This window comes from Emys orbicularis, chromosome 7 (assembly GCF_028017835.1).
Source record: "Emys orbicularis isolate rEmyOrb1 chromosome 7, rEmyOrb1.hap1, whole genome shotgun sequence".
In the NCBI taxonomy this organism is placed as follows: domain Eukaryota; kingdom Metazoa; phylum Chordata; order Testudines; family Emydidae; genus Emys; species Emys orbicularis.
The window spans coordinates 97041270-97329627 of NC_088689.1; the positions used below are offsets into that span (position 1 = coordinate 97041270).

Consider the following 288358-nt stretch of genomic DNA (forward strand, 5'->3'; position numbering starts at 1 on the left):
ATATAATGCAACAGGCAAGGGGAAGAATCACAAAATGTGGATTGTCAGTGCTCACGAAAGGTGCCAGGTGGCAACACTAGACTCAGAGGTAAACGGAGAAAGTAAATGGAGAAGCTCCATTCCCACTAAACAATTATTTTTTCCAGTGGAGCTAGCTGGTAGCAACCATGCTGTCCTAGCTCTACTAGAGCACCCGGTAAAAGCCAAGGGCAGAACTACAAAGGCTGCCTAATGGCATTCTGAAAGTGAAACCGAAAGGAAATCTGTTTCCTTTCTGTCTGCATTCACTTGTGAAACAACCCAACCAAGTAAGGTAGCAATGCAACTCCAGAAAGCAGGGGCCAGGGCCGGTGCAAGGAAGTTTCACGCCCTAGGCGAAACTTCCACCTTGCGCCCCCTCCCCCCCACCTTGCGGTAGCTCCCCCCCCCTCCACCCTGAGGCGCCCCTCCCCGCGGCAGCTCCCCCCCCAGGGAGCCGTGCGTCAGCTCCCCATCCCAGCTCACCTCTGCTCCGCCTCCTCCCCGTGCACGCCGCCCCCACTCTAATTCTCCTCCCCTCCCAGGCTTGCGGCGCCAAACAGCTGATTGGCGCCGCAAGCCTGGGAGGCGGGAGAAGTGGAGCGGCTGCTGCTCTGGGAGAGGGAGTCTGAGCCGCACGTGTCAGCGCACCGCCGGCAGCCCAGCCCAGGGCACTGCTTTTTGGCGCCCTTAAATTTTGGCACCCTAGGCAACTGCCTAGTTTGCCTTAATGGTAGCACCGGCCCTGCCAGGGGCAGCTCTATGTTTTTTGCTGCCCCAAGCACGGCAGTCAGGCGGCCTTCGGTGGCAGGCCTGCGGGCGGTCCGCGGATTCGGTGGCGTTTCTGCAGGTGATCTGATGGTCACGAAGGCCACCTGACTGCTGCCGCCCTCACAGCAACCGGCAGGCCCGCCCCCCCCCCGCGGCTTGACGCCCCCGGCACGCGCTTGCTGCGCTGGTGCCTGGAGCCGCCCCTGCCAGAAACCAATCTTTCCAGGACCTCCTTGGGCCTTAGAGAAGTACTTCAGCCTGGGTTAGCAGTTCACCCCATTTATCTAATGCAATAACCAATATGGCCAATTCCAAGTGTTTAAAAAACACGAGTCAGGGCTACCAAAAATGAGATTGGCAAAAGTGATACATTTTGAGCCTTGGGGTTCTTTTTTCCTCCACTGGTTTTGGATCTTTTCAGGTTCATATTTTCAAGCTTTTCTCTGCAGCCATGAGGGCTAGCAACTGGGCTTTCGTTATAAAAAGGAACATTTTTGCATAACAACTTGACTGCAGGAACTGGGTCTTTAAACACCAAAATATCACAAGAATCCTGATGGAACTGGAGTAACTGCCGTTTCATAGGTCTTATCAGTAACTGTCTCCCCCATGCAGGCCTGAAGTCACAAATCTAGCTAGCTTGGTAAAAAGCCAAACGCTAGACTTAATCCAATGGTTAGATTACAAGAAACAAATCAGAACTTCCCAAATACGTCAGATGGGTTATTCTGAAGGTGAACTCAACTGGGACCAGGATCCTTTACATTCCTTGTAGCTTGCAGCTTAACAATGGGAGAGGAGGCACAAAGAGGGTGGGAGTCAGCCTCTGCCATTAGTGTAATTAGTATTTATTTAACCCCCTCCTGTTTTTATTAGGGGTTCTTGTGAAGCAATGAGAGGCTCATTCACTACAAAGCAAAGGAAGCCAGAACTTCACCTTGAAGAGGTTGCAAAGTGTTGGAAGTTCCACTATTATAATGCGTTTGTTTTCCTCTTTGTTGAGTGCACACAACTTACATACAGGGTTGTTAAATGAATACTGGTTTGTACACCAAAGCAAAACAACACACAGCCAAAAAACAACACTCTGCCCCCCAACCCCCCACACACTTAAATCAACATTTACAGGAACAGGATATAGGGATATACCTGTTAAAAGAAAAAGCTATAACTGCTGGGGGTACATCCTGGCTCCACAGAAATCAATGGCAAATTTCCCACTGATTGATGCCAGTGGAGTCAGGATTTCACCCTGATGCACAAGGTAAAGCTGAGAAGGATGCTGATCTATTGGAAAACTAGGTTTGTGCCGCCGCCCTCCCCCCCCCCCCCAACTGCACCATGCTTAGTCAAGTGGTCTGAACAGGGGAGTGGGAACCAGGAGCTCCTGTCTAGCTCTATTTCAGACACTGAGGTGAGGCAACTTATCCAAGGTCACATAACAGGTCATTTGCAGCGTGAGGCACTGAACGCAGGCCTCCTGAGTCCCCTTCCAGGGTCCTATCCACTGGATCAGGCTGCCTCTCCTGACGCTCTTAATTTGGAAAAGACGGTTACTCACTTTTGTAACTGTTGTTCTTTGAGATGTGTTGCTCATATCCATTTCAATTAGGTGTGCGCGCACCGCGTGCACAATTGTCGGAAGATTTTTTACCCTAGCAACTCTCGGTGGGTCGGCTGAGGCGCCCCCTGGAGTGGCGCCCTCATGGCGCCGGATATATGCCCCTGCCAACCCAGCGCCCCTTCAGTTCCTTCTTGCCGGCTACTCCGACAGTGGGGAAGGAGGACAGGTTTGGAATGGATATGAGCAACACATCTCGAAGAACAACAGTTACAAAGGTAGTAACCATCTTTTCTTCTTCGAGTGCTTGCTCATATTGATTCCAATTAGGTGACTCCCAAGCCTTACCTAGGCGGTGGGGTTGGAGTGAGATGTCGCGGAGTGAAGGACCGCTGAACCAAATGCCGCATCATCCCTGGACCGCTGCACTATGGCATAGTGGGAAGCAAAAGTGTGCATGGATGACCAAGTCACTGCCCTACAGATCTCCTGTATGGGCACATGAGCCAGAAAGGCAGAGGACGAAGCTTGAGCCCGAGTGGAATGGGCTGGGACACCAGCCAAGTCGTAACATGCACGGATGCATGATGTAATCCAAGATGAGATTCGCTGCGAAGAGACCGGAAGGCCTTTCATCCGGTCTGCCACCGCTACGAACAGTTGGGACGTCTTTCTGAACGTCTTCGTTCGTTCGATGTAAAAGGCAAGAGCCCTGCGAACGTCTAGGGAATGTAGCTGTTGTTCCCTTCGCGAAGCGTGCGGCTTCGGGAAGAAGACCAGGAGGAAGATGTCTTGGTTGACATGGAAGGCAGACACCACCTTAGGGAGGAAGGCGGGGTGTGGTCGCAGCTGTATCTTGTCCTTATGGAACACCATATACGGTGGGTCGATGTGAGGGCCCTAAGTTCTGAGACTCGTCTCGCCGATGTGATAGCGATGAGGAAAGCTGTTTTCCAGGACAGGTACAGAAGCGAGCAGGTGGCCATCGGCTCGAAGGGGGCACTCATGAGTCTAGATAGGACCAGATTGAGGTCCCACGTAGGGGCGGCTGACGAATTTGTGGGTACAGGCGTTCTAAACCCTTGAGGAACCTGCTTACCATGGGACTGGAGAAGACTGAGTGCCTGTTCTCGCCCGGGTGGAAGGCTGAGATCGCTGCTAGGTGGACTCTGATAGATGAGACAGCTAGGCCTTGCTGTTTCAAGGACCAGAGAGAGTCTAGGATGGTAGGTACTGGCATCCCCATAGGGACAGTGTTGTTTAGGGCACACGAGCAGGAGAAGCGCTTCCATTTGGCCAGGTATGTGGACCTAGTGGAGGGCTTTCTGCTCCCCAAGAGCACCTGCTGCACTGAAGTGGAGCAGCGCAGCTCGGATTGAGTCAGCCATGCAGCATCCAAGCAGTCAGGTGGAGGGACTGCAGGTCCGGATGACATAACCTGCCGTGTTCCTGAGTGATCAGGTCCGGCCACAATGGTAGAGTGATTGGTTTGGTCACCGACAGATCGAGGTAGTGTGGTGTACCAGTGTTGTCTGGGCCATGCTGGAGCGATCAAGATTAAGCGGGCCTTGTCTCTGCGTAACTTCAGAAGGACCTTGTGGACCAACGGAAATGGAGGGAAGGCATAGAGCAGGTGGTCTTTCCACGGCATCAGGAAGGCGTCCGACAGGGAGCACGGGGAACGTCCCTGGAGAGAGCAGAAGACCTGGCACTTCCGATTCTCGCGAGAGGCAAAAAGGTCTATGTGGGGAAATCCCCACCTTCGGAAAACAGAATGAATAACGTCCGGACTTATCGACCACTTGTGAGCCAGGAAGGACCTGCTGAGGCGATCTGCTAAGGTGTTCTGGACTCCTGGGAGAAAAGACGCCACCAGGTCGATTGAGTGGGCTATGCAGAATTCCCGGAGATGTATGGCTTCCTGACAGAGGAGGGACGACCGCGCTCCGCCTTGCTTGTTGATGTAAAACATGGCCGTTGTGTTGTCTGTAAAGACCGTGACACAACGGCCCTGCAGAGGTTCGCGGAATACCTGACACGCCAGGCGTACTGCTCTCAGTTCCCTGACATTGATGTGCAGGGTTATTTCTTGTGCGGACCAAAGGCCTTGTGTGCGAAGGTCCGCGAGGTGAGCGCCCCAGCCCAGAGATGACGCGTCCGTGGTGAGGACTAGAGAGGGTTGTGGAGCATGGAATGGCATCCCCCCGCAAACAAGGCTGGGGTTTAGCCACCAACCTAGAGAGGATAAGACCTCTGTCGGCACCGTGAGTACTGTGTCCAAACTGTCCCGGCCTGGACGGTACACTGACGAGAGCCAGGTCTGAAGCGGGCGGAGGCGTAGTTTGGCATGTCTGGTCACGAAGGTGCACGAGGCCATGTGGCCCAGAAGACCGAGGCATGTGCATGCTGTCGAGGTCAGGAAGCTTTGGAGACCGTGGATAATGGTCATCATGGACTGGAAGCGGGCCTGCAGTAGGCACGCCCTGGCGAGATTCGAGTCCAGGACTGCCCCAATGAAGTCTATTCTTTGGGTTGGCTCCAAAGTGGACTTTTCGGTGTTGAGCAGCAGGCCCAGTTGCCTGAAGCAGGTCGCGACGAACCGAACATGAGACCGCACCTGTAGCTGTGACCGACCCCGAATGAGCCAGTCGTCGAGGTACGGAAACACTTGGATCTGATGTCTGCGGAGCCAGGCTGCTACGACAGCCATACATTTTGTGAAGACCCTTGGTGCTGTGGACAGGCCGAAGGGGAGGACCGTAAATTGGAAATGCTGCTGTCCGACCACAAAGCGAAGGAACCGCCTGTGCGGTGGGTAAATCGCTATGTGGAAGTATGCGTCCTTCATGTCAAGGGCGGCGTACCAGTCTCCAGGATCCAGGGAAGGGATAATGGTTCCCAGAGTAACCATGCGGAACTTCAACTTTAGCATGAATTTGTTGAGTCCGCGTAGGTCCAGGATGGGCCGAAGTCCCCCCTTTGCCTTGGGGATTAGGAAGTAGCGCAACGAGTAAGCTAGGGATGTGGAGCGTCAGCTACGCCGCTCTCCACAGTTCCAACGACCGTCACGGGCGGTAAGAAGGAACTGAGTGGGCGCTGGGTCGGCAGGGGCATATATCCGGCGCCATGAGGGCGCCACTCCAGGGGGCGCCTCAGCCGACCCACCGAGAGTTGCTAGGGTAAAAAATCTTCCGACGATCGTGCACACAGCGCACACACACTTAATTGGAATCGATATGAGCAAGCACTCGAAGAAGAATAAGGTGTTTGTCCACTTTCCCAAATCAAGAAAAGTCATCCCTAGCAACAGAGACTCTCAGTGGGAACAGGATCACCTCCTACACACAAACCCGTCAAAGGTGGCACCTCTTTACAAAAGTATTTAGACAGTCATAGCTGCTCCCCTTCCGTTTTAGAGGCGATCTGGAGTAAGAGGCATAAGAACATAAGAACGGCCATACTGAGTCAGACGAAAGGTCCATCTAGCCCAGTATCCTGTCTTCCGACACTGACCAATGCCAGGTGCCCCAGAGGAAAGGAACAGAACAGGTAATCATCAAGTGATCCATCCCCTCTCGCCCATTCCTAGCTTCTGGCAAACAGAGGTTAGGGACACCATCCCTGTCCATCCTGGCTAATAGCCACTGATGGACCTATCCTCCATGAATTTAACTAGTTCTTTTTTGAACCCTGTTATAGTCTTGGCCTTCACAACATCCTCTGGCAAAGAGTTCCACAGGTTGACTGTGCTTTGTGTGAAAAAAATACTTCCTTTTGTTTGTTTTAAACCTGCTGCCCATTTGGTGCCCCCTAGTTCTTGTGTTATGAGAAGGAGTAAATAACACTTCCTTATTTACTTTCTTCACACCAGTCATGATTTTATAGACCTCAATCATATTCCCCTTAGTTGTCTCTTTTCCAAGCTGAAAAGTCCCAGTCTTATTAATCTCTCCTCATACGGAAGCTGTTCCATACCCCTAATAATTTTTGTTGCCCTTTTCTGAACCTTTTCCAATTCGAATATATGTTTTTTGAGATGGAGCGACCACATCTGCATGCAGTATTCAAGATGTGGACATACCATGGATTTATGTAGAGGCAATATGATATTTTCTGTTTGAGAAATGGCACCAATGCAACATCACAGAGGGAGGGAGATGGGCCATATAAGGCAGTTACCTTTTTCCGTAACTGCTGTTCTTCGAGATGCGTTGCTCATGTCGATTCCACAGTAGGTGTGCGTGCTCGCTACGTGCCTGGCGCGGTATAAGGGGAGCTGCGCGCTCCCCCCACCCTCAGTTCCTTCTTACCAGACAACTCCAGCAGCGGGGAAGGAGGGCGGGATGTGGAATAGACATGAGAAACACATCTCGAAGAACATCAGTTACGGAAAAAGGTAACTGCCTTTTCTTCTTCGAGCGATTACTCATGTGTATTCCACAGTAGGGGATTCCAAGCTGTAACTGTTGGAGGTGGGTAGGAGTTCACAAGTTCTCGGGACAGAATACCGCCCTGCCGAACCCAGCGTCATCCCTGGTTTGGGAGACTATTGCATAGTGCGAGGTGAACATGTGAACCGAAGACCACATGGCGGCCCTACAAATGTCCTGAATAGGGACGTGGGCCACAAAGGCAGCTGACGAGGCCTGCACCTACGTCGAGTGTGCCCTACAATAGGCGATGGGGGAACACCCGCCAGCTCATAACAGGAGCGGATGCATGAAGTGATCCAGTTGGACAGCTGCTGAGTGGAAATCAGCTGGCCTCTCGCACGCTCAGTTGAGGCGACAAACAGCTGCGAGGACTTTCTGAATGGCTTGATTCGCTCGAGGTAGAAAGCCAGAGCCCGCCTCACATCAAGCGTGTGGAGGCGGCGTTCCTCATTAGTCGCGTGGGGTTTGGGGCAAAGGACTGGTAGAAAAATGTCCTGACTCATGTGGTAGGCAGAGACCACCTTCGTGAGGAACGCGGGGTGTGGGCGGAGCTGGACCTTGTCCTTATGAAACACAGTATAAAGCGGCTCTAAGGTTAGGGCCCTGAGCTCCGAGAACCACCTGGCTGACGTGATAGCAACCAGGAAAGCCACCTTCCATGAGAAGTGAGACCAGGAACATGTGGCCAGCGGCTCAAACGGGGGCCCCATAAGCCGAGCCAGCACCAGATTCAGGTCCCACTGCAGGACCAGGGGCTTAGAATAAGGGTAAAGCCAGTCCAAACCCTTAAGGAACCGGCCGGTCATAGCATGGGAGAACACCATGTGACCTTGCACCGGGGAATGGAAAGCCGATATGGCTGCCAGATGCACCCTGACTGATGAAGGCGCCAGGCCCTGGGCCCTCAGGTGGAGGAGGTAATCGAGGATAAGCTGGATCGGGGCAGCCGTTGGGGATACACCTTGGTCCGTGCCCACCTAGCAAAATGAGACCACTTCACCATGTAGGAGCGGCGCGTGGAGGGCCATCTACCCTCATGGAGGACGCGCTGAACCAGAGCTGAGCATGTTCTCTTCTCGCCACCTAGCCACTGAGCAGCCATGCCGTGAGGTGAAGAGCTGCCAGGTTGGGTGGAGGAGACGGCCCCGGTCCTGAGAGAGCAGGTCCGGGCGGAGTGGCAATGGCCACGGCAGAGCCACCGCCAGGCCCAAGAGGGTCCTGTACCAGTGCTGCCTGGGCCACGCCGGGGCAATGAGGAGGACCCTGGCCTTGTCCGTCTTTATTTTCTCTAGGACCCTGCTGATCAGCAGGAACAGGGGGAAGGCGTACAGGAGTTGGCCTGACCAGGGAAGGATAAAGGCATCGGAGATAGCGCCCCTCCCCAGGCCCCCCCTGGAGCAGAACCGGGGGCACCGTCAGTTGTGTCGGGTCACGAATAGGTCCACCTGGGGAGTTCCCCACCTCCGGAAAAGCCAGAGGGCCACTTCCGGCTGTAGGGACCACTCATGCTGAGAGGAAAAATCCCTGTTCAAGCGATCCGCCCTCACGTTCCGGGCACCCGGTAGGTGAAAGGCTTTTAGGTGGATGTCGTGGGCTATACAGAAGTCCCACAGACTGAGGGCTTTGCGGCAGAGGGCGGAGGATCGGGCCCCACCTTGCCTGTTGATATAGAACATCAAGGCCGTGTTGTCCGTGAGAACCCTGATTACCTTGCCCTTCAGGTGCGAGCGGAAGGCCGTACACACCAGCTGCACCGCCCTGAGTACCTTGACGTTTATGTGAAGGGTCAGGTCTTGTGGAGACCACAGGCCTTGGGTCTGAAAATTCCTCACATGGGCTCCCCAGCCCAGGTCCGATGCATCGGACACCAGCTCCACGGACGGGGCCCTGCCCCTGAACGGGACCCCCCAGCGCATGTTGCTTGGTGTGGACCACCACCGTAGGGAGGCGGTCACCGAGTTTGGCACGGTGAGGACCTTGTCCAACCTATCCATGGCTTGGGAGAACTGCGAGGCCAGCCAGAGTTGGAGGGGCCTCATCCTGAGCCTGGCATGATGGACCACATATGTGCATGCCAACATGTGACCTAGCAGCTGTAAGCAGGACCTGGCTGTCGTCACCGGGAACCTTACGATCAAGTCGATGAGCCCTTTCAGGGTCTCGAACCTCTCTGGGGGGAGAGAGGCTGGGGCCGACGTTGCATCCAGGAGCACCCCGATAAACTCTATGCGTTGGACCGGGACTAACGTGGACTTGGTGTTGTTTAACAACAGGCCCAGGGCGGTGCATGTGGACAGGAGTGCCACATGATCCCTCACCTGCGATTGGGAAGTGCCCTTGACCAGCCAGTCGTCCAGATAGGGGAATATCTGGACTCCCCGGCACCTGAGGTAGGCCGCTACTACCAACATGCACTTTGTAAAGACCCTGGGGGCAGTAGACAGACCAAACGGGAGGACTGTGAATTGGTAGTGATTCTGTCCCACCACAAAACGGAGGAAGCGCCTGTGCCCCTCGAATATGTGTACGTGGAAGTACGCGTCCTGTAGATTGAGGGTCGCGTACCAATCCCCAGGATCCAGGGAGGGGATGGAGGAGGACAGGGAAACCATGCGAAATCTGAGCTTTACCAAGTACTGGTTCAGACCTCACAGGTCCAGTATGGGTCTGAGCCCCCCTTTGGCCTTCGGCATAAGGAAATACCGGGAGTAATACCCCTTGCCCAGGAACTCCTTGGGCACCGTCTCTATCGCTCCTAGTTCCAGGAGCCTCCCGACCTCCTGCTCGAGCAGAGCCTTGTGTGATGGGTTCCCCAAGAGGGACAGAGGTGGGGGGGTGGTTGGGCGGGTAGGAGGTAAACTGGAGGGTGTAACCTCAGGAGATGGTGTTGAGGACCCAACGGTCCGAGGTGAGCCGCGACCATTTCGGGAGGAATGCACAAAATCGATTGGAAAAAGGGAGCTTTATTGGGGGTGGATCCCTGCTGAAAACTGGCGGGGTACCCCCAAGCATCCCATCAAAACCACCTTTTACCCACCTGCTTGCCCTTAGAGGACCCAGGCTGGGAGGCAGGCCAGTATTGTCTTTGCGGGCGTTTCTTATAGTCCCGTTGCTTCTTATGGGCGGCCTCGTATTTTGGGAGGGTGGCCTGGGTGGGAGCCTGCTGTGGCTTGAACTTGGGTTTTGCCGGAGCAGGGACAGAGAGGCCCAGGGTCTGGAGGGTCGTGTGGGAGTCTTTCATGCCGTGCAGCCTTGTGTCCGTTTCCTCTGCAAACGGCGCCTTCCCGTCAAAAGGGAGATCCTGCATCGACAACTGCGCTTAGCTGGATAGCCCAGAGAGCAGAAGCCAGGACGCCCGTCTCATGGACACCGCCGAGACCATGGACCGTGCGGCCGTGTCCGCTGCATCCGAAGCGGCCTGAAGAGACGCCCTTGCGGCAGCTGCCCCTTCCTCCACGAGCGCCTTAAACTCTTTTCTATTGCGCTCCCGGAGGGAGTCCTCGAACTTGGGGAGGGATCACCAGAGATTAAACTCGTAGCAACCCAGGAGAGCCTGATGGTTTGCTACTCTCAGCTGGAAGCTTGACGACGAATAAATTTTTCTCCCGAAAGCATCCAGCCTCCGAGAGTCTTTGTTCTTTGGGGTCGGGGCTGGCTGCCCCTGTCGCTCCCTGTGGTTGACCGACGCGACCACCAAGAAGTTAGGCGCCGGGTGGGTATACAAATACTCGTGTCCCTTAGTGGGTACAAAGTACTTGCGCTCCGCCTTTTTAGAGATGGGAGCCAACGAGGCTGGTGTTTGCCACAGGGCACTTGAAATTCTCGCCACCCCTTCGTGGAGCGGCAAGGCCACCCTGCCCAGTGCTGAGGGGGACAGAACATTGAACAGTGAGTCTGAGGGCTCCTCCATTTCCTCTGCCTGGAGACGGAGGCTCGCTGCCACCCTTTTTAGTAATTCTTAATGGGCCCGGTAGTCCTCCTGCGGGACGGAGGGGGACGGGGCAGCAATTGGCTCCTCCGGACAGGGCGAGGAGGCCGGTGTGGTGCTTTGGGTGTCAGTCGGCACCGGAGGATCCACCACCTGGTTGGACTCTGGACACGGCACCAAGGAAGTGGGTTCCGTCGACTCTTTCCTCAGCGGTCTAGGGATGGAAGTCGATAGTACTTCTGATGCCCCCACCGGGGGCTGCGTCGGAGGCCACGGTGCCCACTGGTACCACTGGGCTGGCCACGATGCACAGTGCCACTGCACTTGCTGAGGCACCGGCGGGGCCGGTCGATCAGGCTGGCGTACGACACGCTGCTGCCTACGGACCAGGAGTGGCGGCAGTGCCGGGATCTACGTCGACCACGGGACCGCGACCTCGAGGCGGGAGAACAGCACCGATGGTAGTAGCTGCTCCGTGAGCGGTCTCGACGGGCGGATCCATGACGGCGAGGAGCTGGCGATCGACGCCTGGAGCTATGGTGCCTTGGCAGAGACTTTGAGCGGGATTCCGAGTGGGAACGGTGTCGATGGTCATGCCGCGACCCACTGCGGTACCGACTTCGAGACGAGGACCGTTGGCGACGTCCGCCATGGTCCCGTCTGTGCTCGCTCCGTGAAGACGAGCGGTACCGGGAGTCCCAATCGGATGGCACCAATCCAGAAAGTCTAGCCGGCGTCGAGGGCGATCCACATGGACTGAGCCCTGAACGGTCACTGGGTGGTGAGCCGTGTCGGGAACATCCCCTTGACCGAGACCTGTACCGGGCCGGGGGCAACTGTGGCCATCCCAGCGGCGGCTTGCCTCTGAAGCGTGGGGCCGACATTGGCGGCGCTCTCGGCACTAGCATGGACATGACGTCCTTAGCCGCCTGGAGGGCTTCTGGCGTTGATGGCATCCGGACATCCAGAGAGGCCTGTTCCGAAGGGGCTGGGCTACTCCGCTCCACGTGAGTTGGAGGCCTGGGGCCCGATGAGGACCGAGGACTACCCGACAGGGGCCTAGTCTCTGTCCCAGACTTCCCTCAGTGCCGTTGCGAAGAGGAAGTTTTTCCGGTCCTCTTGGCATGCCCCGTGGAAGGGGAGCGGTGCCGACTAGTCGAAGGTACCGGAGGGTCTCTGCGTACCGACGCCGCGGTGCTGGGTACCGGATCAGAGCGGCGTGCCGGGGTCAGGGCCAGCACCGACTTCATCAGGATGGCCCGGAGTCTAATGTCCCTTTCTTTTTTAGTCCGGGGCTTGAACGACTTGCAAATCTTGCACCTTTCGCTGATATGGGTTTCTCCCAAGCAGCACAGACAGTCTGTGTGCGGGTCACTCCTTGGCATAGAACGCCTACAGGAGCTGTGTGACTTAAATCCTGGGGCACGGGGCATGCCCCAGCCTGGGCTCACTAACTAACTAAACTTCACTGAAAACTAAACTGACTACAGGTACTACTGAACGAACAGTTCTGGGGACAAGCTGCAGTAACGCAGTTCCAACGCACCTTCACTGGTGGCAAGAAGGAACTGAGGGTGGGGGGAGCGCGCAGCTCCCCTTATACTGCGCCAGGCAGGCGCCACTCCAGGGATCGCGGGGGGGCGCTCCCCCCTACGGGTACTGCTAGGGGGAAAACTTCCAGCACCGGTGCACGTGGCGAGCATGCACACCTACTCAGTGGCATAGCCAGCTTCTAAGAGGAGGGGGAGCAAACATAAAAAAGACGCCCCCCTTGGCTCCTCCTCTGGCCACGCCCCCCTTGGCTCCTCCTCCGGCCGCACCACCCTTCCCCCCCCATGGCTCCTCCGGCCCTGCCGTGCCACCCCCGTGTCCCCCCCTGCTCCTCCGGCCGCGGCTGCCGGCCGCCATGCTGCGCCCCCACCGCTCCTCCGGCCGTGCCCGCCGCCCCCCCATGGCTGCTGGCCACGCTGCAGGCCACCAGCCTGCGCCCCCCCTCGCTCCTCCGGCTGTGGCTGCCAGCCGCGCTGCAGGCCACATGCTGCGCCCCTGCTCCTCCGGCCGTGCCCCCACCCCCGCTCCTCCGGCCGTGCCCGCTGCCCCCCCATGGCTACCGGCCACGCTGCGGGCCGCCAGCCTGTGCCCCCCCTCACGCCTCCGGCCGCTTTTGGAAAGGCGGGGGAAGCGGCTGCTTCCCCTGCACCCCGCTAGCTCAGCTACTGCACCTACTGTGGAATACACATGAGCAATCACTCAAAGAAGAATTGTTGTTCCCCAGTCTAAGGGTGACCATCCAGATTTCAATGCTAAGTACCCTAAATCTCTTCAGTGAGGTCCAGCAGGTTGTCTGGACAGTCAGACAGACTTAGGAGTGACTGTCATCCAAGGAGATTTCCTTGCAAAGAGAGACCTGCATGTATAATTAGGTGGGAATACAAGTCTGAAGCCCAAACTCTCCTCCAATCCTGGCCGGCATGAGCTAGGCTAGTTCCAGTGGCAGTCTACTTAGTCCAGTGGGAGAGGTGAGGGGAACCCAGCTATCCACAGCTGGAAAGATGGTTGCCCCAGAGGAGATAACATATAAATGGGAATGTGGTGGCAGAATCCTCTGAGTTTCCAAAAGGAACTTAAAGGACCCCTTGTAGGGCAAAGAAAAAAAGATCTGTTATAGAAATACATTTTCTCTATCCCTAAGACAGCAGTGCCCACCTAAACAAATGGGAACACTGATAACTAACATGTAGGTGCACGAATCTGTTACTCCTCCAACAGGTTTTTGCTGCACTTGAACATTTGACTGTAATGGAGCTGATGGATGAACTGCTGTATGTCATTCACAGCCAGTTTTGATCAGTGGAGCTGCCCAAGGCAGCAAATCCTCTACCCAGGGTCTACTCACTGTGGGCAACAGAATCATCATGAAGCCTCCCACAACCCTCAAGCCTGCAGAGATCACTGCAGAAGGCACTGGAGGCAGGGCTAGCACAAAGGGGCCAAATAGTGGCATAATACTTAAGGGTTTGAGTGAGACTTTAGCCCAAGGCCATCGCCCCTGCCTAAGCCAATTGTTTCCTATGCCAGGACATCAGTGCAATCTACTTGTGAGTTGCCTCTGTCTTTACAGAGCTGTCCTGGAAAAAGGCCAAGATTATCACTCCCTCTCCACACCCAGAGATCTGCAGGGAGAAGCTCCTCTTTGGTATGCAAGGTTGGGTCCCAGGGACTGGCAAGCAGGGCAGGCAGGATGGTCTGGAGGGCGAACTCTGACCCTCCAGATAATCATACAGAGGTTGGGTCATGTGCCTGCCATGACTGTAGTGGGGGGAACATGGTTCAGGTCCCAGGATGTTCCCACAATTCCTCTAACCCCAGAACTATTTCCTGGACAGGGGCAAGTGTAGGGCATACCACAAAAGGAGCCAGTGAATCATCTGGCATTTTAATGAAGCCACCTACTGCTGCTGTGGTGCTAAACCTGTGAGAGAGTAATAAGTACACAGACACCACCCCGGCTAATCTGCTGGTTCACTGAGGAGCATGTAAGCTGGCTGTGCCCATATACACATATAGGCACTACAGCTTGTTACACAATGGCAGCCCAGATGGGACCTGACCTTCTGTGCATCTCAGGCAAGTCTATCCAAATAGGGAAGCGACCAACATTTACACCCCCGCAACAATCTTCTCCAACTGTGCTGGGGTCTGAGGGCTGCTAGGCCTTGGGGATTTGTGGGAGCAGTTTAATGGATTCTAGGCACTTCTATGAATGTCTGAATTAATTCTCCAGTCCCCAGAACTGAGATGGTTTCCAAGTTGTTCTGAATCTCCTCCTCCAGAAAGCCACCGTGCCTTCAGTCTGTACCCCCACACACTGCATCAGGATGGAATGAGGCTTCATCACCGCAAACGGCACAGACAACCCATCACATTCACAACTACTGACTAGTGACAGGAGACCACCAGAGGACTGAAATTAGGGAATCTGATCAGATCCACCTCCCATCTCTGCAGCCACTGGCCTCCTCAAAGGCACTATTCTGGAGTACAAAGTTCACTTCGTGTAGGCAACCTTGTGTGAGTGTTGCTGAGTTACCCCTACAAGCCAACCAGCACTCACCCTCCCCTCCACTCTCCTCTCATTTCTGCCACCTGACTCAGCCACAGCACTGCTGGTTCTGGGTTCTCTGGGGACAGGCTCACCTATGGAAAAGCAAAAAAGAAATGAACTCCATGTGCTGAGTTCAGCACAGAAGTGTCTCAAACCCCTTCCCTCCTCAGCCTGCACCCTTATCTCATCTGAATTCTTTCCCCGTGTCACTGAGACTCTGGATTCTAACATTCCGTCCTGCAGCTTCCCAGACACAGACCCATCCCTTTGCCCCCTTTAGCTTTTTCACACTGGCAGTGAATGAAGGAGCAAAGGACACGTGGCCATTCAGAAATTCTGCACAGGAGCCCATGTAAGCGCTCTCCATCTATCAGATTGCAAGGCAGACTTCAATGGCATCTATTTAGTGCCATAAGGAGTCAGATTTTTATAATAAAATAGCTATACAATGACATAATTAAAGTGTTGCCAGTTTAATATGTTCCTGTTTTTCTACAGTATATTCACTGACCTTTGCTTAACTGTTGTGTCATTCTGTCACCACTCCTGGATTGGGCTGCAAAATCCCACTGTACCGTAAGCATTTCATATGACAAGTGGGCCTACACATTCACCAGCTTTATCATCTTATACAGTACTTAGCTGGGTCTCTAGAAACAAGCCCAAAATAATTTCTGATCTAGCTGGTTAACATCCTGTAGTATTTATCTTCAGAACCATGCACCTTTGCTCGTCCCTTACTCTTTTCCTTATCAGGGGAATTGAAATCCCCAGTGAACTGGCATTAGAAAGTTTTGTTTTGAAGTCTCCTTTATCTGCATATGTCTGTTAACAACAACAAAAATGCTCACCTCTTGTGTATCCATCCAATGTGCCTTCTCGGTTTGCCATAGAGTGGTTGCTTCCACCCTCTCCACTTCATTATAAATTCTCTTCCTGTGAAGTAGTCAGAAATAAATTTATTTCTTTGCAGAGAGCGGGTTTTAAAGTTAAAAATCAATAAAGGGTGCCTCTGTTCAGTGAAAAGTGGCAACTGAAATATACTATCCAGTGAAACCTACTGACATACACTTATTCCCAACACCTAACCTAAGCTAGGCTGTCACACTACTGTCAGCATGGGAAGCAGTTCCTCTGCACCAGTCATCTCTCAGTATCTTCAGACATCCCCTCTCTGTGCCAAACTTCATTCCATCATCCCTCTAGTTCCTGGACAGTCAGTCAATATAGGCTGTCCAAGTCCTGTTCTAGCAGAATCTCACTACTTCTGATTCACTGTAATTTGTCAGAGGTCTTCCATGAAGCACCAGTTAGTAAAGCTTGATCCTTTTGTTCCCTTCCTGTTTAAGCCACGTTTTCACTGCCCCAATGTCTCAGAGTTAGCTAGACACATCTGTGTCCAACGTGGATGGGGAGCAAGGCAATGTATCCACCCAGAGGTTTTACTGTTGTTGTGTTTTCAGGTTGGTGAAGCAAACTGCTTTGCTGCTAGGTTTCAGTTAAACTCAGCAGGAAAGTGACATCTCCACAGTAATCAAACAAGAATGTTTCTTCCCATGAGGTTCTTAAGATCAAAACAAAGATGCTCCTATTTCAGGACGACAAGGCAGCGAAGAGGGAAGTGGGTTCTGTGGACTCCATGGGCAGAATGTTCCCTTGTTGATGGGAACAGAAGGTTGCCTCTGGTAGAAAAACTCTCTCTTTCCCTTCTGCCTCATTAAACTCTCCTTTCAACTTTTTTCTTTAACTTCCTTTCCAGCTGTCGTACCGTCTGCAACTATACCTCGCCACACTGATTTAATAAGGATTTAGCCCTCAGAACAGATTAAGAAGCATCATGTATCAGATAAGGAGGACCAAAAAAAAAAAAGGGGGGGGGGCACAGAAACCTCTAGGGAGCAATGCTGCATCCAAAGGGGAGAAGAGCAACACACACAATAAAAAAGCTGAGAAAAAGAATTAAGCATAGTTACCAGTGAGCACATCAAAGGCACCAGGCAGATTTAACCAATATCTATTATTTGAGGAACTGTCTTTTAAGGATGTATAGTGCACATTTAATGCAAGAAGCTCTTCCTTGCTCTAATTATTAATTCACATTACAGTAGCACCTAGAGGCCACAGCCATGACTAGGGTCCCATCACACTAGGTGCTGTACAAAAACACAGAATGAGGCAATCCCTGTCACAAACTGACAATCTACATGCACAAAACAGACAAGGGGCAGAAGGGAGAGACAGGCACCAAGAGGGAAAGAGGCTTGTCCAAGGTCACACAGCAGGTCAGTGACAGAGTCCAGAACAGAATCCAGGGCCTCACTGAAATCAAAAGCAAAATGCCCATTGACTTCAATAGGGCCAGGATTTCACCGCTGGTCTCTCGATTCCCAGTCCAGGGACCGGTTCACTACACCTTGCTCCCCTCCATCTTCCATCAGTGAAGCATCAGCAGTGGAGCTCAAGGGTTCTGTCTCAGCAAACGTATCATTAAGTACTATCAACTCCTTTTACCCCAGGAGCTGGGATTTAGCTCATGCCTTAGTAACCATACTCCTTAAGGATCGCTAGCTGTGGAAAAACTTGCATACAGTTTTCTCATTGTACTTATCAAGAAGGCGGCCATATGGATATACATACAGGTATTTGTAAAACAGTGCCCATCACTAGAGCAGCAAGACTTCCCTGCTTCTCCCCCACCCCCAAAAGTCTATCACCCACATCTCACACACACATATTAAATTACACTAAAATACACCCATGAGACGCCTCTTTACTACGACCCTGGAGAGCAAACATACCAACCCTGCCCACCAGGGAAAGTATGTTCTATAGCCAAGGGCTCTCTGCCAACAGAATTCTAGGAACAGTTGCAGAGCGTTATCTGATGAACTGATAACTGTAGCATCTCTGCGTTAGCGCTACAACGACCCTATAATACATTGCAAAGCATTACAGAAATCCACTTTTATTATAAGGGGGCAGGGGCAGGAGTACAATATAGCTAAGGTTGAGACAAGCTAATATCTTCATAATCTAATCAAATGATGTAATTTAAACACAACTGTGAGCAGTGGGAGAAAAGACAGGATTTTCCTGAATACCCTAGTGCATTAGCCTGGGAGTCAGGAGGGGTAGAGACTACTCACAGCTCTGCCACTCACTCGCTGCATCACATATCAAGTCACTTAGTCTCTGTCCCTGAGTTTTGCCATCTGTAAAATGGAAATAATAAAGCTTACCCTCATATATGAGCTCTATGGATGAAAACTGCTATAATATACAAGTGGTAGGTATCAGTATTATCCTTCCAGAATCAGCTCTCTCCACAAATTTGTGACCCCTTCAAATTCACCCATTTAAGCCTGAGCCCTTCAATACACAACACAGTTTACTGAAGGCCCTAAATCTGCCCTATTGTCAGTAATTATCCACCTGGCTCATGAAACATTGGATAGAACAATACATTAACTGGAACCTGGACAGATCATTATTAGAAAGTTAACACCACAGTTAAAATGATTAGCAACTAATTCTACAAATAAAGAACAAAAAGGCAGAGGGGCAGCTAAGGCAGCAAAGTTCATTCCAGGCAGATCATTTAAGGACCCCTGTTGCTTTATTGCTTCTTCTAGGCAGGCTCCATCACTTGCTACAGTTTAACACTTCCAAGAGAAACATTTTACATGCTAGCAGTAGCGTTGTTGTAGCTATGGTGATCCCAGGATATTAGGACCAACCTCTGTCAGTGAGTAAGACAAAGTGACCTGAAGAAGACCTCTCTGTAGCTCCAAAGCTTGTCTCTTTCACCCACAGGTGTTCTAATAACAGGTATTACCTCACCCATCTTGTCTCATTTTACATGTTAGTTGCTTGAAAATTAAGAGTCGTTAGAGCTCTGACTTTATGGAAAAAATAAAATCAAAGGTGTGTTTTAAAAATTGAGTTAGTTACACGAACATATAATCTGTAGTTTCTTCCTCAACTTTGCCGTCAAAGTCAACCCCAGGCAGGAATTACAGGGCTCACCTCGACCAGCTTTTTCAAGGTAGAATCTACCTATGCCTTGTCTCCACTAGGATTGGGCATTGGGAGAGCTAACTCAGGACAGTTATCTCTATGTATAAACCTCTGTGTATAAATTACACTGTTGTGCAGGGAAGACACTCTCTCACTTTGGCTCCCATTCTGAAGGGGGGTAATGATGTCTTAGTTGCCCGTAAAAACAAGATGGGTTACACAGACAGAACAAACACACATTAAAGAATAACATCTATTCCTACTTTTGGACAGGGACAGTCTTGATCTTCCTAATCTCACCACTCCACATGGAGAAGAAAGAAAAACTCCAGCCTGACCACACACCCCACAAGTCCTACCACTGTCCATGAACACATTCTCACTGGGTTTTTTTCTGCTGTTGGGACTTGACTGGTTACTCACCAACGACAGCCACACATGGCAAGGAGCTGGCTTCAGCCCCTTCACTCTGAGACAAGGGGTGGCCTATATTTTTGGCTAATATACACCTTTACCCAGGGTGCAATATTCTGATTGCAACATCAACTAGTCTGCACATGGACTGCCAGCAGGGAGAAATAAGGAGGGACAGGACAATGGGTATATGGACTGCCAGCAGAAATACGGGACAGGACAACGGCGAAGGGAGGATTGCCAATAAAATCCAATGGTCAGTAGCCTGAATACTTGAGCTCTGAGCAGAGCTGCTGGGAAGTTGTTTGCTGTGGTACAGATGCAGCACAATAGGGCTATGATACAGTTCCAGGTCTTATATCAGGAATCGGCAACCTTTGGCACGTGGCCCACCAGGATAAGCCCCTTGGTGGGCCGGGCCGGTTTGTTTACCTGCTGTGTCTGCAGGTTTGGCCGTTCGCGGCTCCCACTGGCCAATGGGGGCTGCGGGAAGCGGCATGGGCTGAGGGATGTGCTGTCCACCACTTCCTGCAGCCCCCATTGGCCTGGAGCAGCATGGGAGCCGTGATCGTCCGAACCTGCGGACACAGCAGGTAAACAAACCGGCCCGGCCCACCAGGGGGCTTACTCTGGTGGGCTGTGTGCCAAAGGTTGCCAATCCTGTCTTATCTATACCCTGTCTAGACTAGGAAAACGGCTGACTTTGAAACTGTTAGCCAAGTGCTTTAATTAACACATTTTAAAAACATTACTAAGGCTTTGTCTACACTAGCACTTCTGCTGGCAAAATTTTTGTCAGTCAGGGGTATGAAAAAAACCAAAACACCACGGACAGACGTAAGTTTCACTCACAGCGCTATGTTGGCGGGAGACATTGTCCTGTCGACATAGCTACCGCCACTCATTGGGGATGGTTTAATTATGCTGAGCAGGAGAGAGCTCTCCCGCCGGTATAGAGCAGCTATACGGAAGACCTTATAGCGGTGCAGCTGCAGCAGTACACCTGTGCCGCTACAAGGTCCATAGTGTAGACGTAGCCTTAGTTTTAAGACAGGATTTAACACCTCTGTGTGTGTAAGCTGGGCATGGTCAACTCTAAAACTGGGAGAATACTTCCCTTATCTCACCTGCGTAAGTGTTGTCTATTCAGACTGTGAAATCCTCAAGGCAGGGCCTGTCACCTACAATGTGTATCAAGCTCTATCAGGGCCTCTAGGCGCTCATATAAGACAATAAAAAAATAGATCTGTTTTGGAGAGAAGCAGCAGCCACTAAGGGTTTGTCTGTGCTGAAAAGTTATAGTGGTATAAGCTAAGGGGTCAATTTATGGTTTTACTGGTGTAACCCCATGTAGATGTTATTTCAGAATTAGGGTGCCTTTTTTGGGTTAGCTTATGTTGCTCTGGCCAGGGGTTTAAGCTAAACCAAGAGGAGCCTCTGATTCTGGAATATGAGTACCTGCACAGGGAATTATAGTGGTATAACTATACCATGTAACTGGAAATATTTCCTGTGCAGGCAAGCCCTATCAAGCACTTGGTGAATATCCAGGGTACTGCTTTCACCCTAACATTGTATTGGCAGTGGCTGCTGCTAATCGTGAGCCTCTCCATAAGGCAAAAAACACAGCTAGTGAGGCATCCTGAAGAGCAAGGAACCCAAATCAGTTCTGAGAGCTGAGAGAAGAGATTATGTTTGCCAGAGAAGCCACATGGAATTTGATTTTCCTTCATTATTTGTTCAATTTGCAGAGAACTAGAACAGGCCACAGGGCACCATTTCTTTTGGGAATAAAAGCTTCTAGCACCTTAGCTTCTGAAACTCTCCTTTTCAATGTTTCATCCATTTTTGCTAATACAAAAATACGGTAGTTTCTGAAGTAACCACAACAATAATTATTTTGCTTCACAATTTGTTATTTACTGCATTTTTAATTCTCTCTGCCAGCAGGGCCTTGGAGGCCTTGGTGACTAATTTATGTCATATTTCAGAGAAAATATACCTCCCCCCCGACCAATTATATTTTTGTAGCTGCCCTCAACAGTTAAGTTGAACACTTGCAACTTTCTAACCAAGTCATGAAACCTGCATTGTTCAACAAAATTATTAGGACTGAGCATTGTTCTCATCAAGGGCGACATCCCCCTACATAAGGATGATGACAAAATGCTTTGCTTTCTGTCTCTACCTGCTAGTAGGAGATCATGTCATTCACTAACAACCAGCTTATTTGTGCACAGGAAAACTTATTCACAATATGTTTAATTAAAGGTCTATATGACAATAAAAAAGGCATACATTATTTTATACTAAAAGAATAAAGATTTTTATTAAGCATTGTAAGTTGCATTCAATAGCCTTCAAATACACCACACCACAATCCATCTACAACCAATCAAACCCAACAGTAGTTCATTCTTGCACAATCCATGAGTTGGGGCAGAACTCCCTTCAACTTACATTAAGATACCTACTTAGCTCTTGCGGGCAGGGAATGGGGAATTACACCTCATTTCTGATCACTAATGTGTGATGAAGAGCATCAGGAGAATTATATGAAAACGAATATAAAGAAATGATTCTGATTTTGAAGTACATTAAGTTTGGAAACACTAACAAAAACATCAAAATGATACAGGTATATTTGCTTATACTAAATTCTTGATGGGAAAGTTCTCAAGAACAAGCCATTTGTTTCCTGCTACAGAAGGGGGTATTTTTTGAAGATCAAAGCTTTTTTTGTTTTTTTTGTTTTTCACAGAATTTCATATTTGCTAATATGAAGGCATAAAACAGCAACAGAGAACAATAATGCATACAGCAATGAGTACACCAGGGTAACGTTGATATTCAAAAAACGGCTAGATAATTTTTTTTTTTTAAGTTTTAGAATAAATGCAACAGAGGTCAATAATCACAAAATTTTAAGGTTAGAGCAAGATCAGTCAATGACTAAACATAGTTAACATCTTTTATAGGACTATTACTGATTATTAGCTTTTTGTTTTGCAAATGGGCACAGTACTTGTAAGAATGGAAGAAAGAGGACAATAACATGCATAATATTAACTACACACTTTAAAAATCATGAACCATGCAGAAGTTTAGCTCAAATAGTAGTACTAATGGTCTACGTCTGATTCAAAACCACATAGTTCATTGATCACGGATGCATGGTATTAGTCACAAAAAGTTTCAGAACACATTGTGTTTATTTTGAAAGGTCATTTGTATCTTCTATGATTTCAAGTTTATCTCCATTTAACTTCCTTGTAAAGTATGTATGATGTATATTTAAAATCAGCAGAACTGCAATATTACTCTATAATTTTTAGTTTCGATAGTTTGCACATTTTAACACAAAAGAACCACATCAACAGTGATGAAATTTAAGAAAGAAAAACTGTGGTTGTGCCTTTTTTCCCCCATAATCATGAAATCAAAGCCTTAAAGAAAGCTTTATTGTGACACAGTAATGCAAAATCAAATATAATGGCATACATATGGTGCCAAGTACTAAAAATTATATTTTAAGCTATATATACTTAAAGACTGCCAAAATTTGTTTTCCTTATATTTCAAGAAACAAAACTACAAGCTTTTGTCATAACCAGTTTAAACTTTATGTATACTTCATTTTAAGTGCGGGAGTCAAATGCTCTTCATTCTCTTTCTTTTTTGTTTTATTGTAGCATTTTGACTACAACTGGTTAAAACTAAAAATGTGTTGTTTAAATCTCTGACATCAAAGAGGGATCCGAATTTCCAAAGTCCTCATTTTTCTCTTACGGAAAGGAAAAAATGTACGTAACTGTAGGCTCTCTTTCTTTCCAGATATTCCTAATCCTGACCCTTCCCAACATCCTTCACCCTCTATAAAAAATAAGTTTACTCTTCTTTTTTTAAGACAGCAGCCTCAAGAGTATCATCTTTATGGCAAACACTGTCTGCATTTAGTGCATTTAAGTGAGGATTTGTATTGCACATTTTAGAGTCATTACTCAAGGCACTTTCAGACTGGTTGGAACCCCTGACGTCTCCTGTATTCCCATTCATCTGGGAAGCTGGCTTCTCCTCATTCACTACTCCATTTTCAGCCAGGGATCCATCTGAAGACACAATTGAGGATTTAGATTCCTCTGATTTTGACTTAAGTTCTTTGGCCACTTCTTCTGCTGAAGCAGCATAAGGAGGTTTGCCCTAATTTAAAAAAAGAGAATACATTATTAAAGAAGCTACCATTGTACATTTGTAACTGATTATCTTGACACCACTTCCGATAGTGTGCTGTAGGACACAGACAGAACTATTACAGGTTAACTTGGAATATTCAAAACACAATCTACTGTTGTAACAAGAGTTGGCATACCATACTAAATTCCCAGATTAGCACGGATTTAAAGACTGAACATTTCAATCTACAGACATGGAAAATTTACCTCACTGTGGAAGGGGTGCACAAGGTCAAACAAAGCATCTAATGCCAATTTCACCTTTGGGGAATAACAGAGACAATATATCTGGGCTTCCCCTGGCTTATTCAGTAAAGAAACCAACTTTTTTTTTTTTTTTAAATTAACCAGTTTCAGAATTGGCTTTTTATGACCAAGAGCCAAAAATGGCAGAGCTGGCTACCATAATTATGATTACCATAATTCAAAGAATTTCAGTCCTTAAAGGAAAATTAATGTGAACACCTTTTAGCTCAGCCCAGTTTTCTAACATGCCCGTGGGAAGTTGCACTTTGCACCAGGTGAAATAATTACACTGTTTGGACTGTATAATTAAATAAACAAGAGTCAGGAAATGCCAAAATTAAGATTTAGCACACGACGTTAACTGTGTCCTCATTTGCACGCAATGTAGTCTAATGATATGATCACATACTACTTCTCAAATACAATATAAAATATTTTTTAACAAAGGTACGAGTAGTGTCATGTAATACCATATACTGTGCATATGTAAGAGAGAGCCCATGAAAGTGACTTATATACAAAATGCACAATAAATACTCAGAAAACATACTACAGATGAAATAAAGCCATAAAGCTAATATTGAAAATGTAGACTTATAGGGCTTGAGAACTAAAACTACATTTAACTTTTCATTAGCTGCAATAATAAACCATACAATTCCAAAACACACGGCAATAAAACTTCAGGGTTTTTTAAAATTTAGATTGCTAAATGACAACTTATCACATTGTTACAAACACAAAACACGTAGGGCTTTTCTACATGAACACACTCCAGTTTGTGGCAAAATGGAGCGTAAATCTACCCCGCACTAGCTTGCCAGGCACTAAGTGTCCATGTGGACCCAGCTAAAGCACACTAGCTGTTCTCCCCAGTGTCCTCAGATACAGGAGTAGATTAAAGCAAAAAAGCAAATAAATGAATACATTAAGGACATGGTGTAAATCTTACACAGCCCCCAATTTCACAACAACAATCTTAACTGTAACTATGGGAAATATTAGTTAAGGTATTTCTGAATTGCTGTTTTTTTATTTGGTAAAATATTCAAATTGCTGTCCCTTAATATTAGTGATGCATAGGTGGCTTGCTAGGAAAGTGTATAATATCAATACGAAGTGAACTTATGTATGTTATGTAGCCTTGCATTTGAGGCTGATCAATATTATGTCACCAATGGTCACATATTCTTTTTAGGTGTCCTATTCAGGTTGTTTTTTGCTGTGTTGATATTTTGAAACTACTAAGAAAGCACAGCATTTATTTCGAGTCAGAGTTAAGGGTGTTATCCTGTGACAAAATATATATTTCTTTATACGTCTTAAGAATGTATTCATTATAGACCAGCAACTTGTCTCCTCCACTCCTGCTGAGTAGCACCTTACTTTACAAGTCGTCTCAATTAAGTCATTGGAACTCTTTGAGGGGTAAGATGCTACTTATTGTGGGTACTTGCTCTGCTTTGTGCTGACTGCTGTTTGCTCCAACCTTCCCCCTCCTCTCTCAGCCTTCACATCTCAGCTTCACTGCACACCTGCCCCTCTTACCCTCTGCTCCCCTGCCCTGTTCCTATCCCCTTTTTTCTTTTTCTTTTCATTTAGCTGAACCCCTCCTAACTATACCTACCCCTCAAAAAAATAACTGGAACTAACATGACATTTGCAGCCATCACATTGTTCATTCTGCTTGTGTGATCTACCTCTTTCCCCACCTTGTGTCTGTCTTGTCTACTTAGACTGTAAAGTCTTTGGAGTGGGGACCGCCTACTACAGTATTTGTGTAGTGTTTAGCACAATGCGACCCCATTCTTGGTTGGCCCTTACACACTACCATAATAAACATGATTAATTATAAGGAAGGGTATCAAAATCTGGCCCTATATCTGCAGTGGAAGATTTACAATATTCATTTCCTTACGATATCCTTTTCCTTGCTTTTAAGTGCTGTCTGATACCCAAAGACTGACATACCATGGAGACTGGTCTACCCTCTCAATCTCAAAGGTATTCCCTGGGAAAGAGACTTATGACACTAGCAAACTTGGACTGCTGTGCACATACTATATTGGTTCTATCGGTAAACAGAGGCCCTCTGTTTCCAGGCCTGTAAATTCAGTACAGAATTCCAGCAGAATACTTTACATTGGGGGTGCTGGGAATGAGAATTAAAGCTTTAAAAATACAGAAATTAACACCAGATGTCTCACACACACACACAGAAATTTAGATCAATTTCCACAAACGTTGACAAGAAAAATAGGATGCAATAACTACAAAGAAGTAAATAGAACAAGCTTGAATTTTTATATCTAGAAAACTTGAAAAGAGTTTTACTTGAAATTAAGAGTTCCCTCATCTCTCACAAGAGAGCACTCCTCTAGCTGTTAGCACCCCACCCCACCAACTCCTATCTGCTACTATCCATGTGACAACGCAGAGCCACATGATATATTTATCATGTACTTTTGTCCACCTCGTCTACTAGCTGCCCACTAATCCATCTCCCCTGGGACTCATTTAACTTGCAAAAGTGCTGAGCAGCTGGAATGAAAGACTGAGCAAAACGGGGGGAAATGTGAAGCTGAAACAAATTGGCATTATATGTGTAACACCAATTTGCTTCAGTTACATGATTTCAAAGAACCATGGAAAAGGTAGAAGCTATGATTTATGGACTCTTTGTACCATTACCAAAAGATGGGACTGTGTGCTCACATGGGACAGAGGCTGTTCCATAATTTCCTATTAGTATTTACAGTGAGTACTCTAGAGGTAGAATCCTAGCATTACCTTTTGGTTTGTTGTATTTTTTTTTTTAAAGGAATTGGGGGACCAGAATGAAAGTGAACAAAAACTGGGGGAGTTGGCCGTGGGGAATGTAAAATACCAATTTGTTTCAACTTCATATTTCTCCTTAGTGTTTGCTCACTGATTTCAGTTAAGGTCCCATAGCCCTCCCCTTCAGCTGATCAGGATTGTCCACATGGGGCCTAGGCATATTCTTCATAGCAGGGTGCATTTTTCTCCTCTAATCAGATAACTAAAGCTTGCTTCTGAATGAGATGGAACAACACTGGGAGAACTGTTATCACTGTCCATATAGCTTATTGTTTCAGTGACCAGTATATACACCATGGTAACTACAGTAACTCCTCGCTTAAAGTTGCAGTTATGTTCCTGAAAAATGCGACTTTAAGCGAAACGATGTTAAGCGAATTCAATTTCCCCATAAGAATTAATGTAAATGGGGGGGTTAGGTTCCAGGGAAATTTTTTTCACCAGACAAAATACTAAATATTATATAGATATACACACAGTATAAGGTTTAAACAAACAATTTAATACTGTTCACAGCTATGATGATTGTGAAGCTTGGTTGAGGTGGTGAAGTTAGAGGGTGGAAGAGGGTGGGATATTTCCCAGGGAATGAACTAGCACTTGGGCTGAGCCCTCAAGGGTTGACACATTGTTGTGTAGCCTCTCACACTCTACAAGGCAGCAGGAATGGAGGGGAGGGGAGAAAGCATAGCAGACAGAGACACACCTTGTGAGTGGGAGAGAGAGAGAGATGCACACTGCCCCTTTAAGTAAGCTGACCCACTCTTAAGTGCATTGTCTTTTTAAGTGGATCAGGAAGTTGAGACAGCCAGCTGCTGCCCCAAGCTCTCTCTGTCTCTCTCTGTCCGTGTCCCCTCCCTGCTCTATATGAAGAAGGGGTAAGCGGGGTGCAAGAGCAGGGGGGAGGGGGACAGCCTGACATTAGCCCCCCCCTTTCCCCCTCCCCTGCACAGCAAGCAGGAGGCTCCGGGAGCAGCTCCAAAGCAGAGGGCAGGAGCAGCACATGGCAGTTGTGGGAGGGACAGCTGAACTGCTGATTGCCTGCCTGCTGGGCGGCTGCAGCACAGGGAACTTAGGGGAGTGGGGAGCTGATGGGGGGCTGCCGGTCCACCCTGGTTACAAGCCCCCACCAGCTAGCTGCAATGGGGGCTGTTCTTCCTGCAAGCAGTGGACAAAGCAGATGTTAGAAGGGAGCATTGCACAACTTTAAACGAGCATGATCAGCAACGTAACAACGTTAACCGGGACGACTTTAAGTGAGGAGTTACTGTACAAGAAGCACTCTATCCTGCCCTTCTCCCAAGAGCTGTCATCAGCAACTCCTGCTGGCCTAGGGAGCCTGTGACCACACTAGCCTGTAAACCAGAGTTATGGAAGTAAATCACACCACTTTATTACCTGAATTGCTCCCTGGTTTTTATAACCTCTCCCATAGTACCTTCCACCTCTTCCAAATGTTCTTATCACTGGAGTGGAAATAACTCCTCTAGGACGCCTATGTGTATTAAAGAAAAACAAACAAACAAATGCATTTAAACTTTGTTTAAAAATACCTTAAACTAAATAGAAAAGGGTTTGGTTTTTTTTGCTAATGCCATCTAATTATTATAGAAAAGTTTCACTCCCTCCCCATCCCAAGAAACAACCTGATTAATCATTCAGTGTTTTAAGATTTTATTACTTGTGAGAGTTTAAAGTCTATGATTGCTGCTTCTAAAATCTTGTTTTCCTAGCAATAAAATGGCTATTTCACAATTTCACTTCAAAACAAGCAATGGAGAAGTACTTTCAAACTCTATGGAAATTCCTATCAAGTTATCCTTAAAATTCCTTTAAAATACATACCAATTTTCCATCAGTGGCTAGCATATATACTAAAAGCCTGGCAAAAGACAGCCATTCTGAACTATTTATTTATATTCATAAGACCATTCTTTCCACTGAATAATACTTTCCACCCACAATGTGTAACTCAGGAGAATTCACATAAAAATATAATTCAACAATGCAAAGCTGCTGCAATATTAAAGTTGGTCAGTGATTTAAGTGCTTATGAAAGGGACGGAGTCGCTTGAACCACACCTAGTCCAGGCAGACACTGTACAAGCTTATCAACACAGTTCTGCTACAGTCTGTTAATTATGATTTATAGCTTTGGGACACTCTTAAGCAGAGCTCCAGTCACACCAAATCATATAGCAGGGTTTCAAGTTATCTAAATGAGGATTAGATGAGATCCACACAGATTTTAATTTGCCCTTCATTACAAATTTTGGACCCAGGTTCCAGGGGTGGAAGACCCACGTACACCCCAAATGTATGCTTTACAGTAAGCAATTACATACAAAAACCTTAATGTACTCTACCCACAATGTCAGGAGCTTTTTTCCTTCCACTTATAAATTAGCTTTCATTGTCAGTATTGGAATCTAACAGCAACAGGCTGCTCCTGACTTTACTCCAAGTATGTATATCAAAACCAATGGGCCAGAGCCTTAGGCCTGGCCCAGAACAGGAATGAGAAATAGGACAGCCAGGGGCTGATCAGGTCCATAGGAGCAACTTAGAATCAAAGAACTATAGGGTTAGAAGGGGCCACAAGGGTCATCTTGTCTAGCCCCCTGCCAAGATGCAGCATTTGTTGGGTCTAACCCATTTAAGACAGATGGCTTTCCAGCCTCCTTTAGAAAACCCCCGGCCAAGGAACTTCCACAACCTCCCTAGGAGGTTAGAGCAGTCTCAGTCAGGGCTGTTCTATGCTCTGCTGGCTGTACCAGCCCCCACTGAGCCATTCCAGCAACTGGTGATTTCTGCAGCTCGCCATCCATGCCTCCTTTTCCGCATAGCTGGCTCTACACAACCTGAGGATGCCCCTAGGCCAGGAGAGTCTCCAAGTAGCTGATTTTGCTAGCTTTAAGGCTGCTTTGTGGTGCCAGAGTGGGACAAAGCAGTCAAAGGAGGAGCCAAGTTCCGGTCCAATGTTTCCACTTATTCTACTCCTACAATTTGTTGTCATTTTTGCTGTTATGTCTAATTTAGATTAGCTCACTTCAAGTGCCAACCCCAGTCTCTGTATGCACACCCACAATGCAATAATAAGTAATAAAAAATGGAATTAGAGGGAAACCAAAAGAGGAAATGAATACTTTACACATCTGACTACTCTTATTTTAATCTGGTATGCATTTTTCAATCAATTTACAAAGAAAACAAGAAAGACCCATCCCATTTACTAATCATATTTAGGATGAAGTGACTGTGCCCTCTAGATAGTTGAAGAATAGGTTTTTGCAATTCAGATTTCACATCTCATTGGATAATGATGGATCAAAGTTAAAGAAAGTGTGTTGGTCACACTTAACGGTATGGAGAAGACTGAAAATCAGTGGATTGCGTAGAGAAGCCATTTGAGAATTAAGTTGCATGGAGTCAAGAGAGAACAATGAAGGTAAGCCTGGACGTGATCTGCCCTCTGTTAAGAGAGAAGAGATGAGAAAGTGAGCTGGATTAAGTGACAAAGCATGGACAATGGTGTCCCTGTCTTCAGTTTTCAGTGCAGAGTAACTTTTGCTCTTTGGTAGAAAATCAAGTCCACAGATGAAGTCCTCAATCATTCAAACACCTGTTTTGAGAGGACTCTGACACAAGTGTGTATTTCCTGTCAGCCCTTTATGGGGACTGCCACTTTCCGGTCAATGGCATTTTCCCCCCTCTGAATGATCCATTTTTAGTAGCTCCAGATACAGAGAGGTGAGCTTCCATTATGATTTGGCTACAGGAGAGCAGGTTTGACATTGCAAAGAATTTCAAATTTTGGAGGTGGTAACAAGTCTCCCAAAATAAACTGCCTACCCAAACATAGCATCTTTAGTTCATCTTCCCTCTAGCAAGCTACCACCAGAGAGTGTCTCTACATCTCTTTTCCATCTAGGTATTGCTGGAAATGATTACATCCTTGCAGCAATTTGACTGCTCCCCCAGACACAGCGAGATCCCTATTAAGGATGTCAGTTTAGCATCCTGATTATAGGTGTCTGGGTGCTAGTGATTGTGCATTTGCTTCTTCTAGTACCCAGAAAATAGAAGGGCTCCTCTCCAATGCAAATGAGTGAAGTGAATCACTTACCCACTGTGCATCTGCTTGTCTATGTGAGGGTGCCTTCAAAGAACTAATGGTAATGCCCTGGCCACTACATATCATAATTATATGCACGGATATTCTGTTCTTGGACCCCCTCCCCCTTGACTGTGGCAATATACATCACCAGAACTCTTCCACAGACAGTGTTGTAATCAGAAGTACTATATTTAGCTTACATCGGGATATTGAACTCCTTCTATGGATAGGGTCAGATTCCCCTTTTAATTAATGCCTATTAATGCCTGCACTAGTCAAGAAAAGGGGAAACACACAGGGAACCATTTACAATAGACAAGATAAGCCTGGAACGTAAGATGAGGGGAAAAGTAAATTGTACATGAACAGTGTGTGATCAGAGGATGGTGTACAGGGATTGGTTCCTACAAAGTAACCAAGCCAATCCCAAAACATGTGATGCAGTGTATAGTAAATGCAACGTAAAGTATAAATGTATATAAAGGAAGATGTTTTTGTGTAACTTTGGCTGTGTAGTACGCCGTATACCTACTCCGTATACTTGAGTCTCATCAACTCAGTATTGCTTTCCTGCATGACAAATAAAAATACCTAAGTGACAAAATCTGGAGTCAAATGGCGTTCTTGGGAAGCCAAGTGGAAAGAAGTCTCAGATGAAATCCCAACATATAGTGGTGCCGTGACTTGGATGACACTTGTCTGGAACAGGTAAAGTAACCTCAGCGACAACACTGAAATAAACCCAAAATCCATACATCTGGAGTAAATTAAGAAGATATCCCTTACTGTAAGGGCCACTACCTAACAGTAAGGAAAATGGCACTAAAAGGGTTTAAATATTAAGTATGAAATTAAGTCAATGTGTTCTAAAAATGTGTGTAACGTAAAAAAATACATGATATACAAAGTAAAAGCAGCCTTATGTGATACGGAGCAAGAAAATTGCTTTCTTATCACCACAAAAAAGTTATATATTTAATGCAGAAAAGGTAACACTAGAAGGTGCAGGGTAAAAAAATTAACAAGGGTCCAATACCATAAAGGTAAATGTAAAAGCATTTCAACCCACACAATATTTTTCCTCCTCAAATACTGCTGCAAGGCAATGCAAGCTCTGAAAAGCCCCAAATGTGCAGGGCTGTTTGCACCTGGGGGACACTTACATAGGCAGGTGTAAGATCTTACAGACAAAGTTGCCAGCATCTGGGTTCACTCTGGGGGAACAGTCTCCAAATTGCACACTACGATTGAAATGCTGAGACTTTGGTAAAGTAAAAACTGCCTATGCTGGTAATAACAAGTATTGTGTAACAGCTGAAATGGACCACTTCTGGTATGGACCCAGGGAATGTTATTTTAATTGGACTATGTTCTGTTCCACATCTAAAATTCCTATGGTAATAAATGAAAAAAAAATATTTTGTACCAGTTTTTTATAATGTAATTAAAATAAAAGCAAAGTTAAAATTACAAAAGGATGTTTTAAAGGCAGAGCAATCTTATAATGTAAAATGATAAGCTATACTATAAAAGGGAAGCTTGCATTCCCTGGTTCATACTTTTATTACTAATATTAGTATTAATAATAGTCTAAATAATTACAACTACTCTTGTCTTAATATGTTGCTGAGTAATAAACTTACAAAAAAGCACAAAAACAGGAATATAATGCAAATAAAACAAATACTAATATAAAGAAGAAAAGCAAAAGCAGTGGACTATAGGCCTGGCTTGACATGAGACAGGATTAGGGAGGTAAATGGATCAGCAGGCTGGAAACAGAATGTCTGTACTAACTATACCCCTGGGGGAATTCTGCGCCACTGCGCATGCACAGAATTTATGTCCGGGTCATACCCAACCCCAGATGTCTGCCCCAGCTGCAGGAATCTCTGCAAACTCCACCCCCCCCCCCTTTCCTGCATCCATCACTCCTCAGCTGCAGGGGGAGGGATCCCTGTACAGGGAGCTGCTCCCCAATCTGCCCAACCCCTGTGCATCCAGACCCCCTCATACCCAGACCCTCCCGCCGAGCCTCACCCCCCAAATAAGCCCCACTCCCCATGCACCTGGACCACCCCAATGGGCCACCCGCACCGAGATCCACCCCTCACTGAGCCCCACTCCCCCAGCATGTGGACCCCCCACACCCAAGACCTCCCTGCCAAGCTCTATCCCTTCCCCCAGCCCACCACTGAGCCCCAACCACCTTTACTTGGAACCCCATGCAGAGTCCCATTACTGTGCATCCAGATCCCCCCAAGCCTCTGTGCATCCAGACCCCCCCCCCATCCAGAACCCCCATTGAGCGGCCCGCACCCAGATTGCCCCACACAGAACCTTCTCAACCCACACCTGGATCCCCCCACACTAAGTCCCTCCACACTGGGATCCTGCCTTGCTGAGCCTGACTGCCCACACCTGGCACGGAGTGGCGGGACAGGGCCCTGAGGTGTTTCTGGGGCAGGCCCAGTCCTTGCACTGTGTAAGGGTTGGGGGTGCAGCCTCACCGCTGAATCCGTGTCCGGGGGAGGGAGACATCTCCTACTTCTGTGCAGCCAGTGGCCTGTGCTCCCCAATGCCATGCTGGAGCCTCCACATTTATTTGACAAATAAAATTTGCAGAATTTTAAAATATTGTGTGCAGAATTTTTAATTTTTTTAGCACAAAAATGTTTAATTTTTGGCACAGAATACCCTCAGGAGTATAACTAAGAGAGGTAAATGGGTCAATAAACTAAGAGACAGAAACCTCCACTAGCCAACAAAAGGTGGAACCCCCAAGGAATCATTTACAATGGACAAGATAAGCCTGGAATGGAAGATGAGGTAAAAAGTAAGTAGGGTGTGGACAGAGTATGGTGTACAGGCATTAGTTCCTACAAAGTAACCCAGCCAATCTCAAAACTTGATGCAGTGTATAGTAAATGTAATGTGTAAATGTATATAAAGGAAGAAGTTTTCTGTGCAACTTTGGATGTGTGGTACCCTCTATGCTTGAGTCTGGTCAACTCAGCATCGCTTTGCTATGTGCCACATAAAAATACCTGAAGTGTCAATACCTGGTGTTGAACTGAGTTCTTGGGAAGCCATGTGGAAAGAGGCGTCGGAGGGAGTCCCAATTACTGTGAAATAAATTTATATCTACATACTGTCCTCATTTCAAAGCTCAACTCCCACTGAAGCCCATAGGATTGTTTGTACAAAGAAGCAGCGCAGAATACATCTTTATGTATATCTAAATCTGTTCCCTTTAGTACTATTATTTCTGCCCTTTATTTTTCTTCCTTCCTTCCCCATCCTCTTTTCTGTTTGCCTCCCTTTTGCCTGTCACTGTGTTTCTTCTGGTCTTCCCCTCTGCATTTCCCTCCCTGCAGCAACTTCCAGTTCTTTCTCTACCTATTCAAGGGCTTCACTTCTACCCACTTCCCTATTCTGGCCAATAAAATGATCAGCAATGAAATAGTCAATAATGACGTTAAAGAGTTAGCATTGAGCTTTATAGTTTATATCAGAACTAAATTAACAGGGGGAGGGGAAATCATGCCTCCCAGACTCATTGTTTCTGGCTACCCGCAGACCCAGGAAGACATGGCTGCATTTACATTCACTTCACATTTGAGGGGCTACCTTCAAAACCTGAGGGGCTATAAACTTTTTTTAAAAAAATAAAAGTTTAGATTTTGCATGATCTAATAATGTCATGCAGGCCACAACCACATCAACTGAGGCCAGATGTGGCCTATATGCTAGGTGTTTGATACTGTTTTGTAAATGGTGGGGAAGAGTGAGGAAGAGGTTACTATATAAGAGATATTAATACACCTATTTTACTCTGCTCCTTTGAAGCTACACCTGATTGCAAATAATTATAGACACAAAATATATTAATTTCCTGTTAACTTTTGGGGTTTAAATTATTTGTGCAGTGCCTAGCACAATGGAGCTGAAATCCCAATTAAGTTTGCTAAATGCTACTATAACACAAATAATGATCATAAATCTCTGGGAACCTTGTAACTGAAATACTATTGAATCATATCCTGGTACAGGACCATTATCTGACCTACTGAGAAAAAACATGTTAAAATTAACATACAAGTGCTCTTGAACTCCTGAGTAATGGCATTACTGTTACCTAGTCCACTCCACATGCAAGTCAGAAAGAAATGTAATCATAATACTTTATGCAACCTCTGCTGTCACTTCATTCCCCCATCCTGGATTCTCTAGTGTATCGAATCACTGAATTATGTTAAGAACAGTTTCTGTGGTTTTGCACTTACCCTCTTGCTGGTCCTCCAACAGAAACCACCTGTAGAGGAAATGGCCCTCTACCGCCACGTCCACGTCTACTTCCAGCCCAGTGGCCGACGACAGTGCCAGCTATTTCAAGTTTCCCTCCCTGAGAAGGAATAGGTTGGACTCCTGCACATAAACGCAAAACCAAAAATTGTTCTTTACAATCATAAAATCAAAGTTATTAGTGAATGGAAAAATATGCTCTGTCAATCTTCATTACACAAAGAGCTTCCTTTTCTGATACTGTGAAACTAATTTTCATTATGTGGTTGTTTAAAGAAATTATAGCTAAAATTGGAGTCTAGAAGTCCTTTATTAAAATAAATTAATTAAAAAATAAATACTCGTATGTGACTACTTGAGTTTCAGTAATTTGAAATAATGTTTAGATAGATACTGAGAGTCTGAAGGGAAATTTTGAAAAATATGTAAGGATTTTTTTTAAACAAGGTGATAGCATGAAGGTAACTGAGAAGGAATTATTTTTAGATTCTCTTGTCCTAGATTTACTATTGTACTTTCATCAGCATGATACACAAGAAAGGTCATAAAAAAATTACTAACATTGGACGATGTTATAGAAATAGCATTTGAGTTGACTTAAATGTAAACACTACTTTTACCCTCCTTTTTTAATGACATAAGCAAAAACCTTAGTATCCAAAAAACAGAGAATATCAGTATCACTGACATTCAAAATTTGCATTTTTATACCTGTCTAGTGTCCTTAAAAGTTAATGCTAGATCAGGGCATAACATATTTCCAGAAATCCAGGTAAGCACACTAGAGCTAGATGTTACTGGTAAGACCATCAGCAATGAAAGGGTTAAAAATGGCATTTATGCAGATGTAGTTAGTTTTTAAAAGGTTAATACGCTTAAAAACGACAGCCCTGGTTAAATGCAGATGGTTCATACTTCTCTATACAATTCTTTCAGCTTTAATTGTGTACTGTTTACACTGGCAAGGTTATTTTTGCAATAGAGTGTTAGAAATATTTGCTTGTTTTTTTAAATAGAAGCATAGATGCTAGAGAATACAGCTAGGTATATGGGAAACCTGTAGCCCAAGTAAGTAACTGGAATTCATGGATTTCTAGTGTCCCCTTTTACAGAAGAGAAAAACAATGAACAAAGAAATCTAAACACTTATATTAACTTAGGCCAGAAATCCAAACTGACATGAGGCACCAATGAAGGATGGATTAACAGTAACACAAATACAAGAACTTCTACGGTGTCACTTTTTCAAGATGCCTTTTTGCTCTCCAATTGTAGAAAATCTTTAACATATCCAAGCAAAGCTGAGCTTGTTATAACATATCCTAACATTATGAAGCACAAGACAGAATTTCTACTTAAATGTTAAAGCATTTTTATACTGGAACAAGAATGTAACAGGCAGACTGGCACCGAGACCACTTTGCCACAGGGACTTAGGGAAAAGATTCCGGTAGAATACAGCAGTCAGTGAGTGAGGTCACAGCAACCCGAGAAGGTTCTAGAAGAGTGATAGCTGGAGACAGTTAGGGAGACAGGAAAACTGGCAGCCAGTGGAAAGCCTGAGACCAGACTGTGAAGTGAAAGAAGCTGTTGCCAGAAGCTCTAAGAAAAGGGGTTTGGTATAATTACCGCCCTGAAACTTGCTAGTCCTGTTGTTGTCATTGCCAGAGAAGGCTCCGGAGTGTCCTGCTGCTGCTGCCACCCGGAAGGCCCGGTAAGCGCCTGTTGCTACTGTTTCCCCATAAGGGCCTCCAAAGCCACAGACTCCTGTTAGACCCAGGGTAAAGAAAGACAGGGGAAAAGCTGTGAGGGGGCTGGGTATATGGGAATTCCCTGAAAGATAAGCTGCTGCCATGTTCCTTTTAGAGCCACAGTGACTACTGCCATTCAACACATAAGGCAGGAGAAAGGCTGCTGGTTTAGCAGCCAGAGGGATTAGAGCCACATGGGAGCCCCACTGCCCAGACAGATCAGAGGCTGATGAAATGCAGGAGCAACTCACCACCAGTTAGAGGGTCCTATCCAGAGTAACTTCAACCTTGGCCTATGTGTTTCCTAGCCACTAAGTATACCCCTTTATTTGGGTAGGAAATACACCTCTACCCCGATATAACGCGAATTCGGATATAACGCAGTAAAGCAGCGCTCTGGGGGACGGGGCTGCTTTACCTCATTATATCCGAATTCATGTTACCGCAAACGGTTCCTCTGCGCACGCCCGTTACTTGCTGCAACCCTCCCTGCCCCCCTCCCCAGCTCACCTCCGCTCCACCTCCTCCCAGGAGCGTGCCGCAGCTCCGCTTCTCCTCCCTCCCAGGCTTGCTGCGCCAATCAGCTGTTTGGCGCGGCAAGCCTGGGAGGGAGGAGAAGCACAGCTGCAGCACGCTCCTGGGAGGAGGCAGAACGGAGGTGAGCTGGGGCGGGGGGGGGGGGGGGGGGTGGTGTCCCAGGGAGGGCCCAGCAAGTAACGGAGTGCACAGAGGAACTGCTCCCTGCTCATCTCCGCCTCCTCCCCTGAGCGTGCCGCCGCCGCTCCGCTTCTCTTCCGCCCCTCCCCCCCCCACCTTCCAGGCTTGCTGGCCCAAACAGCTGATTGGCGCGGCAAGCCTGGAAAGGAGGGAGAAGCAGAGCGGCAGCGGCACGCTCAGGGAGGAGGCGGAGGCAGAGCGGAGGTGAGCTGGGGCAGGGAGCGGTTCCTCTCCCTACCCTGATATAACGCGGCCTCACCTATAACACGGTGAGATTTTTTGGCTCCCGAGGACCGCATTATATCGGGGTAGAGGTGTATATTTGTGAATCTGGAGATCTGAACCTCCAATGCATAAGTTAACATCCTTACAAGTTTTGAGGCAGCAAGCCTCCATGATAGCACTTGCCACACCAAAAAAAACCCAAACCCATAACTATTAAACTTCCTGACTATTAAATATAAATTCATATGTAGCCCTTTGTGGGTGGGGCTACAGCTACGAAGAAGGGAAACAAATTGAGAATGGCGTGATCATTCAGTCATCTCTTGTGCTTACTCTAGGACATGCCTCTGTTTAAATGCAAGTACCAAAATTAAATTTAAAAATTGGGTGGGGGCGTTGTCTTCAGCCCCAACAGCTATCCTATTCCTTTCATAAATTAAGCCATTCATTCATACTCTACACTGGGGTCGGCAACCTTTCAGAAGTGGTGTGCCAAGTCTTCATTTATTCACTCTGATTTAAGGTTTTGTGTGCCAGTAATACATTTTAAGGTTTTTAGAAGGTCTCTTTCTATAAGTCTATAATATATAACTAAACTATTGTTGTATGTAAAGTAAATAAGGTTTTTAAAATGTTTAAGAAGCTTCATTTAAAATTAAATTAAAATGCAGAGCCCCCCGGACCGGTGGCCAGGACCCAGGCAGTGTGAGTGCCACTGAAAATCAGCTCACGTGCCGCCTTTGGTGCACGTACCATAGGTTGCCTACCCCTGCTCTACACTTACAAATGTGAACATTTTAAAGTAAGGCGGTTTTATCATTTGTACTTTTCCTATCCTCTTATGTGGATTTACTCCTCTTTTTTCCTCTACATACAAACAATAGCCTCCAAGGCATTTTGCACTGGCACAGCTACTTACAATCTTGAAGGAAACAAATGGTATTACTACAGGCCCCTCAGTTACTAGGGCACAGCCAATAAAAATTATACTTCCAGCAACAGACATGCTGGACCATATTCTGACCATTTATTTTACTGCACTACTGCTATGAAGTTGGGCTGATGAATCAGAACACAATCTTGGAATGTGAATGACATGACAGTATTTATTTCATACTGATTTGAATCCATGTAAATGTACTGTCAACCACTCACTTACCAGCAAAGCCTCTCCCCCTGCCCTGAGGTGGTGGGACTGGCCCAAAGTGCCGAGGATACATAGAAGCTGGATAGAAAGGCATGGCAGGTGGAGGTGGGAAAGGGAGTGGATGATTCTGCCTGGAGAAATTTAATCCTTCTAGGATGCTCTGACGCATCTTTTCAACCTTGGCAGCCTGCTCAGCCTACAAGTAAACAAAAGTGCACAAATAAATGTTAAAATCTTGTATTTGTGCTATGCAACTTGTGTTTATCAACCTGACTTAGGGAATACTAAATGTAGACTGGTGTTGGGACACACCCATATTTCTTAATAAAGCTAGCTTTCAATGGATAAATCACAATTTGCTATAGTGGGTAACAATCTACTATCCACATTTCACTGGTTCACAAGAAATCCCCATATTCAAGTTAATATAGTAGTCTACAATCAATTTTCCAAGTGTCAGAAACAAATACAGCCAAATGGTAGTCTTACCAGCTCCTTTCTCTCTAGATCACCCAGGAAGTCAAAAAAGGGGATGAGCATTTATTATACTATGCACTCTACTGCAGTATTTCCTCTTCTTAGAAAAGGAAATACTGAAGTAAAATTAACTACCATGAGCAGTCACTTGGTGATATTTTGTGATACTTGTACATTGTTTATTTTTTTTAAATCTGTTTTCTGTAAGAAATTAAGGGTTTTTGAGAGTAGGTGTTGTAAGCCCGACTTCACTCTTTTCAATTCTCTGTCAAATATATCAGGTACTGGATTTTGTTTGTTTGTAAAAACAATGTTAGCATAGCCCTTTTTGACAGCATTGCCATCTTGATGCAAAACAAGATGCTACTGCTGAGAAGGAACAGAGATAGCTGCCAGCTCTCCTTGATTTGCTCATTACCTTGAGAATGTACAAGATTTCAATTTCCGGATATGTATCTTACATATGTACGCATAATAGTCTTGATAATTTGAATTCATGTACATCCTCAAAGTAACTAGTAAATCCTTGAGTCTGTTTACTGAGATTACAGGACAGAGGAAAAAAGAAGTCATTCTACTTCCTTCAAAGTCTATTAAAATGCCATTTCTCCCTAAGAGGAGCCCTAATAATTAAGATCCATTTCCCATCCCCAAAGATATCTATATTCCAGATAGAAAGACCACTCTCTTAAATCAACAATAACTGCCAGATAAACTGCATTAGATACTAAAGAAAATTCAGAACATATGAAAAAACTGCATTTCAGAAACTACCTACCTGACCATCACAGAGGTCAATAAGAGGAACTTTCTCCCGGCTTGCTTTGATGAGCTTGGTCTGGAACAGTTTCCCATCAAAATACATCCATGGACAGCAGTGCTCCCATGGGATTGGCTGTCCACAAGCATCATTTGCAAAGAGTGCCATATCCACACCACTCATAAACAAAGCAGACAGCTGAATTCCTCGGGGATCCAGATTCTCAATCTTTAAGGAAAATGAAATTTCGGTTGAACATATGGAAAGTATCAGATAGAATTCCAAGTTATTAATTTATGCCAATTATTTTCACATCTATTTTGAAAACAGAATTGTTAAGAGTCTGATTTTCAATAAGTGGACTTTTATTTGTGAGCAACTTTGTACACAAAACCACCTGTGTGTGCAGGTACTGGAGTCTGCTTGCTACCTGTGCATCCAAAATTACAATGCTCAAGGAGGCTGGATTGTCACCCCTATAAAAATAAAGACACAAAGGCAATAAAACCTTTGATGCCATACAAACACAAACAAAGAAAGGAATTAAAATGACTAGATTTTTCAGTTATGGACCAGTGACAAATCTCACTACAAAGTCAGGGAGCCAGTGAAAATTTAAAGGAAATCCTATGAATCACCTAGAAATTAACGTTGTGTACTGCTGGGAATTTTTTACCTTTCTAACTAAACATAGCAACTGTCTCTAGATCTAGGACAGAGGTAGGCAAACTACGGCCCGCGGACCCTCCTGTCCAGCCCCTGAGCTCCTGGCCCGGGAGGCTACCTCCCGGCCCCTCCCCTCCTGTTCTCCCTCCCCCACAGCCTGAGCTCCACCGCCGGCGCAATGCTCTAGGTGGTGGGGCTGCAAGCTTCTGGGGTAGTGCAGCTGCAGAGCCCGACCGGGCAGCGCGGCTGTAGCGCCGCCAGCCACCAGTGCTCCAGGGAGCACGATAAGGGGGCAGAGAGCGGGGGGGTTGGACAGAGGGCAGGGGAGTTTGGGGGGGTGGAAAGGGGGCGGGAGTGTGGATAGGGGTTGGGGCGGTCAGAGGGTGGGGAACAGGTTGAATGAGAGCAGGGGTCCTAGGGGGGCAGTCAGGAATGAGAGGAGGGGTTGGATGGGGCGGCGGGGGACTGTCAGGGGCAGGGTTCCGGAGGCAGTTGGGACAGGGAGAAGGGGTGGTTGGATGGGGCAGGGGTCCCAGGGGGGCAGTCAGGAATGAGAGGAGGGGTTGGATGGGGAGGCGAGGGGCAGTCGGGGCAGGAGTTCTGGGGGCGGTCAGGGCCAGGGAGTGGAGGGTGGATGGGGAAGGGGTCTCGGGGGGGGGGGGGTAGGAGTCCAAGGGGGGAGGCGGATAAGGGGTGGGGGCCAGGCCACAACCTCCTCTCCTAACTGGCCCTCCATACAGTTTCTCAAACCCGATGCGGCCCTCAGGCCAAAAAGTTTGCCCGCCCCGATCTAGCAGCTCATGAGCTACTAAACCTTAATTTCACATCATTCTGATTAAGAGCTTGCTTTCCTATCACACGAACGTAAAATATGACATGATTTTTTGCGGCCATTGCGTTAAACACTGCTAGAGAACTGCTTTAAAATCCATGCAAAACCATTTAGTTGTAAGCTTGGCATTCGACTTCCAAATGGCATAAAGCAGTGGTTTTCAACCTTTTTCATTTGCAGCCTCCCTACAAATTTTTTAATGCAAGTGCGGATCCCTTTGGAAATCCTAGACATAGTCTGTGGACCCCAATGGTCCGTGGACCCCAGTTCAAAAATCACTGGCATAAAGCACAAAATCTTCAACTCTAGTGATTACTGAGATATTTCTCACTAAAATCATGTTGGAAACAGCTAGGAAGAAAAACAAGAGTATCAAGAAGAACAGTTTTCATGTCCAATGTGCCATGACCTACCAGTTCCAAAGCTAGAAATACTTTGGCAGACCACTACAAATGCTTTCCGAACAAGTAAGTATTCTAAGGATTGCTCCCAGACCAGCACTCCAAAAGAAAACATTTGATTTCAAATAATGCAAATTTACATTTCATATTTTAATATTCATTCATGAGTCATGACAAGTAGATTAGCTACAGAAATGGGATTTAATGAAGAGAAGAATAAAAACTCATGTTTGTTGTAGTGTTATAGCCGTGTGGGTCCCAGGATATGAGACACACAAGGTAGATGAAGTTTAACCAATAAAAGATATTACCTCACCTACCTTATGTCTCTAATAAAATTCATGCCAAAGTAAAACCCAAATGTTGGTGGGAGAGGGAAGGGGTCATGTGACTGGAATAAGAGGAAGGCTGCCTTAAATATGCCCTGTGCTGATTTAATGATTGGTAGCAATCATATAATTTTTTAATTCTTTTCACAGTAGGACAAAGACAGCACTGTTCGCTTATGTTGTCAAGCAAGGATCTCCATTGTGAGATTTAAAGTAATGTTTCCATGCAACTGACAGTTGAGAAGCTGCTCTCTGACTTCACCACATCCCTGGGAGAAAAGGTATATCTTCAAATAGCGTTGGGCTTGCTTAACTAGAAGTATTAAAAAGAGCTAGAAGTCAAGCGCAGGTTAAGAAATATCAATTCTATTCTTTTCCTATCTTCTCCCAAAATGAAAAGAAATTAACGTTTTTTTAATTTCCTCTGTTGGTTGTAATTATTTGGACAGTCTGCTTCCCCGCAGAAAAATGACTTTCTTACAAGGAAGCAAAGGGAAGAGCAAGAGCAGTTTCGCACCACTTCCTACCGGCGCAGGTACATTGTTTCAGGCACCCAGAGCAACTGGCGGAGAGGTAAATCACTGCAGGGCTGGGGACACCCCAGCCAGTGGCTCCTACCCTGAGCTGGGATCAGCTGCTAGTCCCGGCTGGGCAGGAGAGGACGGGACTTCCTCTTCCCCTGCAAGGAGTGGCTGAGGCTGTGTCAGACCCACCCCCAGAAACCTCCTCCAGCTGCAGGAAGCTCAGCGTCCTCCCCTGCTTCCTGCCCCCATTGCGCCTCAGCAGCAGGGGGAGGGGGTCTCTGTACAGGGAGCTGCTCCCCCATCCGCCAAACCCCCTGCATCTGGGCCTCCCATACCCTGGCACCCCTGCCAAGCCTCACCCTGTACACCCAGAACCCCCCTAGCCCTCCATACCCAAACCCCACCCCACGAAGCCTCAATTCCTGCATCTGGAACCTCCTTGCACTCAGACCCTCTGCTTCTGGACCCCCATCCCGGCACGCAGGCCACCCCCACCCTGAGCTCCCTGCACTCAAACCCCCACCCTGACAAGGCCCACTCCCTTGAGCCCCCACATCTAGATCCCCATGCCACTGACCCCCAACTAGCTGCACCCAGACCCACACCCCACCAAGCCCCACTCCCTCAGCACCCAGCACCCTCTGCTGAGACCCCCACACCCAGACCCTTCCACTGAGCCCCAACCACCTTCACCAGGAAGCCCCTGCACCTGGAACCCCCCGCACTCCAAACAAGCCTTGGTGCATCCAGATCCCCCCACACCTAGACCCCCCCCCTCCAGAGCTGCCTGCACCCAGATTGTCCCACACAGAATCCTCTCCCCCCATACCTGGCTCCCCCCACACTGAGCCCCTCCACACTTGGACCCTGCCTGCCCCACACGGCACAGAGCCCCATGGTGTTTCTGGGGTAGGCCCAGGCCTTGAGCTGTGTCAGGGTCGGGTGCAGCCTCCCCACTGAATCCGTGTCCTGGGGGTGGGGAGGCTGCAGAGTGATCTCCCATCTTTGTGCAGCCAGTGGCTTGTGCCATGCTGGAGCCTCTGCATTTATTTATTGACAAATAAAGCTTGCAGAATTTCACAGAATTAAAAAATATTGTGCACAGAATTTTTAATTTTTTGGCACAGAATGCCTTCAGGAGTAAACTCTGCCTGTTCAGTTGACACGTGAAGATGTCAATCCTTCCCTGGGAACATTTGCCATTAATTTTCAATAGTAATTAAATTGCTTTATCTTTCATGCACATAAATCAGAAATCTCCAAGATCACAAAAAGAGGATCCAAATCACTTTGCAGATATGCAGCTGTGTTCAAACCCACATGCTCCTTCTGTGCCTGACTTCAACAGAAAAAAAGCAGCAGCTGTGTGTGAAGACAGTAACAATGGAGCATTAAGTATTTCATTTGCAGTTACCAACAAGTATTATGGAAATATTCCATAATAGTCCTACACACAACCTAAAAATAAAACTTGTTGATGGAGAAAAAAAATTCTCCATCAACAAATACATGACGTTTTAAGGTAAAATCCATCCTGCCACTGAGACTTTGTATGCCCCCCCTCCCCAGCCTGCTGCAGGATAAAGTACTTGTGTTGACTTCTGTAGGTCTCAGACATGTGCAAATATATTCTGATTGTACTTCTAAACATTTAGGGTGTCTCACTCAAGGGACGTTCATGATTTGGACAAAAGCTGTCTATGTGTTTTCCTGGAGAGATGTGCACTGTCTCTCTGATGGTGCAAAAGATAGTTATCCTTTGGTCTGACTACTGAGTCAGCACCGTTAACCACCTTATCCTGAAGGAAGGTGACACACTGTAGCTGAATGGTTAAAGCATTTATTTTAAGACTTTCCTTAACTGAATGTGAGAAACTGAGTGTGAGAAAATATGGAGACATTGATCTCAGCAACGGCCCTGAATGACTCAGTTCACGCTCCACATGGGCAATTGTGAATGATGGGAGGACTTAGTGATGCTGCTTTCAGGAATCTGATATGTTGCTTTTTAGCAATCAAAGAAGAACTTCTGCAAATGATCCCATTCGCAATGGCTGAAACAGGTTTCTTGAGAGCTTTTGCTTTGAGAGCGACAGATGAGCAGTCCTGTAAGAACCCAGCATGTGCTCATTTTGGCTGACTGCATTATGTCCTAGGTCTCATTATTTCCTTTCTTCTGGTAATTAAAAGCTTAAAGAGAAAGATGACAATGAAGAATCTCTCTTCCCTCATTTCCTTTTGGATATATATACTATATATATTTTTAGTCTGGGCTTTTCAGGCATCCTTGGGCTGCAAGGATCCTGGAAAGTGATTTATTCTCTCCACCTGCTGAATAACAATCCAAATAAAATTCTGATCGAGACTCAGGATTTTTTTCTTTCGCATTATCATTTATGGGATTTATTAGCTCTTTTATGCTTAAAATGTGGGATTCACTGGGGTCAACTGATTTGGTTTTCTTGTATGCATCTCCTTATGCAACTTCTTTTTACGGCTGGATGATAGCCAGAGGATCCTTCCTGAAACGAGTGGGAGAAATAGGAGATGGCTTCTTAAAGATGATATCTGACTTGCTTAAAGGATCAGACAGAAAGAATACACAGCTGGGGGCTAGCAGTAAACACAGGCAGGTAAGGCTCTGACAAGATATAGCCTGCTTGACACCATAGGAAAACATACAGACAATGCATGATCTCTGCAGCACTCCCACTGGCTGGATCCTGGTGGCAGGAGGAAACACGATGCATCTACCTGTCTGACCCTAGATAGTTGAAATCTAGGTGAGCTGCATTTGCTCCAGCTACTAGGGAGAGCAATGCCACGGGCTGCTGCTTCTCCCTGCTCTCTGCAGTGTCTTCTTCTAACTGTGGATCTCAACTTGGGGGAAAAAGATGTTTTTGCTATCTGCCCATTCAGTTCAGTACAGCACATGCTCATGCACTGGCTTGGAGCAATCACCTTCAAGTCACTGTAGGAAGACACAGTCCTCTCTGGCTTGGTTGGGCTCTACTTCTTATACTGGGGACTTTGGAAGACTACATACAACTATTCCTTTAGTGTGAGGCCGCAGAAGTGGAACGCTTTCTGCTCCTTCTCCCCATCAGCCATCTTCCAACAACATAAAGAAGACTGAGTGGGTTGCTTCAGGTCACCAACTCCCTGCCCCATGCTAAAGCTTTCTTTCGTTTTCATTTAGCAGAGTGCTGGATGGGCTCAAGATCTATCTGTCTGTTATAAATACAGGACTAAACCCTGCCATTTTCTCCATTCTGGGGCACAGAATTCTGGATAGGGGTTCTAAGAGGGTGCCACTGTGAAGACAGACCGACATACAAAGGTCCCTCCAATGCCCTAACTCCCTCCCCACACCCACACCTGTACCCCAACCCCCTGCTCCAGGTCGGAACCCCCTCCCGCACCCTAACTCCCTCCCAGACTCCACACAACCACCCGCATCCCAACACCCTGCCCCAGCCTTGAGCTCCCTCCTGCAACCAATCTCCCTCCCAGAGCCTGCACCCCAAACCTCCTCCCGCACTCCAACCCCCTGCCCCAGCCCTGAGCCCGCTCCCGCACTCCAAACCCCTTGGCCCCAGCCCGGAGCCCCCTCCTGCACCCCAAACTCCCCAGCTCCACCCCAGAGCTTGCACCCCCAGCTGGAGCCCTCACCCCCTCCCGCACCCCAATCCCCTGCCCCAGTCCGGAGCCCCCTTCCACACCCTGAACCCCTCATTTCTGGCCGCACCCCAGAGCCTAGGGGAAGCCACAAGCCTCTGCCCTCTGCGGGGCTGGAGACGTGAGTGCCAGCTCACCTTGCTGCGGGGTAAAGCCCCGAGCCTCCGCGCCCCCACCCCCGCAGGGCTGTGTGTGGCCTGCAACTCATTTTTTCTGTGGGTCAGTGGCCCCGATAGAAAAAACGTTCCCCACCCCTGGGTTAGCTAGTTATGTTTACTTCATAATATATAATTGTATCTAGAAAGATAAGCATCTCTGCTAAAGTCTTTTAAAAGTATGCAAGTTAATATTTATGGAACACAATGAATGCTGGAAGACTGCTTCCCACACCTCTTTATTTATGCTTTTAAGTCTACATAAACTTCTCTGTGTTTCTCCACCCAAAATAACTGCTACAAGGATCTTTTGACCCTAAACAAAGAAATCTATTTATTTAAATCAGCAAGATGATGATTCAAGAGCAACCTCACAAGAAGGAAAATAGAGCTCTCTTCAGAAACAGATTTCTGGTTTAAGCTTTCAAAGGGCTATCATAAAATAGTAAGAATAAAATCTCACCAACCCCCCCCCCATCAAATTTTATTTTCATAATATAAACAATACACTACAACTGAGTGAGTACCAGTCTTTGCTGCACTTAAAAAGTTTGCATTTCACATACTAAGTGACCTATATACATTGAAGGGACACACCAGATTTTCAAAGATATTTAGGCGTTATGGTGCTCAGTGTTGCAACACCAGATTTAGGAGCCTAAGATCGCATTGACTTTCAAGTGCCTAAATCCTTTTTGAAAATGAGAAATAGGCTCCTAAATTGGTTAGACATTGTCACTTCCCGGTGCCTTTTTTCTTCTTCATCTTTCTATCAAGATGTTTACTACTTCTAAGAATTGAATAAGCGATGGAAAGAATACTTTAAAGAGCTGTACAAAATTCAGAACACAGGAGATTAAATGATCCTGGAGAAGCTTCCCAGCACAAACAAGTCACAGTGGATACCTAAATCACCTTTAAAAAACTGGGCCTTAATGCTTAATGTCTTTAGAGAAAAACATCACTTGCTCAATGTTAATATTATGGATCAGTTGGGAGTAGATTTCTCTAATGAAGGAAGTCAGATTAAGAATTACCTTAAGTTCCTGTAGCTGGTCAGGTTCATAGAGTTTTGGAGACAACGCTTGAGAAAGGAAAGCATCAAGTTCCTGGCGACGAAGTATACGGATCCCTGGCCACTGCACCATATACCTACAGCAAAAGCAAACAAAGAACAGTTACTAACCTTTCTGTAACTGCTATTCTTCGCAATATGTTGCATATGTCCATTACATGTAGGTGTCTGTGGACTCCAATGCACAGTTGGAGAGTTTTTATCCTTAGCAGTTACTGTCAGGACAGCCTGAGTGCCCTCTGCTGTCTTGCGCACATTACGCAGGCATAAAGGACTGAGCCACCCCAGGATCCCCTCAGCTCCTTCCTACCGGAATGACTCTGATAGAAATGGGAAGGTGGGCAACGTGACGTTGCACTCTATACGATTTTATGAAAATATGCTAGTGAGTATGAATATAATGTAACTGGACTATGCTTCATGAAAAAGATCTCTTGTAAGATATAATTACAAAACTTATAATCTACTGAGTGTGGTCATCCTATTTGTATAAATGTATCACTCTTGTATCTGAAACTAGAAATATAAAATATAACTCTGAGGGCCTATTGTAATTATGCAAGATGTGGGCCATTAATGGTGGTTTGGAATCTTGATGGCTCCCATTAACCAGGACAATTGACTGTGGATGGCTCTGTTTGCAGGCAGGCCTTCCTGTGAGTCAGGCTGGGAGGAATGAAAGCTTGGGGTCTTACAGTGACATGTGATCATGTCACCTGAACTGGAATCCATCTTTAACCTGGTGTTTTTCCATTGAGAAGGAGGGGTGGGAACCCAGAGGGACAAAGGATTCCCGCCTTATGCAAAAGATATATAAGTGAGTGGAACAGAACAAAGGGGGCAGCCATCATGCCTAGCTACCACCTGAGCTGGAACAAGGGCTGTACCATGGGAAAGGATTATGCCCAGACTAGGAAGGCATCCAGTCTGTGAAAGAAACTTATTGAAACATCTTTGAGGGTGAGATTTTATCTGTATTCAGTTTTACTACTGCATTAGGCTTAGATTTGCGTGTTTTATTTTATTTTACTTGGTAATTCACTTTGTTCTGTCTGTTATTACTTGGAACCACTTAAATCTTACTTTCTGTATTTAATAAAATCACTTTTTATTTATTAATTAACCCAGAGTATGCATTAATATCGGGGGGGGGGAGGAAACAGCTGTGCATATCTCTCTATCAGCGTTATAGAGGGCGAACAATTTATGAGTTTACCCTGTATGAGCTTTACACCCTGCCAGTGTGTTCTGAGCCTCTTGGAGGTGGGCCTCCTTCAGAAACAGAGAGTTGCTGACAGAAATCCCAGAGTATGACTGCTTCCTAGCTAGTGAAGATGGGGTTACATAAAACCTAATGATCACAGTGCCGGTTGGCACAAATATGTCCACTCCCTGATGTGAGGGCGGAATGCTATGCAAGCTAAAAGGATAAACGTCAGGGAGCTGCAGGTTATGTACAGACTGAGATCTTGGGAGACCAAGACCTTGTGTTTGCAGGTATCCCAGGTGAGTCCTCCCACCTCATATCCAGGCATCCCTGACTAAGGTAAGTGAATGCTGAAGCTGAGCGAAAGGAACTCCCCTGCATACATTGGTTGGGACTACCCACCAGTCTAGGGAGTATAAGATGCAACTTGGGACATGCACTAATATGCCTATGTGGTGCCTTCTTGGAGAATACACCTCTGCCACCCAGCCCTGAAGGGCTCTCAGGCACTGTCTGGCGTACTGTACCACATAAGTGCATGTGGCATGTGCCTCAGCAGTCTTAAATAGTTCCTCATCATGGTGAGAGGATAAACTTCAAGTTCAGAATGAGGCTTTGAATTGCAAGAAACCTTGTCTGTGTAGCAAGGCCCTAGCTGTTGTCAACTCCAAAACCGCTCCAATAAATTCTATTTTCTCTACTGGAGACAGGACTGACTTGTCTGTATTGCTTTCGGGATCAGGACATATCAGGAGTGAAACCTCTTTCCCCTGAACAAGGGAGGGACTCTCTACAGCTCCTAACAAGGAGAAGCAAATATATATCTTGCAGACTTGCTTTCTTGTGAGAGTTGTCCCTGAAGAGGGATGGGGAAAGGAAAAGGAAAGGTGAGGCAAAAATAAAACAGAGCAAATATCCCACTTCCACCATGCTTACAACCCACCAATCTGTTGCAATGTGGGCCCAAGCATGACTGAAGTGGGACAGGCGTTTTGGAAGAATTGGAATAATAAAGGATGGCACTCTTGGAACTGGCAGACTGCTCTCAACCTGCCCATGAAAAATTAGTTCTTGGAAGATGCTGCCTGCCTTGAACCAGTGGCTGCAGATACAAAGGACAGTGATGGGGGTTACCATTTGTAATCTCTGCTCCTTCTCTATGATAGGTCTTGGACTCAAGAAGTAAATCACTGAAAACGCTGAGACTGATGAGGACAGAACACCTTCTGCTTCACTGCTGGAGTGTAAATGCCCAGGGTCTACAGAGTTGCTCTAGAATCTTTGAGACTATGCAGAGTCTCATCTGTCTCTTCTGAGAAGAATGGCTGCTCACAGGGTAAGCCCTGAATGGTCTGTTGCATCTCTGGAAGGAGGCCAGAAGAATGCAACCAGGAAGAGCGCCTCAAGTGAAGGCAGAGGCCATGTTGCGTGCAGCAGAATCTGCTGCATCGAGACATGCCTGTAGAGCTGTTCTGGCGACCAACTTGCCCTCCTCTATCCAAGTGAGGAACTCTTGTTTTGCCTCACATGGGAGCTTGTCTTTCAATTTCAAACCCATCCCCCACAGAGTGAAATCAAAGCATCCCAGCACAGCTTGCTGGTTCACAATGTGAAGCTCTAATCCACCTGTGGAATAAAGCTTCCTCCTAAATAAGTCCAACTTCTTGTCCTCTTTATTCTTTGGTGCTGAAGTCTGGTGTCCCGATCGTTCCTTTTCATTGGCTGCTGCAATTTCAAGGGGCATTGGAGGAGGATGGTTATACAGTGCTCAAACCCCCGGGGAGGGGAGATAGTACCTTCTCTCTTCTCTTTCAGCAGTCAGAGGCAGAGAAGCTGGGGTCTGCCAGAGAATCTTGGTGGGCTCTAAGCCGCATTTATTGGCAGAGCTATTCTATCTGGAGCTAGATTAGAACATCCACTAGCTTATGGAATTTTTCCCATTCCTCCAGGTGGATATCATGTGCCCTAGCCATCCTCCTCACAGCTCCTGATGAGTCTTAAAATAAATCACCCAGAAGTGGAGAAATAGGCTCCACCATGACTGTCTCATCAGGAGAGGAGGAAGAGGATACTAATGGTTCAGTTCCTACAGTTGCTCATGTAAGAGATCCCAAGTCTGCTCAGTACCAAGATGCTTGTGGCGACGATGCTCCTGGCGCCCAGCAGATGGAGCCAGTTCAGATGGCTGCAGGGATGCTCTTGACTGGGGTGAGGAACCTACGGGTCCCAAAAGGGCCACTAGTATGTCCCTGGACCCCAGCTATACACAGTCCAAGGATACCTCCTGTAAACTCTCTGCTGGTATTGTGGCAGAAACCCGGGCGGGCAGGTGGCATCTCTCCCCCAATGGGACCAGCTAGGTTGGGAAACATAGGAAACCACTTCAGAGTCTAATAAGGATGAAGCTTTTTCTTGAGACCAAGGTGGTACGGTACCCGTTGGGACTGCAGAGGAAGACTGACTCTGAAGCGGAGACAGGGATATCATCTGTGCCTTTCCCTTAGATGGTACCGGTCTCATTGGTACCTTGATGCCACATCTGGTGGAACTGCTTAGTGTGGAGGGGAAGGCGCTGGAGGTGGTACCATCGTCACTGGTGCCAGGTGAGACTCTTGAACCACTGGTGATGGCAGCACTGAGGTTCAACAACCCTTTCGCAGCCTCAAACACCTCAGGAGTAGACTGGGTACCAGAAAGATACTGTGTGGTACACTGGGGCAAGGAGATGGCAATGAAGATGCTTGGGGAACCAGGCTCGACAGGCCCACATTGGCTTCTGGAATCAACGAACTCCCCTGTTTAGAGGTGTGCTCTGGGGAGTGCTTCCTTTTTGATCACCCTTCTGAGTTTTTCTTAGAGCTCATCCTCTTTGATGGTCCTCGTGCTGAGTCCGATTCTTATGCCTCTTCTCCGGTACTGGGGATGCCAATCTGCCTCTCGGTACCAGTAGCGTGGCAGGTGTGCTACTGACCAACGCCAAGGTGCTCTGTATCCAGAGCAACGTAGAGAGCTCAGATGGAGGCCACACAGCCAATTTGATGAGCAGATATTTTAACCTGACGGCCCTGTCTTTTTTCTGAACAGGGTTAAAGCCCTTACAAATGCTGCACTCGTCCCACACATGAACTTCCTCCAGGTACTTAAGGCAGCTGGGGTAGGGTCCCTATTGGGCATAGCCTTGTCGCAATAGTGGCAGGGCTTGAAATCCAGAGAGTGTGGGGGATACCTCCGGTACCGGGGCTTGTACATGCTCAAACAATAAAAACAATTTGTTTTAAACTAACAAACTGAGTAACTACTAGACTGCACTAACTACACATAGGTACAATATATAGGTATTGAGAAAGACTTGCAGAAGCAAGGACAGGGAGCTTCAATAACCGTAACAGGTGGTAGGAAGGCACTGAGGTGGGTGTGGGGGGGTTAGCCCTTTATGCCTGCCCAATGTGTATGAGACAGCAGAGAGTACTCAGGCTGCCCCGACAGGTACTATCAAGGAAAAAAACCTCTTCAACAACTGTGCGCTGGAGAGCACAAATACCTACAGTGGAATGGACATGTGCAATCACTCAAAGAAGACTTATTCAGAGTCCTCACTTTAACAGCTAAAGTAAACAGTATTACTGTGTGAACAGAAAAGCCACCAGAATGAAGCCAAAAACTTTTTGTTCAGGCTTCAAATTAAAAAATAAGACATAGCTAAAAAGATTGAAGTGATTTCTTACGGTTTAATGCCAGACAATATTTTGATAATGCTGCTAATTAAAAATGACAAATTAATTATTGTTTGCAGTACTGTTGCAGCCCTATTGATCCCATGACAGAGACACGGTAGGTGAGCTCTGTGTAGTTCGATAGCTTGTCTCTTTCACCAACAGAATTTGGTCCAATAAAAGATTACCTCACCCACCCTGTCTAAATTAATTGTTGTAGTTTGTGCTGATCCAAATACTTTTGCATAGTATAAAAATACGTATTTGGTCAAAAGTTACTCAAAGAAAAATAGTAATGTTGTTTGACAATATTTTTACATTATACCCCTTGAGCTGGCTCCTTAGAGTAGATGAATTAGGAAAATATCCATTATGTGATGTAAATGTCCAAGCAAAATATACTGATGAGACACTGCCTGTGAACTCACCCCACAGCACACATGATCATCAGAACCCCACACTGCTTTCAATAACAAAGGGTAGGATAGGTCATAAAAATACTACCTAAAGCAGAAATGCATGATGATACATATAAAAATAAGAAATAATGGTGTAGTATAAAGGCTTCATCAACATGAGTCAGAGATGAACACATTACTCAGAAGTGAAGTCACAGCAAGTTTTATGCAGGTCATTCCAAACAAGTGCCAATAAAACTTTTATACCTCACATAAACTATTTATGTCACATCACAGAAAAACTATTTTAAAATGTGTTAAGGGTTTTAATAAAATATTATTGGAACTATTGTATTCTACTCCTACAAAGCCAAGTGCCTTATTTATAATTCCACCCCACTCTTTATCGCCTTGGTCGAAACCATGAGGCAGTACCACGGGCGCATGCGCAGAACAATGGACACTACTACTTTTAAAAGCTCCGGCTCCGGGTCCATGCTCACAACCCTCTGTGGAATACAATAACCAATCGCTCAAAGAAAAACTATACATGGCTCAAAAGGCAAGATAAATTAATATTAAATTGGAGGCAAACTTACATTTATCATCTCAAAAATTTACCTAAAATCTTTCTTCCATTCATACAAATCTCACCTTTCAGCTTGAGATCTTGGGTCCTGCCAGATTAAGAAGCAAGAGCTGGGTCTTACTAGGTGACTAGGGATTGCCCCCCCCGCCAAAGGTACAGGAGCGCTCATTCCTAATTCAGCTCCGAAATTGAAGGCTAGTCTCTTCCTTCTTAATTCTGCACCTCTCATGTGGGCCAGTCAAATCAAGTAAGGGAACCAGCAAGCCTAGTATAGCGAATCCTAGTACCTGGTAAATGGGAAATCATTTACATGAGCTTTCCAATCCCATAAAGCTACTAAACAACTATTTTCTGCAGCACCTTTTGGTTTTTCTTTGAGAATGTACAGTGCCAGTTTCTGTGACCCAAAAGGCAATGTTTGAACCTGGCTACTTAGAGGCCTTAAATATAACAAGTCTAAATCAATTCAAATGCAAAGAAGCAACTATGAGAAAACAGCCAATTTTTCTTCTTTCAACTCTCTATGGAATTAGCTGAAAAACTGACAAGTAGCTAGCACACTTTTAAGAATCACAGAAGTGAGGAAGTCATTTCTTCCAAAAATACTTGCAATATGAATTATTAATTTTCAAAGTCATGGTTTAATGCAGGATTAGAGAAAGACTTGATAGAGCAATATATTATACAGTGTAGTAACGCATTTCTTTTATGCTATTTTAACTTGTGATTGATAAACCCTCACCTTAATACACAACAGAGCACCATAAGATGAGTGGGCACATTAGCTGGATTGAGCATTGCTGGTGTATCTGATCTCATACAGGCCAAAAATGCCCTCATTCTTCGGTTCTTGTCCTCTACTGCTTTTCCCAGCCACAGCTTCTTCAGATTGGGACAGGTCCATTCCCTGAATGCAAGCGCTTCCACCAGTTCAGGGGTCTGGGGAGATTTTCCTTTGTAAGCAGCCCATTCTTTAATTATCACTGGTGAAACTGCAGAACAAAAACAATTGGAAAAAAAAAATTCAAAGTCTTGTATATTTTAAACTTCATATACAGATAGCCTCCCCATTTAAATCAATAGGTCATTTTAACCCAGGTGGCGTTTAGATGTTATATTGGCTGTACTGCTTCTGTATCATGTATGCTAATTTGCATGACTAGTAGCCAACCAGCAAGGTCCTGAAGGATTATTTCTTTCACATGCACTCACTTCGACACATTCTCTAATATGCAAGAGTTTTCATAAAAACACAAATATATTGTAGGAATATTACTGTCAACTTGTTTTTAACCTAATTAGTTTATTATCCAAATTATTTTTCTCTATCATAATGGCATAATGGAAGATAAGCTACTTAATTTCTCTTTTTACACAGATATTCTCCTAATTAGGTGTTACATGTTTGATTAAAGAGTTGGAGGGATGTAAAATGAAGAATATTTCCCAAAACAGCACATAAGCACAAAATACTTCCTAAGCATCGGCTACTTTCATCCCTACAACTTTATTTTTGTGCAGCTAATGGTGATGAACAGGTGGCAAAACAAAAAAGGAGGACTGGAAAGGAGGGGTGCATAGGGAGTGGAAATGGAAAAGGAAGCCTTGGGCAGTGATGTCTAATGTTCATTTGACAGCTGTGATAACCACACAGGCCTGGTGGAAAGGGGCAAGATGGTCCCTGGACATGGGGGCAGGCTTCAGATCAGCTGTGATATGACAAACTGACGTAACTCTTCACTCTCCTGTCAAATCTGTTCTCTGCGAAGACACTGGATTGGTTAAGGAGGCAGAAGACTGGCGTCCCCTGCAATACCTGCGTTTTGCTTTGTGGGCTGTCTGCCCTGGTGGTAGGAAAACATCCTCTGCCTTTGCTGGCGGGTACTTGTATGGCTTTTTGTAGGGAGACAGTGTGTAAATTCCGACGTACCATAGTGTGACCCTTGAGTCCTTGAGGAAATGGACTAATTTGTCTGTCCTTTGATTGAAGAGCTCCATCTCCTGAAAGGATAGGTCCTCTATCATGAACTGTACTTGGTATCCTCGATGTCGGGAGCCACAAGGCTCATCTGATTGTGACAGCCATGGCCACTGACCTTGCAGATGTATCAGTTGTGACCATGGCTGCCTGCAGCAATATCCTTGTATCCATCTGGACCGCCTTAATGCTCTCCTTCATTTCATCACTGTACTCCTGCAGGATTTTTGAAAGAAAAGAAGTGGCCCTCTCACATGCGAAGCAACTGTATTTAGTGAATAATGCCTGGTAGTTCCCTACCCAAAGCTGCAGTGAGGCTGATGAATGTGCCTTGCATCCAAAAAGGGTCTAATTTCTTAGGATCCTTGTCCATATGAATATGTTTAGTGAACTTCAGTTTTTCTTGTCCTTGTGTTTGGGTGGGCGTAGAAACACTCTAAGCCTTCTAGGGCACGTAATACTTCTTTTCTTTCCACTTCCAAGTGAGCGGAGAAATGGCCAGGATATACCATAGTCCTTCCAGTTCCTCTATCCACTCGTTAATGAGTAGGAGGGTGAACCTGGCCAGTGCTGTCACACTGAAAATATAAAAAAACTTAAGACTTTTCTTGTATGAATTTGGTCTCAATATCGAGGGTCCCAACAATTCTGGACTAGAAGTCCTGGAAGGATTTAAAGTCACTGATCACGGTAGTGGGGGCTAGGCTGGGGTCACTGCTTCACCCAGAGATAAGAAGGTTTCCTTGGGTGGAGACAGGGATCATTGTGGTTGGTGCCCCCCCCGCCATCATCTCCTGCAGCCCCACATCTGTTTCCAGTGTGGATGACCTAACCAATGATAGTGCCAGAGAATGGGATCTCCTCCTCCTGCTAGAAGCACAAGAGGGTAATTTCTTTGACACACAGGATGAAGGACCTCAGTAATGCCAATATGGCCAAGCTGAAATGCCATACAGATGCTGATGTGGTTCAGAGAGGCCAACCGAGTCCCACTTTCAAACCTTTTTGGGCAGTGATCTGAAGCCCTTATGCTCTCCTTGGGGTCATTCTCCAATGGCATAGGAGATGGATCTCTGCTTGACGTTGTCAAGGAGTGTCGGTGATGGTGAGGAGAAGTATTTCTCTTCTTCAGAAGGTGGTGCCATGGGGAAATATGGAGCTGGTTCCAGTTTAGTCACTTTTTCAGTACTAGGAACATGCCTCCAGGGCTTATCTTGGGTCCTTACTCAACTCTGTCAGGGGTATCAGCACCATATTAGTACTGGATCTTTGATTGCTTAGGGCCTTTGTCTTTGGAAGAGCGATGTTTCATGAGCTCCTTCAGTTTAAGCGCTATCTATAAGATCAGTCTTCTTGTGTCTTTCATGAGCTCCTTCAGTTTAAGCGCTATCTATAAGATCAGTCTTCTTGTGCGACTCTATGTCCCCTTTGAGTGGGAATAGAAGCCAGCTTTACTACCTGCCAGGCACACCTACAGCGAGAGACATTGACACATACTTGAAGAATTATATATTCATGCATATGTGTGTGCAATATATGTTGTATATAAAATCTCTCTCTCAGAAAATACTATATAACATGAATACACAGCTGCTCAAGTTGCCACAACTGGTAATTGAGAAGACTGGTAAAAAAGGAGTCACAATAAATAGAAGCCTTAGATCTCCCTAGCCCCCGTCAATCTGGTTACAGATCTGGATATTGCACAAAAACCACCCATGTCACATTGGACAACAATCTCATCCCAGCAATGGGTAGTGATCAGGTGTCTACGCTGATATTAGATTTATCAGCTGCCTTCAGTCCCAGTGAACATTAAGTACTGTTGACTTGCCTGAAGTTATTTCTATGTGAGAGTGGGATGGGGCTCCTTGAGCAGTTTTGTTCCTTGAACGCTGAAGCCCCAGAAGATTGTATTTGTATCATCAATCCTAAGGACGTTCCTGTGCAGGGTGCTGCAGGGTTCCACCTTGCTACCATTCTCGTTCAGCATATGCACAAGGCCAGGACTGAGTATTCTGTGTACTTTCTAACTGTATGATCTCAGTGCTGTAGTGGACATTGCAATTAGGAAACTTGACTCCTTTGCACAAAAGGAAGAAAATAATGGCTGAAATTCAAATTGTAGCTTCCTCCATCTAATTTGTTTCACCAACAGAAGATAAGCTGTGGTCTCATTCCACTTCATATATGCAAGAAAGACAACTTAAGTTCTTATGTATAATTAGATGTAAGCTGGTATCCAATGGGAAGAACTGGTGGGACTTAAGACTTGGCCCTACACAGAAGCCCAAGGGCATTCTGAAATCAAATCTGTAAAGTACAAAACAGCTTTGTTTAGGTCTGAACAATGAATAAACATCTTGGCAGAAGACTAAATGATTGCAGTGTAACTCTACCCTTACTCAAGGGATAAATAGGCAATACTATCATCTTGGTAAATTTAATGTTGGATGAATTAGTCACTATAATTGAAAATTCCATACGAACAAATTTAAGTTAATTGCCAGGAGGAAAATAGCTACATATAATTTTTCATCCTAATTTCCAAGAAGATTTTGTTTGTTCAACAGGTTGCTTCTTCCTGAAAAAAATGCATGCTTTTCTCTGCATCAGGCTCAACAATAAATGTTACTATTTACTGCAAAGGAATAATACATTTCTCAGAGTTTTTTTAAAAGGACAGTCACATACTTGTGTCCAAAAAAAACCAAAAAAACCCCCAAAAAAACCCCAAAACAAAACAAAACAAAACAAAAAAAACACAACTCCCTACTTCCCCACGCCAAATTTCCTATTACTGTAAATGAAAGCTATTGGGGAAAAAATCTATTTTTTTTCCAGTTTGTTCACTTCCTGTATATTGTTTAACCATAATCAAGAGTCCCCTGTTTGTGTAAGTCTTTCACACAGCGAAAGAGGAGAGAAAAAACCTTAAAGGAAAGCATGGGTGAAAAATAATAAAAACTTTAAAGAAGATTCAGAGGCACATATACTTATCCTTTTAAAACTGAATAGACAGTGTCCATGTAAGTTATTTTTTGCCAACCAAACCTTATCTCCGTGGAATGCTGTGTAAGGAGGGTCAGCCATGAGACCTTGGGGTTCGCTGATCCTTCTCGCTGAAGTAATGGTGACTAAAAAGGCTGTCTTCAGAGTAAGGTGATATAAAGAGCATTCAGAAAGAGGTTGAAAGGGGGGCTCCATGGGATTTGTAAGAATAACATTAAGATCCCACCTTGGAGGGCATTCTGTTGACTGGTTGGTAAGTATGCAGTAACACCTTTAGAAATCTGGATCCCAGAGGATGAGAAAAAAACTGAGCATGACTGTACTGGAGGGTAGTGTGGTGAGACTGCATCCAGGTGGACTTTGATAGAACCGAGTGTCCAGGGTGTTTCAAATATAAAATACAGTTGAGGGTTTTTGGTACAGAAGCCTTCAGTGGGTTGAGATTGTGCTGGGCTGCCCAAAATGAAAATCTTTTCATTTAAAGGAGTAAGTCTTCCTTGTGAAGAGCCTTCTACTTTGCAGCAGGATCTCTTGTACTTGTAGTGAGCAGCTTCTGTTGGTAGCACTCAGGTGACCAACAACCATTCTATCAAATATTGTGACTTTGGGCATGGATGAAATACCTCACCTTGTTTCTGTGATATTATGAATGGACTGTCTTGCAGTGGTACAGAAGCCTAGACAGACATTTTAAGGAGCTATGTTAGCTAGAACAATCCTGAAGATATCCGTTACAGTATGACTGCAGCCTGTTTGATTTTGCACATCACTCTTGGAATCAAGAGAATCGGCACAATTGCATACATGAGACCTTCATCCCACTCTATGAGGAAGGTGTCTTGCAATGATTGAGGGCTCATGCCTCCCTAGAACAAAAGGTTGGGCATTTCATATGGTCTTTAGTGGCAAACAAGTCTATAATAGAATTTCCCATTATACTGGTTTAAGGATGGAGCTGTTCAGAGAGCATTTGTGGTTGGAGATGGATTGCTTGTTTAGGAAGTATTTTAGGTTGTTGGTGGCTCCTGGAAGACGAAAAGTGACAGGATATCCCATGTTCATAAACACCATATCTATAACTTCATTGACTCTTGATATGGGATGATAAGAAGGCACCTCCTTGCTTGTTCATACAGTACACTGCAAATATGTTGTGGGAAAGATTTTGTGGAGTTCAGTAGAACAGGCTGGAATGTTATGCAAGCTAACCTGATTGCTCATAATTTTCGTATGTTTATGTGAAGAGTCATGTCCTTTTGAGACCAAGTCCCTTGTTTATGGACACAATCCAGATGTGCGCCCCAACCTGTACTTGATGCATCTGTGACCAACATCTTTCAAGGGGAGATATGGAGAAGAGGGCTCTGAACATTCTTGTGGTCTACCCACCAGTTCAGAGCTGACAGGATACGCACTGGGACCACCATTTGCATGCTCACTATATGCTGTGGCAAGGCACCTCCTTCGTCTCACCAGATTTAGTGCTTCCCCCTCTGGCGATGGCAGGCCTGGGGTAATCAGCCCCACTCACGGCAGAGTTTGCCTTCCCCCTTCTGTGCTCCCTTAGTCGTACTTTAAGGGTAGGCCTGAAGGTTGGCTTAAGGATTGATCTTCCACCAAACAAAAAGGAAAATAGTCCCATAAACAAAGAAAACCCAGTGGGATATCTTTCTCTGCCTCCTCCCGGGTGCAGGGTGTCGCCCTGTTGGTTGCCCTGGGTGTCTTGCCCAGCAGGCCTCAGGTTTGACAGCTTCCCCTATGGGAAGGAGTCCAGCCTCCCACTCTGGAGAAGCTTATTTCCCAACTGCCACTAGCCTGGCAGCAGTGTGTCTCTCTCTTCCCCCTTTTCTCTCACCAGAGGAGGGGTTTTTAAAGGCCTCAGGCAGGCCTTAATTGGATTCAGGTGTCCCTCACTGACCTGAGGTAACCGCTTCTCAACTACTAGGGAAGAGGGCCTTTAACATTCTGGGGCTAATTTATCTGCCTTCTAGCACCCTCTTGCAGCCTTCTAGTCTGACTGTCACAATGCCTTGACCTTAACCAGCCTTGTAATGGACACAGGTGAAGTCTGGCTAGGGGCATCATGCGTGCGAGCAAACGTGTGGCCTAGAAGTTCGAGGCAATTTCTTACTGTAGTTGCTGGATTAGATGAGATACCAGTGATTACTGTATGAAGAGAAAAATCCTTCTTCAGGAAGATATGCTTTTGCTAATTTGGAGTTGATTAGGGCTGCTATATAAATCCATGGCATGTCCACACCTTGAATACTGCATACAGTTCTGGTCACCCCATCCCAAAAAGATAAATTAGAATTGGAAAAAGTCCAGAGAAGGGCAACAAAAATGGTTAGAGGCATGGAACAGCTTTCATATGAGGAGAGTTTAAAAAGACTGGGACTGTTCAGTTAAAAATAATAATAATAAAATAATAATAATAATAATAATAATAATAATAATAATAATAAAGAGATGACGGGGGGGAGGGGAAATAGGTCTATAAAATCATGAAGGGTGGAGAATGTGAATAAGGAAGTGTTATTTATCCCTTCACAACACCAGAACCAGTGGTCACCCAATGGCAGTAGGTTTGAAAACCAAACGTAAGGAAGTACTTCTTCACACAATGCATAGCCAACCTGTGGAACTCATTGCCAGAGGATGTTGTGAAGGTCAAAAATATAACTCAATTCAAAAAAGAATAATGTAAGTTTATGGAGGATAGGTCCATCAATGGCTATTAGCCACGATGGTCAGGGACACAACCCCATGTTCTGGATGTCCCTAAATCTCTGCCAGAAGCTGGGACTGGACGATGGAGGATAGATCACTTGATAAATTGCCCTGTTCTGTTCGTTCCCTCTGAAGCATCTGGCAACAGCCACCATCGAAGACAGAATACTGGGTTAGATGGACCATTGGCCATTTTTATGTCCTTATGTTTTCCTATAAATTCTATTATCTGTGATGGGCTCAGAGATGATTTCCCATAATTCACCATGAATCTCAGCTGTTTGCATAGGTGAAAAACATATGTCAGGGTTGTGGCAACTTCCTGATGAGATCTGCCTATGATCAATCATCTAAATTGGGATAAAAGTGAATGACATCACCTCAGATATGTCACCACCACAGATAGACATTTTGTAAAGACTCTTGGTTCTGTGGAGAGACTGAATGGTATCACTTTGTATTGGTAGTGACTGGACCCCATTGTGAATTGCAGGTACTTTCTGCAGGTAGGATGGATGGTGATATGGAAGTATGCATCTTGAAGACAGCCATGAAACAATCTTGAGCCTGAAGGTCAAGGATGATGGAGGCTAGAGTTACCATCCTGAATCTGAGATGGCATATATATATTTGTTCAGTCTTCTCATGTCTAGAATAGGACAAAATCCCCCTTTTCCTTTGGAATAAGAAAATATCAGGATTAGAAGCCTCTTCCCCTATATTCCACAGGAGACTTCTTCTATGGTTCCTAGGCAAAGTAGGGAAGTCACTTATTTGAGCTGATTTTCATGAGAAAGGTCCTGAAGAGGCGCAGGGAATGGGGTCAGCAGGGGGTGAGGACCAAAAGTGGATGAGATAGCCATGGATGATACTTCCAGGACTCACCTGTCTGTCCTCATAGACCATGCCTGATGGAAGAAAGCAAGGTGGCGTACAAAAGTTAGAGTTTAGAGATGGTTCCTGAGTAGTTCAAGTGTGACTATGAACTCTTGTGAAAACCTTCTCCCTGGAAGCCAGTGCAGTGTGACAACAGATGAGGAAAATACCTTCTCTGAGAAAACCTCTGTTTCTTCTTGGGCAGATATTCAGATCATCTGTATTGGTGTTAGAAGTCTTCTGCCTAGTTTGCCCCAGCACCTAACCGGCTTACAGTTTGTGGTATGTGCTCACAGAGTGGAATGTGGTCCTGGAATCTTTGAGGGACTGTCATCTGTACGAGTGCTAAATAATTCTGTGCCCTTGAAGGGCAAATCCTCAGTTGTGCTTTGCGTTTCTTTTGAAACGCCAGAGGCTTGTGGACACAAAGCTCTGCGAATAGTCACAGAAGTGGCCGCAGATCAAGCTAGAGTGTCCTATGCATCCATGGCTGCCTGTTAGCAACATTTTAGCTGTTAGTTGACCTTCCACAATAATGCTTTTCAAGTTCTGCTCTGGAGTCTTATATTCACCTTCGCAGCTAAACTTCCACACTACCCCAAATTGTATCTTGCAAATAAGGCCTCGTAACTGACAATTCATAGCTGCAGTGATGCTGATGAATTGTCCTTTATTCCAAATAAGTAATTTTTTAGATCTGTATCTTTTGGGGTGCTTGTAATCTGCTTAGTCTGTTCATGGGTCACAGAGACCAGCAAGGAAGGTGGGTGAGGAGCCAGCACAGAATGGAAGTGGATGGTGTACCCAGATGTTATAACTTCCCACATCCACCTGTTGGATATTATCTTTTCCCAGAACACCCAGATTGGTCAGATCATTTCTAAATAACGGGAGAAGAGGAGGAGAGTGGAACTTTGAATCTGAATGGTAACATGGTTTGCAGCTCTCAACCTGCATATCAAAATAAATACTTGCCAGATGAAGTCTGCTATGTAGTCTTGTTTGCAGAGGTCAAGGTCTCTTGTTCTGGAATCTTGGCCATTTCCCGAATGGCTCAGATGTTCTTTGCTGAAACACTATCTATGCAGAACAAAACTCTGAAATGACTGAGGCCTGTTAGATTTTCTTCTGTTAGCAGGAGTATAGATGCCAAGAGAACAGAGGATCGCTCTGGAACGTTAAGTGAACTAAGTGACTCAGCTGTCCTCTCACTGAATAGTTTTGGTTCCCCAAATGAGACTCTTTGGACCTCTTTTGGATGGAACCAAGATGCATGAAGCATGACTACTGCAGTAGCCATGAATCAGGACACCATATTTGCTGCATCTAAAACAGCCTGTTGAGATGGCTTGACTGTAAGATGACCCTCAGAGATGATGAACTGAAATTGTTTCATGCTCTTATGGTAGTTGCTCAATAAAGTAAGCAAGCTTATTATAATTGATGTCATCGTATTTTGCCATAAGAGTTTGCTACTCTGAATTGCAAACTGTACTAAGTAGATCTTATGACCAAAGAGATCCAAATGATTTTGATTTTTCCTTGTGTGATGTTGTTTTAGAAAACTGTTGGTTACGTTCATTTGCTACATCATCACTAACCAATTAGGTACTGGTTGGGAAAAAAAGGTACTCAGATCCTTGTGACAGTATATAATATTTCATGTGAGCTCTTTTACATGTTGGAGCTAAAGTTAGAGTTTACGAGACTGTCTGAGCTGGCTCCAGCAGGGCATCATTAATTGGCAGGCCTACTCGCCATGTGGCTGAAGTGTGGAAGCTCCATGAAATTGTGTGGAGCTTCTTGGATTTCTTCCAAGGGGATCTGTAGTGATTCAGCTACCTGTTTCATCAAGTCCTGAAACTGCTTAGAATTGCCAGCATATAATGGTGGTGGAGGCATTACAGCCTCATCAGGCAAGGAAGATATATTTGCTGGTACTAAAGTTCCCTCTTCAGTATGTTGTTCCTCCCAATGGCTGTTGAGACTGATGCAGAGGATCTTATGGTAGAGCTGGCTGCCTCCACAGATTCACTGTCTCAGAATCCCTGATTATTCTCAGATAATACTCATTATCTCATGAATTCCACAACAGCCTGATGTGCCCCATATGGATACGGCTGAGGACAAGGTGACTGGTACCAGGTCATTTGAGGATGATATTATGTATCTGTCCTGTCTAGATGTTGTAGATCCCTATCTAAGTGGAACTTTGGGGAGGAAGCCCTGGAAGAGTAATCTGAGTTCTTCACATACAGGTAAGAATCTGATGAATAAACATCAGATTCAAATGAGAGAGCAAAAGATGGTAGAGTGACTGGAGACAGAACTCTAGATCCGGAGAGTAATGCAGAGTAAGATGGTACTGGAGACAATCTTGTGTCCAGCACCAAAACATCTATATCCTCTGCTAGTAGAGAGGACTCTGGTTCTTCTGAAATTACTAAGTCTTTAGACAACATAAATCTACTCAGTACAGGTGACGAAAAGTTGGACCCTACTCCCCTATGAGCCACTGTTGGTACCAGAGGAGCCATAGACTTACATGGCACCAAATGGCCCTCCACAGCCTCATCAGCACTGCACACTTATTTAGAGAAGTCACAGCCAGTACCGCTTACTTGCTAGGCATTGCAAATACACTCAGTACCATAGGCTTAGTAGAGGCAGTGAGTCTACTCTTTGTTAAAAGTTTACTCAGTACTAAGCTAATAGAGCCAGGCTTCAATGTCAGTACCATCTCAGCCTGTGCACCGACGGATTTTTAACACTAGGTGCTAAAGTAGTGATTTTCCTGATCAGTAACCAAGCACCAGTACTGAAATCTCCTAGAGCCTCAGCAATGTCTTTATCGGGACATGAAGTCTCCATAGCAGTGACTCCCTCAGGCAATTTCAGCCTCTTATTGTCCACTTCTTTTTGAGGTGATCGAGGTCGGCTCCTATGTTTAGAAGGTGTTGTAACACGACTTCAATATGATCTCCTTGCACCGTCCTACTGGTTGCATGGGTCCTGGGAGTCACAGAAACTCAGAGTACTCTGAATTTCTGCATTTCCTTATACAAATGGGCTCCGAGGCTCTGGACCTGAAGAGACCCACACAGATGAATCTATGAGAAACATTTCTAATTTGGTTTCTCTGATCTTTTTAGTTATCCTGCCAAATGAGCTACAAATATTAAACTTAGAAGAACATGAACTTCTACTAAACAATAGAGAAAACTTATGTGGTTGTCATTCAAGGGAATAGCATCCCTGCAGACATCACATGACAAAGCAAGGAGATTTAGGCATTCCGATCAAGAAAACAGTAAACCTAGAAAATTAAACTCCCCGTTCTGACTAGGGAATTGAGATGACATGGGGGAAAGAAACCCTATGTTCCAATAAATTTTCTCTAAAGCTATTTACACTAACTATACAAACAAAACTAATCACTACACTAAGCACTAAACTAACACTAAGTATTTACCATGTAAATAAACAAGCTACCTAAAGTGGACGCTGCAGGACACTAAAGCCCTGTTTCAAGCCTAGGTGGTGAGGCACTGCCCCTATATATCCTCAGTAAGGGGTACAAGGATAATCAGGCTGCATTTGTGGACCAATCAGACACTGCTGGCAAAAATCTCCAAAAGCACGTGCGCCCTGAAGTGGAGCACCCATACTGTAAGGGACCAGGGCATAGGCAGTCTGGCCTAGCAGTCACAGCTGGGCTGAGGTCTGCACACTAGGGATGGTAGTCACCGAGCAGGAGTTGGAGGAATTGCAAGAGCCAGGTCCCATAAGCAAGAGTCAGGGTCAGAGTCAGGCTGGAGTCGGAGACCAGAGATCAGAGGCAGTTCCAAGCTGGAATCAGGGTCAGAGTCAGGCTGGGATCGGAGACCGGAGATCAAGCAAAGTCTGACACTGCAGCAGGCTGAAATCTGTCCCATTGCCCAGGCAACTTTCTGGGGCAACTCCTGGGGTTAAATAGGGTGCTTGGCCAATCAGAGGGCTGCAAGGTATGTCATTCTAGGCCTCTTCGGCGGTACTTCCTGTGGTGCCTACTCTCCACAGTGCTCCCCGGCAGTGCCTCTGCATGGCCTCCTTGTGGCACTGTGGGAACATCAGCTGTCCCAAGCTCTGCAGATCCAGGTTCTAGACCCCAGATCCTTACACACAGCAACAATCATTCCAAGAAGTCATAAGGGACTGGTGCAGGTGTTCTTGTTCTGCTCTTTATGCCCTCACGTGGGTGAGTGGGAGCACAAGGACATGCATGGTACAGGCACAGCATAGTAGCTGCTGCTATTCAAAAGATCCCAACCTTGGGTGCATGCACACAGAACCATTCTTGAAGAACAGCACTTTGTTTTGTTTGGCCTTCTGAAAAAAAAATAAGTTCACTAATTGCATCTTCTAACAGAATTTTTTTTTATGACTTTGATAATTACGTACAAAGAACATCACAATATAAAAGTATGGCAGTGGTCAGTTAGTTTATATAAATATTTCATTACCCTACAGTTTGCATATTCAACGACAGCACTGACACAGTTTACCATGTGTATTTCACAAACCTAACTCGGACTCATGACAGTTACATACTCTTAAAAACACACACATTACTTACTATACATATTAGACTGTGCAATATATATAAAATGAGTGAAGCTCGTGTTGACAGATTTCAACAACGAGTATTGTAGACCAGAGTTAAAGTTTGTATAACAAAGACGGCAATTTTTTAGGCATCAGTACAGCCATTAAATGAATATATAAACTGTAATCGTAATGAATAATTTATGCACGCTGCCTTAGCTGTTTGTTTCCATACTTTTTAACAGTTCATTTTTTAATGCTGCATGTTTTAGATGTATAGGGCACCTTAAATATAATTTAACTAACCCTCTGTGGTCTCCTTGATCTCTGTCCCTTCCCTCCCTCTTCTCCTCACCTTCCGCTTTCTGATAAAATGGCTTCTGTACACAAATGCCAGAAGTCTAAATAATAAGATGGGTGAACTAGAGTGCCTTGTGATAAAGGAGGATATAGATGCAATAGGCATCACAGAAACCTGGTAGACTGAGAGCAATCAATGGGACACAATCATTCCGGGGTACAAAATATATCGGAAGGACAGAACAGGCCGTGCAGGGGGAGGAGTGGCACTATATGTTAAAGAAAGTGTAGATTCAAATGAAGTAAAAATCTTAAGCGAATCCACAGGTTCCATGGAGTCTCTATGGATAGAAATTTCATGCTCTAGTAAAAATATAACATTAGGGATCTATTATCGACCACCTGACCAGGACAGTAATAGTGATGATGAAATGCTAAGGGAAATTAGAGAGGCTATCAAAATTAAGAACCCAATAATAGTGGGGGATTTCAATTATCCCCATATTGACTGGGAACATTTCACTTCAGGACGAAATGCAGAGATAAAATTTCTCGATACTTTAAATGACTGCTTCATGGAGCAGCTGGTACGGGAACCCACAAGGGGAGAGGCGACTCTAGATTTAATCCTGAGTGGAGCGCAGGAGCTGGTCCAAGAGGTAACTATAGCGGGACCGCTTGGAAATAGTTACCATAATACAATAGCATTCAACATCCCTGTGGTGGGAAGAACACCGCAACTGCACAACACTGTGGCCTTTAATTTCAAAGGGGGGAACTATAAAAGAACTAAAAAAGAGCCACCGTGGCTTAACAACCATGTAAAAGAAGCAGTGAGAGATAAAAAGACTTCCTTTAAAAAGTGGAAGTCAAATCCTAGTGAGGCAAATAGAAAGGAGCACAAACACTGCCAACTTAAGTGCAAGAGTGTAATAAGAAAAGCCAAAGAGGAGTTTGAAGAACGGCTAGCCAAAAACTCCAAAGGTAATAACAAAATGTTTTTTAAGTACATCAGAAGCAGGAAGCCTGCTAAACAACCAGTGGGGCCCCTTGACGATGAAAATACAAAAGGAGCGCTTAAAGATGATAAAGTCATTGCGGAGAAACTAAATGGATTCTTTGCTTCAGTCTTCATGGCTGAGGATGTTAGGGAGATTCCCAAACCTGAGCTGGCTTTTGTAGGTGACAAATCTGAGGAACTGTCACAGATTGAAGTATCACTAGAGGAGGTTTTGGAATTAATTGATAAACTCAACATTAACAAGTCACCGGGACCAGATGGCATTCACCCAAGAGTTCTGAAAGAACTCAAATGTGAAGTTGCGGAACTATTAACTAAGGTTTGTAACCTGTCCTTTAAATCGGCTTCGGTACCCAATGACTGGAAGTTAGCTAATGTAACGCCAATATTTAAAAAGGGCTCTAGGGGTGATCCCGGCAATTACAGACCGGTAAGTCTAACGTCGGTACCGGGCAAATTAGTTGAAACAATAGTAAAGAACAAAATTGTCAGACACATAGAAAAACATAAACTCTTGAGCAATAGTCAACATGGTTTCTGTAAAGGGAAATCGTGTCTTACTAATCTATTAGAGTTCTTTGAAGGGGTCAACAAACATGTGGACAAGGGGGATCCGGTGGACATAGTGTACTTAGATTTCCAGAAAGCCTTTGACAAGGTCCCTCACCAAAGGCTCTTACGTAAATTAAGCTGTCATGGGATAAAAGGGAAGGTCCTTTCATGGATTGAGAACTGGTTAAAGGACAGGGAACAAAGGGTAGGAATTAATGGTAAATTCTCAGAATGGAGAGGGGTAACTAGTGGTGTTCCCCAAGGGTCAGTCCTAGGACCAATCCTATTCAATTTATTCATAAATGATCTGGAGAAAGGGGTAAACAGTGAGGTGGCAAAGTTTGCAGATGATACTAAACTACTCAAGATAGTTAAGACCAAAGCAGATTGTGAAGAACTTCAAAAAGATCTCACAAAACAAAGTGATTGGGCAGCAAAATGGCAAATGAAATTTAATGTGGATAAATGTAAAGTAATGCACATTGGAAAAAATAACCCCAACTATACATACAACATGATGGGGGCTAATTTAGCTACAACGAGTCAGGAAAAAGATCTTGGCGTCATCGTGGATAGTTCTCTAAAGATGTCCATGCAGTGTGCAGAGGCAGTCAAAAAAGCAAACAGGATGTTAGGAATCATTAAAAAGGGGATAGAGAATAAGACTGAGAATATATTATTGCCCTTATATAAATCCATGGTACGCCCACATCTCGAATACTGTGTTCAGATGTGGTCTCCTCACCTCAAAAAAGATATTCTAGCACTAGAAAAGGTTCAGAAAAGAGCAACTAAAATGATTAAGGGTTTAGAGAGAGTCCCATATGAGGAAAGATTAAAGAGGCTAGGACTCTTCCGTTTGGAAAAGAGAAGACTAAGGGGGGACATGATAGAGGTATATAAAATCATGAGTGATGTTGAGAAAGTGGATAAGGAAAAGTTATTTACTTATTCCCATAATACAAGAACTAGGGGTCACCAAATGAAATTAATAGGCAGCAGGTTTAAAACAAATAAAAGGAAGTTCTTCTTCACGCAGCGCACAGTCAACTTGTGGAACTCCTTACCTGAGGAGGTTGTGAAGGCTAGGACTATAACAATGTTTAAAAGGGGACTGGATAAATTCATGGTGGCTAAGTCCATAAATGGCTATTAGCCAGGATGGGTAAGAATGGTGTCCCTAGCCTCTGTTCGTCAGAGGATGGAGATGGATGGCAGGAGAGAGATCACTTGATCATTGCCTGTTAGGTTCACTCCCTCTGGGGCACCTGGCATTGGCCACTGTCGGTAGACAGATACTGGGCTAGATGGACCTTTGGTCTGACCCAGTACGGCCTTTCTTATGTTCTTATGATCTTCTTTACTCATCCCATTTTGCCATACCCCTGGCCACCATAATAAAAAATAAAGAAATAAAAATACTTTAAATTGAAAAAAACATACAAGAAATTAGCACGTAACCATCAAAACTCTGAGCACTTTGCTTGTATGTTTTATCTCTTGCCTCTACCCTTTAATTTTTGTCTTTTTAGATTCTAAGCTCTTCAGAAACTGCAGGTTCTTATTAACATTATAATAAATTCTACTTATTAGCAACCTCTCGGTTCCCAGCAAAAAGAAGCTATTATCTGGAGGCTGCAAATAAGTGGACAGTTTGCAGGGCTGCAGCCAAGGAAGAGAACGTGCTCGGTACCTCTCCCTTCAGCCCCACAACCTGTCTGCAGTTGGTGCTCAGCACTTCTCAGCTCTTCCTTCCCTAGGTGCAGCCCCACAAGCAGGTTTATGGGACTGCAGCCAGGGAAAGAAGCACTGGGACATGCTGAGATCAGGCCCCTGGTGCCAGAATAGGGCACAGCCTGGAAAGCACAGAGGTACCATGCAGTCCTGAAGGCCCCCAGCATCCCTACCCCCCAAGGAGAGCCACCAGTATCCAGGCTGCAGCCCTCCCCTTCCTGCTGCTGCTCTGTCTGCAGCCTCCCCTCCCAGCTGCAGGCAGGTTTGCAGTGTTGCAGGCAAGAAAGGCATGTCAAAAAGTTGTCATACGCTACAAACCTGTTGCCAATATCCGAATATTATTAAAGTAAATAGGGCAGGACTGGTTCCTGGCAAAATGCTGCTATTAACCGGAAGTCATTAATATCAGGATTGCTATTAAGCAGAATCCACTGTATTTCTTACTTATATTAGTAAAAAAAATAATCCTTATTTGCACCAACATGCTTGGGCAGAGCAGAAAACTGAACTTCTCTTGAACTCAAGTTCTGTGTCTTAATTACAGGTTCTGCTCCTAGCACAATAAGAACCACAACCACAACTGGGGCGCTGGGATACTACTGCAATAAACACACATCATCACATGAGAATTTCCTACATTAAAAGAAAAAGCGAGCCTCTGCTAGGAGTTTTCTACTCATAGAAGCAAATGACTGTAGCCAATAGAAGTGATTCAGAAATTTAAAGCAGGTCAATAAATGTTTAACTGGCTGAAATAGAAGACATTTTACTTCTAGAAACATAAAAGTTTAAGGAAATCAAAAGGGAGAGTTGGTACCCCTATTTCCTTGTTAACGGCACCACCCTCATTAGGAACACCAAAGGATAGTGAGAGCTAAGTCAGCAGCAACTTCTGCCTCCACAGTCTAAGGAAAGTCTGAAGGGCAGTATAAACTAAGGGAGGGAAGAGGGGGGGCCCAGCGAGGTAGCTCAAAAACTCTAGGGAACTCTGCAGTTTTTCAAGAGAAAAAAGGAAACCTGCATAAAGCTAAGATAGTTAAGGGTTTCAGCACTTACTGCTTTAAGCACTTTAGCTATTTAGGTGCATAAAACTGTAAGTAAATCTATACAGCAGCTTCAAGGACAGTAATCCAAGTCAGCAACAATGAACATTGCAAAGAACTTTATTATTTCAAAGCCAATCTCCTAAAACTCTGTTAAACACAAGCGTGTTTAGAATCTATGTGTGTGAACTTGTGGGTTTGGAAATTATTCTGTTTGAGAAAGGCGGATAAAAAAAAAAAAGACTCACAAAAGGGGTAATCTGACTACTTATTTCAAACTATTTCTTACTTTATGACTTTTGAATCTCAGTGAAACATTCTCCTCCTGCCTCTACGAGTCACAAAATATTTCACAATAGCTTGTTCCAACTAAAAATTGGTGGGAGGAAGAGGTGTAAATGAAAATAAGGCATACAAATGATTACTGTATGTAGCCTTAGACATGAAAATTGCAAAGGACATCTTCACAACAAACAAGTCTAAATATTTGCTTTTTAAATTTAGTCTACTGACAGCAGAATCCTACAAATAAATATGTTACCTTTTCTCCTGTTGACAATCATCTATTTAATACTTTGCCTTTCCCTAACCTTCCCAAGATCTTGTTACAGAGGTTCAACCACTTTTTGGTATGTGTTTGACATTAAGAAAACCTTTCCATATATAAACTGGGATTTCCTCAAATGAAATGAATAACTGGCAACTACAGATTTGAAAATGTGTACATCTGATTAATGTCAGCACTAGCACTTTTAACTGCATTAGCAAGCCCCTGTAACAAATCTACTCACAAAAAAGTGTAGTTTTTAAATTGTTAGTTGGTTTATGACCAAGTTGTTATACCTGAAGCCTAAGCAAACTACAGTGTAATAAAAATTAAATTTTCATGTGTCAACATTTGCAAGCTAAAAAGAGACACAAAACTAAATTCAGCGGAAATATACTAGACAGTGTATTCTGGAAACGCAGAGGGGAAAAACAGGGAAAGCTGACATATTCATTTGACATATGCATTTAACATTTCTGTGAAAACTATTTTAATATTTGTGTGAAAGAGGAAGAGAAATTTCTTACATTCAAGTCCTAACATAATACTTTGAATCTAAAGAGCATACCAGGACCAAAAATGACAGACTATTCAGAAAAAGTCAGGCAGTAGCCAGACTGTACATTTTTTTCATGTTAGTTTTCCAACTATAAACCTCCAATTTTGCTTACTGACTCCTATTATTTATATTCATTAAACAATTAAAGGAAATAAATATAGTAAGAAAAAAGATTATAAAGTAATTGATTTATAAGGACCAATTTTTGACAGAACATTAAAATTTTATCTCAGTGACATTCATGAAAGCCTAATAATTACTCTAATTTTTGATCATGCTGAAAATGTGCATAAGATTATGGAGTTTTGAAGAGAAAAATGATGGCTAGAGTACATACATTCTGGTGGAAGTCTGTTCTTTCTAAAAGCAAGTCTTTCAGTTTTCTTTCTGCTTTCTGCCAAACTAAACAGGACTCCGTAAACATACTGACGAACTGGCCTATAAAGCAGAGCAGCAGGAGGCAGGTCTTTGTTGGCTTCGTCTTCAATAGAAACAGCAATTTTGATTTCACCCTTTGCGTGGAAGAAAGCAGAATAATATTGCACATATGTATATATACATTTTCCATTCAACATAAAAGTATGCTAACACAATCCTGCTTTAAAACCATTTCAGTCATATATTTAATCAATACAAAAGATATATTTGAAGAACAGATGCCAAGAGTTAAGCTAGAATTTAGGGACTACTTTCAAAATCACAAGCGACTTAGCAGCACAAGTCTCACTGATCATATGCTCCTAAATACCTTAGAGACTTTGAAAATCTTCCCTCTGTAGTTCCCGCCCAGTTTGAAATAAGTTTTTGCTTCTCAGTCACTGACACACACAATTATGCAGGTGACGCAAAGCTTTTTAAATAGCCAAGAAATATATTATTAATATAGCAAAAATATTCAAAATTGAGCATTTTACCAGTAAAGAAACAATTAGGGATATGATGAATCTGCCTTTTTTTTTTTTTTAAATGGATCCCAAATGCTAGCCAATTGTATTCAAAGACTTAATAGGAAAAGTCAGATAAGACAATATTTTGAAAATCAGTAAAAGCCGCTTTATAAAAGTTAGAAGTATATTTGTAATTAAAATATGCTTTAAGTAACACTATTTAGCTATCCATTTAATGTCTTGTGTGGCTTTCACTAAGTTTTGAATACTAAGCACTAAGTGAACAATTTAATTTAAAATGCTGTATAAACTGAAAAGATACATAAGGTGTATATACAATAATTTTAAAATAAAAATAAAGTGCATAGCTTACTTTTGTGTTCACTATGAAAAAGGATTAATACAATTACATAAGTATAGCGCTTCTTGTAGATAAAAATTGTTGGGAAAGGGCAGCATTAAGTACAGGGCTGAGGGCCAGGACTGTCTGAGTTATATTCCCAACTCTACTCCCTGGATGTACTGGCTTGGGGCAGGTTGCTTAACTCTCTGTCTCAATCTGCTCGCTGTAATGTGGGAGATAAATTCTATCTACTTTACAAGGATGTCATAATGTTAGTATCTGTTCTCCCCCTATTTCAGTGTGGCTCTTGACAGGGTAGAACTCTGCAAGCATAGTGTCTTTATGCAAGTGGTCAAACCTGACTGCTTTCTACAAGCCCTAACATGGAAGAATTTTTATAGCAAATTTCTAATGCGGTACAAATGGGCCCAGATGTATCACTTATTAACCTAGACATGGACTATTTTCTTTACTCGGTCTCAGACTATCACTAACCTCTCTTCCTACCATAGATACATTTGGGGGCTCTTGGAGAACACAAAAGTAGATCAATGTCTCCCCAACCTTTATGAGGTCAGGCTCTTTACAGGGTTTGACACTTCAACTCCTTATTAAAGTCGCCCATGGCTTGGAGTCTTCATGGAGTAAAGAGCAAATTAAAAAATGCCCATTTTGAGCCACTGTATTCCAGGTATCTCAATACTTTCTCTTGTGTAAAGTCATTTTGGCTCAATGAGCGAGTGTAAGAAGTCCATTCAACTTTCTAGTTTCATTTGACATCAGTGCCCTAATCAAGGTTTTCCCACAAGGATCATGTCTGTGTGGCTGTCTGACTACATATTAGAATGACCTGATTCGTGTGAAGCTAGAGAATCACAAAGTACATTCATTTCTTGGGACACATCCTACAAGCCATTAAGTGGTCATATCGGATATTTTCTAGGATATGCTTTTTTCTCCCCTGCTCTTTTCTCTACCTGTTTGTCATTCTGATTTTTTGAGGATTGTATCTTACTTCACACACACCCATATGCCTCCCTTCAAGAGTTTGGTGGTTTTTTAATAGAAAGGAATATGTTTACCCTCTGTAGGAGTGCTTACTCATTTGCCCATTTCTGAGCTTTGATGTTAGTCACTTTGAAGAAATATTTTTTGCAATCTTGGTGTAATTAGAAGGTTAGGGCGGAGCTCTTGCTTCCTGCTCTTAAAAGATATGGGGAGAATGTTCTGGAACCCCTGAAATACTTATTGTTAGACCATGCTGAGTAGGGCAGAGCACACATGCCAGACTATACATGCTCTTTGAGGATAAAAATCGTAAGAACTTGCGGAGTTTTCTACATGACAAATGCTGCTGAGATCTTCAGAGAATTACAAGGTGAGTAGTTTTCCAATCAAGGCAGGTTTATATTTTCTGACCATCTCCTCAACAAATAATCTATAGACAATCCTATATCCCTCTGTTTGTCATAGATTTTGGAGAGTGTAATGGAGTAATGCAACCACCACCGTGTACTGATCAGTTTTCAATAAATCATCATCATGAATGCACAGTTACAGGGTGTGTACAAACAGCTCATTCTATAAATATTACAATTGCTGAAAGCTTTTTTTGTTTTTGTTTTAATGTTAACAGTGTTTCCATAATGAACAAGGCTGCCGGTTTTTGCCATCTACAATGCCTCTAGCATATTTTTTAAGTTATCAGAAATAGTAGTGCCTGTGTGCTTGCTGTCAAAACAGTACAGTGTCACATAAAGGCTCGTCTGTAAATTTACTAGCAATACAAGTAGACGTTAGGCTGAGGAACATCCGAGTTATACTACTCTAGGTCCACGCATCAGCTGCAATGTCCTTGGACTGTGGCAATTCAGACTTACTCTGTTCTATAGATCAATGTTTGATTCATTCATATTTTAAGATGTCTGGATTTGTATTTAAAATCAAAGATTCATACATCCCTACTTATAAAAATACTGTATCAATAAGCATTTGAACACTTGGAATTAGAAAATCACAGTCTTCCATTCCACGGACCATGGTGTGATTTTTTTTTTAATTTGGGGGGGGGGGGGGGGAGGGATTTACACAAGGCAGAATCTTAAATTAGCCCATACATGTTACCTTGTCTTCAGATTTTGAAATTAGGGAAACTGTACTGAAACTGAAATCTGCTACACACAGAAGAACGAAGATCACTAGATGGTGTTAGGTTATGTCATTATTTTCCCCATAAACCTATCATATAAGCATCTATAAACTGTTTCAACAACAAAAGTTACTCCTCCCTTCTAAAAGGACAAACATAAGTTAAATTTAGCAAAGTAGATTTTAATGTATGTTTTGACAGAAGCTCAACTGCAAACTTCTCTCTGCTTACCACAAATTATACCACCCCCATGGCTTTAAAGGCTGATTGTGTTTATTTTTACTGAAAGAGACATGGTAGGTGAGGTAATATCTTTTATTGGACCAACTTCTGCTGGTGGAAGGTACAAGCTTTCAAGCTTCATAGAGCTCTTCTTTAGGTCTGGGGAATGTAACCAGAGTGTCTAAGCTAAATACAAGTTGGGACAAATTGTTAAGCATAAGGGGTTCACAAATGCAGTAAGAGACCACTTAAAATGAAACAGGCAACTAAGAGATACCAGGCAAACAACTAATACCACTTTCTACCTGTTAAGAATTTTAAATCTTAACTATTCCTTATTCCTATTCTATTCTGACAAAGTCTGCACCAATAATTTCTGTAGGGTCGTAGACTACTGTCCGTCAAGTACACACAGAAATGCCACCAATACCAATGTGAACTGCACAAGAGTAGTATATGTCCCTAGTAAGATTCCAGCAGGGTCAACCAACCTGTACCCACTCCCCCCCCACTTTTTTATTTTAAATAGGACTCTTAGGAAAATTAAAAGCATTCACTACTAACTTACCTTTCCCCTCACAGAGTTTCAATTTAAGATGTTAGAATCCCAATTTTCTCTATAGTATTACATATTATATATTACACATCAATGAATACAAGTATTCAATATTTTGTTTATATATACACTCATTTACTTTACCCACAATTAAAACTTTATTTTGTCTTTTCCTTTTGAATTAAATTCCTTACAAGCTGTATTCCAAGCAGCAGCAACATCCCTGAAGTCACATGGCAAGATAACCAACATGACACAATACTGTTACCTCAATCCCCTTCCTCTCAGTTTTTAGGTTTTCAGTGTGCTGCAGATTGTTGTACAGACAAAGTAACTGTACTGTAGTAATTGGCAGGGAAACGCAGGAGTTTTTTGGAAACTGGGGAGGGGGTCATTAAGGCTTTTGGTACCCAGGAAGGTATGAAATTTGTATTTGGTACCCAGGAAGTAGTCAAGGCTTTTGGTACTTGGAAGGGGATGAACGGTGTACCCTCCCCTCCATTTAGGGGAAGGGCAGAGGTGTTTTTAATTTTGGAAGTGGGAGAGTAATAATCCTTGGTAGCAACTAGCTGCTCCACTGCATCCTTCCCCAATATTTGCCACTACATCCAACAATGACAAATAAGCATATTAGTTAACGGTTTCTGATAAAATGGTAATTTAAACAGTCAACAGACTTCAGTGTTCACATCCAAGAGATGAACAATGAAGTTCATACCTCCCAGACCTTTGTTTTAGGCTCTTGGCAAACTCAGAAAACATCGCATCAGTTACACTCAGCTTATGTTTTTAAGGTTTCCCTATAAACATGAGGGTTATAGACAAATGAAAGCTTTAGATTCTGGAAAACAATTATGTGGCCATTTAAAAATAATCCACAATTATGCAACAATTTACATGGCAATGTAATCATATAACACATTGGACTCTGCCTGCAGATGTCAAATATCATTTCTATTAACTGAACAAACAGATCAGTCTTTAAATATTGATTGCCCTACTGTATTCAATGCAGGGGTCCCTAAATTTATTTATTTATTTATTGCTGGAACAGATTCCTCACAATTTAGGATAATTCTTCTTTTGATGTTTAATTGCTTGGATACTTTTCTGCATTCTATGATCACATATTCAGATAGTACATTTAAACAACAACATCAAATATAGCATTTGACTATTCGCATAAAGAAATTAATCAGACATTTGCTTCTGTGTTTTCCTTTTACGGATAAGGAAAGTAAATGGAGAAAGTGTATCAATGCCATGTTATGGTTGAGAATTGAAACAACGAAATACAAAACTAAACTCTGATGCAGGTACACTTACACATTTCAATTCTCAATCATTACACTGCATTAATGTCCATTTTTGTACTGAAATACATTGCTAAACATATATTTGTCAAAACAGAATTCCATGACAAAAAAAAAAGCTATGCAAAGATTAACAGAAGATTTGGATGCTCAAAATTAAGTGCCTGGTTTGCTGATTTTGGTAGACTTATGCAAATTGTTATATCTATGTTGTTGCCAGGGTAATTGATAGGTTTGTTTAGTGTATTTTTAAAAGATTATCAAGGGTGCTCAAAGCTTTAGATGGGAGATATTTTACTACCAAGTACTTAAAATCCAAATTTTTATATATATAGTAGATACCTGAAGTCAGCACAGAAATTTGTGTTAAACTTCATTGTGCACTGTTTATATAATTTAGAAATGGAGGCAAACTCACAAACAGGAATCCTAGTTTTCCATGATAGAACCCTGTTTATCCAAGCCTCCATTATCCAGCTCTCCGTATTAACCAGATCACCAGCCGCCCAGGGCTGATCGCCCAACCCCCCGACCCCATCTTAAAATAAGAGATACAAAGTTCTTTGCCAATCCTCCTGATTATCCCAATTTTTGATTATCCGATCTGCCTCTGGTCGATCAGATAAACGGGGTTCCACTATAAATTTAAAGAGCATTCAAAAAAATTAACCGTAAGAAGAAGAGGTTATGCGCACTGAATAAGCGACACTGGTACTTTCAGTAAAATTTAATTAACACTTAGTATATATTTTCATTTTTTTCACGAAATGTAAAACCTAAAAATTCTCTATAAAAACGCATATTCCGCATTTTCCACAGCAAACGGATTTCTAGGATCCGTGCTCACAAGTTAAGAGAAACGCATGCATACAGTTTTAGTTTTTGATATGCAATGTGGTTATCCACAAGTCGTCCGTGAATTACAAAAAAAAAAAAAAAAAAATTTCATTGCTAAGCATTTTTGTGTGTAAGTCAAGTACAGTAAAAGCTTTTTTATCCGGCATGTTGGGGGAATTGGGGGGGGAGGGGGCAGTAAGTGAAAAATTCCGGTTAACTAAGAGGGAGGGAGTTTGAGTGCGGGGCATGGTCTCTGGGAGGGAGTTTGGGTGTGGGAGGGGGCTTGCGGTAAGGGGTCAGGGCACGGGAGGGGGTGCCGGATCCGGGCAGCGCTCACCTTGGGCAGCTCCCCGGAAGTGGCGACCTGTCCCTGCTGCTCCTAGGGGGAGGCGCAGCTAGGCGGCTCTGCGTACTGCTTCTGCCCACATGCGCCGCCCCCACAGTTCCCACTGGCTGCAGTTCCCAGCCAATGGGAGCTGCGGAGTCAGCGCTTGGGGCAGGGCAGTGCACAGAGCCGCCTAGCCACGCCTCTGCCTAGGAGCAGCAGGGACAGGTCGCTGCTTGCGGGGAGCTGCCCGAGGTGAGCGCCGCCTGTATCCGGCACCCCGAAACCCCTCCCACACCTCAACCCCCTGCCTCGAGCCCCCTCCCGCACCCAAACTCCCTTTCAGAGCCCAGGCCCTGCACCGCCTCCAGCGCCCCAATCCCCAGACCCACACCCCCTCCCACACTCTGAACCCCTCGTGGCCATTCCTCCACCTAGGAGTGGCAGGGACGTGTTGCTGCTTCAGGGGAGCCACGCGGAGAACCTGCCGGCCCCACGCCAAACAGACTATAAACCGGACTTTCAATGAAGATCAGAAATGCTGGTTTATAGAACTTTCTGGTTGGTAAAGTGCCGGATAACGCGGTTTTTAAAGTGCATACGCAGCTTTTACTGTATTAGGTTTTATTTGTACGCTTTATATTTAATGTGTGGGGGAAGGGCAAGTTTATATAATTTTCTCCAACCTCCAATCAAACATTAGAGCATGATGCACATTTTTGTAAAACTGATTTTGAGTATCTATTTTGTTGGGTAACCAAGCCTTAGGAATGGGGCAGTGTAGCAAAGGGGCGTGGTCTCCCTCAGAGACTGACAGCGTGGGAGAGCCAGATGCCCCCGGGTGTGGGGAACCTGGAAGGCCTAGGCCGCCACACCGAAAGCAGAAGGGCAGGACAGGAACAGGAAATATAAGAGGTGGGCCCTGCAGCTCAGTTGAGCAGAAGCTGCCGAGGGAGGCATACGCTTCCAGACCACTGCTGGAGCCGGAACCCACAGAAGACTTTGGCTGTACTGAGGAGACCGCCAGGTACCAGGACTGCATGACATGCCCAACATTGAGGAGTTGCTGGGACTGCCGCTTGCAGTGTATCCCGGGGAGACGCCTGACGACTAGCGTTGCCAGGTGTCTGGTTTTCGACCAGAACGCCCAGTTGTAAAGGGACCCTGGTGGCTCCAGTCAGCACTGCTGACCGGGACATTAAAAGTCTGGTTGGCGGCGCAGACAGGCTCCCTACCTGGCTCCGCGCAACTCCTGGGAAGCTGCCGGCATCTCCCTTTGGCTCCTAGGTGAAGGAAGGGCCACAGGGGTCTGTGCGCTGCCCCCGTCCCCAATGCCAGTTCAGCAGTTCCCATTTGCCAGGAACCACAGCCAATGGGAGCTGAGGGAGAAGCACCTGCAGGTGCGGGCAGCACCCAGAGCCACATGGTCACGCCTCCACTTAGGAGCCGGAGGGAGATGTCACTGCTTCCCGGGAGCCGCCTGAGGTAAGCGCCACCCGGAGCTCACACCCCGCACCTTCTCCTGCGCCCCACCCCCCTGCCCCAGCCCAGATCCCCCTTCCGCACCCTGAACCCCTCATTCTGGCCCCACCCTGGCCCACTCACCCCTTCCCGCACTCCAACCCCCTGCCCCAGCCCGGAGCCTCCTCCTGCATCCCAAGCCCCTCATCCCTGGCCCCATCCCCTTCCACACTCCAACCCAGAGCCCTCTCCTGCACACCCCTCATCTCTGGCCCCACCCAAGAGACCTCACCTGCAGCTGGAGCCCTCACCCCCTCTCACACTCCAACCCCCTGCCCCAGCCCAGTGAAAATGAGCAAGCGAGGGTGGGGGAGAGTGAGCGACAGAGGGAGGGGGGATGGAGTGAGCAGAGGCATGGCCTTGGAGAAGGGGCGGAGCAGGGGCGGGGCAACTTTCTGCAAATAGAAAGTTGGCAACCCTACGGAAGACCTTTGGATGCAGGTACACCAAAGGGGAGTATAGGAAGTAGCCATGGGGAACCAGATTACTCTCTTGCTGTGGTGACGCTGGAGACATGGTCAGTGTGTTGCAGGTGGATTCCCCACTGACCTAGTGGCAGATCACTCTGCCACTGTTAGGGCCCTGGGCTGGGATGCAGTGGAGTTGGGCGGGCTGGCATCCCCCCTGCCACCCCAACCCTGAGGTCACAGTACTCCCCCTCCTGAGGTCAGGAGGCCTGCACTCCACGGACACCCTTTGCCTGAGCACCCTAAGCTGTTTGCTGGGCACTCAACCCCTACCAGCACTCTAGACTGTTTGCTGGGGCTCCAGCCCTGGCTGAGGGCCTGGCCCCTGAACTATGGGTTGGGGCCGGAGACCGCTAATTTCCCCATTTACGTGGGTAGCAAAGGGGCGTGGCCTCCCTCAGAGAGGACAGCGAGGGAGAGCCACACCCACCTATATGCTTACAGGCAGTGGGGGGGGGGGGGGGGGGGGGGGATCAATTCCGTAACCACCTATAATAATCCATAAAACCAACAAAGAAAACTACTCACCTGCAATTCTAGTTCTTAGATTTGTAGTCACAACAGATCCACACTTCAGAATGCGTGCCTTATGTGTGACTGAGAGAAGTCTTATTGCAAAATTCCTGACTGCCAGCAAACAGCAGGACAGCGTGCATGTATCTGCTGGAGTCCTGGATACTAAGAGTTGCTAATACTGAAAAGTCAATTTAATGAGATGAAAAATATATAATTTCCTAATTCTATAAGAAAGGAAAGCAAGTGTGGATTTCCTGTGACTATATTAATTCTTAACCAAGAAATAGATGCAAGATATTTTCTTTTCTAAAAGTAGGTATTACATCTGCCCCTTTGCTTGGATCTAAAAAGCTATAAGCATGCTTAAATTATTTGCACTCAGTTTCACCACAGATGGGCCAGTACCCTGGAATGACACTGAGCTAGTACACTCAGAGGGTTGTCACTCAGATGCAATGCAGAAGACCAAGATTTAAAAAAAGGTGCCTAAAGTTAAGAACATAAATCCTTATTTATAATTTAAATAAGTGGGCTGATTTTCAGAAGTGCTGAGCAGCCAGCAGCTCCCTTTAAAATCACTGGGAACAGCAGGGTACTCAGCACTTTGGAAAATCAGAATGCTTATTCAGGTGTTTAAACATTTTGAAAATCTCAGCCCAACTCTCCATTTAGTTTGAGACCACTGAGACCTCAGGTTCCCGGATTTAAGGGGAGATATACCTGTTACACTCCTCAGGACTCCTTCATTGTGTTAACAACAAGTATTAATGATCCTCATTGAAACCTGCTGATTCTGGCACATCCTTTCTGCCAGACACTGTGGACTAGAAAGTCAGGGAGTGCAACTGTGCACGTGCATTTGTGCACACCTAACACAGGCATGCAAATATCTTACGTGCATGAAAATCTGATATAATAAATAAAAATAATATTACTACCGCTCGATTTGCTATCATTGACAGGGTATTTGAACACATTATGCAGGTGCAAATATAGGCAAACAATCTTCTATGCCTAACTTTGAAAATCTGGTCCACAATGTCCTGGAACTTGTGCAGTGAAATGAAGTCTTTGACATGAGATGTGTAGTTAGACACCCATTACCCCTGGGAAACAAACTGGACTTTAGGTAGTTAAAAATGAAAAATAGTCACGTCACTAGCATCTTGCTGATGCCATGGGCAGATACTTGGATTCGTTTCAATGTGTTAGAACATAACATAAATCCACTATGAGATTCTCTGTGCACAAATGGGGAGACCCTTCATCCTTTCCGCTATCGCTATGAACAGCTGAGTAGATCTGTTGAATGGTTTGGTCCTTTGTATACAGAAAGCCAGGGCCCGCCTAACATCCAACAAGTGGGGGTGCTGTTCTTCTCTATTCGCATGTGGGTTAGGGTAGAAAACCGGTAGGAAGATTGCTTGACTGCAATGGAATTGTGAGATCACCTTAGGAAGGAACAATGGGTGTGGTCACAACTAGACTCTGTCCTTGAAGAAGCCCATATATTGGGGCTCTGATGTGAGGGCCCGGATCGCTGAAACTCTTCTGGCCGAAGTGATATCCACCAGGAAGGCCACTTTCCAGGAAAGGTGTAACAACAAACACGTTGCTAGTAGCTCAAACGGGGACCCAATAAGATTTGATAGGACAAGGTTCAGGTCCCAGGGAAGGATGGGATCTCTAACCTGGGGGAAACACCCTCTCCAGGCCTTTGAGAAAACGGCTCCCCATCTCGTATGAAAAGACAGATTGGTTGTCCACCTTGAGATGGAAGGCAGAGATAGCCACTAGGTGAACCTTGACTGGCAAGAGAGCTAGACCTTGTTGTTTCAGCTGTAAAAGGTATTCTAAGGACATGGCTACACTGGCAACTTCAAAGCGCTGTCACGGGAACACTCCCGCGGCAGCGCTTTGAAGTGCAAGTGTGGTCGAGCTCTCCCAGCGCTCCTGGTAATCCGCCTCCACAAGGGGATTGGCTCCCAGTGCTCGGAGCCCGTTTACACTAGTGCTTTAAAGAGCGCAGCAAGTCTGAGCGCAAGGGGGTGATTTTTCACCCCCTTGAGCCAGCAAGTTAGAGCACTATAAAATGTAAGTGTAGACAAGCCCTAAGATGAGCTGTAGAGATGACTCAAAGGTGGAATTTGTTGGGAGCACAAGATGGAGACAGTTTCAATTTTTGCAAGGTAAGTAGCCCGGGTGGAGGGCTTTTTAATGCCCAGTAGGACCTCGCAGACCTGCTCCGAGCAAGCCCGCTCCTCCGGATTCAGCCATGGAGCTTCCAAGCCGTCAGATAAAGAGAGCTGATGTTCAGGTGGAATAGCCAATGATGGTCCCGGGAGATCAGGTCTGGGTGTAGTGGAAGCCTTAGTGATGCCTCCACTCACAGGGCTCACAGGTTGGTGAACCAATGCTGTCTGGGCCACGCCAGAGCTATGAGAATGATCTGCACTCGGTCCTGCTTGATCCTCATCAGAACCTGGTGGATCAGTGGGATGGGGGAAATGAGTAATACAGGTGTCTTGTCCACAGGAACATGTCCATGAAAGACCCCAGGCTGTGACCTTGCAGGAAGCAAACCTGGTGGCATTTCCTGTTTTTGTAGGTGGCAAACAAGTCTCTAAGGGGAGTGCCCCCCCGTTGGAAGATGTCCCTCACAATGTCTGGCTGAAGAGACCACTCGTGGTGAGTGGAGAAAAACCTGCTGAGGTGATCTCCCAGCTGGTTGTGTGCTCCTGGGAGATAGGATGCCTCCAGGCTGATGGACTGAGCAATGCAGAATTCCCACAGGCGGATTGCTTCCTGACACAGGGGGGAACAACGTGCACCGCCTTGCCTGTTTATGTAGAATATAGCCGTCATATTGTCCGTGAAAACCAAAACAGTCTTGCCCGTCATGTGAGGTAAAAATGCCTGGCAGGCTAGACACCCGCCCCCTCCCCCCCCCCGAGCTCCCTGACATTGATGTGGAGGGAAAGCTCATCTTTGGACCAAAGGCCCTCAGTCCTGAGGGACCTTAGGTGGACTCCCCAGCCGAGGGCTGATGTATCGGACACTAGGGACAACAGTTAAAGTCTTGAGAAGGGTACCCTTGCACATACCGTGTGTTCTGCCACTATGACAGTGAGCTGAGGACCTGGGTAGGTACCGTAAGCACTGAGTCCAGGTGATGACAAAAGGGGAAGTATACCATGGCCAGCCAGACTGGGAAAAGTCTGAGACATAGCCTCGCATGTTGCACTACGTATGTGCATGATGCCACGTAGCCCAGGAGGCTCAGACATTTTCATACGGTTGTGATCAGATGAGCTTGGAGGGACCTTATCAGGGATGTAATTGAGTGAAACCGATTGTCCGGAAGTAGAGCTCTTGCTTGCACAGAGTCGAGTACCACACTGATGAACTCCATCCTTTGGATCGGGATAAGGGTGGACTTCTGGACGTTCAACAAAAACCTAACGTTCTGAAGGTCAATTGAATGAGACAGATGTTTGCTTCCACTTGAGCTCTGGATCAGCCCTGGACTAGCCAGTCATCGAGGTATGAAAATACATGGACTTCTTTCTTCTGAGAAAGGCTGCTACTACTGCCATGCATTTGGTGAAGACTTGTGGGGCGGCTAACAGGCCGAATGGAATCACCACAAACTGGTAGTGAGCTTGGTTCACTACAAATCTTAGGAAACGTCTGTTGCCATGGAACTGTCTGAGCAATTAAGGATTCCAGCACCCATCACGGGTGGTAAGAAGGAACTGAAGGGGTAGTGGGGTCAGCAAGGCCCTTTATAACGGCGCTATGAGAGCATGGCACCAGAAGGCGCTGGAGCCGATCCAACTGATACCGCTGGGGAGAAAAATTCCAGCAACTGTGCTCAGGGCACGCACACACCTACTGCAGCTGGGCTGGGGGGGGAGGGATAAGGGGCAGAGAAACAGAAACTGGATTGTCATAGGGGTTTCTTTAACTCTCTACTCCCTGGGGGAATTTTTGTGTGTCTGTATTGTTACAGACATACTTGCTGACAGGTTTTGAAATAAATTGCCAAAATAATTGAAACTAGTGTGATTATGTAGTGTTATTTTGACAAATAAAATTTGCAGAATTTTAAAATACTGTGCGCAGAATGCCCCCCAGGAATAATATTATCTATATTGCTATTGCACAGAGGAGTCCCATCCCCATTGGGCGAGGCACTGTATAAACATAGCAAAGTGACAGTTCATGCCTCAAAGAGAGCATGGCATGTCCATCTGCAAATTAAATGACATTCTGGCTTTAAGGATATAAATGAGAATAATATAATAATGTTTAATGATCCAGTGACTGGACTTATTGCTGCCACAACTGTTGTGGATGGAACTACTATTGGCATTAGGCTGCTTTGAACAGGAGTGTGAGAAGATGAAACAGGGTCAGAAGGGTCAAGTTGTAGGATCTTCTCAGCCTGCACTTAGAGGGAGGTTTGGATTGAATCTTGTCCTCTGAATCTATACTAAGCAAAACCAAAGAGTTGTGCCAATGGCATCATTGAATCCCACTGGCTCTAATGACTGAGATAGTGCTGACCTCTGATAGTTCCAAAACACATAGCTTTGGGAAATCCCATTAAAACTACACTGAATCAACTGGCATTGACACAGCCTCTTTGTAGTAAGATGAGGAACTGTCCTCCATTGCCGTGGAAGATTTGCTCTCCAAGGCCATCCAGAGAGATTTCTGTTGGACTTAGAGTGCAGAGCAGGGATGTTCAAGCGATCTCCCTAAGACCTGTCCGCTTGCCATGTATTTGCGGGCGTTGAAGATAGCAATCATGTTTATCCATAATGAACATTTTATGGCCACACCTGGAGGAATTTCTTAAAGCTGCCGGGCTGTTTCTCTTCAGGTATACCAAGAGAAAAAGAAACAGTGAGGGGAACAAGAGAGCCAGACAACAATCACATCAAAATAAATATCTAAACGATTCTGAAACAGGTAATGTCAGAGAGAGAGTGGCAGAGGTGCCAAAGCCTCAAGAAGCACCACACACACCAAACTTTTTTAAAATAGAAAAGGGAAAAATAGAGAAAATTCAGAAGAAAAAAAAATCAGCTATTTTGTGAGTAAGCAGTTTTAACAATGAGGGTCAGACACCTGTTGTGCAATTCACTCCTAGAGCTACTGTCTGGAGTTTCTTTTTCACCAATCGTTAGAAGTGCTAATAGGCCAGAGCTCTAAGCAGGAGCAAGTGTGCATCACCCCTCATGATAGTGGTCTGGTCAGGTGTTTACCTTTACAGAATCACTGTTTCACAATACCTGAGTTTGAGAGTCATACCTTGGTTAGGACATGAAAGATGTAGGGATACATTAATCCCTTCTTGTGCCTGTGTTCTGCCACTCTTAATACTTCAGGTGCTACAGGAGGCAATGGAGGGGTGGTAATATCCATATGGTTCCTGGTGGGCATTGACAACAGACATGGGATTTGTGGACTACTGGCTTGATTCCCTTTGACTTCAGCTGCCTGGCTTCCTGACGAGGCAGTCGAAGAACCTTCTGCCTGTAATACATCATACAAAAGAAAACATGCTTTTATTGGTTACATAGAAAAATAAACTTGTACATTAACAGAAAAAAGGCACTTTGCATGTCTCTCCCTGCACCCACAATGGGAGCTTAAATTGATAACTTTGCTAGACACTAAAAATAATGGCCTTAATAAAGGCACCAGATTAATGGCTTATTACAACAAGCTGCAACCCCCTGCCCCCTTTTTTGGCCTATGACTGCAGAGGTGTTACAGGCCACTTCACCTTGAATGGTGTCTCAGAATGTGTTAACTATTCATGCTAAACCATCTGTTTCACCTTGTATTTAGCTGTGACACTCTGGGTATGTCAACATAGCAATGTCACTCAGGCTCAAGGGGCTATTTCATTGCTGTGTAAACTTCCAGGGTGCTAGGGTCCTAGAGTCCAGACCCCAGCCCAGAAGTCTACAAAGCAATGAAATAGCCCTGCGAGCCCAAGTCGGCTGACACGGGCCAGCCTCGGGTTTTTCTTTGCTGTGAAGACACTCTCTGGGGCCTGGTCTACACTAGAAAATTAGGTCGGTTTAACTACATTGGTCAAGTGTGTGAAACATCCATACCTGAGCGACATAGGTAAGGTGACCTAAGTCCCTGTGTCGACAGTGCTAGGTCGACAGAAGAAACCTAGTTACCGCCTGGTGAGGAGGTGGATTACCTATGCGGTCAGGAGAACCCCTCCTGTCAGTATAGATGGTGTTTACACTGAAGCGCAGCAGCAGTGCAGCTGTGCCGCTGTAGCATTTTAAGTGTAGACAAGCCCTGAGTACCTTTCCCACGCCTGACGAAGAGTTCTGTGTAGCCTGAAAACTTTGGCTTGTCTACATTTGAAATGCTATAGCTGACTCTTTCACCAACAGAAGTCAGCCCAATAGAAGATATTACGTCACCCACCTTGTCCGACAAATGAAAACATTCATTTTTTTTTTGACTATACAAAAGTGCGAACATGTAGCATGGATTACCAAAGGCAGCTACAAAAGCTGCAAACATGAACAGTGTAAAGTACTACACTGAAGGTACATCTACACTTACAGCCGTATGTAGAGTACAGATACCACACACCCAGCTAGCATGGGTACAAACAGCAGTGTAGACAGTGAGGCATGGCTTAGGCAGGTAGAGTAGAGTGTCCTACACATGCCTGAATCCCCAGGACACTATTTTTAGCAGTATAGTGTCCCGCTGCCTCTCTTCTGCCAGAGCCTTTCCCTGTCACAGTGAAAGGCTCCTGCAGCAGGGAGTTACCAGAGCTTTTCCCTGCTGCCTGAGCCTTTCACAGCGGCACCTAGCTACATGTATAGTGCATGTACTCTAAATGCTGCCACAAGTGTGTAGACAGCCTTAGGAAGAAATAAACACACAACTACAAAATGAGGAATAATTGTCTAGACATTAGTACTGCTGAAAAGGATCTGGGAGTTATAGTTGACTCATATTCAATTTGTGATCCACAACATGATGCAGTTACAAAAAAGACTAGTATCATTCTAGGGTGTATTAACAGAAGTGTCATATGTAAGATTCAGGAGGTAATTGCCCTGCTCTCCTTGGCACTGGTGAGGCCTCAGCTGGAGTACTGTGTCCAATTCTGACCGCCACACTTTTAGGAAAGATGTGGACAAATTTGAGAGTCCAGAGGAGAGCAACAAAAGTGATAAAAGGTTTAGAAAACCTGACCAAAGGAGAAAGGTGAAAAAACTGGGCATATTTAGTCCTGAGAAAATAGGACTGAAGGGGAACCTGATAACAGTCTTCAAATATGTTAAGAGCTGTTACAAAGAGGGCTGAAATCAATGTCCACTTAAGGCAGGACATGAAGTAATGGACTTAATCTGCAGCTAAAGAGATTTAGTTTGGATATTAGGAAAGACTTTCTAACTACAAAAATAGTTAAGTTCTGGAATAAGCTGCCAAGGGAGATTATGGAATCCCCATCATTGGAGGTTTTTAAGAACAGGTTAGGTAAACACCTGCCAGGGATGGTCTATACTTGGTCCTGTCTCAGTGCAGGAGGCTAGACTAGATGACCTCTCGAGATCCCTTCCAGCCCTACTTTTCTATTATTTTATATTCATAAGTGAATCAAAATTATAACCGTAACAGAATGCTGAAAATAAATTCTTCCTAGTCTGTGGTTACTCTAGTCGTCGTTTTCCTGCAAATAACCATTATTAAAAACAAGATTATATTCATGTCATTGTGCAGTTTAAATTTTAACTTTTCATCATATTAAAAAGTAGTAATTTTTCTTTACATTAATATTTTCCCAGTATAGCAATAACAACCTCTGATAAACATTTCTGGGGAGTTATTGACTAGTTGGGCAAAGGCAAAACAAAGGGCCTTCAACTCCAGCCTGGGAAAAAGAAAAAAAGAAAAGAAAAAAAAAAGGGGGGGTGGAGAAGGACGGGGGACAAAACCTTCCCCTGCTCATTTCTTGAACAAAATGGGAAAACATACAAGCACCGACCACATAACGTGATTTGATCTTGAGGGGCCTATGGTTTTTTCCCCATTATGAATGAAATTATGTTCCCAGTGTTAAGAGGGCTGCACAAGATTTTTGCTACCTCTTCTGGTTAAGAGTTGCTAGTATAGCATTCAATTCTGTTGCTAGAAATTCAATTCAATTCAATATTAAGATTTACAGCCAAAAGTGACATACTGTTGGACTTATCCAACAATGAAAAAGTACTTGGATAACTGCTTTCAGAGATGCTTAAAAGTAAAAGCAGAGAAACCCACAAAAAATCTCACTAACAACAATCTGGTAATCTCTCAATTTAGGAGGACACGATAAATCATATTTTCATCTGAATTTGATATCTACTACTATAACAAGTAATTCCTAAGTTGCTATAACTGAAAGACAAAGGTTTGTTAACTTTGTGCATGTGACAGCACTTTATGATTAATCAGTATCATGGTTTTGCAGATGTGAACATCCCTTCACATACACAAAGGTGTGCAGGGCCCCCAGCATGTTTGAGATAATTCCAGGTACACCCATCAAATCTTTCTAAATACCAAAAGGGAAGCAGACAAATCCTTACTTAAAAAGTTAAGGATTTTTTATTTTAAAGAAGTCAAGGCACACTATTCAAAAAGGTGTTCCCTCAGAACACGGAATTTCAAAAAAATTCAAGTGGGCACTGCCCCTTTCAGATTACTTTAGACCACCTGTAATCCAGATTTAGATTAAAAACAAACAAACAAACAAAGAGGCTAGATACAAAAGGAATGGTTAGAACAAAACAATCTGTGATAGTACTTTTTTCAAGCAATAGCTGTCAGATATAAAAATGTTTTTCTAAGTACACTTAGTTAGCACCAAAGTGTCATATTTATGGTATATTTTTATTTAGATGTAATTATTGTAAACAGATTCCTATCGCCAATTCTAGTAGCGCTAAAAATGATTTTAAAAGATGCTGAAACGGCACTATAAATAAGAATTTACAAAACACTGTGCTGCTATTGAAGGGGGGGAAATCTAGTTAAAAAAAGAAGTGTACTACCACAAGACTCATGTATTTGAACTATTCTAGGTTATTACCAGGCTTTATAAAAATTGGTTTAGAAAATTTTAAAAATCTGATTTTTTAAAAAATACAGATTTTTATTCTTTAAATAAATTTGACATTGACAACCTATGTTAACACCTAAACTTATAATCTATTAAAAACATTACATACAAAAATATTGAGTACATATTTGCTGATAAATTCCAAAGAAAGTAACACCACTGAACTGGTGGAAGTCAATGGCTTACACCTGGAACCAGAGTTTGCTGAAGTATTAAACCAGCTTTTGACAGCTGTAGCCTCTTCTGCAGGTACAGAGAGACCATCATCTTCATTTCAGCTAGTTCAGTTCAATGACCAGTTCGTTCAAAGTTTAGAAACCAATTGGAAGTAGAAAAAGAAGGAAAGTTGATTTTCCTCTTCCCATCTATGAATAAAAACTAGGTGTGAAAAGATTAAATCTACTAGTTCTAAAGTCTTGATGACATCGTTACCAGAAATAATCAGTTCAATTCACTAACTACAGATAATACTTCCTCTTTTAATGAATCGGTTTTAAATGCAAGACATGTTTTGATAAACATTTTTCCCCTCTGTGTCCAGCAGTTAAGGTAGTTTTATTTAATAAAAAAATTAAAATGCGGTTTTGTCCATTTTTAACTGAATATGGATGTCCATCCAGGTAGAGCTTGAAACACATCACAATTAAAAAATTAATTTAATAAATAAGAAATGCATCATTCCCCATTTTCTAACATAGTAAGAAATGTAAAAATTAAGAATCTGAATAAATGTAAATTAAGCTGCAGAATTGCTTAAATAAATGTGTATAGACATAATATATCCTCCTGGTTAGCAAAAAGCAGAACCAAATTAAGCACACAGGCTATATTTAGTTGCAAGCCAACATGTTTTAATGGTTACCAACCTCTCTCAGGAAAATAACTAAAAAGTACAATTGCAATACACGATTAAAATCAGTAATTTAAATCAAACCACCCTACATAATGCACCCAACACTGCAAACAACACAATGGTATCCAAGAGACTACTACTACCTCCACAGTTAGGAGTATTATTATTGTTAGCATTTATTTTTATTACTGTAATACCTAAAAGGCCTAACTGAGATGGGAAGCCCATTGTCCCAGGCACTGGATAAATGCATAGTGAGACAGTCCTCACCCCAAGAGCTTGCAATTTAACTAAATGAAACAAAGGATAAGAGAAAGGAAACATTATCATCAGGGTTGGTGCTAGCTTTCTGTTATAGGCCAGATTTTCAACTCCCTAAATGATCTACCTTAAAACTTCACATGCCATATCTGATTCCAATGTGAAATTCTTCTGGAAAGTTTGAACACACACACAACGTTTCAGAGGAACTAGACTTTAAAAATATATTTTCACCTTTCAAACATTTTTCCAATATTTTAGCTACTTCTCTGTGAAATAAATATACCTACAAACTCTAGACTTGGCTTTTCCTATAGTGCTAACAAATACAATTGCTTTTAACTAGTTTAGGGGAGGGTAAGGAAGCAATTACACATTTAAAACTGTTATCACAGAAACACAAAGTATATACTTTAAAATGTACATAGATACTAGTATATACATGTGTCCATCTGATTATCTACTCACCAGTTTTTTGCATACTTTGCAAATTGTATGGCCCTATGGACATTCTGCAAATTGTGAATGGTCCACATGCAGATGGCTATCACACAGGGAGTGGCTTGCAGGGATAAGTATGGATGGGTGTGGTCTGTTTCTGACTGTTATCAGGTTAGCACTATAGGGACAGATCCAAGGTGTTATCTGACTGGAATTTCCAGATTAAAAACTTTTATTTTATTTTGAGGGAGGGGGAAACTAACACATTCTCAAAAGGGTTTATAGCTAAGAAAAAAGGTCTTTCCACCATAACTCCAGACTTTGGTTTGGCTTTATTTCTATTATATTTTTTGCCTGAGAATAAATTAATGGCTAGCCTTCATCTCTATTATAAACTTGGCTTATATTGGAGGTATAAAACGTGTGCATTTTCACTGAAATGTAGTTGAAACTTGGCATGTCTGGAATGATGTCCTTCAAATTGACAATGGTTTTGGCACTTGCTTTTTACTAGCACAATTTTAAATCAGTGTTGAATTCTTAAGGTATTAACTGTACCATCCTTACATTAAGTAGTTCCATTCAAACTCATAGAATTACTTTACTATTCATTGTGAAATTCATCCCAACCATTTGTAAAAGTAAAATCTCTAACTGATAAGTAATAGTATTTTTTCCATCTTTGAATTCTCATACATTAATTGATAATAATGACTACACAGCTCTGAGTTGTGCATTTTTGCCCTACCTTCAAACATCTATAATGGAACTGCTCTCAACAAATAGACCATGCAGAGTTTGAGGGACATAGCAAACATCCTGTAGATGCTACATTAAGACTACTAAAGGCATTCATATTGAAATCAACACAGTATATTATCGTGTATATGAAATGTGCAGAAATATCCAAGAATGACAGGGTGAGCTAGTCTACTGAGTTTACAATTTTGTACGCATAACATGACATATTTTAAGCCATTTCTCACTGTATATTACAGTTTGTCTTTTTTTTTTTTTTTTTTTTTTTTTTTAAAGTTCTCACAGGTGCTTTTGGAAGTTTTACCCATATGCTTGTAAGGCTGTAGCAATAAATGTGGAGGTTTGGAACTTAAGGTATTACCTTTGTTTGGTCTCCTGGGTCTCCTCCATGTGCTTGGTTTTCCGACTGTGTTCTTGTTTTTTCCCAACTCATTTTGTTCCCACTGACATGGCTGAATAAATACACAAAAAGAAAAACTACCCTATTTAGTGCAAAATGTAGGATGCATCTTAATAGCTTTATTAATAGTCAATGAGAATTTTTATCAGTCAGTGAATGCTCTAATTTTAAAAGACACCACATAAATTAGAAATGCCAATATACAGGAGTGTCTAGAAAGCAGTGTAACATCCCCATAGTTATTAATTAAATGTTGTTAATATTTGGATTGTAATTTTTAAAAACTTAAGATTCCTTTATAATTATAAGGACTAAGTATTATCTCGACCATCCTTTACCTGCTCTTAAAAAACCTCCAATGACGGAGACCCCACAACCTTCCTATGCAATTTATTCCAGTGCTTAATTAACCACCCTGACAGGTAGGAAGTTTTTCCTAATGTCCTACCTAAACTGCCCTTGCTGCAATTTAAACCCATTTCTTCTTGTCCTATCCTCAAAGGTTAATAAGAACAATTTTTCACCCATCTCCTTGTAACAACCTTTTATGCACTTGAAAACTTATGTTCCCCCCCTTAGTCTTCTCTCCAGACTAAACAAATCCAATTTTTTTCAATCTTCCCTCATAGGTCATATTTTTTTAAACCTTTAATCATTTTTGTTGCTCTCCTCTAGACTTTCTCCAGGTTTGTCCACATCTTTCCTGAAATGTGGTGCCCAGAACTGGACACAATACTCCAGTTGAGGCCATATCAGCATGGAGTAGAGCGAAAGAATTACTTCTCATGTCTTGCTTACAACACTCCAGCTATTACATCCCAGAATATTTGCCTTCCCCCCCCCCCCACCCCCAAACAGTATTATACTGTTGAATCATATTTATCCTGTGATCCACTGTGACATCAGATCCCTTTCCGCAGTACTCCTTCCTAGGCAGTCATTTCCCATTTTGTACGTGTGCAACTGATTGTTCCTTTTTAAGTGGAGTACTTTGCATTTGTCCTTATTGAATGTCATCCTACTTACTTCAGACCATTTCTCCAGTTTGTCCAGATAATTTTGAATTTTAATCCTACCTTCCAAAAGCACTTGCATCCCCTCCCAGGTTGGTATCGTCCACAAACTTTATAAAAGTGTACTCTCTATGCCATTATCTAAATCATTGATGAAAATATTGAACAGAACTGGACCCAGGACCGATCCCTGCAGGTCCCACTCGTTATGCCCTCCCAGCTTGACTGTGAACCGCTGAGAACTACTCTCAGGGAACGGTTTTCCAACCAGTTATGCACCACCTTATAGTAGCTCCATCTAGGACCTAGGCTGTATTTCTCTAGTTGGTTTTTGAGAGAGTCATGCAAAACAGTATCAAAAGCCTTACTAAAGATATACCACAGCTACTGCTTCCCCCCTCTCCACAAGGCTTGTTACCCTGTCAAAGCAAGCTATACTTTGATTTGACATAATTTGTTCTTGACAAATCCATGCTGTTACTTATCACCTTATCTTCTATTAGTGTAGAAAAACAGCTTAAATGAAGTTCCAATGTCTGTCAATTTACCAACTAGTTTCCCACTTAAGAGACTGTCTCTAAACATAGTGATATAAGTGATATTGTCTGGATGCCAATTTCATAATTCATTCAGAATGTACTGCATAAAACAAATCGCATTATTGTGAAAAAAAATTTCTAGTGTACATATCTTGTTAACATAGATGTAACAATTTTATAAGTTGAAAATTTTAATTGTGGATAATTAAGTAACTGTACATAGTTCATTAAGCAAAGCAATCATAATGTGGTCCACATATCCCCAGTGTGTACCAACTACATCACAAAAAATAAAATTTAGGGTTATTGCCATTAATTGCAGACATTCTCAGAATTTACTGCCATGAAGAGATGCATTCACAACTGCATACTAAGCACCACAGATTTGAACTTCTAAAGGCATCTTTAGACTAAGTAGGGTCATGTGCCGTGGTGTACGCACCAGGTCTTCATCTATTTAAGGTTACATGCAAATAGTACCCATAGTACACCCAGATAGAACACCCAGATAGTAGGGGGGGGGAGAGAGCTCAGTGGTTTGAGCATTGGCCTGCTAAACCCAGGGTTGTGAGGCCATTTAGGGATCGGGGGCAAAAATCTGTCTGGGGATTGGTCCTGCTTTGAGCAGGGGGTTGGACTAAATGACCTCCTGAGGTCCCTTCCAACCCTGACATTCTATGATTCTATGAAATCTCCTGTTGGAAATCAGTAAGCAGTAACAACAAAGACTCCACAACTGTCTTACCAAAATGGACATATGATCTAGTACAGGGGTTCTCAACCTTTTTCTTTCTGAACCCCCCCCCCCCCCCAGCATGCTATAAAACCTCCACAGCCCACGTGTGTCACAACAACTGATGTTCTGCATATAAAAGCCAGGGCCAGCGTTAGGGGGTAGCAAACAGGACAATTGTTTGGGGCCCCATGAAGCTAAGCAGCTCAGGCTTCAGCCCCAGGTGGTGAGGCTCAGGGCCTTGGGCTTCAGCCCTATGCAGTGGGGCTTCAACTTTCTGCCCTGGGCCCCAGTGAGTCTGATGCTGGCCCTGCTTGACGGACCCCCTGAAACCTGCTCGCGAACCCCTGGTTGAGAACCAATGATCTAGTATAAACCTGAACATATGAATTAGTCTGAATTACCTTTTCACTCCAAGCAAGGGATAAGGCACAATGGTAGGGCAGAACAAGGAAGTTTTCAGCGCTACTCTCTGTGCTGTATCTGTTCTGTGGATGAGGGCCATCAGTCACTTTCTAGAATTGTTAATCCTTGCATAAACTCTAAACTTCACTGCATGACTACATTTTCCCAAAGTTATAAAAGTGCAAAAACTGTAAGTTGAACAGGGTTTTATATTTTTTTTATCTATTAGAACTCTAATATATAATGCTTTGGGGTGTTTTTCCACTGTGGAGTTGAAGAGAGGAGGTTCTCATTTATCAGGATCTCACAATGCATCATTTTTCTTCTTAGGGAACAATGAACGAGTATGGGGTAAAAAAACCTGCTAGTAGTGGGGTTTTTTTGTTTTTTAGAAAAATGGCTAGAGTACACAGATATATTGGCAGCCACAGTGACCCAACAAAGTACAACTTTTCTGTCAGTAACCTTCAAGCTTTCCCTGTGCTCACAGGGAACTGAAAAAGGTTCTGCTCATGAATAAGTATTTCAAAATACGTAAAGTGTTACTGAAATGATCTCATCCATTACTTACTTCACAGCACCTCCATTGCCTTCATCATTGTCAGAGGAAGATGATGTAGAAGAGGCAGGAAAATAGGTTGAATCCACATGATTGGGGCTCCCACTCTGAGCTGGGTTTATTGGAGAGGATCGTTCATACAATGGAGTATGTTTTCCTTCATGAGGAATGTTACTGTAGTTGTTCTGCTCAGAAAGACTTTTCCCACCTGCTTCCAAGGTGATGGCTGGCTCCGAGAGATTATATGGGTATGGACCCGGACCTTGGGCTCCACCCTGACCGGACATCTGTGGGGCCTAATACAATTTTATTTAAAAAAAAAACAAAAACAAAGGTAACAACAAAAAGATTGATGTTATAATATGAATTCTGTTATTTAAATAGACTTTTTTTTTTTTTAACGTCTGAGTTCAGCCTTCCAGACTGCTCACGAGAAATGCTTTAATTGGAGTCTGCCAAGTCACTGCAGTTACAAGATGAGTTTTATCAATCAACTCTGGTTGTGAAAAGCAGGCTAGGTTTTTATCTCCATATCTAGATTTTCATGAGTCTAGCAAACCACATTTCTAATAGTTATTAAGTCAAGAAAAGCAGAAGAAAATACTTGCCACAGGTTTTGCTTGTAGAGAGGTCTGTGGAATGTTGAGCATCTGAGAAGGAACATACGGTGGCACTATCCCAGGCATCCCAAACTGATTTGGTCTGGCTGTTTAATTAGCAAATGGGGGAAAAGGAGTGGAAATAAAAATGGGAAAAAACACAATAGTACTCATTTTATATACTCATCCCCACACATGCAGTCTGGTCAAAACACAGTTGTCCAATGTGTATTTTAAGTAACTAATCTATATGTTAAAAAAAATCAAACCTCACTGAGTTTTACACTTGACCTGGTTATTTTAATTTATTTATATATTTTGCCCTTACAGTTTATTTGCTCTTGTTTTATTCCCCTGTGTCTATTTTTACCATTCTAAGCTCATTTCTGCTTTTTTATTATATAATTCTCTCTCCAACTCTGTAGTTTGTCAAGTGAATTTTAACTTGTTTTGGTTTCTCTCTATTTTGATTCCATTTCGCTCTCGTCATGCTGTCTACTTTTATTCTGCAAATTCCATCACATCTAGAACTCAATCCACACAACCCTTCAGTGAAAGTGGCTTGACATTCTCAACATATTGCATTTCCACTAGAATACAGCAGATGTAGTGGAACTTGAAGTTTCTAGACACTAACTATAAGAATACTGGCTGTCCAACAAGCATTCAAAAGAGAAAAAACACTGTCAGACAGTAGCAGCATGCTGTCTTTGTTAAGCAGAAACAATCTTATTTACATCTTCCTCAGAAAGATGCAAGGTAGTTAGTTTTCATATTACAGTATACTATCTGGAGATCACCTGCTTCCTCTCCTTAGAGCTTCCCTTGCACTCACTATCTTCCCTCCATACCAACCTGGGCTTGCAACCTACCCAACGTGGATTGGTTAATTAGGGTTAGCAGAACAGGAAAATCAGTGACAAGAACTATAATTGCGAGTTGAGATGGCACCAACTGACAGACTGAAAAACACTCAGCTATTTTAACCCTAATGCAAGTCTTGGGGGACTTAAAACAGGCTCTGTTTCAGATGAGTTACTGTTCAGGAGCCCCAAAGTGGCGAGAAGTCCAAAAGTAGTGGCAACTCAGAGGGCAGGATGGAGACCACAGTGCCAGGGTGTTAACTGCACAAGGAAGAAGGAATGAAGGTAGATAAATGGGGACAGAGCCAAGTCAGGGTTGCAAGGAAGAGCTGTAGTAGCATGTGACTACCAACGCCATTCAGCCTGCAGCACCAAGAGATAAAAAATGCACAACGTATCTGAGCTCAAGTAAACTTCTGAGTACCTGACTATGCAACCTTAACATATTTTTAGTCTAGCCCTTCATTTATAACAAAGGATATACAGTAAGCTGGGAGGAAACAGTTTCCAAGTTACTACAATAGTTTGGTCACATTTAGCATTTGCATATTCAAGCTCTGGTGGTAACAGTTAACTTAAACTATGAACTATCACGTCTGTGAAACATGTAATTTCAGTGTTTTTATTTCCTCATGTATACAATGGAGGAATCTCTCTCAGAAAAAACATGGGAGAAGCAAGAACTCTGTTTTGTGAAAAAAGTATAGTACACCTATTTTCTTGCTGAAGTTGCTGACCAGTTTTCACTTGTTAACTGTTTACGTATACGGATTTCCAACACAGAAATTAATTAGGCACTGTTTAGGATGAAAGACAATTGGTGTTGTTGTTGTAATGGAAACTCAATTTGGGGAATGAGCTCAACCTATCTGTTTACCCTATTTTAAAAGAAATGAAAACACTGCAGTGAATACTGGGTTTTTAAAGGTAATCTGATAAAAAAAATAGAGGTAATGAATATAAAGACAACCTCCTCAACATCGCTATCTTTTATTTAGGATTATCTCCATCAATTTTCTTATAAACAGACTTTTGTTACTTACCTAGGTAATGTGGTGGATGAAATGGCATAGGTTTATTAGTTGCTGAATAATATGCAACTGCTCTCTTAAATCGAGTAACTTTGTCTTCTGTTCTAGACTAAAATAAAAAGTAAAACAGGCTTTGTAAACAAATATACCCATGTGACCTATACATCATGGCATAATATTGTAACATGCGTATCTATGCTACATCATATAAAAATAAATTTATTATCTATGGATCAACAAACTAACATCTTACTATGGCACATTGGTACAGAGAATTATTTTTAATAATCATCATGGTGATTGAGTGGATATAAGATCCACTTTTATTAACAATCACCATAGGAACAAAGCATATTTCGAGCTTAGAAAAGCAAACTTTATAAGAATGGGCTCATAATGACAATGAACATAAATAAAGCTAAAAGGCAAGGTGGAAAGAATGTAGTGTCATTTCAGTAATCATGTACCCAACTGTTAAGTGCAGACAAGGACAGTGTATTTCTTTTCAAACCAGCTGAATACTAAGTTTTGGCAATCAACACATTATATATACACACAAGAAATATAAACTTTATTTGTTCTCAACAAAGATCCACAACACAATTTTAGCTGAACCAAACCCATGTATTTTTGTGTCGGCCCTTCTTTACCTGTGAATGTTGAAAAACATCTTTTGCTATGGCATCCAAATCAGTGGTGTCCTGAATATTGCGGACGTAGTCAGCTACAGCCTTGATCACTACATCACAAGGTGGTAAAACTAACTGGTGTGCACGTACCTATGAAAACACATACTTGTTAACATCCAATAGGCTTAAGTAACTCCAAAAAAGCTCCAAAACATTTCAGCTTTGTAGCTGAGGACTAGTCTGACGGTCCATTATAAATATATACAACACAAATTCCATGCTATAGGGCAGATTCAGAGTGTGTGAATTTCTGGTATTTCAACTTTTCTGCAGACTTGTTTCCCCCGTGTGTGTTGTGAGGATAACCTTCCAAATTTGAAGTGATACAACAATACTTCTAGGTGGGGTATTAATTGTCCCATACAATTCCATTAAATATTACCTCTAAAACAATGACAGACATGTAAAATGTCAACAATTGCTAATGATTTTACTGCTTAAGATTTTAGAACAAATGCCCAGCTAGTGTGCTTTACGGATTATAGTTACAATCATTTGAAAGATCTCTCAAAGGAACGTGGTTTCAAGTCTTTAAAAAATGCTCATTTAATTTTGACAAGGTTTGGTACTCAATTTAGGAGTCTAAGAGGGACAAGCAAGAAAAAGCCTAGAGGAATAGGAAGATCTCCTTGGGTACAGGAACTGAAACCCAGAAAGAGAAAAAAAAAAATATCTCAGGGGTGTGCCTTTCTTGTTAAGACAAGACTGAAATAAATCCATATTTTATTTAAAGCTGCTTGAAAATGTTTTAATATTTTGTAGGGTTTTTTAAATAAGCTCGCAGAGAGTTTTCCCTGAAATCTTCAAAATGTTTAATCAAATCTGGAGAGAAGAAAAGTCCACAGAATTTGATAAAATTCCCCACCAATTTCAAGTGGTCTTGCTGACTGCCTAAAATATGACCATTCACTTCTAATTTCTGAAGACTGAATATTATATATATATATATATATATATATATATATATATATATATATATTTATATTTTTGTTCACACTGTGTACACCACAGTGAGCCTTCAATGGTGCCTGGGATCCTGTAAGTGCTACTGTAATACAAATAATCCAAAAACCGCAATCACCAAAAGTTTAGACTTAGTACACAAATGACTGGATGGGATAAGGACATTCAAGGACATTCAATATTCCTAAAGGCAAAGGGAATTTTATTTCTTAATTACAAGGAGTGAAAATTCATGTTACCAGTTCTTAAAAATACAGGTGTGAGGCAAGCTATAGCTATTAGTATGATGACTAATTCAGAATTCAAAAAACAAGGTGAAACACTAAATAATAAATTGTGAGCCACCCATTTACCAACTGGTTGATGTGCCTAAGATTGTTCTGAAGAATTCTTCAGGCAATGCTAAGGCCTTGATCCTGTAAAGACTTTGCTCATGTGCTTGATTTCAGGAATGTGTGTAAGGTTCTGCAAGTGTGGGGGGGACCTAAGTGATTTATTAGCCCAGTATATTTCAGCAGTCAGTTTCTCTCCTAGAAACTACACATTTACCTTTAAAAAACAAACAAACAAAAAAAACTTATTTCTGACAGTAGACATATAGAAAATTTTAAAAGCGGCCAGACTCTCATAATCCTTAATATCAAGGGTCCTGTATTGCAATATACCTGGACTATACTCTTCACATGCAGCTTGGTATCACAAACTGGATTCCAGGTGAAGGTAAAGACAAAGGATTTTAAAGCAAGTTATGTTGTACATAAAAGTGAGTAAAGAGATGTGTTTGGCTGTCTAAAGTTCTCTCTCTCAGGTGCGCGCACATGCAGTCTGAAGGGGAGCACAGGATCTAGTCCAAAAGGTGAGTATAGCTGAACCACTCGGCAATAGCAATCATAATGTACTTCAGTGTAACATCTTTGTAGGGTGGAAATACCAAAGAAACCCACCATAGTAACATTTAACTTCAACAAGGGGAACACAAAAATAAAGCTAGTTAAACAGAAATTAAAAAGAACAGTCACAAGAATGTGACATGCCTGCGAGCTGCCAGGAAACTATTTAAAAACACCATAATAGCGGTGTATCCCCCAAACAAAAAAAACCCAGGAAGATGACCAAAAAAATATCACGGTGGCTAAATAGAAGAGTAACAGAGGTTATTAGAGGCAAAAAGGCATCCCTCACAAATTGGAAGTCAAATTCTACTGAGGAAAATAGAAAGAAGCATAAACTCTTGCAAGTCAATACATAAATTATACACCTCTACCCCAATATAACACTGTCCTCGGGAGCCAAAAAAATCTTACCACGTTATAGGTGAAACCGTGTTATATTGAACTTGCTTTGATCCGCCGGAGTGCGCAGCCCCGCCCCCTGGAGCGCTGCTTTACCGCGTTATATCCGAATTCGTGTTATATCGGGTCGCATTGTATCGGGGTAGAGGTGTATTTAAATTATAAATTATTATAAATTATAAAAAGTATAATTAGGCAGGCCAAAAAAAGAATTTCAAGAGCAACTAGCAAAAAAAAAAAAAAAAAAAAATTAAGTATATCAGAAGCATGAAGCCTACCAAACAGTAAGTGAGACAACTGGATGACTGAGGTGCTAAAGAAGCAATCAGGGAAGACAAGGCCATTGCAGAGAAGCGAAATGAATTTTTTGCATAGGTCTTCACTGCAGAGGATGTAAGGGAGATTCCCACGCCAGACCAATTCTTTTTAGACAAATCTGAGGAATTGTCTCAGATTGAGGTATCAAGAGGTGGTGGTTTTGGAACAAATTGATAAATTAAACAGTAATAAATCACCAGGACCTGATAGTATTCACCCAAGAGCTCTGAAGGAATTCAAATATGAAACTGCAGAACTAACAACTATGGTATGTAACCTAGCAGTTAAATCAGCCTTTGTACGAGATGACTGGAAGACCACTAATGTAATGCCAATTTTTTTAAAAGGCTCCAGAGGCGATCCTGGCAATTACAGGACTGTAAGAATAACTTCAGTACCAGAAAAACTGGTTGAAACTAGAGTAAAGAACAGTATTATCACACACACAGATGAACATGATATGTTGGGGAAGAGTCAACACGGCGTTTGTAAAGAGAAAACATGCCTCACAATTTATTACTATTCTTTGAGGGTGCCAACAAATATATGGACAAAGGTGATCCAATGGATATATGTACTAGAACTTTCAGAAAGCCTTCGACAGGGTCCCTTATCAAAGGCTCTTAAGCAAAGTAAGGAGTTATGCGATAAAAGGGAAGGTCCTCTCATGGATCAGCAACTAGTTAAAAGATAAGAAACAAAGGGTAGGAATAAACTGTCTTTTTTCACAATGCAAAGTGATAAACAGCAGGGTCCACCAAGCATCTGTATAGGGCCCAGTGCTGTTCAACTTGTTCATAAATTGTCTGGAAAAGGCGGTTAACAGTGAGGTGATAAAGTTAGCAGACGAGATTAAATTATACAAAATAGTTAAGTCCAAAACTGACTGCAAAGAGTTACAAAGGGATTGCAGAAAACTGAGTGACTGGGCAACAAAATGGCAGATGAAATTCAATGTTGATAAGTGCAAAATACTGCACATTGAAAAGCATAATCCCAACTATGCACACAAAATGATGGGGTCTAAATTAGCTGTTGCCACTCAAGGAAGATCTTGGAGCACTGTGGAGAGTTCTCTGAAAACATCTGCTCACTGTGCAGCAGCAGTCAAAAAAGCTAACAATATTAGGAACCATTAGGTAAAGGATAGACAATAAGACAGAAAATATCATAGTGCCACTATATAAATCCACAGTATGCCCACACCTTGAATACTGTGTGCAGTTATGATTGCCCTATCTCAAAAAAGATACAGACACTTCCCGGGTTATGCAAGACCCGACTTACGCAAATTCGCACTTACGGAAAAAGTTCCATAAGCCAGAAATAGGATTTTCAAGTTGCGGAAATTTTTGCATAACGTACGGGTATACGTTTCCAACTTACCCAAAATTTGAGTTACGCAAGGCTTTCTGGAACGGAACGATTGCGTAACTCGGGGGGGGGGAGGGGAAGGGCGTCTGTATTAGAATTAGAACAAAGAAGGGCAACAAAAATCATTAGGAATATGGACAGCTTCCATATGAGGAGAGAATAAAAGGACTGGGACCGTTCATCTTAGAAAAGAGAAGATTATGGTGGGGGGAGAATATGATAGAAGTCTCTAAAATCATTAATAGCTTGGAGAAAGCAAATATGCAAGTGTTATTTACTCCTTCACACAACACACGAACCAGGGGTCACCCAATGAAATGAATATGCTGCAAGATTAAAACAAACAGAAGGAAGTACTTCACACAACGCACAGTGTCAACCTGTGGAACTTGTTGCCAGGGATGTTGTGAAGGCCCAAAATATAATAGGGTTTAAAAAAGAACTGGATAAGTTCACGGAGCATAGATCCATCAATGGATATTAGCCAAGATGGTCAGGGACATGGCCCCATGCTCTAGACACCTCTAAACCTCTGGCTTCCAGAAGCTCGGACTGAATGACAGGGGTTGGATCACTCTGCAATTGCCCTGTTCATTCCCTCTAATGCATCTGGCACTGGCAACTGTTGCAAGACAGGATACTGGGCTAGATGGACCATTTTTCTGACCCAATATGGTTAGTCTTATGTTCTTATAATATACTCTCTCACACACGTATGGGAACCTGACATTGTTCAGAGATTCATAGACTTTAAGGCCAGAAGGGACGATCATGATCATCTAGTCTGACCTCTCCTGCACATTGCAGGCCACAGAATCTCACCCATCCACTCCTGTAAGAGAACCCTAACCGCTGGCTGAGTTACTGACGTCCTCAAATCACGGTTTAAAGACTTCAAGTTACAGAGAATTCACCATTTACACAAGTTGCAACCTGCAAGTGACCCGTGCCCTATGCTTCAGAGGAAGGCAAAAATCTCTCAGGGTCTCTGGCAAAATTCCTTCCCTATCCCAAATATGGCAATCTGTTAGACCCTGAGTATGTGGGCAAAACCCACATTGCTGAACCATACTAAACTAATAAATCACTTTGGCTCCAATTTTACAAGGATTTAGATGCTTAAAGTTAAAACCTGGATAGAGAGGAAGGTGCTTTGAATTAACAATTGCCACTATCTCATTTGCAAACTGGTGCAGTTTCTTTCTACTCCATTTAGACAGCTCAATGCAAATACAACTGGCTGCTCTTCCTGCACATTTAGTTGTCCCAATGTATTCTGAAGAACATGGTTGGGGATTTGACCAAACAATTCAGAACTGGAGAATTTGTGATCTGTTTTTTAACTGTTTGAATGCCTCCCTATGTCTGTGATCCTAATGCCTGGGAATGTTATTTTCAACCATTCCTTTGAAAAAAATGTGCACGACTCCCATATTCTATGGCTTTTTGATTAGGTAAGGGACGTTTGCTCAACAGATGGTCCCTCTCTCTGAAGTTTGCTATTTGGGTCATAAGGACCATAGATTTGTCTCTGGACCATGCTGATGGAAGCTGTTCATGGAACTTGCAAAATAGAGTAGGAGACTGCTCCAAGCCTTCTAATCGAAAGGAAAGACTCCCCCATTGACTTCAACGGGCACTGGATCAGGCCCTCAGGGCATACTGAAATCCAGTTCCATGAGAACTTTGGTTCCAAGAAGGTCTGAGAAGCCAAGAGTAGCTTCAGATTGTGCAGCAAAAGATCCTCTCTCTGAATGAAAAAACCGAAGAAGAGATGGTAACATCACCACCCAATGTGGCTCCTCTTCCACAATATCTAAGGGTAGCAATAATGTCAGAGTTCAGTGGAAACAGGGCAGAAAGCTTCTGTTGCTCTGTCATACCAAGGGAAAAGTTTCTGGGCTGTATTGGTCTGCTCATCTCCTTTGCGTCATTCAGATGTCACAAAGTGAGAAAACTAGCAAAGCTTCCCAGCTGGTGAGTCCCCTGACATAGAGGAGCCACAAACAGGTGTAGAAATTGGATAGTTGGCTCCTACATCAACCCTCACAGGCATAAGGGCATGGGTTAAGTAGACTGCACTTTGGAAATTCCCTGGGGCAAGCCCTTGGGAACCTCTGTTCCCACACACACCTATACACATGTATGTGAGAGAACTTTAGGACAACCAACCTTTGGGGACCAGTGCAAGCTGGTAGAGTTTAGAGCAGCCATTACTCTGCTCTAAAATCTGCCAAGACCCTGGCCAGAAAATCAGGGAGTTATGATCAACTCTCTATTGGTCCCCCACCTCCACTGCACCTTGCAGAAACTCTGTGTAGCAGAGAATGAACTTTCATCTCTGGTTAGGGCTGGGTAATCACCCCTAATGTAGAGTGGAAGATCATCTTCTCCGGCAAAAATTACTCTGCTTGGTTCTAGTCTCAGTCGGGGGGGAGAAATAGCTCAGTGGTTTGAGCATTGGCCTGCTAAACCCAGGGTTGTGAGTTCAATCCTTGAGGGGGCCACTTAGGGATCTGGGGCAAAAATCAGTTCTTGGTCCTGCTAGTGAAGGCAGGGGGCTGGACTCGATGACCTTTCGGGGTCCCTTCCAGCTCTATGAGATAGGTATATCTCCCTTCCCGCCCCTCCCAGCTCCATCTTCTATTGAGCCAAGTAAGATCAGTGTTGAGGATTAAAATCCTTAAATAATAAACTCATGGTTGTCGCTCTTATGGCTTCTGAATAACCCTCCTGGACTAACCAAATGAAATTAGGAGGCAGTTACAACCAGCTAGTCAAATCATATTAATGCTTTCTAATTAAAAAAATATGGAAGCGAGTTTCACTCAAAACATCCCTACATAGATGTCTCCATTTCAGATTAAACGACAAGGTAACAATTACTAACACACCCATGTCAACATCTGTAGTACTAGGAGTCACTGAACAGTAAGTACGACTAATCTTGAAAGGATTTGCCCCAGAATTTTGACCCCCACCCTTTTTTTTTTTTTTTTTTTTTTTTTTTTTAAGTACCATTACAGCAAAACTAATGCACATTCACCAACCTGTATACTCAAACAAAAGGTTGGAAGTATCTGTAACTTGAATCCCCCTCTGTTCTGTGTATTTCATTCTAGTGTAAGCACAAACATGGTGAAGAGTGGTTAAATATTTGATATACACAAGGGTAAACTTGGAACACAAACTGTTCATGGGAATCTGATGCTGGAATCAGAATGGCACCTCTGCCGACAAAAAATGGATTCAGAAGCATTTGTAGTACATTGATGCCATCTACTGGATACCAGAGGAAAAGCAGTTCTGAACCCAAGAACTAAAAACTGACAGCTGAAAAAACAGATCTGGTAATAGAACCAACCAAAATGAAAATCTGTAACCCTTCTCCAACACCCACAACAAAAACCTGAGAAAAGATCTATTAACGATGTTCTCCAGCTGAGCCCAGTAGAGGTGGGTTGCTGTGATTGGAAAAAGCTACACACGCTGCCAAGAGCTTTCCAAACATAGTCCACTCCAGACCCAAAAGCAGAACACAAAAAGCTGTGAACCAGAGTTATTGTAGTCCTTTATGGCACCAACTGTACTGATCGCTAAATTGGACACTTTTTATTTTATGCTAATTACTTGAGTTCAGCACATCTGTTGTCCTCGTTCTCATGAGAAATGAGGGACACGGAGGAGCGTGTTTTAAATTATTTAAATTATTGCTTAAACTGACATCCATTTTTCTGCAATGTTTCCTTACAAATCTATTCGGCTGAGTGAAAGCAGGTGATCCATCTTTAATTCTATATAACTTCCAGAACACAGTAATATTTAATAAACTTCAAGTAGCCAGGTTTGTGAAGAGAGAGGGCACAGAATGTAAGTATACAAGCACCCTGTTCAGACTCCGGAAATATCTAGTTCACAACAGTGGGCATGCTCAGAAGCTTAACACAAGAACCTCAGCTGTGTAGTCATTCTGATATGAGTAATTTGTTAACAAGTACTGAGAACTGGAGGACAGTTACTGTACCTCACAAACAGCTCACATGAGCATTTTAACTGTCAAAATGAGAGCCCTTTATAAATACATACTGCAAATTTAGAGACGCCTGCAGATATCTGGATTTTATTTTAACAACCATCCAGTCTATATATGGGGACAGGAAACAGTTACTCATACAGAGTGAATTTAATATTTCAACAGCTTTTAAGAAAGCAATTTGAGAACAAAAATTCAGATCTCTCTCAAAATTAAATATAAATAAAAGCTGTTTCCTGATCCTAGCAAAAAAGGTCAAGTTGCTTTGTTATGTACACCAAGAACCTTTTAAAACATCAATGTCATTTTCATTAGAATGTAAACTCTGAAATTTCATATTTTAAGATAAACTGTAAGACTTCTAAATACCAAGTTTATTAATAAGTACATTTAAAGAATAGACTAGTCAAGAAGTTAGTAAACAGTAGAAGCAAAGAAAAATTAGGAAACTGTCTCAGCAGCAAAAAAATTAAAAATTGTAAATGGTTTAATACAAACTTATTTTTTATGACACTCTCAGAGTGTTTCAAAACAAAGTCATAAGCCTTGAAATCATAATTTACTGAATATTCATCAAGTGGTTTCTTCTCACCCAGATAAGGTCTCCTAAACAGGAGATATAGGGGACAGAGGTTTTAAATGGAAAATATTTGGGAAGGATCCTGTTTTTTTTCCAATTGAAAACATAAAAGTTCACATAAGAACGGCCATACTGGCTCAGACCAAAGGTCCATCTAGCCCTGTGTCCTGTCTTCCAACAGTGGTCAATGCCAGGTGGCGTAGCAGGAATGAAGAGAACAGGTAATCATCAAGTGACCCATCCCGTCGCCCATTCCCAGCTTCTGGCAAAATCCCTGGCCATCCATGGACCTATTTTCCATTAATTTAACTATCGTATATACTCGTTCAGAAGCTGAATTTTTTTAGTAAAAAAGGGAAGCACCAGAGAAGGGAGTCGGCTTATGAGCGGGTATAGAGAGGGAGAGGTGGGACACAGCCCCTCCCCTCAACAGAGGGAGCAAGGAGAGACAGCACAGCCAGCAGAGCCAGAAGGGAAGAGGTGGGGCCAGAGTCTCACCGCTTCTGGCCACGCTGCTCTCCCCCCAGCCTCCAAAGCAGCTGCAGCTCCGGGGCTGGCAGGCAGCGGCCGCGCCGCCCGGTCTGGCCCGCTGGAGCAGGCAGCGGCCATGAGCGGCCAGGCCAGAGACATCCTCCCCTGGCCCGCCCCAGGTAAGGTGGGAAGGGATGGGATGGGGAGAGTGTGGGGGTCCTGGGCTAGGGGTAGGGGGTGGTCACAGGGGTTACTCCCCAGACCCCCAGCTTCTCTGCCCCCTCCCCCCCCAAATTTCACCACCAGTTGCTGTCCTGGCCCGTCAGGGTAAGCCGCTTGCGGGCCAGGACACTTTGTTTACTTAGATTTACCTCCGTACCTGCGGACGCTCTAGGTAAACAAACCGTCTCGGCCCGCCAGCAGCTTATCCTGATGGCCCGGGAGCCAAAGTTTGCCGACCCCTGAGTTATAGGGTCAGCTTATGAATGGGTCATAAAAATTTTCCATTTTTACTTATCCATCTTCGGGGGAGGAGGGGGGGGGCGGCGTCGGCTTATAAACGAACAGGCTTATGATGGAGTTATTTTTTGAACCCGGTTATAGTCTTGGCCTTCACAACATCCTCTGGCAAGGAGTTTCACCGGTTGACTGTGCGTTGTGTGAAAAAATACTTCCTTTTGTTTGTTTTAAACCTTCTGCCTATTAATTTCATTTGGTGACCCCTAGTTCTTGTGTTATGAGGAGGAGTAAATAACACTTCCTTATTTACTTTCTCCACGTCAGTCATGATTTTATATCCCCCCTTATCTCTTTTCCAAAGAAAAAACTCCCAGTCTTATTAATCTCTCATCTCCTCTTCACATTCCAGATTTAAAGAGAAAAGGAAAGTGCTCTATTGGTACATTTTGGAAAGATTAAGAAGGGCAAGGAAACTAATTCTACATACACATTTTGTCAGAAATTGAGCCAGAATTCATCACCACAAGTCCTGCAGCCGTAAGATAAAAATGCATTACATCAGCATAAGATACACTTTATCCAAAAATAGTACCACATTATTTCCAATGTAACTACGGTACTCTGATAATATTGTGGAAGGTAGTGACATCACACCTGGAGACTTGTAGTTCAGAAGCAGAACTCTATTCCTGGAACAGGTTTAATTTTCATCCTCTATCTGAAATCCATAAAAGTCCACAAAGGAAAGTTTCAGCATTTACTCTGTTGCTGCTGCAGGAGACAGGTATTCAACTTAATTTTATTCTAAATCTGTTGGATGAAAGGAATTCAAACACTTCCCAGGACAATGGTACCAGAAAATAATAAAACCACAAGCTAAATCTGAATTTAATGTTAATGGGAATTTGGTAAATAATGGTATGAAACCAAATAAATGGTCAAAGTAGCTAATATCACATCATATATAAGTGATGGAACTACAGCAAAAATTCAGTGTCATGGGAAGTAAGTGCAGAGCAAATAATACTCCACAAAACATAAGGCCCAGGTACAAGATTCTATGATAAAGAGTAAGCTAATAAGCCATCTTTTGGAGGGGCTGAAAAACCAAAATCCTAACTACTTGTAGTAATTAATGATTCCATTGAACTTTTGTAAGGCTAGGGATGTTAATCTGTGCCTAGGCCTGAATTCATATTCTACCTATTTAAGTCCTCATATCATTTCAACTGGATTCAGGAGTCTTCACCTCCTGAACTACTGATCAGTGTTCATGTGTTATGTTTCACTACAGCAATCCATTTGAATGGCAGGTGAGCAGTGTATATCCACTTTACTTTAAGCCTAAAAATAAAAATTCTTTGCTTGTGTTTACAACCAAGTGGGTCCCAGAACATGTTCTAGGTACATGCTGAGCACCCACGAAGCACATGTATGCTACCACTACCTCATGTCTTCAGCACCACTCTCTAAAGGTACATCTACACTGCAGGGACTATACAAGCATGGTTAGAGCTAGGACAGCATAACCCTGTAGCGCAGATACAGCCCACACCAATTAAAGGGTTTTGTCCATCCACGTAGGAGCTCCACCACCCATAGTGACAGTATGTTGACGGAATTATTCTCCTGTGGACCTAGCTGTATCTACACTGGGGTTTAGGTCAGCATAGCTACATTGCTCAAGGGCGTGGAGTTTTCACACCCATCACTGATGTAACTATGGGTTGTCTACACTATCATGCGGGGTCAATCTAAGATACGCAACTTCAGCTACGTGAATAGCGTAGCTGAAGTCGACGTACTTAGATCTGCTTACCGCAGTGTCTTCACTGCAGTAAGTCGACAGCTGACGCTCTCCCGTTGACTCCGCTTGCGCTCCTTGTTCTGGTGGAGTACCGGAGTCGACGGGAGAGCACTCGGTGGTCGATTTATCGCGTCTGGACGCGATAAATCGACCCCCACTGGATCGATCGCTACCCGCCGATCCAGTGGGTAGTGTAGACAAGCCCTATATCAGCCTAAAAGTTAAGTGTAGACCAGGCCTAACTGGCAGGAAGTTTACTCAGCCTGATTTCAGAGGTGAGAATAAGTGTCCTTTTCCTGAAGAGAAGGGAAAGGAGTGAGAAGAACGTCTTTTCCAGCAGTAGAAAATGAGATGGGGAAAATAAAGAAATGAAGACCTCCCTCCAGTAGCTGAAAGAAAACCCCTGCTCTCTTCTACCAGAGAGAACTCTTAAGAAGTTGTATGGAAAGCAATGCATCAGAAAGATCTCGTCATGTTGATAAAAAAGAACTATCAGATGGAAGCAGAAAGGCAGATTAAGTGTCCTTTTTAAAATTGGTAGCCTTTAAAGTAAAGTGTTCCACTGGAGGGTGAGGGAGGAAGAGTGCTTTACATCCTTCAGCAGCAATCTTGTGGTTGCTCCAAGGTAAAATGAGAGGGTAAACAAAAGCACCCAAAGTACAAAAACAATGAGGTATTCATATGGATTTTAAAAGGTATTTAAATATGATACAAAGAAAACATTTCCCCCCAAACATATGATACACAATTTACCTGTGGAACTCACTGACACAAGATACCAAGACAAAAAATTTAGGAGGTTTCAACAACAAACAAACAAACAAAAAAATTAGACACTGATACGAATCAGGAGAACATCTAGTTATATTTGATTTTTTCCCCTAAGGGAAATAAACCCCCACGTTTCAGTGCCTAAACCAAACTCAAACTTACAGTTTATAAAAGAAATTTCCCCTATGGCTGGTTATTCCATATGCATGTGGTACTTGCCACTGTCAGAAATAGGATACTGCATTAGATAGAACACTGTTCTGATCAGACATGGTACTATCCATGTTCCCAATCAAACAGGATAGGTCCATCAATGGCTATTAGCCAGGATGGGCAGGAATGGTGTCCCTAGCCTCCGTTTGCCAGAAGCTGGGAATGAGTGTCAGGGGATGGATCACCAGGGGATGATTACCTGTTCTGTTCATTCCCTCTGGGGCACCTGGCATTGGCCACTGTCGGAAGACAGGATACTGGGCTAGATGGACCTTTGGTCTGACCCAGTAGGGCCATTCTTATGTTAAACAGGGAGGTTTCTAGTCAGTTGAAGTTTGTTTGGTTTTTCTTTTTTCTTTGGGGGCGGAGAGGGGGCAATTTCCCCCCAGTCCTGATAGGTTTAGTTTAATGCTTGCTGCAAGTGAGAGGTACATCCTCTCCCTCACACTTGTCCATTCCATTAGAGCACTCCATGGAGAGATAAGCTGCCAGGCTGTGATCTCTCTCATTCTCTAGTTAGCAGAGAATAAGAAAGGGGCCCCAGATTAAGGGGCCCCTTTTCAACACTTGGACTGTTGGATGCTCAGGTTAGGGGTAAAACTGAATTAAGATGCAACACACATGACCCTTAGTTTTCATGCATCTTCAACCTTTCCTGTCATCAAAGGGTGCAGTCAGAAATAGTCTACTTTGTCAGCTCTTTGTCATTTAGTGATTTTTAGACCACAAAATACCCTCTGAGAGGCCTTAATCCTAGCTCGCTGGAACCTGTCTGAAACTGAATCTACCATCTTGGAGGCTGGAAGTGAGTAACACCCATGGGTTCAGCTTTCTGAAGAGGATATGACCAATTTACAGGATGATATGGAATACATCAGCCCAAGTAAGAGGAGTTAGGATTCCATGGAGATCAGGCTGTTTAAGAGAGGTTCTTTTTACTCTAATTGAACAGCTGACCTGGACCCTTAATCTGAAAGATGAAGATTTTGGAGAACCAAAAGGAGCTGTTAAGGACATGGCTAAACACCCTGGACATGCTAAACCACAGGAGCCTTAGCACCTCAATGCCTGGTGTAGGACTCTTTTTTTTAAATCGTTGTTATTCCAAAAGAGAGTCCAACATCTCCAGGTAGATGAGACCACTCTCAAAATAGATTTCCAATGACCCATAAAGACTCAAATGGACTGTAAAGCAGGGATTATGCTCAGCTGTTTATTCAGCCTAAATGACTATGGCTCTATTAAGGTAGATTCCATCAGGGAATACTTTTCATTTAGATTTCTTTTAGGTTAGGATATAACCTTTGTAATCAGTCTCTCTGCCTACCGAGCCCTGTGGTTGCATAGAGCCTGGTGAGCTGATCTCTAGAACTGCCTTAGCTGGAGGACAATTTACCTCCGATTAGGATGGCAGATCTAGTGTAGCTTTGCCAGATCCTCCCCCTGGGGCCAATCCCTTCAGAAGCAAAGTAACAATGGGGATAGGTTCTAGGACTACATTCCTTACGGACTGTCAAGGCTCCTTCCCCACTCTGAACTTTAGGGTACAGATGTGGGGGCCTGCATGAAAACTTCTAAGCTTAACTACCAGCTTAGATCTGGTCCGCTGCCACCACTCCCAATGGGCTAACTCCCTTCCCTGGGTAGCCCTGAGAGACTCTTCCACCAACTCCCTGGTGAACACAGATCCAACCCCTTGGATCTTAAAACAAGGAGAAATTAACCATTGCCCCTCCTTTCTCCCACCAACTCCTGGTGGATCCAGATCCAATCCCGTTGGATCTAAAAACAAGGAAAAATCAATCAGGTTATTAAAAAAGGCTGTTAATTAAAGAAAAAAGTCAAAATCATCTCTGTAAAATCAGGATGAAAAATAACTTTACAGGGTAATCAAACTTAAAGAGCCCAGAGGAACCCCCTCTAGCTTTAGGTTCAAAGTTACAGCAAACAGAGGTAAACACCCTAGCAAAAAGTACATTTACAAGTTGAGAAAACAAAGATAAAACTAACACGCCTTGCCTGGCTGTACTTACAAGTTTGAAATATGAGAGACTTGTTCAGAAAGTTTTGGAGAGCATGGATTGATGTCTGGTCCCTCTTAGTCCCAAGAGCGAACTCCCCCCAAAACAAAGAGCACAAACAAAAGCCTTCCCCCCACCAAGATTTGAAAGTATCTTGTCCCCTTATTGGTCCTTTTGGGTCAGGTGTCAACCTGAGGTTACCTGAGCTTCTTAACCCTTTACAGGTAAAAGGATTTTGGAGTCTCTGGCCAGGAGGGATTTTATAGTATTGTACACAGGAGGGCTGTTACCCTTCCCTTTATAGTTATGACATGGACCTACAAGGAAATGGTCATTCACTTGTGCCAAATTCTCCTGGATTGCCCACTCCAGCTCATTCCAGGGCAAAAAGATCAGTCCAGTGAAGGAAAAGGTGCCAATTCCCCTAGCCCCAACTCTACATGAAGAGCTGTGAATCTATATGCTCCATCCTCTAATCAGGTGATCATCCCAGGTCTTTGCACAAAAAGGGCCCTTATTATGACTGATCACCGGGTGCTACAAATATGTCTCAGGTACTCAGTAGTCTTTGCATAGATAAGAGCTCTTTTCTTCTCTATTTCCCCTGAAAGGTCTGTTCAAAAAGAAGTCTGTACCCAGTATATGATAGATTACTCAATTTAAAAAAATGTAGTAGTAGGATTCCAGCCTTCTTAGGCAGGCACTGTGGCTGAACTCTCTCTCACTGTGTCTAGTGGTTCCTGCCCCTTCTCAACCTAAAATCAGTTTCCTGCTCCAGGTGCCATTCAGGAAGTCATTACTCTCTATTGATTAGCAGGATGTTTAATCTCATTCATTCCAAACATGATTATTTATCTGTAGCACTGAAAGTGTGCCAGGCACTTTACAAACACAAACAGCCAAAGCCCTTGCCCCGAAGGGCTTACGGTCTAAACAGTTCCTTTGTGGCAGCAATAGCAGTTCAGATCTCTTCCCTTTAAGCTAACCACAACACTCCACACCTTTTCCAAAGGGAAGGTGGTTCTTGCTGTGGCCCTCTGCAGGGCAAGGCTTTTTGCCCACTTGTCTAGCTGACTGAATGAGGGCAAAGTCAGAACAGCAAGGTTCAAATCTTCTAGAAGTGAACAGCTAGCAACAGAGCCAAGAGACATTGGGGGCTCTCTTTTCTGAGAATTTTACTGCTTGGAGTTTTGATTCTTCTCCCTCGCCTCCACAAATTATTGCTCAAGACGCTTCTAATTGAGTTGGTTTGGCCAGTTAACCATTTGAAAAAGGGCAAAAAGGTTATTCTACTTTTGCTTTTCCCCACCCCATCCTGCTAATTCTTGGGCACACTGGAGAAAAGTACAATTATAAAATGTTATCCAACAAGATTGGTGCTTGTTTTGCCTCCATTCCTGCTTCTGAGCAGGCAGATAAGTAAAGCTTCATTCTTTATAGCACTATTACTTTGCTACTGCATAATAAAAAGGGCAGAGAATGTCACAAAGAAAACTCCTCAAGGGACCCTAATTTATCAAGTCTCTGTTTTTCTTGATAAAAAACCAGGTCCTAGTTTTCTGAAGTGCTGAGGCACTCCAACTTAAGTCAAAAGGAAGTAAAGGTAACCAGCACCTCTAAAAATATATATATATATATATCAAAAAAAAAAAATCACACTGTCTTTACACTGTTAAAATGACAGGAAATTTTCTAAATCCCAGATTTTCATGAGAGGGAATGAGAGGTCCCTGCTTCTTGCAGCTATAGGGGGTGCCAAATAATCAAATTCCTAGTGACTATAAACTGATGCAAAAAAACAAAAACAAAAAACCAAAAACAAAAAAAACACCACCACCCCGAGCTCCCAAGCTGAATCCAGGTATAATGACCTGGTTTGGAATCACAGCACCTTCCCACTTCCAGCATCTGCACGGGAGACCAGGCTTTTCACCAAGGTCATTGCTCCAAGACCTAGACAGTGCCTAGCCGCTCTCCCCATTCATCTTATTAAGTCTATGGCTTGTAAATGTGCCTGGAAGGGTTGGTTGGTTTATTTTTGTAGTGTCTGGAAAAAAATAAATGTTGTGTTTTGTTTTTGCCACACCTGCAGTTAACCAAAAACCCACTACTCCCAGAGTTGCAATGACATCACTGATGCTACTATGTCAAATGGAACTAAAGATGTTAAGCCATGTTAAGTTAGTTCTCTTGGAAATTCAGGAAGGCAATATCTGTCAAATGGAAAAGCAAAAAAGCAGTTGAGAGAAACTGAAGAGTAAAAAAACCAACAACTTTTTTGGAAGTATCTGACTGGAGTCTTTTAAATAAAGAATAAAGTGAATTTAAAAACAAACAAGGCAGAATACATCTTAATTAAAATGATTTTGTTTTCATAATAACCAAGTAAAATTTAGCATATATTTGGCAAGTATCTTATGGAACATGACTGTGGTCATATTGTTCAAAGCCATATTCTGAATTGGCTATTCTGACTTTGAGTAATGTTACACCTGTAAATCAGCTCCCACTGGTGGATATCTGGGCTCTCAAACAAAAAGGAAAATCCCTATGCCTCTTTAAATAACAAAACAAAGATGAATTTATACAACTCTGAGGATTTCTCTTCCACTAAACTAACTACTGATTCCACTTTTTTCCATTCCGCAGACTTCATCACAGAATGATCCTTTCATGGATCAATAACTCTCCCCAACAATCTAGCTAAAGAGATGGAGAAGAGCCGTGTGGGTCTCTGAAGGTTTCCCAACAATAGTTTAAGAACCAGGGGACTAAAAGATTATTCTGAAGAGACAGGAGTCCCTCTCTTCCTCCCCTAATTTTTCAGCTTAATAACTGAATTGGGAGCCTTAAATCTGTCTCCAAATTCAAATTTCTAAATTAAGCTTTAGCTTGAAAAGTGCTCCACCACTTCCACATTTAGCTGGGATGGCAGAGAAAATGACTGTTTCCATTACAAATGCCACTGCTACCTTTCTTGCAGTGGCATGCCAAAGTATTACTTTGGTCACCCAGCCCCAGTTTTCAAGAGACAATTTTTTGTGTGATTTTTATTAATTGCTTTTCATTAAAAGTTGCCTGAATTTTTTTTCAGGCTATACTTGACACAAAAATAGCCAGGCAATTTTTAACTTAAAATGCAGGTCAGAAAGTTGAGTGCTTAAGTTGTAAAGTTCAGGACAGGGGGAAAAGTTAAGTAAATTGGAGTAAAGAGGAGGAAAGAGTGACAGTTCTGAACTACTGCCATCATTCCATCTCCCAGTGAACCCAGCTGCCCTATCAGCAGCAGTTTTTAGCTTATTACTACTTTTAACTCTCAGCAGAAAAAGATTCTTAAGTTAGTATTTAACACAAAGTAAGAATTAAACCGGTCACTGAGCCATGAATTGCTACAGACAGGACAGCCAAACTCATGGGAAATCAGAGGGATTAGATGTCCAAACTAATTTTAAAAGGTTTTTAAAATTTTAAAAGGTTTTTAAAATTACATACAAAATTTTAAATATATTTTATTACAGATAAGGGGCCAATTTTAGCATTGAGGTAAATGACAGTGGAAGTAGGTCATTAAAAGGTGTGCAGACTAAAGTACCATACCTTGCACCCAACTGTCATTAGAAAGCTATTGGTGTATTTCTGAGGAGTTGAAGGTGCCTAGTCTTCATTATTGTACCTCAAAAAGCACCCAAGTTGTGAATCAGCTGCCTATGAAGCACATACTGCTGTGGTTTGTTACTATAATGGACTATAATGTTTAACTGCTAAAAATCAGATTAGGTTTGTACCTTAAGTGAGGCTAGTGGATGTTCTGGACCAAGTAAACTCCAATGAAAGGAAGCCAAATCTTCATCAGGAAGAATGTGATTACCTAGAATATACAACATGCAGAACTTTTTAAAAAAGTACACCTTTAAAAATCAAACACTTTGTATAAACTGATTCTGCAGCAAAACTGATTGATGCAGCAAAGCAGATTTGCAGTCAAACCCAAATACATATAGGTTTATCCTAGGGGGCAGAGGAGGAATTACGTTTGTAAACAAAAATCTATTATTTCATAAAGCCTAATTAAAAAACGGTTACCTACCTTTTGTAACTGTTGTTCTTTGAGATGTGTTGCTTATGTCCATTCCATTCTAGGTGTGCGCGCACGCATGTGCGCGGTCGGAGATTTTTGCCTTAGCAGAATCCCTAAGGCCAGTTGTGGCGCCCCCTTGAGTGCCACGCTCATGCAGCGGTATATCAGGTGCCGCTGGCCCTACACCCTCTCACTCAGTTCCTTCTTGCCAGCAACAGAGAGGTAGGAGGGCAGGTAATGGAATAGACATGAGCAACACATCTCGAAGAACAACAGTTACAAAAGGCAGGTAACTCCTCGAGTGCTTGCTCATGTCCATTCCATTCTAGGTGACTCATAAGCATCATCAGTGGAGGTGGGCTCAGAGTTCATGGTCTTGCAGCTTGCAGCACTGCTCTGCCAAAGCCAGTGTCGTCTCAAGCTTGTTGGATAAGCGCATAATCAGGCGGGAACATGTGGACAGACGATCAAATCTCTTGGATTGGTACCTGTGCCAGGAAGGCTGGTGATAATGCTTGTACCCTACTCAAGTGTGCTGTCATGATCGCCGGCAGAGACACCCTCACCAGCTTATAGCAGTAGCAGATGCAGGCTGTGATCCAGGACGAAATCCTCTGAGCAGACACTGGTAATAGCCAGGTAAGCAGCCACTGGCATCATACATTTTGTGAACACCCTTGGGGGCTGATGAGAGGCCAAAGGGCAGCGCCGTAAATTGAAAATGGCATGCGCCCACTATGAAATGGGAGGAAATATCTGTGACCTTGGAAGATGGAAATATGCATCTTCCAGTCGAGGGCGGCGTACCAGTCTCCCAGATCCAGGGAGGGGGTGTTGGAGGCCAGGGAGACCATGCAAAACTTCAACTTTTTGAGACACTTGTTGAGGCAACGCAGGTCCAGAATGGGTCTGAGGCCCCCGTTTGCTTTCGGGATTAGGAAGTAGAGGGAATAGAACCCTTTCCCTTCATGTCCTGAGGGACCTCTTCCACAGCCCCCAGGTGCAGGAGGTTCTTGATCTCTTGGACAAGGAGTTGCTTGTGAGAAGGGTCCCTGAAGAAGGACGGAGAAAAAGGGGGTTTGGAGAGAGAGGCAGTCGAAAATTGCAGGGTATAGCCCCAAGATGCTATGTCCAGCACCCAGAGGTGACCTGCGACCAGGCCGAATGGTAGGGATGAAGATGATCGAGGAAAGAACGAGGTGGATCCGGGGAATTGACTGGGGCATCGCTCTTGAGCGCACCTTCAAAATGAGCGCTTCTGGTCCCCAGGATGCTTCGCCAGACTGGGCTGTGTGGGTGAGTGGGAGGAGGAAGGGCAGTGATGACTAAAGCTCTTGTCTTTATCCCTTCTCCTTGCAAGGCCTTGGCGATGAGGTGGGGGTGGAAGAACTGCTTCCGTGCAGACTGCGGCGTATGCATGCTCAGCGAGCGAAGGGTGGCCTAAGTGTCCTTTAACCCATGCAGCTTCCCATCAGTCTGCTCTGAAAAGAGACCGTTCCCATCTAATGGGAGGTCCTGGATAGAGGTCTTCATCTCTTGGGACAGGCCGTCGGTCTGAATCCAGGAGTTGCGCCTCATGACCACCACAACCATCCTAGCCGCCAAGTCCACCATGTCCCATGCCATCTGGAGAGAGCACCTAGCCGCCGCAGTGCCCTCTCCACCAGGTTGCCAAATTCCTGGGCCAGACCCTGAGGGAGAGACTCCTTGAACTCACGGAGGGAGCCCCATAAGTTAAAATTGTATCTGCCCAAGAGGGTCTCTGATGGTTCGCCACCCGGAATTGCGGGCTGGCTGTTGAATACATTTTTCTCCCAAAAAGGTCCAGTCCTTTGGCCTCTATTTTTCGGAGCTGAACTAGTGTGCCCCTGCTTGTCCTTTTCGTTGGCTGCCGAGACAACCAGTGAGCCCGAAGGTGGGGGGATATAAAGGTACTCAAACTCTTTGGCCAGGACAAAGTACCTCTTTTTGGCCCTTTTGAAGTTGGGAGGGATGGACAATGGGGTTTGCCAGAGGGTCTTGGCAATTTTCAGGACCCCATCATGCACTGGTAGTGCAACACATGCCGGGGTAAAGGCTGAGAGGACACTGAACAAGATGTCCATCTGCTCGGCCATCTCCTCCACCTCTAGGCCCAAATTCTCAGCCACCCGTCGAAGCAGGGCCTGGTGTTCCTTAAAATCATCCGGGAGGCTGGCCCTCAAGGGTCCCATGACCGCCTCGTCTGGGGATGAGGACGACGACTGTACCACCGGGGGAGGCTCAAGTGCATCATCCCCCATGGGGAAGGGGGATTTTGGGGTGGGTGCTGTCTCCACTACCCTGACCTCCGAGCGGGTCTCATGCACCGAGCCCGGTGCAGTCAGTGCTGCCAACTGTTGCTCCAAGGTGGCGGCAGATGAGCGGTGCAAAAGGGGCATCGTCATCACCGGCATGCCCCACACACTCCAATAAGGCCACTGGCCATGCTGCCAAGGCAGCACTGTAAACGTTGACGCGGCCTCAGGTGCCCATTCACGCCGATGAGGTCTTGGCAAAGGGCTGAACTGCCCTTCTGTGCTAGAGAAATCCCTTTCCGGTGACTATAGTGGAGCCGTCGACGCCTGTGTCTGCCTGCTGACCGTCGCCACCGGAGACCAGTATTTGGAGTGAGGATTGGTGCCAGTATCGAGGGGACCGGTGCCGGGTGGACTGTGGCGAGCCCCAGAGGATCTGGTCTGCGACACCAGAGATCTGCGGTGCAGAGATGGAGAGTGCTGCCTTGTCTTGGGGGATCAGTGGTGCTGCACTGCCCCCAAAGGGGTCTTAGCAGCTGGCTTGCCCTCATAGGGAGCCTTTGCCACTTCCTGCAGCATGCGTGGTGCCAGCGCAAGCTTCTGCTCTCTCAGTGCCGGGGGAGGTTGGGAAGGCATCGATGCCATCAGAAGTTTGGGTCCCCTTCTGCTCCCAGGAGTCGATGGTGGATCCTTGAAAGGGCAAAGGGTGACCGAACTGAATCCTTTGCCCGATGCCCCAGGGCCTTTCTTGCCTGGTGCCGGGGAGCCGTGCTTCTTCGTTTTCTTTCTGGGCACTGGTGGTGGGGAGTGGTGCTGGGGGTGCGCTGCGCACCAAGGCTGAGGCACTAGGCGAGTCTTGGCAGGACAGCTCGGAAGCCCGACAAAGGGCAGCCTCCATAAGGAGAGCCTGCAAATGAGTATCTCACTCTCTCTCAGTCTGGGTCGAATTTTTTTTTACAAATACTACTCTTGTCCTTCCCGTGTGATTCCACCAAGCATCAGGCAGCTGCTGTGGGGGGGGGGGGGGGGGTGTCACTTACAGGCATAAACCTGTTACAGTCCTCGGTGGGCTTAAACTCTAGAGACCAAGGCATGGGCTGCCTGGGACAAAGTCCCCGCTGGGACTCTGACTTCTAACTACACTTAGGCTAGGTCTACACTACGGGGGGATGGGGGTCGACCTAAGATACGCAACTTCAGCTACGTGAATAGCGTCGCTGAAGTTGCGTATTTTAGGTCGACTTACCTGGCTGTGAGGACGGCGGCGAGTCGACCGCTGCCGCTCCGCCATCGACTCCGCTTCCGCCTCTTGCCGCGGTGGATTTCCAGAGTCAACGGCAGAGCAATCAGGGATCAATTTTATCGCGTCTTCACTAGACACGATAAGACGGTCCACAATAGATCGATTGCTACCCGCCGATCCGGCGGGTAGCAAAGACGTGCCCTTAACTACTTAACACTAACTACTATAAACAACTATTTACAAGACCCTAACGCTCAAAGTCAGAAGAGAGGAAGCCTCTAGCCCTTCCTATGCAAGGAAAGGTGCTCCGACTAACCATCATGGGTGGTAAGAAGGAACTGAGAGGGCATAGGCCTGGCAGTGCCTGATATGCCGACACATAAGCGCGGCACTCAAAGGGATGCCACAGCTGGCCCTACTGATACCACTAAGGAAAAAATCTCCGATGACCACGCATGTGGGCATGCACACACCTATAATGGAATCGACATGAGCAAGCACTCAAAGAAGAAAATGTTGTTACAATTATTTCAAAACCTGAAGGTCCTATATTAAGAGCAAAATATTAATTCTGCATTTCCATATTTTTCAAGTCCAACCTTAGCTTTGAATTTTCAGATTAATGTAATTATATTATCTTAAGTTTTAATAGCTGAAGTGTTCTAAATTTTTTCTGAAATAAATAATCTATATATACTATTCTAAATCTGTCTTTAAGTTTTATATCTGGAGTCACTACAATTCAGAACACAGAAAGAGCTGGGGTTCATGTGGGAGATGCAGCCTCTACAGAAGTTAATAAGATATCTTCTTAAAGCTTCAACTGAAGACACTTAACCCTGTCTCCCATCCTGGCTGATTCTTTCTGAACTCCATGTGATGCACTTGGGTATCAAACAAACTCTGCAGCCATCTCCCAGATTTAGTTAATACTCCTCAAATGACTTCAAGCTAAAACAGACACTTTCCAAAAATAATTGAATACCAATTCACTGATGCCAATAGAAAAAAACAAATCTGAAAGTAACTGGGCAAAGCCATTTTGAGACAAGGTTGCTGAAAACCATTGGGAAACTTTTGTAATATTGAGGACTGTTCTTTTTAAAAGCTTTAGTGTTTTCCAAGTGGCCTATCCAATTAGCTTTGAAAACCTTTCCAACAGAAGTCTGCCCTCAGCAAACAATACGCATGAGAAATATCAGGCAAATTGGCTTAGTCTGGCAATGCTGAGTGAACAAGAGGTTAACATAAAATCCTACTTTCAAAAACGTAACTAAGCCACCATCTGAAACTATTCTCTCCCCATATTTTTATTATATTTGCTAATTTTAATATGGGCTAATTTTAAGATAGTTTATTAAGCAATGCAGTTCTACTAATTATTTAGTAGGCTAAGATCAAGTGTAATACTACCTCAAGTCAATTGGTTAGCCTGGGAATGAAAAGGGCTGGCAAGTTAATGACCAAGCTACGTGGTCATTTACCACCTAAACCACTTTAGCAAAGTGGAAAGTTATTTAAATAATTTTGATCTTCCAAAGCATAGTATATTGCAATCAGAAAAAAAGGATTGAAGAAATGGGAAGAAACAACTTGAATAAAGCAAGAACATGATTCACTGATGACAGCATCTGAAAATGGATTTTACAAAGCATGAGAAGAAATCCTAACAGACTCAATTAAATTTAACTATCATAAATGTAGCAACAAAGTATTTTTTCATATTTAATACGTTTGTAAAAAGCTACAGGCTTAGTCTCTAGTGCTGTGAATATATTTAAAGCAGGATTTTTCAAACTTTTTCACTGCTTCGACATCTTAGGGTATGTCCACACTACAGTTTCCACAGCAGCACAGCTACAGCACTACAGCTATGCCTCTGTAATGCCATAACGTAGACGCTTCTTACACTGACAGAAGGGGTTTTCCATTACCACCACTCTGAGTGGCTGTAGTTAGGTTAACAGAAGAATTCTTCTATCAACCTAACTGTATCTACATTGGGTGTTAGATCAACCTAACTATGGTGCAGAATTTCTCATAGCCCTGAGAGATGCAGCTAGGTCAAACTAATTTTTCAGTGTAGATCAGCCCACAGCCTTTCCTTCCCATTCACAAATCGCATTTTGCTGTGGCAACCACAGCAACTGTTTACAAGGAAAATTAATATTAGGAAAGTAATGTATTTTAGCTGACTTGAGGGAAACCAGTACCTTGCTGTTAGTCACCCTCTCCACACCACTAGAGGATGCCCTCTGGATCACAGTTTGAGGACTGCCAACTTTAACAACAACTGCAGAGACAAAAGCAGTTCAAAATTCTTCAAACTAATCGAACGGAATATCTCACTCCTTACCTGAATGGACAAACTATTTAGTCAACATGCCCATTCAAATCCTTCACTTCCTGCTGAGACTACCATCAAGGAGAGAAATGATGTTGTGTGTCCTCATGTGGCCATTAAGAACAACAAGACTAATATCAAACAGTTTTCATAGAGCAATTACTTCATCGCTACAGACCTCTAGGTCGGTCACTGGAGCCCAATTTAAAGAAGGATTAGTAAACCGCAACTCAAGGCTGAAAAAGCCACTCAACGTGGACAAGTAGGAAGCCTTCCTGGGTGATTCCCATCAACTTCAGCGGGATCTAAGATTTCATTTTTAAATAATTATGTTTCTAGCCCTTGGGCCTGATACTCAACCGTCATGTCTCCTTGTGTCAATCTAGTTAACTCTGATCATAGAATCACAGACTTTAAGGTCAGAAGGGACCATTATGATCGTCGAGTCTGACCTCCTGCACAACGCAGGCTACAGAATCTCACCCACCCACTCCTGTATCAAACCCCAACCTATGTCTGAGCTACTGAAGTCCTCAAATCGTGGTTTAAAGACTTCAAGGTGCAGAGACAAACTGCTATAATGAATATAAGCACATGATCATTTCTCAAGTACAGAATTTTTAAATAAAATTTAAGAGATGCAGTAGAAGATGCAGCTGCACTTAAGTACTATGTCTGATATATCATACATAGAAGATACTACAAATTACAAAATGTATCTGAAGTTCTTTTACCAAAAAAAACAACAACCTGTCGTTTGAGAAATAGCATGTGAATGAGTAATTAGACTTCTTATACTGCATACGCACAATGGATAAGAGATTAAGGTTACACAAGCAACCTTAGCGCTGCTATTTCCTGATCTGAGTGCTTAACTATGCAACCTCAATTTTTTATTATTATTTTTCCATTTTTATGACATTTACTAGGGGTTTTTTTTTTAAATAAAAAAGGTTAGACACCAATTAAAGACATTGCCCCATATAAGGAGTACACTAAATAAGAGCCCTCTACCTCACATTGTGCTTAGTTTTCCACTAACCAAGGTTCACACAAGGTTTTCAAGTATACAAGTCAATACTTACCGAGTGGATCCAAACTTCCACTGTTTTCGAGTTGGATCAGACGCCTTTAAGTGCACACACTACCCAAAACAGGGTGTCCCTGGCAGCATCTTAACTGCCCAATATCTGAGGCACTCTCCTTCCTACAATAAGCAGCTAAGTTAAACCTGAACAATACAAACTGTGTTCTCTAGTTAGAGAATACTTAAGGAGAAGATTGAAAAAAATCATACCCACACTCATGCAAAGTGTGATTTTTAAACCCCCAAAATTGATCCAAAAACTTTGCTGCAATACTCAAAAGCACTTCCCTGCCAAGTTTCAACTTTTTAACCCCAGCCATTTTGTCTTTTTTTTTTTTAATTAAAGAAAGGTCACCATTTGTCTTCACTCTGTTCATATTCAATAATGGTGGAGCCTCTCTCACCCTCAAAGTTTCAAGAATAATTTACCTTTGGGTAGCACCGGGTATAGAAACTTTCAGCCCAAAAGGTGAACTTTAACAGGGAACTAGCAACACAGATTAAAAACAGAAACACTAAGGGCTTGTCTAAACATGGAAATTGACTAGCATAACTATATAGTGAAATAATTATTCCACTGTGGCTATGCTGGTATAACGCTCCCATGCTGACGCACTACTCTGAAATAAGTGACTTTATTCTGATATAACAGTAATTTATTCTGGAATAATTGTAATTGCTGTTTAAGATACTATCTTAATTGTAATTATTCCAGAATAGAATGTTCTCACAGGGGAGTTATACTAGCATAGCCATAGTAGACTCATTATACCACTACAGCAGTGCCGGTTATTTTCTCTGTGTAGACAAGCCCTTAGGCATCCTTACCGCTAAGTGATGCCTTCACCCCATCTATGAGGTTTAGAGGACACCTGGAGACCACATGAGCCAAGTCTGAGACATCTTTCAAGACATGCAGCCCACCTATGGTTTTATTCAGGTTACGTAAGATGCGCTGCTTTTAAACGTTTACCTACATACAACTTTAACTGTATTTAAGATATGATTAGAATTACACAATATCTTTCAAGAACAAGTAATATCTCAAAATACTGAGATGACCTTAGTGACACTACTCCCAAATAAACCAACAACCCTTCCTATAAACCTTTATAAAAGTTTAATTATTTATAGTACTGCAGTGCCTAAATTCAGTAACATTCATAACAATATTCAAATACAAACAGCATAGTACTGATAAACCTGCAGAATCCTAGAGTTCAAGTGCCCAGAGTTCATATAGAACCTTTTCTATAACTACATCACTCAGACTCCAAAAAATAAGAAAACAATAAAACAAATCAGGATGTTAGCTCAATGGTTATTCACAGTCTGAACCAATACGAAGCAAGCCACAAAAATACCTGGTAACTTTTTTTGTTTCAAAGAGCCAATGTCTTGTTTTATAAATAAGTTTCAGTGGAATATACTTCAAAAAGCTTACAAGCCATTCAAAACATTAAATCACAGAAAGACAAGGTTTTCTCTGCTAAAAACAAATTTTAAGGACTATTTTGTTATTTAAAGTGTCAGTTTAGACAGATTCTAGCAACAGCAATACCAACCACCACCCACATAAAACTCCTAGCATCACTAGCTGTTTTACCAGTACTTCGTGTTAATAACAATTTATCAATTTGGGGAATGGTGGTGATAACTATTCTTGACACGGAAAGAAAACATGAACTGACATGACCAGAAATATTATCTATTTCCTGCATGGTCCCACTGCAAGTGTTTTTTGAATCACTCACTGCTGTATGGTTCTTTATATTCTTATGTAAAGGATTTCACTTTTTAGTAGGGAAAATATTAGCCTTGACAAAGTACGTGTGTATATGAATGTTAGTGTTTACTAGAGCACTGGCACGTCAAGGGAGCAATACATAGCCCTTTTCATCTATAGATTTCAAAGCACTTGAAGTATTATACTCATTTTACAGATGAGAAAGAACTAAAGAGGTTATGTGATTTGCCCAAGGTCACTCAGCAAGTCAATGGGAGAGGTGGAAATAGAATCCAAGTCTCTCAGCCTAGTCTGGTGCTCTATCCAGCATACCATGATGGAAAACAATTATTCAATACTTTTTGCCCAGACAGAATTTAGGATACCAGTCTATGTAAGTTTTATTCTTTGGAGGTCTCCTGTAGAAAACCTCAGTGCTGCAATGGTACTAGTGATACAGTAAATGGCAAGTCAGTAATAGAACAAAGTGCTAGAATGGTGTGGGCAGTACTGTGCTGCTAAAAGTGACAACTTTCAGATGAGACATGGAACTGAGGTCTTCACTAGTTGGGCTCATTAAAGATCTCATGGCATGTACCATCAGAGGCAGGAGAGTGTCCTAGCCAAACTCCAGCTGAGATAGTTACATACTGCCTACCAGTACTTCCCTGCAGTTTCAATTAAATACAATACTTTTCAGTTCTGGACATAAATTGTCCTGTAGTGAAACAGTTGCTCAGACCCACCTCAGTGACAGAGAAGTGATCCAGGCAGCTGAGGCACTACTAATGCTTGTACAACACTCATATCTGAGATAAAAAGTACTCTGGAAGTGCAAGATAACTACACAATTCAACATTTTTAGATGAATGGATAGAGTACACAGGTACATCTGTCTATCTGAAAACTTACTAAGACAAACCATGGTTATTACAAGTAGAGCTTAAATACTGTGTATTAATATGACTAAAGCTGTCTGAAAACTTTGATCCCATTCATGAAGTAAAATGCTTTGGCTCGTGAGAGCTTTTGCAAAACTCCTACTTTATTTCCATAAGAGATTTGCATTACTCTTTTCACAACCTTTGTAGCTATTCACAGAGCACCTCTCTAGACTCAAAAGTTGATTGCATTCACAGACATGCACAAGTTAGTGCCACAAGGAACCTAAAGCTGCAATGAGTATGTAGTGACAGAATAGAATAGCTCAAAAACAATGGAAAGGGAAACAGGTCATACAAGGAAAGAGCTTTGTTAAAGATATTATACACACACATCTTCTACAAATCATTTATTGTTAATATAAATATAAATTGTAAGTTTCACTAGTCACAATATGTAAAATTATCTTTACTTAACCTACCTAACAGAGCAGCAAAAATAGGAAAGCGGTTTGGATTCAGGTCCAGTTGCTTGGCAACTTCATGCATCAGATATTGGCTTGTTGTGAGACTTTTCCCATTACGGCTCAGTTTTAGGGCATGGGCACTGAAATAGTAAGGGATGTTGCATAATGCATAATCGGAGTCATATGCAACCAAACCATGGAAACCTTTTTCTCTGCAGAAAGCGATTACTTCTTGATGGTGATCCTCAATGCTCTGTGCAACCTATAAAAGAAGAGAAAAAAGCATTAAGTCTTTTCTCATATTTAGTATGATACACTGAGATCCATATCTATAGCTTAAGGAGAACCTGAACATTTGGAGTAAGTTTAAAATAAAACAAAGATCCAAAGAATGCATTTTGAGCAGAGATTTCATACAACGCTATAGGTAGCATGTTGTGAAAACACTAAGATCTGTAAGGTATTCAGACAGGAGTGATATTACTTAAAGATAGCTCAGCATTATTGGATTATGTTACATTTTAACAGTTTTTCAAAATACACACATACACTACTACACCAGTCAATATCAGCCAACTTATGGAAAAAAGATTCTCAAGGAGACTAGAACAGAGTGGTCCCAATGGAGGCATAATTACAGAAGGCTCAAGTAAGTCAAATAAAGACCAACTTCTGACATTGGAAATAAGTAAACTTCCTGAACAAACAACAAGGGGCTTGTGTAATAATAATTTTTAAAATAGTCAGATAAGTATCCAACACTCCACAGTCTACCCTTCCATACACTGAACTTCCAATGACTCCAACAAGTTACAGGAACCACAACTGCAATATCAAGCCCCAAACAAATTTTTTAAAAAATTGTTTATGAAAACTTACTCCTTTGTCCTCTGCTGTTACCTACATCCCAAACTATTAGTCTACTAGCCTCAACAAGCATCTGAATTTAAAAGTAAAATGCCTTGAGATACCTATTCAAACCCAAGAAAAATAGCAAACACAAGGGTAAAACAACAGTTCAATTCACCACAATACATATGCTTATATAGTTATAAACTTAGACTTAGTGATAAATTAACCAAATTTAAGTGTTAGTTTGTAAGATACTTGGGACATGGACAGTCTTTTTGTTCTGTGTTTCTACAGCACCTAGCACAACAGGATCCCGGTCCATGACCAGGTCTCCTATGCAGTATGATAACACATATAATAAAATAAATAATCATAATAGTTCTATCACTCTTCAGTCAAACCAGAATAGTTTAAACTAACACTTTATTACTTAGTAAAAAAGCTTTAGTTCTAAAAGCAAATTTAAAAAGTTGTTTGAACAAAGCAGCCCTTGTGCTCTGAATATTATTCCATATTATGCATGTAATACAGTCACATTGTACTGATCTTCTATTGATTTTCAAGCTTCTGGTAAGGATACCAAGAGTGTAAGTTGAGATTTACACATGTAACTTCATGACTGACTCATATTTAGAAACTTGAGTTACTGGACAGTCAGCATATCTTACTCAGTATTTTGTTTATATAGCCAATTTAAAGTTTGCTAAAACGTACAATTTTCTTAAACTTTTACCTAGTTTCTTAGGGAAACTATGTTTGGTATATTTGTTAAGTATCAAGGGATGAGGAAAAAGTTATGATCTTCTATGTTTCACTTTTTCTATCTTCATCTTTTAACTCCATGTCAAAGTTATCCTGATTGCAACAATCCGCATTTAAGGTCAACGGTGCACAAAGCTTCTCAATGCATTCCCTTGCTTCGCAAAGTACCCATCGTAAAGGTAACATCTTAAGAGTCCTTTCATAAGTATCTAATTAGTTACATCACCATTTGGTGTGGTATGTGTGGCTGTTTTCTTCATGTCGAAGATAGACTGAAAAACTCCTTGTGGCAGGTTATCAAGTTGTCAAAGATGACTCCAGTCACTCAAAAAGAAAAATGCAAGAGTTCAAAAATCAGATCTATAAAATGTTTTAAACTTGGGAAGGTTACTAGCACAATTTTTATGATTAACTATTAAATTTTTCATAAGTATTAGCAAGTTATATGTATTGTGTACATGTTGGGCTCATATTACTGAACAACTGTGTTTAAGTAACACAAATAATTAAGCTGTTATATGATGAAGAGCTGTAATGGCTGCCTGTCAAGGTACAGTGAACTTTCAACTTTACCAAAACCCAAACCGGATACAAGGGCCACAAAACGGGTATAAAAGCTAGAGATAAGAGGTTTAAAAGTTGTACAAATCAAACTAGTTGGAACATGCATGTTATGCCAAAATAAAGAACAAAGGTGAAAATCAGAAATCTGGGGAAAAAAGCAATGTAACTTGAAACAATTTTCAGTGCTTAAAAAGGCAAAAAATTAAGTTTAAATCTAAGTCACGTGTAAATGATGCCAGACCAGGAAAAGAGAAAATAATTCAAGATTTACTATCTGACACACACGGAAAAGAAAATGAGGTTCTGCCAAAGCACTAACAATGCTAGGTCCGTGCACTGCTTAATCATTTAAATTCTAACAAACGTGCTTGGCATAAAAACAAGTTTCTGTTTCATGAATTACATTTCTTACAATGGACAACAAACAGACGTTCATGACAAAAATAAGGATCTGTAGAACATTTAATATCTCAGAGAAATCTGTGTTAGCTTATGTTGTGCTGAAGTAATTTAAAAATTCTTTAAAACTGCTCTGGGTGGGAAGTATTTACTTTTTTCTTAGCACAATAAACCGAGCTAATGGATAGTTTGTAGGAGTGCAGAGAGGCCTTAAATCACAACTGTTTCCAATAAGATTACTGAAGATTAGTTCATATTTAAAACTTGTTACCAATGTTCTCAAAACAAGCCTTCTTGAAACACCAAAATAAAATAAGACATTTCATTCTCCAATGAGGTTTTATTGCCTTATGCACATGCAAAAAAAATTAAACATGCAAGTTCGATTTACTCTTGCCCACCCAGAACGTTGTCAGAAACTGTGGGGTAAATAGAATGTGAGGGGGTTTGGGATAAGGGTTAAAGCAGAGAAAAGTATATTTGAGAACTATAAAATAGAACACCAGAACTATGATCAGTAAAAGAAAATAGTGCATGAGAACAAAAAAGTAGCTAATTTTGAGTTTAAAAAAATATATTCTTGAAAATAAGTTATTAGTAAAAAGCAGGAAGTTTATGGTCTAATCTTAAAATTATCTATATATACTCCTATCTACACAGCATCCTAGTTGGTTGTATAAACTGATCATCTATTTGGATTACTAACAAATTCTCCCTGTTTCACAGAGGGCTGGCCAGTTCAAAGAAATAGAGCAATAGGGAGCTGCCTTCTATCTTTAGGTCAGCAATTTGAATCTCTCCAACATTGGCAGTGACTAAAAATGGATTACTCTCTGATAACTTCCAAGTGCTTTGGTGGGGTAAATCCAGCTCCCCAAGAGACGTGTGTCCACAAAACCCATCACAACTCATCCTTTATTCACAATCTCAGCAAAAAGGCCAAGGATTCAATAAGTATGAACTGTCCTCTCCCCGCTAAAGTTGGTTCCTTCAGGTCAAGTTGTAGGCATGCTGGCAGGGAACTACAGAAAAACTCATGCTGCAGCTCCTCTTTTTTGTGAACAGCCACAAAGCTGTCAAATTCAGCAACTTTAAATACATTAAATGTACTCAAAAGAATAGAAACAACACACAAATCCAGTTTACATATTGCTTAAGTGACTATGGCTATGTCTACATTAGAGACCTTACAGCAGCACCGCTGTAAAGTCTCCTGTGTAGCCGCTCTATGCTGACAGGAGAGAGCTCTCCCATCAACATAATTAAACCATCCCCAACAAGCAGTAGCTATGTCGGCAGAAGAGCATCTCCTGCCAACATAATGCCGTCCACACCAGCGCTTGTCTGTGAAACTTATGTCAGTCAGGGGTGTGTTTTTTCACACCCCTGACCAACAAAAGTGCCAGTGTAGATATATCTTGCATCTGAAGAAGTGAGGTTCTTACCCACGAAAGCTTATGCTCCCAATACTTCTGTTAGTCTTAAAGGTGCCACAGGACCCTCTGTTGCTTAGTGTAGATATAGTCAGCTACTAACAGCTAGTTAAAACTTATTACTAATTTGCTGCATGTTAATCAGCTATCAATGCCAAAACAATCCATTTCATCTATAAAAAAAAGTTAGGAAAAAACCTTTATTTTACTGCTGGGAAATCCTCAGGTCTCTGGGGCTAAGAGGCAAAAAATATTCTTCAGAACCCAGAATTTGCACATTATACACTCTGACATCAAATGACAGTATCCATTTAAACAGTAGCAAAAGCATCATGCAGGGGTTCCAGAAATTAAGGAGTTAAAAAAAAAATCTTAATATCTATTTCATGGAAAGACAACAGGACATATTATACTATAGCAATAATTTCACATCAGACTTGATATTCCACCAGGTGATCTTTAATGCCCTTTTATTTAGAAAGCATTAAAATATTTTTTCAAGCTACAAAAACAGACTAATATAATCACATTACATAACCAGACTTGGACTAATCCTTCAAGTTTTAAGAGAAATCATAACAAATCAAACTATTTCATGCTGGCCAGGTACTGCATGGGAAAAAGAATAGCTGCCATCATGACAAAAGTAACCAGTGACTAAATAAGGATTTTAACTTTAAATAAATGTCAGGCCTCCGTGTTTTGCAGTACATAACAGACTATTGTGAAAGAGAGAGTTTCTACCCTGAGGGATTTCTAGTTTATTCTAGGTATATGCCACATCTGATTAACACAGGAAGGCGAAATCTCACTTCTCCTGTTAGCCGCAAGCTCTCATACCAAAAAAAAAAAAAAAAAATTAAATCTACATACATACAGGAACAGTACAATCATTCACACTAACCTGTCAATAATAGTAACACATTGTACGTCTGTCATTCCTGTTAACCAATCACTACACTAGATAGATTAACCCACAGAGTTATAAAATTTCTTACCAGTTACAATGGGAGCAAGGGGTGGGACTTCCACCATCAGCTTAGGCTGAGCTGTAACTGCCTCTAAAATGCAGAATGATTTTTAACGCTGGGCCTTTCAACCTTAAATCCCAGATGGAAAATAAAATGGTACATTTTCCTCTGTGAATCTAAGGTCTCACTGAACCTCACAAAATTCCAGAAAATAAGTTATTTTGTTGTTTCTCCCTTTTGCTGAACACTGAAAAACTTAACCAAAAAATCACTTCTTCAATACACTTTCAAGACAGCAATCTTTACAGAAACTTATCCTGAGCTCAAAGTTATCCTTTGGCCCAATTACAGCTGTGGTGTAATCTGCCAAAACGGACAGTACAAAAGCCGAATAATGTTAAGCTCCAATTACTGATCAGTGGCACAACTCTGAAGGTCACATAATATTTACTATGCTACAGAAGTAATAGACAAAGTTGGCAACTAGTTAGTATGTGTTCCAACTTCTTCTGCTCTTTTCTCCTTAGTGGACATTTAAACAAATAATTCCTGGAATTTTCATTCCAGATTTTAGCTACAAAATTTTCTTTTTGTGGTAAATAATATCCATTAAATATGTGTCATAATTTAAAAAAAAAAAATGTTACTGCAAGATTACTACAAATCTGGAAAGCTGGATAAAAAGTATATAAAATGTTTTGCAACCCCTCTCTTGGATGCTAGAGTAAAAAGATATAATAAAGCCTCAAAGACATTCCCTCCTGCAGTCAAAACTATCAGCAAATTTATACTTGTCTGAAATAAAAACAGTTTAAACTACAGCTGCATAACTATATGTTAAGCAGTTCTAGTTTACAAGAAAAATAGGTTATGACACTACTTTGTGTTAATCAATTATTTGAGAATAATGGATTAATTAGTTTAAACTACTTGAAACCCCTTTATGGAAGTATTCTGGGCCTCTTTATATTTTACAAGTTGTTTTTAGCTTTTTACCATAGATTCTGAACATCTACATTTTAGCCTCTGATAATACACTTCATTTAGGCAAAACATCTTCAGTTTAAATGCAAATTAACATCTTGCCTCATGGTAGAACTTGTTGCTGGCCTATCAAGTACAATACAACTTTGCTGACTTTTTAGTAACTGTTGTTTTATAAGGCCTATTTAAACTCTTGGCCAAAAATATGTAATACTGCACTTGAAGGTGCAAAAATGTAGAGTATATACATTTATCTGTGGAGCAAATTAGCTAAGTATGTTTCTAAGAAGAGGGAACTCAGGGCAGCAAGGGACATTTTACAAGTCAGATAAATGAATGGAACAATGACCCCCAAAAGAACATGGAGGCAGAGGATCTAGCACAGAATACTGCACCCAGTTTTAAAGCAAAAGAAACTACCCAACTTTATATATAAACAAGACTGTCAGCTAATCAGCATTTGGAGGATGATACCTGTAAATTCAGGTCACCCTACAAAACACTATCCATCAGCCACATTTGATGGGTGAGCAGGACTCTCTGGTTTCTACCCCAAGAAGACACGAAGGGGAGTAGTGAAAGAGTGAAGAAGAGAATCTACAAATGAAGGGATAGAAACTACAACAGAAAGGGGAAATAAGGATACCCCACAGTAAAAATAAAATAAAATAAAGAAAGATGGAAAGAAGGACAAATAATATAAAATGCACTGAAAGAAGCAAAGAACAAGTAAAAGGAAAGCCAAGGGAAAGCAACATAGCTAGTCCTATTTTTGAAACCATTAAGTTGTTCCTATACCCCATTTTGAAGGCATGCTGAAACTGTGATTTTCCTCTCTGTAGCCCATTTGGGCAGTTCGGCTGGCGAAGGGCTCTCCCCGGATGCTGTAAATCACCCTCATTTTGCTTCCACAGGCTGACAGGTATGTATAAATAGAAAATCCAAGCGGAGATTAAGGACACCAGGGTGCTCACTACACTCTCTCCTCTGCCTGCTAAGGGCACCCTGCAGCTCCCAGGCGGCAGCAAGGCTAGTTAGTTTTGCTCCAGCCTGAGGGGGTCCGCGGAGAAGGCAGCGGTAGCAGCATAAACTTTGGCCGCGTTCAGTTGTGCAGCTGCTGCTGGCCAGTGGAGGCCGCTCCCAGGGAGCTCGACGAACCTCCTCTCCCCGCCAGGTTTTGACGACATTTTGCGGATATGGGAATACACGATTCCCCCTCCCCTCGCTGAACTCGGTACGGACATTACCGGGAGGGCAATCCTGCTGCCATCTTAGAGCCCTACCCCTCCCCAGCCTCCCCAAGCCGTAGCGCCGGGAACTGGCCAGAGGGACTGAAGAAAGCGGCAAGAGGGGGCGCTGGTGCCATGATGGGGGAGGCCAAGAGGCACAGCGAGAGGGGGCGCTGGTGCCATGATTGAGATGGGGGCGCTGGTGCCATGGTAGAGATGGGGGGCCAACGGGCGCAGCGAGAGGGGGCGCTGGTGCCATGTGATGGGGGGCTAGTGCAATGGTGGAGATGGGGGGCCAAGGGGCGCAGCGAGAGGGGGCGCTGGTGCCATGGTGGAGATGGGGGACCAAGGGGCGCAGCGAGAGGGGGCGCTGGTGCCATGGTAGAGATGGGGGCGCTGGTGCCATGGTAGAGATGGGGGGCCAAGGGGCGCAGCGAGAGGGGGTGCTGGTGCCATGTGATGGGGGCGCTAGTACCATGGTGAAGATGGGGGGCCAAGGGGCGCAGCGAGAGGGGGCGCTAGTGTCATGGTGAAGATGGGGGGACAAGGGGCGCAGCGAGAGGGGGCGCTAGTGCCATGGTGGAGATGGGGGGCAAGGGGCGCAGCGAGAGGGAGCGCCAGTGCCATAGTGAAGATGGGGAGGCCAGGGGCACAGCGAGGGGGGGCGCTGGTGCCATGGTGGGGAAGGCCGAGGAGTGCGGCGGGCGGGGGCAGGCCACTGGGCCCCGCTGCTCACCTTGATGTGGAAACGGATGAGGGCCAGGCGGATGCAGTGCGCCATGCAGACGGGCGGCAGGAACCAGACTTTGGGCGGCGGGGTGCCCTTGTTCTGGACGTGGCTGACGATCTGCTGCGCGGTCTGGCGCTCATTGCCCTGGCGCTTCACCCACTCGTGGAGCCGGGCCTTCTCCAGGGCCCCGTTGAAGAAGACGAAGAGCTCGATGTTGCCATTGAAGCAGGCCTTGGCCAGCGCCGCCAGGTAGCCCAGCATGTGGTTCCACTGCCCGCCGCTCACCCAGTCCGTGTAGAAGCCGCCGTAGAGCCGGTGCAGGCAGTTGTCGGCGTCGATGAGGAGGCGCAGCGGGGTCTGAGGGGGCCGCTGGCGGCCCCCACCCACGAGGCTGCCCCGGGCCAGCTTCTGCAGCTCCACGGGCACCACGGCGCTGGGGCAGTGCTTCTCGATGTAGTCCTGGAATCCCTGCACTCCCATGGCGAGGACCGGGCGGGCGGCGGCGGCGGGCGAGCGCAGGCCCGGCGGCGGGGTCTGGGTGCTGGCCGGGCGATGGGCTGTGGCTGGAGTTGCGGGCGGGGTGGGAGCGGTGGAGGCGCTGCTGCTGGAGGTGGCCGTTCAGGGGGGAGTTGTGTGGATTAGTTGGGGGCTCATGGCAGCTGCGGCCGCCATGTGCTGCTCTCACAGAGCCATGGATCAGGGACCCGGGCTGCTGCCGCTGCGGCTCCTACTGCCGGGGGGAGGGGGGAGCGGCACAGCGCGCAGGAAGCCACCCCGCCGCCGCCTGCAGCAGGGAGAGCGGAACAGGCGGGACTTGGCGGCGGCCCCCGCTGCCACTCACGGGCCCGGCCCGGCGCGCCGCGCCGCGCACACAGTAGCCTCAGGGGCAGCACCCGGGGGGCCGGGCCGCGAGAGCGCCCCACCGACCCGGCCTATTCCACCTATACGGCACCCCTGGCCTGCGGCTGCGGCACTCGGGCGGCAGGGCTGTTGCATAACCCAAGCATGCGCCCTACGCACGAGCGGGCGGGGGCTACTACGCGGAGGGGCTTGGAAGTTGGGGGGGCGGCAGACGAACCGAGTCACGTGGGCGGGGGGCTGGAAGAGGGAGCAGAAGAGGGGCTCGGTGGAGGGAGGCTGGAAAGGGGAGGGGGGGGGAGGCTCGCTCGGCGGCAGGAGAAGGGGAATGGCCGGGCGCGCTGCAAAGCCGCTTCCAGGCAGAAGCTCTGCCCCGCTGAGCACGATGGCGGTGAAGTGTGGTCGTGCGAGTTCAGGACGGGAGGAGCGCACTGGGGGAAGGGGGTGCTGGGTGAGAGGCATCCAGCCTACTGGCCTCCCCCTCGGGCTTGGCTCCAGCGCTGCAGGAAGTCTCACACATTTACACACGCCCAGAAGAGCGGGCGCCATGTGGGAGTTACACGGCACTGTTCCCGCTCCCGTTTCTGCGCAGCAGTGTACATGTCATGCTGTACAAGTGCTGGGCAGGAAAGACAGTTTGCTGCACGTAGGTCAGCCAATGAGAGAAGCGAGCTGAATAGTGTCAACTTCCCGGGCTGAGTGGTCACTAACTGCCCGTATGAGGGAGCTGGCTGGGCCCCTGGCTCCCCGCGATTCGATTTCAGGCAAAGACAAAAATAATGCCGGGCGCAAGTGGAGAGGAAGTCATGTTCTTCCTCTAGGGATCTCCCACCAACTCCTGCTTTGGAGAACGTTGACATTTAACTGAATAAAAAGCTAGTTTTGCTTTGTGCTATGCACACACTATGCTGTACAGCTCTATAAATGCTAACCTGGAGCAGTGGTTTTCAACCTTTTTTCATTTGCGGACCTTAAATTTCAAGTGGCGCTACAGACCCCTTTGGAAATCTTAGACCTAGTTTGCGAACTCCCAGCAGTCTGTGGACCACAGGTTGAAGACCACTTACCTCGTGCATTAAGAATAGGGGACATAACATAACAGGTAAAGTATTCTATACTTTTAGAAGTGCTATTTTTTTTACCTTTATTTAAAGTAAAATAAAAACTGCTTAGGTTTTTGAACATCATTGCTCAGATAAAAGGAAAACAAATCTTTAAAAACAAATGCCTCTGAGAAGATGGACCATCCTCCCCTCTTGCTTTGATTTTGCTGGTTTAGGAGGTTTCAGCCTACAAAATACAAGTCCATTGAGATACGAAATACCATCAAGCAATACTTTGCTTCACACTGTGCCAACAGACTTGTGTGATGTCCAAACCCGACAATATAAAACTGGCATAGTCTGTTTGTTTTTTTAAAACTGGCACAGATCAGAAGGATTTAAAATTTGCTCTCTCCACACAAATACAATAATAGCAGTTATTTTAAAAGAAACGCAGTAGTAAGAAATAAACCTCAGCTCACCTACAGCTAAAGATTTAACACTACCAGAAAACCTTCCAAAATGTCTTTGGTGGCCTGTTCAACAAAAGTATATATAAAACCAACTCTATTCACATAGGCCTGACAAGCACAACTGGTTACTGATCTGGGTATGAATTTAAAAGCATGGCAAAATGCAGTCAGTGGTATAGGAACTGCCAGAATAAGATCTCTTGTCCTCTTCTAACCTGCTTCCAGTATTATGGTGATGATTTGCTCACTCCAGTTTCAGCTAGTGAAATTGTTTAAAGAGGCCCAGATTTGGCCTTAGATATTTCCTGGCAGAGCATACATATTATCTTTGAAATATCAACATAGTGTCTCAGTATTCCTCGATGCTGGTCAACTGGCAAATACTGCAGATGCCTTATACCAAGTTTAGTATTTTATTGGTAAAGATACATTTCATTTTTAATGAGATTTCAGATTGGCACCTAAAATAAATATTCTCTTATGACTCACTTGGTGGTGACTGTTTCCTAGGGAGTTGGTTGATTCCCTCCTGAGCAATGCTAACTCAGCCCTGATTGGAGGACATTTGTATCCAAGAGTGACTGATGTAGCCTATAAGGATGGTAAAATGAAGTATACAGAAAACTTTGTGGAAGTTCTTAATAAAAAAAAATGTTTCCTGAAAAGTTTTTTTTTTTTTTTTAATCAGTGGACAAAATATGCAGCACCTTTTCAGATAACTTTCTCCAAAGGTATTCATGAGTATCTAGTAAGAGCATTTTCTTAATTTAGCCTTCATCCCAAGGCTCAAATGGATTCCCCCTTCAAAGTGCAATCACTAAGTTTTGTTATAACATTAAGGATGCTACAACAAAACACCTTGGAATAGTTTACAGTAGTACAAAATAAACATTGCAATTAATTGGGGATTTGACAGAGGAGAGAGGATTTCAGGTGATTTTTAAAAGAATCCAAAGATTCAGCAGAGCTTGACCAACTGGACAATTAATGCCACAGATGCAGAGCATGAAAAATAAAAACAGATGGTCAATAGAGTCTGCACCCGAGGTATAGTCAAAGGTACAGGCAAGGAAGAACAGAGTTTGATCAGGAACACCTAAAAGATAATTAATGTAACTTTCTGACAGATCATTCAGACTCTTAAACAACTAATGAAAAGATTACAAATCAATCTAATCTCAGGCCAAACCAATGAAAGTCTGTCAGGACTGGTGAAGAATTGAGGATTCCATCAGTATTCTGAACAAACTTCAACAATTTAGGATTCAGCAGAACCAATTAGCGGGGTGGTGGAAAGAGGAAGAGTCTTTGGAACATATCTTTAGCTGGTGTAAATGTCATAGATCCATTGACTTCAGTGTACTTCCTGTCTGAGGATCTGCCACACTGTATCCTGCTCAATCCTGCCACAATTTAGAACTATTTCCTATGTGGCTCCAACTCCAGCAGAGCAAGATTTCTATATCTTCTTTGTATGGAACAATATTGAGAGGTCAAAACATCCAAGAGACACACTGGATGCAATCAGGAGTAATTCCGTCTTAATATGTAACTAAGGATGACTGGTCCCGAATACCCTATTGCAGTAGTAATGGCTGCAACACTAAAACCCTGCCCAATATTACATAATTATCTCAATGCCAATGTCGCATAGACCAGGAAGGACAATCATGATCATCTAGGCTGTCCTCCTGTACATTGCAGGCCACAGAACTTCACCCACCCACTCCTGTAATAGGCTCACATCCTATGGCTGAGTTACTGTTAGTCCTCAAATCTTGATTTAAAGACTTCAAGTTACAGAGAATCCACTCTTTACTCTAATTCAAACCAGCAAGTGACCCATACCCCACACTGCAGAAGGTGGAAAAAAACTCCTAAAGTCAATCTGATCTAGGAGAAAATTCCTTCCTGACCACAAATATGGTGATCAATTAGACCCTGAGCATGTGGGTGAGAGCCATCAGCCAGATACTTGGGAAAGAATTATCTGTAGTAACTCAGAGCCCTCCCCATCTAATGTCCCATCTCCAGCCATTGGAGATATCTGCTAATAGCAGATGGGCCATATGCCATTGTAGGCAACCTCTCATACCATCCCCTCCATAAACTTATCAACCTCGGTCTTTAAACAGGAGGTTTTTTGCCCCCACTACTCCCCTTGGGAGGCTCTTCCAGAACTTCACTCCTCTGATGGGTAGGAACCTTCACCTAATTTCAAGCCTAAACTTGTTGATGGCCATTTTATAGCCATTTGTTCTGGTCCCAACATTGGTCCCAACATAAATCCTCTCCCCCTCCTCTCATAATTGCCTGAAACTTTGTACTCTACACATTCAGACGTTACATAAATTGAAATACCTTTGAAGATTTGGGCCCTAGTGTCAAAAAGGGCCAGACTGCCCATGCTCAAAGCTTTTTGGCCATATAAGGTAAAGGTAGTTTCATTGAAAACTATACACTACTGATCTTATGCTGCCATTTGCTACTTCATGCATTGCTTGAGTCTCTAGAACATTCCAACCAGTCACTGAAATGCACACAAAGCAAGAGCACCCCATTCAAATCAGTTACAAAAATAAAACATTATGGTTGTACCATTAAAAAAAATAAATACACAAAAACCATGAACCAAAATGAATTCACTATACATTCCAAGAAAAAGAGAAACTACTTAAAAGCAGCTCCCCACAGAATGAGGCTAGGTAGATAGATGGGTGGGAGTAAGAATACTGTGAAACTAATAGCTGTAAAAAAAAAATTACAGGAGATCTGGGTGCTGATTTGGAAATGGTCTTTAAATCTGCAGTAAAGCTGATGTAGAGCAAGGTGCTATCTGCACATTGCTGGAGCTTCAAGCTGTGTTCTCTCACAAGCTCCCCAATGGTTTCATGTAGTTTTTGAATGAGAGAGAACAGGACTGAGCCCCAGGTGAGGGTATTATTCAGGCCAAGCAGGTATTTTTGAAGAAATTGGAAATCTGGCCCAAGTGAAGCCAATAGAAAAGGAGCATAAATTATGGCAGGCACAAATAAGATGGAAATAGGAAGACTGTTGAGAACAAATAGCCAAAGAAAAACAAATACAACATCATTTAAGTATTTCAGAAACAGAAAGCCTGTGAGAGAATCAGTGGGAGACCTGGTGTGCAAGAGAGTTAAGGCAGCAATTAAGGAGAAGTAATTGAACCTAAATGATTTATTTGCCCCCTTCTTCACCACTGAGGATAAAGTGGGGACACCTTCCCTGACCTACAATTTATGTAATTTGGATGAAGCACTTAGAGACTGAAGTGTCAAAAGAGGAATGGCCATACAAGATCAGATCAGTGGGTCAAGATGCTTCAAAGGAAGGTGCAAGAAATCTCATTATAGACAGATATGAAATAACTTGTTTGTACAAATTGGCAGTGTTACCCTGTTAACAGGTATCAATCTGGCTGGGGAAAGGCTAAAATTGACTCATTACAGTCAGTGACTCATTCAATCTGAATATAAGAGAATTAGGAGTGGCTTTCTGGAAGGAACTGAACTGTGATGAGAGAGGACTCTTTATGAGCAGCTAAGCCAGCGCTGAAGGTTTGAGATGAATATTATTGATTTCTTTGTTAAAGACAAACTTGAAAAAGAGGGTGCACTTGAGTTTGTGCACAGTGTCCGTAGGGTAGACTAGGAAGGGGGCATATCTGCATTGCCCATAGGGGACACTTCATATAGTCTCACATTCTTTACCTGGCTATCTTTAACTTTTCTTCCCCATCTCTCTCCTGTGTGGGGAGAGCAGTACCTGCTGCTCACTGTACTTTCTTCAGACCTCTCCAACTGTCCCAGACATTCTGTCCCTTCTCAAGGAAAACCTCCCAACCCTTCCTGTTTATGTGTGTACCCACACCAAATGGGATAAGAGCACTGCTCTGTGGATAGATTCTCTTAATTTTTCCATTTATCTCACTGTTGAAAGTGAAGCCTTTCATTCTTCTATTATGTTGTTTCTTTCTACATTAATTTAAATGCACAAACTCTCAAATAAAAATCTTAAAATTGTAGCCATAACCCCCAGCCCTTGGTCATAAGTTGAACAGTTCTCTAGCCATTGGTACTACAGTTTCTCTCTCTCTCTCTCTTCTCATGGCCCTCCCATTTGTAATCTGAGGTATTTGCCTCTCAAACTGATAGAATCATAGAATATCACAGTTGGAAGGGACCTCAGGAGGTCATCTAGTCCAACCCCATGCTCAAAGCAGGACCAATTGATACGGAAGTACAACATGTAGAGGGAATCTTTAATGGTCTGTATGGCAGTCCCCTTCAGATTCCTAGTGACCCTTGCTTTCTGCTGTAGTTGACTTGGATGAGAACTTTGTATATACCCTTTTGCCTATTCTTTAGAATAGTCTGTCAAATAAACAAGTTTTCAGTGGGTTCCTGTGTTGTATTCTGTGTTCTTGTCCATCTCTGGTCTGCCCACAAGTGGAGTGTCTGAGTTTGACGCTTAACCGCTCTATAAGTCTGGCATCCTATTTATTGTTCTTGCTCTCATTATTCTTGCCTAGTGCTAATACCAGGTCAACAGTCAGCAGTGAAATTAGGCTTTGATTTCCCATTAGATAGTTTGTTCCCTTTGCCTCTGTGGTAATGTATTTCCATAGTTCCGAATGATGATTATTTCAGTACCAACAGTGGTTTAGTTTGGTTTAGAAGCCTTGGTATGGTTAAAATCAAACCCAAACATTGTACTTAGGCTCCTCTTCCAGTAGCTTACCCCAGTTCTCAATAGGCATGTTATTTCAAGTCCTTTTGTTTCAGCTATAGCAAGTACCCACTCTTTGTTTGCTGAACTTAATTTATGTTCTTCCTAATTTTCTCGTTTTGTCTTTAGTCTTCCACTCAAGTTTTGTCAGTTCCTGTAGCCTTTGATGCTAACTGTGCCAGAGCTGTTGCTATCTGATGAACAATACCTTCCTTGTAACTTAAATTCTTTTCTTAATTTTATACAACTAAATTTTATATATAAACAGAAGAAAGTTACACAACTAAAGGACTTCTTAGGAACAAATCTAAATACATTTCCAATTAAATTCTATTAGTATTATATATAAAATTCACAAATCTTATCTTTCATATCACCTTTTTGAAAAAGATCCACAGACACTACTTTAATATACAGCAACTTCTTCCAAATATCTTGAATAACTTATGATTGAATATTTTCCTCTTAAAAAGGAAAAGATTTTCATATGATGGGATATTCAACTAAGTCATCTTAATGCTTGTCAGTCTCTCCAGCAGTATTATCTCCCAGATAAGTTTCATTGTTCTATTTTTGGAGCTGCTTGCTTTTTCCAGCTTGCTGCAAGAAGTAAGACTGCAACAACTGATAGATTACTAGTCAACTTAAATGGATTTATATGAGCTAAATGCTCAATATTTCCACAGTATAAAGGAGGAATACTCTTTAACAATCTTATATGCAGTTATTTATGGTCTCTTTTATAACATTCACTTTTTCTTGTGCATCTTGCTGAAGTTTCCATTTTCTACTTATCTACCCTTGCTAATCAACCATTCCTGCACTCCAGCATTCCAGCTCTCTTCATTTTCATTTGCACTATTGTCCGATGAAACTGGCTGGTGTTCTGGGGGTACAGAGTTGCATCTTCTTACTGGTCATGATTCACTCCTGCTCAACAGCTTGCAGTCTTTCTGATTCACTGCAAGAACTCTGAGTTTCTAGTAGGAGACTGTTCTGCCTCTCTAGCATATTCTTTTGCAATTTCTTATTTACCCTAACAGTGTTATCCATTTGAACTTTGATCACTTTGCTTTGGAGTCTTGGCCGTCATCTTATTGGGCTACCAGTGCTGAATACACTGGTCTACAATTTTTGAGAAGTCGTCTGCTTCAGAGATAAAATGTGCTATTTATTATGTATTTTGATGTGCTGAATTCAAATATGACAATTAAAACAACTGATTGGCTACTGTTTCTAAGATATTTAAGTTTTTACATTTTATGTCTATGTATATTGTGTAGATAGTAGAGTTTTAATCATAAATTGTAAACCTAGGTCTTTTCATGTGTTTATGGTTGCTTTACATGATAATATTTCACCTGTCCTGTTTATGTAACACTTTAAAAATCAGCAAAAGGGTTATATAAATAAAATTTATTATGAAACAAAAGGCAAAAAACTATTATGTACATAGTTTAGTCCTATTCAGTGTCTACTCGGAGCTTCTTGGCTTGTCTCTTGTATTCATGAAATGGAGCATCTCTTGTCACTGTCCAGCAATAGTCTGCAAGCATTGATGGGCTCCATTTGCCCTGATAGCGTTTCTCCATTGTTGCAATGTCCTGGTGAAATCGCTCGCCGTGCTCGTCGCTCACTGCTCCGCAGTTCGGTGGAAAAAAATCTAGATGAGAGTGCAAAAAATGTATCTTTAGTGACATGTTGCAACCAAGGCTTTTGTATGCCTTGAGGAGGTTTTCCACCAACAACCTGTAGTTGTCTGCCTTGTTGTTTCCGAGAAAATTTATTGCCACTAACTGGAAGGCTTTCCATGCCGTCTTTTCCTTGCCACACAGTGCATGGTCAAATGCATCATCTCGAAGAAGTTCACGAATCTGAGGACCAACAAAGACACCTTCCTTTAACTTAGCTTCACTTAACCTTGGAAATTTTCCACGGAGGTACTTGAAAGCTGCTTGTGTTTTGTCAATGGCCTTGACAAAGTTCTTCATCAGACCCAGCTTGATGTGTAAGGGTGGTAACAAAATCTTCCTTGATTCAACAAGTGGTGGATGCTGAACACTTTTCCTCCCAGGCTCCAATGACTGTCGGAGTGGCCAATCTTTCTTGATGTAGTGGGAATCTCTTGCACGACTATCCCATTCGCAGAGAAAACAGCAGTACTTTGTGTATCCAGTCTGCAGACCAAGCAAGAGAGCAACAACCTTCAAATCGCCACAAAGCTGCCACTGAAGTTTGGTCATAGTTTATGCACCTCAAAAGTTGTTTCATGTTGTCATAGGTTTCCTTCATATGGACTGCATGACCAACTGGAATTGATGGCAAAACATTGCCATTATGCAGTAAAACAGCTTTAAGACTCGTCTTCGATGAATCAATGAACAGTCTCCACTCATCTGGATCGTGAACGATGTTGAGGGCTTCCATCACACCATCGATGTTGTTGCAGGCTACAAGATCACCTTCCATGAAGAAGAATGGGACAAGATCCTTTTGACGGTCACGGAACATGGAAACCCTAACATCATCTGCCAGGAGATTCCACTGCTGTAGTCTGGAGCCCAACAGCTCTGCCTTACTCTTGGGTAGTTCCAAATCCCTGACAAGTTCATTCAGTTCACCTTGTGTTATGAGGTGTGGTTCAGAGGAGGAGGATGGGAGAAAATGTGGGTCCTGTGACATTGATGGTTCAGGACCAGAAGTTTCATCCTCTTCCTCTTCCTCGTCTGACTCAAGTGAGAATGATTCTGGTGCATCAGGAACCGGCAGTCCTTCTCCATGGGGTACTGGGCGTATAGCTGATGGAATGTTTGGATAATGCACAGTCCACTTTTTCTTCTTTGACACACCTTTCCCAACTGGAGGCACCATGCAGAAGTAACAATTGCTGGTATGATCTGTTGGCTCTCTCCAAATCATTGGCACTGCAAAAGGCATAGATTTCCTTTTCCTGTTCAACCACTGGCGAAGATTTGTTGCACAAGTGTTGCAGCATATGTGTGGGGCCCACCTCTTGTCCTGATCTCCAATTTTGCAACCAAAATAAAGGTGATAGGCTTTCTTAACCATAGTGGTTATACTGCGCTTTTGTGATGCAAAAGTCACTTCACCACAAACATAGCAGAAGTGATCTGCACTGTTCACACAAGTACGAGGCATCTCTGCTCACTTTGGCTAAAAAGAAATGCGTCCCTTTGCAAAATCAAACACTGACAAATAAGAGAGCACAACACTGTATGATTTCTAGAGCTGATATAGGGCAATTTGTTCAGCAGAGTGATGTAAGCTTCGTTATGATTGCATCATCCATGACTTCTAGGAATAACATGATGCAATTCATATCATGTATGACGCAATACCAGCTTCAGATTGCATCATTCATTGTTTTACCTAAAAAGCAAGTACTGTCCAAACCCAGTCATAGATTTATTCATAGATCCAGTCAAAGATGTATTTTAGTCATTTCTGGTTTAAATTGAGATCCCTTCCCTTTATAACTCACTTATCCTCCGCCATTCCCAAGTCAAGGGTCGTATATACTGACCCAATAGCATATCTTGAAAACTAGAGCCAATCAACAATTTTAAGCATCATTTTCGTTCTCAGTGACCCAGAATTAGTAAAGTTTGACTACATTTATTTCAGAAGCATTTTGGCTGTAGAGCTGTGATATGCGCCTTACTCAAGTTCTCCATCTTTTTTCAGTCTCAGGCATTTGTCTTGGCTCTAAGACTTATTAGTGACGTCTGCAGAGAATCCACAATATATTCTTGACTCCTCTTAGGATAACCCTATCTTCTCATTCTCCTCTGACAACTCATAATAGGGCTTTTATATTTCACAAGTCATGTTTCCTGGCAATAAGTCCTACCTCATCCATACCTATGACAAATTATGGTTCCATCTTGACTATCAGAAGGTCTGCTTTCCTTTCAATTATCTCTTACACTAGAGTGAAGAGAGATGGTCTCACAGAAGAAAGCCACTTTGTTAATTTTCTCCTGTTTGCATTCAGTGTTTCTATTAATCTTAAAAGAAGGGAGCTGTATCCAAAGCTTTATCCCATGCCATGTTTTCCATTCTTTGTCAACAACCCCCCCTTTTTTTAAAAAAACAGGTGATCAGTCATTTTTTGCTTCTTATTGCCTCTGCCTTTATTATCACAAAGCATAAATGAAGGTTGCTTCTTACCTAGTTTAAGGAATTCTCTCAGATTTCTGTCCTTAATCCTGCAATAAATTACTCACCTAATAATCTGTCAATCACTACCAAAGCAGCTAAATTCTCTTCAGTTCTTGTGGATTCAGAACATTTTCCATATGCTGTCCCGTTTTATCTTTACATACGTAGCTAACCCAAATGGATGGAATCCCAGTAAAGATAGTGTTGTAACAGAATGAAGACCTTTGCCCAGCTTCTCCCTCAAGGTTACAGTCTGCTACACATGCTTGTATTGTTTATGTGGTATGTGTGTGTGTCGTTTGGGGGTCCATTTTACCCTTTCTTCATAAAGATAACAGGTACCTAAAAGGTTTGACATCCCAATGATATTTCCCATGGGTTCCCTGGGAGGGGAGAAGCCTCTGCTTCATACTCCTTCATTTCAGTGTATGAATATTATTGCTAAGGCACGTGCTCTCACGTCTACCTAGATCAGGGGTCGGCAACCTTTCAGAAGTGGTGTGCCGAGTCTTCATTTATTCACTCTAATATAAGGTTTTGTGTGCCAGTAATACATTTTAATGTTTTTAGAAGGTCTCTTTCTATAAGTCTGTAATATATACCGAAACTGTTGTTGTATGTAAAGTAAATAAGGTTTATAAAATGTTTAAGAAGCCTCATTTAAAATTAAATTAAAACGCAGAGCCCCTGGACCGGTGGCCAGGACCCGGGCTGTGTGAGTGCCACTGAAAATCAGCTTGCGTGCCGCCTTCGGCACTCGTGCCATAGGTTGCCTACCCCTGACCTAGATGCATCTAAGCATAGATGACCTGGAGCGTCTATTCTGAGAGAGATGGTTGTGACAAATCCCCCTGCCATGTTTTGTGGTACTTCAATAATAAATTTCATAACCTCCTGGGGCAATATGCACCAAGTGTGTTAGAAAAAAACTTTCAAACGTTTATTTGATGGTTGGTGGGGGGCTTGTAACTTCTCTTTGACCCCATTTGTTAAAATAAAGCAACTTATATTTCTTATATGCGTGAGGGACTGGAGAAGGTAGCAAGGAAAGAGACTACAAGGAGCTTACATTTTTCCAGATGGATTTTTTTCATTCTTTCTTTGTTGGCTCTCACTGTCCGTCTACTTCATCCTTTTCTTTCCTTCTGTTCACTTTCAGGACAGTCTCCTGCCTATTAACTTCCCCTTCCTACCAATTCCCTCAAGGGCACCTCATACTGCCACCCACACTTTCTTCAGGCTCCCCAATTTGCCAAAATGTCATGGAACCATTGAGGTCCAACAATCTAACCATTTGCCTGTAAAAGGGACATCACCCAGAAGATTCTGCTTGCTAGTTGAATGGGGGAAAGAACTTCACTCTGTATATGCAACTGTATGATCAGTGTTGCATTTAGCAAGTCTGAAATCCAAGCTCTGATCTTAAAGAGAGTGATTAAGACACCCCAGATTTTATAAGAGCAATTGTTCCAAACAAAGCAGGAAAACTCCCTTCAAGCAATTAGTCAAACATCTAGTCTTACTATTTGGCATTTTCATTGTGCCTAGAGGCCAGGCCATTCAGGTCCTTGCTGTGCTAGGCACTGTACAGACATCTCAGAAATGGCAGTCTCTGCCCCAAGAACTGAGTCAGGGCCAGAGCAGCCCCGATGTGTACTCTGCTTTGTCCCTGGGAAAAACCATCCTTTGGGGGTAAAAATGATACTGTTTGAAAGAATGACTGACTCCCTCTAGAGAACAGTCACTGCTTTCACAGCAAGAAAAAACTCAGCCAGGGCACATGGTACACAAGCTACATCGGGTCACTTTTGCCTTCTTTAAAGAAAACTTTACAAAAACATTAAAGCACCAGTTAACCTCCAAATAACTCAATTTTCCAAGAGCAGAGAGTAAATACAGGTATTATGAAATAAATAACTGGAGCTTTTAGAAAATAATATCACTAATTCTTATAATGGAGAAAATATCAAACAGCAGCACACTGATCCATTGGTATTTATTAATATCTGTGACACACACACAAAGGCTATATTCTAGAATATGGTATATACACTAAAAGTGCTTCACAGTAGCAGTACTAATAATATAAGCCGTGAGACCACTTCTATAGGATTAACAGATATTGATACATATCTATATACTTATTGACAAACACAGTCATTTCCAGAACGTGAAGGTGCCCTAAACACTGACTTGATTAAGAAGGCTGAATGCTGTAGTCAATGACATTTACAACCAAAAGCAACAAAGAGTCCTGTGGCACCTTATAGACTAACAGACGTATAGGAGCATGAGCTTTCGTGGGTGAATACCCACTTCTTCGGATGCAACCAAGTGTGTTAGTATGTTCTATCTTTACAATATCAGAGCAGACAGATGAGGAAAGGTTAAAAAAACTGGGCTGTTTAGTCCTGAGAAAAGAAGACTGAGGGGGGTCCTGATAACAGTCTTCACATATGGTAAGGGTTGTTACAAAGGACAGTGATCAGTTGTTCTTCATGTACACTGAAGGTAGGACAAGAAGTAGTTGTCTTAAATCAGCAGCGAGGGAGATTGGATATTAGGAAAAACTTTCTAACTATAAAGGTAGTTAAGCTCTGGAATAGGCTGCCAAGGAATGTTGTGGAATCCCCCTTATTGGAGGTTTATCAGACAGGTTGGACAAACACCTGTCCGAGATAGGACCAGGTGAACCTCTATCTCTGTGCAGGAAGCAGAGTTTGATGACTTTGTGACGTCCCTTCCAGCTCTACATTGCTGCTAGTTTAAAATCTGGGGTGTCTTAACCATCTCTTGTTTCACCCAACACATGGGATGCATTTGTTTTCACTTTTTATACTTCCCTTATTTTATCAGTGGCTAGATAATCTTGCCATCTGAACACAGTCTGGTTAGGCCTGTACTATCTTTTTTTAAGGGAAAGTCTAATTGGACCTGTTGACCCCACACACCATAAAGGCTAGCGGGCAGGCACTCCCCATAGCAACAGGATCCAGAAACTCTTCCACTGAGTGCTGTTCCTGGGCAAGAGTACACAGCCAAGCTGCCCACTAAAGGAAATTGAAGCGAGTCTCACAGGCTACCCTCTGAAGATATCAGAAGTAATACGAGGACCCTGTGTGACGGGTTCGGTCACAGAGATCCCCTTGAGACTGTCACCTGATGTGTTGAGACTACCTCTGAGCCAGTTTTCTTTGCCAGTTTGGGCCTCTAGAACCCTGCCTTGTTGAGCTAGACATGACAGTCTGCTCCAACACAGACCCAGGCTCTGAACCACCTGCCCCAAAGCTGCAAACTTAACTGAAAACGGCTTAAGAAGTGCTCCTGTCTCCAGCACCCAGACACCCAACTCCCAATGGGATCCAAACCCCAAATAAATCTGTTTTACTCTGTATAAAGCTTATACAGAGTAAGCTCATAAATTGTCCACCCTCTATAACACTGATAGAGAGATATGCACAGCTGTTTGCTCCCCCAGGTATTACTTACTCTGGGTTCATTAATAAGCAAAAAGTGATTTTATTAAGTATAAAAAGTAGGATTTAAGTGGGTCCAAGTAATAACAGAAAGAACAAAGTAAGTTACCAAGCAAAATAAAACAAAACAGCACAAGTCTAAGCCTAATACATTAAGAAACTGATTACGGATGAAATCTCTCCCCCAGAGATGTTCCAATAAGCGTCTTTCACAGACTGGACTCCTTCCTAGTCTGGGTCCAGCAATCACTCACACCCCTGTAGTTACTGTCCTTTGTTCCAGTTTCTTTCATGCATCTCTTTGGGGTGGAGAGGCCATCTCTTAAACCAGCTGAAGACAAAATGGAGAGGCTTCCAGGGCCTTTTATATTCTCTCTCGTGGGTGGAAACCCCTTTGTTCTTCTGTGCAAAATCACAGCAACAAGATGGAGTTTGTAGCCACCTGGGCAAGTCACATGTCCATGAATGATTCAGCTTTTTGCAGGCTGACGCCATTGTTTAAATGTTAGTTTGAATGTTCCCAAGAAAGCTCAGATGTGGATTGGCATCTCCCAAAGTCCATTGTTAGTTAAGTACTCCCAATTACTTGAATGGCCCCTTCACAATATATTGGCCAACCCTCCATTATGTGTTTCCTACAGCAAACACTTCAAATACAAGCATAGAGCCAACGCTCATAACTTCAGTTATAAAAATGATATATGCATACGAATACGATGAATAGATTCAGTAGATCATAACCTTTGCAAAGATATGTTACATGGCATATCTAGCACAAAGCATATTCCAGTTTGCTTATATTTACACTTATAAGCATATTTCCATAAACATACAGAGTGCATATTTCCATGAACCTATAGAGTGCAACATCACACACTGTCCTTTCTCTTCAAGATCAGCTTCCCCAGCAGGTAAGAGGGAAAGCATGAGTGATTAAGATCAATTTCAGGAAGACTTGAGAGGGATCTTTAACCAAGCATTTCAGAAATTCAGAAATGAACCAAGTGTGTGTATGTTTGTAGGAGGCATTCTTTTTCTAACCGGTCCATGCATTCTTATTGAAGGGACAATTGTTGTGGCAGGTGGGAAGGGGGCAGAGAATTGCAGGACAGCCTGCGGTGTGCTAGTTATGTGGATCACTAAAATACTTCAGTCTCTAGGACTGACAAGTCAATACTTTACAGAAGCATTAAATTTCCTTTTAGAAGGTTGCCTTGTATTTTTTTTTTTTTTTTTTTTTTTTTTTGTAAGGGATGCCCATAGACGATTGTGGAATCTGTTCTCCAGGGAAAAAAAAAAAAACTTGGAATGCAAGTCACAGATCTTCACCCTCAGAAATTCAGCCAAAGACCAGAGCTGTTAACCACTGACAACTCAGTTGCAGTCCAGATTATATACATAAACACACACCACGTGGCCACGTAGTGTATGAAATACACTATTCAGCTGCAGTCATACACCATTCCGCAATATAGCGGATACTTAGTAAATGATAGAAAAGCTAGCTAAGCTGCTGCTTCTTTCAATACATACCTTTATTATTTTATTTCAGTTCAAGAATACACTAACTGTAGCACAATAGCTCAACCCAAATGCAGAACATAAATAATAAAACTTTGAAGAGTTGGTTTTGTTGTATGTTTACTGATCTGGTAGGTGTAATTAAAGATGTGCACTTGCTTTCTCACTGAAAGAAGGGATGAACATTATTAAATACCATCCTTTCGTTCGTGTTGCATTTTGTGTAGATTTATGTATGTAGGAATAAAACCTTTAAAATCTTAGAGTATATTAGGAGTTAATCTAAAAAATATTATCGTAATTTGCAATCTGCCCTCAGTTTTGAATGCAGAATCACTTCTCTGAAAGGAATGCTAAAAGCAACCACTGGGCACTGAAAAAAAGAACATGGCATGGGATCAAAAATGTAAACTTCACACTTGGGGCCAATTTTTCTAAAGAAACCTTTGAATTTGTGCCTGTAGGACTGCAAAAGCACTGGTTCTCACGAACCAAACCAGAATCTGCTCACAAGCAAATTCAGTAGTTGATCACACAACTGTTAGATCTGCATATGCAACTTCACAGGTGCAGGTTCAGCAACCAGTTGGCCAGTGAGATTTGTGTTCCACTTAAATGGTCTGTTTTCTGTTGTCTGGCTACTGCTTTAGCTATGTGCTTAGTGTCCCCTTCTTTTTTCCTTAGGGGTTTGCAAAGATGATAATCTCCAAGCTCTTCCACCCGCGAAAATCTTATTCTTTACTATCATTGTCTCTTTCTTTTTAACTGATGGTGTTGTGAACTGAGTAAATTTGAGAAAGCAAATAATTCTCACCTTTCATGAAGTGCTGACTTTTCCTGCCAGCACACTCTTGAAAAATCTCACAATTTGTACTGAAAAGTAAGTTTGAACAGATGCCAGAGAAGGACTGGCATGGTGAGAGAACCCTTCTTTTTAAGCTCAAATATTCCCCTATGACTTTTTTAAGTTTTACATTTTTCAGTCCTTTCACAGGGGTATTAATTTCTCTTTTTCAACTGAGGGCTGCTAAAATCAGATATAGATTAATAATATGGACTTTCTTTATAATAATAAAATGAAGGTGAGAAGGACGACATGTCACACACTGTGGTGTTGGAACAATTTTTATAGTGGGGGTGCTGAAAGCCATTGAACCAAACTGTAAACCCTGTTTATGATGGAAACCACTTCAAGCCAAGAGGTACTGCTGCACCCCCAGCATCCCCGATGTCACATGATGATTACCTTGTGATTTATTTGCTTTCCGCTTAGTCAGTATAAGAAGGTAGTTATAGTTTAGGAAATAAAGTCTTTCCAAATGGTGGTGGTATTTTTATTTTTTTTTTGCAACAGGTGGAAGGAGTTTAAAAAATTGTTATTGGATGATGGAACAACGCTGTGGTTGCCTCTGACAGGCAGTATAAATGTACATTAGCTTACCATACAGGCCTGCATTTAATTTCATAGCATGAAAGTAACTAGCATAACATCAATGACACTTTCTGAAAAAAGACTCAAAGATGTAAATATTACATGTTTAATAATCAAAGCATTTTTTTTAAGAGCACAACTTAATTTTCCTGACACTTCCACCAGATAGGCCAACTTTTGATCTCCCCCAAAAGTAATACAACATTGGAGAGTGTCTCTTTAAATTAATTTATAAAATAAATCAGAACTGTGGGTGTCTTTGATCTGCTCCTCTCTGGTAGAGAAGAAATTTCAGAAGAGAAGAACATGTTGCTAGGCAACAGTGTGCAGCAGAATGGAACTTGTGAAAATCAGGGAAGTGGGGGGGGGGAGGCAAAAGGGATGAATGGTCCAAAATTACAAAAGGGAGAGAGAAGCAGCAATGTATGAAAAAAAATAAAGCTCTAGAAAACTTATCTGGAAAAAACAGATAAATGGAAGGGTTTAGAGGATTACACAATCTCACTTTTATTGCTGTTCCACTGACAAAGAATTTAAAATTAGGGGGGAAAAACCTGGGACAGACAAAGCATGTTGAAGTGGCTTCAGTTCAGGTTTGCGCTAGAAGGGAACCCGTAGTTTTATTTTTAAACCGGGCAAATGTAGTCAAGACTAATCTAATCATAATTAACTTGATTCATATTGCACTTTTCATCCACAGAGCTCAAATAACTTTAAAGAGAAAGAGAAGTACAGCCATTTTACAGACTGCGAAACTGAAGTACAGGGCGGTTAAATGACTTACCCAAAGTTGGATAGTGAGTCAGGACAGAGTTGTCAATAGAACCCAGATTTTCTAACTGATGTCTGTATGTTTAGATGCAAAAAATCATTGGTAACATGAGTAAAGATATGAATTAGGAAAAGTATTAACTGTAGAGTTACTGATATCTCCATAATAAATCTAACTATGCCACGTGTAATCTATGCTAACAGTGTGCCTGTCTGTCCCCCTTTAGTGGCTAGTCCTCAGAGGTTTGAATCTGCTAGAGTGTTTGAGGCTGGTGCTTTTAGATCTAGAAGTCTTGAGTTCAGTAGTTGCCACTGCTGCCCCTATCCAGGGGCATTATGTTGCACGTGCAAGGGACAAGAGGATAATGAAAATAGAGTCTAAGACAAACATTGAACATTGGCCAATATTTCCTGATTATGAGGAGCCAGATCCTTCAGTATAATCAAACTGGACAGTCAGTAGGTGGAATGCAAAAGTGACTTGAAGCTCTCACCTGGATTGCTCTGATCCCGGTGCTGCTTTCCACACACCATGGCCCCTGTGTTGTGTTAGAGCAGCCTTACAACTGCTCTAGCTTACAATGGCCTTTAATGACTAAAGGACACTAAAATCACAGCCCAAGACTGGCAATGGTTGAGGGGCGTATTGACCATGCCTCCTTTTCTATAGCCACACCCATGTGCTCCTCTTATGCAATCAGTGAGGAGGGTGTGAGGTATACGAGTCCCTATATGGGCTCTACGCCACTGCACAATCATCCTCTTACGAGGGTGATCCTCACGGGGCCTGCTAAGCCAGGTTTACACCAAGTTATGCCAGCAGTGCAGGGCAGACCATCACACTGTACCTAAGTATAGGGCTAAATCCTTAAAGAAGGAAACTGCTATAAAAATTGTATATGGGGAGGATGAGAGCTAGAAATGGCCTAAGGACAGATCATTTAAACATAATGTCTTGCTACTGATGGAAAATACGATTTCCTATGTTCTGTGTATTTTGTACTATTGATCTTAAGAAGATTATGTTGACATTTCTTAATATCTGTTTCTTTAACGTCTTATTTGCCTGTGATTTAGGACTCAACATATCATTCAGAAGGATCCTTAACTGCTTTATAAATTATACATATTTCACCCGGCACTGCTGTACAGCTCATTCTGGAGTGGAATGCAGCAACTGATTAGAGCATTTAACTACCTTATATGCACAAGTTAAAGAATCACCTTTACTTTCAGTAATTCGTTGCCTATCCCATTTCCTCTCTGTGTTCCAATTATTACTAACATTAGCCTATTATTAAAAACGGGAAGACCGTCCTTTGAAAGGAGTGCTCGTTTATGTTTGTACAGTAACAGAAATAAGAATTGTCACTGTGAAACCTGATTAAAAGCCAAGTTTCTTGGGACACTGCACTTCAGGAATATTGTATGAACACTAATGACTCAGGGTATGTCTACACTACACGCCGGTGGGCAGTGATCGATCCAGTGGAGATCGATTTATCACGTCTTGTCTAGATGCTATAAATCGACCCCCGAGCCCTCTCCCGTCAACTCCTGTACTCCAGCGCCATGAGAGGCGCAGGCAGAGTCGACGGGGGAGCGGCAGCAGTCGACTTACCGCTGTGAAGACACCACGGTAAGTCGATCTAAGTACGTCAACTTCAGCTACGTTATTCACATAGCTGAAGTTGCGTAACTTAGATCGATTTCCCCCCACCCCCGTGTAGACCAGGGCTAAGGCTATGTCTACACTACCGACCTTACAGTGGTACAGCTGTGCCGCTGCAGATGCGCTGCTGTAAGCTCTCCCACCAGCATAATTAAACCACCCCCAATGAGCAGTGGTAGCTATGTTGGCAGGAGACGCTCTCCTGCCAACATAGTACTGGCCACACTGGTGCTTTTGTCGGTGAAACTTATGTTGGTCAGGGGTGTGGTTTTTATCACACCCCTGACCGACAAAAGTTTTGCTGACAAAAGTGCTAGTGTAGACAATGCCTAATACTTGGGTACGAGAAGGATTTCTCATCATGGAAAAGATATGGAGTGAAATCCTAGCCCCACTTAAGTCAATGGGGCTTGGATTTCACCGCTAGTCTTTGATTGTTTTCCATATTTTCAATGGCTTTATGACATATAATATGATATTTTAGGGATATTTAATTCAAATGTAATACATGTCACACTTGTATAGTGTTAAGTGTTCTAAGTTTGTAAACACACACATCAAAATTAGAGGGCTGAGCCTAAATTCTCAGAGGCAAATCATTTCAGTGGTTCTAATCATCCTATTTCATGATTCAGGTTTATGGGCATGAAACCTAAGTTACGGAAAGGAGAAAACAGAACCAGTACCCATTTTACACCATTGACAGTCCTTAACTCAATAAAGCAAAGGAAAGATTTTACTTCCATCAACAGATCAGAAGGAAGAGACTGTTGTACTATTCTCATAACTATATATTGTTTTATAACTTTTTTCCCCTCTCATTTAGCTTTGGTTTGTATGGTATACCAAAGAAACTTTTAAATTACAAAGAAAAGGTAGATAAAAATATCCAAGCAAATCTGATAGGGTCACAACTAACCCAATAGTGATTATTACAATAAAAACTGTTATATGGAAGATTGTGTAAACTTTGTTACTCAAATTTTTATTTTTTATTTTTTTGCATCTTTTAAATGAGATGGATTTTATAATGTAGATAGAAGCACAGGACTTGTTTGAAGTGTTGCTAGTTGAGACACACTCTATTGACTCTAGTATATCTTAACTCTCAAAGATACAATACCATCAACTGTTCTTTACTGTAGCATTTAATACCAAATAAGCAGTTTTGCTGACTGCTGATCTAGAGCAAAAATGAGTCTAGCAACACAGCCATGTAGAAAAGAAGTCTTCCCTGTGCCTGCATTTACAGTACTTTTTACATATGTAGTGATTTTTGCTTGTTAGATCAGATGGTATCTGTGGAACTGAGATGATTATCATAACCTTAATGATGCTTGTCATTAAAAAATAAAGGTACTTTACTCCCATCAAAGAAAAGCAAGTTTAAAATATCCTTGTCTGTTCAAGCAGCCAAAGAGAATTTTGCAAGGCTGACAGAGTTTCAAATATAGCTGGATCATGTGAGATTTACATTGTTCTGTCTGTGCTGCCGTATACTAAAATAGGTTGGAGGATATTATGATATGGTACTTGGATGAAAGTGGTAATCAAGTTACCTAGGAGGATACCTGGAAAAAAAATGTGGAGAAGGTGTCAAGTACCCAAACTTCTTACCAGAAAATCACTGCCTAGAGATAGGTCTGAAGATGGAAAATGAAAATACAGAAGCATCAGAAGCACCACTCACCTGAGAGCTAGGATTACCATAAACACACTTGGCTGTGATGTGGACTTTCCTCATATCTCCCTGCCCTAATTCAACAACTGATATAAGGATGCTAATCTAATGGTTCAAAGCATCCTTCATGCCATCTAGTTCTCTATTTGACACACCAGTGCTTGAGTATTTATTTGCTGGAGAGCCAGCAGCTAGCGTCAATATCAGGGTCATCCCACAGAGGAAGAGTGTTGTCCATGTCCTCTGGCATTAGTTATAAGAATAACCTTACTCCATAGCAGATTGTGTTGTTGAGGTAGAGTCTCTAATCTATTCTAAAGTAGATGAGACTCCTTCTCTATTATAATCTTATCTTAAATAAACATAAGAGTAGTCAGCCTCCTTCACTACTGCCTTGAAAAGTTTGAACTGAAATTAAAGATAAAACTGCTTATGCTGGCCATCCCTCACCATCCTCCAAAACCTTTCCATAGTAAGTGGAGATTTGTTATAACCACAAAGAACTATCTTTTATCTTTACCTGTGAGGTGTAAGCAGGACCAACCTGCCTTTGTCCTATCACCACAGTGGAAATGCTAGCAGAAGTTTCTTCTGATAGCCAAGACCCTGTCCTCAGTAGGAAAAACAGATAACTCACCATGGATGCAGCTCCACTAGTGGTCTCAAACTGTATCAGTGAAAGCTGTAGCAAAAAGACAGGGATCAGGCATCTTAACCACTAGAAGAACATTACTAGTAGGGAATTGTGTGCCCAAAATCTGGCACAGCCTACACATGGGATGAAAGTTCACTGAAGTGCTCTAAAGCAATGTTCTAAGTTTGAAAAGATGGGGTCTGTTTACCTTAGAGAGGAAACATATAAGAAGGGACCAGACAAAAGCATACAAAATAAATGGGATAGAGAAGGTAGATCAGGAATTTCTAGACACCCTTCTTGCAATACGAGGACAAGGGGGCATTCTCAGCAATGGTCAAGGGAGACCTACCTGCTTCAAGAACCAAAGGGAGTCCATTCCCCATTTGACTTAAGTCAACAGCCAGAAGTCTGCCACCTGACCAACCACCCCAAAGCAAAAGATTGCCAGATAGCCTGCCCCTTATCACCACCTCCACTGCTGTGAGAAACACCTGCCAGGCAGGAGAGCCACCCAGAGGAGCCTCCAGGAGGTACTGTGGTGTTGGAGACATGCTGGGTGGAAGGGAGAATTAATTTATTAATTGGAGGTGGGGTTGGATGGGGAGGAGACTGTAGACTTAATGGATTGAGTTATTTATTTATTACACTGCTCTACAGCCAAAATGCTTCTGAAATAAATGTAGTCAAACTTTATTAATTCTGGGTCACTGAGAACGAAAATGATGCTTAAAATTGTTGATTGACTCTAGTTTTCAAGATATGCTATTGGGTCAGTATATACGACCCTTGACTTGGGAATGACGGAGGATAAGTGAGTTATAAAGGGAAGGGATCTCAATTTAAACCAGAAATGACTAAAATACATCTTTGACTGGATCTATGAATAAATCTATGACTGGGTTTGGACAGTACTTGCTTTTTAGGTAAAACAATGAATGATGCAATCTGAAGCTGGTATTGCGTCATACATGATATGAATTGCATCATGTTATTCCTAGAAGTCATGGATGATGCAATCATAACGAAGCTTACATCACTCTGCTGAACAAATTGCCCTATATCAGCTCTAGAAATCATACAGTGTTGTGCTCTCTTATTTGTCAGTGTTTGATTTTGCAAAGGGACACATTTCTGTTTAGCCAAAGTGAGCAGAGATGCCTCGTACTTGTGTGAACAGTGCAGATCACTTCTGCTATGTTTGTGGTGAAGTGACTTTTGCATCACAAAAGCGCAGTATAACCACTGTGGTTAAGAAAGCCTATCACCTTAATTTTGGCTGCAAAATTGGAGATCAGGACAAGAGGTGGGCCCCACACATATGCTGCAACACTTGTGCAACAAATCTTCGCCAGTGGTTGAACAGGAAAAGGAAATCTATGCCTTTTGCAGTGCCAATGATTTGGAGAGAGCCAACAGATCATACCAGCAATTGTTACTTCTGCATGGTGCCTCCAGTTGGGAAAGGTGTGTCAAAGAAGAAAAAGTGGACTGTGCATTATCCAAACATTCCATCAGCTATACGCCCAGTATCCCACTGAGAAGGACTGCCGGTTCCTGATGCACCAGAATCATTCTCACTTGAGTCAGACGAGGAAGAGGAAGAGGATGAAACTTCTGGTCCTGAACCATCAATGTCACAGGACCCACATTTTCTCCCATCCTCCTCCTCTGAACCACACCTCATAACACAAGGTGAACTGAATGAACTTGTCAGGGATTTGGAACTACCCAAGAGTAAGGCAGAGCTGTTGGGCTCCAGACTACAGCAGTGGAATCTCCTGGCAGGTGATGTTAGGGTTTCCATGTTCCGTGACCGTCAAAAGGATCTTGTCCCATTCTTCTTCATGGAAGGTGATCTTGTAGCCTGCAACAACATCGATGGTGTGATGGCAGCCCTCAACATCGTTCATGATCCAGATGAGTGGAGACTGTTCATTGATTCATCGAAGACGAGTCTTAAAGCTGTTTTACTGCATAATGGCAATGTTTTGCCATCAATTCCAGTTGGTCATGCAGTCCATATGAAGGAAACCTATGACAACATGAAACAACTTTTGAGGTGCATAAACTATGACCAACATCTGTGGCAGCTTTGTGGCGATTTGAAAGTTGTTGCTCTCTTGCTTAGTCTGCAGACTGGATACACAAAGTACTGCTGTTTTCTCTGCGAATGGGATAGTCGTGCAAGAGATTCCCACTACATCAAGAAAGATTGGCCACTCCGACAGTCATTGGAGCCTGGGAGAAAAAGTGTTCAGCATCCACCACTTGTTGAATCAAGGAAGATTTTGTTACCACCCTTACATATCAAGCTGGGTCTGATGAAGAACTTTGTCAAGGCCATTGACAAAACACAAGCAGCTTTCAAGTACCTCCGTGGAAAATTTCCAAGGTTAAGTGAAGCTAAGATAAAGGAAGGTGTCTTTGTTGGTCCTCAGATTCGTGAACTTCTTCGAGATGATGCATTTGACCATGCACTGTGTGGCAAGGAAAAGACGGCATGGAAAGCCTTCCAGTTAGTGGCAATAAATTTTCTCGGAAACAACAAGGCAGACAACTACAGGTTGTTGGTGGAAAACCTCCTCAAGGCATACAAAAGCCTTGGTTGCAACATGTCACTAAAGATACATTTTTTGCACTCTCATCTAGATTTTTTTCCACCGAACTGCGGAGCAGTGAGCGACGAGCATGGCGAGCGATTTCACCAGGACATTGCAACAATGGAGAAACGCTATCAGGGCAAATGGAGCCCATCAATGCTTGCAGACTATTGCTGGACAGTGACAAGAGATGCTCCATTTCATGAATACAAGAGACAAGCCAAGAAGCTCCGAGTAGACACTGAATAGGACTAAACTATGTACATAATAGTTTTTTGCCTTTTGTTTCATAATAAATTTTATTTATATAACCCTTTTGCTGATTTTTAAAGTGTTACATAAACAGGACAGGTGAAATATTATCATGTAAAGCAACCATAAACACATGAAAAGACCTAGGTTTACAATTTATGATTAAAACTCTATCTACACAATATACATAGACATAAAATGTAAAAACTTAAATATCTTAGAAACAGTAGCCAATCAGTTGTTTTGTCATATTTGAATTCAGCATATCAAAATACATAATAAATAGCACATTTTATCTCTGAAGCAGATGACTTCTCAAAAACTGTAGACCAGTGTTATTTTTTGTGGAGGGAAAGAGTATTGGAATGATGGCATTTCTTTTGGAGGGAATAGTACCGTATTTTACTTGAAGAATTCACATGTATCTTTGACTGAGGCAGAACATTTTTGAGGGAGCCTCTGGTTAACATTTTGGCAGCCTATCCTTGTTTCTTCCCAATTGCAAATGTTGCTCCATCTGCCACAGAATCTTGGGTTCCAACATTCTGTCCTAGCTCCTGTTAAAGGGACATCACCCAAAACATTATGCTTGCTGTTTGAATATCAGTAGAGGAAAGCAATATCAGTCAACGTGTAGCCCATTACAGTAGCATGCCCTGTTTAAGATTTGATTTGTTAGCCAGAAGAACCCACAGAAAACTGAGGAAATTTCCCCCTCCCTCCAGATAGTGACTGAAGTTTTAATTTAATTGTGTTTGACATATTGTAGGCTAATCTTTGATACTGTCATTGGCTCTAATCTGAGTCATTGAGATGAGGCTTCATTGATATTGATACACAATGTGAAAAATTGAAGTGAAAAGACCTATTGATAGTTGATTGTTCTTGCGATAGTTTTAGCTGGTTGCACATTGTATTTGAGATATTAATAGGCTGTAGGTGAAGTAGAGCATTCTTTGAAATCAGAAGAGCTCCTCAAATGTGCACCACTCAAAATCATGCCTTAAAATGCACTGTGAGAAGGGTTTCTCAGTGCATACCTTTAGTATATCAGTCAATACACAGCAAAGTTAGCCATGCACCACGCTGGGCACTTCAAGAGCTGGGCATTGCCATTCAACATTTACTGAGCATACATAAAACATTATTTTCAGTGGGTCATGATTCAGTCAAATCAAATCCAGTTTTCACTAGAGCATTCAAAGGTACCTGTCAAATAGTCCAACTTTCTACATCTAGTCACTTAGCTGCTAGATCTGCTAACAACATTCTAAATACTTATACTCAGTGCACATGTACATGAATAAGGAAAGTATTTTTCCAAGTTCTCTCACTCCCCAAAAAGGCTGAAAATACATGGCTTAAAATTATCTGAAAGGAAGACTGGCTTTGTGCTTAAAGCGCAGGATTGGGGCTCAGATGATCTGGATTCACTTCCCAGCTCGTTCACAGAATTCATGTTTCAAATTGGACAGGTCACTCAATCTGCCTGTGCCTCAGTTCCCAAGCCTTGTCTAGTTAGACTGTAAATTCTTTAGGGCAGTACTGTCTCTTAGTACATTATGTGTACAGCTCCTAGCACAAATGGGGCCACACTGGTTGGGGCAGCTGTTACACAAATACGAATCTTCAGAGAGGGAGCACTTTTAAAAAAAACAAAAACACTCTGCCTGAAAAGTTTAATGTTTCAGAAAGTCTGAGCACCTGAAGACAGGGGATCAGAATGGACATGATCAGGCAACTCTAGAGGTTTGCACTCCATATTTGGAATGAAAATAGCAGACAGCTGCACCAAGACACTATAGAATGGTAACCAAAGACAGTAGTATCTCTAAAGAAATAGAACAAGAGATAGACAGCAAGAGATTCTAGGAGAGTCAATCATCTGAGTGTTCTAAAGTTGTAATAAAATTACAGCGAGGGTAACTGGAATACAGCTTAATGGAGATTATAGCCAGAGTACAGTAATCTTATCAGAGAGCAGTTACTACAAGCATTATAATGAGGGTGGAGCATACTTGGTTCATTAAACCATGAACAAGCATCCCATATGAACAACAAAACTATGTTCCAGGAAGGACAAATTCAAAGATGATGCGTAGTCTGTGCACTTCCAACCTCTTGATACTACCTAGCTTAGTATTAGATCTAAAAAAAGAAAGAAGTGAGAAAATTATTCCTTTGATATGCATTAAATTATTCAGTCAGTAAATTAGTGAATCATATTCTCTGTGTTATTAGCTATTAGCATGTTACACTTCTTGATGTTGCTCATGAAGAATGCATGTGAGAGTGAGGAATAAAGGTTCCCCTTTGAAATCGCTGCCACTGAGTTGTTGACATTTCTTTTAATTGGCAGCTGTCCTGATCTTGAATGCAGTGTTCTGCTGACTATTTCTATGAGAGATTCCTGATTTTATTTTAATTAATTCTCCCCTGTCTTAGACTTTTTTTTTTTTTTTTTTTTGGCAAAGGCAACTCTCAAAACAACATGAGTTTCAGAGGAACCATGTCCCTCTAAAACAGTTATTAATGTGTATGTTCTCCATTCACTAGGTTTAGCCTGCATTTGCATTACAGGAATTATAAGCTTGCATCACTGTTACTAGAGCCAGATTCTTCTACTATTGAAGTCAGTGGGAATCTTGCCATGGACTTCTATAGAAGCAAGATCAGGTTCCCAAGTGTGAAGAAAGAATTTGCATTTCATTTTGTATTACTAAAACAGTTCTTCTCTGTGCAATTATAAAAGTTCTAAGTTTCTGTCAGTTTCCTGCATTTCTCTGGTGCTTTACTGGGATTAATGAGGGAATAAAAACACTTTTAAAACTGGGTAAATCGGGAACAGTGTATCCCCATCCAAACCTGGATATCTCCGAAGACAAATCAGTAGCAACCCTAACTACTGGATTAACCTGCCTCAATTTGCATTATTCATCCCACCAAGTGAGGAGTTGAAAATGTATAGCCTCTCTTCATTCTAAATCCATTTAATGGTTACTTGAAAAACAATTTTACTATTAAAAATGACAAGCATATTGTTAGATTCTGTATATTATGAAGTTTTCTCACTGAAGAGCTGAGTAGCCTCTGGGGGGAAAAACACATGGATCTCAGCAATTATCAGCTCTAATGTGTTCACTGTTCAAGGACAGCTAATACACATTGGATCATAAATATTAGAAGATTATATGGCATGAAGAACTTAACATTAACTTTACTTCCTCCACTACAAATTTGTTCTCTCTTCCTTCCTAGTTAAACAATTCTACTTCAGTTTAATTGAATCACATCCACCTTTTCTCAAAGGGGTAGCCGTGTTAGTCTGTATCCACAAAAACAATGAGGAGTCCGGTGGCACCTTAAAGACTAACAGATTTATTTGGGCATAAGCTTTCGTGGGTAAAAAAACCCACTTCTTCAGATGCATGGAGTGAAAATTACAGAAACAGGCATAAATGTACTGGCACATGAAGAGAAGGGAGTTACCTTACAAGTGGAGAACCAGTGTTGACAAGGCCAATTCAATCAGGGTGGATGTGGGCCACTCCCAATAATTGATGAGGAGGTGTCAATACCAAGAGAGGGGAAAATGCTTTTGTAGTGAGCCAGCCACTCCCAGTCCCTATTTAAGCCCAAATTGATGGTGTTCATAGGCTATGTCTACACTACAAAATTAGGTCGGATTTATAGAAGCCGGTTTTATAGAAACCGGTTGTATGCAGCCGATTGTGTGTGTCCCCACATAAAATGGTCTAAGTGCATGAAGTCGGCGGACCGCGTCCACAGTACCGAGGCTAGCGTCGACTTCCGGCGCATTGCACTATGGGTACCTATCCCACAGTTCCCGCAGTCTCCGGCAGTCTCCGGCGCCCATTGGAATTATGGGTTGAGATCGCAATGCCCGAATGATGCAAAACAGTGCCGCGGGGGGTTCTGGGTACATTGCGTCAGGCCCCTCCCCCGCCGTCACAACAACGGCAGACAATAGATTCGCGCCTTTGTACCTGGGTTACCTGTGCAGACAACATACCACGCCAAGCATGGAGCCCGCTCAGCTCAGCTCACCGTCACCATATGTCTTCCGGGTGCCGGCAGACGTGGGACTGCATTGCTACACAGCAGCAGCAGATAACTGCCTTTTGGCGGTAGACGGTGCAGCATGAGTGGTAGCCTTCATCGGCGCTCGGGATGCTGGTAGCTGTGGGGCTGGCAGCCGTAGGGCTGCATTGACCAGCCCCTTGCCTTTTGGCAGTAGATGGTTTATTACGACTGGTAACCGTCCTTGTCGGACAATCATGGATATCAGTCATAGTATATTATTTTCTGCCAAGTATTGTCTGCTGAGCACCCAGAAGAGGCCGAGGGCGATCTGGGTGCTGGCAGACATATGGCTGGCACACGTGGGGCTACATTGCTACACAGCAACAACCCCTTGCCTTTAACCGTCCTCGTTGGACAATGATGGCTACCAGTCGTAGTATACTATTTTCTGCCAAGTATTGTCTGCTAAGCACCCAGAAAAGGCCGAGGGCGATCTGGGTGCTGGCAGAGATGTGGCTGGCACACGTAGGGTTACATTGCTACACAGCAGCAACCCCTTGCCTTTTGGCAATAAATAGTATATTATGATTGGTATCCATCATCATCATACTGGTACGCGCCCAGTATTTGCTGCCAAGCGCCCAGAAAATGCCGAGGGCTATCAGTCATGCTGCACTGTCGTCTTAAGATGTAAAAAATAGATTTGTTCTGTATTCATTTCCTTCCCTCCGTCAAATCAACGGCCCGCTAAACCCAGGCTTAGGAGTTCAATCTCGGGGGGGTGCATTCTGTGTGACAGTTGTTTGTATTTCTCCCTGATGCACAGCCACCTTTCTTGATTTTAATTCCCTGTACCTGTACGCCATGTCGTCACTCACCCCTCCCTTCCTCCCTCCATTCTTCCCCTGGTCTTTAGATACTAGTTTCGCGCCTTTTTTCAGACCAGACGCCATAGCTATCACTGGGATCATGGATCCCGCTCAGATCACCGCGGCAATTATGAGCACTATGAACACCACGCGCATTGTCCTGGAGTATATGCAGAGCCTGGACATGCCAAAGCAAAACCAGGACCAGCTGAGGGGGAGGAGGCGATTGCAGCGCGGCGACGATAGTGATGAGGAAATTGACATGGACCTCTCACAAGGCACAGGCCCCAGCAATGTGGAAATCATGGTGTTACTGCGGCAGGTTCATGCCGTGGAACGCCGATTCTGGGCCCGGGAAACAAGCACCGACTGGTGGGACCGCATCGTGTTGCAGGTCTGGGACGATGCCCAGTGGCTGCGAAACTTTCGCATGCGTAAGGGCACTTTCATGGAACTTTGTGACTTGCTTTCCCCTGCCCTGAAGCGCCAGAATACCAGGATGAGAGCAGCCCTCACAGTTGAGAAGCGAGTGGCGATAGCCCTGTGGAAGCTTGCAACGCCAGACAGCTACCGGTCAGTCGGGAATCAATTTGGAGTGGGCAAATCTACTGTGGGGGCTGCTGTGATCCAAGTTGCCAGGGCAATGAGAGACCTGGTGATATCAAGGGTAGTGACTCTGGGAAACGTGCAGGACATAGTGGATGGCTTTGCTGCAATGGGATTCCCAAACTGTGGTGGGGCGATAGACGGAACCCATATCCCTATCTTGGCACCGGCGCACCAAGCCACCGAGTACATAAACCGCAAGGGGTACTTTTCAATGCTGCTGCAAGCCCTGGTGGATCACAAGGGACGTTTCACCGACATCAACATGGGCTGGCCGGGAAGGGTACATGATGCTCGCGTCTTCAGGCACTCTGTTCTGTTTCGAAAGCTGGAGGAAGGGACTTTCTTCCCGGACCAGAAAATAACCATTGGGGATGTTGAAATGCCTATCGTGATCCTTGGGGACCCAGCCTACCCCTTAATGCCATGGCTCATGAAGCCGTACACAGGCAGCCTGGACAGGAGTCAGGACCTGTTCAACTACAGGCTGAGCAAGTGCCGAATGGTGGTGGAATGTGCATTTGGGCGTTTAAAAGCGCGCTGGCGCAGCTTACTGACTCGCTCAGACCTTAGCGAAAAGAATATCCCCATTGTTATTGCTGCTTGCTGTGCGCTCCACAATATCTGTGAGAGTAAGGGGGAGACATTTATGGCGGGGTGGGAGGTAGAGGCAAATCGCCTGGCCGCTGATTACGCGCAGCCAGACACCAGGTCAGTTAGAGCAGCACAGCAGGGCGCGGTGCGCATCAGAGAAGCTTTGAAAACTAGTTTTGTGACTGGCCAGGCTACGGTGTGAAACTTCTGTTTGTTTCTCCTTGATGAAATCGCCAACCCCCCACCCACCCGGTTAACTCTACTTCCCTGTAAACCAAGCACCCCACCCTCCCCTACCCTCCCCTCTTCAAGCACCACTTGCAGAGGCAATAAAGTCATTGTTACTTCACATTCATGCATTCTTTATTAATTCAGCAAACAACTAGGGGGATAATTGCAAAGGTAGCCCGGGATGGGTGGGGGAGGAGGGAAGGAAAAGGACACACTGCACTTTAAAACTTTAAAACTTTAAAACTTATTGCTGTGGAAATCATCTAGGGTGGAGTGATTGGGTGGCCGGAGGCCCCCCTACCGTGTTCTTGGGCGTCTGGGTGAGGAGGCAATGGGACTTGGGGAGGAGGGCTGGTGGTTACAGAGGGGCTGTAGCGGCGGTCTCTGCTCCTGCTGCCTTTCCTGCAGCTCAACCATACGCAGGAGTATATCAGTTTGATGCTCCAGCAGCCGGAGCATCGACTCTTGCTTTCTGATTACAAGCTGACACCACTTCTCCTCTTCAGCCCGCGTTTCAGCCCGCAACCTCTGCTCTTCAGCCCGCCACCTCTCCTCTCGCTCATATTGGGCTTTTTAAAAATCAGTCATTGACTGCCTCCACGCATTCTGCTGTGCTCTGTCAGCGTGGGAGGCAGTCTGTAGTTCAGTGAACATTTCGTCACGCGTCCTTCTCTTCCGTTTTCGAATATTCACTAGCCTCTGTGAAGGTGAAACATTTGCAGCTGGTGGAGGAGAAGGGAGAGGTGGTTAAAAAAGATACATTTTAGAGAACAATGGGTACAGTCTTTCACGTTAGATTTTGCTGTTCACATCACACAGCACATGTGCTTTCGTTACAAGGGTCGCATTTTTCCTCGTATATTGAGGGCCTGCCGCTTTTGTGTGAGAGATCACTCACGCAGTGCCAGGCCACAGATTTCAGCTTGCAGGCAGCCATGGTAAGACACAGTCTTTTGGCTTTTTTAACCTTGTTAACAAGTGGGGATGGTTTAAAACAGTACTGCTCTCATTAACCATACCAAGCACCCGTTGGGTTGGCCATTTAAAATGGGTTTGCAATGTAAAAGGAGGGGCTGCGGTTTCAGGTTTAACATGCAGCACAAACCCAACTAACTCCCCTCCCCCACACACCCAATTCTCTGGGATGGTCACTTCACCCCTCCCCCCCACCGCGTGGTTAACAGCGGGGAATATTTCTGTTCAGCAGAGCAGGAAGGGGCACCTCTGAATGTCCCCTTAATAAAATCGCCCCATTTCAACCAGGTGACCGTGAATGATATCACTCTCCTGAGGATAACAAAGAGCGGTAAGGAATGGATGTTGTCTGCATGCCAGCAAACACCGGGACCATACGCTGCCATGCTTTGTTATGCAATGATTCCAGACTACGTGCTACTGGCCTGGCGTGGTAAAGTGTCCTACCATGGCGGACGGGATAAGGCAGCCCTCCCCAGAAACCTTTTGCAAAGGCTTTGGGAGTACATGAAGGAGAGCTTTCTGGAGATGTCCCTGGAGGATTTCCGCTCCATCCCCATACACGTTAACAGACTTTTCCAGTAGCTGTACTGGCCGCGATTGCCAGGGCAAATTAATCATTAATCATTAAACACACTTGTTTTTAAACCATGTGTAATATTTACAAAGGTACACTCACCAGAAGTCCCCTGTGTGCCCACAGGGTCTTGGGTGAGTTCGGGGGTTACTGGTTCCAGGTCCAGGGTGACAAACATATCCTGGCTGTTGGGGAAACTGGTTTCTCCGCTTCCTTGCTGCTGTGAGCTATCTATGATGTTCTCTCCATCCTCATCTTCCTCGTCCGCCGAACCCGCTTCCCTGTCTCCAGCGAGGGACTGATAGCAGACGCTTGGGCTACTGGTGGCTGCACCCCCTAGAATGGCATGCAGCTCCTCGTAGTAGCGGCATGTTTGCGGCTCAGCCCCGGACCTTCCGTTTGCGTCTCTGGCTTTGTGGTAGGCTTGCCTTAGCTCCTTAATTTTCACGCGGCACTGCTGTGCGTCCCTGTTATGGCCTCTGTCCTTCATGGCTTTGGAGATCTTTTCTAATGTTTTGCCATTTCTTTTACTGTTTCGGAGTTCGGCCAGCACTGCTTCATCTCCCCAGATGGCGATCAGATCCCGTACCTCCCGTTCGGTCCAGGCTGGAGCTCTTTTGCGATCCTGGGACTGGGACTGGGACTCCATCACGGTTACCTGTGCTGATGAGCTCTGCATGGTCACCTGTGCTCTCCACGCTGAGCAAACAGGAAATTAAATTCAAACGTTCGTGGGGCTTTTCCTGTCTACCTGGCCAGTGCATCTGAGATGAGAGTGCTGTCCAGAGCGGTCACAATGAAGCACTGTGGGATAGCTCCCGGAGGCCACTAATGTCGAATTCCATCCTCACTAACCCAATTCCGACCCCCCTAAGGCCGATTTTATCGCTAATCCCCTCGTCGGAGGTGGTGTAAAGAAACCGGTTTAAAGGGCCCTTTAAGTCGAAAGAAAGGGCTTCGTCGTGTAAACGTGTCCAGGCTTAAATCGATTTAACGCGGCTAAAGTCGACCTAACCTCGTAGTGTAGACCAGGCCATAGACTCATAGACTTTAAGGTCAGAAGGGACCATTATGATCATCTAGTCTGACCTCCCGCATGATGCAGGCCACAAAAGCTGACCCACCCACTCTTGGAATAATTCTCTCCCTTGACTCAGCTGTTGAAGTCCCTAAATCATGATTTAAAGACTTCAAGTCGCAGAGAATCCTCCAGCAAGCGACCCCTGCCCCATGCTGCGGAGGAAGGCGAAAAACCTCCAGGGCCTCTGCCAATCTACCCTGGAGGAAAATTCCTTCCCGACCCCAAATATGGCGATCAGCTGAACCCCGAGCATGCGAGCAAGATTCTCCAGCCAGACCCTCTGGAAAATAGTTCTCTGTAGTAACTTTTAATATCCCATCATTGACCATTGTTACTAATTACTAATTACCAGCGATGGCACGTTATTGACCTATTGACTAAAATCACGTTATCCCATCAAACCATCCCCTCCATAAACTTATCAAGCTTAATCTTAAATTTGCAAATGAATTGTAGCTCTGCAGTTTCTCTTTGAAGTCTGTTTTCGAATTTTTTTTTGTTGAAGGATGGCTACTTTTAAATCTGTTATAGAATGTCCAGGGACATTGAAGTGTTCTCCTACTGGCTTTTGTATGTTACCATTCCTGATGTCTGATTTGTGTCCATTTATTCTTTTACGTAGAGACTGTCCGGTTGGCCAATGTACATGACAGAGGGCATTGCTGGCACATGATGACATATATCACATTAGTAGATGTGCAGGTGAATGAGCCCCTGATTGTGTGGCTGATGTGGTTGGGTCCTGTGATGGTGTTGCTAGAGTAGATATGGGGACAGAGTAGGCAACGGTTTATTACAGGGATTGGTTCCTGGGTTAGCACTTTTGACTCACTCCTCAAACCCTTCCCCTCCTCCAACTTCCACTTTTCATTCTGCACAGCATCTCATTGATTTTTTCAGTTCAGTGGCCAAAACAAAAAAAAATGATTTGGGTTGACATGAAACACAAAATTTTAATTTTTTTCTTGCTAAAATAAAAACCTAAACAAAAATTAATTTCAGATCGACCTGAAATTCAAAATTTTGTTTAGTTGTCAGAGGAGGGTTATCTTTTGGGGGGTGTCTTGGTTAAATCTATCTACATTTCTAAACAAAATATTTTAAAACCAAAAGTCAAAATATTTAATTTAGAAAATGTCAAAATATTTTTACTTTTTGCAGTTCCCCTCCCTTTTTTTTTGGTCAAAACTATTCACAGAATTTGACCTGAATTCACAAACAGTTTTGGTCAGCCTAAAACTGATACCACTGATACCACAGCCTATCATGCTGACCCAGAATGTCTCATTGTTTCCTGGTATGCTCCCATCGGTCTTATACTTAGATTGCAAGCTCTTTGGGGCACACACCATCTCTTTGCTCTGTGTTTGTACAGCATGTAGCATAATTGAGTCCTCGTCCACGTTTATAGCTCCTAGGCACTATGATAAAACAAATAATAAATAAGAAGAAATACATTATTTAAAACCTCAAACTGTAAGAGGCCTACCATTCCTATCAGTATTAAACTTTATATACTGAGACACTAAAATTTTCAGTGAAAAGGAAATTTCTTCCTTCCAATAGGTTAATATAAAATAGGTCTTTAAAAAGTGTGTTACTGTTAAGTCAGCTGGTGGATGGTTTAAAGCTTAAATTCTGCAGCATAAATAACCCAAAACTTTAGTATCTGTTGCCAAGGAGGAGATTAATTCTGAATAATCTCTCAAATTTAAAGCAGCAGTTTTACCCATCAGCAGCCCTTTGCAGGTTCAATGTGGACACATGAATGTAATGAAATAGGAAAAGAGAAACAGTCATGGAGATCAAGCATTAGTCCTATAACAGAAGACAAGCCAGCCAACCAAACCATTACAAAACTATAGCTCAGAAGGAAGATTCACCTTGAGGAGAGCAAATTTCTCTAGGTTAAACAAATATCATTAAAACATTCAATTATAAAGTATAGTCTACAAATGGAGGAATAAATGTAACTCTGGCCACAGAGTAGAGTTGAGGTGGGCAACCTAATGTTCTTGTACCTCTTTATCTATTTCTGTGTAATTGAATATAGGCTGTTTAAAGAACTGCTTGATAGTCAACTCCATGGGTGAAATGCTAGCATTGCTAAAGTCAATGGAACCATGATTTCTTCCTGTTAGCCTGCATAATTGAATCTTGTGTCAGAAAAACATAGCTAGTTTCACTGCATAGGTGTGAATGATTTCCAATAAGATATTTTTGTAAGATGACTAATAGAGTTTTCAAACTGAGAGAGGTACATTTGTTAGAAGGAGTTTGCTGAACTTCTCCGGACCTCCAAGTAGAAATTTCAAGTAGCTTTGCATCTCAAGCATACTACAGAGACATGACTAGAGATACCCAATAAGGTATCTGCACTGAATCTCTGGTGTTTTGGGGGGAAATAAGTGGACTATGTCCCTTCCCCATTCCAATGGACAATGGATAAAAAACAATGTAGCTGTATGAACTACTTTTGGTAAGACAACTCCCACCTGTTCATGCTCTCTGTATGTGTGTATATATATCTCGTCAATATATGTTTCACTCTATATGCATCCGAAGAAGTGGGCTGTAGCCCACGAAAGCTTATGCTCTAATAAATTTCTTACTCTCTAAGGTGCCACAAGTACTCCTGTTCTTTTTGCGGATACAGACTAACATGGCTGCTACTCTGAAACCTACTTTGTTATACAGGTTTCTAAAGTTAGGACCCCTCAAACAGCTAAAAGCTGCAAGTTCCATGGTAATTTATCTTTGAACTACTTGGTAACAATGCATAATTAACGAGTAAGCTGCAGAAACATGCAGTTACTATGTATTTACGTGTTATTTGCCATGTGGTTATAGTATAATTACAGAGATTATATCTGCCCCGTGGAATAAGGGTACATGGTGTACAGTGTACTTTATTTTGTACTATGTCACATCACTTGATCCAGTGAAGCACAGCATAGTGCAATGCAATTTAACAAAGAGCTCCTTTTTGTGATAGGTAGATGTGAGCCACAGGTAGGAAACTGCATATGAATCTGCAGACAATGCTGTTATTTAAATTATATCCATGGATTCTGGCTAATCAAGCTGGAAACACTGCTTTTTGAGCCTATGCTGTTTCTATTTTGGATTGCAGCCCTCAGAGAGGTATAAATGCAATCAGATATGCAGTTTCTGAGTATGAACACTAAGACAGATTCATGTACAGTAGATTTAATTTCTTTTTTCAATCCAAGTGCTTTTTCTCTCTTGTGTGTGAAAGAAAATAGGCTACTTATATTTTATTCCCCTGGACTCATGATATGTTTCGTATTGCTCTATTACTACTCTTCACATATGCTATTCTTTAACAATTAGATTAAATACTTTAAAATATATATATTTATATAACAGAGGCAAGCGGGTGGCGTGGGGGGAGGAGAGAAGCAATTCTCTAGCCAATTCTTAAAATACTGTACATACCACCATATCACAGTTTCTGCCATCTGTAAGTTCATAAGTATCAGAAAGTCAAATAAGATGTGTAATTTAATCATTTGGGGAGGGGGAAATATCCAGCTAAACATGGGAAGTACAAGAGAAATCTATTGCTTTGCTTCTGTGAATTAATTGCCCTTTTATTTAATTAGGTGTTAAGAACTATGAGTAAAGCCCAACTATAACATGCTATTATGTTTGAAGTCCACTTCTAGTGGAAAGAGGAATTTTTTTTTTTTAAATTAGCTTCTGGGCCAATTTTCAAAAGTGGCCATTTCTCAGCCTTTTACTTTGTGCAGGCAGAATTACCCATGCCAAAAAGATTACAACACCTGGACATTGCAGCATTGAGGGTATAAATTCAGAGATGCTGCTTTTGAAATCTTGACCCTGAAACCCATGTATACTATTTTTTAAAAAAATAATTGGTTATTCATACTTTAAAGTTTTTTCTATATTTTTATTTAAATAGGGACTTGGTTTATAAAACTAACCCCACCTCCATCCTAAGTAGGAATATGCTATCTGGTACCTTTACTTTGCTGTGTGTATATTTGGTATGGGCTATAGCATTCTCTAATACCTTAAAGTATGCATTATCAACACCAATGGAAATGTGGATAGATAGTAACATGGGGGACACAGCAACATATGGTAAGTATGTAGGCCCAGATCCTCAAAAGTATTTAGGTGCCTAGCTCCCATCAATTTCAAACCTGTTGATCTGGAGCATAGAGAAGAGATGCTCCTAAAGAAGTCTGAGGCCTGGTCTACACTACGAGTTTAGGTCGACTTTAGCTGCGTTAAGTCGACTTAAGCCTGGACACGTTTACACGACGAAGCCCTTTCTTTCGACTTAAAGGGCCCTTTAAACCGGTTTCTTTACACCACCTCGACGAGGGGATTAGCGATAAAATCGGCCTTAGGGGGGTCGGAATTGGGTTAGTGAGGACGGAATTCGACATTAGTGGCCTCCGGGAGCTATCCCACAGTGCTTCATTGTGACCGCTCTGGACAGCACTCTCATCTCAGATGCACTGGCCAGGTAGACAGGAAAAGCCCCGCGAACGTTTGAATTTAATTTCCTGTTTGCTCAGCGTGGAGAGCACAGGTGACCATGCAGAGCTCATCAGCACAGGTAACCGTGATGGAGTCCCAGTCCCAGGATCGCAAAAGAGCTCCAGCCTGGACCGAACGGGAGGTACGGGATCTGATCGCCATCTGGGGAGATGAAGCAGTGCTGGCCGAACTCCGAAACAGTAAAAGAAATGGCAAAACATTAGAAAAGATCTCCAAAGCCATGAAGGACAGAGGCCATAACAGGGACGCACAGCAGTGCCGCGTGAAAATTAAGGAGCTAAGGCAAGCCTACCACAAAGCCAGAGACGCAAACGGAAGGTCCGGGGCTGAGCCGCAAACATGCCGCTACTACGAGGAGCTGCATGCCATTCTAGGGGGTGCAGCCACCAGTAGCCCAAGCGTCTGCTATCAGTCCCTCGCTGGAGACAGGGAAGCGGGTTCGGCGGACGAGGAAGATGAGGATGGAGAGAACATCATAGATAGCTCACAGCAGCAAGGAAGCGGAGAAACCAGTTTCCCCAACAGCCAGGATATGTTTGTCACCCTGGACCTGGAACCAGTAACCCCCGAACTCACCCAAGACCCTGTGGGCACACAGGGGACTTCTGGTGAGTGTACCTTTGTAAATATTACACATGGTTTAAAAACAAGCGTGTTTAATGATTAATGATTAATTTGCCCTGGCAATCGCGGCCAGTACAGCTACTGGAAAAGTCTGTTAACGTGTATGGGGATGGAGCGGAAATCCTCCAGGGACATCTCCAGAAAGCTCTCCTTCATGTACTCCCAAAGCCTTTGCAAAAGGTTTCTGGGGAGGGCTGCCTTATCCCGTCCGCCATGGTAGGACACTTTACCACGCCAGGCCAGTAGCACGTAGTCTGGAATCATTGCATAACAAAGCATGGCAGCGTATGGTCCCGGTGTTTGCTGGCATGCAGACAACATCCATTCCTTATCGCTCTTTGTTATCCTCAGGAGAGTGATATCATTCATGGTCACCTGGTTGAAATGGGGCGATTTTATTAAGGGGACATTCAGAGGTGCCCCTTCCTGCTCTGCTGAACAGAAATATTCCCCGCTGTTAACCACGCGGTGGGGGGGAGGGGTGAAGTGACCATCCCAGAGAATTGGGTGTGTGGGGGAGGGGAGTTAGTTGGGTTTGTGCTGCATGTTAAACCTGAAACTGCAGCCCCTCCTTTTACATTGCAAACCCATTTTAAATGGCCAACCCAACGGGTGCTTGGTATGGTTAATGAGAGCAGTACTGTTTTAAACCATCCCCACTTGTTAACAAGGTTAAAAAAGCCAAAAGACTGTGTCTTACCATGGCTGCCTACAAGCTGAAATCTGTGGCCTGGCACTGCGTGAGTGATCTCTCACACCAAACTGGCAGGCCCTCAATATAAGAGGAAAAATGCGACCTTGTAACGAAAGCACATGTGCTGTGTGATGTGAACAGCAAAATCTAACGTGAAAGAGTGTACCCATTGTTCTCCAAAATGTATCTTTTTTAAACAACTCTCCCTTCTCCTCCACCAGCTGCAAATGTTTCACCTTCACAGAGGCTAGTGAATATTCGAAGAAGGAAGCGAAGGACGCGTGACGAAATGTTCACTGAACTACAGACTGCCTCCAACGCTGACAGAGCACAGCAGAATGCGTGGAGGCAGTCAATGACTGATTTTAAAAAAGCCCAATATGAGCGAGAGGAGAGGTGGCGTGCTGAATCGCGGGCTGAAGAGGAGAAGTCGCGTGCTCAAGAGGAGAAGTTGCGTGCTGAAACGCGGGCTGAAGAGCAGAAGTGGCGTCAACTTGTACTCATAAAGCAAGAGTCGATGCTCCGGCTGCTGGAGCATCAAAGTGATATGCTCCTGCGTATGGTTGAGCTGCAGGAAAGGCAGCAGGAGCAGAGACCGCCGCTACAGCCCCTCTGTGACCAACAGCAGGAGCAGAGACCGCCGCTACAGCCCCTCTGTAACCAACAGCAGGAGCAGAGACCGCCGCTACAGCCCCTCTGTAACCACCAGCCCTCCTCCCCAAGTCCCATTGCCTCCTCACCCAGATGCCCAAGAACACGATGGGGGGGCCTCCGGCCACCCAATCACTCCACCCTAGATGATTTCCACAGCAATAAGTTTTAAAGTTTTAAAGTTTTAAAGTGCAGTGTGTCCTTTTCCTTCCCTCCTCCCCCACCCATCCCGGGCTACCTTTGCAATTATCCCCCTAGTTGTGTGCTGCTTCCCTCCTCCCCCACCCATCCCGGGCTACCTTTGCAATTATCCCCCTAGTTGTGTGCTGAATTAATAAAGAATGCATGAATGTGAGGTAACAATGACTTTATTGCCTCTGCAAGTGGTGCTTGAAGAGGGGAGGGGAGGGGAGGTTGGGGTGCTTGGTTTACAGGGTAGTAGAGTTAACCGGGTGGGTGGGGGGGCTGCGATTTCATCAAGGAGAAACAAACAGAAGTTTCACACCGTATCCTGGCCAGTCACAAAACTAGTTTTCAAAACCTCTCTGATGCGCACCGCGCCCTGCTGTGCTGCTCTAACCGACCTGGTGTCTGGCTGCGCGTAATCAGCGGCCAGGCGATTTGCCTCTACCTCCCACCCCGCCATAAATGTCTCCCCCTTACTCTCACAGATATTGTGGAGTGCACAGCAAGCAGCAATAACAATGGGGATATTCTTTTCGCTGAGGTCACAGCGAGTCAGTAAGCTGCGCCAGCGCGCTTTTAAACGCCCAAATGCACATTCCACCACCATTCGGCACTTGCTCAGCCTGTAGTTGAACAGGTCCTGACTCCTGTCCAGGCTGCCTGTGTATGGCTTCATGAGCCATGGCATTAAGGGGTAGGCTGGGTCCCCAAGGATCACGATAGGCATTTCAACATCCCCAATGGTTATTTTCTGGTCCGGGAAGAAAGTCCCTTCCTCCAGCTTTCGAAACAGAAGAGAGTGCCTGAAGACGCGAGCATCATGTACCCTTCCCGGCCAGCCCACGTTGATGTCTGTGAAACGTCCCTTGTGATCCACCAGGGCTTGCAGCAGCATTGAAAAGTACCCCTTGCGGTTTATGTACTCGGTGGCTTGGTGCGCCGGTGCCAAGATAGGGATATGGGTTCCGTCTATCGCCCCACCACAGTTTGGGAATCCCATTGCAGCAAAGCCATCCACTATGTCCTGCACGTTTCCCAGAGTCACTACCCTTGATATCACCAGGTCTCTCATTGCCCTGGCAACTTGGATCACAGCAGCCCCCACAGTAGATTTGCCCACTCCAAATTGATTCCCGACTGACTGGTAGCTGTCTGGCGTTGCAAGCTTCCACAGGGCTATCGCCACTCGCTTCTCAACTGTGAGGGCTGCTCTCATGCTGGTATTCTGGCGCTTCAGGGCAGGGGAAAGCAAGTCACAAAGTTCCATGAAAGTGCCCTTACGCATGCGAAAGTTTCGCAGCCACTGGGAATCGTCCCAGACCTGCAACACGATGCGGTCCCACCAGTCTGTGCTTGTTTCCCGGGCCCAGAATCGGCGTTCCATGGCATGAACCTGCCCCAGTAACACCATGATTTCCACATTGCTGGGGCCTGTGCCTTGTGAGAGGTCCATGTCAATTTCCTCATCACTATCGTCGCCGTGCTGCAATCGCCTCCTCCTCCTCCTCAGCTGGTCCTCCTGGTTTGGCTTTGGCATGTCCAGGCTCTGCATATACTCCAGGACAATGCGCGTGGTGTTCATAGTGCTCATAATTGCCGCGGTGATCTGAGCGGGATCCATGATCCCAGTGATAGCTATGGCGTCTGGTCTGAAAAAAGGCGCGAAACTAGTATCTAAAGACCAGGGGAAGAAGGGAGGGAGGGAGGGAGGGAGGGAGGGGCGGGCGACTGACGACATGGCGTACAGGTACAGGGAATTAAAATCAAGAAAGGTGGCTGTGCATCAGGGAGAAATACAAACAACTGTCACACAGAATGCCCCCCCCCCCCGAGATTGAACTCCTAAGCCTGGGTTTAGCGGGCCGTTGATTTGACGGAGGGAGAGGGGAAGGAAATGAATACAGAACAAATCTATTTTTTACATCTTAAGACGACAGTGCAGCATGACTGAAAGCCCTCGGCATTTTCTGGGTGCTTGGTAGCAATGTAACCCTACGTGAGCCAGCCATATGTCTGCCAGCACCCAGATCGCCCTCGGCCTTTTCTGGGTGCTTAGCAGACAATACTTGGCAGAAAATAGTATACTACAACTGGAAGCCATCATCGTCCAACGAGGACGGTTAAAGGCAAGGGGTTGCTGCTGTGTAGCAATATATGCTGTACAGTAGCCAGAAGGATTGGTAAAGGCGCTCAGGCTACAATAATCTACGAGCATTTCAGGCAACCTGTAAATTAGGTCCGACGAGGACGGTTACCAGTCGTAATAAACCATCTACTGCCAAAAGGCAAGGGGCTGGTGCAATGCAGCCCTACGGCTGCCAGCCCCACAGCTACCAGCATCCCGAGCGCCGATGAAGGCTACCACTCATGCTGCACCGTCTACCGCCAAAAGGCAGTAAGCTGCTGCTGCTGTTTAGCAATGCAGTCCCACGTTTGCCGGCACCCGGAAGACATATGGTGACGGTGAGCTGAGCTGAGCGGGCTCCATGCTTGCCGTGGTATGTTGTCTGCACAGGTAACCCAGGTAAAAAGGCGCGAATCTATTGTCTGCCGTTGCTGTGACGGCGGGGGAGGGGCCTGACGCAATGTACCCAGAACCCCCCGCGGCACTGCTTTGCATCATTCGGGCATTGCGATCTCAACCCATAATTCCAATGGGCGCCGGAGACTCCAGGAACTGTGGGATAGGTACCCATAGGTACCCATAGTGCAATGCGCCGGAAGTCGACGCTAGCCTCGGTACTGTGGACGCGGTCCGCCGACTTCATGCACTTAGAGCATTTTATGTGGGGAAACACACAGTCGGCTGCATAAAACCGGTTTCTATAAAACCGGCTTCTATAAATCCGACCTAATTTTGTAGTGTAGTGTAGACAAGGCCTTACAGTGGACAGGACTGGAACCAAAGCCCGATGAAGTTAATGGAAAGACCCCACACTGCTTTCAGCGGACTTTGGATCAGGCCCATAGACAATACTTTCCTTTAGCTATGTGGAATGACTGAATTTGACGTTTAGGTATTTGTAAAATGAAACCTGCTCAATGTAGGTATAAATATTTGTCCTTACTGTTGGAGTTCAGCCCTTTATGCATAGTACTAATAGTTCTTAGAAGATGGATACAACATTGCTTTGGGAAACTAAATAATTGACTAGAAGTGTTGATTTCATTTGCCACTGCCAAACATGCAACATTTTAATACCAGAATAGAGGAAAATAGTCCTAAGGCAGCTTGATCTGCTTAATGTGGAGGAAAAGGTGGACAGCCCTCTGAAATGTAAGCTATTATTATTCCGCTTCATAATAATTTTCCTGTCTAGAGGGACTAGATTTATGAGCAAAGTAATAAAAAAGCTCACTGAGAAAGACCAGCATTATGACATGATAGGGCATGAATTGTATTGTATTAATTCCTACTTAGCGTGTTGGCCAAGTGCTACCCCACTAAAATTAGATGCAAATACAATATAGTTCTCACATTAGAATGCCTTATTGTGATTTTACACATATTACAAATTACTTGGGGATTTTCAAGCCTAACTGTGCTGTATCACAGCCAACACACAGAGAATTCTTATGAGCCAATCAGATCATTTGGCTTCACCTGCTGGCCTTATGTTAATTGATGAGACTCAAATTTTGAGCCCCCAGCAATTCTGCTTCCATGCAGTCATTGAATTTGAAATTATTACTGTTAAATGGTGAACTTACAATCCAAGCCATGAAATGGATGGTGTTTGTTAACTCTCTGTTATGGCTCAGTGTTGCTACCTGATAACTCATTTGGGGCTGCCTGTTTTATAACTTTTTCTTATAGGTTAAGAGCCTGTTCTGGCTGGAGATCACTTAGAAACAAATCTTAGCTGGGAAAGTAGAAAAATGTGGCTCACCAATTTAAGTTAAATTAATATTCAGACTTTCTGGCTGTGCAGTGGCACACACATCCAGTGCACACTGAGACTGTTTTTTAAAATTTGGGCACTAAATGTAGGTGCTCAAATTGGCATACAGGTGCCTAAAATGGGTATTTGGAAATTGGCTTCAGTGAACAGTTGAGAACCAAATGGAGAAAACAATGGCTGGTGACCTAAACAAAAAGAGAAAATACATTAATAACAACTTAGGAAAGGTCTAAAAAGCAGAAATTAAATTGCCCCCGAGCAAATGACTATTGTGACAGATCATTCAAACAAGCACTCACCTTTGCAGGCTATGGAGGAATTTTCAGTTTGGGGTGAAGGGTGTAAAATCACATGTATATAAAATAGTAATTTCTCATACGTGTAGCTTTTCTTTAGCCTCTGGCATACACCTTGTTCTACCATTGACGATGGTCACATTTGCTGAAAAAAAATTGTAGAACAAGACAAATTCCATCTCTCTTAAAATTTGAGTTCCCTTAAAGTGTGCTCCCTTTCCCAGAACAGGAGCGCAATAGAAGATACTGTTCTGAACTCCTGGCTGTTTATGTGCCTTTAAGAAATAGGAGCTACCATCAAAAATAACTGGTAATGTCTAGTGATCATTAGCACCAATATTTTCTTTATATAATAGACTTGCTGTGTGTGTGTGTGTGAGTGAGTGAGAGAGATTTCACTTTTCAGTTAATCTCAGAAGAGTTTACTGGAGTAGTAGCAGAAGTTACTAGAAAGGTGACAGCCTGGGGCACATGAGTGAAGTGCATTAAGTCTGTTCTCCTGCACTGATTCATGTAACATTCAGAACAGATTAATTAAATTGTCTTGCTAGAAGCTTCACAAATCTTTTGATTGAAGTTGAACTAACTTCTGGTTTTGCATAGATACCTTGTTGAAATTAGAGGTTTTGCATGGTTATGATGCAAAGATGCAAAGATGCATCATAACCAGGCAACTCTCAGTTACAGCTGACTGACCACCAGAACTTTTATTGAATTTCTTGCAAAAATCTTATCTCTATTTTGTCAAAATCTTGGATTTTTTATATCAGCCCTAAATCTGTATTTAAAAAACAAAAAACATATTTTGGGGGGAGGGGTCAAACCAAGATTTGGAAAATTTTGACCAGTTCTAAACTCAGTAATTTTAACTGTTTAGATTTAGATATTTGACCCCAATATCTCAAACTGAAAATCAATTTGCAAAAACCCACACAGACTGAACATACATGAGAAGTTTGCACAAATACCTATATTATGAAATTTGTCTGTTTCACAAATCTCTGATTCATTGCTGAGATTTGCCCAGGTTCCCTGAGATCAGGGGTTTTCATAGGGTGGACACCATGTAAATAGAGAGATGGTCTCTCACATCTTCCCTCCACTCACAATCACAAAAAACATCTCCTCACCAATGTATGAGCATGTGAACCACCGCCTCTCCCCTTCAGAATCACAGAAGATCTCTGTGGCAGCTACAACAATTTCTTATATTGAAAAGTAAGATGTGTAATGAATTTTTAATTTTCGAGTGCAGATTAGCAGCCAAAAACAAGAATGGGGAACCAGTTCCATATGATCAGTCAGTTCTCTGCACAACAACAGTTATCCATGGACCCCAGTTTGGGAATTTGTGCCTTAGATGATTAAATAAAGGCAAATCCTTATATCTGAAATCCTCTGCATGATCTGAATATTGGTTATGGTTGCATTGTGCATTTGGGATGGCTTCTTAATTACATTTCCACATTGTATACCCATTCCAATACCCTCTTTCAAAGAGGTCTCATGGTGAAGCATGCAAACCCCTGTAGATGTTACAATCACTGTTTTAAACTGGTCTCAAAGAGTTAAATACTTTATCTTTAGATGAAAAGAACTTCAGGATAATCCATTTCTGCCGTTAGAGCCTGACTGAGCTGCTGCTGAATACAATGGGAATCTTTCCATTGACTTCAATGGGAACTGGATCTAGCCCCTAAGAAATTACATCAAATTAAAACTACGAAACTTTTCATTAAGATTTAGCAATAGTCAGTGTGGTCCTGGAAATATTTCTGGAGACTAAATAGCCCCCTATGCTGAAAGTGTACATAGCTTTGGTCATCATTTGGAACCTGACCACCTTGTGTCTCATATTTCCTGCAAATCACATCAACTCTTGTGAGACTCTGAAATTATAGTTAATTGGGATGAGACAGAAGAAACTATGATTGCAAATAGATTCAAGATGTGAATTGTCTAGATAATCTCTTTAGAGGTGGGAAGATTTTAGTGGATATTTGAGGTTTTAAACAACTTGAAGTGTGTTCAAACCCTTTTTGTATTCGTTTTCCATAAATATTTTAGCAAAATGAGTTTACACGTGGAAGTGTTCTCAGAAAAGTCTGCTTAAGTGAGTACTGAATTCTATAGTGTTCTGCTCACACAACTAGGAAGCAGGAACATACCACAAGATGAAAGTCCAATCCAAACTAATACATGCAGCACAAATTTCAAATACTGAATTCTGACAACAAATTACTCCAAATGATCTACAGACAGAATAACTTGCTGAAATTATTCTGCACATATTTTCAAACATAAATTCAAGAAAATCAATCTGTTCATGGACAAATAATGAACAGAGGAAGAAGGGAAATATCTCAAACAAATATGAAACTGCAAATTATTCACTCAGCTCTGCTGGCAACAACCAATTTTTGTGGTAGTGGAAGCCTGTAGAGAAGGAGGGAACTGCACAAAAAATGATTGACTCAGTACCCTATATTGCAATACTGCACTCTAATTCAACATCTAATTTAAAGGCTGCCTTCTTGCTTTGACCCAGTAAGGAAGACTGAATGAGATTGCAATGACAAGGTCCCACACCAAAGGCTCTGAAGCAAACTAAGCAGTCATGGGATAAGAGTGAAGGTCCTCTCATGGATCAGTAACTGGTTAAAACAAAGAGTAGGAATAAATGGTCAGTTTTCACAGTGGAGCTAGGTAAATAGGAGTGTCCCCCAAGGATCTGTACTGACCAGTGCTGTTCAACATATTCATAAATGATCTGGAAAAAGGGGTAAACAGTGAGATGGCAAAATTTGCAAATGATACAAAATTACTCAAGATAGTTAAATCCAAAGCAGACTTCGAAGAGTTACTGTGACACTGGTAGGCCAGGTGCCAGCTCATGCCAGATCCCTAGGTATAACTGAACACTTACAAATGCATAGCTGGAAACCAGTCTGGCTTATGTGTGTGTTAACATTAGCAAACTAAATATTAGAGTTATAACCGTGTGTAGTGGGGCGGCTACCCCAGTCCCTGAATTTGGGCTGCAGCAGGCCAGTGGGCCTGCACAGACAGGGAGCCAATCAGGGAAGGCCTTATAGGGAGCCAATCAGGGCCCAGATTGGAGGGATCCAATCAGGGCCAGGCTCAGCCCTATAAGAAGGCTGCTCAGGACAGGAGCAGGTAGTCTGTCCCAGGTCTTTGACAGGGGAAGGTCTGTCTCCAGGCTGGGAGACTAGCACCCGGGACAGCGCAGTGCTGGGCAGGCCCGGGGGAGCAGAGGGTAACTCCAGCCTGGTGTCTGTCAGGCTGCAGGCCCTGAAGGGAAGGGCCTAGCCGGTGCGAGGGGCCGAAGGGGAAGCGGCCCAGGGACGTGGACAGACGGAGGGAGAGAAGGAGGGCAGGACGGCTGCCACTAGAGGCTCCCTGGGTTGGGACCCAGAGTAGTGGGCGGGCCTGGGTCCCCCCCCTTGCCTTGCACCCGGCCGACGGAGCGGCCATCTAGAGCTGCACCAACCCCCTGCCAAGAGGGGAGTGACTTTGAGGGTGCAGTTGGCCACATCGGCCAGGACACAGAGAGACAGCTGATTGATTCCCCCCCCGGAAGGGGGCAAGGATGGACTAAGGGGCACTGCCGGAGGGCAGTGGCTCGAAGAGGACGCCATGAGCTTGGGAGACTAGCAACGTGGGTCCGGACACGCCAACCGAGGGCGAGACGATGGACGGGACACCACCAGGAGGGGGCGCTCCACTGGACAGAGCTAATTCCCGAGACAACCAGTAGGAGGCGCCAGGTGGTGAGTCCCAACCCCGTCACACCGTGTATTTAGTGTTTAGTAGGGCTGTTGATTAATCACAGTTAACTCATGCGAAAATTAATTGCAATTTAAAAAATTAATCGTGATCAATTAAAACTGCGATTACACTGTTAAACAATAGAATACCAATTGAAATTTATAAAATATATTGGATGTTTTTATACATTTTCATATATATTGTATTCTGCATTGTAACTGAAATCAAAGTGTATATTTTTTATTATAAATATTTGCACTGTAAAAATGATAAACAAAAGGACTCCCCCTAGCCAAACCTGCTTTCTGGACCTCTGCGTGGAGAGTCTCTTCTCCAGGATTCTGTATGGAGCTGGGAGGTGGACAAAACACACCCTTGCTTGGCCACCCCATGCCACTTCCTAGGCCTATCCAGTCTCCACCCTCTTCCTACTGCCCAGACCCCAAGGAACGTCCTTCTCCTTGTCTGTGGGGGAGGCACACTGGGTGGTACCACATCCCCTTCTACTCAAAATGGAGAGATCCACCTGTGGCTGGTCCCCTCTGTGCCCAGTTCTCAAGGAGGATACTCCGGTATGACAAAGGTGTTACTCAGATTTCTTAACTTGCTTCAGATACGTCTGTTATTAAGCAATGCTTGGGTTATTATGAAGAATGAACAGAGATGCTCTGGGCTGGTGGAGGGATGACAGGCTCAGGACAAGACTTAATAATGGCCAAAGCCTGATTGGCCAGATGCAGAATCCCCTTTCAGTGCTACCACTGTACAGCACAAGTGACTTACAATCCTAATGATGTAAATAAGCACCCCTAGAAATCACTAGGACAAGTTATGTCCAACCCTGTTAAATCTTTACAAGAGAGACTCTATAAGTTGCTCTGATGCTAACTAAGGCCTGGTCTACACTACGAGTTTAGGTCGAATTTAGCAGCGTTAAATCTAATTAAGCCTGGACACGTCCACATGACGAAGCCCTTTTTTTCGACTTGAAGGGCCCTTTAAACAGGTTTCTGTACTCCACCTCCGACAAGGGGATTAGCGCTGAAATCGGCCTTTACGGGTCGGATTTGGGGTAGTGTGGACGGAATTCGACATTATTGGCCTCCGGGAGCTATCCCACAATGCTTCATTGTGACCGCTCTGGATAGCACTCGCAACTCAGATGCACTGACCAGGTAGACAGATAAAGCCCCGTGAACTTTTGAATTTCATTTCCTGTTTGCCCAGCGTGGAGAGCACAGGTGACCACGCAGAGCTGATCAGCACAGGTAACCATGATGGAGTCCCAGGATCGCAAAAGAGCTCCAGCATGGACCGAACGGGAGGTATGGGATCTGCTCACCATATGGGGAGACGAATCAGTGCTAGCTGAACTCCGTAGCAGTAAACGAAATGGCAAAATATTAGAAAAAGTCTCAAAGGCCATGAAGGACAGAGGCCATAACAGGGACACACAGCAGTGCCGCTTGAAAATTAAGGAGCTAAGGCAAGCCTACCACAAAGCCAGAGAGGCAAACGGAAGGTCCAGGGCAGAGCCGCAAACATGCCGCTTCTACGCGGAGCTGCATGCCATGCTAGGGGGTGCAGCCACCACTACCCCAACCTGTGCTTTGACTCCATCAATGGAGAATCATGCAACAGGGAAGCGGGTTCGGGGTACGAGGAAGATGATGATGATGAAGACAATGAAGATAGCTCACAGCAAGGAAGCGGAGAAACCGGTTTCCCCAACAGCCAGGATATGTTTATCATCCTGGACCTGGAACCAGTAACCCATGGACTCACCCAAGGCATGCTCCCAGACCCTGAGGGCACACAAGGGACCTCTGGTGAGTGTACCTTTGTAAATATTACACATGGTTTAAAAGCAAGTGTGTTTAATGATTAATTTGCCCTGGCAATCGCAGCCAGTACAGCTACTGGAAAAGTCTGTTAACGTGTACGGGGATGGAGCGGAAATCCTCCAGGGACATCTCCAGAAAGCTCTCCTTCATGTACTCCCAAAGCCTTTGCAAAAGGTTTCTGGGGAGGGCTGCCTTATCCCGTCCGCCATGGTAGGACACTTTACCACGCCAGGCCAGTATCACGTAGTCTGGAATCATTGCATAACAAAGCATAGCAGCGTATGGTCCCGGTGTTTGCTAGCATGCAGACAACATCCATTCCTTATCTCTCTTTGTTATCCTCAGGAGAGTGATATCATTCACGGTCACCTGGTTGAAATGGGGTGATTTTTATTAAGGGGACATTCAGAGGTGCCCGTTCCTGCTCAGCTGAACAGAAATGTTCCCCGCTGTTAGCCATGCGGTGGGGGGGATGGGTGAAGTGATCATCCCAGAGAATTGGGTGTGAGTGGGGGGGTAGTTGGGTTTGTGCTGTATGTTAACCCGGAAACCGCAGCCCCTCCTTTTACATTGCAAACCCATTTTAAATGGCCAACCCAACGGGTGCTTGGTATGGGAAATGAGGGTGCTACTGTTTGAAACCATTCCCACATGTTAAGAAGGTTAAAAAAGCCAAAAGACTGTGGCTTACCATGGCTGCCTGCAAGCTGAATTCTGTTGCCTGGCACTGCGTGAGTGATCTCTCACACCAAACCGGCAGGCCCTCAATATAAGAGGAAAAATGCGACCTTGTAACGAAAGCACATGTGCTGTGTAATGTGAACAGCAAAATTTAACGTGAAAGAGTGTACCCATTCTTCTCTAAAATGTCTTTTTTAACCACCTCTCCCTTCTCCTCCACCAGCTGCAAATGTTTCTTCTTCGCAGAGGCTAGTGAAGATTAGAAGGAGAAAACGGCGGACTCGGGATGATATGTTCTTGGAGCTCCAGATGTCCTCCCACGCTGACAGAGCACAGCAGAATGCGTGGAGGCAGTCAATGTCAGACTACAGAAAAGCACAATATGAACGAGAGGAGAGGTGGTGGGCTGAATCGCTGGCTGAAGAGAGCAAGTGGCGGGCTGAAGAGGATAGGTGGCGTCAGCTTGCTGACAGAAGGCAAGAGTCGATGCTCCGGCTGCTGGAGCATCAAACTGATATGCTCCAGCGTATGGTTGAGCTGCAGGAAAGGCAGCAGGAGCAGAGACCGCCGCTACAGTCCCTGTGTAACCAACAGCCCTCCTCCCCAAGTTCCATAGCCTCCTCACCCAGACGCCCAAGAACGCGGTGGGGGGGCCTCCGGCCACCCAGCCACTCCACCCCAGATGATTGCCCAAGCATCAGAAGGCTGGCCTTCAACAAGTGTTAAAGTTTTAAACTGCAGTGTGTCCTTTTCCTTCCCTCCTCCCCCACCCCTCCCGGGCTACCTTGGCAGTTATCCCCCTAGCTGTGTGATGAATTAATAAAGAATGCATGAATGTGAAGTAACAATGACTTTATTGCCTCTGCAAGCGGTGCTCGAAGGGGGGAGGGGAGGGTGGTTAGTTTACAGGGAAGTAGAGTGAACCGCGGGAGGGGGGGAAGGGTTCATCAAGGAGAAACAAACAGAAGTTTCACACCGTAGCCTGGCCAGTCACAAAACTCGTTTTCAAAGCTTCTCTGATGCGCACCGCGCCCTGCTGTACTCTTCTAACCGCCCTGGTGTCTGGCTGCGTGTAATCAGCGGCCAGGTGATTTGCCTCAACCTCCCACCCCGCCATAAATGTCTCCCCCTTACTCTCACAGATATTGTGGAGCGCACAGCAAGCAGCAATCACAATTGGAATATTGGCTTCACTGAGGTCTATCCGGGTCAGTAAACTGCGCCAGCGCGCTTTTAAACGTCCAAATGCACATTCTACTACCATTTGGCACTTGCTCAGCCTATAGTTGAACAGGTCCTGACTACTGTCCAGGCTGCCTGTGTACGGCTTCATGAGCCATGGCATTAAGGGGTAGGCTGGGTCCCCAAGGATAACGATAGGCATTTCAACATCCCCAATGGCTATTTTCTGGTCCGGGAAGAAAGTCCCTTCCTCCAGCTTTTGAAACAGACCAGAGTTCCTGAAGACACGAGCATCATGTACCTTTCCCGGCCATCCCACGTTGATGTTAGTGAAACGTCCCTTGTGATCCACCAGGGCTTGCAGCAGCATTGAAAAGTACCCCTTGCGGTTTATGTACTCGGTGGCTTGGTGCTCCGGTGACAAGATAGGGATATGGGTTCCGTCTATCGCCCCACCACAGTTTGGGAATCCCACTGCAGCAAAGCCATCCACTATGACCTGCACGTTTCCCAGAGTCACTACCCTTGATATCAGCAGGTCTTTGATTGCGTTGGCTCCTTGGATCACAGCAGCCCCCACAGTAGATTTGCCCACTCCAAATTGATTCCCGACTGACCGGTAGCTGTCTGGCGTTGCAAGCTTCCACAGGGCTATCGCCACTCGCTTCTCAACTGTGAGGGCTGCTCTCATCCTGGTATTCTGGCGTTTCAGGGCAGGGGAAAGCAAGTCACAAAGTTCCATGAAAGTGCCCTTACGCATGCGAAAGTTTCGCAGCCACTGGGAATCGTCCCACACCTGCAACACGATGCGGTCCCACCAGTCTGTGCTTGTTTCCCGGGCCCAGAATTGGCATTCCACGCCATGAACCTCCCCCAGTAACACCATGATTTGCACATTGCTGGGGCCTGTACTTTGTGAGAGGTCTATGTCCATGACAATTTCCTCATCACTCTCGTCGCCGCGCTGCAATTGCCTCCTCGCCTGGTTTTGCTTTGGCATGTTTTGGCTCTGCATATACTCCAGGACAATGTGCGTGGTGTTCATAGTGCTCATAATTGCCGCGGTGATCTGAGCAGGCTCCATGATCCCAGTGCTATGGCGTCTGGGCTGAAAAAAGGCGCGAAACTATTCTCTGACTGAGGGAGGGAGGGGCGAGTGATGACATGGCTTACAGGGAATTAAAATCAACAAAGGTGGCTGTGCATCAGGGAGAAACACAAACAACTGTCACACAGAATTGCCCCCCCCCCAAAGATTGAACTCAAAACCCTGGGTTTAGCAGGCCGTTGATTTCACGGAGGGAGGGGGAAACAAATGAATACAGAACAAATCTGGTCCATCTATCTTTTACATCTTAGGCTGGCGGCAGACGGTGCAGCATGACTGATAGCCATCGGCATCTTCTGGGTGCTTGGCAGAAGATGCTGTATTACGATTGCTAGCCATCATCGTCAAGACGGTTCAATAGGACTGCCGGCAGGCCTGAGTCTCCAGGAGACAAAACACGTCTGCCCAGGTGCCTCTGACCAAACTCACTGAGGAATACGACGATGATGGATACCAATCGTAATACACCATCTACTGCCAAAAGGCAAGGAGCTGCTGCTGTATAGCAATGCAGCCCCACGTCTGCCAGCACCCAGATAGCCGATGACGGCTACCAGTCATACTGCACCGTCTACTGCCAAAAGACAATTAGCTGCTGCTGTGTAGCAATGCAGTACCACGTCTGCCGGCACCCAGATGACATATGGTGACGGTGAGCTGAGCTGAGCAGGCTCCATGCTTGCCGTGGTATGTTGTCTGCACAGGTAACCCAGGTAAAAAGGCGCGAATCGATTGTCTGCCGTTGCTCTGATGGAGGGGGAGGGGCCTGACGACATGTACCCAGAACCCCCCGCGACACTGTTTTTGCATCATCAGGCATTGGGATCTCAACCCAGAATTCCAATGGGTGGCGGAGACTGCGGGAACTGTGGGATAGCTACCCACAGTGCAACGCTCCGGAAGTCGACGCTAGCCTTGGTACTGTGGACGCGGTCCGCCGACTTAATGCACTTAGAGCATTTTATGTGGGGACACACACAATCGACTGTATAAAACCGATTTCTATAAAACCAGCTTCTATAAATTTGACCTAATTTTGTAGTGTAGACATACCCTAAGGAATATAACCATTTGAAATGAAAGATGTGTGAATCCCCATTAATGCTGATTGCCACAAATCTGTTATCCCCTCTTGGCTTGATATTGCATCAAATGAGTTCATTATGACTAACACTACAACAGAGAATACAAATGAATAAGTGATTACCATGTTATTATAGCATTACCGTGGCCAATATTTTTCCCTGGACTCTGAAAGGGAAGAGGAGAGATGCCTGGGTCTCTATCATGAGACTATTTTAGGAAATCATGTCAAGAAAGGAAAGACACTTCTGACCTTGAAAATGAAGAAGAAAACTTTTGGCAAGAGAAGATGGTTGCCTAGAGCAGGGGTTCCCACAAGAAATTTTTTGGTGGCCTGAGAGCGCAGCCACCAACTCTTGCTGGTGGCCACTGACAATTTTTCCTAAAATACTTAATTAACCTTAGGGGGAACAAATATGCACAGATACATGTCCAAATCATTGTAATTTATGTAGGTTTTTTTGCAGACTCAATAATAAAAATAATGTACAGTTGTCTCTATTCTTTACTGGACCTAAACAGAATAGAAACAAAATAAGGTGCTTTGCACAGTCTTCTCTATTTTGTTGTTGTTTCTTTTGCTTTTTTGTCTGCTTTTTTTAAAGACATGCTAGCTAGCAAGGCTGCTGCTGTGAAAACTGATATATGTATATTTGTATGTACTGTATCACTTTTCACAGCAGACTTACCAGCTAGCTGGGAAGCAGTGAAGAGTGATATTAACAAACATACAAATATCGCTTTTCATAGCAGACTTACGCAGCCCCGGCAAGCCAGGGGACAAATTAAGCCCTGGATGGAGAGGTGGGTAGGGAGGCAGTGGGGGCAGGGTCAATGGGGGTAGGGGGACGTAAGCCCGGGCTGGAGCCCAAAGCCCCCAGGCTGGGGGATGGAGCATGAAGCCCTGCAGCCAGAGCCTGGCACCTGTCACCCCAGGGCTGAAGCTGGAAGCCCAAGCCCCACCACCCTGGGAAGGTGGGGAACTCACACCAGCTGCCTGCTCCTCTGGCATGTGTGGCTGCAGATGCGGGCAGAGCCCAACCCCTGCTGGCAGCCCCGGGATAGGGGCCACTGCTCTCCCTCCCCCCCCCCCCAAATCACTGCCCAGGAGGCTGTGGCCACAAGAAAAGCCTCTGTTGGCCGCATTTGAGAAACACTGGCCAGGAGTCATGATCTGCCCCTTTTTGGGCACAAACCTTGTTCACCACCAGTGTCTCTGGGTCACTAGTACCGCTCTTTCCCCTGCTCTAAGCTTTGTCTTAGGACACTTGCCTGTACAGATCAGGCGATCGTGGCTGCTTTCCTAAATGTATTAGGAGGGCTCTGCAGATCTCTACAATACCTTACCTCAGGGTTTGAAAAGGCACTAAAAAGGTATTTAGCCAGATTAAACATAACAAAGGCATTCAGTAACCCTTCTACTTCTCACTCCCAGAGCGAAAGCCTAAACTGATAAGAGCCCAGCAGAGGTTCCCTTTCTGACCACACTGGAGCACCCCCACACCCACTGTGATCCTTCTCTCTCTCGCCTCAGGAGCCAGCCAACAACTATTTAAATTAAAAAAACCCAGTTTAAAAGGAGCAGGCTGGGTGGAATCAAAGCCTCTGTGTCTGGGTCTTCATCCCATAACATACCCCAGACAACAATTCCACCTGACACTTATAACAACAGCTGATAGCATACAATTTCCAGTTAACATAGTCCCTTCTCATCACCCTCACAGGCCATTTAACAGGTCCTTGGGGGTTACAGGGCCGTGAGCTGGGTCCAGCTGAGTAGTGCTGATGTAACGCCGACAGACCCCGGTTGTTGGCAGGTGGGATCGAACCTGGGGCCTCTGGAGCTTAGTGCATGAGCCTCTACCACAGTGGTCCCCAACCTTTTTCGTCTGGCGGGCGCCAGATGACGAGCCACTGCAGACCGTGGCTGGCGGATGAGCATCCGCCGAAATGCCGCCGAGAAGCGGCAACGTCAATAGGCATCACCGCCAAAATGCTGCCAACAAGCAGCGTCATCCAGAGGTGTTGCCGCCGAATTTAGGCGGCGACGCCTCTGGATGACGCTGCTTGTCGGCGGCATTTCGGCGGATGCTCGTCTGCCGGCCAGTACGCGGGCGCACATAGATGCCCCGGCGGGCGCCATGGCACCCATGGGCACCACGTTGGGGACCACTGCTCAACCGCATGAGCTAAAAGCCAACTGGCTCTTAGCTAAGGGCTAGTCTACACTGGCAATGCTAAAGCGCTGCCACGGCAGCGCTTTAACGTGGCTTGTGTGGTCACGGCACAGCGCGCTCTAAAAAAACCAGCTCAACGAGGGGCGCGGCTCCCAGCACTGGGGCACAGTTTACACTGGCACTTTACAGTGCTGCAACTTGCTGCGCTCGGGGGGTGTTTTTTCACACCCTTGAGCGAGCAAGAAAGTTGCAGCGCTGTTAATTGCCAGTGTAGACAAGCCCTGAGGCTGTAGAGCAGACTCATTTTATCTCTTGGTGGCACTAGATGGGACAGAATACCACACCCAGAAGGTGTGTGGGTTACACTGACACTGCTGAATCACCCCACAACACCCATCCCTGGGGCTAGCCAGGCACTGGTTCACCTCCTGGTGCAATTTCAAGCAACCTCAGAGCGGGAATGGGTGCCGGAATGGGGGAGGGCAGTGCCCTCCCACTATTTGAAAGTGGACAGGCCTGGCCCCTCCACTTGTCACCATGGGCCCCGCCCCTGCCCCTCCTCTCCCCCCCCCTCCCGGCCAGGCTGGAAGCTGTGGATAGCTCAGGCCCCTCCACCTGCCCAAGGTGGGGGGACCCCCCCCAAAAGCAGCCACTGGCCTATGTCCCCACCCCTCAGACCTCTGCTCTGGGCAGGTGGAGGATCCGTGGCTCCCCACAGCTGCCCGGGCAACTCTTACCATGGCTGGGTTGTGGCTCTGAGGCCCCACCCCCCAAACCGGAGTCAGGTTGGGGTAAGAGCCACGCGAGCAGCTGTGGGGAACTGCAGACCCTTCACCTGCCCTGGGCATGAGGTCCGGGGAGGGGGGGGGGAAGATATGGGCCAGAGGCTGCTCTCGTGCTCCTCCAACCCCAGGCAGGTGGAGGGGCCTGGGCTCCCCAGCCCTGCTCTGGCTTGGCTGGAGCTAAGGGGAAAGAGGAGGGGCAGGGATGGAGCCACGTAGGGAGAGGGGGCCCTTGCCCCCCCCCCACACACTTTTGGGATAGCTCCGCTGCCCCTGACTTGTGCCAGCTGGTAGTGGCCCCTGCCCAGGGGCCAATACACCATCTGGTAAGCACAGAAACTCTCTAGCCATACTGTTTCTCCAGCCATGTCCCCAGAACACCTACACCAGCAGCTGCCAGGGAGTTGCATAGACCTGGATACACTGGCCCTCTGCAACCCGAGATATGTCCGCACAGTCCTCAGCTGCCCTTCACAGCCCATTTGCACCTCTGGAGCAGCACAAAGGAGCTATGTCAAGGCCCAGGACCTAAGCTGTGGGCTGTGCTGGTTCTGGCACAGATCCCTCCCAACATTGTTCACTTCTTGCTGCTGACAACTCTATTTACAAACTGTAAATGGATCAAAGGCCAGCTGCAATTAGAAAGACACCCTCTGAAAAGATTCCCTGTTCTATATATTCCTCCAGTAGAGCTGGCTGAAAGGGAATACAAAAGACAAAATGCTTTTTTTAAAAATGTGTTTCCATTTAGTGTTGAATTTTTCTTTTCATCTAATTTTTCCAACCAGCTCTAACCTTCAGTGCCATCTTTCTTTAGAAAGTATAAACAGAGACCACTTCCTAACATGCCGTAGTCATCAGCAGAGAAAGAAACAGCTTGTCATTTTCAGAAGTGAGTTAATTTCATTGGTGTCATGCAAGAATCACGTTGACACAGTCTTTTCTTGGAAACTGCAGTAATGGGTGCATTAATAGTGCCTACTCAGATATAAATTCTGACGTAGTTAATTTCTGCTGCCTTCAAAACACTGTCAGCTACATATGCGTGGGACACACACTACCAGTTCATCATCTGCCAAGAGTTCATTTTCAGATTAACTCCAGTGTTTTCAAAAGGCTCCCATGCTTTTCCTTCAGTGACTTTTCTGCTGCGAAAGTGGTAGGCCAGTAGTTGCTGGGGCACCATTAGCATAGCAAGGCCAGCTTTAGCCATAGACACTCTTAGCTCACAAATTAATATCAGATTCCTTGTTCTGCCTCATTTATATTTTACTTTTTAATCCAGTGTAGATACATGCATGGATTGTCTGATCCAGGAACAAAGCTTGATCCATTATGTGGGACGTAAAAAAATGGACAAAAGGTAACAGAGGCCCCAATCCTGCTTATACTTTTGCACGTTTAGCTTGACACACAAGTAGTCTCATTGAGCTCACTCTTTGGGGGAACTATGCCCAAAAATGTTCTGTAGAAGTGCCATTTCCTTATACCTTGCATCACTGATGAAAGCAAAAGTAGTATTCTATCCCTAATAGTCAATATTTTCCAAGGAGTGGGTTGCTCTCAGCACACAGACCCCATCTTAAGGGTATAATACAGAACTCAGAATAGCGTCTCCAGTTTCTCGCTCTCAGATGCCCTTTCTCCTGGGAATTCTAAAAATCTGCTCTGTGCTAGACATGCCTTTCACGTGTAGTTTGGGTGTTGCTGGTATCAGTCTCACACCAGTGTGAAAGAGGAGTAACTCCATTGATGTCAATGGAGTTACTGATGTAAAAATGAATGTGAGATCAGCATCGGGACAGAATAATCTAATTTATATGATTTTCTAAGTGATGCTTTGCTGCCAAAAAAGTGAAATAACTTCATAATTAAATGTACCAAGTTCAGTTCAGTTTGTCTCAACATGTGTTTCTCAGCTGCCTGCACTTTCTCTATTATTCCAGCCAGCGTGTCTGCTGTATCCAATCTTTCCTCAGTTTTGCAGACTCTCTCAGATCACTTCTAATTTTGCCTCCTTGTCTAGGGGTTTAAGCACAGAACTGAGAACCAGAGACTCCCAACTTCTAAAATCCTCTCTACTATTGATTCCCTCAGTGACTCAAGTCACTAATCTCATGCTGTAAAACGGGCGTATCAGAGTGACATTATGATGATCAATGTTTGCACAGTACTTTAATCTGACAAGCACTAATCAGTTCCTGTTTTTCTTTGCTGGAAGAACCTTCCAAATTACCAGAGATCCAAACGATTATCCTTTTGCCTCAAAGGCTTGATTCTGTTCTTGTTCAAATCATTGTTAGACCTGTTAGAGCTTGTTTTTAACATAGAAAATGAATCCCCGCCCCAGAAAAGATCACACCTCCCTGAGCCATCTAGGTCTCCCAGGAGTAGAAAGTCTTGGCCTTGTTACTCTCTCTTTGCCCTACTTTACTTCCTAAGGTCCATTCACTCTCTTCATCTCCTTGCACACCCCAATACCAGGATTATCCCTTGTAACACTACCTCTGCAGGTACTTTTTCTGCTAGCAGCCTCCCTTCCTCTTACCCCATTTCCCCAGTCATCACCAAAGGAGTAGCATGTTTGGATCCCTGCTGCTTCCATCCCCTTTCTCCTTCAAGACTGCGCTCCATGCAGCTGTTATCTACTCCTCCATCCACCTTGTTCTTGGATTTTGACCCAGGCCTTCCCTCTTACTCTCATCATTATAATCTCAGTTTGGTAACTAATGCTGAGGTTTCTTGCCTGCAATTTGCTAACCCATCCACCTGTTCCTGTAACCTCATCCCTTCCTACCTACTCATCCCTCACCCACACTCTGTCTCCCTTAATCACCCTTTTAAACCTCTCTTCTGACACCTTCTCCGAGGATGAGGGACAGCTGTGGGTAGCCTATATAACTTACTAAAAACTATGCATTGCAACATGGCCAACCATCAGCAGATCCACTTTATTTGTATGTTGTACCCCTTTCTGCAAAGAAGTCGGTTAGTCTTACTAGAGGGTGAGCAATTCAGGGCATGGACTGTTCTTTCCTTTGTGCTTGTACAGCACCTAACACACTGGGGACAAGCAGTAAAATAAAATCATTCTTCTTGGGTTCCAGGGACACTCAGTTGCTGGGATCCAAATAATTGTAGCCTTCCATCTGCCAGGCCCTCATTTCCACTGCTGCAATTGTTTCATCTCTCCCCTCCATTTAGACATCTTGCTCCTTGATTTTTCCCTATACTGTTAAACCACAGCATGCTGAACAAGACAGATATTGCTACTACAGTCTGTCTGTTACTTCCTTTCCTTCACGGCTGCTGAGCCAAACACCATAATCTGATTATGTGGCTGATGAGACACTCAGCAAACAGCCAAATACTTCTCCACACCAACCAGCCTGAAAGGGAATGTTCTTTCACTTAAAACTCAAACCCACAATATTTAAATGGGATGGAAGTTCCATAAGTGGGTTTTTAATCACCCCTGAAAAGAAGAGCCAGAAAGGCAAATTACAGGACTTTACAGAAGGGTCAAAGTGCTGCTTTTAGAGTAGGGTGAATTTATAAAGAGTTGGCAAATCCAACAGAAGGAGGGGGTAGGAAATAGTTTTACAGCTTCTCTTCAAATTTTTCACTTTTCCCATTAAAATAAAAGGCTTGTGAAAAAGCTTTTCACAAGAGAAAACTGAAAGTGGAGCATTTGTTAGGGCAAAAGGCATTTCCATAGATATGAAAAATTTGTTCTTGCTGGACAAATTGGTCCAAGGAAAAAAGGAAAGCAAAACAGAATTTAAAAAACAGATCGTGTGCAAAATTGTGACATTCTAAGGAGTATTAATTACCATGAAATGCAGAAAAAGAAATCTAGCCGTTAACATGAAGTTTCTCACTTCCTCACGCTTTTCAAATATCTGACGCCATTTCTGAGTTTGCAAATTGAAAATGGGTATGTTACTTCTGAAGCATCCTAACTGCAGCAGGCTCCTGCCTTTCAGAGAACCTTTGTCCTCATGAAAAATACTCCAACAAAGGAATTTAGCATTACACAAAAATGTTTGCATAGGAAGGATTGTAAGGGGAAACAGTGTAGTCTGCCACAGGTTTTTAAACACATGATCTTCCTAGGATACCATTGTCTCAGCCAACATAGAAACACCCTCAAAACAGAGATTTTCTCCAAACTAAACAGCTATGACCTTGCTGTTGGAGGATGAAATTAGATAGTCTTTGTGACTTCCCATAAATTCCTTTAGCTCTTACCAAGATGTTATATCTTCCCCATGTCTGAGCAGCAAGAATTTTTTTGATCTATGCTGTTTAACAAAGTGATTAATTAAATTTATGTTCTACGATCAAGAATGTAGGTCTCACAAGTGACTAATGATTTTGAGTGCCCAACTTTAGACACTTTAAAGAAGACTGATTTTCTGAGGGCAGGTACCCAGCAGTTCTGAAAATCTGACTCCTAGGTGTCTCAGTTGGACACCTTAAAGTTGTGACCCCCCAAAAATCACTACTCACTTTTGAAAATTTAAGATGAACTTATTGTTGTGCGTGTCTGTACTGACCATCTCTGCAGTATTATTACAAGCACATTTACTATAAGTTCCCCACTGCTAATAACCATCAGCCTCCAGACACCCAACAGGATTCCCTCCACTGCTAAGCTCAAAATCAGGCAGATGTCCAAATATGGATTTAGGAACCTAACTCTCAGATGCCAGTATTTGTAGCATAGTCAGTTTGTAGGATATTTGATTTAGTTTAAATGGCTACTGTCCCCCTGAGCCTATTACTAAATAGAATTCACTACAAATCTAAATCCTTTTCCAGAACAGGAATCAAAATACCCTGATCATCAAGCCGAGTAAGAGATTTACCATTCATGAGTGTTATGTTGAGTTATCCGGGGCTAAGGTAGCAATTACTCAACTATGGGGAAATTTCATCCTTTGATCCCCTTCTATGATACTTTTTCTTAACTGAAGAGCAGGGCCCCATGCACTGTACAAACAGAGTACTAGACCGTCCCTGGCCCGAACAGCTTACCATCCAAATAATATATGTTTATCTCCTGCCATTTGACCCTTGAAGTTAACTATCATCTGTCATTACTAACTCACAGAATGGTGTTAAGTGCTCTAAGAAAAACTGCATCTTCTGTTTCAATAATTAACAGTATTAACTTGGATATTCTGAGAGCACTACCAACCTCAGCCTTCCCAGGAGTATTTAAATCTATTAGACAACCTCATACTCAGTACTATGAACAAGATTCTTTCCCACATTCCTCTCCAGTTCAAAGTGGGCCAGATCCTCAGCTGGTGTAAACTGGCATAGCTCCATTGAAGACAATGGAATGACACCAATTTACAAAATTGAGGATCTGGCCCATATCTTACTGCTCTTTTTGGTGGGGGGCAGGGGCCGTGAGGATAAAGTTGACCTCCTTGACAACTTTCTAGCCTGCAAGTGATACTCTCTAGGGTGGCTAGGATCATTTGAAGTTATGCAGTAAATATGCTGTGAGAGAAGTCATAAAACACCAAGGAAGCAACACAGTTTGAAAAGACAAAATGGCTACCTGAAAGAGTCCACCAAAGACTCTATCCATTACATCATCATGACAGGAAAGATTTTAACCAGCACCTAAGGAGATGCTAGAGAACTTGGTTCATCAATGAGATGAAGCTGGAAGGTTTATGATGTCTCAGCTAGTTGCCACATGGGACTTTTCTTTTCTGGGGAAATACACACATCTAAGTGAGTGACAACAATGAACTGTGGTTCAGCCTTCCATGTGGCAAAAAGAAAAATTTGTCCAAGCCTTCATTTGAATTTTTAAAATTTATTTGGCTCCTCCAAATATTTTCCACATGCCCGTGTACAACATACCCTTGGAAGGTTTCAATTTATTCATTAACATAGTGTGCGCTCTGGCATCCCCATACAAATCTGCAGCAAAGCTCATCAAACCAGTGGCCAGGATACTAAGCTATGCTTATAGATCAGACACGAGGACACATGAGGCCCCAGTGAACATTAAGACCAGGTTTCCTTGCACCTCTGCCCCCAAGTTATTAGAAAGCATACCTACTATGAACCAACCTTCCATTGAGGGATCGCTGAAAGTTGGGGTCACCTGTCACAGGTACCAAGATCATTAAAGGTATTTAGGCACCTAACTCCCATTGACTTCAATGGGAGTATACCAGGGTCCTCTCACTGCAGTGGCACCTCCTGCTGGCCGTCCTGGGAATTAGCTCAACCAGGCTTGTACTTCCCCTTCAGTGGTGTCTTCCCCCATCCTGTCTTACTGTGCAGCCCCTCTCACTCCAGCAACTGCAGTCTCCTCTTCGTGGCTCATCTGGCCAGGTCGCTAAAGTCCTCCCCTTTCAGGGAATTCAGTCTTTCCAGACCCGCTGGCTGGCTGGCATCTTGAACATCCTCGCCCCTTCCCAGTGGTTGGTAGGGGATTCCAGCCCAGGTACCCTATAACAAGCAGCCATGGTCTCTGTGTCATCCTACCTCTCGCTGCTGTTTCCCTGGGCTTCTTCCTACCCATCTGGCTTCCCCCTGTCTCTGGGTTTGACAGCCTACCAACTTCCTCCATTCAAGGAGTGACTGCAGCCTACTTCCCTGTAGCCAGCTACTTGGCTTTATAGGCCCTGCCTGTTGCTGCACAGGTGGTCCTGCTTGCAGTCACTCAGTTCTCTGCTCCCTGGCTCCTCCTTCAGGTGCACCCTAGGCAGTTACTCAGCCTACCCGGCCACCTTAACCCCGCTCAGTCTAGAGTGGGGTGGACACTCCATCACAGGGAGATAAGCACCTAAATACCTCTGACAATCTGGGCCAGGGTCCACAGGTGCTTGAGGGCTGGTGATGTAATGCGATGAGAGTATACATGCACGTGAAGCTCATAAGCTCATAGTTATTATTAATGGGAGGCAGGGACATTCCATGCACATTGATAGCTAAATATGCTCCTTATCCTGCGGACTCATATTTTAATGGAAATACAATATTGCAGATAATGGCTTGAAACTTTTAGCTGTAAGCAAAGAAAGCAACACTCACCTGCAATTGACAAATGATATTTATTTAATCAAGACTACATTGTTTATTGTGCAGTTACTTATCAATTAGAGTCTAGCTTTTCCAGGCATTATGCAGCATTCCTTCCTGCAGACTATTTCTGTGGGGCCTAGGAAGCCAAAAAATCCATTCAGTTACCTTTAAATGCAGTTACAAGGCAATAACAATGGGCCTGCCTTATAAGTTGCTATAATTCTTTTAATTGCTAGGCTCTCCGGGCCTGCTGAGTCTGAGGACCACAACAACGATCTGTACAATGTGATTAATTAGGATGATGGAGGAGATGTCATGCTCTAATGTGGTGACATTCTACAGGCTTGTTACTGCTGCTGCTTTAGAATAAATACTGACCAATAGGTGATCCACCTGGTAGATTATTTCTTCTTGAATAATCCTTGACCAAAAGAAGTACTGGAAATCTTTCTTACAAGTCATCTGAACTCTTCTCCCACAATCTCTAGTCTCCCCAAACTTTTTCCCCACTAAAAAACGTTACAGCTTTGCAAAGGTCATTGCATACACGTCTCAAAACATAAAACTGCTTTTGATTCTTCGCTACACATGCACAATGTAATACAAAATGCCACTGACACTGTGAACACTTATTTAATGCCCTGGAAAGAACACAGTCTGGAAGGTGACATTTGAATAGTAGAGTGGACCTTTCATAATCAATTCCCCCAGCACAAAAAAGTTCCTTTTGGCAGAATTCGACAACAAACAAGGGAGCAATGCATCTTTTTTAGCCTGGGACTGATGGCATGGTCTCGCTTCACCTCCTACAGTTGTAGTACACTCTGAAACCAGGGCATGGTGGGGCCTTTGCTCTGCCATATGGCCTTGGGGGAAAACTGCAGAGAGAAACCAGCCAGTAGGACCAGCGCCAAAGCAGCCAAAACAGGGACCTCTGGACATTCAGAGGACTTTCTACAGTTTTATCTGGACTTTCTCTGCCCTGTGCTGATTGGCTGTTTGCTCCAGCCCTCTCCCTCTCTCCCAGGTGTGTCTACATTGCCCTCAGGAGGTGTAATTACAGCACATGGAGACATACACAAGCTAGTTTTGATCTAGCTAAATCAAAGCTACTTGAAAGTAACAATAGCAGTGAAGCCGCAGCAGCCTGGACAGCGGCTCGGGCTAGCCCCTCCAGGACGCACCTGGGGTTCTGGGCAGGGAGGTGGCCTGTGCCACCACCCCTGCTGCCGTGACCACACTGCTATTGTTATTGGAGCTAGATCAGAGCTGTTTCTGGTACAGCTACACCAGGAGCAATCACATCTCACATACCCAGTCTCCATCTCAGCATCACTCCACACCTGCCCCTCTCACCCTCTACCCTGTCCCCCTCATGCCCCATTCCTTCAATGTCTCCTCTCCCTTCACTTCCCCCCGCCCCCACCACCACCACACACACAATTTGCTTATCCCTTCTTCACTAAACCCACCTTAAAAAACCATGGAACTAACATACATGGCATTTGCTGGCACCCCATTGTTCACTCAGTATGTGTTTTACCCCTGCTCCCTGCCCTGGGTCTGACCTGTCTATTCAGACTGCAAGATCTTCAGGGCAGGGACTGTTTTTCCGTGTTTGCACGGTGCCTAGCACAGTGGGGCCCCACTTTTGGTTTGCCCTCAGGCACTGCCATAATAAACATGGTTAAATAATAATAATAATAAAAGTTGTATTCTTACTCATAATAGGGAGCAGCTGGAGCAAGATGGAGCCCTCTTCTGTCCCTACTCCTGATTGGAGCAGCTGCAGCAAATCAAAAACAGGGATTCCTCATTCCCACTGAGCAATGGCAATTTTTCTCCTCTTCCCATCTCACCTCTGTTCAAACAGCACAGAAGAAGAAAAGCACTTAATGCATATCTGGTAGATGGAATGCAGCACTGTATACTGCATTCCAAGGGAAGAGAGGTGTTAAACTTCACTGCAGGTGAAATGGATTTTCACTATTAGAGAATTCAAAGTCCACAGAAGTGAACTGAAGAAATTCTGGACTTTCACTCCTTTTCAACATATTATAATCAAGGTCACTAATAGTGGGTTCCACTATATACACAACAGAGATAAGGAAGTACCTAAAACACTGTGGCTCTATGCAGAGGCATCTATTAGAAAATGGAACAGCCTCACTGTCTAAGAGGATGATCTCCTTGATTATAGGAGGGAACATCCATGTAAAGTTATAATTAGATATAATACCGCCTTAGGCCATGAGTGAGCTTGGCCGCTCTCAAAAGCAGGGTTTATCTGTACTTGGATGGTTAAAACCCAGTGTTCTTTAAAAAGTAGTTTGAGTGATTCAGTAGGTGGCACTCTTCCCCTCAGAGTCAGTGCTGACTCCATTGCATAACATTAGGGGGTACTCTGTTTTTGGAGGTTGTCTTTCAATGAAAAATACAAGAGCTAAAGGCAGGCCTTTTAGCCCCAGGCTTCTCTCCAAATATCAATGTAACTACATTCTGCCTACAAGAGTTCCCCCTGAAGTTTCAGATAGGTAGAATAATAGAATATCAGGGTTGGAAGGGACCTCAGGAGGTCATCTAGTCCAACCCCCTGCTCAAAGCAGGACCAATCCCCAACTAAATCATCCCAGCCAGGGCTTTGTCAAGCCTGACCTTAAAAACCTCTAAGGAAGGAGATTCCACCACCTCCCTGGGTAACCCGTTCCAGTGCTTCACCACCCTCCTAGTGAAAAAGTTTTTCCTAATATCCAACCTAAACCACCCCCACTGCAACTTGAGACCATTACTCCTCATTCTGTCAACTGGTACCACTGAGAACAGTCTAGATCCATCCTCTTTGGAACCCCCATTCAGGTAGTTGAAAGCAGCTATCAAATCCCCCCCTCATTCTTCTCTTCTGCAGACTAAATAATCCCAGTTCCCTCAGCCTCTCCTCATAAGTCATGTGCTCCAGCCCCCTAATAATTTATGTTGCCCTCCGCTGGACTCTTTCCAATTTTTCCACATCCTTCTTGTAGTGTGGGGCCCAAAACTGGACACAGTACTCCAGATGAGGCCTCACCAATGCCGAATAGAGGGGAATGATTACGTCCTTCGATCTGCTGGCAATGCTCCTACTTATACAGCCCAAAATGCCGTTAGCCTTCTTGGCAACAAGGGCACACTGTTGACTCATCTCCAGCTTCTCGACCACTGTAACCCCTAGGTCCTTTTCTGCAGAACTGCTGCCTAGCCGCTCGGTCCCTAGTCTGTAGCAGTGCATGGGATTCTTCCGTTCTAAGTGCAGGACTCTGCACGTGTCCTTGTTGAACCTCATCAGATTTCTTTTGGCCCAATCCTCTAATTTGTCTAGGTCCCTCTGTATCCTATCCCTACCCTCCAGCGTATCTACCACTCCTCCCAGTTTAGTGTCATCTGCAAACTTGCTGAGGGTGCAATCCACGCCATCCTCCAGATCATTAATGAAGGTATTGAACAAAACCAGCCCCAGGACCAACCCTTGGGGCACTCTGCTTGATACCGGCTGCCAACTAGACATGGAGCCATTGATCACTACCCGCTGAGCCAGCCAGCTTTCTATCCACCCATTTTTCCCTCCCTAAACTGATGTAACAGTGTTCTGTGCTGTTAAGGGATTGCACTATTAAACCCAGATGTGGTTGCATTTGGAAAAGATGGCTAAAGTTTTCAGAAGTAGGTGTCTAAAATTAGGTACTAAATGAAATTACCTTGTTTTCATAAGTGCTGTGCACCCATAACTCCCATAGAAGTCAAAGAAAACCACAAAAATGGTCAAGACCTTTGCAGGTTTTTTTGTTCGTTTTTATTTTCACCTAACTTGTGGCACTTTCATTTGACAATTGGGGACCTATACAGTTAATTTGTATGGCTGCCCTGGAGTGGGTGGTGGGTCATTGAAATAACAATGCAAATTGGTTGGCAAATTGATTTGTGGTCAAAGTTTAAATAATGAAGTTATTTCACATATAACTACAAGGCTCTTGCTTTGTCTCGTTATGCTGACAGTACAAGAATATTAAACATTAGTTATCCACTGCATAGCCAGAGTATTCATAAACACCACAAGCAAGGAAACAGTTTTCCTATGCACTCGTTTTTAATGATCACTTTGTATTCCCAGACATTTCACCCTGACAAATGAGTTACGTTAGCAGGACACAGTCTCTCATTGTGGTGATTGCTATGCATAGGCCTTCGCTGTGCTTTATCTGAGAGGCTCTTGCAGCATGAGTCCCTACAAACTGTATAGAGAAGCGTAGAACAACAATGCTGCTTCTATCAGTGCTGTTTCCAAAGAGGGTTCTTTTTTCAGTACACACAATCCTCTCCATACAAATATTCAAACACAAAACCACGCTTGTACTGTGGACAAAAAAATAAAAATTAAGTCAGAGTTAGACAGCGACTTACATTTTTGCAAATGGACATTTCATACCAGCAGGTCACTATAGCAGTGGGAAATTTCTGATAAAAAAATTCCTTAAGTGCATACTTAGGGAAACACACTGTGTATGTGGGGGTAATAGATTCCTAAGTGGCTAGCCCACATCTTTCAAACATCTAAACAGAAGAAGACTGCCTGAGCGTCCGAGGGCACAGCAGTTTGAATCCCACATGAACCTCCCTTTCATGAGATGAACCCCATCTCCTGGAGGTAACAGGGATTGAACCAGGCCCTCAAGAGCTCTGCAGCTTGAGCTAAAGGATTAAGTGCTGTAATTGATCCCCAATTGTGTACCAGGGATGCGTAACATAAATGTAATCCCAATGCCCATGTGTGTCCCCTTTTGCGTTTATTTTTCAAACAAATTCTAGCAAAATGAGCTTAGTGGCAAGAACAGTTGCTGAAAAAGCGAACAAAGCAACATTCCAGAATATTTATGGAAAGTAAATTTCAGAAACGTAATTGCAAATATTTGCTCCAGAAATCTGATTCTAGGAGTTACAATGCTCAACTTAGGGAACAGAAACTTAGCAACAGCCCTGTGTGTCCCTCCTTTTTTGGTTATTGAATACTTGCAACCAGACATCTTCAAAAATAATTTCAAATAAACACAATTAGAGAAAATTGCTGTCTATTCTTGAACAGTCAGAGGCGACATTTGTTGTGAATTTTTCACCCACCTCTATTTACCTACCACCCCAGAGATACTTGGAGGAAATTAATATTTGTAATGTGTTTTACAGTTCTCATATAAGCATTGCTACACTGTTACCATGTAAAGCATTAATATTTAACTATTTAATACTAGTACAAAAACTCACATACCCTGAGACTGTAATGCCCCTTTGATACTGAGGTTATTCTTCTGAATCTCTTCTTTCCCTATCTAGTGACACAAGATAATAGGCCTGATTTTTAAAATGGTTCTAAGCTGGCATTTTTACATTCACAATTAATTGCAGGCATAAAACTGAGTCTGAAAAACTGGAGGCTGCATTTCTCAAGTCAGGCCCTATATTTCATTGAGTAATTTTTCTTGCAAACGTGCAGTTATAAAGTAGAATGTAAATAGATTCCTCCTAAAGAAAACCAGCTATTGAACATTGTGTCAGGGAGTGAGGTAAGTCTAAGTATTTCTACAATTTAGAATATTTCTGCAAAAGATAATTGCTTTTAGAGTTTATGGAATCTTTTCTGAGACCAGCCTGCTGTCAAGTAGAGGTAACAAAAACTGTATGTAACCCTAATTGGGGGGTGGGAAGAGAAAGCTTTCTACAAGTATGTCTCCGTATAATTACACTATTTAAATTGGGAGTATTCAGCACCTTTCAAACGCTTGGTGCTAAATGCTATCTGGAAATCAGCTTTAAATAGGTGAGGTTATAGTAAGTTATGCTGTTCTAGCTTTGAAAATTAACTCAATTAGACGACGGCACTGAAAATATCACTACAATCTAGACAGACATTTCTAATATTTTGTGTTTGATTGCAAAACAAACTCAGTTGGTGATAACAGGATATGAAATATCATTTCAAGTATGTCTTAGTAGCAAATATTAGAGGGGTAGCCGTGTTAGTCTGGATCTGTAAAAAGCAACAGAGTCCTGTGGCACCTTATAGACTAACAGACTTATTGGAGCATAAGCTTTCGTGGGTGAATACCCACTTCGTCAGACGCATGTCACATGCGTCTGACGAAGTGGGTATTCACCCACAAAAGCTCATGTTCCAATATGTCTGTTAGTCTATAAGGTGCCACAGGACTCTGTTGCTTTTTAGTAGCAAATGTACAACAGCATCTACCTCTAAAGGTAAGCAACCCCACACACTCTGCTGTAGTCAGATCTGCAGCTGGTGTTGGCAGCCCAGTTCCTGTCCAAGTAGAGGAAATTGATCACACTGGTTGTCAAAGAGAAGCTGTTACATTTTGCAGAATAAGTTGATGCTCCCAGCATACACGCAGAGCTACAAAAACAAATATAATTAAGAGACTGAAATAGCTTTCTTCCAAATTTGGGTGTAAAAAAAAAACAGCATTAAGGTGGAAAACACTGATTGCTTTTTTACTCAATTAAATCTAATTAAGCCTAGATTGGATTTTTTTTAGTTTAAGAATGGCATTCCTCAAAATTACAGCAATTTACCAGGAACTTTTGACTCCGTATAACTACCTTCTTCTAGAATAGCCATCATTTCTTTTAAAAAGTAGATTTTCTTCAGATGGGAAACCTGCCTCTAATCCAGCAACTTCATGGCCCAGGGCAATGGAAGGTGTCAGTTTTGTCTTGATTTTTGGTTAATGCCATATACCATGGCTGAACAAGAAATGCTATGGTAATATGACTTGGCAAATCATCCAGACTTAGAAAAATATATCTGGCTACTCCTTTTAATCCAGGTGGTTCTTTGTTGTTGGCCTATTAGTATTGCTTTAGTAACAGACAGTGCAATTTATGAAAACTGTTCCAATTCTAGAAGTAGGGCCTTCTATTTGGCTGAGATACTCTGGTGTTCGTTACTTGCTGCAGAACATCTAAATGGAGCTGGTTTGCTGTACATTACTGAATGAGACAGGGCACAGCATCTTTTTTGGACATCCTGTTGCTCAAGCATCTGATGTCAGCATTGATTAGAACTTGGCATCACACAGGCATTCAGGCCCTGCCACATCATGCATTCAGATCACCACCATCAGCACAACAAAGACATTTAATGTCTCGTTCCCAGTGGAGCAGTCCCAGATTTCCATTCTCAGCCTCGTGTCCTGCTGCAGTACCGTGGCGCAGGAGAGAGAAAGGCCCATATTTACGGTGTTATTGTTAGTAATTGCATCAAAGTTTTGGCAGTCTCCTCAGTGACCTGGTTCTCACTCCAGCACTGCAGAAGAACCTGCCAAACACTCTTACCTTCACCTATGAGGTGGGAAGGAAAGAGGAAGAAGTAGTTTATTTTTTAATTCGTGGCCCATAAGCACCAAGAATCCCTGGAGAGCAATCACAGTAAGCATTTAATAGGGCTTCACAGATCACTTCATTGCATTCAAATGTAGCTAGGGAGATTAAAAAGAAAAGTAGGCAACTATCAATTCATTTCCCCCCCAAAAGTGACAACCCAGTATTAATAAGCAGAGACTCTTCCCATTAGTGTCCAAGGCCTATGATATTTAATGGCTTAATCTGTTTACGAGGCCACTCAGTTGTCAGAACTCTCAGCTCCCTTACTGTCACCCCATTTTGACCCAAGTGGCTAGTCAAAGTTTGGGGCCCCAGGGAGGTTCCATTGGGAGCAGAAATTGATGATAGATTCTGATATTTTCTTCAGTGCAATCTTGTTTATTTGCAAGGGATATACAAGGTCCTGCTTCTCTGAATGCAGGAGGAACCAGAAACAAAGATATAGTTGCTTAGCTTACAGCCCCAAGCTTTTTTAGCCAATATAAGACCCAAAAGCTCACTCTCTCTCTCACAAACTTTTTCCAGAGAGCCATAGGCCAGGTCTACACTACAAACTTATATTGGTAGAACTACATTGCTCAGGGGTGTGAAAAATCCACACCCTGAGTGACATAACTATACCGACTAAACCCCCGGTGTAGAGAGCACTACGTCAGTGGGAGAGCTTCCCCTGTCGACGTCGCTACCACCTCTCACGGAGGTGGACTAACTACACAGACGGGAGAAGCTCTCCCATTGGCGTAGTAGCATCTTCACTATTGCAGTGGCACCACTGCAGCGCTGTGTGTGTAGACAAGCCAATACTCTGTGCTCATAGGCTATTGCTCAGCTTTTAATTTTTTGCCTCTGACTCTCTGACCTTCTGTGTCTTTCATCCCAGCTTGACTTTTTTCACACACAGCACACAAGCCCACCTGGGCAAAGGACTCCCCAGTCAAATCCTCTGCCTTCATGGTTCTAGTTTCTGGGCAGATTAATAGGCCTTGTTTTAGGTGTGGCCTCTTAATTGTCTCACAACTATCCGAACTGAAGAACATGTTCACATGTCAGTTTTAACGAGGTTTTAACTCAACATATAACAAGGTTTAACCCAGCTCACAACATTATTTATTTGGCAGATAATCATATAACACAATCTCTTCAAGGCCAGATTAATGAAAATGACCCAGGGCCTAAGTGTGTGAAGGGGGGCACCTCAGCTTCCAAAATCATCACCTAAGAGTGCCCCAAACACGGGCTGTTCAGCAGTGACATTAGGGGCATGATTTTCAAGGGAAGCTAATTGATTTTTAGGAGCACAGAAGTCCCATTGAAAATTCAACCTAGAACCCCACTAAATTTCTACAACTGCAGGGCAATAATATATATATATATGGCCCAAATTCCCTTTACATGCTGGACAGTGATAAAAAGGTAAAATCTCTATATCAGTCAAACCAGGTAAGGATGCAGAATATTGAAAGCCAGTTAAAGGAGGCATCAGCAGAACAGCAGAAAGCTAAGGGTTTGCCACAGTTACAACCCAGGGAATGCCAGCAGCAGCAGCAGCTACGCTAATCACACTTCCACTTGAAAAGAGGACAGTTCCCCCTCTCTCTCGCTGTGGCACAAAACCTAACATGCAGATGTATGCCATTTCTCAGAGTACACTTAAAATGCTACAGCAGAGGTAGGCAACCTTTCAGAAGTGGTGTGCCGAGTCTTCATTTATTCACTTTAATTTAAGGTTTCACGTGCCGATAATGCATTTTAACGTTTTTTAGAAGGTCTCTCGCTATAAGTCTATATTATATAATTAAACTATTGTTGTATGTAAAGTAAACAAGGGTTTCAAAATGTTTAAGAAGCTTCATTTAAAATTAAATTAAAATGCTGATCTTACGCCGCCAGCCTGCTCAGCCCGCTGCCAGCCTGGGGTTCTGTTCACCTAGGCCGGCAGCAGGCTGAGCGGGGCCTGCGGCCTGGACGCCGGCTGGCAAGGGGCTGGCAGCCAGGACCCCAGACCTGGGGGGGGTTCAGGGGTCAGGGCAGAGGGCTGGGGGTGTGTGGGGGGTGCAGGGCAGAAGGTTGGGTGTGGGGGGGGGTCAGGGCAGAGGGCAGTGGGAGTGTGGGGGGTTCAGGGGTCAGGGCAGAGGGCTGGGGTGTGGGGGGTGTAGGGCAGAAGGCTGGGTGTGTGGTGGGGTTCAGGGGTCAGGGCAGAGGGCTGGGGTGCTCGGCTCGTGGGAATGCTCCCAGCCCCCGGCCCTGAGCGGCTCAGGGCCGGGGGCTGGAAGGGATATGCCCTGTTCCACCCCCTTCCCCAAGGTCCCATCCCTACCTCTTCTCTGCCTCCTCTACGGAGCAGTGAGCACACTGCCACTCGTCCCCCTCCCCCTCGCAAGGGCCATCAGCTGATCAGCGCAGGGAAAGAGAGGAGGAGGGGCAGGAAAGCACCACGCTGGGGGAAGAAGCGGGGGAGGGGGGAAGCTTGGCTGCCGCAGGACCAAGCTTCTGTGTCCTGCCCCCGCAAGGGAGAGCGGTGGGCGGGGGGGCTGAGTGGGGCTGGGGGCCGGGACCGCGGCAGGCAGCAGCGTGCCAGTCAAAATCGGCTTGCGTGCCGTGTTTGGCACGCGTGCCGTAGGTTGCCGACCCCTGTGCTACAGTGACAGCTATGGTAATGTGGTGTTTTAAGTGTAGACACTCCCTAAGAATGACAGAAGGGATTCTCTTAGGGTATGTCTACACTACGAGAGTAGTTCGATTTTACTTAAATCAAATATGTGGAATCGATATTACAAAGTCGAACGTGTATGTCCACACTAAGGACAGTAATTCGACTTTGTGAGTCCACACTAACGGGGCAAGCATCGACATTGGAAGCGGTGCACTGTGGGCAGCTATCCCACAGTTCCCGCAGTCCTCGCTGCCCATTGGAATTCTGGGTCGAGCCCCCAATGCCTTCTGGGGAAAAAAATGTGTCGAGGGTGGTTTTGGGTAACCGTCGTCATCCAACCGTCACTCCCGCCCTCCCTCCCTGCAAGCGCCGGCGGGAAATCAGTTCGCGCACTTTTCTGGTCAGTGACAGCGCGGACGCCACAGCACTGCGAGCATGGAGCCCGCTGCGACCATCGCTGCAGTTATGGCCGTTATCAACACCTCGCACCTTATCATCCACCTTTCCCAGAGGCAGATGCTGAGAAATCGGGCGAGGAGGCTACGGCAGCGCGGTGAGGACCTGAAGTCAGAGTGGCACAGACCTGTCACAAAGCACAGGACCCCGCGCCGAGGACATCATGGTGGCAATGGGTCATGTTGATGTTGTGGAACGGCGATTCTGGGCCCGGGAAACAAGCACAGACTGGTGGGACCGCATAGTGCTGCAGGTCTGGGATGAATCACAGTGGCTGCGAAACTTTCGCATGCGGAAGGGGACTTTCCTGGAACTTTGTGAGTTGCTGTCCCCTGCCCTGAAGCGCAAGGACACCCGGATGCGAGCAGCCCTGAGTGTCCAGAAGCGAGTGGCCATAGCCCTCTGGAAGCTTGCAATGCCGGGCAGCTACCGGTCAGTCGCGAACCACTTTGGCGTGGGCAAAACTACCGTGGGGGTTGTTGTGATGCAAGTAGCCAACGCAATCGTTGAGCTACTGCTCTCAAAGGTAGTGACCCTGGGAAACGTGGAGGTCATCATAGATGGCTTCGCCGCGATGGGATTCCCAAACTGCGGTGGGGCTATAGATGGAACTCACATCCCTATCCTGGGACCGGACCACCAGGCCAGCCAGTACATTAACCAAAAGGGCTACTTTTCAATGGTGCTGCAAGCACTGGTGAACCATAGGGGACGTTTTACCAACATCAACGTCGGATGGCCGGGCAAGGTTCATGACGCTCGTGTTTTCAGGAACTCTGGTCTGTTTAGACGGCTGCAGGAAGGTATTTACTTCCCGGACCACAAAATAACTCTTGGGGATGTGGAGATGCCTATAGTCATCCTCGGGGACCCAGCCTACCCGCTAATGCCCTGGCTCATGAAGATCTCTAACCGCCCTCCCCCGCCACAAAGTCACATAGCCCCCCCCACACACACAGAACATGAAAACCACCTCCCAGACTGACCAGGGTAACTAGTGAATGCAATGTGTGTGTGCCCTGCTGCTGAACCTGCCCCCGCGTCCGTACCCTGGTAAAGGTGACTGTCCTGTCCAATTACCAACCCCCTTCCCCCCCTTCAAACAGAATCTCCTCTAAAAGAACATGATGGAAACAGTAATTAACAGAAACGTATTTTTTATTAGCAACTACACATGAAACTGGGGGATGAAACTGGGACGGGGGCTTGGGTGAGGCGGGAAGGAAAGGACTTATCAAATTTTGGGGAATGAGAGCCTTCTGGTACTTGAGCAGTCTGCAGGGGTGGAGTGAGAGTTTTCACGGACTCTGCCGCCCCTCCTTCTTGGGACTTTGGGTGAGGGGGGTATGGGACTTTGTGGCGGGGGAGGGCGGTTAGAGATAGACTGCAGCGGGGCTCTGTCCTCCTGCCTCCGGTCCTGCAGAACATCCACAAGGCGCCGGAGCGTGTCCGTTTGCTCCCTCATTAGTCCAAGCAGCGTTTGAGTCGCCTGCTGGTCTTCCTGGCGCCACCTCTCCTCCCGTTCCATGTGTGATTGGTGCATTTGGGACAAGTTCTCCCTCCACTGGGTCTGCTGGGCTGCCTGGGCTCGGGAGCAGCCCATAAGTTCCGAGAACATGTCCTCCCGTGTCCTCTTCTTCCTACGCCTAATCTGCGCTAGCCTCTGGGAGTGTGATGCCAGGGTAGGTCGGGAGACAGTCGCAGCTGTGGGATGGGAAAAAGGGAGTGAATTCCTCAGAAAGATAAATTTTTGGGTGAACAAAGAACATAGTCTTTCTCTGTGAACAAGACCATGCACAGCACCTATCACATGCGCACTCAGGACAAGGTCGAATTTTCAGCCTTCACATTCAGTGCCTGGGGTCTTGCAGTGCAGATCAGACAAGCGGGACAGGACAGCGGAATTTGGGTAACAGGCTGACATGGTAAGCCGTAGACTTGTGGCTGCTTAAAACTTTAATAATAGCACTGGCCTCCTTTCACGTTCAAAGCAATGCCAGTCCCTGCTGCCAGCAATCCGGCAAGCATGAACTCTGCCCCTGTCCCACCCTCTCGCGGCTGTCCCAGGGAAAGATCCCTGTATGCTGCTCCTCTCCCGCCTCCACCGCGTGGCTCTAAACCGCCGGTTACAGTTCTGTAAAGGAACAGGCAAGCAGTCCCAATACTAACATTCCCGTACCTAATTCAAAGCAGGTCACCATGAGCGACATCACTCTGATGAGGATTTCAGAGACGGAGAAAGAACGGATGCTTCGGGAAAGCCTGCAAAGACCAGGGCCGTATGCCGCCATGCTCTGCAAGGCAATGATACCCGAGTACTTGATTGTCTCCTGGCGCGGAAACGTTTCCTACCACGGAGGACCCTGGTAGGAAAGGCCGCTCTCCCCAGGAACCTGATGCAAAGGCTTTCCAATTACTTCCAGGAGAGCTTTGTGGAGATGTCCCAGGAGGATTTCTGCTCTATCCCCGGACATATAGACCGGATTTTACTGTAGCTGCACTGGCAAGGACTACACAGTAGAGCGCCTAGGGCAAAACAATCATGCTAAACCGGACATTGTTCGATTTTTTTTCAGTAGTTGCACTGCCAAGGACTGAAACGTTAAGCGCCTAGGGCAAAGTAATCATGCAAAACCCATTGTTAATATTGTTAATATTCCTGTTCTGTTAAAAATAAATGTTTACATGTTTAAAACACTTACTGACTGATCCTTCCCCTGATTCTGTGTCCGGGTTAATGCCTGGGTACGGTTGGTAGGGGATCTCTGTAAGGGTGATGAAGAGATCCTGGCTGTCGGGGAAATCAGCGTTGTAAGCGCTGTCGACTGCCTCGTCCTCCTCATCTCCTTCCTCATCTTCCCCATCCGCTAACATGTCCGAGGAACCGGCCGTCGACAATATCCCATCCTCAGAGTCCACGGTCAGTGGTGGGGTAGTGGTGGCGGCCGCACCTAGGATGGAATGCAGTGCCTCGTAGAAACGGGATGTCTGGGGCTGGGATCCGGAGCGTCCGTTTGCCTCTTTGGTCTTCTGGTAGCCTTGTCTCAGCTCCTTGATTTTCACGCGGCACTGCGTTGCATCCCGGCTGTATCCTCTCTCTGCCATGGCTTTAGAGATCTTCTCGTAGATCTTTGCATTCCGTCTTTTCGATCGCAGCTCGGAAAGCACGGACTCATCGCCCCACACAGCGATCAGATCCAAGACTTCCCGATCAGTCCATGCTGGGGCCCTCTTTCTATTCTGAGATTGCATGGCCATCTCTGCTGGAGAGCTCTGCATCGTTGCCAGTGCTGCTGAGCTCGCCACGATGTCCAAACAGGAAATGAGATTCAAACTGCCCAGACAGGAAAAGGAATTCAAATTTTCCCGGGGCTTTTCCTGTGTGGCTGGTCAGAGCATCCGAGCTCGGACTGCTGTCCAGAGCGTCAACAGAGTGGTGCACTGTGGGATAGCTCCCGGAGCTATTACCATCGATTTCCATCCACACCTAGCCTAATTCGACATGGCCATGTTGAATTTAGCGCTACTCCCCTCGTTGGGGAGGAGTACAGAAGTCGAATTTAAGAGACCTCTATGTCGAACTAAATAGCTTCGTGGTGTGGACGGGTGCAGAGTTAATTCGATGTAACAGTGCTAAATTCGACATAAACTCCTAGTGTAGACCAGGCCTTAGTGTAAGTAATCCAGCTCCCCAAGAGGTGGTAGCATGGTCAACAGAAGAATTCTTTGGGTCAACGTAGTGCTGTCTACCCGGGGACTTAGATTGGTTTAACTACACCACTCAGAGGTATGGATTTTTCACACCCCTGACCAACCTAGTTAGACCGACCTGATTTTCTAGTGTAGACCAGGCTAAAGTCAAAATCCTTCTTTCAACTGTCCAGACTCTGCTCTTTTCTCTTCTCTCCTCTCCACAATTCCAGATCGGTGCGCTTTATACAGGATCAGAGCTCCTAGGCATGCTTCCTCTTTATATCTTTCCAGTAGGTGGCTGAGCTAAAGAAAACTCACCATGGCAAATATCAAGCCTCAGTCACCATAGTTAAGGACCCCAGCAACTGTTGGAAACCACAACTGTAGATGCACAAAAGGAAAACCAGGAAATTCACTCTAAGTAACAAATGCAACAGGACACCAATTTCCAAAGCAGATTATGTAGAAGTGATCTTGGGAATTATAGACTGGTAAACTTTAGGGAGTACAGCCAAGTGGGTAGAGCACTCAACTGGGACTTGGAGACCTGTGTTCCATTCCCAGCTTGGCCACTGGCTTGCTAAGTAACCAAGTCACTTCCACACTCTGTGCCTCTGTTTCCCTACCTGTGCAATAGAGATAATGATAATGACCTCCTTTGTAAAATGCTTTGAGCTTTACTGATGAAAAGTGCTATATAAGAAATAGGATTCTTTTTATTATTTCATTATTAGATTAATTAGCAATTCAGACAATTTAATAGAGTTCTAAAACACCTAGATCAGTTTGGGAGGATAAAAGCACAGCTTCTTCAAAGGAAAAACATACTTCTCTAATCTACTAGAATTCTGAGCATGTCAACAGGGTAGGGGATAAAGGAACCCCCAGTAGACAAAAGTAGTTAAACTTTCATGAAACCTTTGACAAAGTCACTCACAAGAGATAATTGAGTAAAATCTGTTGAGCAGTCTTAGGGTGTGACAAAGTGCTGTCATGGATTAGAAACTGGATAAAAACAAATGTACAAATGAATAGTCAGTTTTCAATATAATAAAACGGTAACACTGAGGTATTCCAAGAACCTATGCTAGGTCCTGCACTTAAAAGATTTATCAGTGACCTGGACAACGGACAGAACAGTGAGGTGGCAAAATTTGCCAAGAAAGCAGAAATATTTAGGTTAGTCAAGATTGGGCAAGGGACTCCAGAAAGACCTGTCAAAACTTAAATTAAACGCTGACAAATGCAAGGTAGCAAACATTGGAGGAATAATTTGAACACCACCCAAGCACTGCTGGGTTCTATCTTAATTGTAATCACTCAGGTAAAAGATCTGAGTGTCACAGCTGAACAATGTGCAGTGACAGTCAAAAAGCAAACAAAGTGTTATGACGTTTAAAGACTGGGTTAGGGAGTTACACTGAAAATATTATAATACCATTATATAAATCAGTGGTACACCCTCATCTGGAGCACCGTGTCCAGGTCTGGTCACCACAATCTTATGAGATAGATCAGAAATAGTGGGGGCTCAGAGACAGAAAAAGAAAATGACTGTTAGCATGGAAAGACTTCTGTGTGAGGAGAGAATAGGATTGTTTAGTTTAAAAATGAAATAAAGCAAGAGGGGGCATGATATGGATATACAACATAATGCCTAGCATAGAAAAGATATTGGACATTCCTATTTACCCTCTCATTATAATACAAAAACAAGGGGAGCAGTCACAGAAATCGGAAGCCAACAAGTGTAAAACTGATAGGACTTTTTTTGTTCAGCCTACATTTTTATTAACTTGTGGAACTCATTGCCACAATGCATCATTAAGGTCAAGAGCCTAACAGGATTCAGAAAAGAATCATATATTTATATAGATGTTTAGAGACAGGACACTAGACCGGATGCCCTACCAGTACAATGCTAGTTTTGCTCTAGGAGTGTATTGACAGATGCAGGTACAGAGGACAAGCACACTGCACAAACCCAGATCTTAAATGATGTGTGTCTTTACAGAGTATTTAATGCACTTTTTATAGTACACCTCTACCCCGATATAACGCTGTCCTCGGGAGCCAAACCGCATTATAGGTGAAACCGCGTTATATCGAACTTGCTTTGATCCGCCGGAGTGCGCAGCCCCCCCCCCGGAGCACTGCTTTACCGCGTTATATCCGAATTCGTGTTATATCAGGTTGCGTTATATTGGGGTAGAGGTGTATTAGGCTTTAAGTAATATTTTTAAAGGGCTTAAGTGACTTAGGATGCTTAAACCTATTTTCAAAAGTGACCTAGGACGCTAAATGACCTAGCAGAATGCTGGTCATGCAACTGAGGCCTATTCCACATATTCCATTCCTTTTTCTAGCGCTGTTTACAAGCAAAGAGAGAGAAGAGGAAGTGACTGACTCCATGGAGCAGTGCTTAACTCCAAACTGGAGTCCAGATGAGCTGCATCAAACTTAGGGTGATATTAGTAGAAACACATTAAGATGTTCATCTTATTTCATCAGGAAATATGCATTTATCTAGCTTTGTCCTCTCTTTAGTTTACATATCGCCAATAGTGCACCAGGCTAACAGCCACGTGCATTTGGAAAGGGGGTGCAGCCCATAGGATATTTATGAATTGACTATTTTTTTTAAATCATTGTTGCTGACTGAACTCCACACCAAAGGCACACATTTCCTGACCATTCAGTTAAGCAAAAAGCACTGTGTCAATATTGCCCCTTACTGACCTGTATATAGCTTCAGTTCAAATACAGCTGTAGCATTCAGTATTTGCAAAGACAAAAGTCATGCTTGCATCAAAATTCTGTTGCATGCCATAAATATCACTCTCATCACACACCCCAACTGCTGGTCCCTCCCAGTGTTATCAGGGTCTCCATTTGGTGTGGTTTATTTTAATGCTAATTTTTAAATAGAAAATAAATTTGCACATCATAGCATGGAATCAGTTGACCCTGTCCAGATTTAGGAGAACATGTTGTGTACTACTTTCAAGCTGGTATTTTTGGCTGTTTATTAGAACCCTGATCACTTCTTGCTCCCAGACCTTTTTGCTTGTTGGGGGAGTGACATGCCTGGGATAAGGCTCTCTCTGTATCATTTTGCCACTATTTTTACAAAGCAAAGCATGAACTCAGAAACCAAACATTTTGATTGGGTGCCTGCCATGAGCAGAGCAGCAATAAGGAATGCAACTCAGTTGAAATGCATGGACTAGCAGCTTTATTTTAGCTCTTCAAAAGATTTTCCAGAAGCCTTTGCGATTCCAAGAGGACATTTCTCAGGCAATCAAATAATCAGTGAACTTTGTGCAGTCTTAGGACGCTAGAATTACCCAAGGAGACGCAGGCATTGCAGGATTTTGATTTTTATGATGATGGTAAAAATAGTGTGATTCTGAAATTGAGTATTACAAAAACAAGGCCCAGAAAATAGACTGCTGCTGTTAGTTTACTTAATTAGTTTATACACGCAAACTATGAATAAAAACAGCGCTGCAACTGCGATGGCTTTAGTTGTAAGCCTGCAACCATGACAACAGTAAAGTATTACTGAATCACCATGACAAGGAACCAGAGACAATTGCTGCTGCTACATAAAAGCCAGCTTAAGCCAATCAAAAATTGTGCACAAATGGGAGTGGAGGGGACCACTACAATTGTTGTTTTACTTTATTTTTATGCAACACTAAAAATTGGGCATTAAATATTTTTGTATTGCATTGTTGTGCAGAGCTCTCATGACCGTGTCATTTTTCTTTGATCGCTATTGACCATAATTGCATGACGAGAACAAAATCTTGTAATGACAGGATAATTACATAACCATTTCGAAAGAAAGAAAGAAAGAAAGAAAGAACCTGAAAATGGACAGAGCAACGAAGGCAACTCCTGGTGTGACTAGCACAGAATCTGCAGGAGGCTTCGTTACTGTGTAATAATGACAGACAGCGATTTGTGGCCTGTATAACAGCAATACTTTTCAGTCCTAGCTTCAGGACATCTGCACGGAAAGAGAGTTTTCATGTTAACAGATAAGAATTTTGGTGTCACTTGGGTGATTCACTTGTTAGGGCTCTGCACTCCACAGCTCATTCTTCTGTTGCCATTTCTCTCCATAACATCAAACTGCAGTTACCAGCAAGTCCAGATTGGAGCCACCCAATGATTACACCCTTAGTGGTGTAGAGCTGGCATAGCAGCTCTGTACCACCCATCCCTCCTAATGCCACGAGGGTATGGCCAGAGTGCTGCAGTGCTCCAGCAATTCCCAGTTAGTATATCATGGTCCCAGCCAGTACTACCAGCTCCAGGACTAGAGTGCTACAAAAGACCCCTTCCCAAGCTGCACCCAGTGTATAGTGGGCTTAGCTCAAGATTCAGCCCTAGGATTTTTACTTTGACTAAATCTAACTACAGTAAGAGTTCATGCCAGCCCCGGTACAGCATACTCAAAAGACATAGACACTAGTATAGGATTTCAATCTGTTACAGCGCTTTCATATTCTCACAACATCTAGGCCTGTATGGGCCTGACCACAGTGCATTAATACAAAGAAAACAACAACATAATGACATGGATGTGCCCGAGAATGAGATCATCAGCATCACAGTATACTGTGTACCTTAGTCAGACATGTTTTCAGGGTGCATTGTGAGTAATATTTTAAACAGAAAAGCAAGCTTGTTCTTTTTCCAGTCATAAGGGTCTCTCCAGCCTGTTGGTATTACACTCATGCTTTTATGGTGATCTCCTCTGATATTTATCTTCAGAAAGCAAAGGGGAAGTTTACTCACAAATAATTGTTGTTGTCTCTCCACATCAGCAAGGAAACAGTCATAACAAGTCAGCTGTCGTGTGTTATATGACATGTATATTGTTATGCTGGGAGTTGGGTGAAACCTCAGAAAAGCTGGTGGGAGTAATAACTACCCTTCATTCAGGATAAATGTAAGAAGCATTTCAGCGCCTTTTGGAGTAAAATAGCTGAAACAATAGGTATCATCACCCAACACATGGGCCACGTGCAAGACTGGTTGAGCTATGTGGGCGGAGGAGCATCGCTGCAGGTTGAATGCAAACACAGAAGGCTTGGTAGTATTTTGATGGTGGGGTGTGGGTGTCTGTCTCTGCGAGAGCAGAAGCAGCCAGAAACACTACAAAAGCAGATGGAGAAGGCAGCAGAAAGCTACGAACAGCCAGAGACACACTTGTAAGGAGAAAAAGCTGGGAGAGAGCTGTAACAGTTTCAGAGTAACCTGTATTTCCCGCTCCATGGTCCTCGAAGGCACCCACTTACAGGGTTTCAACTCCCAGCTGTCACCTCTCTTGGGCAGAGACCCTCATCTGGCCCCATCTTGACCAATGGTTTTAAGGCTACATAGTTCCCTGGATTATACTGCAATATTCCCAGCAAACCAGTCTGCATAAAAAGGCCAGCCCCTGTGCTTTGCTTTCTCTCTGAGGGCTATGACCAGTGCACTTGCCGGCAGTTACAAGTTACCACACAGCTCTTTCTAAGCAAGCACATGTATTCTTCAGGTACAAGTATTACAGAGAAAATATATCAAAAACAATAAAAGTACCTATACGCATGCTCACATCTTACCAGAGGGCACCATCAGTCTTATGGGGCGCCAGTGGGCCAAAACTTTTCCAACCCTTCCACAAGGAGGTCCTATCTGTTTGCTGGATCAGAAAGAAAGCCCCGAATCAGTTTAAGTCCCAGCTATTTATCCCAAAGTCCTTTTTAAGTCTGTTAGTCTCTGGAGAATCCAGTCTATACCTCCCCAGGAGATGCTACCTCTCTGGAGGTGTTAAAATAATAAATAAATAAATAAATACATAAATAAAATTAATGGAGTTATCCTATCTCCTAGAACTGGAAGGGACCTTGAAAGGTCATCGAGTCCAGCCCCCTGCCTTCACTAGCAGGACCAAGGTGTTATAACCTGAGTGATTTGCTATAATCATCCCCTACTGTTTTTACTTCTTGAAGCAGCTGTGGTAACCCTCCCCCCATGGAGTATATTCCTGTTTTACAATGACGCAATCCATTCATATACTTCATATAACATGGTCTTCCAAAAATACTGCAGAGAGCTGTTTGGGCAGAGTGCTGGCTGGAAAGAGGCTTGGAATACTAAACAAGGAAACTGTCTCCAATTGCTTGCCTCCTACTGTGTTCAGGGGAAAAGGACTTTGGGTAAATTCTTTGTAAAGAAACAGGATTGTATCAAATAAATATCTGTCTACTATTGATTTCTCCTTCTAACAGGAACAACCCACAAGACTCTGAATATTGCTAACCGCTGGGCCAAAAGGGGTAACACTATAGTGATCTCCCAGAAGTGACACTATTTTAAAGAAACTATGGAAAATGAAGTCTTTGGATCTGAGATGGTCTTGTCTTGGGAAAAAAGCAGCAAAGATTATTGTATTATCTGTAATTCACTGGAATGTAAACTGTCCCCCCTCTCACACACACACACACACATGCCTTCCCTTGCTCCCACTCTCTGACAATGTCTGTAAAGATCTAAACTGGAGGATTATGAAGCCCGACTAATTGCCAAAGCATGTTGCAAGGTTCTCTGGTGCTTAGGTGTGAATAGCTAGACTAGGGTTTTACTTTGTGGAAACAGAAAGCTGTTTTTAGGAAGGCAGAATGCCTGAGTGAGTAAGTAATGAACTGAGAGCCAGGATGTTCCTCAGTTTTTTGGTGAGAATCTGACATGTTTTTGACCTTGGGCAGTTAACTTCCACATGCTTTAGTTATCTTAGTTCAAAATAATAGGCTAAAAACAGAGCCTCACTGAAAAACAGATGCTGTGAACAATTTTCCTGGGTAAATACATGGCAAATTACAGTACTATTATGAAGTGGTGTGACAGAAACGAATTTGGATGGTCCTGTGGGACACTGCAGTCAAGCACTGCAGTTGTTCTATATTTCCCCCATCCCAACTCTCTTCCCATGTTTCCAAATACATTAGAAATCAAGGGTTACTTCCTGTGAATTGTTCCTGGTTGAGTTGGACAATACATAGGAAATATTTTAATGACATCTTTTTTCCAGAGTGGGTTCATCTGATCTTTAATAGTTGATTGGACAAGAGCCCTTTTAAAAAATACTATGTATTTCTATAAATAAGCTGTTTCATGTTATTTTGATCTTAAAGTTTCAGGGAACACTGTCCTTAGATTGCTAGAAAGTGGACCAGTTCCAATTGGTACAATAAGATATTTTACAAAGACATCAACATCACTAGGGACGTGTAAACGTTCCAAGGTATTATTTGGATTCACAGAGTTATTTGGAGTTCACAAATCCCTGAACCAAAGAACTTAGAAACAAGTTGGATTTGATTTAAATCAAATTGATTTAAATCATGATTTAAATCACTAGTCAGGAAGACTCGATTTAATCATGTATTTCTACATAAAAGTGCATTCTTGTTGGTTGTTATAACCTTAATACATATTCTTCATAACTCAGAGATAGATGTAGGTTTCATTTTTAGAAGGTACACACTATACATTTTTAAAGTGATTTATTTTGAAAACTTTTCAGATTAGTTTTACAGCTATATTAAAAATTAATTATTGTTTGGTTATTTCATTTACCAAAGATAATTGAAGCAGATATATATGAAGTAATTGGGAGGTGACCTATCTCCAATTCAACAGGTTAATCATTAATATTTGGAGGATTTTCTTGCCATGCTGTATTAGGAGGAGAACATCACCAGACAGACATTTAAATTGTTTTATTTAACTAAAACAATGTTATGTAGTCAGGATTTTTTTCTTCAAAGCAAACATATAATATTTTAACAAAACAAGCATATGAATTTTTGAATTCAGCTAAACATTCAAGTTTTTTAAAATCAGTTTTGTTTTTATTAAAATTGTTTTTAACTCAAATAGTTAAATGAAATATTTAAAAAAAATTAAATCGACTATGTCAGCCAGGTCAACATGAGAAACTTAAAATATTGGCTTCTGCAGCTAATTCAGTCGTCTTCACCTTCATTTTCCTGTTTGTTCATAATCTGGAAAAGAAAAACAAGCTTTCCTGCTTTTTCAGGTCCCAAATGATTTCTCAATTTGGAATGAATTAGTCCAAAGGAAGAAAATATTCTTTCTACACCGGCAGAAGAAGCTACTGCTGTTAAAAGTGAGATTATCAGTCTCTGAATCCAAGTGCTTCACTGGTGTGAATTTCTTTAAAACATCATCAGCAAACATATATTTCTTGAATGGTTCACCCTTAGCTCTGAAGCTTATTATAGTTGGCATTGTGGAGGGATGATTGCTGGATGTCCATGTCATAGCCAACTCCTCTTCTTCAGCAGTTAAGGTTTGACCCTGGTACCGAGTATTGAGAATATTTGCAAGAAAATGAGCTGGAGATAGTGCTTGTCCCATTCATTTTTTTAATGCTTGTAATTTAACTCTGTCATTGCATATTTCTCGTTTTAAGATCTCACTCAGTTCTTTCCAAATTTCAACAGTGTCAGCAATAAAACAGCTATTTCCCTGCATTTTGTTCAAGGCTACAGAAATAGGCTTCAGGGTACTCAGCATGTGTTCAACATTTCTCTTAAGCCCAATGTTGAGAACTTTGGCTGTGACAGTGCCATCTATTTTTTCACAATTTTGTTCACAAACTGTCATCAGATTAGGCCAGTTCTTGATCTAGTGCTCAAAACAGTCCACTACTGAGTTCCATCGCACGTCTTGTGGGAGAGTTAGCTTGGTTCCTTGCACTTTTTTCAGAGTAGCTGCTGCACAGCGGTTCTTACAGAAGTATTTTGCAATTTCAATAACATTAGCCTTTATTTCTGGAACACTGAAGTCTTTGGCTAGGAGGTGCATCAAATGAGCACTGCAACCGTATGTTATTATCTTGGGATTCTTTACTCTCTTCTAAATAATTTCTTCTCATCTTGGATACATTTGCAGCATTGTCTGTGACCAAGCTGCATACTAGACATTTGAATTTTTTTTCATAGTTTGTTATAGTTTTTTACTGCTACTTCTTGTAAGTATTCTACTGTGTGTGCATTTCCTGATGTATCAATTGTTTCTTTAAAGAAGACATTCCCTTCTTCTGTTGTCACACAAGCACATACAACAAGATCATTGTGGACATTGCTCCACCCATCAAGACTCAGGTTAGCAATTTCACCCTCTAGACCTTTTGCACACTGCTCAATTTCTCTTTCATTCACTTTATCCAGAAATTTGCCTGAAACATTTGCTCTGTTGGGTGGGCTGTATCCTGGTCTTAATGACTGAACCATGTTAATGAAGTGTGGGTTCTCAATCATACGGAAAGGAGAGTTTGTTGCATAAACAAATCAGCCAATTTTTTCATCAATTACCTCTTTTTGTAATCTGCTGGTTCTTATCACAAACTTATCTATGGTTGTTTCTGGATGATGGAGATTTTTTTTTCTTTTTGCTACAGGTGATATACTGTGGCTATGTGACATACATGATGTGACTGAAACACTATCATTGGCAGATAACTCTGAAACTGTAGAAAATGATGGTGATCTTGAAGGTGGATAGTCTTCAGAATCCTGTATGTTGAGGATGGATTCTCCTAAACAAAATAAGTCAATGCAGTTATTTAATTATTATTACCAGACTGCTCATTTAGTATTACTCATTGCATTCACTGACACGCAGTACTATTTTAAAGGTGAAATTGTAAAAGGGAAGATCTGCCTATTTCAGCTATTTATTTTTTGTCACAACTGCATCTAAAATGATAGTACCATAGAGTAACAACTATATTTTTGCCCAAACATGAGAATTCAAGAATAGTCCAGAAGGAAGACAGGCAGTCCTTAAAAAAGTAGTATGAAAAAAAAAAGTTTACCAACCTGAAGATCCTGCATGTTCAGACATGTTCCTTTCATCGTCGTCAATGCAGCTTCCTCCTGAGAAGGAACACTTCTCATGATATTGTTTCATTTGGGAAACCAGGCCTTGCATTTCTTTGTTGCACTGTTTGCATTTTGCACGCATGCCTGTCTTACCCACAGATAGAGGAACTTCATTAAAATATTCCCAAACTGGGTCTCTTTTATGGCCTGCTGCCATTATAGGTTTTTCCTTCTAGTGAGAGAATGGTATGGTAGATCTCAAATCAATGAAGGCTACACTCAGAAAGACCTCAAGACTTCTGGAATATGCTGCTCAAACAGTTTCACTTTTGTTTCTACTGCCTGTCCCTCCCTTCTTACATTTATCTCCAGACTTCTTCTCCTTGTCCAGATCTATTCCACCCCCAACAATCTTCTATTCATTGAACTTTTTGAAACTTTGCACTTTTAGAGAGAGGTAAGGGATTGACTCTATGTACACAAATTTGAAGAGGGACAACAGAGTTGAGGTCTGTTATTTCTCACCTCTATATATTATTTTTTTATTTAAAAACATTTTTGCTGTTAAGTATGTTATCTCTGGAGACACAAATCCACAGTTTGAGAACTGCAAAACTAAGCATCTCTGATGGTATCTTCTAGACTGAGCACTGAGTCCCATTGGGTAGATAGAAAGATGAACCTAAATAATCTATACAGAAGCCCCTGGAACCCCATAAGATTGGGTCCCTAATGCATGAACTATTGGAACTCATTTACAAAACTTTTCTTAAACATTACATGAATATATTGTCTCATACTATAGAATTAGAATGTATAATTCCTATTCCATGATGAGATATCTTTGAGCTATAATATATCTTAATTAAAACTATCTTTAGATAAAATGCTTTTTGAGGAAAAAACCTATCAAAAAATCCATTTTAAATTAAAAAAAATCCGATTTAAATTTTAAAAAATCCAATTTTTTTAAAAAAATCATTGATTTTATCCACCCTGCTTAAAAATAAAACAGACCTATGAGATTAGGCAGTCTATCTCCCTGCCACTACAGGTGTGAACCTCAAACACTCATGTTTTTTCCTAGTACAATTAAATGTTTTAAAACTATTTCCTAGCTACAGTGAAGACTGAGATATCATGGACTACCATGAGTATACCTGGTGTATACCACACCAAGGAGGGAGTCCCAGCCCAACAAGCAAAGCTAGCACAAATATTTGGTGGCACAGACAGTATTTATGCTTGACATTTCCTTTCCACTGCATCTCAGCTCCCTCTTTCACAACATGCATGTCAATTGACCTTTCAGACCTAATGTTCAAGTGGGTTAAAGTTATGTAAGGATGCTAGAACTGATTTTAACTATCAGCAGGGCTGGTTTTGACAGGCTGCAGAACCTGTAGGCGCAGGTTGGTCCAGAATGGGAAGGGCCTCCATACAAAGAGGCAGATCAAGAGTGATCTTTATATACCCCACTCCTCCACAGTCATGTGTCTGCTGCCCAGTCTCCCCTCAGTCTCTTCCCCAGCCTGTCCCTGCACCTACACAAGTTTGTTTGCTTAGCACTTCAGACAAATAAAAATGAGAATTTCTGACATTTCAACATTTGTTTGTCTCAAATTGGAACAAAAAGTGGAAATTTCAAAAAATGTTGTGGCACAGAAATCCCAAAAAATTCTTTTCAGAAATGCCCAACTATTTTGTTTCAATATTTTTCATCAAAATGAAACATTCAACTTTACCAAAACTAAAAGGTTTAGTTTCAGTTTATCGAACTGATCCAAAATTCTTAGGCTAGGTCTACACTACAGCGGGGGGTCGACCTAAGATACGCAACTTCAGCTACGTGAATAGCGTAGCTGAAATTGCGTATTTTAGGTCGACTTACCTGGCTGTGAGGATGGCGGCAAGTCGACCGCTGCCGCGCCGCCGTCAACTCCGCTTCCTCCTCTTGCCGCGGTGGATTTCCGGAGTCGACGGCAGAGCGATCAGGATCGATTTTATCGCGTCTTGACTAGACGCGATAAGTCGATCCCCAATAGACCGATTGCTACCCGCCGATCCGGCGGGTAGTGAAGACGTGCCCTTAGTTTCAAATCACTTCAATATTAAATTGAATTTTCCCATAGTGGCACATTGCCTTATGGGAGTTGTAGTTCTGGACCATGATGCCCCATTTCCTGCTATGAGCCAGGCTCTCTGGCTGGACTACATCTCCCATACTGCATTTAGGTCATGTGAAGAAAAACTCTGTGTTAGCTCAAAAGCTCGTCTCTTTCACCAACAGAAGTTGGTCCAATAAAAGATATTACCTTCCCTACCTTGTCTCTTTAATATCCAGGGACCAAGACAACTACAACACTGCAAATATAAAATTATCTTGAAAGTCTAGACACTTACAGGTTTCAGAGTGGTAGCTGTGTTAGTCTGTATCAGCAAAAATAACGAGTGGAAGTGGCCTATTCTCAACAGTTGACAAGAAGGGGTGAATATCAAGAGAGAGAAAATAATAATAGAAATAATAAAAAGTAATTTTCCCTCCCTTGGTATTCACCCCTTGTCAACTGTTGAGAATAGGCCACTTCCACCTTAATTGAATTGGCTCGTTAGCACTGACCCCCCACTTGGTCAGGCAACTCCCATCTTTTCATGTGCTATAATATATATTCTTCTTACTGTATTTTTCACTCCATGCATCTGATGAAGTGGGTTTTAGCCACTAAAGCTTATGCCCAAATAAATTTGTTAGTCTCTAAGGTGCCACAAGGACTCCTCGTTATAGACACTTACAGACAATTAGTACAAACATGAGGATTATTTTGACAGTCCAATTTAATTGTGTGTGTGTGTGTGTGTGTGTGTGTGTGTGTGTGTGTGTGTGTGTGTGTGTGTGTCTGCCAACAACCTGTGCAGTAATTGTTAAACATCTACCTTTCCATGGCTGTATCTTCACATTCCTCCCCAGATTCCAACTCGTGCCACAGCAAATTTACCCCCTTTCCCAGGAAATCTCTTCTGCTGAATGTGCTGGAGTATGTGTAAACAGTCCTGGAAAGAACAGACCGATAAACAGCATATGGATGTTCCATTTTGGCAGGACAGCCCTGAGTCAGCAAAACACTTAAACACACAGCTAAATCTCACAGGTACCATTTAAATCCAAAAGAGGTCTGAAGCCTTTATTTTCCTGGTTTTGAGTAAATATTTTCTTACATCAATGGGATTTAATCATGTGCTTAAGTGCTTTGCTGAATCAGGACCTTGCAGCAGGAAGAGAGCCTGTGTTTATTAAGATTTTAAAATAATTTATCCTCTTAACTGTCACAAAAATAAGTTTGCTCTCAAATTCATGTGGTGGGTCTTCCCTGTACAGTCCTCCTCTGCTGCTCTGAAATTACAATGCTCTCAGTTGCTGTTTCAGCAATGAAAAGAACCACATCATTCCAAAGAGACAGGCAAGAAACTCCTCTGAAATAACAATGCATCATTTTCAAAATGGTAACTATGGTTCTTTTGGTAGTAGTCTTTGCCCAATAGAGCTTTACGCATTCCCATTTTTAACCTGTACCCCCATTGAAGTCCAACGTTCATCCTTCCATTTGAGAACTCCCTATGAAACACATCAGCAAGCATATCTTTGCTCCTCAGTCAAGAACAGCTGCAATATTCTTAAACCAGCTCAAGTACCAATGGGCACTATAAACCAAGGCCAAAAGAGACTGGGTGCTCCTGAGAAGCAGTGGATCAGGCATCAGTAACAGGCCATTTGGCCCTTTTATATATCAAGCAGCCCCCTACACCACACTATTACCCATACCTATGAAGCCTTTAGGGCTTGATTTTCATAAGCGCACAAGCAATCAGACAGCATGTTTGAACTTCCTATACCAGCTTGCATGTCCACACAATTTGTGTTTGCAAATTAGACATGCAGTTATTAAAGCTAAACCCTTAAAGTTTTTGGTCATATGATGAGTTGCCGAAGCAGCTGGGGGCAGAGATTTAACCATAGGTCCATTCCAGCCCATCCCGCGGCTTCTTACATGCTTTTCAGGGCAACACATTAAAGGCCTGATTCAGTGCCCATTGAAGCCAATAGGCATCTTTCCAGGCTCCAAATAGACATTAATTCTTGCCTTAAAGTCACTAACATTACCTAGTTCTACTGTTACATTTAGTATAAACCTATCAGGACGGAGACACAGTGGAGTCTGTCTCTGAAGTCCAAGCAGCTCTCTCTCATGGTACCTCTCACAAGTATTTAGGTACCTACTGTATATACTGTGAGTAGTTTCCTCTTGGTCCCTTGCCCCTCCCTCTCAAGGTGGAACCTGGCTTTTTTTGTCAGTCTCCTCCTCAGACAGTCCAGACTAATCCCCTCAAGTAAGTCCCGTTGCCCTTGTGTCTTCCTTTGTTGAGCCCATCTGTATGTAATATTCCAAATATGCCCTCACAAGCCTTAGCCCTCGAGACAGATTGTTTTTGCTGCTAACAAGTAAAGGAGGTGCCTTTGTCTGATAAGCAGCTGTCAGTTGTGAAACGAGTGCGCCCAGACTGAGCATTTCTGAATCGATTATGTGGATTATTAAAAACAATGGACTCCAAAGCAACATAATACACCATGATAGCTTCAATTTAGGGCTATGAATTCTAGAATGAGGGCATGTTCAGGAATTAAGAGGTAGTTCTTCAGCCACAGGAGGTTGGTGAGCCTGCCTGCAGCTCAGAGCAGACTCCTGAGTGGAGCTGGCGAGATAACCTAATTTCTAAAGAGTCCCCCTGGTGCAACAGACCCTGGAAGAGACCTCCTTTAAGTGTCCATTTGTCGAGTAATGGAATATTATCTGAAGACTCTAGCAAACAGTGAGCTGGTAGAAGAAGGTTAATTTCTAAGATGTCTATGGTAAGGAAATTAGCAGGTTTTGTCGATGGCTGTCAGATGTGGTTCTCCCTCTCCTGCCTCTTCCAAGCCAAGTTGAAAACATTTGCCCCTCAGGGGAACAGGGTCATAGCAAAGCACGCTAGGCATGTGTTCTTTGCAAGTGTTTATTAATACTTGACACAAGCTGTGATGGAGTAGGGAGTATTAACCTGGTAATGCTGCATGGACATTTCACTAGCTTCCTGTCTGCATCAATGCTAGATGGTGGTGGGATATAAGGGAGTGACTTCACTTGAGGGATGATACTTGAGCACATAACCTGAGACCAGGAGGGTTTGGGGCCAGGTTACACCTTCTGCGCAGGAAACTGGACAAAGGCTAGAGGAGGGGCTGGGGTGTGTGGCTGGGTAAGACAGCTGGATGGGGTTTTCAGTTTGGAGCTGGCTGGGGAAGTGGAGGGAGGCCCAGAACCGGAGTCTGGGCTCCCTACCCCCCAAGATGGACCTGACTGAGGGGTCCTGTTCTCTGTACCTGCAAGCTCAGTTTTAGACTGTGTTCCTGTCATCTAATAAACCTTCTGTTTTACTGGCTGGCTGAGAGTCACGCTGAATCGCCCTGACTCCCCCACACTCCGTGACACAAGCATAGAGCTATTTATGCAATGATCTAAGTACTTAACTAAGCTAGGTAGTCATTAGCCCCATGTTATGAAAGGAGGCATGGCAAGGGTATGTCTACACAGGAGGTGGAAGGTAGAATTTCCAGCCCTAGGAGACATACATGCACTAGCTGTGATCAGACTAGCATGCTAAACATAGAAGTATAGCCACAGTGGCACCAGTGGCTAGCAGCCCTGAGTATAAGCCCATCCAAGACCCTAGGTTCATACTCGGGGTGACTAGCCCCTCCCACCCTTTGCACCACATTTCTATTTTCAGTGCATTAGCATCAGAATTAGCGCAGTATGTCTCCTCAAACTGGGAATTACAGCGGCTAGCTCCATTGCAGACATATCCTAATTGACTTGCTCAGTGTTATACAACAAGTCAAAGGTCTCGTTGGGACTAGAACCCATTGCATTTCCAGCTCAATGCTCTAACCACTACCCCATACTGCCCCTGTGATTTGCATAAACAGGAGGTTACTCATTTCAACCTCACTTCTGTGTAATCTGGAAGAAAACACTCTTTGTCTGACTTTGCCCGGGCAGGGACTAAGCTGTGCATTTTTTTAGTGCTGAGTTTGTATTCAGTGCCGCTGACTGTTTCTCTTTCATGCATCTGCTTGTTATGTTAAACCCTGTAATGTCTATACTCAGGTACATAAGTTTTGCTTATATTTGCGTGACTCACTGAGCATTGCTCAGGAGAAATGTATGGAAAAGCACATTCATCCTAATACTCGGCTACATACAGGAAAAGACGTCGAGCTCTGGGAAATTAACACAAGTACTGGTGTCAGCGAAACAAAACAAAACAAACCCCACACATTCCATTTGGACCTCACCAGAAAAGCCTGGGAATGGCTTGCTACATCAAACACCTATTTGTTAATACACCTCATGAAGCTGGTGGAATGTGACAGGGCTGTTCAAAGGGCCCTGCTTCTGAATCCAGTTATTGATGCAGAGCATTTTAACTGCTGGAGTTGGGTCCTTAGCAGCCCAGGAGCTGAGTAGCCGAAGTTTACTGGAGACCACTGTGGGCAACAGGAAATGTTTCAGATGAAACTCTAAACCAAGTATGTCTTCTTCACATCTAACCTATGGGAGAACATTCAGATGGGTCTGCACAGGACAGAGACACCTAGGACACTGGGTCCTATAGGAAGGGATCACACAGGGGGAAAAAAACAGTTCTTCCTTCTCAGTTAATCCCATGCAATGAATCAGATGGCATGAACTCAGCTATTCATCTCCATTTGGCACTTTTTATAACATCTCATTTCATACCCTAATAAAAACAGCATGTTTGTGAGCTACACTGAAAAGCTATAGGAATATTAATGATCTATCTCTAGGAATGCTTCTACTCTCCCACCTAGGCTGTAGTGGCCCAGGGGCTCCCCCTAGCTTGTTACAGAGAAGCCCTGCTTAGCTCAGAGGGGCCACGAAGGTGTGCCTAAAGAGGCTAGTGAGGGACGAAAGAGGGTCATACTTCAGGGAACAACATGCTGCAGTTAGAAGCACAGGAGGAAGGTGTCATAACTATAAAGAGAAGGGTAACAGCTCTCCTGTGTACAGTACTAAAATCCCTCCTGGCCAGAGACTCCAAAATCCTTTTACCTGTAAAGGGTTAAGAAGCTCAGGTAACCTGGCTGACACCTGACCCAGAGGACCAATAAGGGGACAAGATACTTTCAAATCTTGGGGGGGAAAGGCTTTTGTGTGTGCTCTTTGTTTTAAGGGGTGGTTCGCTCTTGGGACTGAGAGGGACCAGACATCAATCCAGGTTCTCCCCATCTTTCTAAACAAGTCTCTCTTATTTTCAAAATTGTAAGTAAAAGCCAGGCAAGGCGTCTTAGATTTACTTTGTTTTTCTCAACTTGTAAATGTACCTTTTACTAGAGTGTTTATCTTTGTTTGCTATACTTTGAACCTAAGACAGAGGGGGGTCCTTTGAGCTCTTTAAGTTTGATTACCCTGTAAAGTTATTTTCATACTGATTTTACAGAGATGATTTTTACCTTTTTCTTTAATTAAAAGTCTTCTTTTTAAGAACCTGATTGATTTCTCCTTGTCTTAAGATCCAAGGGGGTTTGGATCTGTATTCACCAGGAGTTGGTGAAAGGAAGGAGGGGGGGAAGGGTCAATTTCTCCTTGTTTAAGATCCAAGGAGTTTGGATCTGTATTCACCAGGAAATTGGTGAAAAGTTTCTAAAAGCTTCCCAGGGTAGGGAATGGTGGCAGCGGACCAGAACTAAGCTGGTAGTTAAGCTTAGAAGTCCTCATGCAGGCCCCTACATTTGTACCCTAAAGTTCAAAGTGGGGATACAGCCTTGACAGAAGGACAACAAGGTCTGTCCTACTGTGGGGAAGCCCAGTTCCTGGTGGTGAAGCCATTAGGGAGAGGTCCTATTAAAACTGTAAGAGAGTAAACATACCGAGCCAGGCTGCTGTGCAGTGATTTGTTGCCAAGCTCACTGGAAAGCTGAGTCACTGCTGGAAGAGTGTGTCAGTGATATGACATACACTCATCCTTGGTGTGGAGGGTGCTGGTTACTCCCACAGATACTTGACAGAACCGCAGTGCAGGGGAATTTCTTATTCACTGTACTTGATGGAAGCGAAGAGAAAGAAGCAAGGAGCCAAAATCAGAAATGAGGTATAGAATGTATAAGTTAGACCCCCTTTACTATTCAGTGAGACACTTATTTACATCTGCCATCCATATGTAAGGGAATCAAAGCTTGTATACCTTACATGCAGAAAAGCCAGAAGCAAATAAAATATGTGTCATTTAGAACAGTGGTTCTGAGCCAGAGGTACGTGTACCCCTGAGGGTGCACAGAGGTCTTCCAGGGGGTACATCAACTCATCTAGATATTTGCCTAGTTTTACAACAAGCTACATAAAAAGCACTAGCTAAGTCAGTACAAACTAAGATTTAATACAATGACTTGTTTAAACTACTCTATACACCACACACTGAAATGTAAGTACAATATTTATATTCCAATCAATTAATTTTGTTACATGGTAAAAATGAGAAAGTAGCAATTTTTCAGTAATAGTGCTGTGATACTTTTATGTTTGATTTTTGTAAGCAAGTAGTTAAGTGAGGTGAAACTTGGGGTACACAAGACAAATCAGTCTCCTGTAAGGGGTACAGTAATCTGGAAAGGTTGAGAACCACTGATGTACAAGTAGCCCCCAGCCTCTCACAGCTCCTTGATGTGTGTTAGACCAGCTTCAATTCCCTTACACCTGGGTAGAATGGGTGGCACAATAGCTAAGTATTAGGAGCACACAGTCCATCGTGTATCTATTTTTCAATTCCAGCTTAGTCTACAAAGTGGTTATTTGTGACCCTGCTTCTGTGTAGACTTTTACTGCTTGTACGGCATGTTGTTTGGCTGCCATGATTTATTGAGTCAGGGTATTCAGTACAGGTTGATTAAAATGTCTGGCTTATGTTTTCTGTATTCCTACACTATCCCTATTCCATATACACATGTTCAGGAGGCAAAAGAATCTAATTTATTATAGCTTTGAGTGTAGGGAAGTAGTGACTTGGTGAACAATGGCATCTATATAAGCTGTTATTGTTTAGAACAGAGGTTTGGAAGAGACAGACATGGCAGGCAAACAATGCTTCACAAAACATTATGCCATGTTCCAGCCTTGGGAGGAGGAGATAATGAGAGTGCGAGGTTTGTGGAGAAACAGGACTTCCTACTGTCATGGTATCATAAGGTACCTCTACACTGCAGACTCCTTTTGGTAACAAGTAGCATACCTACACTGCACGCCTCCACAGCATGAATATAAATTGCAGTGTAGATGATGAGGCACTGCTCAGGTGAGTAAAGACACACCTGAACCCTGGGGGTATGTACCTGAGTATAGACCCTACACAACTCTCTGCAACCGAAGCTGTGCCTCTCCAATCTACACTGCTGTTTTCCCTGCCACAGTCACTGACTCCAGCAGCAGGGACAGGCTCTGGCAGGCTTCCCACTGGCAAACCCTTTCACTGACACATGTAGCTCCACACCAGTGTGGATGCAGCCTGTTTTGCCTGAGGCAGGTAGCTAGACATAGCCTACACACTGCTGCAAGTGGTGTGCAGTGTAGATGTAGCCATAGAAGCAGAGGTGAAAGGTCCTGGGTCTCTAGTTAGAACCTGGATAGAAGGAACTGAATCTTTGGCTGCACAACAGCTGGAGACTGGAAGAGTTTGAGACACAGGAATAGTGGTCACTCTTTTCCCCTTCATCAATGACAGCACTAAAAAAGCTACCACTCCCAAGCACTCAAATGGTTACCTGCAGTGAATGATCACTCACAAGATTACTGCTACAAACTCATTTCTACATCATCTCAACCCAGGGGACAGTCAAAAGCAGCCTTCAGTGAATCAAGAAAAATCACCCACCACGTAATTTTAACTTTTCCCCTATTGAAGACACTTTTAAAATGTCTTCAAAGACTTGCTCCAATTACTAACTCTCCCACAGAATATTTTTAGACTTAAAAGTGGAAGAGACCTGACAACAGTATTTAACTCTGGCAAGAAAACGTGGCTAGTCTGTAAAAGCAAATGCCAAGTAACAATCTTACTATCCAGTGAAGTTCTCTGTAAGTTTCCTGGATTTAAGCAGATTTTTAAAAGAATATTACCCTTAATGATTTTCTTTATGACTGGGAGAAAATTAAATAGAATTGGAACTTTTTGTCATTCTACTAACATTTGAATATATAGCCCTAGTTTTGCTTTTTTGAAAGCTACTTAAATTATGATTGTATGAAAGAACTTGAAGTTAGGTCTAGATACATCTGTGACAGGATGTACTAGGCATTTGCTGCCCCCTGCAGGAGGCACCACCACTTTGGTGCACCCCACCCAAAGGTGTTCTTTTGGGGGGAAAAGAGCAGCAAGTTTAGACATTCAGGAGCTGCCTAGGGAGGCCACCCAGGATCAGCTGCAGGCAGAACAATGAGAATTAGTCCTCCAGCAGCTAGCAGGGCTGGGAGCAGACAGAAGCTAAACAGGGATCAACAGACATAGTAGAAAAGGCTTGTTGTTTCTTCCATCAGGGCAGTTCTGGGTAAAGCTGGGACAGGGGAGGAAGAATGTCCCCGTCTTAAAACCTAAAAGCCTGGCCTGAGTAGAGGCCTAATCCAGGCTGCACCTTTTGAGTGAGTCAGCAAAAGGCTGTTTTTGTTTACAGCATGGAACATAAAGCCTGGGTAGCCACCTTGAGTTGAGCAGCCATTTGACTGCTGTAAAATTACAGGGAGTTTATTTGCAAAATACTCCACGGGTTAAGGTAAACACAAGGCAGTCTCCCATCCCCTCTCCTCTGCAAGCTGCTCATAGGAGCTCAGCTCTTAAGTCCATAGCAGAAGGGAACAATTTTTTTTTTAAACAAAATCTCCCCCCCCAAAAAAAGATATTTTGCCTTTAATTTTGCATAGCATTTTTGAGTTTCCGACTATAAATAAAAATGCTTAGAAAGAAATTACAAAATTGCGTAGAGTGGATCAGAATTTCTCATACAAGATGTCATTTCACATCTTCCTCTTCCAATGAGTCAGCAACAAAAATCAAATATAGAATCCAGGTCTCCAGATTCCTGTACTAACTATTCCACATCCCCAAGAATACCTCTAAAATTCTGAAGCCAGCCTGAAATCTCTACAGTACAGAGACTGAGACCTCAGCTTCTGACTATGTCCCTGTTAACGGCATAAAGGAATATAGGAAAAATCATTAAACACAAAACCTTGTCCTTAGTGCGGGGAGGAGGGAAAATCAAAAGAAACTGATTTTATTTCACACAATATCCAGTTGCCACTGACAGTCTGAATGAAAAAGAGAGTAAACAGTGAAAAGGGATATTAGACAGTTTCTTAAAGAAACTGTCAGCCCTGCAAAATAAAAGAAATCCCAATAGCAAGCTAAATGATTTTTGACAACATATTTGTCCTGCTCAACATATATTGATCTTCACTAACATCTTAACTTCCTGTCTGGATACCCTATTGCAGAGAGGTCTTTTCCACATTTCCCATGTGTTTGGTTGGTTGGCAACCTGGATTATGCCAGTATTCTGTTACAGCCCTTATGAACTGCACTAAGGTCTGGTCTGCACTTAACACCTGTCAGTGGCATAGCTATGCCAACCTAACCCCCAGTGTAGATGCTAGTCGTTTGATGGAAGAATGCTTCAGTTGACCTAGTTACTGTTGTTCAGAGAGGTAGTGCTCCTACAGCAATGGAAAAACCCCTTCCATTGGTGTAGGTTGTGTCTATGCTACGGGGTTATGCTGGTATAGCTATGGCGCCATAGCTATGCTGGCCTAGTCCCCATAGTGTAGACCTGGGGTTAGATGTGTTGCAGTTGGGTACATTATAAATCAACAGCCAATTTCCCACAGCATGTATGGCCAACATGTGAGACAAACAGGCCTCCTGCGAATACCTATAAGATAAAGTAAACTGCAATACTTACTAAAGTTTATCAAAAACAACAAGGAGTCCAGTGGCACCTTAAAGACTAACAGATTTATTTGGGCATAAGCTTTCGTGGGTAAAAAAACTACTTCTTCAGATGCCTGGAGTGAAAATTACAGATGCAGGCATAAATATACTCACACACAATAACAGAACACCACAGACCATCACGTACAGCCCCCAGCTAAAACCTCTCCAGCACATCATCAACGATCTACAACCTATCCTGGAAAATGATCCCTTACTCTCACAGGCCTTGGGAGGCAGGCTAGTCCTCACTTACAGACAGCCCTCCAACCTGAAGCAAATACTCACCAGCAACTACACACCACATCACAGAAACACTAACCCAGGAACCAATCCCTGTAACAAACCCCATTACCTACTCTGTCCCCATATCTACTCTAGCAACACCATCAGAGGACCCAACCACATGAGCCACACCATCAGGGGCTCATTCACCTGCACATCTACTAATGTGATATATGCCATCATGTGCCAGCAATGCCCTCTGCCATGTACCTTGGCCAAACTGGACAGTCTCTATGTAAAAGAATAAATGGACACAAATCAGACATCAGAAATGGTAACATACAAAAGCCAGTAGGAGAACACTTCAATCTCCCTGGACATTCTATAACAGATTTAAAAGTAGCCATCCTTCAACAAAAAAACTTCAAAAACAGACTTCAAAAAGAAACTGCAGAGCTACAATTAATTTACAAATTTAACACCATCAATTTGGGCTTGAATAGGGACTGGGAGTGGCTGGCTCACTACAAAAGCAATTTTCCCTCTCTTGGTATTGACGTGCCCTCCTCATCAATTACTGGGAGTGGACCACATCCACCCTGATTGAATTGGCCTTGTCAGTGCTGGTTCTCCACTTGTAAGGTAACTCCCTTCTCTTCATGTGCCAGTACATTTATGCCTGCATCTATAATTTTCACTCCCTGCAGCTGAAGAAGTGGGTTTTTTACCCACGAAAGCTTATGCCCAAATAAATATTAGTCTTTAAGGTGCCACTGGACTCCTCATTGTTTTTGTGGATACAGACTAACATGGCTACACCTCTGATACTTGACACCATAAAGTTTATCAGACTCATTTAGTTCTGTAGCAGAAAATACTATGCAAGTTACTCACCAAATACAGACTGCTTTACCATTTTTGTATTTGCAGGGAGACTTGCAAATCATTCTCTAGCAAAAAATGCCATTCAGCAGTTAAATTTGTTGAGCCATTAAGGTTCAAAAGTCGCCAAAAGCTGAGCCCAGCCTCAGTGCTCTGAGTAACAAAGACAGAACCACAAAGGCCCAGCACTGACGTGCTAAAGGCACGATGCCTGTGTTGTACGTTTCTTTATGTCTATCAACAACCCCAGTGGATGATGTGTAGTAGTCAAAAATCCTCAGTATGACCCTGCATTCATAGGCTGAAGGAGCTGTTTTGCTAACAGTCAATACTACAGGTCTGATCCTGGGGCTGGAAGTAAGACCCTAATGCTGGAGAGCAGACCATGATGATTTGCTCTTCTCACAGGGCGAGAATCTACCCTGGAGATTAAATCCCATGAGATCAGTCCAGCATATGGCCCCTTCTAATCTGCGACTTCACTAACATGCAGTAAAGCCGTCAGCAGTCAGTGTATCAGAATAAATGAATCCAAGTTCCCCTCACTTTCCAGGCATTGAAGTCATCAAGAAGGATTCTCAGAAATTCCATTGTTACAGCAGAGATTAACCAAATTCTGCTAGAAGCTTCCCTGGCATGCACAGTGTTTGCATATTCATCAAGAAAAACCTAAAACATACTGATGCTTTGCATGTAGAAGACCCAAACGCTTAAAATACTCAGGCCTCCAGACTCCGAGTCTGGAAATCATTCCGGGGGAAAGTTCTACACTCAGCACTGGTTCTAGAAATGAATAGCCACTACACCTCTGTTATGTTACAACTGGCACGCTGAAAAAAAACCAAGAGGGACCAGTTAATTCATAAAATGAAACCAAGTTATTATCCAGCCAGGTCTCTAATGTTGTACATGCCAGATCTGTTGGGACTATCTAAGATTAAGCCCTAGATTTATTACCAACAGCATCTGAAGCAGTTTTGGAGCACCTCCAAATCCCTTCAAGCATCAAGTTCTTTGATTACAAGTAAATTCGTAAACCTTGACACCAACCTTTTCCTGTTAATCGGGGCTAGCACTTCTTTAACTTATTTGCAGTAAGAGAAAGAACAAGATCCAGGCTTAGAACCTGATCTCCTTGAACAGAAGAGATTTTTATTGGTCTCTACACATGAAGAGGTTGACACAAAGAAGTAAATTAAGAAGTAGACCAGACGTAACTGCTCATCTAGAAATCCCCCCCCAGAATTTTACATCTGAGGTAATCAGGAGTCTAGGCTGGAAAGTCATTTTAGCTGCCTCAGATCCATTCAGGAGCAATGCCACAAGACCCAGAACTACCAAGGACCTTATACCAGTGCTCAGACAGAGCCCAGACTAGGGAGATGCATGCTGTCCTGGCTTCACAGCTGCAGGCCAGAGTCTGGGTTAAAAATATATTTAAAAAATCTAAGTAAGATTGAAAATAAAATATTGAATACAAATACTAGTATCAAACAAACCCCTTTGCCTTTTCATTATCTCACCAATCACATAGCCAGATAAACATCCACTGATGACAATGAAAACATTTTTGTCTGTACATTGTTCCCTCCTGTGCAGAGACACTACCACCCACCCACCTCAATGGATGGGAAACTTGATGGGGCCAACTGCGATTGGGACAGCCATAGTTGAACTGGGTAGAACACATGCTGAGGGGATGCAAAGGTGCCCCTCCCCTTCAAAGTTTCTAGCCACCTATTGGCTATCTTGGGGAGAAAGGGAGCTGATTGGTCCCTCACCCTTCCCTTTTACTAATTTAAACCATAGCCCAGGCCATGTGTAGCTTCTTTTTGTTCTGTAGTTCCAGCAACCCCACCCTCCCCATCCTGTAGCGGAAGCCTCAGAGCTGTTATTTGCAGTTGCTGGAGGTCTGACTGATCGCTTGTTTTGGGGTTGGAAATGAATTTTTCTTCCCATTCCCAAATTGGCAGAGGCCTAGGGAGTTCTTCACCTTCCTCAGAACATCCTGGAGGCACAGTTAAGTTAAACAGGAATAGGATTTAATAATGAGTGATAGCACTTTGTAAGAATGTTAATTCATCGCAACTCACAGTGCAGTTAAAAGGAACAGTTCCTGGGATTTTCCTCATGGGCCTTGTGCCCAAGGGACAGGGAAAGACCTTATGACCTTTGCAGACCAACGTCCCCACTTTTACTATCCATTGCCCCCTCGCAGGGGTAGGGTGGATGGTAGGACTCGGAAAAGAGAGCTGAGTCCTAGTGGTAGGCTGAGGAAAGGCTACCCCAAATTAAGGGTTATATGGTAGGAACCTTGTAACCCCTGCACTGGAGCCACTTACCTGATTGGTGAGAGTATGGGTGACAAGTTGGGCAGACCCCTCCCCTGTGTTAAGTTTAATAAAGTTGTGGCCTGTCACTTAAACCCCATCCCTGGGTTTGTCCTCATTTGTCGCTATGTTTACGTCCATTACTACACAACTAGGGTGACCAGATGTCCCGATTTTATAGGACCAGTCCTGATTTTGGGGTCTTTTTCTTATATAGGCTCCTATTACCCCCACCCCCTGTCCCGATTTTTCACATTTGCTGTCTGGTCATCCTATACACAATCCATCTCCAGTCAGGGAACACACTGCTCCAGCACCTAGCATCATCTTCTACAAATATATCAATAAGTCTAGGACTGAAGAGGGAAGAAAAGGAGTCAAACTGAGGATGCAAGAAACCTTACAAGTTATTATCTGGGACCCTGCATTGAACTACTTAGTTTGTAACTCCTCTCTCAAAGCTAATCATTTGAATAAGTAGTATCTAACTGACCTCAGGCGGTGGTCAGCTACCAATGACCCTGGGACTGAGTAGATTTTTGCCATATTTCTTAGTATACAAATGGCTTCTGAACCCTGCTTGACAAGACCTGAATCTCTGCTTATTTTGAAAAGAAAATGTCACAGTGGACTCAAAAAGCTTCAAAGTAGAGACATCTGATTAAAGATTTCCATGGGCCACGTTCAAAGAATTTGGAAGGATGGTCACTAACTGATTAAAGCGGTTGTCATAACTATAAAGGGAAGGGTAACAGCCCTCCTGTGTACAATACTATAAAATCCCTCCTGGCCAGAGACACCAAAATCCTTTTACCTGTAAAGGGTTAAGAAGCTCAGGTAACCTGGCTAACACCTGACCCAAAGGACCAATAAGGGGACAAGATACTTTCGAATCTTGGTGGGGGGGCATAAGGCAGGCAGGACTAACTGTTAGGGCTAAAAAGTGTCAAATAGGCCTAAACAGAGTGACTTACCTTGGACACCAGGTGGGTCAAGGAACTATAAACCCCCCACCAAGATTTGAAAGTATCTTGTCCCCTTATTGGTCCTTTGGGTCAGGTGTCAGACAGGTTACCTGAGCTTCTTAACCCTTTACAGGTAAAAGGATTTTGGTGTCTCTGGCCAGGAGGGATTTTATAGTATTGTACACAGGAGGGCTTTTACCCTTCCCTTTATAGTTATGACAGCTGTATTTGGGGGTTTCATTGTAAGTCCATGGGGCTTGTTTTGTAGGTTTAATACATATGATTGTTTTTCAAATTTAGAATACTGCACTGGAGAATCTTTAGCTTGATGAGACCAGGACTTTAAACTCTCCAGTTTTAAAAGAATCAGTGACTATCATTCCAAAAAATCTCAAAGTGGAACAGCCTACAGCTCAATCATTTCATGTACTATCCACATTCATTTATTTGAGTCAAATACTATTTGTAAATACAGTATTACTGACTCTTCTTGGATGCACAATAGACAACAGTAATGCAGCAACTGCTCATTCTTTCAAGTGTGTTGTGGTTTCTGGAAACAAGAGACTTGGGCTAGCTAGAGAATTGTGATTTATATTTTAAAACTTTAAAAATAATTTAATTCAGAAGCATGTAGGCCCTAAGGGCTCCATCCTTGGATACATAGGAAAGTTGAAAATTTTAAAGAAAAGCACTTAATGTCAGCCCTACAGTTACTGTCCTTCCATCTCTACAATACCATCTGTGAGAGTCAGAGTGTCTTTCAAGGGTGTCCATGGTGCCCACAGTTACTATCCAAACATCAGGGCTGAGTTTCATCTGTATATTTGTCACATTTAAATAATTGCAAGGTTGAGTTACAAGGGGAGCTTTGATACTTCATCACAGGAGAGTCACTCAAATGCAAGTGTCTTCCCACCACCTAACTAGCTTTGTTAGCTTATCAGGTCTCAGTAATGTTGCTAGTGGTACAATTCACTTAAGACAACCAACTGGAAGTTCCAGTGGAGTCTGTTTCACAGCCTATGTGTAATATATCATGAGAAACACTGAGACAAGTATGACTGAAGAGATGGGCACTGTGCAGACTCCTTGCACACAGTCTCTCTTCAACTGCTACATACCCTGGGACAGTGGCAGTTAGAGAAAGTAGCTGAGAACTAGGGAAGGCAGCATCTGCTCCTTAAAAAGCAACAAAAGGAACAGAGGACTGGGAGGGTGGAGGAGAGTTGTCTAGTGCAATTAGAGACCAACACATTTCAAAGAATCAGGAAAATACCAGGTTTTTCCACAGTTTCCAAGCATGTATTATTCCTTTTTTAATATACACAATCTCTAAGGGTTTAGTGCCACTGACTTTGTCAGTGTACAAGAGATGGTCTATACAACAGGCAATAGAGAAACTGATTCACTGATTCATTTTCTGTGTTTGCTTATGAAGCTTACAGACATTAATCTAAAAAAACCCAAACAAATTAAAAGGTACATGTTTCAGAACAGAAATCTCTTACTACACTAAGTATTTTGCCCAGCCAGAAGACTCTGAATAATTGCAATAAAATTCAATTCTAGCTGCATTGATGGAATATATTTAAAGGGTTCAAACAAAATATTGTAGACAGTTATAATAGTGAAAATACAATAGAACTATACTCCAATTCACAGCTTGGCAGCACAAGACATCTCCACCCTTCGTTGCAGTAAAGAGATATTAAGCAATGTTCCTTCAAGTTTGACCATGTAATGTTTTGTTACTTGTGCCATAATGATTTCCCTTACTACTTTCTTTTTAAGTTAATCTTATCATCAGCAAGTCAGTTTGAGTGGTTACCTTGTGCATTTAGACTGAGAGTTAACAATGTAGCTATATATAGTAAAATGGACAAAAATCAACTTTCAAAACAGGATAAGAGGTGATCATACTACTTACAGTGCAAATTTAAGGAAAAAACCCACAAACAAGATGTGGACAAATACTAAAACTGAATGACTCATTGGTCACATAAGAGCTTTATATTTAATCCCTTGCAGTGTGGATTCCATTAGCACTTCAGAGACAAGATACCAGTCTTAACCAATATTGCTACAGAACTGAAGGCAGAGTACATGCAAGTATTGTATTTACATAGTTCTTATTTAAACCCAGAGGAGGGTTCTCCTGTAATCAAGATTTCAGTTAGATTTGTCACTTAACGAAACATGCATTCATGTGTAATTTAACTGAATTACACAAGCCCACTAAAAGAAAGAAAGTCTAATCAATCTGAACTAAAAGAAAGCAGTATTTGCCTGCCAGCTCCCTGTTACAAAAATAAGTTGTCATTGACAACAACTTTACCAGAAATTGCAGAACAGAATGAATTGCACTTCCTGAAACTATTACCTGTATGTATACACCACTTACTTTCATTGCTCCTGTTTTTAAAATTATAAACATATATAGTTCACTATTTAGATCAGTGTCTCAAACAAATCTCATCTTGCAAACTTTTAAAAAGTCTTAAAAATTTAAGTACAACTAACCAATTAAAATAAAAGCATTTGCAGAAGAAAATGGAACAAAACTGACCAAGTGCTTCAATTGTAAGCTTTGGGTATTTTTCAAACTAAAAATTTAAACTCACTAGCAGATTGAAAATAAAATACACCTATCAAAATATTTTTACATCACTTTCCAGCTGGAATTGTAAAGCTTAAATTCAAGGCACTGTACTCCTGCCAGGGTTAATACGATTTTCTAGTCATCAGTTCAAGTACATTAACTTTAAAGACTGCAAGTGTAAAACAGAATGAAGTGTCATTAGCAATGAAATGTAAGCAAATATTTCCATAAACAAACTCTCTTTTGTGAAAATGTGTCAGTGATTGCTTGATGCAGCATACGGCTCTGTATGCTATTAGGCCTGAACTTGGTGCCAGCAGTAGAACCATATCTCTTCAAACACATAAGGCATCTATAGGGTCACATACACACTGCATTACAATCTATCCAAAGGCAACAGAGATGTGTTATTCTTTTGTGACGTTGTGCAGTTTATATGGTTTTATAAAAATATGGTAATGAGTGAATATAATGTAACTGGAATATGCTTCATGCAAAAGGTCTCTTGTAAGGTATCATTACAAAGCTTATAATCTACTGAGTGTGATCATCCTATTTGTATAAATGTACCACTCTTGTATCTGGGACTAGAAATATGAAATATAACTCTGAGGGCCTATTGTAATTATGCAAAGTGTGGGCCATTAATGGGGGTTTGGAATCTTAATGGCTCCCATCAACCAGGACAATTGACTGGGGCTCTGTTTGCAAGCAAGCCTTCCTGTGAGTCAGGCTGGGAGGAATGAAGGCTTGGGGGTCTTACAGTGACATGTGATCATGTTACATGAACTGGAATCCATCTTTAACCTGGTGCTTTTCCAGTGAGGGGGGGTGGAAACTCAGAGAGAGACAAAGGATTCCCACCTTATGCAAAAGATATATAAAGGGGTGGAACAGAACAAAGAGAGGAGCCATCATGAAGAATCCCCTAGCTACCACCTGAGCTAAAACAAGAGCTGTACCAGGGGAAAGAATTGTGTCCAGGCCTGGAAGGTGTCCAGTCTGAGGAAAAAACTTACTGAAACATCTCTGAGGGTGAGATTATCTGTATTCAGTTTGTTTAGACATAGATTTGCGCATTTTATTTTATTTTGCTTGGTGACTTACTTTGTTCTGTCTGTTACTACTTGGAACCACTTAAATCCTACTTTCTGTATTTAATAAAATCACTTTTTACTTATTGATTAACTAAGAGCATGTATTAATACCTCGGGGAGCAAACAACTGTGCATATCTCTCTATCAGTGTTATCGAGGGCAAACAATTTATGAGTTTACCCTGCATAAGCTTTATACAGGGTAAAATGGATTTATTTGGGTTTAGACCCCATTGGGAGTTGGGCATCTGAGTGCTAAAGACAAGCACACTTCTGTGAGCTGTTTTCAGGTAAACCTGCAGCTTTGGGGCAAGTAATTCAGACCCTGGGTCTTTGTTGGAGCAGACAGGAGTGTCTGGCTCAGCAAGACAGGGTGCTGGAGTCCTGAGCTGGCAGGGAAAACAGGAGCAGAGGTAGTCTTGGCACATCAGGTGGCAGCTCCCAGGGGGTTTCTGTGATCCAACCCATCACATTCTTATTTTCAGATCAGGTGGATACTGGCATGGATGGTGAAACTCCAGGAGTTAAATGCAGTGGAGATAGAACAAGACACGGGAACAATGTACTTTACCAACTTCTGGTCTTTGTGAATTAACCTACAAAAAAAAGAGAAAAGCAATAGCTGTCAAACTTACACTCATTGATCAGTTAGGAGAACGTATTTATTTTGTTAAACTATGTATGTATTGCAGAACTGGTCGTTTTCAACCCAACAGTGGCAAATGATTCAGCTCTTATGTTAGTCTCACTCCCTCTAGTGGCTAAGGCTTTGAATGACAGGGTGAACACCATCTCATCCTTTCGGCACTGACTAATTTAAACCCTTCTAGGGGAGGCATAGATGGGAAATGAGTGTAAAGAATAAACTCGCACCAAAGTCCTTGGCCTCTCCACTATTAAATAGCTAATATTGGAACCTTCTGGTAGCCTCCAAACCATTTAAAATTACTCTCACTGGACATGCCAGAAGGGGGTACATACTAATTCACCCTCAGACTTTTTTTTCCCTAGGGTCAGGATAAGTTTGGGAAATTGAAAACATTTTAATGTAGAAATGTGGATGCCTGTATACATAATAGTTAGTTTTCTACCTACTGTAAAGGGCCAAGCGGTCCAGGATATACCACTGAACAGATGAAAGAAATTAACACATTAATGCCACCAAACCAGTTTCTTGTAAAAAGTGATCTGCAAGATCCCCTACTCCTGCTGGCACTTGTGCCTGACTAACACAAACAAAACTTTATCCCAATCCCATTTTAAACTTTCTTCACTCCTCCAAAAGAAGTTTTTTTAAAGTTTCAGCACAACTTTTTAAAAAAGGGTTTGCACAAAGTAGCTCAACCTGGTTGCTCACTGACGATATCTGGAGTTTGCACAGTGGGGTGAGAGGAAAGTCTTTCTTTTCTAAACACAAGACAGCTGGCTTCCTGAGAATTGTGAGCTCAATAGTAGCACAAATACCACAGAACAATTATAGTACAAGACACTGTCTAGTTTCCCTGTGAACTGGTGTGACAGGGCCCATTCACCCTTCTGTGAGCGCCTCCTGTCAGTTGGGTGTGAACCTCCACTTCCTCTGTTCATGTTGCCCCCTGTCCGACTGTTGCCCTCATCAGGTGTAGGGTTGCCAGGTGTCCAGTTTTTGACCCTAAAATCCGGTCCAAAAGGGGACCTGGCAGTGTCCAGTTAGATGTTCTGACCAGACATCAGAAGTCTGGTTATCTGGGTGGGGGAAGGGGGGAAGAGGTGCCGGGTCATCAACCTGCATCAGCTCCTGCTCAGTCGGGGCCACCTCCTACCTGCACATCGTGGGCAGGGAGGCTCCACATCAAGCTGCAGCTCCCGTCCCAGACCCAAAGCAGAGGGAGTCCAGCTAGGAGGTGGGGGGAGAAGGATGGAGAGGATCGAGCAACAAGGAAGGGGGAGAAGGGAAAGGAGTAAGCAATGGGGAAGGAGGGAGAGGAGTGGGGGGGCAGGGCCTCAAGCGAAGAGGCAGAGTAGGGGGGTCCGGTTTTCAGCAATTAAAATTGGCAGGTCTTCAGTGACTCAGCCATCCAGCTACATGTCACAGTTAAACGCACAAATGAACAAACAAACCTAAAAAGGTCCAACAGGGCTTGTCCCTGGGCCCTCAGTAATGTCTTTAGCCTTGTCTCTGGGCTCAGCCCTCAGCCCCTTCTGGGCTAGCTTTAAGTCCATGTCTGCCCTGGTATAGAGCAGTTAGGGTTGCCAATTTTAGTTGGACATATTCCTGGAGGTTTCATCTAATGACAATCTTTAATTAAAGATCAATCTTTAATTCCTGGAGACTCCAGGACAATCCTGGAGGGACTCCATGCATCTGAAGAAGTGGGTTTTTTTACCCACGAAAGCTTATGCCCAAATAAATCTGTTAGTCTTGAAAGTGCCAGCAGAACCCTCATTGTTTTCCTGAAGGGTTGGTAACCCTAAGAGCAATGCCCCCAGGGCTTCCTCCCTGGAGACTCTAAGTCCTGCCCTTTACTTCGGCCTCTAAACAAGCCTTATCCGCTTTTCAGGGCTTAGGCCACACTGCCAGTGACTGGTGGGGGGCCTGGGCCTGGTCACTACTGCAGGTCCCAACCCAGGGACTCGATAAATAGCGGTCACATGCTGCTTCCTACAACAGTTGCTGCTGCTATTCTTCTCTGGGCCATTTCCCACATAGCCCCTTCCTATTCTTGGGTTCTCTGTCTGTTCCCTGTTTGAGCAGGGTCTCTTCAGACCTCCTTGCCTGGAGAGTTTCACAGCCTTCCACTCTTCATTACCCTTCTGGTCCCAGACAGCAACTGTATTGCTCAGGGGCCCTGCAGCTCCTTTTAACTGAGCCTGCTGAACTCTGAGCGGCTGTGTCACTGCAACCTTTCTAGGCAGGCCTGGAGGACCCACCTTTACTGATCCTTTTCTAGGGCAGAATATGGAAGGGCCACGAGGCCTCTAGCAGGGGACCTCAAAGGGCCTGATACACCCATCACTCCTGGGTTAGTAGGATTTTTATTTTCACACACACACATAATTTACAACTTCCTGCTGTGATTTCACTAGATCAGCGCCTATTCCTGAAAGACAGATACTGGTGTGTTTTAGTTTGGAAGTCTCAGTCTGCATAGAATAGGTCAATCTGGAAAGATTGGTTCAAGTGGGGAATTAAGGACAAAAAGCAAGTGTGAATGTGTGTATTGGAGATTTGTGCCTGGTGGGGTATCTGGTTTCAGCTCTTTTTTATTTAAAGAATATCAGTGACATTGTAACGTCTGAGGCCTTTTTTTGCAGCCATAGTAGAAGAGCAGCAGCCATGAGCCAAGAAGCAGAAAGTCACTGTGACGGGTTGGATCACAGAAACCCTCTTGGGAGCTGCCAACTGATGTGCCAAGACTACTTCTGCTCCTGCTTTCCTGCCCTGTCAGCTTAGGACTTCAGTGCCCTGCCTGGTTTGAGCCAGACTCGCTAGCCTGCTGCAAACCCAGACCCAGGTCTGAATCACGTCCCCTAACAGCTGTAGGCTTGACTGAAAGCAGCTAACAGAGGTGTTCTTATCTTTAACACTCAGATGCCCAACTCCCAGTGGGGTCTAAACCCAAATAAATCTGTTTTATCCTGTATAAAGCTTATATAGGGTAAACTCATAAATTGTTCACGCTCTATAACACTGATAGAGAGATATGCACAGCTGTTTGCCCCCTCCAGGTATTAACAAATACTCTGAGTTAATTAATAAGTAAAAAGTGATTTTATTAAATACAGAAAGTAGGATTTAAGTGGTTTCAAGTAGTAACAGACAGAACAAAGTGAATTACCAAGTAAAATAAAATAGAACACGCAAGTCTACGTCTAAGAAACTTAATACAAATAACACCTCACCAGTTCCAGTAAGCTTCCTTTTACAGACTAGTCTCCTGCTAGTCTGGGTCCAGCAATCACTCACACCCCCTTTAGGTACTGTCCTTTTTTCCAGTTTCTTTCAGGAATCTTTGGGGGTGGAGAGGCTCTCTCTTTAGCCAGCTGATGACAAAATGGAGGGGTCTCCCACGGGCTTAAATAGACTTTCTTTTGTGGGTGGAGACCCCCTCCTCTCTCCTATGCAAAGTCCAGCTCCAAGATGGAGTTCTGGAGTCACCTGGGCAAGTCACATGTCCATGCATGACTCACAGTTTTTACAGGCAGAAGCCATTGCCCACGTGGTATCTTGTACGTCTCCAGGAAGACTTCTTATGTGGATTGGAGCATTCCAAGATGCATTGTTCCTTAAGTGCTTCTTGATTGGGCACTTAACTTTGCAAATGCCTTACAAAGCTTACTTAGAAATCAAGCAAGTATACAGCTAATATTCATAACTTCAAGTACAAAAATGATATACGTGTACAAACAGGATAAATAGATTCAGTAAACCTTAACCTTTACAGAGATACATTACATGGCACATGTAGCATAAAACATACTCCAGTTATGTTTCACATAAAGCATTATGGGATACATCGTCACAGTCACATCCTCGCATTCCATCAAATTATATCAAAACAATGTAATATCGGGCTGTTAAGGTTCCCCTCCCAATAGTATTCACCATCACTAGATAAGCAAGAAATCTCTTAAGATGATTAAAGAAAACTTTGATGGCATTCTGTCTGGCAAGGAATCACTTAACAGTTGTGAGTGTGAAATCTATTTTATTGTTTTACCTTTATGGTCCCTAACTTCTCTATTGTTTATTTGTATGGTTCCTTTCTAGTTCTTTGATTAATTATGCAACAGACAGAAACAGTTTTACAAGATTTAAATCAATTAAGGTGGGGGTATGATTAAAGAATTGTTTCATAATGGGCTAAGATTGGTGAAAAATACAGTTTTGAGTACTTTAGTTTAAAATGATTGGTTAAGGTACAGCTAATCAGGACTCAAGTTTCACCAAATAAATAAACTGGGGTCCAAAAGAAAGTTCTTTGGAACCAACTCCAGGACACAGCCCCAAGATCAGAACTGCCAGACCTCAACACCCTGCCAATCACACCATGCAGAATCTGAAGTCCCCAGACGACCAGATCCTGACTGACCATACCACTCTGTATAAAGCTTATACAGGGTAACTTCATAAATTGTCCTCCCTCTATAACACCGATAGAGAGATATGCACAGATGTTTGCTCCCCTGGGTATTAATCACTTACTCTGGGTTCATTATAAACAAAAGTGATTTTATTAAGTATAAAAAGTAGAATTAAAGTTGTTTCAAGTAATAACAGACAGAACAAAGTAAGTCACCAAGCAAAATAAAGCAAAACCACGCAAGTCTAAGCTTAATACATTAAGAAACTATTTACAGGTAAAATCTCACCCTCAGAGATGTTCCAGTAAGTTTCTTTTACAGACTAGACTCCTTCCTAGTCTGGGCCCAACCCTTTCCCCGGTACAGTCCTTGTTAGCAGACATCTTAGGTGGAAACTAGGGGTTTTCTCATGACTGGCAACCCCCTCTGTCCTGCTCCACCCATTTTTATAGCTTTGGCACAAGGCGGGAATCTTTTGTCTCTCTGGGTCCCCACCCCTCCTTCTAAATGGAAAAGTACCAGATTTAAGATGGATTCCAGTATCAGGTGACATGATCACATGTCCTGTGAGACCCCAGCCTCCATTCTTCCTCGGCTGGCCCACACCTACACAGGAAGGTTTGCAAGTAAACAGAGCCATTTACAACCAATTGTCCTAGTCAATGGGAGCGATCAAGATTCTAAACCACCATTAATGGCCCGCACTTTGCATAATTACAATAGGACCTCAGAGTTATACTTCTTTTTTTTAGCATCAGATACAAGAATGATACATTTATACAAATAGGATGACCACACTCAGTAGATTATAGGCTTTGTACTGATACCCTACAAGAGACCTTTTGCATAAAGCATATTCAAGTTACATCATATTTCTGATGGGTTGGATCACAGAAACTCCCTTAGGGCTGCCAACTGATGTGCCAAGACTACTTCTGCCCCTGCTTTCCCTGCCAGCTTGGGACTCCAGCACCCTGTCTTGTTGAGCCAGACATGCCAGTCTGCTCCAACACAGACCGAGGGTCTGAACCACGTGCCCCACAGCTGCAGACTTAACTGAAAGCAACTTAAGATGTGTTCCTGTCTTTAACACTCAGATGCCCAACTTCCAATGGGGTCCAAACCCCAAATAAATCCGTTTTGCCCTATATAAAGCTTACACAGGATAAACTCATAAATTGTTCACCCTCTATAACATTGATAGAGAGATATGCACAGCTGTTTGCCCCCCAGGTATTAATACATACTCTGGGTTAATTAATAAGTAAAAAGTGATTTTATTAAATACAGAAAGTAGGATTTAAGTGGTTCCAAGTAGTGACAGACAGAACAAAGTGAATTACCAAGTAAAATAAAATAAAACACGCAAGTCTGAGACTAATAAAATAAGAAAACTGAATACAGACAAAATCTCACCCTCAGTGTTGTTCCAGTAAGCTTCCTTTTACAGACTAGTCTCCTTCTAGTCTGGGTCCAGCAATCACTCACACCCCCTGTAGATACTGTCCTTTGTTCCAGTTTATTTCAGGTATCTTTGGGGGCAGAGAGGCTCTCTCTTGAGCCAGCTGAAGACAAAAGGGAGCGGTATCCCAGGGGTTTAAATAGACTTTCTCTTGTGGGTGGAGACCACCTCCTCTCTCCTATGCAAAGTCCAGCTCCAAGATGGAGTTTTGGAGTCACATGCACAAGTCACATGTCCATGCATGACTCAGTTTTTACAGGCAGCAGCCATTGTTTACATGCTACCCTAAATGTCCTGAGGTAGACTTCTTATGTGGATTGGAACCTTCCAAGATTCATTGTCCTTTAAGTGTTTCTTGATTGGGCACTTAATTTGCACATTCCTTTCTCAAGAAGCTGACCAAATGCTTTACTAAGGCTACTTAGAAATCAAGCAAGTACACATCTTTAAAAAGGATGAACTCAAACTGGAACGGGTACAGAGAAGGGCCACTAGGATGATCCGAGGAATGGAAAACCTGTCGTATGAAAGGAGACTCGAGGAGCTCGGTTTGTTTACCCTAACCAAAAGGAGGCTGAGGGGGGATATGATTGCTCTCTTTAAATATATCAGAGGGATAAATACCAGGGAGGGAGAGGAATTATTTCAGCTCAGTACTAATGTGGACACGAGAACAAATGGATATAAACTGGCCGTCGGGAAGTTTAGGCTTGAAATTAGATGACGGTTTCTAACCGTCAGAGGGGTGAAGTTCTGGAACAGCCTTCCGAGGGAAACAGTGGGGGCGAAAGACCTCTCTGGCTTTAAGATTAAGCTTGATAAGTTTATGGAGGGGATGGTTTGATGGGATAACGTGATTTTAGTCAATAGGTCAATAACGTGCCATCACTGGTAATTACTATCAATGGTCAATGTGGGTCTGGCTGGAGAATCTTGCCCGCATGCTCGGGGTTCTGCTGATCGCCATATTTGGGGTCGGGAAGGAATTTTCCTCCAGGGTAGATTGGCAGAGGCCCTGGAGGTTTTTCGCCTTCCTCCACAGCATGGGGCAGGGGTCGCTTGCTGGAGGATTCTCTGCGACTTGAAGTCTTTAAATCATGATTTGGGGACTTCAACAGCTGAGTCAAGGGAGAGAATTATTCCAGGAGTGGGTGGGTCAGCTTTTGTGGCCTGCATCATGCGGGAGGTCAGACTAGATGATCATAATGGTCCCTTCTGACCTTAAAGTCTATGAGTCTACAGTCAATATTCATAACTTCGAATACAACGACACATGCATACAAATAGGATGAATAGATTCAGTAGATCATAGCCTTTACAGAGACATGTTACATGGCATATGTAGCATAAAACATAGTCCAGTTATGTCATATATACATTCATAAGCATATTTCCATAAAGCCTTATGGGGTGCACTGCCACAATATTACAATAGGACCTCAGAGTTATACTTCATATTTCTAGCTTCAGATGCAAGAATGATACATGCATACAAATAGGATGACCACACTCAGTAGATTATAAGCTTTGTACTGATACCTTACAAGAGACCTTTTGCATAAAACATATTCCAGTTACATCATATTCATAAGCCTATTTCCATAAAGCATATGGAATGCAACGTCACACCAGGATTCTTTCAACTTTTTTTACACTGATATTTTTGCCCAATGATTAATGTCTTTTATATCAAAGAGACTAAAGTAAACTGAAAAGCAAAACCAACAAAAAATAATAATAATCACATGAACGGAGGACATGTTTCTAAAACAGGATAAATTTTCAAAACTGTTATTTAAGCTCATATTTTAAGATTCTCAAAGTGGTGTTTTCAAGGAAATTACACTGTTCTAAGTAACTGACAACTGATGTACTGTTTACATACTTCACTCCAATCAACAGTTTATTGTACTGCCACAACAAGCAATAGACTACATAGCACTGCTGGAAGTCACTAGATGACACTATTGCAAAGTCTTGCTAGCGCTTATCTGAACATAGAAGAATTAGAATGTGGAGAAATGCTTATTGTCAGCTGTGATTCAGCTTTCTTAGATGCTGAGAAAATCACTGGTAAAGTCTGGTTCTACCTTGGTGTGTCTCTCTATTAAATCACTTTTAGGCATAGCTGTTTCTTACCAGTTATACCCATGCAGCTGGACATATTAACTGGTGCCCAAAAAATACACACACATACAGCCTCTATCTTATAAAAGTCACAACAGATCCATGTTAACATTTTGGGATTTCTCTACTGTCTTTGTTGTGCAGCCTAAAACAAAATGACAAAATTAACATGCTATGCAGTATGGCTGCCTTCCAGCTACTGAATCTTTTTCTTTGTAGAGAAGGTTAACTGTAAACTACTTTTCAATTACCTTTGTGTGACTTTCCAACCATACTGAATGAAGATTAAAGATATTTACTAAAATCATGTCTTTCAAAGACAATCTCAGAAGTTTTCAGCAGATTATTAGCACTCCTGCCTCAGCATCTGAGTGTGGTATCACGGCCTGGGCCTTCAAAACAGTACAAGTGACGCTGGATTTACTAATTTCAGTAAAACTGAATTTGAAGTCTCTCCACCCACTTAGTTCATAAAATTCAGCCTGATCTGAACTTCTTGTCCAAACAAAGATCAGTTTGAATAGCTATAGCAGTATCAAAGTTAGGGCTGTAATCAACATCAGCTGGCTATTTCATTCAGCCTGAGGATCAGATGGGTATTTCACTAGGTCTTTCTGATATTCAGGTAGTTATTTCAATTGAAGCACACTTGAAGAATTGTGCCAGACTCAAGACATAGCAAAGCACTACCATAATTTTATCAGAAAAGCCTCACCCTTCTCTCTCTCCCCCCCTTTCCTTCCCGGTAAACTGTAAAAATATACCAAATAGTTCCAAATAAGGATTGAAGCATCCTGTAATTTACAGTCCAGGTGTTGATTTCAGGAATAAATTCACAGCTGAGGCTGAATTATGTCACTATTTCACTTTCACCTCAATTCCCTACTGACAGAATGAGTTGTTTTTGATCATTAGACGCTTGCTAGACCAGATGTCCTAGTCTGTTGGCTAACTTTTTGTCAGCTTTGCTGATAGCCATGTCCATTAGGGAAAATTCCTCATTTGGAATGAAGTTCTGGCACAGGCTCACTTTACCATATCCCAATAACTTCTGGATACGGAGCACTCACCAATTATGATACACAGTACCTTTTGTTTTAGCAATAATGGGGAGTCTGTTTCAACTGCAATAGCTTTTCCTGATATCAGAATATGCAACACACACTTTTAAAGTATTCTGCACATACATGTCAAGGGTGGCCCTGACATCAACTCCCACCAGCTGGGGAACTGGAAAGACCCACAAAATCCCTGGGACTCATTGTTCAGGTGAGGTGCCCCTCCCCCACAGCACCTACACAGGCATCCAGGCAGCTCCCCCAAAACACATAAACACATGCACACACCCCTCTGTAGGCATCCAGCTCTACTGGAGGAATCAGAGGCTGGAGTACTGCTGGTCTTGAAGGCCAAATGGTACAACACCAGAACCTTGAGTCTGCTATTTGTTAATGTTTGTGTGTAGAAACCACAACAGTCTTTATTGAACAATGTGGAGACATGTCTTCCAGCCCCTTAATAATGTTTCTGAAAAAGCTACGTTCTCTGGGAGGCTAAAGGAGGAAGCAGAACTGTCTTTACTTGCCAGTTGATCTTACACACTCTAACAACGCTACAAGTGATGCGTGGTATTGAATCACATGGTTTATCCAATTTTGAATGACTTTACATAATTCAAAGTGTTTGCATATTAGCTTCCTTTTATGTTTCTGCTATTTGTTCTAAACATTTTATTTATGAAGCTAGCCAGGGCATACATATTCTGGATAAACACACAGGCCTCACAATGAATGGTTGTGTTGCACAATTGCACCAAAAGTCACATGGTGTACAAAGAACTTGCCTGTTAGAGAACTTTCATGAAGTTTTAGACATGCTAAAACTATTTTATAAATAAAATATTGAGAGGGAAGGAAGTGATCAAGTTATTTTCCTTCCTTCCTATTCTTCCCCATCACACACACTATGCTTCTAAGGGTATGTCTACACTACGAAAGTAGTTCGATTTTACTTAAATCGAATATGTGGAATCGATATTACAAAGTCGAACGTGTGTGTCCACACTAAGGACAGTAATTTGACTTTGTGAGTCCACACTAACGGGGCAAGCGTCGACATTCCCGCAGTCCCGCTGCCCATTGGAATTCTGGGTCGAGCCCCCAATGCCTTCTGGGGAAAAAAATGTGTCGAGGGTGGTTTTGGGTAACTGTCATCATCCAACCGTCACTCCCGCCCTCCCTCCCTGAAAGCGCCGGCGGGAAATCAGTTTGCGCACTTTTCTGGTCAGTGACAACGCGGACGCCACAGCACTGCGAGCATGGAGCCCGCTGCGACCATCGCTGCAGTTATGGCCGTTATCAACACCTCGCACCTTATCATCCACCTTTCCCAGAGGCAGATGCTGAGAAATCGGGCGAGGAGGCTACGGCAGCACGGTGAGGACCTGAAGTCTGAGAGTGGCACAGACCTGTCACAAAGCACAGGACCCCGCGCCGAGAACATCATGGTGGCAATGGGTCATGTTGATGTTGTGGAACGGCGATTCTGGGCCCGGGAAACAAGCACGGACTGGTGGGACCGCATAGTGCTGCAGGTCTGGGATGAATCACAGTGGCTGCGAAACTTTCGCATGCGGAAGGGGACTTTCCTGGAACTTTGTGAGTTGCTGTCCCCTGCCCTGAAGCGCAAGGACACCCGGATGCGAGCAGCCCTGAGTGTCCAGAAGCGAGTGGCCATAGCCCTCTGGAAGCTTGCAACGCCGGACAGCTACCGGTCAGTCGCAAACCACTTTGGCGTGGGCAAATCTACCGTGGGGGTTGTTGTGATGCAAGTAGCCAACGCAATCGTTGAGCTACTGCTCTCAAAGGTAGTGACCCTGGGAAACGTGGAGGTCATCATAGATGGCTTCGCCGCGATGGGATTCCCAAACTGCGGTGGGGCTATAGATGGAACTCACATCCCTATCCTGGGACCAGACCACCAGGCCAGCCAGTACATTAACCGAAAGGGCTACTTTTCAATGGTGCTGCAAGCACTGGTGGACCATAGGGGACGTTTTACCAACATCAATGTCGGATGGCCAGGCACGGTTCATGACGCTCGTGTTTTCAGGAACTCTGGTCTGTTTAGACGGCTGCAGGAAGGTATTTACTTCCCGGACCACAAAATAACTCTTGGGGATGTGGAGATGCCTATAGTCATCCTCGGGGACCCAGCCTACCCGCTAATGCCCTGGCTCATGAAGCCCTATACAGGCGCCCTGGACACTGAAAAAGAACTCTTCAACTACCGGCTGAGCAAGTGCAGAATGGTGGTGGAGTGTGCTTTTGGACGTCTCAAGGGGAGATGGAGAACCTTACTGACTCGCTCTGATCTCAGCGAAACCAATATCCCCATTGTTATTGCAGCTTGCTGTGTGCTCCACAATCTGTGTGAGAGCAAGAGGGAGACCTTTATGGCGGGGTGGGAGGTTGAGGCAAATAGCCTGGCTGCTGATTACGCCCAGCCAGACAGCCGGGCGATTAGAAGAGCCCAGCGGGACACGCTGTGCATCCGGGAGGCTTTGAAAGCTAGGTTCCTGAGTGAGCAGGGTAACCTGTGACTATTAAGTTTGTTTACAGAGAAGCTGAACCTGCTCCCGTTTCTTTACCCGGTAAATGTTCACTAGCCTCTCCAGTTACATACCCCGTTCACCCCGTTCACCCCCTTCCAACACACGTTTAAAAATAAAATCACTTGAAATTTGTTAATGAACACCGTTTTCTTTATTACTGTTTTCACGGGAAAGTGTTGAACCTGGGACGCAGACTGTGGTGGGGAGCGGGTGTAGTGTAGTGATGCAAAGGACGCTTCTAAACTCCAGGAATGACAGGCTCCGCACTGGTGGACTGGTTGTTTCAACGGAGCCTGCCACCCCTCCTGTTCGGGACTCTGTGTGGGGGGGCTATGTGACTTTGTGGCAGGGGGAGGACAGTTACAGATCCCCTGCTGCGTGGCTCTGTGATCCAGGATAAGGACCGCTGCATAAGATCTCTAACCGCCCTCCCCCGCCACAAAGTCACATAGCCCCCCCACACACACAGAACATGAAAACCACCTCCCAGACTGACCAGGGTAACTAGTGAATGCAATGTGTGTGTGCCCTGCTGCTGAACCTGCCCCCGCATCCGTACCCTGGTAAAGGTGACTGTCCTGTCCAATTACCAACCCCCTTCCCCCCCTTCAAACAGACTCTCCTCTAAAAGAACATGATGGAAACAGTAATTAACAGAAACGTATTTTTTATTAGCAACTACACATGAAACTGGGGGATGAAACTGGGACGGGGGCTTGGGTGAGGCGGGAAGGAAAGGACTTATCAAATTTTGGGGAATGAGAGCCTTCTGGTACTTGAGAAGTCTGCAGGGGTGGAGTGAGAGTTTTCACGGACTCTGCCGCCCCTCCTTCTTGGGACTTTGGGTGAGGGGGGTATGGGACTTTGTGGCGGGGGAGGGCGGTTAGAGATAGACTGCAGCGGGGCTCTGTCCTCCTGCCTCCAGTCCTGCAGAACATCCACAAGGCGCCGGAGCATGTCCGTTTGCTCCCTCATTAGTCCAAGCAGCGTTTGAGTCGCCTGCTGGTCTTCCTGCCGCCACCTCTCCTCCCGTTCCATGTGTGATCAATGCATTTGGGACAAGTTCTCCCTCCACTGGGTCTGCTGGGCTGCCTGGGCTCGGGAGCAGCCCATAAGTTCCGAGAACATGTCCTCCTGTTGGCCGCTCGAGGGGCTCGAGGGGACATCAAAGGTCCGTCGCCCGGTGTGCTTGGCACCAATAAAGACACCGAGGGGAGAAAGCAAGCCAAGTTTATTTCAGAGTTCTGAAATGGCACTAGGAGACCAGCATGTCTCAAATCCAGTGCAACAAATACAAATAACTTTTACCTTTTATACCCCAAACTGTTTGCATACATCTCTTTGTCTGGCTGTTCCCCTCACCCCTCCCTTCCAGTCAACTGTTACAATAAGTTTGTGAGAAAACTTTCCCAGTCTCTGCGACCTTGAATTAGACATCTGCAAACTAACTACCCCTCGGTTCCCTCCTTATCTCTATTATTTCTGCTAGTGTGAGTGAAACTGCAGCCATCTGCTAGAAACGCTGACCAATACATTTCTGCTTCAGCCTGCTACAGAGCATGTAAAGCAGTAAACACAGAAGTAGGTGAGAGTTCACAAGATGGAGTTTGGGGGTTCAGATAGACCCAGAGCAAGAGAGTTTCATCGACACTTTGGTCTTCCGCTCTCCCGAGTTACCTGGTAGCTATGCCTAGTGGACCCCAACACTCCCGTGTCCTCTTCTTCCTACGCCTAATCTGCGCTAGCCTCTGGGAGTGTGATGCCAGGGTAGTTCGGGAGACAGTCGCAGCTGTGGGATGGGAAAAAGAGAGTGAATTCCTCAGAAAGATAAATTTTTGGGTGAACAAAGAACATAGTCTTTCTCTGTGAACAAGACCATGCACAGCACCTATCACATGCGCACTCAGGACAAGGTCGAATTTTCGGCCTTCGCATTCAGTGCCTGGGGTCTTGCAGTGCAGATCAGACAAGCGGGACAGGACAGCGGAATTTGGGTAACAGGCTGACATGGTAAGCCGTAGACTTGTGGCTGCTTAAAACTTTAATAATAGCACTGGCCTCCTTTCACGTTCAAAGCAATGCCAGTCCCTGCTGCCAGAAATCCAGCAAGCATGAACTCTGCCCCTGTCCCACCCCCTCGCGGCTGTCCCAGGGAAAGAGCCCTGTATGCTGCTCCTCTCCCGCCTCCACCGCGTGGCTCTAAACTGCCGGTTACAGTTCTGTAAAGGAACAGGCAAGCAGTCCCAATACTAACATTCCCCTACCTAATTCAAAGCAGGTCACCATGAGCGACATCACTCTGATGAGGATTTCAGAGATGGAGAAAGAACGGATGCTTCGGGAAAGCCTGCAAAGACCAGGGCCGTATGCCGCCATGCTCTGCAAGGCAATGATACCCGAGTACTTGATTGTCTCCTGGCGCGGAAACGTTTCCTACCACGGAGGACCCAATAAGGCCGCTCTCCCCAGGAACCTGATGCAAAGGCTTTCCAATTACCTCCAGGAGAGCTTCGTGGAGATGTCCCAGGAGGATTTCTGGTCTATCCCCGGACATATAGACCGGATTTTACTGTAGCTGCACTGGCAGGGACTACACAGTAGAGCGCCTAGGGCAAAACAATCATGCTAAACCGGACATTGTTCGATTTTTTTTCAGTAGTTGCACTGCCAAGGACTGAAACGTTAAGCGCCTAGGGCAAAGTAATCATGCAAAACCCATTGTTAATATTGTTAATATTCCTGTTCTGTTAAAAATAAATGTTTACATGTTTAAAACACTTACTGACTGATCCTTCCCCTGATTCTGTGTCCGGGTTAACGCCTGGGGACAGTTGGTAGGGTATCTCTGTAAGGGTGATGAAGAGATCCTGGCTGTCGGGGAAATCAGCGTTGTAAGCGCTGTCGACTGCCTCGTCCTCCTCATCTTCTTCCTCATCTTCCCCGTCCGAGGAACCGGCCGTCGACAATATCCCATCCTCAGAGTCCACGGTCAGTGGTGGGGTAGTGGTGGCGGCCGCACCTAGGATGGAATGCAGTGCCTCGTAGAAACGGGATGTCTGGGGCTGGGATCCGGAGCGTCCGTTTGCCTCTTTGGTCTTCTGGTAGCCTTGTCTCAGCTCCTTGATTTTCACGCGGCACTGCGTTGCATCCCGGCTGTATCCTCTCTCTGCCAGGGCTTTAGAGATCTTCTCGTAGATCTTTGCATTCCGTCTTTTCGATCGCAGCTCGGAAAGCACGGACTCATCGCCCCACACAGCGATCAGATCTAAGACTTCCCGATCAGTCCATGCTGGGGCCCTCTTTCTATTCTGAGATTGCATGGCCATCTCTGCTGGAGAGCTCTGCATCGTTGCCAGTGCTGCTGAGCTCGCCACGATGTCCAAACAGGAAATGAGATTCAAACTGCCCAGACAGGAAAAGGAATTCAAATTTTCCTGGGGCTTTTCCTGTGTGGCTGGTCAGAGCATCCGAGCTCGGACTGCTGTCCAGAGCGTCAACAGAGTGGTGCACTGTGGGATAGCTCCCGGAGCTATTACCGTCAATTTCCATCCACACCTAGCCTAATTCGACATGGCCATGTCGAATTTAGCGCTACTCCCCTTGTTGGGGAGGAGTACAGAAGTCGAATTTAAGAGACCTCTATGTCGAACTAAATAGCTTCGTGGTGTGGACGGGTGCAGAGTTAATCCGATGTAACGGTGCTAAATTCGACATAAACTCCTAGTGTAGACCAGGCCTAATTTTAAGCACATTCCTAACCACACAAACAATGCATAATTACATATTAGGAGAGGCCTTTTAATGGAGTCAATATCTGTCATAAATATAAAGGAAAGAGTAGCATAAAATCCCTCCTTGGCAGCTGTACTGAATCGCTTTACCTGTAAGGGGTTAAGAAGCTCAAATAACGTGGTTGGCACCTGACCAGAAGGACCAATAAGGAAAGAAGATACTTTCAAATCTGGGGTGGGGGAGGGTTTGTTTGTGCTCTCTTTGTTTGTTCCCTCTCCGGACGGAGAGAGAGACCAGGCAGGTACAACATCTCCTGAAAACATACCTGAAATGATCCATTCTAAGATTACAAAAATTGTAAGTAAGGCAAGGAAATGCGTTAGGTTACACTGGTCTACAATTTTTGATATGTCGTCTGCTTCAGAGATAAAATGTGCTATTTATTATGTATTTTGATGTGCTGAATTCAAATATGACAATTAAAACAACTGATTGGCTACTGTTTCTAAGATATTTAAGTTTTTACATTTTATGTCTATTTATATTGTGTAGATAGTAGAGTTTTAATCATAAATTGTAAACCTAGGTCTTTTCATGTGTTTATGGTTGCTTTACATGATAATATTTCACCTGTCCTGTTTATGTAACACTTTAAAAATCAGCAAAAGGGTTATATAAATAAAATTTATTATGAAACAAAAGGCAAAAAACTATTATGTACATAGTTTAGTCCTATTCAGTGTCTACTCTGCGCTTCTTGGCTTGTCTCTTGTATTCATTAAATGGAGCATCTCTTGTCACTGTCCAGCAATAGTCTGCAAGCATTGATGGGCTCCATTTGCCCTGATAGCGTTTCTCCATTGTTGCAATGTCATGGTGAAATCGCTCGCCGTGCTCGTCGCTCACTGCTCCGCAGTTCGGTGGAAAAAAATCTAGATGAGAGTGCAAAAAATGTATCTTTAGTGACATGTTGCAACCAAGGCTTTTGTATGCCTTGAGGAGGTTTTCAACCAACAACCTGTAGTTGTCTGCCTTGTTGTTTCCGAGAAAATTTATTGCCACTAACTGGAAGGCTTTCCATGCCATCTTTTCCTTGCCACGCAGTGCATGGTCAAATGCATCATCTCGAAGAAGTTCACGAATCTGAGGACCAACAAAGACACCTTCCTTTATCTTAGCTTCACTTAACCTTGGAAATTTTCCACGGAGGTACTTGAAAGCTGCTTGTGTTTTGTCAATGGCCTTGACAAAGTTCTTCATCAGACCCAGCTTGATGTGTAAGGGTGGTAACAAAATCTTCCTTGATTCAACAAGTGGTGGATGCTGAACACTTTTCCTCCCAGGCTCCAATGACTGTCGGAGTGGCCAATCTTTCTTGATGTAGTGGGAATCTCTTGCACGACTATCCCATTCACAGAGAAAACAGCAGTACTTTGTGTATCCAGTCTGCAGACCAAGCAAGAGAGCAACAATCTTCAAATCGCCACAAAGCTGCCACTGATGTTGGTCATAGTTTATGCACCTCAAAAGTTGTTTCATGTTGTTATAGGTTTCCTTCATATGGACTGCATGACCAACTGGAATTGATGGCAAAACATTGCCATTATGCAGTAAAATAGCTTTAAGACTCGTCTTCGATGAATCAATGCACAGTCTCCACTCATCTGGATCATGAACGATGTTGAGGGCTGCCATCACACCATCGATGTTGTTGCAGGCTACAAGATCACCTTCCATGAAGAAAAATGGGACAAGATCCTTTTGACAGTCACGAACATGGAAACCCTAACATCACCTGCCAGGAGATTCCACTGCTGTAGTCTGGAGCCCAACAGCTCTGCCTTACTCTTGGGTAGTTCCAAATCCCTGACAAGGTCATTCAGTTCACCTTGTGTTATGAGGTGTGGTTCAGAGGAGGAGGATGGGAGAAAATGTGGGTCCTGTGACATTGATGGTTCAGGACCAGAAGTTTCATCCTCTTCCTCTTCCTCGTCTGACTCAAGTGAGAATGATTCTGGTGCATCAGGAACCGGCAGTCCTTCTCCGTGGGGTTCTGGGCATATAGCTGATGGAATGTTTGGATAATGCACAGTCCACTTTTTCTTCTTTGACACACCTTTCCCAACTGGAGGCACCATGCAGAAGTAACAATTGCTGGTATGATCTGTTGGCTCTCTCCAAATCATTGGCACTGCAAAAGGCATAGATTTCCTTTTCCTGTTCAACCACTGGCGAAGATTTGTTGCACAAGTGTTGCAGCATATGTGTGGGGCCCACCTCTTGTCCTGATCTCCAATTTTGCAGCCAAAATAAAGGTGATAGGCTTTCTTAACCATAGTGGTTATACTGCGCTTTTGTGATGCAAAAGTCACTTCACCACAAACATAGCAGAAGTTATCTGCACTGTTCACACAAGTACGAGGCATCTCTGCTCACTTTGGCTAAACAGAAATGTGTCCCTTTGCAAAATCAAACACTGACAAATAAGAGAGCACAACACTGTATGATTTCTAGAGCTGATATAGGGCAATTTGTTCAGCAGAGTGATGTAAGCTTCGTTATGATTGCATCATCCATGACTTCTAGGAATAACATGATGCAATTCATATCATGTATGACGCAATACCAGCTTCAGATTGCATCATTCATTGTTTTGCCTAAAAAGCAAGTACTGTCCAAACCCAGTCATAGATTTATTCATAGATCCAGTCAAAGATGTATTTTAGTCATTTCTGGTTTAAATTGAGATCCCTTCCCTTTATAACTCACTTATCCTCCGCCATTCCCAAGTCAAGGGTCGTATATACTGACCCAATAGCATATCTTGAAAACTAGAGCCAATCAACAATTTTAAGCATCATTTTCGTTCTCAGTGACCCAGAATTAGTAAAATTTGACTACATTTATTTCAGAAGCATTTTGGCTGTAGAGCAGTGTTATCTTTTGTTTTAGCTTGTGAATTTCCCCTATGCTAAGAGGTAGTTTTATTCCTGTTTTTGTAACTGTGAAGCTGAGTCCAGAGGGGAGTCCTCTGTGTTTTAAATCTTTTTGTTACCCTGTAAAGTTACCTTCCATCCGGATTTTGCAGGTGTGATACTTTTACTTTTTTCTTTATAATAAAGTTCTTCTTTTAAGAACCTGATTGATTTTAGTGTCCTAAAGATAAAGGGTCTGGTCTGTACTTACATTGCTAGACAATTGGTTGGTATATTATTCTCAAGTCTCCCCAGGAAAGGAGGTGAAGGGACTTGGGGGAATATTTTGGAAGGATAGGGATTCCAAGTGACCCTGCCCCGAATTTTTGTGTAAACACTTGGTGGTGGCCACAATACCATCCAAGGACAAGGAAAGAAATTTGTGCCTTGGGAAAATTTTTAACCTAAGCTGGTGGAATATAAGCTTAGGGCAGGGGTGGCCAACTTGTGGCTCCGGAGCCACATGCGGCTCTTCAGAAGTTAATATGCGGCTCCTTGTATAAGCACCGACTCTGGGGCTGGAGCTACAGGCGCCAACTTTCCAATGTGCTGGGGGTGCTCACTGCTCAACCCCTGGCTCTGCCACAGGCCCTGCCCCCACTCCACCCCTTCACGCCCCCTCACCCTGAGCCTGCAGTGCCCTCGCTCCTCACCCTCCCCCTGCACACCACAAAACAGCTGATTGGGAGGTTCGGGTAGGGAGGGGGATGCATTGATCGGTGGGGCTGCCAGTGGGTGGGAGACGCTGGGATTGGGGGTGGGGGAGCTGATGGGGGACTGCTGACATATTACTGTGGCTCTTTGGCAATGAACATTGGTAAATTCTGGCTCCTTCTTAGGCTCAGGTTGGCCACCGCTGGCTTAGAGGGTCTTTCGTACGGGTCCCCACATCTGTACCCCAGAGTTTAGAGTGTGGGGGGGGGACCCTGACATGACAGCGGTGGGATCATTTTGAACCAGAAGCACAGACCTCAGGATTTTAAAAGGACACTTTTTTTTTTTTTTTAGCAGAGAGCAGCTGGAGTTTTTTTTCTTTGCCTGAGGGCAGTGTAGTTAAGCAAGGGAATTCACAAGCTGTTGGTTTTTTTTTCTAGATCTCAGACTAGTCTAGGCTAAGGGCAGGAAGGTTAGCAAAGATGACTGAAAGTGAGGTCCAGAAGAAACTGGAATTAGCCAAATTGGAGGCTGAAGAAAAACAGAAGGAACGTAAGAAACAAATGGACTTAAAGCGCTTGGAGTTGGAGGTGGAGGAGAGAAAAGAGGCAAAGTGCTTGGAGGTGGAAATGGAGGCGAAACGCTTGGAGGCGGAGGCGAAGCACTTGGAGATGGAGTTAGAGCTGAAGCACTTAGAGCTGGAAAGGGCTAAGCTGGGTCTACCAGATAACCCTAGCAGTCCTTCTCCAGGTACCGCTCCCCATTCCAATGCCAGAAAGGAGTTAAAATTCAGCCAGCAGAAAAGACAGAAACTGCTGAGAAGCAAGGACATAGTTTCTGACAATACCTGATAACTTAGCTCTGCTTATATGGTCAATGAGGTGCACAACTCACGGCTTATAAAAGCTATCCTGTTCTTGTAAAATCGAATCTATTCTTCTGGACTCAATCTTTTTTTTTTTTTATGTAGCTCCAAATGCAGAGGGGACTATTTTGGGCATGGACGTTCTCTGCGACCTTGCAGCAATTCTTAACCTCGCTCAGAGTACACTAATAAACGTATGCGTACTCATACCATCCCCCTCCGCAATAATACATTTCTCTCTTCTGTTGCACTGCCAAATCTGTGGCTCTTACTTGGGATACAGCTAAACGTTTTTCAAGAATTATGTTCCAGGTTCCCCTCTGTTTGGGCAGAAAATAAGCTGTCTTGCAGTTCGATGCCTGCTCATCTTTGCCCATCCATCCAGGTTACCAGTCAATTTCCTCCACCTACCAAGCAATACCCCCTCAAATCTGAGGCCATAGACGCGGTAGATAATATTATTTACTCTTTACTTCAGCAAGGCATACTGGTTCCTTGTAAAAGTACACCCTCTTAAGCCCAGGACCCTCCAGAAACCCCCTCTTGGGCGGACGTACAGGAGGGAACTCAGGTCATGGTATTGGCCCATACAAATACCTCTGTAAAAATGCAAGGAATTTCAACATGGGTTCATAAAACCAAAATTAAAATGTATAAATAAATTCATTTTGTTTATATTGTATCCTTTTAGGTAACAAATATGACTCCCTACATTAATCCACCTAGCAAACATAACCGATGCAGCCTCCTGGGACCTGCCCTTGGTACATGTTATACAAAATACCTGTTTCAAAGCTGGCCAGTATGTGCAACTCCCTACAAAAGACAGCGGCAAATGGGTAAAGAAACCAAATACTTGGCTTGCCCCCAGACCAGACCAGACCACCTGGGACCTATCATGGTTACAGCTCGCTTCCAAAAACATCCAGGCTCCAAGGTCTCAATCCGACTACCACAGCCTGGGAGCAGTCTTCGACTCCCTCCCTGCATTTTACCGGATCTTGACTGTAACTGGGTATTTAGCTTCAGGGGATGTGGGCACACACATATATGACCCCCAATTTTGAAATGCAAAATCACAAAATATTGGGTCAAAGACCAAACCACCCAAGCTCTTAGACATACCAACACCAGATTATCTTATGCTTTGACTGCAATTAATGTAGCATAAGACTAATGTAGATTTTACAAAATCATTTAAAAAATCTCTAATGCTATAGTCAACCTGGCCAAGTCACAAGCTAAATGTCGTACTTGTAATATGCTGGCTCATAATCTATTTAATATTGCAAAAAAAACCCATGTTAAATGTATGCCTGGGTTTCCCCCGTCCCATACCCTTTCCTCCCCCGCCCTTGCCCACATTGCAGGCATCTCTACACAATTAATAGTTGCCTCTCTACTTCCTCCAGACTCATCCTCCTCCTTCAATTTCCTTCTTGTGTATCCTTCTGTCATTCCTACTCATGTGTTTCCTTCTTTTTTCCATTTCAAGTCTATTAAATATGTGGCTAATAATATGGTGTACAAAGTAGGGCTGTCTGAATACCTAACACCATCCCCTGACAATGCTACACTAATAACAACCTTGGACTGATGCACAAAAATTGACAATTACATCATGTGCTCCTATTCTACCCTTCGCCCTTTGACCTTGTCCTCTTCTGTTGTTGTGAATGTCCTTCCTCTTGCAGATGGTAAAGTTGCTGTACAAGTATTCGCTACTCGGTGGTGTTTCATCACCGCTGCATCTTATTACATGTACAGACCATTACAGTGCCAGGCAAACGCTTCCATGTGCCTGTAAATTACTGACTCATTTACCCTAGGTGATGTGCACCTCCCCGGCCGTGTGTTCACTAAAATGACAGCGGCTCCTCGGTAATATAACAACCTATACCTCGACAACACACCGGTTCAACTAGCCAAGAAGCTACTACTCAAAGTGGTCCTGGCTGCTGCATCTGCGTTTACCACCATTCATAACCACGTCACCAAAGGTCACATTTAAGTCCAGCTCTCCAATCAAACCATCACCCGACTAAAAGATCCTGTTCATAATGCATCCTACAGCTCCATCTCCTAGTGAACAACTGTCCAAATAACAACTGCTGTCGCTTCTATATTTGTGTTACTAACCTCTCTTGTCATCGGGAGGGAGTCAGGGATAGCTCAGTGGGTTGAGCATTAGCCTGCTAAACCCAGGGTTGTGAGTTCAATCCGTAAGGGGACCATTTAGGGAACTGGGGTAAAAATCTGTCTGGGGATGGGTCCTGCTTTGAGCAGGGGGTTGGACTAGATGACCTTCTGAGGTCCCTTCCACCCCTGATATTCTATGACTCTATATGTGGGTACTTTAAACACACACAAAAATCTTACTATATTTCCTACCTTTACCCAATTCCCCTCTCCCTCCCACCTTCCTCAGGCAACCCTAAAACAGATCATGTATTTTAAAGTATGGACTTTATCTCACTTAAAAGTTGGATTTGTCAAAAGAAGGAATTTGTCAGGAAGGAGTTAAAATTCAGCCAGCAAAAAAGACAAAAACTGCTGAAAAGCAAGGACATAGTTTCTGTCAATACCTGATAACTTAGCTCAGCTTATATGGTCAATCCCGCCCAGTAACTCAGTTCTTAGAACAATGCTAACCCTCCCTTCATAACCCACTGGATGTCTGTAAGCACTCATCCTACCCCCCCTGACCCCGCCTCCTTCCCCCGCAAGGTAGTCATAAATGTTTAATGCAATTAAAATGACCTCTATATGTACGTACTGTTCTTATTTTTATCTTTGTTCAGGGTTCTCTCTTGATTTGTAACAGTCTATCTCTGTATATACAAATAAATGAATAAAAGAATATATATCACTGGCCACTATGGCACACTCTAGAGATGTGTGCCCGAGTCCCACTCTGGAGCAAAATAGATGGCATTTGTGGTTTTGAGGAGTGGCAAACAGGTCTATTAACAGAGTGCCCCTGTGGTAGAAGAGCTGTCAGAGTATCGTGGGATGTAATTCCCATTCGTGTTCTTCGGAGAAGTGTCTGCTGAGTGTGCTGGCGGTAGTGTTGTGACACCCAGGCAGGTGATTTTTATTTGATGTTGTATGCACCAATTCCATAGTCAGATGGCTTCTGTGCATAGGGAGTGAGATCGTGTTCCCCCCGCCTGTTGATGTAGAACATACATGCTATATTGTCCGTCAGAACTTGAGCCAACCCTGAAGGCATCTCATGTGCAGCCTGGCATATTTGACCACAAAGGTGGTGGCTTCCATGTGACCAAGAAGCTGTAGGCAGGTCCGTGCCTGTATTCTGGGGTGAACAGAGATCGTGCATATGAGATGCGTAATAGTGAGGAATCTGTTGTGTGGAAGCGAGGCTCTGGTTCGAATCGAGTCCAGGTGAGCTCCTATGAACTCTATCTGCTGTGTAGGTATCAGGGCAGATTTTCTGAAATTTATTTTCAAGCCTAGACTGTGGAAAAGAGAGATGGTAAAGTTCGTCGCTTTTAACGTCTCGTCGTAGGAGCTGGCTTTGATAAGGCAGTCATCTAAGTAGGGGAAAAATATAATCCCGTGTTTGCGGAGGTGGGCTACAACTACAGCTAGGGTATTGAAAGTGGTCGTGTCCGAGTGTGAATCACAGGAAGCATCTGTGTGCTGGATGAATGGATATATGGAAATAGGCGTCTTGTAGGTCGAGGGCTGTGAACCAGTCCCCTTGTTCCAGAGTGGGTATTATTGTGTCCAATGTGACCATCTTGAATTTTTATACAAACTTGTTCAGTCGGCGTAGGTCTAATATAGGTCTCCACCCCCTGCCTTTCTTTTGCGTCAGAAAGTAGTGGGAGTAGAACCCTTTTCCCTGATGTTACGTTGGTACATGTTCGACTGCACCTAGGTGGAGAAGATGAGTTACCTCCACACGGAGAAGGTGCTTGTGAGAAAGGTCCCTGAAGAGGGACGGGGAAGGGGAAAGGGTGGGCGGGGAAGATAAGAAAGGGATGGAGTAACCTGACTGAACTATTTCCAGGACCCAGCGGTCCTGCATGATCTGTTGCCAGACATGGTGGAAAGCCTGGAGGCGGTAGCCAAATGGGCAAATAGGCGGCGGAGACAAGGGGTGGTCACTCAGACCCCCGACCAGCACTTCAGAATTGTTGTTTGTAACCCGATGGGTGGGAAGTAGTTGGTTGCACCTGGTTTTGCCTGCACCTAGGAGGTCTGTTGCGGTTTCTCCCAGTGTCATACGGTCTGAACTGGGGTCGGTGATATTGTTGTGCACGGGGCCACTGATAAGGTTGATAGCGTTGTCTCCTAGGGATGGATGGGTATATGCCCAGTGTGCGCAAAGTGGCTCTAGAGTCTTTCATAGTGTGAAAGACTTCACCGGGTTTTTTTTGGAAAAGAGTTTATCTTTGTCAAAGGGAAGATCCTCCACTTTGGTCTGCAAATCTTTGGGGATACCGGACGGAGACGGCCAGGAAGACCGGCACATCACCACTGCAGTGGCAGTGGTGCGGGCTGCAGTATCTACTATGTCCATGGACGCTTGTAGTGCCGTCCTAGATACCAACTAACCTTCGACGAGGACTGACTTGAAGTCCACTCTCCTGTCCTCCGGTATATGGGAGGCAAAATCAAAGAGCTTGTTATAGTTGTCATAGTCATAGCTTGCGAGGAGGGCGGAATCATTTGCAATTCTAAATTGTAAAGTAGAAGAGGTATAAACTTTGCGGCCCAGGAGGTCAAGGCATTTGAGGTCCTTGTCCTGTGGAGTGGGCCGGTAGTGTGGCTGCTTTGTTCTCTGCGTCGCTGCACCCACCACAAGAGAATTGGGTTGTGGGTGGAAAAATAAGAAATCGATGTCCTTCACAGGCAAGTAGTATTTACGTTCAGCTTTCTTGCATGTTGGTGGGATGGAGGCAGGGGTCTGCCAGAGAGTATCAGCTGGTTCTAGGAGGGCTTAGTTTATGGGTAGTGCAATCTTTGAGGGTGCAGAGGGTTGGGGGATTTTGAGGCATCTATGTTGTGTTTCCTGGACTTCCTCCAAAGGGATGTCCTAGCTGAGTGCCACCCTCTTGAAAAGATCCTGGAATTGCTTAAAGTCGTTCACGTTTTGTGGAGGTGGAGGCATGAGGGTGTCCTCTGTGGCTGATGGCGAGGCAGGAGCCAGTAAATCCGGGAAGGGTTCATAGCCACCTCTTCAAGAGGGGGTTCAGGAGCTCTACATGTTGATGGAGCTGGGGATATAGGTGTAGGATGAGCTTGCGGTCTGGTAGAAGGGGTGCAAGGAGGAGCCATGGCAGGAGCCAACCACGGATATCACTGAGGCCAGGGCACCAGGTAGGAAAAGTTGGGTCCCGGCCACTGGGGGAGAAAGTAGGAAAACTGAGGCTGATTCTTATGATGCGCCATGTCTTGGGGTGTGTATGGCTCCAGTGGAGGGAGAGACTCAGGCGGGGAGAACTCTGCCTGCTGCTGTATGTCGTTCTCGCTGTCAGTGAAAGTAGCCAGGTCAGGTGGTGAGAGCTGCTGTTCAGACTGAGTGCTCCATGTCCAGGAGCAGAGAGTCAGGCTCAGGGGCCACAGAGATATCCTGCTGATGCAGGAATTGTTGCTGCTCCCTAGGCTGGTGTGCTGCGGAGCGTGAAGTGTGAGTGGCAGCCCGGAGTGATTTTTGTTTCGCTTTTGTAGGAGCTGCGAGATGTTTGTGAGAGCCCCGCAGGGGGTCTGAATCTGCTCTGGGGGTGGCAGGCAGGCTCGGTGCTGACGTTCTTGTGGGCACTGGGGTGGAATGCGTTGCCGGCAACAGGTCCATTATTGGTGCCGGTGTAGCGGCACAAACAGCTCCTGCTCCCGTTTTGCTACTTTGGGTGTACTGAGCATGCTCACTCGAACTGAGCATGCCCAGTAACCTTCGCTGTAGCCACTGCCCTCTCTCTGCCCTTACTTCTACTTACGATTTGCTGCCTCCTCTTTGGAGGGGTTTAAAAGGATTAAGGGGGGCAAATCGCAGCGGGGGGCTGTCAGGGTCTGAGAAGGGGGCAGAATTTTACTAGCCTGGGGGGTTCAAGCTACTGTAGCTAGCGGCAGAAGAGGGGCTGAAGGGGAAAAATCGGTGGTGGGGGGTGAGAGCCGGGGTTAAGCTGGGGGGGGAGACACTGCCAGACCCCGTGTGGGTACAAAACCCCCGTTTAGGGAGGGGAGGGGGGGGGGACAGTGACCCCGTGGGATGAGCCACCCACTGTGCTCGCTAATCTAGGGGTGTGGGACGGGGCAGAGGCTGTTTTTGTTCTTCTCACAGGACGCTGCATGTCAGCCTCGGAGCAGGGGGCGGGTTCCTGGGACTGGGGTCTTAAAGGCACAGGCCTCCAATTCCTAGCCTGTCAAAGCTTAATCACCGCAGCTCCTCTCTATCCTATACAAGTGTTGCAGGGCCAGGGCCGCCCAGAGGGGGGGGCCAAGTGGGGCAATTTTCCGCAGGGGTGATAGAAAAGGCCTAAAGATCTAAATAGAACCAAGGATGTGCATTTAACCATGCATTTAATCATGTCAGCTATTTGTTAACCAATTTAATTGGCTCACTTGGCTCACAAGTATATGCAGCTGTTTCCCCATATATCCCCAAGGTATTTAGTGCAAAGGGTCAACAAATGTACCTTGTTTTCCCTTCAAAATGACAAATGGTATCCGCCACAGATGTCTCTTGTATCCCCCCTCCCCAAAATAATATATGTATCCTGTGTAACCTATTATCTATAGGTCAGCGTAATGACGCAAAAGGATGAAGACTAAGTTGTTTGTTACTGGTTATAAAAAGGGCCTGTTCGGCCATGTAAGGTGTGTCTCTCTTCTGGCATTAGCCGATGAGAGCACCCGCTCAGCTGATCGATCAATAAAGAACTTGGTACCCGCCTTCTTGTCTCTCCGTGCCTCCTTGGTGTAATTAGGTAAGCTCCGGGGGGAGAACGGGCCCTATTTGGCTAACAGGGGCCCCCACGAATATGTCGGAGGCTGCCCCCGTCTCCGTCTTCCCCCGGTGTCTCAGCGTGCCGCGTCCGGGAGCGGCCCTGGCACACTGCAGCGCGGTGGCTCCAACGCTGTCCGGGGCCGCTCTTGGTCGCAGCACGCTGAGGCTCCAGGAGAGGGGGTAAGCGGCATGGTAAGGGGCGGGGCACCCTCCCCGACCCCATCCTAACCATCACCATCACCCAGCAACAGCCCATTATATAATTGCAAATGTATACATACCATTAAAGCATTTAATGTTTTTAAATAATGTATTTAGTGTATTTTCAAATTATTACAAATTAATTTTTGAATGTATGTCACTGGTTATTTTTTACATTTCCAAATACATGTTACTATAGTATTGCAACTTTTTTTATGGAAGGGGCCCCCAAAATTGCTTTGCCCCAGGCCCCCTGAATCCTCTGGGCGGCCCCGTACACGGCTACGTTACTGCTCCAGCCAGGAGACTGAATGCGGTGAAATATTGTACAGACACTCCCTCCCTCCAACTCTGCCTCTCACATTTTGAATATGTAAAAGTGTCTTCTATCAGTTTCTATGCCTATATGAAATCACTGCAGCTCATTTCTCTTATATAACGTGCTGAGTTGCTAACTCCCTCCCAGAGCCCACATGTCTGCACCCCCTCCTGTACCCCAATCCCATGCCCCAGGTCAGAGCCTGCACCCTCACTCAAACTCCCCATAGCCTGCAACCCTCCTGCACCCCAACTCCATCCCAGAGCCTGCACCCCAAAAAGGGCTGGATTAACTTTTTGTGGGCCTGGTGCTAAACATATTTGTGGTCCCCAAGGGGGGAAATGGGGACATGGGGCAGGGGGGGCAGAGTCCTCAGAGCGACGGGCTGGCCGGGGGCAATGGGAGATGGGTCATGGCACGGCAGGGACAACCCTGCTCCACCCAACCCAGTACAATGGCACTGTTTACAAACCGGGAGCTGCCAGACGCACACTGGCCAGCCCGGCCCTGCGCTCCCATCATGCTTCTTCCCCTTCGGGGCGGGCCCATGACCCCAAGGTGATACCAGAGTGGCCCCTTTGGTCCATCTGCTTCCTCCTGGCTAATGTGACAAATTGATCTATTGTACGATTGAGGCGCGCTGTTTCACGTATTTGTGTGTGAGTCCGTGAAAAGGGAGGTAAGCTTTGGGGGTACGGAGCATGCCCCTGAGCCCAAGGTGAGACCAGAGTGGGATGGGGTCAGGGGGTTGTCCGGCCCCTCCCTTACCATGCCGCTTACCCCCTCTACCGGAGCCTCAGCGTGCCGCATCCAGGACGCCGGGGGATGGGATGGGGGAAGACGGAAGTGGGGGGAGTCTCCAACATACTCCGGGCCTGGGGCAAATTGCCCCACTTGCCCCCCCCCTCTGGGCGGCCCTGCTGAATAGTGGTGACTGGGAATGTGGGAGGGGGGAGTGTAGCAGATGACAATTTGAGGTGAATATTCTCTTGGCCAGATTCTACTGGGTTTATGGTGCTTTGTGCTATGGACTGGAGCAAAGTGGCTGGTGAATAACCAAGAATCTGGTTAATAATTATTCTCTAAATTCAGCTTTCTTCTTTCTCTCTCTGTGAATTATCACTAATTCAAAATAGTAGTGTGCAAGTTGACTGGATAATGATAATAGCATAATCTCTTGTTATAACATTGTAAACCCTACTACCTGATTTTTATATAATACACTCACTATACATAATACAAGAAATCCCTGATGTTAGAACCTGCTGTAGTGGGCTCATCACCCAGCAGCTGGGGGCCACCATGTGGGCTCGGCAGGGCTGCTGGCCACGGGGCCAATGGGTGTGGGTGGGATCTCAGGAGTCATGTCCCAGGGATATGCCCCACTCCCCAGCATTGCTCCAGCTCTGAGCTGTCTCCACTGCCACTGCCTCGGACCTGTGGGGCCCCACCTGCCTCCCCAGGGAAAGAGCCACCTGGGATTGGTGCAGAGGCTGGGCCAGTCTCAGCCAGTCACAGGGGACGGCTGGGGGAGGGGGAGAGTGTGGGAGGCTCAGCTGGGTCCTGCCAGGCATGTGGGTCCTGAGGGAGCCTGGCCCGGGTAGGCTCTGCTCCTGCTCCAGCCTGGCTGATTGCACCCCCAAGGGGCCGGAGTTATCCTGCCCCAGGACAAGCTCTGGCTGCGCTGCCGGCTGAGCCTGGCAGACACAGTCACCTCCCATCAGGGCCGGGTATTGTGGCTGGGGGTTAGGGTGTGGGAGAATAGGTCTCTATCTAGTTCTGTCAAGATAGAATGCAAGAGCCCGTCGGACATCGAGGGTATGTAACGCCGCTTCCTGTGGAGTCGTGTGAGGCTTGGGATGGAATACACGTAAGTGTATTGGCTGGTTAAGGTGGAAGGTAGACACCACCTTGGGGAGGAATTTGGGGTGGGGTCACATAGTAACCTTGTTTTTAGAGAAAATGGTGTAGGGAGGGTAGGCCATCAGGGCGCTTATTTCATCAACCCTTCTCGTTGACGTTATGACAAGACGTTATCCCTGTTCCTGAGCTTTCTACAAGGGCCCCGTCTGTGTTACCAGAGACCCAGACTGAGGTGGTGGAACCGGATCCCCTGCCAACAACTGCAACAGCAGTAGTGAATCCAGTCCCAGAGACCCAACCAGAACCAGTCCCAGAACCAGAACGGGCAGAGCAGCCAGCACCAGAATCATTGCCAGCACTGAATCCAGTGCTTGCAACCCCGTCTGCAACTCCAACACCAGAGGGAACCACCGAGACTGCACTAGCAGCAGGAGCTAAACCTGTGCAAGAGGCTCAGCTGGAGCCTGAAATACAATATAGTGCACCAGCGGAGAGCGGTTCACAGTCAGCGGAAACAATCCCATCACCTACATTGCTTCCAGAGGGACCAAGCCCAAGTCCACAATCCAGTGAGGAACTGATGTCTCCAGCATCAAGGAAACAGTTCCAGGCTGAGCAGGAAGCAGATGAAAGCCTCCAGGAAGCTTAGACGGCGGCACAGAGCAACCCACCGCCTCTCAGCTCTTCTAATCAATCCCAGTTTGTTGTAGAAAGAGGACTTTTATACAAGGAAACTCTTTCTGGTGGGCACCAGGAGGACTGCATCCTCAAGACAGTTGGTAGTTCCAACTAAGTACCGGGTAAAGCTCTTAAGCTTAGCCCACAATCATCCTAGTGGCCATGCTGGGGTGAACAGGACCAAAGACTGTTTGGGAAGGTCATTCCACTGGGAGGGAATGGGCAAGGACGTTTCTACCTATGTCCGGTCTTGTGAGGTGTGTTAAAGAGTGGGAAAACCCCAAGACCAGGTCAAATCCCCTCTCCAGCCACTCCCCATAATTGAGGTTCCATTTCAGCGAGTAAGGCCTGGGCTACACTACGAGTTTAGGTCGACTTTAGCAGTGTTAAATCGAATTAAGCCTGGACATGTTCACACGACGAAGCCCTTTCTTTCGACTTAAAGGGCCCTTTAAACTGGTTTCTTTACTCCACCTCCGACGAGGGGATTAGCGATAAAATCAGCCTTAGCGGGTCGGAATTGGGGTAGTGTGGACGGAATTCGACGTTATTGGTCTCCGGGAGCTATCCCACAGTGCTTCATTGTGACCGCTCTGGACAGCACTCTCAACTCAGATGCACTGACCAGGTAGACAGGAAAAGCCCCACGAACGTTTGAATTTCATTTCCTGTTTGCTCAGCGTGGAAAGCACAGGTGACCATGCAGAGCTCATCAGCACAGGTAACCGTGATGGAGTCCCAGGATCGCAAAAGAGCTCCATCATGGACCAAACAGGAGGTACGGGATCTGCTTGCCATATGGGGAGATGAATCAGTGCTAGCTGAACTCCGTAGCAGTAAACGAAATGGCAAAATATTAGAAAAGGTCTCCAAGGCCATGAAGGACAGAGGCCATAACAGGGACGCACAGCAGTGCTGCGTGAAAATTAAGGAGCTATGGCAAGCCTACCACAAAGCCAGAGAAGCAAACGGAAGGTCCGGGGCAGAGCCACAAACATGCCGCTTCTACGCGGAGCTGCATGCCATTCTAGGGGGTGCAGCCACCACTACCCCAACCGTGTGCTATGACTCCCTCACTGGAGAAACACACAGGGAAGCGGGTTCGGGGTATGAGGAAGATGAGGATGGAGATAATGTAGATAGCTCACAGCAGCAAGGAAGCGGAGAAACCGGTTTCCCCAACAGCCAGGATATGTTTATCACCCTGGACCTGGAACCAGTAACCCCCGAACTCGCCCAAGGCGTGCTCCCAGACCCTGAGGGCACACAGGGGACCTCTGGTGAGTGTACCTTTGTAAATATTACACATGGTTTAAAAGCAAGCGTGTTTAATGATTAATGATTAATTTGCCCTGGCAATCTCGGCCAGTACAGCTACTGGAAAAGTCTGTTAACGTGTATGGGGATGGAGCGGAAATCCTCCAGGGACATCTCCAGAAAACTCTCCTTCATGTACTCCCAAAGCCTTTGCAAAAGGTTTCTGGGGAGGGCTGCCTTATCCCGTCTGCCATGGTAGGACACTTTACCACGCCAGGCCAGTAGCACGTAGTCTGGAATCATTGCATAACAAAGCATGGCAGCGTATGGTCCCGGTGTTTGCTGGCATGCAGACAACATCCATTCCTTATCGCTCTTTGTTATCCTCAGGAGAGTGATATCATTCATGGTCCCCTGGTTGAAATGGGGCGATTTTATTAAGGGGACATTCAGAGGTGCCCCTTCCTGCTCTGCTGAACAGAAATATTCCCCGCTGTTAGCCACGCGGTGGGGGGGAGGGGTGAAGTGATCATCCCAGAGAATTGGGTGTGGGAGGGGGGAGGGGAGTTAGTTGGGTTTGTGCTGCATGTTAACCCGGAAACCGCAGCCCCTCCTTTTACATTGCAAACCCATTTTAAATGGCCAACCCAATGGGTGCTTGGTATGGGAAATGAGAGCGCTACTGTTTGAAACCATTCCCACATGTTAAGAAGGTTAAAAAAGCCAAAAGACTGTGTCTTACCATGGCTGCCTGCAAGCCGAAATCTGTTGCCTGGCACTGCGTGAGTGATCTCTCACACCAAACCCGCAGACCCTCAATATAAGAGGAAAAATGCGACCTTGTAACGAAAGCACATGTGCTGTGTAATGTGAACAGCAAAATTTAACGTGAAAGAGTGTACCCATTGTTCTCTAAAATGTGTCTTTTTTAACCACCTCTCCCTTCTCCTCCACCAGCTGCAAATGTTTCTCCTTCACAGAGGCTAGTGAAGATTAGAAGGAGAAAACGGAGGATGCGGGATGATATGTTCACGGAGCTCCAGATGTCCTCCCATGCTGACAGAGCACAGCAGAATGCGTGGAGGCAGTCAATGTCAGACTACAGAAAAGCACAGTATGAACGAGAGGAGAGGTGGTGGGCTGAATCGCGGGATGAACAGAGCAAGTGGCGGGCTGAAGATGATAGGTGGCGTCAGCTTGCAGACAGAAGGCAAGAGTTGATGCTCCGGCTGCTGGAGCATCAAACTGATATGCTCCAGCGTATGGTTGAGCTGCAGGAAAGGCAGCAGGAGCAGAGACCGCCGCTACAGCCCCTGTGTAACCAACAGCCCTCCTCCCCAAGTTCCATAGCCTCCTCACCCAGACGCCCAAGAACACGGTGGGGGGGCCTCCGGCCACCCTGTCACTCCACCCCAGATGATTGCCCGAGCATCAGAAGGCTGGCTTTCAATAAGAGTTAAAGTTTTAAACTGCAGTGTGTCCTTTTCCTTCCCTCCTCCCCCACCCATCCCGGGCTACCTTGGCAATTATCCCCCTAGTTGTGTGATGAATTAATAAAGAATGCATGAATGTGAAGTAACAATGACTTTATTGCCTCTGCAAGCGGTGCTCGAAGGGGGGAGGGGAGGGTGGGGTGGTTGGTTTACAGGGAAGTAGAGTGAACCGGGTGGGGGGGGCGGAGGGTTCATCAAGGAGAAACAAACAGAAGTTTCACACCGTAGCCTGGCCAGTCACAAAACTCGTTTTCAAAGCTTCTCTGATGCGCACCGCGCCCTGCTGTGCGCTTCTAACCACCCTGGTGTCTGGCTGCGTGTAATCAGCGGCCAGGCAATTTGCCTAAACCTCCCACCCCGCCATAAATGTCTCCCCTTTACTCTCACAGATATTGTGGAGCGCACAGCAAGCAGCAATAACAATGGGGATATTCTTTTCGCTGAGGTCTGAGCGAGTCAGTAAGCTGCGCCAGCGCGCTTTTAAACATCCAAATGCACATTCCAGCACCATTCGGCACTTGCTCAGCCTGTAGTTGAAGAGGTCCTGACTACTGTCCAGGCTGCCTGTGTACGGCTTCATGAGCCATGGCATTAAGGGGTAGGCTGGGTCCCCAAGGATCACAATAGGCATTTCAACATCCCCAACGGTTATTTTCTGGTCCGGGAAGAAAGTCCCTTCCTCCAGCTTTCGAAACAGAGCAGAGTGCCTGAAGACGCGAGCATCATGTACCTTTCCCGGCCATCCCACGTTGATGTTGGTGAAACGTCCCTTGTGATCCACCAGGGCTTGCAGCACCATTGAAAAGTACCCCTTGCGGTTTATGTACTCGGTGGCTTGGTGCTCCGGTGACAAGATAGGGATATGGGTTCCGTCTATGGCCCCACCACAGTTTGGGAATCACATTGCAGCAAAGCCATCCACTATGGCCTGCACGTTTCCCAGAGTCACTACCCTTGATATCACCAGGTCTTTCATTGCCCTGGCAACTTGGATCACAGCAGCCCCCACAGTAGATTTGCCCACTCCAAATTGATTCCCGACTGACCAGTAGCTGTCTGGCGTTGCAAGCTTCCACAGGGCTATCGCCACTCGCTTCTCAACTGTGAGGGCTGCTCTCATCCTGGTATTCTGGCGTTTCAGGGCAGGGGAAAGCAAGTCACAAAGTTCCATGAAAGTGCCCTTACGCATGCGAAAGTTTCGCAGCCACTGGGAATCGTCCCACACCTGCAGCACGATGCGGTCCCACCAGTCTGTGCTTGTTTCCCGGGCCCAGAATCAGCGTTCCATGGCATGAACCTGCCCCAGTAACACCATGATTTCCACATTGCTGGGGCCTGTGCCTTGTGAGAGGTCTATGTCCATGTCAATTTCCTCATCACTCTCGTCGCCGCGCTGCAATCACCTCCTCGGCTGGTCCTGGTTTTGCTTTGGCATGTCCTGGCTCTGCATATACTCCAGGACAATGCGCGTGGTGTTCATAGTGCTCATAATTGCCGCGGTGATCTGAGCGGGCTCCATGATCCCAGTGCAAGCTATGGCGTCTGGTCTGAAAAAAGGCGCAAAACTAGTATCTGACGGACCGGGGGAGGGAGGGAGGGAGGGTCGAGTGACGACATGGCGTACAGGTACAGGGAATTAAAATCAACAAAGGTGGCTGTGCATCAGGGAGAAACACAAACAACTGTCACACAGAATGCCCCCCCCCCAAAGATTGAACTCAAAACCCTCAGTTTAGCAGGCCGTTGATTTCACGGAGGGAAGGGGAAGCAAATGAATACAGAACAAATCTATTTTTTACATCTTAAGCTGGCAGACGATGGTGCAGCATGACTGATAGCCCTCGGCATCTTCTGGGTGCTTGGCAGAAAATACTGGGCGCTTGGCAGAAAATAGCATACTACGACTGATAGCCATCATCATCAAGACAGTTCTATAGGACTGAGCATGTCTGCCCAGGTGCCCATGATTGACAGCCACTGCAGTACGATGACAACGGATACCAGTCTTAATATACCATCTTCTACCAAAAGGCAAGGGGCTGCTGCTGTGTGCAATGCAGCCCCACCTCTGCCAGCCCCACGTCTGCCAGCACCCAGATCGCCCTCGGCCTCTTCTGGGTGCTTAGCAGAAAATACTGGGCGCTTGGCAGAAAATGGCATACTACGATTGATAGCCATCATCATCAAGGCAGTTCGCTAGGACTGAGCATGTCTGCCCAGGTGCCCATGATTGACAGCCACTGCAATATGACGATGATGGATACCAGTCGTAATATACCATCTTCTACCAAAAGGCAAGGGGCTGCTGCTGTGTGCAATGCAGCCCCACGTCTGCCAGCCCCACGTCTGCCAGCACCCAGATCGCCCTCGGCCTCTTCTGGGTGCTTAGCAGAAAATACTGGGCGCTTGGCAGAAAATGGCATACTACGACTGATAGCCATCATCGTCATTGTGAAGGCAGCAGAATATGACTGGGGGGATGGGGGACTGGGGGACATACGGAGTTCCAGCCACTGCTGTACGATGACGACGGTTACCAGTTGTAATACACCATCTACTGCCAAAAGGCAAAAGGCAAGGGGCTGGTGCAATGCAGCCCTACGGCTGCTAGCACCCAGATCGCCGATGAAGGCTACCAGTCATGCTGCACCATCTACCGCCAAAAGGCAGTTAGCTGCTGCTGCTGCTGTGTAGCAATGCAGTACCACGTCTGCCGGCACCCAGATGACATATGGTGACGGTGAGCTGAGCTGAGCGGGCTCCATGCTTGCCGTGGTATGATGTCTGCACAGGTAACCCAGGTAAAAAGGCGCAAATCTATTGTCTGCCGTTGCTCTGACGGAGGGGGAGGGGCCTGATGACATGTACCCAGAACCCCCCGCGACACTGTTTTGCATCATTCAGGCATTGGGATCTCAACCCACAATTCCAATGGGCGGCGGAGACTGCGGGAACTGTGGGATAGCTACCCATAGTGCAATGCTCCGGAAGTTGACGCTAGTCTCGGTACTGTGGACGCGGTCCGCCGACTAGAGCACTTAGAGCATTTTATGTGGGGACACACACAATCGGCTGTATACAACCGATTTCTATAAAACCGGCTTCTATAAATTCGACCTAATTTCGTAGTGTAGACATACCCTAACTGTGAATATTCTGGGTCCTTTCCCGAAAAAGACACCCAGAGGAAAGAGTACATACTGACTTTCATGGATTTTGCCACCCGATGGCCTGAAGCAGTAGCTCTAAGCAACACCAGGGCTAAAAGTGTGTGCCAGGAATTAACAGACATTTTTGCTAGAGTAGGTTGGCCCTCCGACATCCTTACGGATTCGGGAACTAATTTCCTGGCAGGGACCATGAAAAGCCTTTGGGAAGCTGATGTGATGAACCACTTGGTTGCCCCCCTTTACCACCATCAAACAAATGGCCTGGTGGAGAAGTTTAATGGAACTTTGGGGGCCATGATACATAAATTTGTAAATGAGTATTCCAATGATTGGGACCTAGTGTTGCAGCAGTTGCTCTTTGCCTACAGGGCTGTACCACATCCCAGTTTGGGGTTTTCACCATTTGACCTTGTGTATGGCCGCGAGGTAAAGGGGCCATCACAGTTAGTGAAGCAGCAATGGGAGAGGTTTACACCTTCTCCCGGAACTAACATTCTGGACTTTGTAAACAACCTACAAAGCACCCTCCGAAACTCTTTAGCCCTTGCTAGAGAAAACCTAAAAGATGCTCAGGAAGAGAAAAAGACCTGGTATGATAAACATGCCAGAGAGCATTCCTTCAAAGTAGGGGACCAGGTCATGGTCTTGAAGGTGCTCCAGGCCCATAAGATGGAAACATCGTGGGAAGGGCCATTTACAGTCCAAGAACACCTGGGAGCTGTTAACTATCTCATAGCATCCCCGAACTCAACCCTAAAGCGTACCATGTTAATTCTCTAAAGCTGTCAGTTTACAGCCCAGGGAGGAGATGACGCTGAGTGGCCTGAAGGTGTCTACTATGAAGGAAAAATTGACTGTGGCGTGGAAGAGGTGAACCTCTCCATGACCCTCGGACGTATGCAGCAACAGCAGATCAAGGAGCTGTGCACTAGCTTCTTGACGATGTTCTCAGCCACCCCAGGATGGACTGAATGGGCATATCACTCCACTGACACAGAGCTCCAGGAAGAAATCACAGCCAGTGTGGAACAGGCTGTCCAGTACCATCTGTGATTTGGGGGTGTGTCATAAACATAAAGGAAAGGGTAGCATAAAATCCCTCCTTGGCAGCTGTACTGAATCGCTTTACCTGTAAGGGGATAAGAACCTGAAATAACCTGGTTGGCACCTGACCAGAAGGACCAATAAGGAAAGAAGATACTTTCAAATCTGGGGTGGGGTGGGGGAGGTTTTGTTTGTTTTCTCTCTTTGTTGTTCTCCCTCCGGATGGAGAGAGAGAGACCAGGCAGGTACAACATCTCCTGAAAACATACCTGAAATGATCCATCTAAGATTAAAAAAATTGTAAGTAAGGCAAGGAAATGCGTTAGGTATCTTTTGTTTTAGCTTGTGAATTTTCCCTATGCTAAGGGTAACTTTAGTCCTGTTTTTGTAACTGTGAAGCTGAGTCCAGAGTCCTCTGTGTTTTAAATCTTTTTATTACCCTGTAAAGTGACCTTCCATCCCGATTTTGCAGATTTGATTCTTTTACTTTTTTCTTTATAATAAAGTTCTTCTTTTAAGAACCTGATTGATTTTAGTGTCCTAAAGATAAAGGGCCTGGTCTGTACTTACATTGCTGAACAATTGGTTGGTATATTATTCTCAAGCCTCCCCAGGAAAGGGGGTGAAGGGACTTAGGGAATATTTTGGGAGGAAAGGGATTCCAAGTGACCCTGCCTCGAATTTTTGTGTAAATCATTTGGTGGTGGCAGCAATACCGTCCAAGGACAAGGAAAGAAATTTGTGCCTTGGGGAAGTTTTTAACCTAAGCTGGTAAAATATAAGCTTAGAGGGTCTTTCATGTGGGTCCCCATGTCTATACCCCAGAGTTCAGAGGGGGGGAACCCTAACAACATCAATTACTTCTATATACAGTATATAAAGCTACCTCATCTACAGGAGCTGAAGAAGTCCTGCTCCACCCCTTTTTATAGCTTTGGCACAAGGCGGGAATCTTTTGTCTCTCTGGGTCCCCACCCCTCCTTCTGGAAGAATACCAGATTTAAGATAGATAGCAGTATCAGGTGACATGATCACATGTCCTGTGAGACCCCAGCCTCCATTCTTCCTGGGCTAGTCCACGCATACACCGGATGGTTTGCAAGTAAACAGAGCCATTTACAACCAATTATCCTAGTCAATGGGAGCCATCAAGATTCTAAATCACCATTAATAGCCCGCACTTCGAATAATTACAATAGGACCTCAGAGTTATATTTGATATTTCTAGCTTCAGATGCAAGAATGATACATGCATACAAATAGGATGAACACACAGTAGGTTATAAACTTTGTACTGATACCTTACAAGAGACCTTTTGCATAAAGCACATTCCAGTAAAAAGTGATTTCATTAAATACAGAAAGTAGGATTTAAGTGGTTCCAAGTTGTGACAGTCAGAACAAAGTGAATTACCAAGTAAAATAAAATAAAAACACGCAAGTCTGAGTCTAATACAGTAAGAAAACTAAATACAGACAAAATCTCACCCTCAGTGGTGTTCCAGTAAGCTTCCTTTTACAGACTAGTCTCCTTCTAGTCTGGGTCCAGCAATCACTCACATCCCTGTAGTTACTGGCCTTTGTTCCAGTTTCCTTCAGATATCCTTGGGGGTGGAGAGGCTCTCTCTTGAGCCAGCTGAAGACAAAAGGGAGGGGTCTCCCAGGGGTTTAAATAGACTTTCTCTTGTGGGTGGAGACCCCTTCCTCTCTCCTATGCAAAGTCCAGCTCCAAGATAGCAAGACACATGTCCATGCATGACTCAGTTTTTACAGGCAGCAGCCATTGTTTACATGCTACCCTGAACGTCTTCAGGTAGACTTCATATGTGGATTGGAGGCTTCCAAGATTCATTGTCCTTTAAGTTTTTCTTGATTGGGCACTTAATTTGCACACTCCTTTCTCAAGAAGCTGACCAAATGCTTTACAAAGGCTACTTAGAAATCAAGCAAGTACACAGCCAATATTCATAACTTCAAATACAAAAACGACACATGAATAGAAATAGGATGAATAGATTCAGTAGATCATAGCCTTTACAGGGACATGTTACATGGCATATGTAGCATAAAACATATTCCAGTTATGTCACATATACATTCATAAGCATATTTCCATAAAGCCTTATGGGGTGCAACGTCACAATATTCATAAGCCTATTTCCATAAAGCATATGGAATGCAACATCATACCAGAATACTTTCAACTTTTTTTACACATATTTTTGCCCAAATGATTAATGTCTTTTATATCAAAGAGACTAAAGTAAACTGAAAAGCAAAACCAACAAAAAATTAATAATAATCACATGAATGGAGGACATGTGTCTAAAACAGGATAAATTTTCAAAACTGTTATTTAAGCTCATATTTTAAGATTCTCAAAGTGGTGTTTTCAAGGAAATTACACTGTTCTAAGTAACTGACAACTGATGTACTGTTTACATACTTCACTCCAATCAACAGTTTATTGTACTGCCACAACAAGCAATAGACTACATAGCACTGCTGGAAGTCACTAGATGACACTATTGCAAAGTCTTGCTAGCGCTTATCTGAACATAGAAGAATTAGAATGTGGAGAAATGCTTATTGTCAGCTGTGATTCAGCTTTCTTAGATGCTGAGAAAATCACTGGTAAAGTCTGGTTCTACCTTGGTGTGTCTCTCTATTAAATCACTTTTAGGCATAGCTGTTTCTTACCAGTTATACCCATGCAGCTGGACATATTAACTGGTGCCCAAAAAATACACACACATACAGCCTCTATCTTATAAAAGTCACAACAGATCCATGTTAACATTTTGGGATTTCTCTACTGTCTTTGTTGTGCAGCCTAAAACAAAATGACAAAATTAACATGCTGTGAAGTATGGCTGCCTTCCAGCTACTGAATCTTTTTCTTTGTAGAGAAAGTTAACTGTAAACTACCTTTCAATTACCTTTGTGTGACTTTCCAACCATACTGAATGAAGATTAAAGATATTTACTAAAATCATGTCTTTCAAAGACAATCTCAGAAGTTTTCAGCAGATTATTAGCACTCGTGCCTCAGCATCTGAGTGTGGTATCACAGCCTGGGCCTTCGAAACAGTACAAGTGACGCTGGATTTACTAATTTCAGTAAAACTGAATTTTAAGTCTCTCCACCCACTTAGTTCATAAAATTCAGCCTGATCTGAAATTCTTGTCCAAACAAAGATCAGTTTGAATAGCTATATCAGGATCAAAGTTAGGGCTGTAATCAAAATCATCTGGCTATTTCATTCAGCCTGAGGATCAGATGGGTATTTCACTAGATCTTTCTGATGTTCAGGTAGGTATTTCAATTGAAGCACACTTGAAGAATTGTGCCAGACTCAAGACATAGCAAAGCACTGCTTGAATTTTATCAGATAAGCCCCGCCCTTCTCTCTCTCCCCCCCTCCCCTTCCTGGTAAACTGTAAAAATATACCAAATAGTTCCAAATAAGGATTGAAGCATCCTGTAATTTACAGTCCAGGTGTTGATTTCAGGAATAAATTCACAGCTGAGGCTGAATTATGTCACTATTTCACTTTCACCTCAATTCCCTGCTGACAGAATGAGTTGTTTTTGATCATTAGACACTTGCTAGACCATATGTCCTAGTCTGTTGGCTAACTTCTTATCGGCTTTGCTGACAGCCATGTCCATTAGGGAAAATTCCTCATTTGGAATGAAGTTCTGGCACAGGCTCACTTTACCATATCCCAATAACTTCTGGATACGGAGCACTCACCAATTATGAGTGTGATACACAGTACCTTTTGTTTTAGCAATAATGGGGAGTCTGTTTCAACTGCAATAGCTTTTCCTGATATCAGAATATGCAACACACACCTTTAAAGTATTCTCCACATACATGTCAAGAGTGGCCCTGACATCCACTCCCACCAGCTGGGGAACTGGAAAGACCCACAAAATCCCTGGGACTCATTGTTCAGGTGAGGTGCCCCTCCCCCCCCAACACCTACACAGGCATCCAGGCAGCCCCCCCAAAATACACAAACACATGCACACACCCCTCTGTAGGCATCCAGCTCTACTGGAGAAATCAGAGCCTGGAGTACTGCTGGTCTTGAAGGCCAAATGGTACAACACCAGAACCCTGAGTCTGCTAATGTTTGTGTGTAGAACAGTCTTTATTGAACAATGTGAAGACATGTCTTCTAGCCCCTTAATAATGTTTCTGAAAAAGCTACGTTCTCTGGGAGGCTAAAGGAGGAAGCAAAACTGTCTTTACTTGCCAGTTGATCTTATACACTGTAAGAACGCTACAAATGATGAGTGGTATTGAATCACATGGCTTATCCAATTTTGAATTACTTAACATAATTCAAAGTGTTTGCATATTAGCTTCCTTTTATGTTTCTGCTATTTGTTCTAAACATTTTATTTATGAAGCTAGCCAGGGCATACATATTCTGGATAAACACACAGGCCTCACAATGAATGGTTGTGTTGCATAATTGCACCTAAAGTCATATGGTGTACAAAGAACTTGCCTGTTAGAGAACTTTATGAAGTTTTAGACATGCTAAAACTATTTTATCAATAAAATATTGAGAGGGAAGGAGGTGAACAAGTTATTTTCCTTCCTTCCTTCTCTTCCCTATTAATAATCATTCCCCATCACACACACTATACTTCTCATTTTAAGCACATTCCTAACCACACAAACAACACATAATTACATATTAGGAGAGGCCTTTTAATGGAGTCAACATCAATTACATTTATATACAGTATATAAAGCTACCTCATCTACAGGAGCTGAAGTAAACATGGAACAAACCTTAGTGTCATGACCAATGCAACCAAATTACAGAGAATAGAGTTGGCTGGGGGGGTGAGGGTGGCTACATCAAGGCTCACCTTCAAATTTAACCCATTCTGCCAGAACATTTCCTGCTATGGTTCTCTCTTATATGGAATAATGGAAGCTCCTCCTCTCCTGCTTCCCCACCACTCAATTGTAATCCATTCAAAATGCTACACCTAAACTGATCTTCCTTCCCCAGTAAGCTGACTACACCATCACGCCCCCTGGTCCCACCAATGCCCACCTACTTAGCATCTATACAAGCCAGTTGTAGGGAAAACTAGACTGATAGTCAGACTGGGGAAGATAATGAATAGTGGATTCCCTTGATGCACAAATCTCTTCACAGTTTCATTATTCCCTCAAGCCAATGGACACAGAAAGGACCTTGGGAAGTCATTAAGTCCAGCCCCCTGCACTGCCACAGGA

The 288358-nt window shown here is 44.1% G+C and overlaps 1 protein-coding gene across 2 annotated transcripts; it reads right to left on the reverse strand.

The window, feature by feature from the left end:
* Positions 1 to 21560: 21560 nt before the first annotated feature.
* On the reverse strand, positions 21561 to 136814 carry FAM120A (family with sequence similarity 120 member A). 2 transcript variants are annotated; one of them, XM_065408666.1, is made up of 18 exons: positions 136341 to 136814; positions 128426 to 128672; positions 118094 to 118176; positions 99968 to 100096; positions 99330 to 99426; positions 97433 to 97530; positions 96837 to 97120; positions 93537 to 93627; positions 87021 to 87245; positions 72903 to 73077; positions 54372 to 54621; positions 47685 to 47799; positions 40081 to 40290; positions 38838 to 39021; positions 36615 to 36752; positions 34967 to 35108; positions 27962 to 28058; positions 21561 to 23447 (listed from the first exon to the last, which is right to left on the reverse strand). In XM_065408666.1, exons 1-18 carry the CDS (start codon positions 136812 to 136814, stop codon positions 23136 to 23138), a joined length of 3351 nt encoding a protein of 1116 aa, XP_065264738.1. In that variant the 3' UTR covers positions 21561 to 23135. The 2 variants fall into 2 exon arrangements, with proteins under 2 accessions (XP_065264738.1, XP_065264739.1); XM_065408667.1 differs by lacking the exons at positions 21561 to 23447; positions 27962 to 28058; positions 34967 to 35108; ... (4 more) ...; positions 54372 to 54621; positions 72903 to 73077 and adding an exon at positions 98224 to 98226 and having other exon boundaries at positions 87015 to 87245.
* Between the last annotated feature and the right edge of the window lie 151544 nt (positions 136815 to 288358).

Excerpts from the sequence above, each read along its gene's own strand:
- FAM120A (XM_065408666.1), bottom strand. The coding sequence starts at position 136,814 with ATGGGAGTGCAGGGATTCCAGGACTACATCGAGAAGCACTGCCCCAGC. Across the intron at positions 54,622-72,902 it reads GAACAGACTTCCACCAGAAT|TTTCACCAGTGATAATTAAA; the intron begins GTATGTACTCTA and ends TTTGTTCTGCAG. Across the intron at positions 23,448-27,961 it reads AAAACCAGGGAGCAATTCAG|GGCAAACCTCCTTATGCTGC; the intron begins GTAATAAAGTGG and ends TTTTTAAATTAG.